Source organism: Dipteris shenzhenensis, chromosome 8 (genome assembly GCF_047967505.1).
Source record: "Dipteris shenzhenensis isolate YYH24624 ecotype China chromosome 8, Dip_SZ_1.0, whole genome shotgun sequence".
NCBI classification, from domain to species: domain Eukaryota; kingdom Viridiplantae; phylum Streptophyta; class Polypodiopsida; order Gleicheniales; family Dipteridaceae; genus Dipteris; species Dipteris shenzhenensis.
Genome location: NC_141603.1, coordinates 36269280 through 36557637, shown reverse-complemented (window position 1 = coordinate 36557637; position 288358 = coordinate 36269280). Strand labels below are relative to the sequence as shown.

At 43.4% G+C, this 288358-nt stretch overlaps 2 protein-coding genes across 6 annotated transcripts; one reads left to right on the top strand and one right to left on the bottom strand.

The window, feature by feature from the left end:
- Positions 1–86234: 86234 nt before the first annotated feature.
- Positions 86235–243197, top strand: LOC147899447 (carboxyl-terminal-processing peptidase 2, chloroplastic-like). 5 transcript variants are annotated; one of them, XM_087378393.1, is made up of 15 exons: positions 86235–86400; positions 95049–95150; positions 118971–119066; positions 119459–119837; positions 120034–120183; positions 131244–131326; positions 171192–171397; positions 203766–203840; positions 204131–204249; positions 206409–206484; positions 216425–216466; positions 216695–216800; positions 233009–233106; positions 233222–233315; positions 243004–243197. In XM_087378393.1, exons 2-15 carry the CDS (start codon positions 95145–95147, stop codon positions 243121–243123), a joined length of 1650 nt encoding a protein of 549 aa, XP_087234519.1. In that variant the 5' UTR covers positions 86235–86400; positions 95049–95144; the 3' UTR covers positions 243124–243197. The 5 variants fall into 5 exon arrangements, with proteins under 5 accessions (XP_087234519.1, XP_087234518.1, XP_087234522.1 ...); XM_087378392.1 differs by having other exon boundaries at positions 86235–86604; XM_087378396.1 differs by having other exon boundaries at positions 86235–86604; positions 233009–233099; positions 243004–243129.
- A 31779-nt stretch (positions 243198–274976) lies between these two features.
- LOC147899446 (uncharacterized) lies at positions 274977–277345 on the bottom strand. Its single transcript, XM_087377854.1, has 3 exons — positions 276345–277345; positions 275816–276240; positions 274977–275707 (listed from the first exon to the last, which is right to left on the bottom strand). The coding sequence occupies exons 1-3, from the start codon at positions 276507–276509 to the stop codon at positions 275260–275262; spliced, it is 1038 nt and encodes a 345-aa protein (XP_087233980.1). The 5' UTR covers positions 276510–277345; the 3' UTR covers positions 274977–275259.
- Positions 277346–288358: the final 11013 nt, after the last annotated feature.

Sequence of the window (288358 nt, the reverse complement as noted above, 5' to 3'; positions counted from 1 at the left end):
CAATTTGGGAAATATGATGATTTGATCATCATAGGTGATAGTGATGAAGATATCCTTCATGTGAAAATGCTATTGAGGCAGAAGTTTGAGATGAAGGATTTGGGAGAGCTGCGTTATTTCTTGGGCATTGAGGTGATTAGATCACCAAGTGGGATACAGCTCTTGCAGAGGCAGTATGGATTGGACATGCTGTCCAAATATGGGATGACAGGCTGTAAGCCTATTTCAGTTCCTTTGGAGCAGAATGTGAAGCTGAGCGCAGATGCAGGTGAGCTTCTGGAGGACCCTACTATGTACAGACGCATTGTAGGAAGTTTGATTTACATGACTATTACCAGGCCAGATTTGAGCTATGCTGTTGGGTTGGTAAGTCAGTTTATGCAGGCTCCAAGGAAACCGCATTTGGATGCGGCTAGACGCATACTCAGGTATGTGAAGTCCACATTGCAGTATGGACTATTTTATGAGGCTGGGGTTCAGATACAGTTGCATGGATACACTGATGCTGATTGGGCTGGTAGCATTTCAGATAGACGATCTACCAGTGGATATGTGTTCTCTTTTGGGAGTGCTGCAGTCACTTGGAGCAGCAAGAAACAACCTACAGTTGCCTTGTTAAGCACAGAGGCTGAGTACAGGAGTGCAGTAATGGCTGCATGTGAGGTAGCTTGGTTGCATAAGCTACTCTATGATATGCATCAGTCTACAGATGGGCCAGTTGTCATTTATTGTGACAACATGAGCAGCATACACTTGGCAAAGAACCCAGTCTTTCATGCTAGAACAAAGCACATTGAGGTGCATTATCACTATGTGCGGGAGAAGGTTTTACTAGGTCTTATTGATCTAGTTTATGTCAGCACAGAGGATCAGGTAGTTGACATATTCACGAAAGCATTGGGCGCAGAGAAGCTGCGCAAGTTCAGAGACCTGCTTGGTGTGCAGGATTTGGGATTGAGCATTTCGCCGCTCTAAGTAATTTCAGGTCCTTTTGGACCTGGGTCTACTATTTTTTCATAAGCATTGAACCTAGCTCTAATACCATGTCAAAGAAGATAGCGTAGCGGAAGCAGGAACACCCAGGTATGAGGAAGAACACTAAGAGGGCAAGCAGCCTCCAACACACAGTCTATTCCGTACTAGAAGGAAAAAGATAGTACATCCACCAAGTGAACACACTAAAAAGAACTAAAACAACAAGATAAGACCTAACTAGACTGATAAGAACTAACCATGGGTATGAACCATGGTTTGACTACTACTAGCTACTAACACACCAATCATAGTGCCGATAGGCATATCCAGCTATCCATAACATATCTGTGGGATAGCATACTCGAGCTTGTCTTTCAACATACATGTCCCCACCTTGAATGGCATGCACACCTCTGGCCTCTATATGGTTGCGCTCTATGGATTCCCTAGAGAAGTTGGCAAAGGGCTAAAGATTTTTTTAGAAGAGTAATCTCGTCTTGTTGGGGGTCTATATTTTGAGTCCTACATTTGTGAAATGTGCATGGTCTTTGGCCTCTCCATCGTCTCCTCCATCGGCTACCCAAAATATTTAAATGCAGCAAGCTGGGCTAGCAACAATTCTGAGTTGTACCAATATCCTCTTGTCATCGGCAATCAGCAAGTGATCTTTTGGCTCACTGGATGTAATTTTTTGATCTCTAAGGTTCTCAGCAATTGTTGAGTTTTAACAAATGTAATCTCTTTTGTTTAATTTTTGCTAAAGGATCCTCTTTGTATAAATTGTTGTTAATTTTAATCTTAAAAACTCAACAATGGCTAAGTGGTTATGCTCACTAGATGTAATCTTTTGGCCTTTAGGGCTCTTAGCAATTACTAAGGTTTTATAAATGTAAGATCTTTGTTCAATTTTTGCTCCATGAGGCTCTTAGTATAAATTGTTGTTAATTGTTATATAACATGTTATTGGATGTAGATGTAATCTCTTTTGCTCAAATTTTACTCGATGAATTGTAGTTGATTATCTTGATGGCACCATCGAGCCTCCAGTCACCGCAGTGGTTCAAAATACTTTGCCCTCATTTAGGATTTATTGCAACAAGGACTAAAATACCAATAGGACTACATTTTCCTTGGTTTAGGACCAAAATAGCACTAAAGTAGCTCCAATAATCCACCACGGTGGTTGTCATGGAGATGCATCTAGAAAAATACAATTAAACTTTTAGAAAATGCAATTGATGATAGGGGCCTCCTCTAGGGACAAGGGCCATATTGACATGCATTATACAAATATGGCATGTCGATATGGCCCTTATCCCTAAAAGGGACCCCTCAAGGGCCATATTGATAATTGCACTTTCCTTGGTTGCACAAGGAAATACACTTTCCTTAGTGCACTAATATTTAACTCCAAGAACTAGCACGGTGGTTGTCACATGTCTCCTACTATTTGCTAGCATATTGGTCATCATAGATCTCCTTCTGTAATAAGTACTCACAATAAGTGAAAGTAGATAACTCCATAACTCCAAGAACCAGCATGGTAGTCACTCTAAGAAGACCTTGAATTTTGATGATTTGCATGGGCGCGTTGTGGGGGTTAAAGGTCACTGTGCCTTAACCTCGGTTATGTACAATACTCAAACACATATATAAATGAATGAAAAAGAAGATTAGGGTGGTTCTACACCCACTAAAACTTGTGTAGCTCTTTGTCTCTCTCTCTCCTTCTTCCGTTCTTGCTTCCGTTGAGAGCACTCTCAACTGGTATCAGAGCCTGGGTGATCTAGCTGAGCGTGCGTGAATGCTTGGAAGCTTAGCAGCTCTGTGGGAGGAAGGAGAAGCTCTGTGGGAAGCTTTGTGGGTGACTTTACTTGCATCCGAATGTGCAGAGACCTTGGAGGAACATTTGGAAAAGTCACTTTGGCTTTGCGAAGTGGTTTTGAGAGCCTGTTAAGAGCTTTCAAAGAAAAAGTCGTTTTTTGAGCTTTTCCTGTTCCGTTCGATGACAGAGACTCCGTATTGACTTGTAGAGGCAACTATTGCTTGCTTTTGGTGTCCACATTACTTCAGGAGCTTAGAAACACCTTCATTCTTGAATCTGGAATCATTTCAGTGGATTTCTGACTCACTGTGTCAGTTCCTGCGTTTTTTGCCCGGGTGTTGGAACTCAAGTTTGGAGCAACCATTTGCAGATCTGTCAGTTTCGGTGGACTCAAGAGGTCTTAAAACTTCTATGTTGCTCATCATTCGCACTCCGGTGGAGTTTACAGATAGCTCTGTTTCCAAAAACGTTTTTCAGTCCGTGTGTTGGACCCAGTGATTGAGACCACAATTTCCAAAACCGTCTGTCCCATTGCGTTTCGGACGCCCAAAAACCCCTACCTATCAGTTCTTGCGCGATTTGGTGGAGGATTTTCAGAGTTATAAATCTCTGTGTATTCGATTTCGTCTCTCTCTTATGCATTTTTCATACTAAGGTTTTGAAACCTTAGATTTATGCCACATGGCAGTGGATAAGTGTTGACTCCCATTTCTCACTCATCGGTTGGGATTTTGGAGTTCTGGCAGAAGAGAGATATTTGCAGATTTTCTTGCTGATTCCGATTATGCAATGGTGCCCATGTTTTGAGGCATCTCAGGTTCTATTTTCAGTAGCGCTCATTACCATGGGACTATGATTTCTTGAGCATACCTTATGCAGATCACTCTGGTTGCAGTGTGCGCTCATTCGTGGTATGCATTGGGTTGCAATGGATGATTTATAGGCCATTTGGATGCATTGCGGTCCTTGTTGGATGCGCTGATAGGCCCAAATTGCCTTGTGGGATGCTATTTTTTATGGACGCTTTGCACATGAATGCTATTTTATGCTGAGGGACAACTTTGACACACTGTTGGTGATGCACTGATAGTGCTATGCTCTCTTGGATGAGATATAATTGATGCATATGCCAGTGGACGGTGTTTATGCTTGAGTCATTTGGCACTTATTGGCATTTTCTTTTGGGCCAGATTTGCTCATATGGATGATAGTATATGCACATGAGTCAGATGCATCTTTTGATGCTTTGAGCTTTGAGTCTTTTGTGATATTTCAGTCTATTGTGGCATAAACATTTGGGTGCACTTGGTATTTGGTGTGATTCTCTCTTGCAGGGACTAGCATTTGGGATTTTGTTTCATTTGCATCATGGCATCCTCTTCCATGCCTGAAAAGGAGTTTTTCAGCATTTAAAAATTTGATGGGACAAACTTTTCTTTGTGGAAAGAACAAATAAGGGATGTGCTTATTCAAAAGAAGCAGATTAAACCCTTGGCAGGGATTGAAGCTAAGCCTGCAAATATGTCTGAGGATGATTGGAATGAGTTGGATGCATTAGCAAAGTCTACTATTAGACTTCATCTTGCAGAGTCAGTTTATTTCACAGTAGTAAATGAGCAGACTACGGAAGATTTGTGGAAGAAACTGTGTGCCACTTATGAGAAGGAAACTGCCTCTAATAAAGTTTACCTCATGAAGAGGTTGTTTGAGCTGCAGATGAAGGAAGGGGTCTCCATTGCTTCTCACTTGAATGAATTCAATATTATTTTCAGCCAGCTTCAGGCTCAGAAAATGAATTTTGATGCGGAGACTAAGGCAATATTTCTCTTATGTTCATTGCCATCCTCATGGGATACCTTCCGTAGAGCTGTCAGTAACTCTGCACCCGGTGGAGTACTGAAATTTGATGATGTTGTGGGTAGCTTGTTGGCTGAGGATATTAGACGGAAGTCTATGGATGGCAATAAGCAGGATGCAGCCTTAAATGTGCAAAGGGGCAGATCACAGTTCAGGGGGAAGTCCCAAGAAAGAGGGAAGTCTCGTAGCAAATCCAGGGCACGGAACATTGAGTGTTACCATTGTGGCAAGAAGGGCCATATGAAAAAGGATTGCTACAAGCTGAAAAGAGAGCAAAAGGATAAGAAAAGGAATGCAAATTGGGGTGCAAATCAAAAGGACGAGAGTCCAAGGGAGGACAAAGGAAAAGTGAAGATCGAGGAGATCAATGCAGTCACACATGATAGTGACAATGATGTTCTCTTCATGTCTACTTTATCTGCAGAGTTGCTTACCACTTCAGATGATGCATATTCCCAGGATTGGATTTTGGATTCTGGTGCTTCATTCCATGTTACTCCCCATAGGGAATGGTTCTCCACTTATGATAGTGGAAAGACAGGTTGTGTGCATCTTGGAAATGACTATGCATGTGACATAGTGGGAGCAGGTGACATAAAGTTTTCTTTTGCAAATGGGTCTGCATTTGTTTTGAAACATGTGAGACATGTGCCTAAGCTGACCAAGAGTCTTATTTCAGTGGGTCAGCTAGATGATGCTGGTTTTCACACCACTTTTGGCTTTCAAAGTTGGAAAATTCAGAAGGGCTCTATGCTTTTGGCCAGGGGTGCCAAGTGTGGGACTTTATATCCCTTACATGTATCAGGGGTATTTGATCATGTTGTTGCAATAACCGAGCAGCCAAGCACTTCTTTGTGGCATTGCAGGTTGGGGCACATGAGCCAGAATGGAATGAAACTCTTATGCCGTTTGGGTTATGTACCGCATTTGAGTTTCTCTGATTTTGAATTTTGTGAGCACTGTCTCTATGGGAAGCAGACTAAATCAGCCCATAAAAGAAGGGGAAAGAAAGAGTTTGAAAAGCTTGATTTGGTGCATTCAGATGTATGCGGTCCCATGCCTACACGCGGTCATTAGGCAAGGCTGAATACTATGTGACATTCATTGATGATGCAACTAGGAAAGTGTGGGCTTATGCTATAGCTCGGAAGAGTGATGTGTTCCAGGTATTTCAGAAATGGCTGGCCTTGGTTGAGAATCAGTCAGGTAGAACGCTTAAATGCCTACGGACTGACAATGGTGGAGAGTATCTCTCTCATGACTTTCAGCATTTCTGTGATACACGTGGGATTAAGAGGGAGCTCACATCCCCTCATACTCCAGAGCAAAACCCAGTTGCAGAAAAGATGAATCGTACCATTCAAGAAAGGTTGCAATGCATGCTTTCCAATGCAAGTTTTTCTGGTGGTTTTTGGGCTGAGGCAATGAAGACTGCAGTGCATGTGATCAATAGATCACCTAGTAAGAGTTTGGATGGCGGTATTTCTGAAGAGGCATGGAGTGGCAAGAAGCCCTCTTACTCTCATTTGCGTATATTTGGGTGTGAGGCATATGCACATGTGCCAAAAGAGCTTCGAAAGAAGCTAGATCCTAAGTCTAGGAAATGCATCTTTCTGGGTTATGGTGAAAGTGGAGAGATGGGCTATCGTCTCTGGGATCCAGAAGCAAAGAAGATCATACGCAGCCATGATGTGGTCTTCAATGAGAAGAAGATGCATAAGGCACCCATGAGGGATGTGGAAATGAGGAGAATCACTTTCCAGGATGTGAATCCACCTGCATATGTTGATAGACAGCAAGCTGTCCATGCACCAAATGTGCAAGAAATGGTACAACCAAGTACTCCCACAGGTATACAATCAAGGGTAGATGATGGATCATCTATTGGTGGAAATGATGAGCCAAATGTGGCTGATATATGCAAGTGGGACAGCAAGTTGAAATGCCCTTGAGAAGATCATCTAGAGTGTCTAGACTGCCTGATAGGTTTGTTCCAAGGGTAGACTATGTGATGCTTACTGATTGCGGGGAGCCTTCTTGCTATAGAGAGGCTATGATGCGTGAGGATCAACGCAAGTGGGAGTATGCTATGCAATCAGAGATGAGTTCACTTATGAAGAATAAGACTTGGGACTTGGTTTCTTTGCCACATGGAAAGAAAGCATTGCCATGTAAATGGGTCTACAAAATGAAGGTCACAGGTGATGATGTGCCTAGGTACAAGGCCCGTTTGGTTGCTAAAGGGTTCAAGCAAGAGAAGGGTGTGGACTTTGATGAGATATTCTCTCCAGTTGTGAAGATGACCACACTTAGATGCATGCTTAGACTAGTGGCAGCAGAGGATATGGAGCTTATGCAGATGGATGTCAAGACAGCTTTCTTGCATGGGGATTTGCATGAGGAAATTTACATGGTGCAGCCGGAAGGCTTTGAAGAAAAGGGCAAAGAGCATTTAGTTTGCAAGCTGAAGAAGAGTCTCTATGGTCTTAAGCAAGCACCTAGAGAGTGGTATCAAAAGTTTGATGCTTTCATTCGGTCCCAAGGTTTTAGAAGAAGTGAAATTGATCACTACCTCTACACTAAAAGGGCTAAGGATAATAGCCTGATAATCCTGGCACTATTGGAGGTCATATTCTTGGTATGCGCATCACGCGTGATCGGAGTAGGAAACTCCTTTGGCTTTCACAAAAAGAGTATGTTACAAAAGTATTGCAACGTTTCAATATGGAGGGGGGGAAGGCAGTGAGTACTCCATTGCCTCCATATGTGAAACTGAGTCATACAGATAGTCCCAAATCAGATGAGGAGAGGGCCATGATGGCCAAGGTTCCTTATGCATCAGCAGTTGGGAGTCTTATGTATGCTATGATAGCTACTAGACCAGACATTGCATTTGCAGTGGGAGTTGTTAGCCGGTATATGGCTAATCCAAGAAAGAGGCATTGGGAGGTAGTTAAGTGCATCATGAGGTACATGAAGGGTACCAAGGAGATGTGCATTTGCTTTGGTAAAGGAGACATGCGTGTACTTGGGTACACAGATTCAGACTATGCAGGGCATGTGGATAGTAGGAGATCCACTCCTGGTTATGTGTTCACCTTACTTTTGTACTTAAAGTATTTGCGTTTCTTTACTAATTGTAGATGCCTGAAGTTTTACACAAGCACATTTAATTTAGGAGTATTGCTCACAAGCTGCACATGGATTTTGACAAGCTTAAGAAAGAAACTATAGTTCCAATTTAAAATTGGTATTTTTAATCATCCACATGCTAACATTTTTAAGAATAGTCTTACATGAAAGAGTAAGCAACTTCGTCCTTCTTCCTTCATGTTCCTTGACACATGATGATAATGTTGCTAATTTTTCTCCCTTAGAAGAATGAACTAGAAGAAATGTCATCTTCTATGATAACAGAGTCAAATATACTTAGTAGTTTAAACTTAATAAACTTCGTAATTCAGAACATAAATATAAATGGGTTATTAGTTTGATCTTTGGGATTTATTGGTATGGCCTTTATGCATGCCTTATGTCCAAAGTTTTGAGTGTTAGTATAGCCTTGTGGGTGAAAAAAATGAGGAAAAAAGATTGAAAGTTTGCTTAAATGTTTGACCACTTTGTTACGGTAACTAATATGAAAAGGAAGAGCAAGTTTTAAGCATTTTGTTAGCTTTAGCAACTTGTCAAGGAATCATTGTGTACAAATGTTTTTTTAATTTTGATTTTCAAATGTTTTGTTTTAAAATAATAATAACTAATTTAATTAATATGAAATTTCTCTTTCCTTAGTTATTATGGTCAAAATGGATTCCATTGTCCTTATCTCTCAACTCTATTATGATCCCACAATCACTTTTTTTTCTGTTCATGTCAGGCTATATGGCTTGATCGGCTAGTGGGAGATTTGGGGATTCATACAAGTGTACCGACGTTGCATAGTGATTCCATGAGTGCTATTCAGCTAGCACGGAATCCGTCTTTCATGCAAAGACCAAACACATTGAGGTCAGGTACCATTTCATCAGGGAGGTACTTGAGGACAAGCGCATAGAGCTTGTCAAGGTTCATACAGATGATTTTCCCATGTTTTCCATGGTTAATAATTTATAGATGATGCTCTATTTGACATATAGATAGTGTGAAGGTTATTATTGAATGCCTACAAATTTACTTGCTCACAAAGCAAACAATGCAACTCAAGACAACTTTCACTAGTTAGCATTTTATGGCACAAGAGATTTAAGTTATAACAACCTTGCTTCAATGAAATGGAACAATTGGAGTACCTCCTTTCAAGATCCACATCAAGTTTGTGAGTCATGTTGTAAGGGAAAATGGCATCAACTTCCTTTTCCTACTTCTAACAAGTCCTACAACAAAGAATTTTTAAAATTCTACACCTATAGATAAAATTCATAGAGTTAATGATGTAGACGGGCATACATAGGAGTCCTTACTCCAAACAGTTGCTAAAAGCCTAGAGGCATAGCTCTAATGGAAAATTTTGACCACTCATTCCCTCAAGGGATTCACTACATAAACCCTGTTCAAGGGACACCTTTGCATACTCTTATCTTACACAATCTCGTCAACTTTTATTTTTTTCCAAGTTCTACAACGAAGAATTTTAAAAATGCTACACCTCTAGATAAAATTTATGTAGCTAATGATGTGTACAGGCACCCTCTTGACTTTGTTTTGGAGCTTATCGAGAAGGAGTGGTGTATACATAGTTTCTTTCCCTTGTCAGCGAGGAGGAGTCATCCTATCACCATCATTGAAACATTCACTCTCTTGTATGGGGCTCAACATTTGCTTGGGTGTAGCCTATCACAAAACTATTTTCAGGGCCATTTTGGGGTCGGGACGTGATGTGCTCCTGGGTGAATATTTGAATTTTGCACGGACCTGCTCTCTCATCAAAAATTTTCTCGATGTCATGAAGGCCAGTGATGCTGAGGGATTCAGATGAAGTTGTTACACAAAGTGAGCAAAAAGTGGAGGAGATGAAGGAGAACATCCGTAGCCTTAGGATGAGGGAGGAAGGAATCAAGAAGCAACTTTGTCATGTATAGAGCAAGACTATGGTATTGACGACCGCAATAGTTGAATCGGATGCCTATCCTGCTATGCAGCAGGGTCTGAAATGCATGGTGTGCCATACCCCCATCATAGATGACTATTGTATCCGATGGCCTGCGTGCTACCACCCTATTCACGTTTTTTGCTTTGGAGTGTTTGTGCATACAAAATCTAGCTAAAGAGAATGTCATTTGCCATTGCCCAAGTCAAATGTGCCTACCTACTACAGCTATCTACAACGAGAAAGTAGATGCTGCAGCTCAATTTGCCATTTGGGCAAAAGATCTTAAAGACAAGGAGCTCAAATTGAAGAAGGCCAAGACTGTGAACCAAACTACAAGGAAAAGGAGCCTGAAGGAAGGAACCATCCCCCTTTAAGAAAGGAGCAAGAAGAGCCAAGCCTGCACCAGAAAGCTCAAATCAAGGAAAGAGGAAGCAGCATGAAGAGAAGGGCCGGGCCCCTACAGGAAGGAACCAGCCCCATTCTCGAAAGGAGTAAGGAGGGCCGAGCCTGCAATCAGGGAGCTCAACAAGGAGTCTTTGAGATGTAATCTGAAGTAAAGGTGTCTTTGAGATTGTCATCTATGTAATTTGTATGTAATCTATTGAATTGTTAATCTTCTCCAGAGTTTACTTGGGCAATGTTTTCTCAGCTATGTGACTAGATAGTGTCCTTTGATCCACGCCAATGCGGTGATAATAATGAGATGAAAGATTTCGATTTGACAAGTAATGTGGGATGAAAGATTTTGATTAGATCACTAATGTGAGACTTAAAATTTTTTATTAGTAAACTAACGTGAGATGAAAGATTTCGATTAGACAACAACTAATTGAGATGAAAGATTTCGAGTAGACAACTAATGTGAGGTGAAAGATTTAGATTAGACAACTAACATGAGACTGAAGAATGAGAAGGTCGGGCTCAATGAACTCTCTCCCTATTTAAGTGTAGTGCAGACATAACTAAGAGCCCATTATGAAATCTAGCCCCAAAACTCTGTACACCAATCCAAACTTTGTACACCGATCCACCATAATGCTTTTTTTCTATTTGAAAATGATGTTGGATGAAATCCTCATAGAAACAAACTCGGAGAAGGAGGAGAATAGCTGCAAGGAGGACATGCTTTGGTGGTGGGTGACTACTTGGAGTCGGCACAGATGGTGAATATTAATTTCCCTGGCTATTGTTTTTCATGCTCCTTTAAGGTACTTGTCAAACTCATGGTGTAGGTTTCTTTTGGGAGGACATGATAGAGGTGCAAAGATGTATAGACCACAAAGACCAGGATGAAGAGGACCCCCGACAAAAGGAGGAGTTACTATGGTCATATAAGTTGATAGAGTCAAGCACGGAGTGTGTAATCCGAGTGTGTGAAGAGGTCTACCATTGTGCAGTAGACTGGCCTCAAGAGCTGGGAGATGCTTGCTATTATAGAAAGGTTGATAAGATAGTTGGGAGTCTGGAATTTCCTTGAAAAAGCAAAATGTTATTGTGTTTTGAAATAATAAAAATCTTGTAGACATTCCTTGAACTTGTGGATATTCTCATGGTGCTCATAATACCTAACTTTGTATCGACCTATTTCCATGTTAGTACTTAAATCCTTTAAGTAGCCCGGTGGTTGAAATCTAACAGTTAACTATAACCAGTCTAAAGGGCACTAGCACTGTGCAACAAATTTTAGGATAGCACGGCAGTAGTGTAGGGATAACACGGTAGTAGTGCAGGATAAGTTATCGCCAGCATGGTGGTTACTTGCACTAGAATATGAATAGCTACCAACGCATTGGTTTGCTTCTATTAGTACAAGATGAATGCATTCATTATGGAAACCAGTGCGGTGGTTGTTGGGATATACTAAAAGCAAGCATGGGATGAAATTCGATGGTTAACGATAAATAGTCTAAACTTGGGCATTGTTTTAGTATAGCACTGTGCAACAAATTTTAGGATAGCACGATAGTAGTGTAGGGATAGCATGGTAGTAGTGTAGGATAAGTTATCGCCAGTGTGGTGGTTGGTTTGCAGTAGGATATGAACAACCACTAGCGTGGTGGTTTGCTTCTATTATTACAATATGAATGGATTTGTAGGATGTGTACATTCGTTATGGGAAACTAGCACAGTGGTTGTTGGGATATACTAAAAACATGACAAAACATGTGTGCCTCAGGATCTATGCACTCTAAGGTGGATGGAACCTATGTGGAAACATGATGAAGAGAGTGCTCATGACATGTACCTCAAGTCAACTAGGTTCCAAGATAGATTAGCTTGGACTCATAAAGAGAATCTTAAGATAGTGCAAAGTGCTTGATTGATATTACTTCAAATGAACCTCCCTTTTATAGGTGAGGGTACTTACATCCATATGCTTGCTCACATGTGGGATATATCCTCCATGCCATGTGGTAGCTTAGCCTTTACTCATACCTTTGCTCTACATGTGCTCATGGCACCACAACTCTCAACACCTCCTCTTACCAAGCAAACAAGGTTCACAAACATGCTTTTAAGGCATATGTATTTTGGGAAGATTAACAACCATATCATCCTTATGTAACTTCCCCAAAGCCCCAAAGTTGAAATGTCCTGCAAGGTGGTCAAATGTGAGTTACAAGATCAAATCCTCCCCTGGGTGCCTACATGGCTACTCTCAAGTGGTCAGGCTTGACTTACAAAATATAGGCAAGGTTGGCAAGGTTTTTGTTTCTCAATACATGTTGTTCCCGTCATTCTGCTCATGGCTTGATGACGATGGCGTTTTCTTCTTTGCTTGGTGTAGCTTCATGCATGATGCTTTGTTATTCCATGTGCCTTGATGCTTTATGTGTGGATGCCATGCTTCGTGCTATGGTCATCTCATGCACTTGTGCTTTTGGCATGCCTATGACAATGATGTGTGCATTCATGCATTGATTTTCCATTTGTTGCAAAGGTCTTACCATGAGCTTTATTTTGCTTCAATGGCAGTGTCTAATTGCTAACAATGATTCTTATCTGACAAGCGCGTAGAGCTCAAAAAGGCTAGCACTTTTCCTTTTTGGAGTGCATGCAAATTCTTCCTGGATTGGAAGTTACGGCTTGTCAAATTTTTGTGAAGAAGAGGGGGCCTTGATGACGTGGCATAGGGATTCACATGCTGAATTCCAACTGTGCTTGACAAGGGGCAATGTGGTTAGGTGGCATTGCTGACTGTGCATGCTGATGTGGCAGTTAGCCAACCCTAACTCTAACAATGGTGGGTTAAGTTAACCAAACCATGATTGAGTCTTATCTACCACATGTCACTTTGTAGACTAACCCAAGGTGAGTGGCTTATCTGCCAGGTGTCTCTACCTTAGGCTACCATGTGTCCTAAGGTTAGGAACTTAGAACATAAGGAAATGGAAGCTTTGAAGCTTCTTGTAGCCGGCGATGCGATGAGGAGGTCGTTGTGGATGAAGTTGGGTCATGGAGAGTCTTCGTTGTGTAGCAGCTACCCATTGATGTTGGAGATCTATCGTTTGAAGGAGCCGTCTGGCATTGGCACTGTTTGTCAAACATAAGGAGGCCGGCTCATCCTGCTTGACACGTCTCCTAGGTTGTCTAAGATGGATTGCTATGCAACGCTCGGAGGAGCCGTGAGCTTGCAGCTGTACTATCGACTGGAGACGAGCCTTCATTACTATTGTAGTGCCTAGGAGCTATTGATGCGGCCGTGGCTCGATAGAGCTCATGTGGCACTACGATCATTGTGAAGGCACTGGGTTTTTTTTTTGTAGGAGTAGCAGGAGGCAATCGACGTCCGTGTGCTGAAGCTAGAGAGAGGCAAGCTATGAGCTACTGTAGGAATCCCGATAGCCGGCCCGTGTGGTCATTGATGGTAGGCAATCATCAGCTGTGGATGGCTATGGCATTGTGGAGGCTCACTTGTAGATGGGCAGCTACCGGTTGGAGCTCTGTGGAGCTTTCAAGTCTGTAGCTTTGTTGGTTGTGAGCCTATAGAAGCTTGGCTTTGCTGGGGTGTCGTGAAGAGGCTGTGGCATCACTGCTACTGCCAATGGAGAGCTTATCTATGCCAACTAATCGTTGGTTGCGTAGGTCATCTATAGGAAGGTTGAGGATGTAGTTCATTGCCATTGCAGAGGAGCTTATCTGCAGAGCTTGGTTGAGGAGCTCGTTGCTTGCATTTCGGCCGAGGTTGCATGTAGGAAAAGCTTGGATGTGTGGGGTTTGCTAGAGCTCCGGGCTCTCTCTCCCTCTCGAAAGCTTTTCTCTCAAATCTATCTCAAACACAAGGATCTCTTAGCAAATCTCTAACATGAACAATCACTCAAGAGGCATGAACATTAATCTCTCTCTCTCTCTCTCTCTCTCTCACAAAAACAGAAATATCTCAAATTTTCATGGAGGGAATTCTTTCAATCTAAAAAACTAAAACTAACCTAGGAGAAAAACATGAGCTCCTAAGGCATGCCTACAACTAATCTAGAAATGGGAGAAATCCTAGTGAACTACTAATGAGCTAAACTAGGAGAGCTAAACCTATGCTCTGATACCATGACAAAACATGTGTGCCTCAAGATCTATGGAGCACTCTAAGGTGGATGGAACCTATGTGGAAACATGATTGAAAAGAGTTCTCATGACATGTACCTCAAGTCAATTAGGTTCCAAGATATATTAGCTTGGACTCATAAAGAGAATCTTGAGATAGTGCAAAGTGCTTGATTGATATTACTTCAAATGAGCCTCCCTTTTATAGGTGAGGGTACTTACATCCATATGCTTGCTCACATGTGGGATATATCCTCCATGCCATGTGGCAACTTACCGTTTACTCATACCTTTGCTCTACATGTGCTCATGGCACCACAAGTCTCAACAAAACAAGCATGGGTTTTACCATTTGGGATTTACAAAAACAATTTAATAAAACTAGAACGGTGGTTTCTTGGGATATACTAAAAACAAGCAGTCTCAATACAAATTTCATTTTGTAGGATAAGTGGACATATTGTTTCCCTACAATGAGACTATATACATTTTCTTAGTACTATCTCAGTCGTCCTTGTCCACTGCTCCGAGACACCCCAAGATGTGCTTATGTGTGTCTAAATCCAATTTGAAGACACTCTTGCCCTTCTTTTGTTGTGGCACAGGTTGCATCTGGAACTTAATAGCTCTTACTAGATGAGAGTACACACATGTTTGTGGACTCTTATGTAGCAGTTTATAATTGTAGCCTCTCTTGGATGTTTTTTTGTACCAAAAAGCTACAACTACTACATCCTACTTCTCATAGGTTGTTTCTCAATTACCCTTAAATGTTTCCTCAACCTTGTGCTTAGGTTTTGTGCACTACAACAGAAAGTATGGGTCATCTTCCTTGTTCTCCCCAAAATCAACAACAACTACAAAGTTATTCCCCTCTTTGAGACAGTCAATGAGGTCATCGAAACTCTCCCCAAACTGTGGCAAGTCGTTTGTCTCTCCATTGTTTATCACTCCATCTGAACGTAGAGTAAAAACATGAACTCGCTCCCATGCCATGCACACACTACAGAAACAAGAAAGTTTTCTTGTTTTAATCAGTTGGTGGTTTGAAAAGCCCCATATGCTATCCAAACCACGAACTCCTTTAATATTCTCACAATCGTGCCGACTTCTCCTTTGCACTTCATCCACTTTCACTTCATGGAACACTTTGCGTACTATAGTATTCTTAAGGCTTTCTTTACAGTATGTTGAATGCACGCCTATGGAGAGGTTGGCTATAAGCCATGTTACAGCATCATGGGCATCATTGAAATTTTCTTAAGAGCATGCTAATTGGTGTTTAAATAGAGCTTGCTTAGTAACAGCACCGCATCCATCATGTTCACTAGACCCAAAGAAATCCCACATCATGTCTAAACTGATCAGGGATTTGAATTTTGAGAAAAGTAGAATCCACGTGTTGATTTAAATTAAGAGGTAGCACCATCTGACCACGCCAAATGTTGTTTTATATTTTTGCATGGGAATTTTTCTTTTTTTGCCATTCCCAATGTGGTAGAAAAGCATGCTGCACAAATAGGGTGTCATGTTCCCTATCATCTAAAATGTAGAAATGGTAAATGCATTGCACTAACCTAGACTCCTATGAGTCAGCAAGCAGATTAGCATCAGGCATGGAAGAATAAAGCAAATGATTGTATGTGATATGCACAAGAATTGTTATCTGCTTGTTGTACCAGTGAGCACTTTGTATCTCATCTTGTTCTTGAAATGAATAATTTTTTGCAAAATCTATGACAAATACAATAGTGTAATGGGGAAATTTGGCAAGGCATGTCCTGAACTACTTATCCTGCCATAGCTGGCCGTGAAATTGTGAAGCACATATTTTGGGATAGATTGAACCATGACCTACAAGCTCCCTTGGCTAGGTGCTCTTATATGATAGTAGTAGCCATCTCTTCTTACCGGATACTTCAACATTGACATTTTCAAATCTCCTCCATTTTAGAGCAACATGGTTGTCTTCCCTCATTTCATTTGGACAGAAATTGAATGTCTTCTTCTTCAACTTCAAACTATAATGCTTGTGTGTGCTGCAAATGCATTCAATCTTGTGCCACTCACGGTCTCACTTTGGACAAACCATTGGCTCCCAAAGAGACCTCAGGCTACAAAACTTGCCCTCCCTTGCAACACATGATGAGGATCCAGGTGGCCTATAGACTGTGCAATCATTGGTGAGGCATGGCCCATGGAGCAATGCTCCAACATGACCAGATCTCAAGTAATTCATAGCTTGTCGGGCCAGCAGGTCAAAGTCTATGTGTGTTTTGCAACTACAAACTTTATTCATGTCTTTGAGTTTCTTGATGTCAAATCTCTTGTGCTCAATTAAAATGTCAAGATTCTTATCCACAAACTTGAGATACAACTCCATCTGCAGACCCAACATGTGAGAACAATAGAACAATGAGCCCCCTTTTTGCTACTTCTTAAAGAATACAAAACACAGTCTAATTAAAGTATATAATGAAGCAAAACAATTTTCAACCACTGCACTGCTTTAGGACAATCACAATTTCAATCACCAGGCTGGTTTAGGATACAACCACCAGGCTGGTCTAGGACACGTTTAGAACAGTCACTTTTTCAACCATCGGGATGGTGTAGGACACTGTCACAGTTTCAACCATCGGGATGGTTTAGCCTGATGGTCTCAACTTCATGTATTAGACAATAATAAGTATATTGCTTTTCATTTTTGAATTTCACCATTAGAAAATAACAATATATTGCTTTTCATTTCTGAATTCCACAATTTAACAGTGGTATATGACCCGAAGAGCAAGAAATTAAATTTAACGAATTTAAGTACTAATAAGAAACACAATAATTTCAACCACCGAGTTGGTCAATAACTAATGTATATTCAAACACACTAGTTTAGGACAATCACATAATTGGGGATTGAGCTGAAGTAGCCAACCATGGTTGCATGATGTTCCAACCACCAAGATGGTTTAATAACATAGCAATATATTGTGAAATGCTCAACCATGCCACCGAGCTGGACAACAACTAATGTATGTTCAACCATGCTAGTTTAGGACAATCACATAACTGGCAATTGAGTTGAACCAGCCTATGGTTGCATGATGTTCCAACCACCAGGCTAGTTTAGGACAATCACATTTAGTCCAAGCTTAATTTAAGAAATGAAACAAGTAAACTATCCCAAAGCTCAATCACAAATAACCACCGAGCTGCTTTAGGTATGACTGACCTACATTGTATCTAGCATGTGTATGATTGCCAAAGCCGTTTCTCCTTTGTTTCACGGGACACCAACATAGCTAATGTCACCCTCTTTGTAGATTGTTGATCTAAGCTGTGCACCCCTTTCACTTTCTGTAGGCCATTTCTTAGGTTAGAGAGCATCGCCTCTTGGGCGTGCGTCTCCTGAGGTGTTGGTAGGGTTGTTACTCTATGAACTTTAGGGTGTAGGCTAAAGCTTGTGAAGACACAAGATTGGTAATCACCTGAATGGCTTGATATTACTGCCTTGAATGCTGCCACCAATCATGACACCACAACTCATGTTCTTCACTCCGATGGCAATGATCGAATGAGTGCATCTACAAACACTTCTTACTACTGCTCTACAAGGAGTCTTCTTTCTTCTCATTATTTCTCCCTTCATATAGATGTTACAAAAGTGTCTTCCATTGCCAATTCGATACCGTGCCAGTGCTTTCCTCCACCCATACTCTATTCCTTGTGCCTTGATCTGGCATTTTGGCTTTCCTGTCTCTCGCAGTCTTTGTCTGCTTCTCTTGAAAGCCATGGCGAGTTGCATGTTGCCATTGATGCCATGGCCACAATCAGTCAGAATAGTCCCAGAGAAGCTAGCTGGTGAGGCAAGCAAAGAATAGAAGACAACTTACCCAAAAGAAGACAATGGCAAACCAAAGTCTATGCAAGGTCACGTTGAGGTGTGTGTAGGCTGCAGGGCATTTGGAGGGCAGGGGCAAGTTGCAAGTACTTAATCTTCCAAGATTTGATGGGCGGGAGGTGTGAAATTTTGAAATTCATGAGACTAGCAAAATTTCATCTGTCGGATTTTCCCCACCGGCAATACACGTCAACAGACTTGGATATCCCAAACAAGTGCAATGTGGCCTAAAAGGCTTCAAAACATAAATAGGCCAAAGGGCATGCTATCAAGTTTGATGCTATGTATTATTAAATGCAATGACCTTTGGCATGCTTATGAGCCATATATCAACCAAGTGCATGGAAAAAGAAACAATTCAGAATTGTAAATAGTGTTGGATTTATTAAAATATCTTTGCACATGCACAAATTGCACTTTTTCAACTTCTTCCACTTTAGGGTGAATCTAGATACCAATACCAATAACTATCAATGTTTTAAGACCACCATGCACTAGTCCCAATATTTTGGATTCCAAATTTTCAATCCTTTTTTGTTTTCAACAAATCAAAAGAAAGTTATGGAGTGTGCCCTCAAATGGGTATGCATCACTTTAGCACAACATTGGAGGCCCATTAACCCATGCATAATGATCTCATTTAGGTGTGTCCTTGGGTTGAGGAGAAGGTCACATAGTGTACTTTAGAATGATTACTTGGTTGCATGTCTGTATAGAATAAAATTTTGATGTTTTTGAATAAATTACTATATCCTATAGTCTTTAGAATGCATACTTCACATGCAACATAGCACTTGTAATGCTTTAATAGTCTCATTCCAAATCCTTATTCCATAATTTTTTGCTCTCATGTTTAAGTTTGGAATGTGTACTACAACTTGAAGACAAAGTTTGCCAAATTCCATTAAGCAATGCATAAGTTATGGGTCATGCAAAATACCCATATACAGAAAAGTCCCTGAACCTCACCAAAAATGGCTACACCCAAGAAAACAATGACCCATGGAGCCAGATCTGCTCGAAGAAGAAGCACTAGCATGGGACAAACATGTTTGTCACCAAGTCACTAAGTAGGAACTCCTCAACCTATCTCTAGCCGGACAATGCCGGACAATGCCTCCACTTCTATGATTAATGCAGGATGAACCTCTTGCTTCCCATCCATGAGGAGGTGCAACTCATGGTCACTAGTTCCTCGAATAGAGTTAGGAGCCACTCACCACTCAAACCCAATCACTCGGGCAAGCCACTACTGCTGCAATGTTGTCAGCCTTTAGATGCATGGGAATAGATCCTAGAAAGTTCAAATGTTTCAATTCAAAGGGTCAACACCTTCTTATGCATGCTCTTGATCTTGATAGGCATGTTTCATACCTCTAGGATCTGAATAACTCGTCTGGATAGGGATATGATTTTCTAGCACAACTAGGATGCATCCAAGGTTGTGAGCTCGAGGCTGAGCTCGAGGCCAGCCCGACCTGGAAAGCAAGCCACGACCAAAGTAGAAAATTTTAAATTTGGGCCGGGCTGGCCTAGACACCAACACTTTGGTCCAATTAGACTTAGCAATTCACACCAGGTTCCTGGTAACCCCTTGGTTAGGATTTTAGCCATAAGTCATAAAGATAAATTTCTTATGTAATAATTCCAATGGGGTCCAATAATTTTTTAATGTTTCCATTAATTTCATTACACATTATCAATGTTTTTTCAATTTTTTGGTTTGTGATAAGAACGCAAGATGCGCGTCATCTATGAAATCGGCCGGAGTATGATGAAAGGGAAAGATTTGCCAAAGTCTTTCTGGGCTGAAGCATGTAACACTGTAGTTTACATCCTCAATCGTAGCTACACGAAGGCTATGAACGGGATGACTCCACTGCAAGCTTTCTCTGGTAAGAAACCTTCAGCTGCACATTTCAGAGTTTTTGGATGTGACTGTTTTGTGCATGTCCCTGATGCTATCAGGACCAAATGGGAAGCAAAGAGCCGGAAGTGTATTTTCTTGGGCTACAGTGAAGAGGCAAAGGGTTACCGTCTCTATAACCCTATTACCAAGAAGGTAATTGTAAGTCGCGATGTGGTCTTCTCAGAACAACCGCATCAATTGGAGGAGGATGCTTCCTTCCAAGACAACCAGGACCAGGATATCCATCCAGTACTGCCACCAACAGCAGACTGAACTCCCCCAACGGTGCTTGGGAGGATTCAAGACAAAGAAGATGAAGAAGAGCTTGCAGAACCACAATGGCAACGGCCATTCCCGAAGTGGGTAAAGTAGCTTTTGGATGGCAAAGAACCTCCAGCCATTGAGGAGGAATAATCCGAACACCACCGGTCCAAGAGATTAGAGGAGCAAAGAAGGGTGCAGGAACACTTGGTCAACTATGCTTTGATGACAGAAGTGATCAGTGCTGATGAACCCAAGTGTCTTGAAGAGGCACAAGGTGATGATAGGTGGATGGAGGCTATGCAGTCGGAGTATGGCTCGATAATGAAGAACAACACTTAGGACCTTGTGGATCGACCACCAAAACACAAGGTAATTGGAACCAAGTGGGTGTACAAGACCAACCGACAGCACGTTGGATAAGTACAAGGCTCGGATTATGACAAAAGGATTTGCACAGGTACATGGTTTTGATTATCAAGATACTTTTGCTCCCATAACTCGACTAACCACAATTCGCAGTGTTTTGGCTTTAGCTGCCCAGGGAAGTTGGCCCATGTTTCAGATGGATGTGAAATCCGCCTTTCTGAATGGAGATCTCAAGGAGGAGGTATATGTGGAACAACCACCAGGTTTTGAGATCCCCGATTCAGAAGGTAAAGTCTGCAAACTGAAGAAGGCACTTTACGGGCTGAAACAGGCCCCACGAGCATGGTACCAGTGAATTGATGCCTACTTTCTACAAAACGGGTTCAGGAGGAGCCCATCTGATGCAAATTTATATATCTTTAAAGAAGGAGGCAGGTGTATGATCGTGGTCCTTTATGTGGACGACCTTGTCATAACAGGGAACCATGAAGAGAAGATCTCGCAGATGAAGCATTTGCTAGGAAGAGAGTTTGAAATGACAGACCTCGGAGTGATTCATTTTTGTTTGGGGATTGAAGTTTGGTAGGAGCCGAAACAGCAAATCTTCATTTCACAGCTGAAGTATGCTGGAGAGATACTGAAGGCATTTGGCATGGCTGAGCGCAAGACAGTAAATACCCCTATGGAGGTTGACGCGAAGCTCTTAAACGAGGATTCATCGCCACTGGTGGACAAAGCAAAGTACAGAAGGCTTGTGGGCAGCTTGATTTACCTATGCAACACATGGTTGGACATCAGCTTTGCGACTGGTGTACGTAGCAGGTTTTCCAATAAGCCCCAGGAGAACCATTGGAGGGCAGGGATGTGGGTGCTGAAATACATCAAAGGCACACTTGATTATTGCATCAGCTATACCAAGGGTGACATCTTGACCGGATTCTATGACTCGGATTGGGCAAGAGATGTGGACAGTAGGAGATCAGTGATAGGGTACTGTTTCTCACTTGGATCTGGAGTTGTGTCATGGGTTAGCAAGAAGCAACCCACAGTTGATCTTTCTTCTACCGAGGCCGAGTACAAATTTGCATGCTTTGCTTCTTGCAAAGTAGTGTGGTTGAGGAGGATTTTGGGGGACATGGGTGCAGTGCAGAACAAGTCTATGCAGTTATCATGTGACAATCAGAGTTGCATGGCGATTGCAAAGAACCCGGTGTTCCATACTCGCACAAAACACATTGAGATTCAATATCACTTTGTACACGAGCTGATCATGAATGGAGAGGTCGAGTTGGTGTATTGTCCGACTATAGAGAATGCTGCGGACATCTTCACAAAGGCTCTTGGAAGAGACTTGCTAGAGAGGCATCTTCATCGACTTGGCATTGGGCCGAAAAAGTAAGTTCACTTGCGGGTGGACATTGAGGGGGGGTATTAGATATCAATGCTCCACTCTCATGTAACTACACGGGAACCAGCTAACTCTACTTGTAAGCCCCCCATATGAGGAGAAGGCATTTGAGTAGCTCAATTATCCAGTAGGTCCTGGTTTGGACACTAGATGGGGGCCATGTGTGGCCTGATGGCTAGACGGCTTCAGATAGAGTTGGCACACTGCCAACTAGGCTACATGGAAGTGTGGGAAGGCATCCCTTGACTGACCGCACTGAGGGTAGACAGAGCATTTCCCAGGGCAGCCCACTCTGGGGTTGCAGGGCCCGTTTGGAGCCTCAGATGATCCCGGATGGCTTTGGGCCGAACGGTGACCATAGTTCAATTGCTCTGTTTTACACACCGGTTCTATCATATGGTCGGTGGCCTATTTTGGGACCGACCCCCAGTCGACCATTTTGGGCAGAGTGGGTCGGCCACCCAATTGAGCCTAACCCACTATGACTGGTGGCTATATAAGAGCAAGCCCGTGAAGCCCATTTCATCACTGGCTATAGCAACCTTGATTCCTTAGCATTCAGCCTCCGTTTTTTACTATTTCCAGCATGATATCGAAGCTTCTTTCACAGGAGTGCATGGCTGGGAGGCAGCGCCATCTATTGTATCAATTCTACACTAATCAAATTTTTGATTCTCCATACTATCTTGTTTTCTCTCTTGCGTACGAGATCCTGTTATCTGTTGAGCACAGACGTTGTATTATTTTCTTACAGATTCACATATGCTTATCTCATAAAAGAATAAATGTCATAACATAGTTGGTGCAAATAAGATCTGATCAAAATAAAGTATCTCACGATATTGACATGCTAGGTCCCATGTCTATAGTGCCTTGAGTGTTTGGTGGTACACCTTGACTATCCAAATTCATGTTATCTCTGATATTGAACACGTCAATTGCATCACCCAAGTCAACGTCTCCAAAGATCAATCTATAGCATGCAAGCTCATCTTGTAGCCTCAAGTTGCTATCTCATAGAGTTGCAATCTCTTCATCTTGCCTAGAAATCTCTTCATCTTTCTTGGCAATTCATGTCTACAACTCTTCCACCGTGACACCTTGCTGACGGAGAGGTGGGGTAGTTGTAGCTTGCTCAACCAAATCTAGGGGGGATTGTGGAGTTAGAATGTGAGACCTCTGAGACAACGACTACATGTTCTTCTCTTTAGCTCTCTTGCACTCAGCAAGCCACCCCATTCCAGTTCCTGACAAGTGGTGCTTATCCGATCAATCGACACGTCGGTGCAATACAACATGCACATACACTTGTTGAATAAAAAATATAGGAACCTAGTGGTTGTTCGACATGTATCCCTCTACCTCTATGAACCTCTACAATAGGATTTGTACTAATGTCTTATGTCTCAAGTCTTGGAGCTTTGGTTGTGAATACTTATTTGTGGAAGTTTTAGAACAAAGAAACAATGTATTTTACACAAACTCATATGAGCATAGCTTCATGACTTCTCAGAGCTTCAATGGCCCTCCAATAATTGTCTCATCATCGAAGGGGCCCGCAAAAAAAACTCCTAGGCTCTCCTTTCCTAATATCTCTCTCTGCTCTCACAAAATAGCTTGTGCCTCCTCGCATGATTCAATTGCTCAACTAGGTCTACCTCTTCAGGCACAAAACCTATCGAGACATCTGGGGGGACGGGAGGTGGCACATCGAGGTGGGGGTTCTCATCCATGAAAATAGGGTCTCCCTCGATGCTCATTGTGTAGCCTAAAAATATATGACTTAGGATATAAACCTAGGATGTAATACAAGTAGGCATTTGAGATGCAAATATATTTACAACATACTAAAATTTAAAATGCAACCAAATTGATTAACAAATGGAATCATAAACATTAAGATTACATCAAAGAGTTCACAAGTTCTTTCAATCATAAATAATTGCATTAAGTCATAAAGTTGCATCAAATTGTAAACACTATAGTATATCGTAGACTTGCATTAAACTATAAACACTTGCATCCCAAGTTCATGTTTGCTTTGAATCGTAAATCACATGATAGAGTTGCACGCTTGAAAGAACTATAAATGCTCATTACATAGTCATCTTGAAGAAAACTAAAGTTACAAATATATGTAAAAAGAGTCATGTTTGAATCTTGTACAGGACCACAATGTGATGGTATACAACAAATATTTCTTCATTGATAGGCCTAACTCCTACGTTTGGCATGAGAGCTAGTCCACATCTCCACACAACATCAAAGACACCATATAACTCTACTGTAGTAGTTGGATGATTGCTAGGATTATGATACCTTCCATGGTGAGCTAGTCACAAAAGTCGGTCCAATAGAGCATGTGATGGACTACTCAAAGCACTTAGTACGCAATGGTCCATCATTCTCAAAATGTGGTATGACATTGTGTAGACATCTTGCTCAATGGAAAAAGAAATGGGATCTGCTGCAATGCACTCTAGTGCCACGTATTGACACTTGTGGTAGGATGCTTGCTTGCTATCGGGACTATTTTTCTTTGCAGGCAGATAATGCTTTGCTATTCTCGCTAGTGTCATCATTCCCCAGTCACAAAGTGCCAGACTAAGCGTCTATAAAAATTAAGACAACAACACACAACTCTCGCAAGAGAGATGAGTTCCAGCCTTAGATAAACAACAAACATCAAAAGCAAAGTGAAAATTACAACACACAACTCTCATTAAAGAGTTGAGTGCTAATCTTGCAAACATGAATATTGAAACCAATACTACAGCACACAAATCTCACAAGAGAGATGAGTGCCAGCCTTAGGTTTTCAAAAAACATTAAAATCAAAGTGGAGACTACAACACACAAATCTCGTAAAACAAATGAGTGCTAGCCCCGAATGCAAACATGCAAACATGAATATTGAAACCAAGACTGCAACACACAACTCTCATAAGAGAGATGAGTGCCAGTCTCAAACATGGGAGATAAGCTTACCTATGCGAGAACAAAACTACTACACTAGTACTCAGGTGGGGGCACTACTAGGTAGGTAGACAAGAAGCAAATGATGAAGTATTCATCTAAATAAAGGCTACAAATGAAGGTCTAGTTTGTGTATAATGCTTGTATTCATACAAGTAAACTGTGTTATTTGTACCAATAAAATTATTATTAAAAATAAATTTATTTATATGAATAAAACTAGATAAATCAATTGCTCCATTTTAAATAGGCAAAAATAAATTTTTGAGCTGTTTTTTCGAATCAAAAAATAATTTGGATGAATTAATGCAACTTAGAGAAGTCCCTAGAGCAAGAAAGAGGAGAAATATGGCATGGAGATCTTATAGTCGCTCAAGCAACAACACCACGTGTTGCAAAGACAATAGTAGTTACTAAAAGTAGCAACTTCAGCCAATCTTGCCCTAGATTCTCAACACCTTCAACCAACCCACCTCTGGCTCATGCGGTGCCACCATACCTCACCATCGTCCCCACCAACACCAAAGACTTGTTTAAACTAGAAGAAGGCCTTAGAGTGGCAAAAGATCCTCCAACTCACTAATGAGAAGAAAAAGCTCAGTGCGTAGGTGGTTGATCTATGCATGCGCACCTAGCAAAGAGGCCACAATGTTTCTATACGTCATCACTAAGGGCGAGCTATTACTATCAGTGGAGCAATATTCATTGTCTAGATGAGGTAAGATTTTCACTTCAGTGAATGATCTACAAACACAGATTTCAAATCCCCAGTTTGACACACCCCTTCAGAAAGGTATAAAATGCACATTAGGCACTAACTTAAGAAAGTAATAACTTCTCGGTGTATGTGTTACTTGTAGCACACCTCCACTACAAGGCACCCCACAACTTGCCTCATAAGTAGGTAGCACCAAGATAATAGACTTTGATTTGGGGCAACTTGCATAAGGAACGATGCTTGAATAAGGTGAATAACCTTGAGGTCTTTTTATGCTTGGATAAGGTGCACAACCTTTTGATGTACTCAAGCAACCATTTTGGACACTGTTGGCTGCCTAATTTGAGATATAGCTCATCCCACACAACATCTAAGCCACCTAGATTACCTCTCTACCATCACTAGAATACCTCTCCACCACCACTAGCATAGGGAGGTCTCATCTAAATTCCTTCAACCTCTCCTTCCTCCTGAGTGCCTAGCTCTCAAACACTCGATTTCTTTTACTTTTGAGAATTTACTGCTCAATCCTTCCTTATTTATGTTCCCTCACCAAAGCTCCCCTCTAACATAGTCTTCAGGATTGCTTAGTGTGATTTTGCATGTGTCCTTTTGTTTTTGTAAATATTTATTAAGTGATTGCATTTTAGAAAGGTGTTTTGAGACAAAAATCTCTCTCTCTCTCTCTCTCTCTCCAAGACACGAGCCACTTTTTGACACTGATGCTGACGCTAAATACAAAGAATTTTTTATGTAACAGGTGAAAAGTGTCAAAATGTATGCTGGTATGGGAGTCAGTAAATCAATGTTATCAATGTTGGTATTATCATCGGTATATATTAACACTGTAGTGTTGATATAGGCATCGGTATATACCAATGCTTTGATAAAATTTTAAAAAACATTGTGGGGCAGTGGCACCATAAGTCACTACCTCCTACATGAGGATCAGTAGGTCCCAGTGTTCCACATAGCTCCCATGTTCCAAATAGCTCCTATGGCCACAAGGGTAAGAGACATGAACTCCATGATGTGAAGGCCCCCAATCCAATGTTATACTTACCAAGGTCTGCACAAGGCAAGTGAGTGCCTATATACAGTCTCAACGAACCCTCTGATGTCATGCTTTAAGTGCTAGGGGCCGCATTTTTTAAAGGACTGGCCCTATAGGGATCTTACCCTAGTAGTTCCACCCATGATAGTTCCTATGCCCTTGTGTGCTAATTGCAGAGTAGAGCATTTATTCAAGGATTGCCCCTTGAGAAGACCAACTACTCCAGCCACCCCGCCTAAGAGCACTAGCATTAATTTGCTGAGTGTACTGAATCGGGTCAATTAGTAGCAATAACCTTGAAGGTCATCACACGGATGTAGGCCAAAGCCATAAGCAAGGAAATGAAGAAGCATGCAAGGAAGGACAAAGCATCCCTATTGTAAAATGCCAAGGCATCCCAACACCCATAGACTAGGTCAAAGAAGGCCACCCAAGTAGGTGAAGGAGTGCTCATACAAGATGGTCTCGATGAGGATACAGCCACCCTCACCACCTCCACTGCCCCCAAATGAACCCTCTCCGAGGATGACCAATTTGCATGATAACTAGCACTAGAAGATTTTTTATGAGTGCCAACTAGGACTTTCTTTCATATCCTAAGTTTTGAATAGCACTAAAAGCTCCAATGTGAATGATGACTAGCACTGGAAGCTCAAGTGAGGATGCTAACAACCTATTCCATGTCTATTTTAACTATCAGATAAACTTAAATCACATGTAAGTGCTAAATAGCACTTTAAACTTTGTTTTGAGTTCCAACTAGCACGTTCATTCCTATTGTGAGTGCTAAGTATCCCTTCTAACTTCAAAGAATGTGAGAATTAGCACTAGCAACAGTGATAATTAGCACTAGCAACAGTGCCTCATGTATTATTGACTACCATTTGCTTCATGTAGAGTGCTAAGGAGCATAAACAAGACCATTCTTAGTGCTACCTAGCACAAGAAGCTTCGATGTGAGTGAAATAGAACTTGCAACTCCATTGTGGGTGTGAACTAGCACTTTCACTTTGACGTTGAGTTGTCAGAAGCATTTACACAACCGAGTGCTAAGTATCCCTTGTGACTTCAAAGAATATGATAATTAGCACTAGAACTAGTGATAATTAGCACTAGCCATAGTACCTAATGTACTGTTGACTACCATTTGCTTCATGTAGAGTGCTAAGTAGCATAAACAAGACCATTCTTAGTGCTAACTAGCATTAGAAGCTTCAATGTGAGTGAAATAGAACTTGCAACTCCATTGTGGGTGTGAACTAGCACTTTCACTTTGACATTGAGTTCTAAGAAGCATTTACAACATATTACAATAACACTACATAAGGATTAGTAACAATCATAGCTAAACCTATACTATGACTAGTAATTAGTATTTACACTTTTGTATAGTATCACTTACATCTAGCACTTATGACTCCTCTACTATGATTTCTAATTTTCGTTTATGCATTTGCATAGTAATACAGACTTACAACCATGAGCAAATAATATTTATGCTCATGTTTGTCTTTGATGCAGCTGTTGGATGGCTTTTCCTAGGTCTTTTTTTTTAATCAATTCAAAGCACAACATCCAAACTGCGAATTGAAGCCTTACTTTTGAGATCGAAGCCTTACTTTGCCTGCGAATTGAAGAACAAGTATACATGCTGCCGTATATACAATGTAGAGCAGGTATATACCATATAAATTGAAGAATAAGTATATATAGAACAGGTATACTTTGTATATACTGTGTAAATTGAAGAACATGTATAAGTAGAACAAGTATACTATGTATATACATGTAAATTGAAGAACAGGTATATATAGTGTAGATATACTTTTTGAAAGATTCCTCCAACGAGATGCACTCTCACAATTTTGGCCTCTATGTATCTTCATGTCAATGTGAATGCATTGTTTGTGGAGGTGGTTAGAGAAGAAATGGACTCGCATCAATTGACCAACATCTACAAAGGTGTCACTATGCTTTGGAATGGATATTGTTCCCAACTCCACCATTGTAAGTGTCTACTAGGTGAATGCAAATCATGTGAAGTGATGAAATCTCCATGCTTCCCAATTGAGAGAGCATCTCAAGGAAGAGTATTGCCATGAAGTTATTCCAAAACATGGAGTCACTTGACAAGAAAGGGAATAAAGACAAAGAAAAGATCTAGGTCCAAGGAGATGCAATGCAGGGGTTTTCTTGTTCTTCTAAAGAGCCAACTGAAATACTTTATCAAACACAAGTATCTATGTTGTTAGCAAGCTTTGTAGCTTAAGGAGTGCATTTTGATATTCCTTGATGAAGTGGTGATCTCTGTCCTAGACTTTGCTGAAAACTGCTTCAAGGAACAAAAGGAAATCCAATTCATGCATTGGCATTCTTTCCAAGTGACAATATTTGTAGTTTAAGGAGTGCATTTTGATATTCCTTGATGATGTGATCTTTGTCCTGGACTTTGCTGAAAACTACTCCTTTAAGGAGAAAAATTTAATCCAATCAATGCATTGGTATTCTTTCCAAGTGACAATATTTTTGCACATTATTTACCATTACAAGGTGGATTAATTCCTCAAAACAATTCACTTTTATATCTCATATGATAGAGTCCATGACACACTTTTTGTGTAGCGTTGTTTTATTTTGCATGATAAGTGGTTGAAGAAATAGGGTTACATGCTGAAGTAGCATTGGTTTTGGTCAAATGGAGCTCCCAATTTAAGGCTTTTAGATCCTTCTACTTTGTTGCAAGGTATGCTAGAATAGAAATGACTTAGAAGTTTTTTTATTTAGACATGGTGAGAGAGCCCTCTAATGATGATATTGAGGATGAAGATGCCTATGATGAGGTGATCTAAGAAGTTCATCATGATGTGTAAGTGATGCTTTGCATGTTGGAGACAATTTTGAAGTGAGTCCTAAGGCTAGTAATGCTAAAGGTGCTGATTTCTACATTAGAAAGTGCACTTTTGGATCATGTTGATGATGGGCAATGAAATTGCAAAGGGGTCTTACATAGTTAAGGGAATTTATTATACATAAAGTGAGAGCTATACTTACAAATTACTACAAAATGAGGGATTTTATTATCCACAAAGTGAGGGCTATACTTACAAACTCCTACAAAATAAGCCTTCAGTGGTGATCCTTTCACATCTTATGCAGTGTATCAAGATACCCATGTTGCTAGTTTAGGGAAACACCTAATGTTCACCATTAGTCCAGACACCTACAAAGCAATCTACAATAGCATACCTTTTGATTTATGAATTGTAAGCGTTCAAGAGAATACAAGAAGCAGTATCATCCCAACAATGGAGAATTAATAGGTTCCTAGCTATAGTACTAGTATGGCATTGACCTTCAATCAAATTATAAATCTTTCCCAATACACTTTTGCCACATCATATCACCTTGTTCCATAGGTTTCATTGGGAAAGATATAAAATTTCATCAAAGGCCATTGTAATGCAAGCTAGTTCCAACTGAGCCAGGTTGAAAGCTAAAGAGGTGGAAAAGTCTATTGACAAAAGACTTGAATGCTATAACACTGTAGATTCCATTTACCAAAGAATATATTTTTTGTAACCTTCACTCTGGGGGGATCTAAGAAGAAATTAGCAATTTTGCATCACAAACGATTACCTTGCAAATCTAAGAGTATGAATTGAAATATATCACAAATATTGGGAGATTATCTTTGTCATCATAAGAGATCAAATGGCACATCTGAGAGTCTTGAATTGTAATATTTCATTAATGTATATTCCAAATCTGCGAATAAAGTATCATCTTTATCATCACAAGAGGTTAACTAAATATCCTTTAATTGAATAATGCCATTATGCCAAAAATCATCCTACCTAATGACCCTTTAATTAGCACTATCATCTAGCATTGTTAGTTAGCACTACCAACTACCACTATCATGTCTCCTAAGAACTTGGTCATTAGCTTGGAAATGGCTATGGGATGGCTTCTCGAGGGATTCGCCATCCCTGCAGGGAACACTGGGGCAGGTGGAGGCAGTGTTGCCCCCCTTCCTAGGGCATTCACCAAAATACGCATTGCCTCATCAGTCAACACCGTTTGAGTGGCTAGCGGAGGTGGTGTTACTGTGGGCCTGATGGGTCACAGGGCTGGGGGCCTTAGGCCTGGCCTAAGTGGTGGTCCCCATCTAGTTACAAGTGCCGTCATTGGAACGGAGGTACCCAAGCCTACATTGATTGGTGCAACTGATATAGATGGGAAGGGATGGACTCCCAGAGGTGGTGGGTCCTGGGGCATGGTAACATTAGTTCCATGCAGCGGGTGGTAGGGTGGAAATTGTGGTGCCCCATAGTTGATGAAGGCTGGTGGCACTGGGGCTATTAGAGGGTCATAAGGCACTCCACCTTGGAAGTTCCTAGTATCCCCTTGACTTGGGTCTTGTCTATGGAATTTCCTCATCCATGGATCTTCATCATCCATGTTCTCCCACTGGGGAGGTTTGGCATAGCCGGAGGGACCTGGATCGGTGAAGGTGGTTTCTGTCCTGGTCTAGGGTTTAGGAGTTATCTGCTGCTAGTCTTCCCTTCCTACGGACATGTCAGCAAAGGGGTTCTCCATGTCTACTGACTTTGTTCATCCTAAGCAGCCGAACATGTTAAAGAATGTACCTCTAAGCCTGGATGCAACCGAAGGAGCAGGAGAGTTGGGAGAGGCTACACTTGTGAATGGAGCTTCTGAGCCCTTGGACCCGAGGGATCTTGCATTACTTCTTCCAGACTCTCTATTTTGTCAGAACTAGATAGAGTTTCTGGTTGAAGGCCTACGAATGAGTGGAGGCTTGGGATCAAGCTTCCAGATTCCCAGCTAGGATGGCGGGTGGGTTGGGTGCAGCTTGAAGTGCTTTCTTCTGGCAGGGGATCCTTTGGAAAAATCCTTCTAGAGCTCAAGTGCATGTGGGATGCCTCTGGCTAGGAACACTCAAGTTGAACTGAGGTTCTAGAATTTTCTTTCAATTCTTTGGCTACACCAGAGGTATCGCACCGATTGAAGGGATACGGTATAGCACTAGTAGGTGTAATATGGTTTTAGTGGTGGTCAGCAGCAGCGTAAGCGTATAGCGACAGTAGCAAAGAACCACGAGCGACGAGATAAATGTATCGTGATGATCGATGGGATAAATATTGCCACGTGGTTGGCACAAATGGTTGCAAGGACTATCCACGCAGGCAGAGGGATACAGAATAGCAATGGGTGGCAGGATAGGGAATCGATGGGATCTTACTAATGCACCAGTCAGTGGGATAGTATCGTGATGGGCATGGGGATCAAAATGGCAATGATCAGTGGGATAAGTGTATAGTGGAGTAAGTGTAAAACACTGGACGGAAGGATCAAAACAACAACAGTCAGCCAAATGAAAATAGCGATGGGCAATGTGATGGGAGTAATGCGACAAGCAAAGGGGAACGATTATGACCACGAGCATCGAGGTGGGTTCACCGCAGCAGTGGCAGAGTAGTAGGATAGCAATGGTCAGCCAAGTAACTCTGCATCACCAATCAACGGCTGTCAAATCGGTGCGGAAGTAATTCTGGCATTCATTAAATCGATGCGGTGGGGTAGACCATCGTCAAAGGTTAGGTCGGTGGGGTAGCTCTATGGCATCGGATCAACATAGGTTGATCTGCAGGGAACGGCTAACGCACCGGTTGGCAAGGTATTTGGTCGATGCAATAGGGCTATAGCACCAACTCGGCGAGATAGTCACACACACTGTTGCCGATTGAGTTTTGATGATTTCTGAAGATTTGGCAGTTTCTATTCATGATATTTTGTGATGGGGGGATGCTACACTACCTAATCTACCTATTAATGAAAAAAACTTGGAAACAACACTTTTTGAAAGCCAAAATGCAAAATTTCTGAAAGGGTGAGTTCTAAGACACAAAACTACTTCAAAACTTGGCAAGAATCCTTATTTTTGTTGTTTTTTGAGGTGTTTAGACCTCACATAGCTTAGCAATCAAGCCCACTAAGTTTCTATCAACTTGAAATACCAAAAAGCATCAAAGACAAGATTCTAATGCTCACAAATGGCTTTCCTACAAGAAAAAATAGTTTTCTGTCCTCTCTCTCTCTTTCCACCTCTCTTCTCTCCTACAACTCCACTAACAAGCTCCAAGGTAATCTTGAAGACTTGTGCAATGGGAATATATCGAAGGAAGACAAGTGAAAATGCAAAAGCATACCTTTTCTCCCCCACAGTGATGCCAAAAATATAGTGGGTCTCTGCGGTGAGTCACGTGTCATAAAGATGTTGAAGATATGCCGACAAAGTCTCCACTCCTAGCTACTCCTTGTGGGAGCAATGCATAGCACAAGTCATCTGCAAGTGTCATGCAAGTAGCCTTTGGATTGTTGCAATGTGATTTCACACGAGAGAGAGGGAAGAGGAAGAGGGAAGGGGAGAGAGAGAAGGAAGGGAGAAGGAGGGAGGAGGAGGGGAAGGGGGAGAAGGGAGTGAAGGGGGATAGAGTGACAACCACAAGGGCACTCTGAGGGAAACAAGAGCACCCAAAACACTCTCTTGGAAGAGAAGAGGGAGCTTGTATTCAACTTGCTACAAACAACAATGAAGACCAAAGTCAACCATTTGGTCTTTTATACAAGTCACCTTTTGAAGGGAGGGCCAACCCTTTTCCTTTTTAGCACTTTCTCTCTTTTTACAACCAAGGGGAGCTCTTGGGGCCATAGGGTGCCAAGGCATATTGCTATTTTTACCATCTCTCCCTACTAGCAGAAATAGTGCTTATGTTAACCATATTAAAGTGCTTGGGACAAGCCTGGCATTAGGAGGTGTTCCTAACAGGGGCTCCCAAATAGCACTTGTGTCAGCCTCATGCCTCCTAGGCTTAGGTGATTTGAGGCTCGAACTCCTTGAGCACCCTCACACCTTAACCTATTTGTAGTTCGAACCCCATGCATGAGGCTCAAAGTCTGGAGTGGCGAGGCTCAGCTTCCACGAGACACTCAACGATAACCCTGTCTCGAGATATTTGGGGATCAAACTCCCTCAGTTTGAGCTATACTCCTTCCATGGCTATTTTCGTTGGTGTGGCTATTTTCGTGGATGTGGAGCTGAACTTGTGCTCCTTGTACTTCAATGGATGTGGATTTGAAGTGTGCATCTCCTTGTTCCTGGTGGTGGTAGCTAGAACATATGACCTATGCCTGGAATCTTGGACTTTGGAGCAGACTTTGGGTATTTGGGGATCAAACTTCCTAAGTTTGAGCTATACTCCTTCCATGTACACATTGCTTGTATTCACTGACCTTGGTGTTTTTGGGGATCAAACTCCCTTGAGCTTGTCTGTTGAGGTAGATCATTTGGCCTAGTCACCGTTACTCTCACTGATTACCCTACATTTGGCAGCTATACTTTATGGATGTTAACACGGTGACATATGAGATGCCGAATGCTAATGTAGGGATTGATATGAAGTCATGGATCCACACTAATCAGCATCATGTAAGGACAATATACGATAGCCATAAGTACCTGATGAAACACTGAGTCTCCCAGGTTGCGCTATGGCTAAACCTAATGATGTCTATTGCACTGGGGCAGGACCACACTGATGCATAGGCATCCTCATGCTGAGGAATGATCTGTTGATCGAACGTGGTGGTAATAACTCGATCTAAGGGTGCAATGCGGCATGATTGAGCTGATGCTGGAATGTCCTGAAGACTAATGTGATGATCTAAATTGCTCTCCAAGATATGCTCTATGTCAAATGTGAAAGCAGCAGTGATGGATGCTAGAATGGAATCACTTGAAGAGCTGGATGCACTGTGGCATGTATCTGTGCATGCAACGAGAGATGTGAGTCTCATACTGAGGACTTACCTATTGAATAACTACATGATCACTACTAGTGAACTCTATGGCATATGTGGCAAAAGATGGAGTCGGATCCATGCATGAATGTGATGGCTATACGTACATAGAATCAGACTGTGCAGATGTACATAAGATTGCATGATACTAAGGATTTACTATCAAATATGCCTCGTGCTGAGGGCTTACTGCTGAATGTGCCTCATGCTAGCATGTGAGGCACAGTCTGCTAAGAAGGCACATGATGACATGGCACTGTGGGGGCCTATGAATGATGATGTGGCAAGTCTCAGAGGGTTGCTGATGTGGATCTATTTCCATGGATTTGCTGACATGGCCCTTAGGCCATGGTGCTGACATGATAGTGTAGTGGGAGCTGATGTGGCAACCAATCGAGAAGTGGCATGGCAGTAGGGCGCTTTTGATGATGTGGCTCTTGATCGAGGTTATGCAAACCAAAACAAATTTAAGGTTAACCAACCCTATCTTCCACGTGGCAATGCCATGTGGCCTAAGGTAGAACCTTAGAGAAGGTCGACATAGAAGGTCAATGTAGAAGATTGATGGTGAGAGCCAGAGTGTGGAGGTGCTCTCGTTGGAGTCACTGTAGTGCCGGCAATGAGGCTAATCCTGTAGAGGATGGAGAGTCATAGAGGCAGAAGTAGCTTTGAAGGTGTTGCAGGAGGCACTAATGAAGCAGACGATGTGAGCATGTAGGTCAGTGCTATGGATCTATGCATGGGCATTGAAGGAGCCTTGGGCTATGTTGATGAACTAGCATCTCTTTATGAAGGCGGTTTGTAGAGGATTGATGGTCGGATCCCCATGGAGTGCGTTGAGTGAGCTTGTCTACCGAATCGTCGAGTGAGCTTGTCTCCATGGAAGCTACTTGGTGGTTGGAGGCTTAAAAGGAGGTTGTTCGCTATTGATGATGCCATGGGTTAGAGTGTTGCTTGAGCCTGCATTTGTTGAAGAGGTCGATGGAGCAGGTCATGCTGTTGTGTTGTTGTGAGTCAACTTTATGGAGCTATGTGTTCTTCGTTCTAATGATTGAGTCATCTGCAGATGTGCCTTTGAATACATTGCCCGTGGCTTGTGTGTGTTTGGAGCTGTCACGACAATCGCATAAAGCCGCTTGACTAGCTATTGTCTCTCTTGATACTTGTCGTTATTTGCTTGTCGATCAGTGCTAGCTCAGAGAAAGGTCAACTGGCCGTGCTCATTGGAGTTTTCCTTGTAGTCTATTGTAGGAGCCAGCTTGCCGAGGAGTTGCTGTGACTACGAAGAGGAGAACTCTACTTGCTAGCGGTCTGGTCCAAGTGAGTGGACTAGAGCAAAGGAGGAAAACAGAGAATGCGCCCAAGCTTCTCTCTTATCTCAAAACACAATACACAGGACCTTACAAATCATTAAAAGATGACCCTTACAGACTCTGAACATCACTCTGAACATCTCATAGAAGAACTTCAAACACTAAAATGAGCATAAGTGAAGCTCCATAGGTCGAAATGATGAACTTTCTAAACCAAATCGGAGATGGAGGAGAGCTCTACACGAAGAGGTAGAGATGGAATGGAGATGCCCCAAAGGGAGGGCTTATACCTTGATGGAACAAGGGCTTGATGCCTTGACAAGGGCAAGAGCTTGACTCTCAGGGCTTGACTCTCTCTTGATGGAAATCCTCTCTTGAAGTAAGATGCCTCCCAGAAGGAGGGCTTGACACTCACGAAGGGAGTGGGAGCACCATCGGCTCTGATACCATGAGAGAGAGAGAGAGAGAGAGAGAGAGAGAGAGAGAGAGGAGTGCACACAATATAGCTACCTGTACACTAAGTGTATTGACAATGAACATGAAGACATACATGTGAGCCCTTTAGGGTTAGGGTTAGGGTTAGCCCCTATGCCCTATACTATAAATTTGCACTATTTAAATAGGTGTGATCTCCTTTATTAATTTGTTATAGATGTATCCCAAATGTATTTGAAATCTATTTGAGATGTGAGGCAAATCTATTTCTTTTTTAGACTCAATCCATAACTCCTACTATGACATCTCTTACCATCACAAACCCCATGTGACATTTATTTAAACCTAGTTAGCTTGTGTTATATTCCGTTAGCATATGCTCTATGCTAGTCAGCATACAAGATGTGCTACTTAGTGCACAGGCTATGCTACACGAAGCCATGATATGCAAGCAAATCAAAAACTATGTTTGTCAGCATTAAGATGGTCCCAACCAAGGTTATGGTACCAACTACCCTATGCTAGTTAGCATTCATTGAGAGAGTACTAATCTGCTTGTTTTATTAATAGAAGCATGCTAGTTACCAATTTATTGCCCATTTAGAGGTACTCCACGTATCTTGACTTTAATTGTTTTTTGATTGTTGTTTTTTGTAGATCTGCCAATGGGAGCTACATACTCATCTCTAGAGTTGTAGGATGTAATTACACAAAGGGTTTATGACATCATGAAATCTCTTGCAATTGCAAGGTATGGACAAAAAGAAATTGCAGACATGGATGTCTAAGATGACTGCTCCTCTAGTCCCCTATTAAAGAGGATGGTGAGGAATAAGAACCATGCACTCCTAGGCTCAAGTGTTAGTGCTACAATATGGTAGACTAGGGTGTTTAGAGTATAGCATAGAGTTGTATCAAATCCATTTGGTCGGTATACTAAGGTGTATAGAGTGTAACATAGAGATGTTGTATCCAAGCCATTAGGGCTACATACTAGTGTGTGTAGAGTGTAGTGCAGAGATGTATCCAAGCCATTTGGACTATTTACTAGGTTGTGTAGAGTTTAGCACAAAGTTGTTGTATCAAGCCATTGGGATACATAACATAAGGCAATTTTGAAGTAAAATGATTGCACACTTTCCTTCTGTCTCTCTTTAAGAAATTGCTTCACTTTGAGTTATGTATTTCCCTTGTGCCTTGCAGTGATTTTTGGACTGCATTATTTCATAAGCTAGGCGCTAAGTTAGATTTCTCATCAACTTTTCATCCAAAATCGAATGGACAAACTGAAATTACAAACAGTATTATGATAAGAGCTTATGTGGGAAGTCAACCAAAGACTTGGGACAAATATCTTCATCTCTTACAGTTTGCTTATAATAATACTCCTCATTTGGCAACTGGAAGAGCACCCTTTGAGATTATCTATGGGAAGATTTTACCTATTCGTATCACAGGATTGACCCATAGAGTGGAGGCAGCAGATGCATTTACCCATGACTATCAAAATATTCTCGAAGAGGTTTAAGGAGCCATTACAATAGCTCAAGAGAAGTACACAAAACAAGCAAATAAGATACGGAAACACGTGCTTTTTAAAGAAGGATTATGTACTTCTTCGGATTGAGAAAAGAAGATTGAAGAGTGTTGAGAAATGGCCAGTAATCAAGATGTCCCCACATTTTTATGGACCATTCAAGGTGATTCAGAAAATCAATGATCTAGCTTATATGCTTAAATTACCTTATAATTGGAAAATACATAATGCTTTCCATATCAACCTCTTAAAGCCTTTCAAAGGACCTTTACCTATTCATCCTATCTATGAGAGGCTCCATTGCTTTTTGAGATGAAGAAGAAATTCTAGGACCTGAATGCATTATTGATCATCAACAAACCTCGACCCAAAAAGGAAATGTCTATACTAAATACTTGCTCAAATTTAAGAACCATCCGAGCGGTGATGCTTAGTGGATGCCTGAGTAGTTCTTTCGAACTTTTCTAGACCTCATTAGTTCCTATAATCAAACACGCAACTAAGGTAAGTTGCAATCCAAGCAAGAAGGATGTTACAGAAATTATATTTCTAATATATCTTGCTTTGGACATTATTATTTTAGTCAAGTGTGACTATGGCAAAGTACTCCATAGGAGTGCACCGAACGTGACGGGGGTCCTAGTGGATACTTTGTGTGATTAGTTGGGGACGCCTGACTAGCTTGTGTTTTGCCATGCTAGATGGTCGGTATTGTGGGTGATTCCATGTTAATACTGATGTCGCGAGTGTTATTGGTGTTGTGCTTGATTATTGAGCTTTGAGAGTGGTTATGTTGGGATCGGCTGATTCGGTGATTCGTTCAATCAATTGTTAATAACTAATGTAATTGGCAGCTTGAGTACAGGTGATGGAACTCATAGCAAGGATTGGAGTTAGTGCGAGGGTATCGATCGAGGTATCGCACTGCGCATTTTATATGGCCATGGGCCAATTTTGTATTTGCTTTATTATTGCAAGTTTGAGAAATATATTTTGTAGTGGACATAATTCATTTTTGGGCCCTAAGATGGCTATGTAAAGCAAATCCCTCATTTTAGAAGAGAGGGATAATTTTGGCTCCTTGGTGCTTTTATGAAATATCATAAATAGTCTAGATGAGGAAGCATGAGCCACTCATCTAGGGGGGGAGATTGTACCCAGTCTGCTATCGCTTTCGTGGTGTGATTGTGCTCTTCTTCTCCAATTGATTAAGTGGTGAATTTGTGTGGAAGATAATTACCTTTTGGTTTCAGTGGACCTTGTCCTTTTGTTGGAGTCATCTGTCTCTTCATCAACTGATCTTATCGCACCCTTTCGTAAATAAGCAATTAGTCTAGCCATAAGGTTCTCAAGCGATCCGTCGCGAGCCATGCTACCACTATCTTTCACATTTTCTAAAATAGTGCTAGTAGCATTCTCAGCCCCAATGGTATCATCCATAGTTTCCTACTCATTAGCATTTTCCTTGTCCTTAATGGATTGTGTCTCATGAATACCAAACAGGTCTTGTGGCTATTTCTCTACTTCATGTATTACATCGTCTAGACCTGCATAAATAGGTCAATAACATGTTTGAAATTACACTTGATTTACATTATAATGAGCTAATCAGACATATAAAGTGCTATTTAGCAGTGAGAACATGTATTAGCAACAATAACAATGGTAGGAGTTTCTAGTTCTATTTAAGCACTTATAATAGAAATAAACTTGTGATAGCACTATTTACTAGAAATGCCATGTACCAATGTCAAATAGCATAATCATGTTTACTATGGCACTGTGAATTAGTACCAAGTAGCTACAATTGCTTTTTATCACTAGCATTGGAGTTTCTAATTCATATTAGAATCCACAATGGGAATGAACGATAGAGCTATCAACTGGCATGATTTACTAGCACTGTCAGTTAGCTAGCATTATCATGTAGCATTTCCAAGTAGGGATTTTTGCAAAGCCTTTGATACTATGCCACAAGCATGCCTCATCAAGCAGTTACAAGAGTTGGGTTATGGACAGGAGATTGTGTGAGCTATTATGGCATTATACAAGAGGGTATGCAGTAGAGATCATCCGCGAAGAGGGTGGAAAAATGAGATCATGAGCACCATTGGGGTCTAACAAGGCTTCTTGCGTTCTCTAACTTTGTTTTGCCTTTATATATACGAGCTTGAGTCCTTCATGGGGACCCTAGGGAGAGTTGGGTGCTCTCTTTTAGGCTCTTTGCTCTAGATTTTATGATATGCTGATGTTGTGGTGCTAGTTAACATTGCTAGACAACAAACTTATATTGCTACATGATAGAGCTAATTGACAGTGCTAGTTGGCACTGCTAGTTTCCACTGCTACAGGCCAAACCTAGTTAACATTAATGGTTAATAGATAGTTAACAGTGCTACATTCATAGTGCTAGTTGACATTGCTACATGGCAAGCAAGTTAATAGTGCTAGTAAACAATGCTATCACTTTCATTCCTATTATGCACTAGAAACTCTAATGCTAGTGACAAACAGCACATGTAGATCCTTTGTGCTAATTCATAGTGCTGCATCATAGTCCTAGTTCATATTGTTGGCTAATTGATAGTGCTAGTTTTGATAGTGCAATAAACAAAACAATTTTAGCATGTACTAGTTAATAGTGCTTGTAAACAGTGCTAGCACTTTCATTCCTATTGTGAGTGTGAAGTACCACTAGAAACTCCACCACTAGCATGTAGGGATAAATAGCACTTGTAGCTCCTTTGTGCTAGTCCATAGTGCTATAGGGTAGTTCTAGTTCAATGTGCTAGCCACCTGGGAGAGCTAGTTATTAGTGCATGTAAACAATGCTACCATGTATAAGTTGAGAGTGCTAGTAAACAGTGCTATCAATAGCATTCCTATTATGAGTGCTAAGTAGCACTAAAAATTCCAATCTAGTGATAAATAGCACTTGCAACTCCTTTGCGTTGTTTCACAGTATCACATGCAATGCTCGTTCACAATGCTAGCTGATTAACAGTGCTAGTTGAATGTGCTACTTGATATTGCTACATGGCAGTGCTCGTTCACAATGCTAGTTGATTGATAGTGCTAGTTGACTGTGCTACTTGACATTGTTACATGGTAGTGCAAGTTGACTGTGCTACTTGATATTGCCACATGGTAGTGCTAGTTCATGGTGTTAGCCGACTAGGAGTGCTAGCAAGCTGGAAGAGCTAGTTATTAGTGCTAGTAAACAATGCTACCATGTACAAGTTGAGAGTGCTATTAAACAGTGCTATCGATAGCATTCCTATTATGAGTGCTAAGTAGCAATAAAAATTCCAATCTAGTGATAAATAGTACTTGTAACTCCTTTGTGTTAGTTCACAGTGTCACATGGCAATGCTCATTCACAATGCTAGCTGTTTGATAATGCTATTTGAATGTGCTACTTGATATTGCTACATGGTCTAGTGCTAGTAAACAGTGCTACTTGATATTGCTACATGGCAGTGCTAGTTGACTGTGCTACTTGATATTGCTACATGGCAATACTAGTTAATAGTGCTAGTAAACAATTCTACTTGACTCTCGTAGTAGCAAGATCTCATAAACAATAGTAGTTAATAGTACTAGTTAATAAATAGTTAACAGTGCTACTTGGAAGTGCTACATGATAGTGCTAGTTGACTGAAGGTGCTAGTTGATAATGATTGTAAACAGTGCTAGATTTACATTGCTATTGGCTAAACCTAGTTAACAGTAGTTGTTAATAGTACTAGTTAATAGTGCATGGCAGTGCTACATGACATGCTAGTTGTAGGATTATGAGTTAAAAACACGTCTATTCAAAAATAAAAACTAGCTACGGTAAAGCTACACCAATAGTGTTTGTTGCAACAACATTATTCAATAGTAGGTTATTTCATCGATTGCTAATGTAAATCAAGTTATTATACTTCCTTTTTAGGTTTCTTGGTACTAACTACTATTTTTGCAAGGGCAGTCTTCTCAGACTCCTCATAATCAACCAATGTAAAGAAGACCTACAATTGTCTTGCAGTAGTATCTTCCATCTCTTTTTTCTTTTTATCAAATTTTATCAAACACTGCCTTTAATGCACTTTTTTCAACTCTCTGTGTGGTTTGTTCCTTTCCTTCAAAAATATTTATTAAAGTGTTTTACTACATGTGATCATGAGTTTTGAGTGTGGTAGTGTCATCAAGTGTATTGATTTGAGATTTTTTTTTGGTGCTACCTATTACAATACCTTGAAAAGAAATTATGTCCTTAGGATTATTTGTTAAGAGTTGTGGTGCCATGAGCACATGTAGAGCAAAGGTATGAGTAAAGGGCAAGCTGCCACATGGCATGGAGGAGATATCCCACATGTGAGCAAGAAAATGGATGTAAGTACCCTCACCTATAAAAGGGAGGTTCATTTGAAGTAATATCAATCAAGCACTTTGCACTATCTCAAGATTCTCTTTATGAGTCCAAGCTAATCTATCTTGGAACCTAATTGACTTGAGATACATGTCATGAGCACTCTCTTCATCATGTTTCCACACAAGTTCCATCCACCTTAGAGTGCTCCATAGATCCTGAGGCACACATGTTTTGTCATGGTATCAGAGCATAGGTTTAGCTCTCCTAGTTTAGCTCATTAGTAGTTCACTAGGATTGCTTCCATTCCTAGATTAGTTGTAGGCATGACTTAGGAGCTCATGTTTTTCTCCTAAGTTAGTTTTAGTTTTAGATTAAGAACAAATTTTCCGTCCATCCATTTCATGAGAGATTCATGAGAGTTCTCATCATTCCGTTCTTGTGAGAAAGAGATGTTAGAGTCCATTTTATCCTAGTTTGAGAGAGAAAGGTTACTCTTCGAGTCTTCACCAGGCCATGCCCGTTTCTTTGGCAACTCGGATCTTCCAACTCACATAGTGACTCAGTCAACAAAGCAAACTAGCAGCAATCACTGAAGTATGAGCTGCTCAATAGATAAGGAGACTACTTGAGCGACCCTGCAACCAGAAAAGCTTGAGCTTTGTTCCTGCAAAGGAAACCGCCATTTAGATGCTTGCCTTGTTTGTAGAAGGCTACAGATGCACAAGAATTCCTCGCTTCTGGAAGCAGGCCAATCCCTGCCAGCACTGTCTACACAACTCTAAAGCTCCTCAAGTCTATAACGACCTCCAACCTTGACTCTCTGCAACGTTACACAATGCGGAGGCAACAGTTGACTCCAAGCTCTTCCATCTACTTTTAGCGAGCTTCTACGGCTCAGAGGCCAACGACATCTACTCAGCTATGCCTCGATCGGCTTAGGCCTTCAGCTCTCACAACACATCTAGCAAGCTCCAACGGCACAACAAAGGTCTCTTGCATGCAATGAACAGCTGACCAGTCTCCAACGAACTGCATCGACTACCTTCTACTCTCCACGTATAGGCAAACATAGCTCCTGCAGCGCCAAGAGCAGCCAGGCAACCTCTCCAAAATGACCGATGGCTCTGCACATCCATGACTTCAAGAACACAAGCGACGTTGCTCATGGCTCTACAGACGGACGAACCAGGCTCTACAGGTAGGAGCTCTCCACATACTGCCAACGGACGGCCAGCCACAGGTCTTTAGCCAAACTTCAAGAATGCAGTGGACAGACTTGAGCTATCATCTTGTTGTAAGAGGCTCTATTGCATAGTGAGACGTGACAAAGCAAGCAAAACAGTGATGTGGTGCCCTAAAAAAGAAGTCTAGAAGGAAGACTTAGACTTGAAAAATGATTCTGACTCCAATAAAGAAGATTCCAATTCAAATTCTATGAAAGACTCAAAGTCAGAAACTGATTTGTCGAATAGTGATTCTAATGAAGAGAGTAAGAAGAGCAAAAAAAAGAAAAGTAACAAGAAAAACAAGTTGAAATCTAAGGAAAAGAAGAGCAAGAAAGATAAACATAAATCCAAGAAGGCAAATACTTTATCTAGTTGGAGAGTCTCAAGGGAAAAGAATGATGATGGTAGTATAGAAATTGCTGGCATGTTTGTTAGTAACAAGAATTTGAGGACATGTAGTAGTAATTGTGTGTCTATAGGCAAGGCAAGCGGTAGACCACCTACCACAGATTATTTCATCTGCATCAGAAACCATTCAAGGTATAATTTCATGAATGATGAGAAAGATATTTACACAACGATCTTCTACAGAGCAAGCTGAGTAGTTATAGAAGGAAGCACATAAATTAGAAGGCTAGCATGAATACTATTTCAGACATTGATGTCCTAGAGAGGAGTTGTCTGCAAAAGAGAAGCAATTTGAGCATCAGTAGGTCACCGCTACAAACCCCTTTTTCTTGTCTCAGAATTCTACAAACTTGCACTTCAAACTAGCTACATTGGAATTCATGATGGTAGCTTGAGGAGTAACTAGTGGTGTTGAGGGTGGTGAAGTTGCCTAGGGTGGTGGTTGTACCACTCATGGGGTTAGTGCTAGTTGTTGTATCAATGGGTTTTGTTATTGCTTTGTTCATCTTTCCCCTCAAATGTTGATTCCTATTCTTCTGGTCCGTCTACCGTTTGGTATGGTTGTCAATTTTAAACTCGTCTCCAATGGTAAAACTGAAGATGGTGATTGGTCTAACATTTTAGTAGTGCAACAATTCCCAACCTTCAAAGGGTCATTTTGGCTCTTCTTGAAGATAATTCCATTTTAGGCATTGTGTAGTAGCTACTCATTTAGTGGTGTCGACATGCTACTTATTTGTATTGAGGTTCTCCACTTGATAGGGTCCTTAGTGAGTCTTTAATACTATTGGCCTTGTAGGTCCTCATTCATCATACAATAAAGGTCTTATGTTGAGTTTATTCTTGTGTGTAGAGTGAAGTTTGACTAATTTGAAGTGTAAGAAGGTGAGGGAGAGGAAGGCCACATCAATAGCATAGTGTCACCTATATTCATTGACTTGATAAAAAGATCGCTATAATTTTACATCTATAAGACATCCTTTAAATGTTTACATAAATTTACACTCCAGTAACCACATAAATGCACATGTTATTCTAGTATGTGCACACCCAAGGTGAAGAAGACAAGCAAGGGGCTAAAACTTTAAAGAAGCTAGAAGTAATGTAACCAAGACCCTTAGCAACAAGACCAAACTCTTATTTGCCATAAGTTACATTACATTTGGATTACACTTTGGCAATCGATTACATCTGACATGTTTACTTTACCAAAGGAAAACTCGAGGGGCTACATCATATGTGTGTGTCATGTGTGTGTGTGTGTGTGTGTGTGTGTGTGTGTGTGTGAGAGAGAGAGAGAGAGAGAGATATGAATCATAACCACAAGAGAGAGAGAGAGAGAGAGTGTAGAGAGATGAATCATAACCACCAAGAGATTGGATATTCTCAGCAAAAGTTATGCCTTCCTCAATAACTTGTGACGAACGACGCGAGTTTCCGTCACTTCTTGTGCATCACACCTTGATAATTCTTTCTCTATGGCTTGGATCCACTAAGGCTAGGAGGTACAAGAACAATTGCAATCAGGTGTTGCATGCTGGGGAGCGTGGCTAAGGAGCGAGGAGGGTGTGAGCATAACGCCATCCAAGAAGAGGCCTCTCTAGGAGGTACAAGAACAATTGCGATCAGGTGTCGCATGCTGGGGAGCGCGGCCTAGGAGCGAGGAGGGTTTGAGCATAACGCCATCCAAGAAGAGGCCTCTCTTCCATAGTAATCTTTCAATCTCAAGCATGGCAAAGGTAATCTCCACTTGTCTTGCACTCTCTTTGTTGTTGTCACCTTGCACGTTGAACTCTCCTGCATCCAACTCCACCCACTTCACATCCCCGTCCTCCTCCTCCTCTTCAAACACCGGCTTCTCGCTCCTCTCAAAACACCCCTCCTCACAAAGTTCCAGGCTCCTGAAGTAATGTGGACACCAAAAGCAAGCAATAGTTGCCTCTACAAGTCAATACGGAGTCTCTGTCATCGAACGGAACAGGGAAAAGCTCAAAAAACGACTTTTTCTTTGAAAGCTCTTAATAGGCTCTCAAAACCACTTCGCAAAGCCAAAGTGACTTTTCCAAAGTTTCCTCCAAGGTCTCTGCACACTCGGATGCAAGTAAAGTCACCCACAAAGCTTCCCACAGAGCTTCTCCTTCCTCCCATAGAGTTGCTGAGCTTCAAGCATTCACGCACGCTCAGCTAGATCACTCGGGCTCTGATACCAGTTGAGAGTGCTCTCAACGGAAGCAAGAACGGAAGAAGGAGAGAGAGAGAGAGAGAGGGAGACAGAGAGCCACACAAGTTTTGGTGGGTGCAGAACCACCCTAATCTTCTTTTTCATTCATTTATATATGTGTTTGAGTATTGTACATAACCGGGGTTAAGGCACAGTGACCTTTAACCCACACACTTGCAAGCAAAGAACAAGGGCGAAGTTTTTGAGCACATGATATCTCTCCTTAACGATGCGAGGGATTGCAGCGTAACTATCTATCCATTTTTCTCCCTGTTGAACGTACCCAGTTTTACTCGCCAATGTGTGTTCTCTTGCGTTTTCTTTATTTATCGTGCAAGAGTTTGATCTGGAGGAGTTTGATGCTGGAGACCTTTAATGTCGTTCTTGGGCACGGTTGTGAAGGGGAACGTCTTCCACCTACTCACTACTACTTCCTTCCAGGCGTGCTAAGTCCTCGAATTCCTTTTTCTCAGGACTTTACCAAGCTTGAAAGATTTGCCAAGCTAGAGATTGCACTTACCCATCCAATTCCATGCCTCCAAGTCTATGAGCCTGGATCTACCCTCTCAAGTGGAAAATACTCCCCTTTAGCATGACCCCCTCAAAATTGGTAGAGAGAAGGAATTTTCGGTGGTGATGTACAAAGTGTGCTGGCGGGATACACTAGCAGTGATGGAGAAAGTGGGACAGAGTAGATATGGTGTCCATATCATTGGGAGGGCAAGAAGGGGGGAAGTTGTCTGAAAATGTGGTAGCAGTGGGAAGGTTCAGAGCGATGGTGACCGGGGGGGGGGGGGGGTAATTAACAGCAGCAGGGAACGGAGGTCTGGAGGTTGGAACGGTGGTGGATACGGTGCCATGGCTACTGACAGTGGGAGCAAGAACAATGGGGATAGGGAGCTTCCGAGGGTGGTGGAGCTAGGGGATGAGACAAACGTGGGAGGTTCGTCATTGTTGTGATGTGTAGGATTTGCAGCTACACATTTGATCACAAGTTGCAAGTCACTCCTTCCATCAAATCCATCCTAGAAAAAGTTCACCTGAAATTTCCAATCCAAGCTGTGAAGTCTCCCTCAGCCAAGGTAGACAAAGTAACTCACGCAAGCTCCACATGACAAAAGCAAATAAGGACCACCTGAACAACCCATGGCGAATCAAAGTCACGTAATGGATGCAACCGATCTTTGCCAACCTTGCAGTGGAAGAGAATCACATATTGGAAAGTGCTATCAAACTTCAACCTCTATCTACCGTTATCGAGAACATCTTGCAGTCCAGGAGATCTGATCAAAGGTGCCAGAATCAAGACCATGGATGGTGGATCCACGGACGTTTGTGTGCAGTAGCGTCATTTCCAAGTTTGCTCACAGGTTTTTTCGAAATGCAAAGAAATAACAGTTTTTTGATTTGCTGATGAAGTTGTAGCGGTTATCTCCTGAGGGTTTTTCTTCCTACCAAAGCAAAGTCAAGGAGTGATTCCAGCGCTCGATGGGTGCTGCATTCTCTAACGTTCACGAGGAGGGAGAAGATTGGGAAGAACACAAGTGAGCCTCAAAAAGCTTGCAAGAATGCTGCTAGAGACAATCGTGCTATCGGCAAGAGATCTGCCTCTCCCTTCATAGTCGCCTCACAGATCTCAGTAGCCTAGCCCAGCCGAGCTTGAGAATTATTCATCGCCACATACCCCTGCAAACTGAGGCTCGACCAACGAGAAGATCTCTCTGTAGACCCCTCGAACGACCGCAAAAATGCCGAATTCTCCACTGCTCACAAACAGGGAGGTGGCAGATTTGTGAGCAAGGCTATTGATGGATCTGAGGAGCTAGCGATGGAGAGACAGGAGGGCATGGTGGAGTCACTCAAGTCTACAATGAGGCATCCACTATAGCTACAAAAGATGGTGTGGTGCAAGAAACACTCAGGGCATTGGCCAAGGACCTTGATACCCATCACCCCATCTTCTTTGAAATCTCCCTTGATATTTCAACACCAATGACCGGGAAACTCCTTGGTCGATTTCTAGGAAAAGCTTGAGGTGGGGAGATCGCTGGTGCACAACTGCATGTAGCTCACTGGCTAGCACCCCATTCAGAAACTTCCCTACAACAAAGCCATCTCGAAGTTGAGACGGCTTTAGGCATGCTACGTTTGCAGCATCTACATGCATACCAGCTGTTCTACAATAGCAATAGAAGCTGCAAGAATCAGTCGATCCAATGACCCACTTACAGGGCACCAGTGATCGGAATACATCTCTTCTCATGGAGTGGGTTAGTCAAGCTGATAGAACTAGAGACCATGCTGCTACAGCAGGTAATGATCAGGTCTAGAGGCAAGTTGGAGCAAATGTATAGCCAGTACTTGAGTTTGTGTTAGGTCTTAATGATATAGTCAGCCAAGTGAAGTTGCTTCTCTTCTCTGGCAAGGAGAAGATGGTTGCAGTAGTTGGAGGCATGGGTGCAATCATATAGACAACGCTGCATCCTTGGTGTAGGAGGCAAGCAGATAACAATCATCATTGCCTATTACACCAACATTGAGGAGGCAAATGAACCATCCTTTGAGCTCTACAAATTAGCGATGGGATCAAGGGAGGTGCCTCCAAAGCCAGTGTTGGAAGATTTGCAGAGCAATGAGGATCACTAGCCGTGGGCTGATTCTTGGGTTGAAGAAGGTTTTTGAAAGAATTATTAGCTTCCTTAACAATCCTACTTGCTTACCAAATTTTGCATTACTGTGTCCCCTTAATTTTTTACAAAAATTGGAGTCAATGAGTCTGGTATCTTTCTTGACTTTGAAATTTAATTGTTGTTGGGTGCCGAGTTTGATAGCTATTGCTTCTATGAACATTGTCTCCAAATGTTTGTGGGAGGGCACCAAACTTGCAAAAAGTTGTACAATGTGTTGCCCACTATTCAGGAGCTGAAGTGGAAGGTTCTACCTTTGAATTAGGCAACTACATTTATGTCAATGTACACATCCAAGTGTTGATGCTTGAGCTAACATTATGCTAAAGTTGCATACATTGTGGTTGCTTGAAACGTTGGAGAAGATGCAAGAGGAAGAAAACGCCTCAACCTCTCTATATACCCAACTAATCATGTGCCAACCATTTCCATTTGCGAACATGCCCATATCCTACATAATCAGTACATAACGCATGCTTTTAATGTTGCCGAGAAGGGCACCACATGGTGGCAATGCCATGTCCCATTATACTGAGCTTCTAAATTGACAATACTAAAATCGAATCAACTTCTTTAGTATCATAGTAGAGTGCACTGGGTTGAGCTAAGTAGAGATACAAAAAACAACAAACTTCTTATCTTATCTTATCTTATATCTTACTATATATTAAGGAGGGAGGGAGGTTCTAATATGCCACGTGTCATGTGGAGGGAGGCAAAAGATTGCCACATGTCGTGTAGCTAGGATGCAAGCAGGGTGCATCTGCTGAGCACTGCTCTTCCCCAGGCGATTATACTCCAACGTGTAAAATTTGAATCCTCCTCTCCCCTGCCTGTCAACTCCTGCACTTCCCTGTGTTTGCCGGTCATCTCTTCGGCCTTTTTGCTCATTTGAATCCTCCAAGCACCCGTGCGCTTAGGCTCCTCAGATGTCCTCCTCTAGGCTCCAGAGTATGGACAGCCATCCCAAGCATTACAATATGGGTCGTCATTGCTACATCGGGCTTCTTTGTTTGTCTTTATTTCTGTGACCTTGCACAACTCCGTGTTCTTTTATGGAATCAATTGTAATTTCTATGTGTAATGTGAAAGAGTCTCCCTGAGGCTCCCTTGCCGTTCGGGATGTTTCTCTACAGGAAAGATGTTGCTTTGTGGGTGTATTTTGTAGTGATGGCCAATGATTAGAGAGCTTTTTTGAATCTAAATTTTTTGGGTATTTTTGCACACCGTGCCAAAAGCATGCCTGCGTAGGAAGCTTCAGAGATATTGAATGTGGGAGGTACATGCTTGTATAATCTGTGATTAGAGAAGTCTACGAATAGTCTTTCCGATCAACCAACGTATTGACGACTTGCCGATCATCAAAAACCTGCAGCCAACCTCCACGAATGATCATGTAATTCATAGATTTTTCTGTGTTTCGCACTTGAGCAAGCTACAAGTTTGCAACTGAAGGCGCGGATGAGCAAGTTTTCGACCGATGTGTCAAGTGTTGTTGAACCTTTGCTAAATTGTGAGTGATTCTTTGTGGAGGGAGAGATAATTCATCTACCATTTCAAAGTGAGTGAACCTTGGAATTGAGTGAAAGAGCAATGGAGAGAAAGGGCTTTGTAATTCATCTACCACCGAAAGAGTCCTTTTTGGGCAGGGATCCAATTTCTAGATCTGCAGAGGTAGGGAAGCATCGTGAGAGGCTACGCATGGATGGACTTCAAGATGGCCAGTTGCAAGGAGTTGTTGGACGGCAAACACCTAAGTTGTTGGGCATTTACCACTTCTTAAGCATTTGGCCTCGACCATGCTCTCAACAATTTACCACTGCTTCAGCATCTGGCCTCGGCCATGCTCTCAACAGCCTCCATATGAAGTTGGATCTCTATGTTTAGAACCCAAGTGGCCACCAAGGGTTTGAAGTACTCAGATCTGAGAGATGATTGGCATTACTTCACAGGCCACATAGGGCCCGAAACTTTGAGTGGGGCGGCAATGTTTTTTGAAGCCACCGGATTCAGTCTAGCACATTTGTTCACCTCTTGCCCAGTTGGAGTGCCCATAGGGATTGCACTATATTGATTTGAAATGCAATATAGAAATTCCTGTGGCCACACTTTGCATCTATTTTTGGCCCTTCATCATCTTGAGTCATTTCCTGCAGGAGTGTTTTACGGGACCTTGACAATTCTCATGTTAGAACACATCAAAAATCAGGCGCTGCCCATTCTTAGGGGCTTCTGAGTCACCAAGAGGTATCTGTCTGCCTTCGTCCTCCATATCAAAGCTTTTGAAGCATATGTCTTTGCCCACAAATGTACTTTTGGACAGATAGTGAATTGAAGAAGCTTGATGAAGTAAGAAGAAGATAAGTGCTCTTGCAAAGAGAGAGAGAGAGATTTGGCTAGAGATGAAGGCTCAAACAGGCCCAGGCAGATGGTGAACAAATGCAGCATGGCAGCGACTATTAGGTCAACAAGATTTGGGGCAGAAATGCTCAGCAATTCATTGGTGAATTATAGATAGAAGTGCAAGAAAGCAATTCTAAAACCAAGACCTTGGTGTCTTGGTGAGGATGTTTGACCTTGAGATGTGGTTGGATGAGGAGTCAAAAACTTTTGTGAAAGTGAAGGATCTTGATGAGTGCTTGGAGTCATCCAGGTGCTAGCTGGTATGGCTGACGTAGAGGAGGATTCTTTGCCAGAACCTATAGATTCCTTGACGTAGGAGGGGGCTACACATGGAAGCTAGAAGCTCAGTGCAAGCTCATGGTCTAGGTAATCTGGATTTATGCTTGGGATTTGATTTCTCGAGTATGTTGTTTAGTTGCGGACTTGATAGGCCCTGAGAGCATGGTGTTTGGAGAAACTCAAGCAGTTATCCTTTTAAGAAGGGGACATTTGGAGGATGCCGGTGCCTAGAGTGCTGAAGTTCAAAGGTGGGTACGTGATTGAAGGATGTGGTGCCATCGGGTCCTACCAAAGATGGACCTGTGTACCAAGTTGGTTTGCTTGCACGGGACCGGACTTGCTATAGTAGGAGCCACTAGTTAAAAGAGTAGGAAGTAATATAGACACCACATTGTTCCAAGGGGCTACAACATGGGCGCTACGTGAGCATCTTCATCGATGAGTTGGGATATGAATGAGATGTGTCAGTAAGTGAGGGTGTTGGGAAATTCCTCCCCATCTGTAAGCCTCCATATGAGGAGAGCATGGGGGAGGTGGACCTAGGGTTAGGGCTACCACATGGGCAGCTTATCAGCGGCTGTCATGTGGGTAGCAAACTCAGTGGGAATACAAAGAAGAGGGGGCTGCCACATCTGCAACATCTAGGTTGCCAGGTGGGCAGCATACAAGCAATCAAGAAAAGGAATATGGGGCTGTCCCATGGGTAGCACATAGGCTTCCATATGGGCAGCACAATCATAGAGTTACCCGGCCATGAGTGGAGCTCTTGGTGGAGAGATTCTGTATGGAGCAAACATGTGACAAGGTGGAACTGTTCACAATAGTTCTGGGTAAGATCTGGAGCTTGGAACATGTTGACTAGAGAATGGAGGCCTGTGCAAGACTGTGTGGACATCCTGGAGCAGTCAAGTTGAGATTGGATGGATTGGAAGAGCTGGTATAGCCCAGCAGTGCATGGATCTGTAGTTGCCTTCATGACAGGTGTCTGCAGCAGCATGTATGAGGCTGGTACAGTAGATCTAGGGCAAGATGTAGCACTGGTGCAAATGTGAAACAGTAGGTAGAAGGCTGGAGCTGATAGGCGATTGGTAGGAGTAGACCATGGGCTAGAGATCAGGGCTAAAACAGGCCTAGGAAGATGGTGAACAGATGCAACATGGGGGCGATTATCAGGTCGGCAGGATCTTTGGCAAAAATGCTTGCAACAGGGCATTGGTGAATTATAGATAGAAGTGCAAGAAAAAAATTGTGGCAAAGCAACAATTCAAGTCACTTATATCATATAGATTGTCTTGCAGATGAAGAATCGGTACTGTGTGGTCATAGGCAAATACAGCGTTTGTCTTCTATGTCCCTTTGCCATGAGTAGTCTTTCTCTGTATGCATTTAAGGGTTGAATAACATTGCATTGTTGTTTTGTTAATGGTGTGTTGCAGCTTCTACTCCTTGACATGGTCTGCTTTCCTCTTAAGGTCACATTGTACATATGGGCCTACTAGACCATGGATGTCACAGGTGGTTGTTTATAATAAAGGTGTAGGAGTATATTCACCCCACGAGTGTATGGATTTTGTATAGACCTAGGAGCAAGGGTATATACACTTTGTATAGACTGGGGAGTATATTCATTTTGTATAGATCCAGGAGCCAATATATTCATTTTGTGTAGACTTTGGAGTAAATTCATTTTGTATAGAGTTGAAGCCAGTATATTTGTTTTGTATGGAGTCAAGAGTGAGATGTATAGTATATTCATTTCAGGAGGGTTATTTTTTTTTGTATAGATTCATGGGGATATTTGTTTCATATTGATCCATAGTATGTTCGTTTTATTTGGGTCAGCAAGCTTTTGCTTGCATTTTAAGATTAGGGCATCATGTCTTGGAAATCTCGCCCTTCTCGGATGTTCTCTCTTGGAATGCATTGATCTCGCACGATACACATAACAGGGCCAAGGTGAGCAGGCAATGGATGCATGCAGCATGAGAGCTATGATATCATATTATGCTGCTCTTATGGACATGTATACATTACAGGATACGTATAACACAGATAGGGTGAGCAAGCATTGGACTGTTTTTGAACTTATGCAACATGAGGGCTACGATATAATACTGTGCTGGGCATTGCTCTTCTGGACATGTATGGCAAATGTCGTGCTCTCTCTCTCTCTCTCTCCCCCTCAGTGCGTAGGTCCCTTCTCGGAATTTTCGTTGTCTTGGAATGCATTGATCTCACAGGAACAGCACAATAGGACCAAACACATGGTCTTTTGGCAATGATCTTTTGGACATGTATGCCAAGCGTGTGCTTGAGGAGCTTCCAACTCAGAATGTTCTCTCTTGGAATGCATTGACAAGGTCAAGGTAAGCAAGCACTGGATTGTTTTGAAAGCATTTACCATGAAGGCATCCCTCCAAATGCAATGACCTATGCTTGCATCTCTAAACCTGTGGTAGTTGCGAGAGAGAGTTGTTTGCAAAATATTATGTGTGCTTGAGCTGCCTTCGCGAAATTTCTCTCTCTTGGAATGCATTGAAAGCCTCTCTCTCTCTCTCTCTCTCTCTCTCTCTCTCTCAGCCTATTTTGAATGCATGCAACACGAGGGTGGCCCTTTGGATGCAGTGATCTGTGGGTGTGCCTTAAAAGAGTGGGAGATGTGGAGAGAAAGAGAGAAGGAAAGAGTGATGGAAGCAGTGAGGAAAGGAGAGAGACAAAGAGTGATGGAAGCATCTGCAGAGCCTGTGGCCATGCTGGCTACAGCCAGCACACATTGCCATGCAAGCAACCACGTTAGCTGCCACATAGGTAGCCAAGTCGGCTGTCACATAGGTAGTCAACAACAACAGATAATCATACAGACAACACCACATTAGTGCACAATAGCCACATCAGCAACATGGCAGTCGGTGATTGGAGCAGATGTAGCCCGACCAGCTTGGTTGAAACAGATTTGGCCAGGGGGTTGCCTGCCTTGGTCGGTCATTTCTAAGGCCCAAGGGAGCCTATAAAAGGTAGCCGCCTTGGCCTCTTTCGTCATTCACTTCCAGGGTTGAAGAGTGCAGCCAACAGTAGTATTTTGCAGTTGAGGTCAGGCTAGGATTAGGAGCAACAAATCCGGTTCATCCTTGGTGTCTATAGGACATCTTCCAGGCCCCTTCATTTTGGACAGCAGCAGCAGCATTAGGGTCTGCATCAAAGCATCCCTCTTCTGCTTATCTACAGTGAGGGTTCATCCCTCCATACAGTACTTATTCTTTGTGTTGTATTCAGCCCTATTGGGAATACATTTATGTTGGCAATGGGCAGGTCACCTCCCCATCTGTAAGTTCCCAAATGAGGAGAGCGTGGGGGAGGTGGACCTAGGGCCAGGGCTACCACATGAGCATTTGATTGGATGCCTTTGTGGGCAGCATGCCCCGAGGGAAAAAGAAAGAGAGGCGGTTGCCACATGTGCAAGCACCTCACAGAAGAGCAAGGGGACTACCACATGGGTAGCACATGGGTAGCCATGTGTGCAACACAAGAAATGAGTACCTGGCACCAAGATGGACAACAACAGGCTGCGTAAAGCTGCGTAAAGAGACTGAGAAAGACCACGATGTTGTCAGCATGGGTACAGCTTGGTACAAATGCTTGGAGCAAACTATACAGAGGTCCACGTAGCCTAACAAAAGGCGGATCCAAGGCAAGAAGGAGGTGCAACTGTGGTGCAGATCTATAGGTGTCTGGCAAACCCTTAGGGCTTGCATTGGACCACGGTTTGGGGCAGGAAAGGCCCTGGACAGATGGCAAGGAAGATGGAGCAGATAGGCGAGGGTTATGGGCAAGTGGCAGGCCTGCAATAGGCCCTGGGATAGGGCAGATATGCTAGGCACCCAGGTGGCTAGGAGCAGCAGTAAAAGGGCTGGCCATGGGGCCTTAGATAGAGCCCTACTGGGTCGGCCCAGTAGGCAGGTCAGCCAATAGGGGGGGCTGCTAGGTTGGCCCATTTCCCCCTACTGGATCGGTTGGTTTTGGGCCTTATAAAAGGGCCCCTTCTGGGGCTCATAAGGCATCACTTGGAGCAGCAATCCAAGAGTAGGAAGGCCTGCAATAAGCCCTAGGATAGGGCAGGTGGCAGGCTTGCAATAGGCCTTGGGATAGGGCAGATATGCTAGGCACCCAGGGGGCCGGGAGCAGCAATAAAAGGGCTGGCCGCCGTGGGGCCTTAAATAGAGCCCTACTGGCTCAGCCCAGTAGGCAGGTCGGCCAATAGGGGGCTACTGGGTCAGCCCATTTCCCCCTACTGGGTCGGTTGGTTTTGGGCCTTATAAAAGGGCCCCTTCTAGGGCTCATAAGGCATCACTTGGAGCAGCAATCCAGGAGTAGGAAGGAGCGGCAATGCAATAGCAAGGAGCAGCAGCAATAGGTCCATCCTTGGGCCTACACATAGGAGCTAAAGGAGATGTACAAGGGCTGTAGTCTTAGCTCAAGGTGCTGCCCACCTAGGCTGGCTACGCGGATAGCAAGGTGGAAGGGAGCACTGACAGAGAGTCTACATAAGCTCAGTGGAGCATGCAATATTAGGGATCTGGAGGTGACAGCAAGATAGTCGTACAACATTTTGGTAAGGTCAGAGGACCATGTATTGGTGGGACTCTAAGCCTCTCTTTTGTAGTGTCCTACTGTGGTTGGACAGAAATACCTTTGGCAATAAGAGGTGGAGTGGAGGGAGAGCTAGGAGATTTGCCACGTGTTGTTATGGTGCCCTTTCCATCTTGACACGCCATAGCAGAGGCACTTGGGCATCACTGTGTAGGAGCAAGGCAAAAGAGAGAAGCCATCTACTAACACGAGTGAGGACTCAGAGGCGGCAAGTCATGACTGTAGACAGCAAGCAGATATGAGTTGGGAACTTTGGCAATGGGACTGACCAGGGATGTGAGAATAGATTGGTGTCACGGTGACTGGTCTTCACGGCTAACGAGTGATGGAGTGGAGTGGAGAGTGTGCATAGCAAAGAACAATCGCGCAGATTGGAACAGTCGAGCTGAAGGATTGGCTACACACTGGTAGAGTGGATGGCAACGCAGAAGAGCATGGTTGGCAATGCAATAGACAGAGCACATTGATTGACCGCTTTTGCTGTTTTATCAACAGTAGAAGGGGAAGCATAGTCTGGATGAGGGGTTGCGAGGCAGGCACATGTCGGTCCACATGGATGCACATTGTTTATCAGACAGCCACGAGGCGAGTTGCTGACGTGCGATGCCACGGCAGTGAGCGGTTTAAATGAAATATTTTTTTTTCAAAATTTTGTGCTTAGTTTATATTCACACACACACACACACACACATATAATTTTTAAAACCTTTTAATAATCCTTTGTCAAATGCTTTTCATTTAATTTTTATTTCTTTTTGAAGGCGAGAGAGAGAGAAAGAGAGAGAGACTTTATATTATGTATACAATATTTACATTTCATGTTTAATTTATATATATATACACATATATAAATTGCCTTTTAAATTAATCCTTTTTTAAATGCTTTTCATTTAATTTTTATCGCTTTTTGGAGGCATGAGAGAGAGAGAGAATATTATATATATGATATTTTTTTATATTTATACATTTCATGTTTAGAGAGAGAGAGAAAGAGAGAGAGAGAGAGAGAGAGAGAGAGAGAGAGTAAACATACGTGCACACAAACACACACACACACACACATACACACACACACATGTGGGTAACAAGGCAATAGGGTGGGTTTATGCTTTATTTTCAAATATGTGGCACATTGTGAGGGCTCTAGAAGATAGGCTCAAACGACTCCACATGTAACAAGAGAGGCTAAGACACAAGCTTGACAACCATGTGTGTGGAGTGGGCATGCAGTGAGTTATTGCCATGAAATGACACATGTGGCCTTTGTGCAACAAGCTACTATGGGGGTTAAAGGTCATTGTGCCTTAACCCCGATTATGTACAATACTCAAACACATATATAAATGAATGAAAAAGAAGATTAGGGTGATTCTGCACCCACCAAAACTTGTGTGGCTCTCTGTCTCTCTCTCTCCTTCTTCCGTTCTTGCTTCTGTTGAGAGCACTCTCAATTGGTATCAGAGCCCGAGTGATCTAGCTGAGCGTCCGTGAATGCTGGAAGCTCAGCAGCTCTGTGGGAGGAAGGAGAAGCTCTGTGGGAAGCTTTGTGGGTGATTTTACTTGCATCCGAGTGTGCAGAGACCTTGGAGGAACCTTTGGAAAAGTCACTTTGCTTTGCGAAGTGGTTTTGAGAGCCTGTTAAGAGGTTTCAAAGAAAAATTCGTTTTTTGAGCTTTTCCCTATTCCATTCGATGACAGAGACTCCATATTGACTTGTAGAGGCAACTATTGCTTGCTTTTGGTGTCCACTTCACTTCAGGAGCTTGGAAACACCTTCATTCTTGAATCTGGGATCATTTCATTGGATTTCTGACTCACTGTGTCAGTTCCTGCGTTTTTTGCCCGGGTGTTGGAACTCAAGTTTGGAGCAACCATTTGCAAATCTGTCAGTTCCGGTGGACTCAGGAGGTCCTAAAACTTCTATGTTGCTCATCATTCGCACTCCGGTGGAGTTTACAGATAGCTCTGTTTCCAAAAACTTTTTTCAGTCCATGTGTTGGACCCAGTGATTGAGACCACGGTTTCCAAAACCGTCTGTCCCATTGCGTTCCAGACGCCCAAAAACCCCTACCTATCAGTTCTTGCGTGATTCGGTGGAGGATTTCAAGAGTTATAGATCTCTGTGTATTCGATTTCGTCTCTCTGTTATGCATTTTTCATACTACGGTTTTGAAACCTTAGATTTATGCCACATGGCAGTGGATAAGTGTTGACTCCCATTTCTCACTCATCGGTTGTATGCAATGGCGCCCATGTTTTGAGGCATCTCAAGTTCTATTTTCAGTAGTGCTCATTACCGTGGGACTATGATTTCTTGAGCATACCTTATGCAGATCACTCTGGTTGCAGTTTGAGTAGTGTGCGCTCATTCGTGGTGTGCATTGGGTTGCAGTGGATGATTTATAGGCCATTTGGATGCATTGCGGTTCTTATTGGATGCGCTGATAGGCCCAAATTGCCTTGTAGGATGCTATTTTTTTAAGGACGCTTTGCACATGGATGCTATTTTATGCTGAGGGACAGCTTTGAAACATTGCAGGTGATGCACTGATAGTGCTATGCTCTCTTGGATGAGACATTATTGATGCATATGCCAGTGGACAGTGTTTATGCTTGAGTCATTTGGCACTTATTGGCATTTTCTTTTGGGCCAGATTTGCTCATATGGATGCATAGTATATGCACATGAGTCAAATGCATCTTTTGATGCTTTGAGCTTTGAATTTTGGTGATATTTCACTCTATTGTGGCATACACATTTGGGTGCACCTAGTATTTGGTGTGATTCTCTCTTGCAGGCACTAGCATTTGGGATTTTGTTTCATTTGCATCATGGCATCCTCTTCCACGTCTGAAAAGGAGTTTTTCAGCATTAAAAAGTTTGATGGGACAAACTTTTCTTTGTGGAAAGAACAAATAAGGGATGTGCTTATTCAAAAGAAGCAGATTAAACCCTTGGCAGGGATTGAAGCTAAGCCTGCAAATATGTCTGAGGATGATTGGAATGAGTTGGATGCATTAGCAAAGTCTACTATTAGACTTCATCTTGCAGAGTCAGTTTATTTCACAGTAGTAAATGAGCAGACTACGGAAGATTTGTGGAAGAAACTGTGTGCCACTTATGAGAAGGAAACTGCCTCTAATAAAGTTTACCTCATGAAGAGGTTGTTTGAGCTGCAGATGAAGGAAGGGGTCTCCATTGCTTCTCACTTGAATGAATTCAATATTATTTTCAACCAGCTTCAGGCTCAGAAAATGAATTTTGATGCGGAGACTAAGGCAATATTTCTCTTATGTTCATTGCCATCCTCATGGGATACCTTCCGTACAGCTGTCAGTAACTCTGCACCTGGTGGAGTACTGAAATTTGATGATGTTGTGGGTAGCTTGTTGGCTGAGGAGATTAGACAGAAGTCTATGGATGGCAACAAGCAGGATGCAGCCTTAAATGTGCAAAGGGGCAGATCACAGTTCAGGGGGAAGTCCCAAGAAAGAGGGAAGTCTCGTAGCAAATCCAGGGCATGTAACATTGAGTGTTACCACTGTGGCAAGAAGGGCCATATGAAAAAGGATTGCTACAAGCTGAAAAGAGAGCAAAAGGATAAGAAAAAGAATGCAAATTGGGGTGCAAATCAAAAGGAAGAGAGTCCAAGGGAGGACAAAGGAAAAGTGAAGATCGAGGAGATCAATGCAGTCACACATGATAGTGATAATGATGTTCTCTTCATGTCTACTTTATCTGCAGAGTTGCTTACCACTTCAGATGATGCATATTCCCAAGATTGGATTTTGGATTCTGGTGCTTCATTCCATGTTACTCCCCATAGGGAATGGTTCTCCACTTATGATAGTGGAAAGACAGGTTGTGTGCATCTTGGAAATGACTATGCATGTGACATAGTGGGAGCAGGTGACATAAAGTTTTCTTTTGCAAATGGGTCTGCATTTGTTTTGAAACATGTGAGACATGTGCCTAAGCTGACCAAGAGTCTTATTTCAGTGGGTCAACTAGATGATGCTGGTTTTCACACCACTTTTGGCTTTCAGAGTTGGAAAATTCAAAAGGGCTCTATGCTTTTGGCCAGGGGTGCCAAGTGTGGGACTTTGTATCCCTTACATGTATCAAGGGTATTTGATCATGTTGTTGCAATAACCGAGCAGCCAAGCACTTCTTTGTGGCATTGCAGGTTGGGGCACATGAGCCAGAATGGAATGAAACTCTTATGCCGTTTGGGTTATGTACCGCATATTTGAGTTTCTCTGATTTTGAATTTTGTGAGCATTGTCTCTATGGAAAGCAGACTAAATCAGCCCATAAAAGAAGGGGAAAGAAAGAGTTTGAAAAGCTTGATTTGGTGCATTCAGACGTATGTGGTCCCATGCCTACACGGTCATTAGGCGGGGCTGAATACTATGTGACATTCATTGATGATGCAACTAGGAAAGTGTGGGCTTATGCTATAGCTCGGAAGAGTGATGTGTTCCAGGTATTTCAGAAATGGCTGGCCTTGGTTGAGAATCAGTCAGGTAGAACGCTTAAATGCCTACGGACTGACAATGGTGGAGAGTATCTCTCTCATGACTTTCAGCATTTCTGTGATACTCGTGGGATTAAGAGGGAGCTTACATCCCCTCGTACTCCAGAGCAAAATCCACTTGCAGAAAAGATGAACCGTACCATTCAAGAAAGGTTGCAATGCATGCTTTCCAATGCAAGTCTTTCTGGTGGTTTTTGGGCTGAGGCAATGAAGACTGCAGTGCATGTGATCAATAGATCACCTAGTAAGAGTTTGGATGGTGGTATTCCTGAAGAGGCATGGAGTGGCAAGAAGCCCTCTTACTCTCATTTGCGTATATTTGGGTGTGAGGCATATGCACATGTGCCAAAAGAGCTTCGAAAGAAGCTAGATCCTAAGTCTAGGAAATGCATCTTTCTGGGTTATGGTGAAAGTGGAGAGATGGGCTATCGTCTCTGGGATCCAGAAGCAAAGAAGATCATACGCAGCCATGATGTGGTCTTCAATGAGAAGAAGATGCATAAGGCACCCATGAGGGATGTGGAAATGAGGAGAATCACTTTCCAGGATGTGAATCCACCTGCATATGTTGATAGACAGCAAGCTGTCCATGCACCAAATGTGCAAGAAATGGTACAACCAAGTACTCCCACAGGTATACAATCAAGGGTAGATGATGGATCATCTATTGGTGGAAATGATGAGCCAAATGTGGCTGATATGCAAGTGGGACAGCAAGCTGAAATGCCCTTGAGAAGATCATCTAGAGTGTCTAGACCGCCTGATAGGTTTGTTCCAGGGGTAGACTATGTGATGCTTACTGATTGCGGGGAGCCTTCTTGCTACAAAGAGGCTATGATGCGTGAGGATCAACGCAAGTGGGAGTATGCTATGCAATCAGAGATGAGTTCACTTATGAAGAATAAGACTTGGGACTTGGTTTCTTTGCCACATGGAAAGAAAGCATTGCCATGTAAATGGGTCTACAAAATGAAGGTCACAGGTGATGATGTGCCTAGGTACAAGGCCCGTTTGGTTGCTAAAGGGTTCAAGCAAGAGAAGGGTGTGGACTTTGATGAGATATTCTCTCCGGTTGTGAAGATGACCACACTTAGATGCATGCTTGGACTAGTGGCAGTAGAGGATATGGAGCTTATGCAAATGGATGTCAAGACAGCTTTCTTGCATGGGGATTTGCATGAGGAAATTTACATGGTGCAGCCGGAAGGCTTTGAAGAAAAGGGCAAAGAGCATTTAGTTTGCAAGCTAAAGAAGAGTCTCTATGGTCTTAAGCAAGCACCTAGAGAATGGTATCAGAAGTTTGATGCTTTCATTCGGTCCCAGGGTTTTAGAAGGAGTGAAATTGATCACTGCCTCTACACTAAAAGGGCTAAGGATAATAGCCTGATAATCTTGGCACTATATGTGGATGATATGCTATTGGCTAGCAAGAATACTTATGAGCTAGATGCATTAAAGGCCAAGTTGCATGAGGCCTTTGATATGAAGGATTTGGGATTTGCAGGTCATATTCTTGGTATGCGCATCACGCGTGATCGGAGTAGGAAACTCCTTTGGCTTTCACAAAAAGAGTATGTTACAAAAGTATTGCAACGTTTCAATATGGAGGGGGGGAAGGCAGTGAGTACTCCATTGCCTCCATATGTGAAACTGAGTCATACAGATAGTCCCAAATCAGATGAGGAGAGGGCCATGATGGCCAAGGTTCCTTATGCATCAGCGGTTGGGAGTCTTATGTATGCTATGATAGCTACTAGACCAGACATTGCATTTGCAGTGGGAGTTGTTAGCCGGTATATGGCTAATCCAGGAAAGAGGCATTGGGAGGCAGTTAAGTGCATCATGAGGTACATGAAGGGTACCAAGGAGATGTGCATTTGCTTTGGTAAAGGAGACATGCGTGTACTTGGGTACACAGATTCAGACTATGCAGGGCATGTGGATAGTAGGAGATCCACTTCTGGTTATGTGTTCACCTTTGCAGGTGGTGCAGTGTCGTGGATGTCTCGTGCACAGAAGTGCATTGCTTTGTCTACCACAGAGGCTGAGTATGTTGCAGCCACAGAGGGTTGCAAGGAGGCTATATGGCTTGATCGGCTAGTGGGAGATTTGGGGATTCATACAGGTGTACCGACATTGCATAGTGATTCCATGAGTGCTATTCAGCTAGCACGGAATCCGGTCTTTCATGCAAAGACCAAACACATTGAGGTCAGGTACCATTTCATAAGGGAGGTACTTGAGGACAAGCGCATAGAGCTTGTCAAGGTTCATACAGATGATAACCCTGCAGATATGCTGACGAAGAGTCTACCTAGTCAGCGGTTTGAGTATTGTCGTGTATTGATGGGCATTGGATAGTATGCTCACTGGTTGTTCTCCCTTAAAGGCACATTGTCCTTTAAGTGGGAGGTTGTGGGGGTTAAAGGTCATTGTGCCTTAACCCCGATTATGTACAATACTCAAACACATATATAAATGAATGAAAAAGAAGATTAGGGTGATTCTGCACCCACCAAAACTTGTGTGGCTCTCTGTCTCTCTCTCTCCTTCTTCCGTTCTTGCTTCCGTTGAGAGCACTCTCAGCTACCACCTTCAAGCCTCTAGCCATACCCGCGTGTGCAGACACACACGTATGTACATTTATACGTACATACAAATGTACATACATATGTATGTACGTATGTATGTACGTACGTGTGTATATATATATGTTTATACAGATAGAGACATGGTGCAAGATCGATGGAATTGACACACTTATGTGCATGGGTGCAGATATTCTAGCCATGTGCATTCAAAGGTGCACATACATCACATGAACATATACAGACACTTATAGGGACACAAGCACACATGTACATGAGTACACAATCATATTGGATTGCACATGGACATATAGATGCATACATCCACTTGCATTGGCCTACACATAGACACACATGCAATCATCCACAATGCACAAAAAAACCCACACACTCCTAAGCAAACATACAAACATTATCATCATACACACACCTCTTCTTTAAAAACAAGCTTCTCCAAAATTGCATTTCTTCAATTTTAGGACTTGACTTTAATTAACGTCATTTTAATGTTCAAATAAAAATTCTTCATGTGTGTGTGTGCGTCTGTGAAATAAATAATTTATACCTTCAAATGAAAAATCAATATATAATAATTAATGTGATGATTGATTATAGTTGGTCAATTTAATTCAATTAATTTAGATCATATTATTAATAAAGGCACTCCTAGGGATTCATTTGGATTTGATTAGAAAATTTAATAAAAAGTTTACAAATGTTGAGATTTGTATGTGTGTGTGAGTGTCTCTGTGTGTGTGTGAGAGAGAGAGAGAGAGAGAGAATGGAGATACAATTTGAAAATTTCTTAAAGTTATAAATAAAACCTTAAATTTAATTCCTCGAAATTAAAGGCAACTTATGGTCTCAACTTTGAGACCCAGCGAAGCGGGTCTGTAACCCATCGTAGACGGGTCATGCTACTCATTTATTTGAAACGTTGGTGAGGTTTACTCTTCCTTTTTCAAGGAGGATCAAGTATAGAATAGTTAGTAGTGCGTGGAATTTCTTGTTTCAGAGTTTGGTGCCTACGGCCCTTCCCTAGCCCAACACCTCTCTCTCTCTCTATCTTTCTCTCGCAGCCTCGCTCTGCCCGATCCTAGGGGTTGGCTCCTATAAACTGGAACGTGATGCAGGTAAGCTTGGCTGTGACAACACACCTTTGCCATGCCAGCGCAACCCTGCCAATTTTTCCCTGGATCCTTCTAGAAGCCTCTGTCCCGATGACGTGCCACTTCAGGAGGAATACCAATATCGTCACTAAGTCATTTTTCGCTGTCAATCTCCTTTGTAGAGAGGTAGCGAGACGAGCAAGGTTGTTCTTTTTTTAGTGTCTCGAAGCGTCGAAGAGGCCTGGTTGCTCGTTCTGCTCAGCCTGGTTGATCACTTGTTTCGGGACACAGTTCTACCCGTCATTTGTCCCCTCGCTTCCAGAGGCCCCTGGACCCCAGAGCTACCTGGGCCTAGCTGAGAGTGGAGCAGATTGATGCCAGGGGAAAATAGCATATTCGAGGCTTGTTGGATAGCCTCCAGGACCCTGCTGCGAATGCTGAAGCTTTTTCGCACGCGTACGTACTGGCCATTTGAAGCGGCGCCCATGTTCTGACGAAGCCACTCTCCGCTAATTTGTAAAGATAGGACAAAATCCTGCGATCTTCCCGCGCTTCCTCGGCAACCGCGGGATCATTTGCTGAGGTTGTACGATGAATCTCTTCCTCAGCAACTGCCCTCCAACGATCGTATGCTTTTTGGTGGTCTACAGACCCGGGTATGGTCTGTGACAGATAGTGAGAAGATTGCGTAGTACCAGCTACTCGACAGGAGAAATATCGATGGATAGCTCCCTAGCTGGTCGCTTTGGCAGAAGGATGGCTTGAGGATGGAGGCTGAAATCGTATGAGAGGTGCAGATCATCAGAGAAATTCGCCACTACAAGCTATTGTAGTTGCTGCAAGGCTGGTGCTACGAGAGAGGGGAAGGTTTTTGCTGGTTTACGAGTTCATGCTGAACAGCAGCCTGGAGAGCTATCTCTACGGGGAGAGAAGGGGAAGGTAGCCACTGACCAGGAGATAAAATTCCGTAAAGGATGGAGCTTTTCGCTCAGAAATTTTGGGCGCGAGAGGGAGCTTTTTGCATAGTGGGTAGGAGAGAAGCGCCAATGAGCAAAAGTCCAGCAAAGAACATGAAAGAATGAATGAAACAAAGAAACAAAGAAACAAAAGGTCGCACACCTCCTTGTCGTCTCAGTTCTTCTTTCACCTTGTATACATTAACTCGTAGTGCTTTTTATGGCAAGCAAAAAACATGCTTTTCATGCTTTTGATTACAAAACTTGCACAACGTTCAGATCAATCTTAATCAACGGTCAATATTTATGACACGTGGCTGAACAAGTGATCAGAAAACCAAAACATCCCTAACCGTAATGACATGTGGGAAAAGAGTTTTTCCACGTTGAATGTCATAATCAATAGTAAAAACATGGATTTTATGTCATTTTCAGCCCTTAAATGCTTCACAAACTTCTGAAGATTATCATGGCAACAATTGAGAATTGCATGTTGGTTGCTCCTTCATACATTAATACTGTATTGCAATTGTGGAAGCCTATCTATAGTTTCTCTCTCGAGGAACGTTTTCTCAATTTTTGGCCATGCATGGTGCATAATTGCCAAGAATTTCTTGTGTGGACATTGCATGCTTACTCATGGTGCAAAGATGGGCATTGCTTTCTTTCCCTCCCATTCCTATCCTCTTCCCCTTATGCTTTGATTCGCAGCCTCTTGCTCTCCTCTTGCTTGTAGTGATTATCATGGATCCCAGTGGTAATTTGGATTTGTTTAGAATCTTGAGAGATGTATAAATCAATACAGGGTTGCCTCAAGCTAATATTGAGACACCCTTGAATTCTTTATCTTCTTTTCCTAGCTAAAGTGAATGCCATTAGTTCACTAAGTTATTCTCAAACCAATGCTCCATTGAGACCTTGAGAGGTCCCTGTGACAATCAAGGAAGTAGATTAGTCTCTATCATTCATGGAGACACCTATCTACCGTAGCAAGAAGCCCATGGTGGAGTTATTTCCCAAGAGAAACTGAATATGGGATGTCATTGAGGTTCTACTCCTTGTGGCAGTGGTCCATCATCACAAGCAAACTCTACTAGGGCAAAATTGGAGAGTACATGACGTTGTCCTATGTAGGACGCATGAGATGCTGCACCTCTCCACTTTATCCCATAGCATACTCCAAACATCCTTCTTCATATCGTGCCTACATGATAAAGTAAAGTTTTCGTTGCCCAATTAGAGCAAGAGTTTGGAGTAGCCTAGAGCACACCGTGCTACTCACGGACATGGGAAGGTTCCTATAGCATAGGCATGCCAATGCCAAGCATATTTAGTCATACTTGAGTTCAATTTTTTGCATTCATGTTTTTGAAGGAAAATATGAGCGCAAGAGAGGTCTATCAACATCCATCAAAGACCAAAATAACCTAGAATATGTTGGTAAAGATAGGTCTAGCTTGTAGATAGGGTGGCCTTAATAATCTTATCCACATGGTGGCATGCAAACATTAAAATCCATTATGTCTCTTTCTTTCTTCTAGCCCACCCCCCCAAAGGGCAATTATCTTTTTGTCATTGGTCTATCATTGCATCTTGTAAGTGTTGGTTCAAATCTTGTACAACACTTGATATGGTCCCAACTATCAATGGAGCATAGATTTAACTAGAATTTTCTTTCAGATCGGATAATACGGACAAATGAGTTGCCCCTATTTGTATCATTGTTTTGTTCAATTGGTGTTCTTTGGTTGTCTCTTTTGAGTGATCTACAAAATTTCTAGGATTGTTGATGGATTATGGGTTACACTTTTTCTAAATTATTGAACTATTGAGTCAAGTCTTTTTATCTTATAGGTAAGTTGAGATGAGAAAATTTAGGAGGAAAAGATAGGTGCATCCATATGGATCTCAAAAAGGGCTTATCCACTTTGAGCTGTCATTCTATATGCATGTAAAACATATGGTAGGACGTCATCCCAATGTTGATGCAGGGGATTAACATACATTGAAAGTGATTTGGGCTTGAGAAAGTTAGTTTGCCCTTGTGAGGATCTGCGTGAATTTCAACTTGTAGCTAGCTCCCTGGTCTAAGAGGATAGTTTTGAGGTAGTATTCAGTGCATATTACCATGCATTTGTTTCCATTTATTGATTGAGGCAAGGGGACGACGGTCAGGTCTACTAGTTGAAAGGGGTTTATTAAAAATGATGCTTTTAAATTTCCCTGGAGATTTTCAAATGAGGCCTTTGCAATTTTTGACATTGAAGACACTGTTGGAGATGGGCTAATATAGTGTGTCACATTTTTTACTAGTAGAAATTTTGACATAAGGAAGCTAGGAACCTATGCAAACCTAGGTAACCAAAGAGTGGATGTGTGTGATAATAGTAATATAGTGATTTGCTAGGCTTTCGGTATACAAAGGCATGATTGAGATTTGGAATTGCAAAAATATAGTAGGTTGTCTTTTAGCATAAACCTAGAATGTCTTTTTGGACTACTGGTGGTTGTCTAATGGATAGGATAATGGAGTGTAGCTTTGGGTCTCAACCTTAAATGGAAGGGAGGAGTCTCAAGTTCACAAGTAGATGGTGAGCCTCTTGATTCCTCATCAACCACCTTTTCCAAGATGGGAGAGGCTTTAGGGATTGGCTTGGTAGTTTGGATGTATTGTGTCCACGCCCTTGTTGATCCTAAGACATTGCTCAAATTTCTCTTGACAATCACAGACCGTGCCTCAGTGAGGTGTTGCTTTATAATAGCGGGGACAGGGAATATATTATGACCCATTGGGGATGGATTCTATTTGTGAGCAAGGACCCCTCTTGCACTACTATTGCCCTTAGGCTAAGGTTTGGTTGGATTTGGTATGAATAGGGTGTGTCTTGAAGATGTGGATGTGGATATGATAGCCATGTCCTCATCAAGTCTGCTATGGATAATCACATTATCCGATCCCTTCTTGACTTTGATAGCATGCAGCTTGTATCCCTAAGTTGGGATGTGGGCACTTTATCCCTACTTATGGAGCTCCTTAATCATAGCTCTGACCTGGGCCCTAGTGATAACATTTATGGACACTAAAGAAACTTGGCCAAGGTGGTCCACCCTGCAGCATGAACACAAGCATGAACACAACGGAGCATTTGTGTTAGTGGCAGTTCTTGAGGGCAGGGGTTGATCATTCTTGTAGGGGAAATCCTTCAAGAAGTGAGGTCCTTGGCATTATATCAAGCCACTGGTTGGTTGGTTGGCATATTTTAGGGACACTCATTGGCTTGGTGTGGTCCTTGAGAGGTATAACACTGCATAGAAAATTTGTGCGTCAAGATATTCATATCTTGGGCTATTTGTGTGGCAAGATTTGTTTGGTATACATGGATGTATTGTTCATCTTGCATGATGTAATGGCTTATTGGATGGACTGGTATAGGGGGCTCTCGTATTATAATCAGTGATTTGCCGAACGGGCATAATTTAGATCCTCCCACTCATTGGGTGGCTCCTCAATGATCACCTGGTTCATTGGGGGGATCCGAGGTGGTGGAGGTTGAGGACCTAAAATAGGTGGCCAATTGCCCCTGGTTGAACTGATTTGGTGGTATGGGGGGCTACCTTTGTTGGTACATTGGAATTTGGATGGGGTATAACCTTAGGATATCGACAGTGAGATGTCTCATGATTTCCCCATCTAGAACAATGGGCACAGTAGAGTGCCAACCTAGCCCTAAGGTGGGGTCACTCATTGGTGGGATGGTTGCCCATGCAAAGACCACAACACACGTTATATCTTCTAGGAAATAGTTGGGGATCGCTTGGACCTTCCCTTATCAATCCCCCCTTGAGTTGTTGGGCCACTCAATTTAAGAGATCGATGGCTGCATCATCTATATTCATATCCTTGGTGAGTGGAGTTGACTCCTCGGCTTCACCTGCACTTACAATGGTTTTACCAGTGTAGGACACATCAGATGAAGCAACTTCTAACTTTTTTGTCTAGGCCTTGTCTTTCATATTGTCATCTAAGAGCACATCAGTCTTGTTGCACAACTCAAATGATGAAGAGGAGATGTTGGTGGGGCCGGTGCAATGCCATAGTTAGGTGGCACTAAGGGTCAATTATAAAGGGTCATGGCTCATGTAGGCATTGCAATAATGGGCATTGGCCCACTAGGTCCTTGAACTAGCACTGGTGGTGGGTTTGGCCATATTGCTGGCTACACTACTGAGGGCCTTAGCATAGGCACACTCACATTGGGTACTGGTTGTCGATAGGGTGTGATCGAAGGGTAGCCTAGTGCCTTCTAGGGCTCCCACCCAAGTTGGGTATAGAGGGGGCCATTGTTCATGGGAGCTTATTTCCCCCAAAGTCCAATTGTTTGTTTCCTTGCATCTCAGGACTCAACGGCTAGAATATGGGTATCCTAGGCCTAAAGGTTTTGATTAAGGATGACACTCCCTCATATAATTGAATATAAGGCCCCATAGGATCCACCGTTGAGGTGGGCATTGGGATACTTTCATATGTTGGTGGAGGAACCTACGGCTCATTAGGAACTCTAGTTTTCCTTGCAAAGGGTTTTACTAGATTGGGGTTAGACAAGACAATACCTCCCCATAAAGTTGGAGAGTGGCTTCCTAAGCCATGAGTCAGTGGTTCATGGTGTGGGAGATTGGGGTCTAATTGAGGTAGAGTTAGGAGCCATGGTGGCCCCAAGATTCGAGATTTCACCTATTTCTACATCAAAGCTCATTGCATCCTTTGAGCTCAAGGTGTCTGTGTGCACGAGACCTTTGCACTGAGGTTGAGATCCTAGAAGGGATTAACACTGAGGTGTTTGCTAGGCTGGTTAGAATATTATTAGAGGCACTCTCCTCCGGCTCTAGTTCAACTTCTAGCACTGTACCAAACCTCAAGTGCATGTGTTGGTCACCCTGGCAAGATGCTCAAATAAGTTTCAGTCTCACTGTGAAATTCTTGTCTTAAATCAATGAGATGTTGCATTATACTTAAAGAAGTGACTTGTAGGTCATTGCATTATCTGGTTGCTGCATTGTGTTATCCTTAAAACAATGACTTCTTAAAGCAATGACTTAAATATAATAGTGACTTTGTATGGCAATGACTTGTCAAAGTGACAAGTTCTTAGCACAGCAATTGGTTATAGCAGTGACTCAGAATTTGTAGCGTTATCCTTAAAGCAGCAAGTCCTTAATGCAATGGGTCCTTAATGTAGCAACCCTTAACATACCAGGTCCTTAATGCAGTTGGTTAGATATGGTAGCAACTTCTATAGCAGCGACTTGGTGGTCACTGTGCCCTAATCATGTGAGTTAACCTTGGATCTGACAGTAGCCAGTTCAGTTAATGCCACATGGTAGAGTGGGTGAGGCAGGTGATTGACACTCATTGCATGGCACAGAGACATGCTCTATCTCCAGCTAGATTTTGATGATTCTTTCATATTTTTGAGTTTCTATGTAAGGTTTGTTAGCTATGGGGGGGCCACTCTACCTATTCTACCTACTCAAAGCAAAAAATAACGACTTAAAAGTGCAAAATGAGATGTTCTCAAAAGGGTGACTATCAACACACTCAAACCACTTCTAAATCTGCTTGTAGCTTCATTTCTTAGTGTTTTTTATGATGTTTGACTACATGCAACCCTTAGACATCCTCTCTACTACTTGTCCTATGAATCAACACCAAAAGCCAACAAAAAACAATCTCTAATCAATCAAAATGCTTGAAAGATAGAAAAGGATAACTTCCTCTTTTCCACACTCAACTTCCTCACATTTTACCTAAATTCCATAATCAAAGCTTCTAATCAAGCTAGAAAAAATGACCAATGGGTGGGTAACAAGAGAAGGCTTATGCATTACAAAAGCATACCTTAAACTCCCTAGCAACCATGCCAACTTTTAGCAGTGACTCACATGTTCTGGGGATCTTGAAGGAATGTTGAGGGAACCTCTCCTCCTATTGCTCCTTGTGAGAGGGAGATATGCAAGCATGTACCATCCTCGATTGTCACACTAAAGACTCTCGGATTGTTGCAATGTGTTTCCACAAGAGCGAATAGGGGGAGGACCCAGGGGAGATGGAAGAAGAGAGAAGACGAGGGAAGAGAACAAAGGAATGAAGGGGATGGTATGGCAAACACAAGGCCATACAAGGGAATCAAGAGAAGACTCAAACACTTTGAAGACAAAGAGAGTGCTCTATTTCAAAACTTGTGCATACAATAACAAAGACCATAGTCAACCATTTGGACTTTTATACATTTTACCTTTTGAAGGGAGGGATAACCGTATTCTTTCTCACCACTCTCTCTCTCTCTGTCTTTCTCTCTCTCTATAAGCACTTGGGCCCATATGACTCCAAGGCAGATCTCCCATTGTCTACATCTCATTCTCTCATTCTTTTCTACTTTATCTTGCAAAGCACTCGGTTGCTTTTGGTTGCATAGATTGTTAAATTTGGCAGTTAATAGCTCTCAAATGGGCCACCAAAGTAATTGTTTATAATACTTCATCAAAATTTTGGGTACCCATCTATATTTTATGATCCCCAGTTGGTAGTTCATTAGATTGGATTCCAACATCTACCATGAGCACTTGAGGACTTTGTGGCTACTAGAGTTGTACATGTCTTCCCATCACATTTGTTTGACATATGAAGAGATATATTGGAATGTCCATGCGAGCATGAGTTCTTTGTATTATCTTTGAATAGTAGAGATATAAACCATCGTTAGTTTTTTTGGTGCAGGACCTTTTGCATACCACCTTTTCCAAAACTCATCATGAGGCAATTGACGTGTTCAATATCAAAGATAGCATGAATTTGGATAGTCAAGGTGTACCACCAAACACTCAAGGCACAGCAGACATGGGACCTAGCATGTCAATATTGTGAGATACTTTATTTGATCAAATCTTATTTGCAGCAACTCTGTTATGACATTTATTCTTTTATGAGATAAGCATATGTGAATCATATGTGATTTTTTAATAATGATCATGACTTTGTAATAATGATTTTGTAATAATAATAAGTTACAATTTAAGTATTTGAGAGAAAAATAATATACACTCTTTTATTAACATCCAATTGAAAGAATAAATATATTCATTCAATAGTAAGTGTAAGAATGTAAGCTTTTATCAAATGAAAGAAAGCAAATTGCAAAGCATTCATTCACATACAATTGAAAGAATAAAAAATATTCATTCAAAAGAAGTGTAAGAATGTAAGAGTGTAAATATTCATTCATGCTCTGATAGACACCAATAATATTATCATGCGACCATTTGTTTCATCATACAATTTTTATCGTTCTCTAATTTCTTGTACAATGATAGTTCAAATTTGTTTTCTAGAATCTCCTCTAGTGGCATTAATGGAAGATGTTTAGATCAAATATTAATAAGTTTTCATTTGTCGATCCCCTAAACTCTACCAAATTCAAGCTAAACTTATCTACCCATCCATATTGAGTAATACCTCACAAAACTAATACTCCTCAAAATGAATGCTTCTGTACTTTCTATGAAACTATACTATATGAAAAGAGACCTCGAGCAGTTCACCTCCTAGAAATTTAGTGTACCACATGCATTCAAAAGGAGGGGTATTTTAATTCCTCTTCTGGTAAAAATTTAATAGGATTACAATATCAGGAGGGGGTTTTTAATCCAACTCTAGAAAAAAAAATATTAGTTTATGAGTAAAGAGTGGTAAGGGGTTTTTTTAATTCCCCTTGAATGCATGTGATACCTAGGATTTCACCCCCCAAGAAAGAGACAGCTGAAGAAAAATATCCTTTTTATGAGCTCTTGTTGCAATTCGTCCTATTCTTCAGCCTCATGCAAGAGATGCTCTTATAATGACCCCAGCTTTACAGTAGCACCTTTTACATGAGGCTAGCCTTCGTGACCAATTGCAACAGGAGCTCATTGAAAGAACCATTTTTATCCACCTGTATCTTTTCATAGAGTATAATTTTACAGAAAAACACAAGACTTAACTTTGAATAGCTCCATTGCTTAGGAGATGTACTACATAATAGAGATGAAAGATGAGGTTTAGGGTAGATCTTGTAGAATCATGCAAATGGACAAATGAAAAGTTAATAATAATTGATCAAAATAATGTTTCTAAAGGGGATACTAAAGAACAATTTTGAATTTGCCACAAACCAAAAATTTGAAAAATATTGATAATGTGCGATGAAGTTAATGGAAACATTAAAAATTTATCGAACCCCATTGGAATTATTGCATACGAAATTTATATTTATGGCTTATGGCTAAATCCTAACCAAGGGGTAACCAGGAACCTATGTGAACTGCTAAGTCTAACTAGACCAAAATGTTGGTTTCTAGGCTTCTAGGCCAGCCCTACCAAATTCCAATTTTTCAACTTTGGTTGTGGCTTGCTTTCCAGGTTGGGCTGGCACCTCAAGCTCACCGCGAGCTCACAACCTTGGATGCATTCTACTTGTGCTAGAAAATCATATCCATGTCCAGACGGGTTATTCAGATCCTAGAGGTATGAAACACACCTATTAAGATCAAGAGCATGCATATGAAGGTGTTGACCCTCTGAATTGAAACATTTGAACTTTATAGGAACTATTCCCATGCACCCAAAGGCTAACAACATTGTGGGAGTATTGGCTTGCCCAAGTGATTGGGTTTGCGTGGTGAGTGGCTCCTAACTCTATTCAAGAACTAGTGAGCACGAGTTGCACCTCCTCATGGATGGGAAGCAAGAGGTTCATCCTACATTAACCATGGAAATGGAGGCGTTTTTTGACAAGAGGCAGGCCAAGGAATTCCTACTTAATGGCTTGGTAGCAAACATATTTGTCCCATGCTAGAGCTTCTTCTTCGAGCGGATCTGGCTCCATACAAGAGAGTGAATGTTTCAATGATGGTGATAGGATGAATGCTCCTCATTGACGAGGGAAAGAAGCTATTCATACACCACTCCTTCTCGATAAGCTCTGAACCAAAGTCAAGAGGGTGCCCATACACATCATTAGCTACATGAATTTTATCTAGAGGTGTCATATTTTTAAAATTCTTTGTTGTAGAACTCAGAAAAAAATAGAAGTTGATGATAGATTGTGTAAGATAAGAGTATGCAAAGCTACCCCTTGAACATACATGTTATATAGGGTTTACATAGTGAATCCCTTGAGGGAATGAGTAATCAAAAATTTTCATTAGAGCTATACCTCTAGGCTTTTAGCAGCTTTCTGGAGTTAGGACTCCTAGGTATGCCAGTCTACATCATTAACTCTATGAATTTTATCTATAGGTGTAGCATTTTAAAAATTCTTTGTTGTAGGACCTGTGGACCTTTTGGGACATTGGTTCACAATATGACCCACTTCCCCACATTAGTCCCACATTAGAAACACATTTTTCAGGGATGTAGCTTTCTGGGTCTTCATCATTGAGTGCCTTCATAAGAGAAGGGTACATTTAAGACTGGAATTGGGGATTTTTGTGGGGGTTAAGGATAGAAGAATTTTGATTTATTTTGAGAAGAATTGAAGGATTCTTCTCATCAATGAGTTGGAGGATCTACTGCCACTCCGAGGTCTTCTTTGATTCGCAAGTCTTTGGCATTGTGGTGGCACTCGACGGGGGTGGTTGATCGGCCAAGGTTGCAGCTGTCTTTGCAACACCTAGGAGTCCTTTCCTCTTGCTTGTCGAGGCCTTGTTTTCCACATGAAAGTGCAAGCCTTGGATGCATCCTAAGACTCTAATTGAAGGTTATGAACAAGAGCATTTTATAAGAAGCTGTTGTCCCTCTGAATTGAAACATTCAAAGATCTCTCCTTGGAATTTTGCCAAAACAATTTCTTCTTCTTCTTCCCTTCTTAAGTAGCATCACTTTGCGATCATTTCTAGCATGGATTCTTCGTCGAGCAGAGATGGCTCTCTTACGTCACCTCCTCATCTTTGCCCGCCTCCCACTCCTCAACACGAGATCACCCACTCAGAATGGGCTACTTCTCAAATCCTTTCCTTCATCGATTTCCCGACCGTTTTTAGACTCACATCCGTGAGCCAAACTTTCCTTGCAGCATTCGAATTTGATACTATTTGGGTGAAATTTCTGTCGGGCATTGCTCGCCTTCATTATCAGTAGTCCAAGGATGATTTTTTGTTGCAGAATTGCTCCAAAAGAGAGCTTTTATTTTGTCTGTTTTGCTCCATTTCCATTCGCGAAGGTATTTTTGTAAACCTTCTGGCCGCCTTTTTGTTCTGCTTTATTAGCACTGCTTCCATGCAGCGCTATCGTTACACTTTTCTTAAAAAGTTTCCCACACCATTTTTTGCCACGTGGCACCTTCTATTTTGGTTCTTTCTCTCTCGCTCACACACACTTTCTTTTCTTAAGAACTCTCTCTCTCTCTCTCTCTCTCTCTCTCTCTCTCTCTCTCTCTCTCTCTCTCTCAGTTTGCAAATCATTTGAACTTTCCTATACATGGGCTTCCATCACAAGTGTTGCAAATTAATTATTCATTAATCTTGACAATTGTTTTCTTTTGACAGAACCAATTGAAGGTAGTGCTCACGAGTACTTGTACTCACTTGTTACGCACCGACTGTTCTTCTACCCGCCCTTTCCCTGAGGGCCCACGTGCACGGGAAGGCCAGATCATCAAGCGCTAATGATTCGAAGGTTCCTTGGTGGCGATGCGACTAGACTGAATGAGCTGTACCATTGTGTGTAGCGATATTGGCTCAATTGTGTGCAACTGGAGCCGAGTATATGGTGGTGGGGTTGGATAACTCCCATGACAGCAATAATGAACTGGAAAATGAGGATAACAAGACCTTGGAGAGAAGCTCCGAGCATGCAACATGGACATTTGTGAACTCTTTAGGAAGAGTGGTCTATGTCCTGTGACATAAAATGAGCCCAAAACTTTAAAGAAGGGTTAAAATTCCTACCTTGGATTGTTGTGGTGATATGTAGTCTTACGTTGTGTCAAATCAGTGAAATTTTCGTCTTACATTGTATGTATAGTAAGGAAACATCCTTTATTAACTAGCCTAAGGTTGAGTAGTAAATTTTTTATTCCTTATAGATAGAGGAAGATGATAGAGTTTCTAAGCAAGAGTTAGGTAACATTATTTAGCATTATTTATTAGTGACATAAAGTTGTAGGGAAACATAAGGTTGTAAAAGAAGGTTTGAGCTCATACATAGGAAGAATGGCAGTTGTCTATTTCATACAATAGGATATTAATGAGTCAGAGCCTAGGGAAATTATAGAAGCAAAAGACAAAACAAGATGCAAGCCACTATGCCCCTAGAGTGTAATGGTCATATAAGAGAGGTGGAGAGACTAGATGAATTGCCATCTTGGGTGGGTGGCTTCTCATTGGTTGTGACCACTCACTTGGATGGTAGTGGATCTTCATTGGATCCTCTTTAGTCAGAGCCACACAACACTTTCACCTTACCTTTTTCTCACCTTTATACACATTAAGCGAGCACAAATCCTTAATGAATGATGGGTTTATAATACACCAGACCCACACCATGATAATATGGTTTGGACTTAGTTTGGATAACACATAGGCCTTAATGTCACAACTCTTGTTCCTTTTGATATTTATTTGGCAAGGTAGGCTCTAGCAGCCAATTTCTTTATCAATCGAAGTGTTGACCTTAGGGTTACTAAATCTTTTTTATCTATTCATGGTGACACTAGGATCAAACAATATTTATCAATGATTTCATGTCCATGTGATCATGTTCAAGTGATTGATGGCTCACCGTATGTTTCAATGGTCAAATCATGTGACATTGTCATATCTTTCTATGACAAATCCCAATGTGGCCCACTTCCATCCATGAAGGGATGTGTTCATCTTTAGCCACCACTGGCGTTAACACTATGAACAACTCTAATTTTACACATGCCTTCTAGCTTGTGAATTCACAATTGATGGCTCCCATTCTTGCTATTGCAACAACCAACAATTGTAAGCACACATTAGTTTGTTCAATTGAGAAAATATGAATAACGTCACCCATTATAGATCTAATCCTTGTCCTTTATAACTAGTATTATTCTATGAGAGTTCACATTTTGTCAAAATTTGTGATCTCAACTTCCCAACAAGAGAGAAGGATTACCCCTAGTTTATTCCTAAGGGCTCTAGCAATCAATTCAACAAACCTTCCTATAGAGTTGTGTTTTCTTTACTAAACTCTTATCCATTTTCACAACAGCATCTATAGTCTTATCCAAACCATTTTAAGGGCCCTCTAAAGCATTTAAAGGATGTGCCTCAAATGTCGCCCCTCCTTAATAGTCATTACCTTAGCATATTTACTTACTTGCATAAAAATCATGCTTGATGTGGAAGATGTCCAATTTTTATGAACAAGTGCCATATCAAAGCCAATGGGAAAGATTATCATCAAGAGATAAATTTATCCAAATTCTCTTGCTCTATACAATGAAGACTCTTCTTTCTCATTTTAGTAGGGTCAATGCCAAGTAATCCAAGATCTTGTACCTTAATAAGATTGAAGTTAGACTTAATAGGACTTAATCTTTAGCCATTCGATAAGATCATCTTCGTAGCTAAAATGTTCAATAATGAAGGAAGACTCATTAATGATAGAGAACCTCTAAAAATCTATTTTTGCTTCCAAAATTTAAGGATCATAGATGCCTTAATGTAGTTTGTTTCTATAACACTTTCCTTTTCATGAACAAAGGCAATTCTAGCTTCCTATTTTACTACAAAAATTAGAATAGCTCCTTTATCTTTTTCATTAAAAAGAAGCCAGCATTTAAAAAAATCCCACTAGGAAAATAGAAAATTTAAATTAATAAAAAATAAATATACAAATACATTTAGGTGGAGGAACATGCATTCTATATGCTAAGTAAAAGTCAAGGTCTTGTGCACATGATGCCATCAACTGGCACTTGTGGCATCGTCGATTGGTTCATGTGTTGGAATAGTGAGGGTGTATCTATGCACCCTCAAATGCCCATCGGAGCACTTTGGAATTTGTGGTGCCAAAAATGGCACCCATGCATGCTTCACTAAATGACTAGTAACAACGAGTTGCCATCGCAACCTGTCAATAGATGTCGATGTTGGCTCGGGGAGTTTGGCAAGTAGGGGGAGATTAAAGTGTACACAAGTCACCTCCCTTGCAATGCCACTAGACATTTTTGTGAACTCGCGGGAACATAAACCCACATTTTCTACTCCTTTGGCTCACTACCAAGTCGCCACCAAGCCACACATAGGCTACACTCTAGCCTATGCACGTGCACTAACTCTAAGTCCTCATAACCATTCCATGAATGGAAAATCTAGGGAATGAAGGAATAAAACATTAAAATAAGTGGTGCCATTTCAAAGCGCACCAAAAGCTGTTTAAGGGAGGGTCTGATGAGCAGTGGTGGTCGTTGTTGGCCACGTTCTCAATGTAATCATTAATGCAAGCTTAGCTCCTTCAAAGTTTAGGACCCAGTCAATGCCTTAACTTGGAGTTCCTCTTTGAAATGCCCTTGTTATTCTGCCCTTATCCATTTTTCTACTTCTATCCTTTTTTGTGATCCTCCATGCTCTTCATCATGCAAATCTTGATGAAAACCCTCACCAGCAAGACCATCACACTCGAGGTCAAGAGTTGCGACACTATTGACAACGTCAAGACCAAAATATAGGACAAGGAAGGCATCCCTCTCGATCAGCAATGCTTGATCTTTGTCACTGCTAAATCTCTACGTTGTTGCCAATCGCCCTTACTCTTCTCTTAGGCCCAAGCCCCCATTAGCCTCCTTGGTTGAGATGTTGCTATCCTCCAAGGTTCCAAAGTCTCTAGAATCATTACTGCTACTGGTTCGACATGATTTCCATCCTTTTGCAAGTCAATTCGATTTGCATCCCTACTCAATTTAGGGTTTAGGGTTAAACTCATTTACTTTAAGGCTCTTACAAAGTCTCATGCCCATTGGTACTATTCGCATGGTCAAGAAGCCCTATTTCCATGTGTTTGCCCATGCATCACACATGTGCGTACATTCTTAAATGCCACGATGGTGTTCTAATCATGCAAATAGGAACTAATGTCCATGATACTTTGCATAAACCTTAATATCACCTACTTTAAGGCTCATGTAGAGTATCATTCTCGTTGGGTACTATTTGCATTGTCAAGAAGCCATATTTCCATGTTTTTGCCCATGGATCACGAATGGGCATACACAAAAATGCCTCAGTGGCCCTCTAGGCATGCAAATGGAACCCGATGGCCATAAGGTCTTAAAATCACATACATTAAGGTGATTTCAAAGTATCATGTCCATTGGTACTATTCGCATGGTCAAGAAGACATTTTCTATGTTTTTACCCATGCATCACACATGGGCATACCAAAAACCTCAAAGGTCTTCTAGGGATGCAAATAGGACCCGATGGCCATGATACTTTGCATAAACCTTAAACTCACCTACTTTAATGCTCATGCAAAGTATCACTTCCCATTGGGTATCATTTTCATGGTTAAGAAGTCATATTTCCATGTTTTTGCCTATGCATCACGAAATTGTGACCGTGTCCTAAATCAACCCAATGGTTGAAATCGTGAGTAAACTAGCCCGATGGTTGAAATTGTGACTGTCCTAAATCAGCACAGTGGTTGAAATTATTTTGTTTTGCTAGTAGTTTGGTTAGTTTAATTATTAGACTCATTATATGTGACTGTATTAAACTAGCTTCGGGGTTGAAATTGTTTTGTTTTCCCGTAGGTTGATTAGTTTAATTAGACTGCATTTTTGCACGTAATGTGTTTTGTATTTTTTTCCTTGTAGTAGTACAAAAAGGGGGCTCACTATACTATTGTTCCCACATGTTGGGTCAGCAAATGGAGTTGTATCTCAAGTTTATGGATCGAAATTCTGACATTTCAATTGGACAGAGGAGATTTGAGCATTGTAAAGCCTGGTACATCAGGAAACTCAAAGACATGAATGTTTGATGTTGCAAAACACACATAGAATTCGACCTGGCCTGGCAAGCTATGAATGACTTGAGATCTAGTCATGTTGGAGCATTGCTCCATGGGGATTCGATGCCCATGTCTCCCCAATGAATGCGCAGTCTATAGGTCACATGGATCCTCATCATCTGTTGTAAGGGAGACCATGTTTTGTAGCCTAAGGTCTCTGTGGGAGCCAGTGGTTTGTCTTAAGGGAGACCCTGAGTGGTACCGCATTGAATGCATTTGTGGCGCATGCAAGCATTGTAGTTTGAAGCTGAAGAAGAGGCAATTTCATGTCTGTCCAAATGAAATGAGAGGAGACAACCCTGTTGCTCTAAAATGGAGGAGATTTGAAAATGTCAATGTTGAAGGATCTGATAAAAAGAGATGGTTACTATCGTATAAGAGCACTCAGCTAAGGGAGCTTATAGGTCACTTGGTTCAATCCATCCCAAAATATGTGCTTCACAATTTTACGGTCAGTTGGCAAGATAAGCAGTTCAGGACATGACGTGCCTTGCAAATTTTCCCCATGACACTATTGTCTTTGTCATAGATTTTGCAAAAAATTATTCATTTCAAGAACAAGATGAGATACAAAGTGCTCACTGGTACAATAAGCAGATATAAAAATATTTGCTTGATTCTTCTATGATTGATGCCAATCTGCTTGCTAACTCATAGGAGTCTAGGTCAGTGCAACACACATACCATTTCTACATTTCAGATGATTAGGAACATGATACCTTATTTGTGAAGCATGCTTTTCTACTACATTGGGAATGGATGAAAAAAGAAGATTCCCATGTAGAAAATATAAAACAACATTGGGTGTGGTCATATGGTGCTACCTCTCAATTTAAATCAGCCCGTGAATCCTACTTTCTCCCTACTTTGTCTCAAGGTTCAAATCCTTGACCGGTCTACATGATGTGGAATTTCTTTGGGTCTAGCCACGGAAATGGTGAGCATGATGGAAATATGTATTCCTTTTGCTCAAATACAGGAACTTAGCTTTGATGGCCAATATGGTCTTAGAGGCAAGTGTAGTGAACATATTCGCTGACGTTGATAGAGCTCACACGTGTTTTGCCTAGATTCCTCACATATGGTGCAACTGCGATTGTGGAAATCAAAAGGAAATTTGAATACACACACAATTACATGAGTGGCTTAGGAAGACCCACACCTCACAATGCATGCATTAAAAGAACTCTTACAAAGTACACTTTACAAAAACAATCAAGCTCAATTAAAGTCTACTTAGACAGAGCACATTCGACAATTGCAAGAAGGACCATTAGAGGAAGACTGAATGACATTTACTCCTATAGATGGAAATATACTACGTGCTTTGAGTAGTCCATCACATGCTCGATTGGACCGACTTTTGTGACTAGCTCACCATGGAAGGTATCATAATCCTAGCAGTCATCCAGCTACTAAGTAGAGTTATGCGGTGTCTTTGATGTTGTGTGGAGATGTGGACTAGCTCTCATGCCAAACGTAGGACTTAGGCCTATGAATGAAGAAATATTTGTTGTATACCATCACATTGAATTGGAAACAGACATGCTAGTCCATGGCATATACACAGCCCAACAAGTAATTGACTTTGAAGACAAAACTATTGTTGTTGCTCCTTCACAGGGTTTTTTACCATTGAGCATTTTCAAGGACAAATATTGTGAAGAACTAGCATTTCCAAATATATTTTTTGGCCACCTGCGCACAGTGTACCTCAAGGTACTTCATACCAAGACATTGCACACTATGAACTTACATGCAAGGATCGTCACTTTGCAATGTCCATAGAAAACATTTTCTTCAAAACAATGAAAATTCTAATGCATCTATCATCCACATGGGTGCGTATGCGAAAAGCACAATTGCATGGTTGCAAGTTGAAAGCCAAGGATGCACTAGAAAACACCAATGTGGAGCGTCTCCTACATTCAAACATTGGTTATCGTGACTTTTCTTGCTTGCGAACATCCTCTAATTACAAAATGAAGCTTTAAAAAAATCTATTTGCCATGGTTCATCAACTAGGCCCTTCTACCTTCTTTGTAACTTTGACTTCACCAAAAAAGGTTATGGGAACCTTTGGTTGACTATTTAGAGAAACTATAACATTAATCTATGTTCACTAGTTGCCAAGACAATGTTCCAAACAGAGTACGTAATTTGCTCCGGCAAGACCCTGTCACAATAGCTCAATACTACATGCACAAATTCCAAGCGCTAAAAAGGCTTCTCAAACAAGACGCTACAGTTCTAGGGAAAGTGTTGGACTTCTACTTTGTCACAGAATTCCAAAATCTTGGTAGCTAGCATGACCACAGATTGCTTTGGATCGATGGATCACTGTTGTGCAATGTATCTAGCTAATAGTGAGATAGAAGACTTTGTTGACAAATATATGTGATGTGACATATCAAAGCTTGAGTTGCCAAATCCAGATATATACAATCCCATAAACACAAGAAAACTTGCCAAAGAAGAGGAAAGGCATGTCGCTTTGGATTCCCTCACCTGCCAATGCCTTCGACAATGCTATTAATGCCCCCCCTGACCAAAGAAGAACACCATAGTACATGGCAATAACAAATGAAAAGTATATGCATACTTCTAGCACAGCCAACAACACTCCATCTAGAATTTGATGAATTCTTAGCCCAGCTCAGCTTACACAAGAAGAATACATTCTCGCATTGTGCTCAAGTATAAGCTAGCCAACAATGTTCTTAAGATGTCAGCCTAAAGATGTATTCACTAACCATTTCAACACAACTTTATCAAAGTTGTGGGCAGCCAACACAGACCTTCAATTCATTTTGAACCCACGTGGAGCAGCAACATATTGCACATCATACATGACAAAAGTAGACAAGGCCACAATCGAAGCTATTACAAGAGCTTTTACTGATGTCTAAAGTCGAATGCAAGTGCAAATGAACAGATACACAAAGTAGGCAACACAATACTGAATACACAGCATATAAGCGCTCAGCAAGCAGTGTATTTGTGCCTCTCCCTACCTCTCACAACCAGCACTAGGAAATTCTCATACATCAGCCCTATTGAAGAAATAAATTTTATATTAAAATAGCACCACCAACTAGAGAAGCATGACCCTAAGAGCAATGACATCTTCTTTGCAACGTTGTAAGCAAGTATGCTAAGCGTAAACCAATAATGATTGATGTTTGCTTAGCATCAATCATCAGCGAATACAAAAGTAATAACAAGAGCACAAGAAAACGTAAACGCAACAAGATTATCTGATTCAAATACTACAACCAAACCAAGGACCCTGAAAACCATTACAAAGAGTTGTGTTTACTCTACTTGCCTTTTCTTGGGAAAGAGCACTCACTAAGTACATAAATTCCAACTTGGCATGATCTTTATACGATACACAAGGAATTAATAGAAACAAATAGGGCCTTCTTCAACAAGCTGGTGTCGTTCAAACCTCCTAATGCTCGCTCCAATGTTTCAATCTCCTTGTCGACCTCATGTGTTAAAGATGACAGAAAAGATGAGTTAGACTTGCAAGTCAAGTTCCCCAAATCTCTCATGCAAAATCAATTCATTCAACATGGTCATCTTACATACAAAGTGCGACCCAATCATGAATACCATGCATCAATCTATGCCTTGAACAGTGACCAATGTGTAATAGTAGAGGACATTTTGCTGAAGAAACGCTCGAGACATGAAACCCCCTTGTACATTCTTTTATCCATCGGTAACGTGGGCCCATGCAAGACATTCACATTGCTAGTGTTGATTCAAGCGTTGCTAAGGCCCTACTATCACAAAGACACTACTAAAAGTTCTTTGCCTAGGATTCTTGTGTTGGCATACATAGGCAAAGCTGTGTTCAGTGTGGGTGGCAATACAATTCACTCAGCCCTCTACTTGCCACTCATCATGACTTGAACATACAAATCCCTTTCTGCACAAACCCTTCAAACACTCTACAAGAACTTGGACTTGGTAGTTTTTTATGAGGTTTCCCTTATTGGGCAAAACACTTTCATAGTAGCAGACATGTGTATGCGTGAAATAAAACACAACCACTTGCAACCGTTTGGAGGTGTGGACGTACTCCTTTGTGGTGATTTATGGCAAGCAAGCCCCACTAAGGATGCATGGATATTTTTGGGGAAAGATACATTAGTCTTCCACATCTAGGTCTAATGTTATCTATTTGGAAGACCATGCACATTACTACGAGTTAAAGAAGCCAATTCGTCAGACCAATCAAACCTCCGTTTAAATTTTAAACCACATTCGAACTAGCACACATACATGAGAAGATTTGAACTACTTGAATGTGCTTTACCATCGTGAACCTGAAAACAAGCAAGAAGTTCCACACATGTTCTACACCAATGCAGCTTAAAGACAAACACATCGAAGAAGTCTTCCACATGCTGGCCTTTGAACCACACTACCTCAAAGCCATGGACAACAAGCATAATCCAACTGCCATCAGACCCCAAGAACACAGGAGGGCTCCATGCTAAGCTACAGCTCAAACCTGGAATGATAGTTGAACTTTGTTCAGGGAATTTGAACATTGTTGATGGCCTTGTCAATGGAGGAGACGCCACTTTGTTGACTTGAGTCTTTCAATTTCTTGGAGAACACTAACGTTACCTTTAATCTGTCTCATCTCTAACTGTTGGGTTAGGTAGAGGTTGGATGGATCTTGCACACGTGACAATGCAATGTAAGCAAAGCCATGTGATTTAATGCTCGTAGGATCAAAAGCCAAGTAGTCCATGGAAAGGCCTTGGGAATGATAAATTGATTGTGCTGCTACTGCGAGTGTAGTGGAAATTGATGCCTGCAAATTGTGTTGAGAAGGTTTTTCCCTATTTGGAATTCATGGGTGACTTGGAAGATTGGCGTCCAAAATGGATGAGTTTTGCTTGTTTTAAAACATTGTGTTCATGCCAATTTGTTTGTTCGTGAAACAAATTCATACAATGAATGGTTTCTTCACCATGTTAGAGTCCATGACACCACTTTCTATAGTCCTTAAACACAAGGACATTCCAAAAGCACAAACAAGACATCCTCTTCTCCTCATCTCCTTGCATTACAAATCTTTTGTCTCCAAGAAGTACACCCTCAACCCTCAAATGACACAGACATCCCAAACTTCAAACAAATCATTGGAACAAAGGGTCATGGAAATTCAAGTAACTAGAAATAGACCTTGTTCACACACAATACTACTTCCACGAGGGCGTTGATTGCTTGATAATAGTTTTCCAATGTCCAACCCTCAACAAAATCGCTACATTGAACATTTATAAGTCCACAAACCAATACACTACTTGACTTATTAGATGGCATCCTCAACTACTTGAATTAGAACACTCCCACATACATCTTGGGAAACTTCAACATAGACCATAGAATCCAAACATCTAATATGCAAAAACTCCACATGCACATTGGATCACATATGGACAAATAGACTCATCGAGAATTCCCTGAAAGGAACAAGCGACACATACTAGTCCGACCATTCCCTAAGATACACTAGTCTTCCAAATAGATAAAATTAGACCCAGATGTGGAAGGTACTTTCAAGATGTGGAAGGTCTAATGAAAGTAATTCACCTTGTTTACTGATATGTGTAGAGAAATTGGCAAAAACCAAAAAACTTAATGGTAAGATTAGACCGAACTCCCTTAACCTTCTTCTATCTTCAAACTGAACCCAGACACAACGTCTCCAGCTCCATTGCATTTGCTCACGGGAATCAACACTGAGTAGCTTCCCTCGGTGCTGCATAGATGCCATTGCAGGCGCACCTGTGCCAGAAGAAGACCACCACCATCATAGTAGACATTCGAAGGTCCAGCCCCCCCCCTGAAGCTGTCGCCTCTATGTTGCATTCAGAACTTTAGAATTCCCGAACACGTCCTACGTTCTCTGTTTGTTGTTGTCTCAAGAACCGCCTGAGCAGTCTAGCTCGCATCTCTGGCCTGCCCGCTGGCCCTGCTCCATCAAAATCGCCCTGAAATCGTTTGACCACCGAGCGCAAGCAAAAGAGAACAAGGTGCTCCTTTTCAATCCTCTCAAATGCTTTTGCCAGGCCCTCAAAAAATTTGTGTCGCTTTGTGGGTAGGATATCGCACTACCATCTCCAGGGTGTCCCAGGGACTATGAGAAGCCTGGTGGTGTTCTGCATTGGAGGATTGTAGACAATCCTTATCCCTAGACCGCGTGAAATCGTAGGTAATCCTTCCAACCATCAAGAAACGATCGCAGCCATTAATGCTACCCATCCAACCGTTCCAACAGTTGTTTGCTAACTTTATCTCACCTCTCAGCTGTGCTTCCCTCCCACAAAAATGGAACATAAAATCTGGAAGCTAGCTCAGGTTTATATGTAAGGCAAGGGTGTTGCAAGATGCCATTATGCAACACTATCTCAGCAGTGAACTGATCGGAAATACACCACCCCAAGCAGACCCCGTTAGCTAAAGAAGGGCAAACGTCCATCCATGGATTGCGATTCGCTACGATGTCAGACAAAGGAGAGGCCAAAAAACGGGCTCTCAAAAAAACCAGCTAATAGACACTAGCATAGCCATGGGGGGGACGTGGATTCATGATCTTCTTCCGAGGTACTCTTTTTGTTTGTTTATGATTTTGTGGATGAGGTTCTATGCGTTGTAGCTTTGCCAGTTTCTTTTGAAGCCTCAGTGTGAGTTGTGTGCGGTCTTCATCATCGATTATTGATTTGTTTGAGTTCTTGTGTGTGTCTCTTTTTCTTTTGCTGCTTCTGTTGCTAGCGGTCCTTCTTGTCCTTCAGGTTTTGCTTTTGGTGGGTGGGTTTTTGTTGTCCCCAGTAGGGTCACCAAACTTTTATTCAGCAGGGAAGGCACATTACTAGTAGGGAGGTCGGGTTTTCATCTCATTCTTCAAGCAAAAGGCCTGGGCGTCACCATTTTGCCCTTTCAGAGCCCCATAGGCCTGCTAAGCTGTAGCCGTGTGGGTGTGGAATTATTCTCCATCCCAAGACAGGCTGGCTTTTCACTCAATGTGCTACCGTTTGTACTTCTCCTTTAGAATCTTTTCTCCTAGCTTCACTACGTTTCACTACCGCTGATAGACTGTAAGGCTCCCAATGAAATCATTTTATCTCTGTGTATTTTTTGCTCTCAGCTCCTTGAAAAGACTTAGTATGTTTTATCTGCTAGCACAGAGAGCATTGGTTCAAATAGTTTAACAGCTCACACTGAGCTGGATCTGTTCCGTGTCTTGGTATTCAGCTAGACTCAACATTTGTACCCTCGTAGCAGCAAAGCTCAAGGTTCGAATCTCGGATTGGTGGTTGTTCTCATTCTTTGGTTTGAAGCTATTTTGTTTCCTCTTTTGTCTAAGTTTTCCTTCTTTCCTTTGTAGCATGTCATAGTTGTGTGCTTCCCTCATTTTATTTGGTTTAGTCAGCCTTGGTTGTGTCGTTTCTTCTCCTTCACATATGTTTTAGTCGCAATGGTTGGTTTATTGTTATATCAACTTTGGGTTGATTCTCAAGGCTAGTTTGTAGCTCATTTGATTAATTGCCTTGTATTCCAGTTGCGCTTTGCTCTTGGTCTATGATTTGCTCTTGGTCTATGATTTTCTTGCTTGAGCTTTGTAGGAGTGATGTTCGAAGCTTGTGGTTGAGTTGCTAAGTTTTTTTGTGTGTTTTGAGTTATTCTTCTCGGTGGCTTTTTTCATTGGGTTTGTTGTATTTTGTGTTGATCAAGACTAAATTACTTTCTTGGCCTTCTAGAGTGGCATGTAGGCTCATCAATCCATCCATGTGAGATTGTTTGTTTCATTAATCCATATCAAATCGTCCTCCAAACCATTGGAACCTAATATGGAGGTTGTTAAAAGCTATCCTGTTGTGGTTAGTAGCAACAGAACCGATTAAAGGAGGCACGTGTGTTGAATGGGACTCAATCCAGGGACTATAAATAAAAAATTGTGATTTAGGAGGATGTATGGGCTTTTGAAACCCACAATGGACTAAGGATAGTGCTATTGCTAAAGCTTTCTCTAATGCTTTAGATGGAGAGGGAAATTATAAGTAGTAATGGTAATGGGTTATATGTATCCTAGGTGATGAGAGCATTGTCATGTAAAGAGCCTAGGAAAGATCAAAGTAACATTGATTTTTAAAAGGTATTGAATGTATCACCTTTGTGCACATACATACATACATACATACATACATCTATATATATATATTCATGGATGCTCAAGTATGTGGATGTTTATACTATGGTCTACACCCATTGTTGGGGGTGCTGATGATGTTAGTGGGATGCCATAGTAGCTAGTCCCTGGTATGCGTGATGGAGTTTATATTCTAGTCTTACAAAGGTATATGTCATGATTGGATATATTCTAGTCTTACAAATATGTCATAGTAGCTAGTCCTTGGTATAGTGATGGAGTTTACGGTTTTCAACCTTATGAGTGACTATCATGAGATTGAAACTGCACTATGCGTTGTATTTTAGAGGATGAGTTTGGGCATGTTCTAGTCTTACAAAGGTATATTCTAGTCTTACAAAGGTATAAGTCATAGTAGCTAGTCCCTGATGTAGTGATGGAGGTTATGGTTTTCAACCTTATGAGTGACTATCATGAGATTGAAACTGCACTATGCGTTGTATTTTAGAGGATGAGTTTGGGTATGTTCCTGGAGACACACACACACTCATCAGCCTATTATGGGATGATGATCTTGTAATATAAAGCAACACACACACACACACACACACACTTTTTTTATAGTAAAATCCAGTGCTGTGTATTTATAATGTCATAACTTTACAAGAGGGAAAGTCTCCAAGATGGAGAGTATTCCACAGATCAGAAGCATAAAAAGAAAAGCTCAATGCAAGATGCATGTATATCACCCTCATGGCAGGCATCATATAAAGATTGCCGCAATGAGGCTCTAAAGGATTCATATGACTTTAGAAACTGACGGCCCAAATATGCCAAATTATGTTCTTCCTAGATTGTCCAAAGAGCCCAATATCTCACCCATGAGAAAAAGAGTGAGTATTGAGATAAAGACGTCCTAAATCTGCCAAATAACCAAAAAAGTTTCCCAAATATGTGACTCGGGAAACGGAGGCGAACATGATCTGAAATTTTCCCCAGGAGGTTCCGAGTAGACTGACAATGCCAAAGTAGATGAAGGACAGTCTCTGAAGGAGCGTGACACCGTAGGCAAGTGGGTGAAGCAATGTGACGTTTAGCAAGTGTGATTCCCACTGACAGTGTGCCAGTCAAGCATCTCCAAAGAAAAAGTCTTTGTTTCAAAGGCATTTTACACCTCCATATTAGTCGGAGATTCTTCCGCCACCATGAAAGAGGCCGCCTGATATGCCACAGAGTATTAGCATATTGATGAACAGTGGGGTACAATTTCCAATCCATAAGCCTGTCTGTGTTAGCCACAGGGGGAATAGGTAGGAAAGGATGCAAGAGATCAGCAATTTTCTTCCATATCAACCTGTGGTGCATTCCCAATGCATAAGTGGCAGAGGCCTGAGGAAAAGATAAAATATGGCCATGATCATCTACCACGTCATTGATGTATCTGATTCCCAATTTCATGAGATTATATGCCCTAACCGGTTCCTGTAAAGCAAGTGGAGTGTCAAAGATGGCACTCCAATGAATACTTTCTTTCCGCATTGAGTTTGTCCCCGAATGATTATCAGGAGTCCATTTGACTTTAGAAAGCACTTGTTTCCAGTCCAGTATCAAAGCAGTAGAGAAAGGGCATCCAGGAATCTTCCCTACAAATCTCCCAATGACAACCTCCCAATGATCAGTAGTCCAATGGCCATAAGCATTTGTCCTCATGTTGACACACATGGATGCTATCATACAAGTCCATGGCTGTTTTTGACGGAAAAAGGTATTGAGCATAGTCGCCTTCCTTGCAAGTACATGATATCTGATATTTAGAACATTAAGTCCTCCATGCATCTTAGGGGAGCACACCATTTCCATCTTCAGCAGTCTCAATGCTTTCACAGCAGTTTTTGTCTTCCATAACAGCTCCATAGCTTGAGACATAAAAGCTGAGATATCTCAATGTAGTAAAGGCAAGAAGAACTGAACATAAGACATTACAATAGACTGGACTATTCTGAGCCTAACATGAAGTGGCCAAGTAGAAATTTTCCAATAGTCCAATTTATGTTGAAGTCTTTGGAAGATCCATTTTAGCTGCTGCTTCCTGGTGATATGCCATCCTATAGGATATCCCAAATGCCTGACAACCTCTTTGGAATGCACTATCTGACCAGGCCAGAGAATAGAATGCGAGTCACATTGTTTCAGTGGAAGCAATTTGGATTTGTCAAAATTGATATGCAATCCCGCTGCTAATCCATACAATGATAATGTGGCCATAAGCATGCGGACTTCCCGAGGAGAGTTCTGTGGCATAAAAAAGGAATCATCAGCATATGCCTGTGCCAAAAAGGATGCAGCCCCAGGGATTTTAAGACCAGTCATTTGTCCTGTGCTTGTAAGGTGATCAAGATACATCAGGAGGGGATGAGTCGCAATGGCATAGAAAAGAGCACTAAGGGGGCAGCCCTGTCTGACTGATCTACCCAATGTCCATGACCGAGATAGATGGCTTCTGAGAATGCACTGAGAAGTAGAGCCAGAATAAAGCCAATAAATTGCATTTGCAATCTTGGGACCAAATCCCAACTTTGTCATACACACACACACACACACACACACACACATGCACACACACACACACAGAGTCTTCACCAGCATTGTAGCTTGAATGAAGAGAACGTGGACTATCTTTTAATTAGCGTTTGCCACGAGCGAGTTTGCCCTTTACTCTCCAAAGTGCTAAAAGAAACGAGCTTTGTATAAATGGATGCTCAAGTATGTGTGGGTGTGTGGATATTTATGTGTGAGAGCATAGGTTTATATTGGTCATTGGGCATTGATGATGTTGGTGACTAAATTGAGATTGAAATTGCACTATGTGTTGTAGTTTAATAGGATGAGTTTGGGCATGTTCTTGGATTCATCTAGGTTTATCTTCCCGTCGTTTTAGTGGACATGCAAATCTCACCTTGTGAAGTTTTCTTTTCTGCTCTTTCTCTCCTCTCTAGTTTCCTCTCTTTTTCTCTCTCTTTCTCTCCTCTTCCTCTTCTCTTTCCCCCTTCTTTCTGCAACACCATTCTGTTGTGGTGCGTATGGCACATTGCATTGATGAATTGTACCACAAGATACTAAAAATCAGCAAACTCTTGGGACATACACTCACCCACCTTGTCAGTGCAGAGTATAACCAGCTTGTGTCCACTTTCATTCTCAGCCATAGTAAGAAATTGTTTAAAGCATGCAAAGACATGTGACTTGGATTTTAATGGATAAATGCAAGTATGACGGGGAAGTCATCCACGAAAGTGACAATGTATAAACATCACCGATAGATGCTGTCCACATTGGACCACACACATCAATGTGAATCAATGCAACTTGTGGGATGCACCAACAAGCCCATCTTTAGGGAAGGAAACGAATGGATTTTCCAAGTAAGCATACCTCACAAGCATGTTTGGATAATGCATGCATCTTGTGGAGATCAACAACCATAATTTGTGAATGTAACCTGGCCAGATTCCCATAGTTTAGATGCCCAAAACACTCATGCCACAATTGAGTGTGTGCAATAAGAGAATCCCCTCTTGCAAGTGCTTTTGTGACTCTCTCTGATGATGATTATGATGATAGTGACGATGGAGATGACTATTACTCTGATATGACTATGTAGCATCTATCTTTTGTTTTCTGCATGGGTGTTGATGCTCGATAGTAGCTCCACCCTTTCAGCTTGCTTGTATCAAGTTTCTCACAGTCTTCATGACTGTTACTCTGATATGACTATGTAGCATCTATCTTTTGTTTTCAGCATGGGTGTTGATACTCGATAGTAGCTCCACCCTTTCAGCTTGCTTGTATCAGGTTTCTCACAGTCTCATAGACCCATGGGTCTTCCGAAGACTTTTATAAACTTTCTTACTTACTTTCTTTCTCTCATAGGCATCAAGTCTGTAAAGACCTCTAGTCAATGTTCCAGTGATGACAATGGTGTTGCCATTTCTGAAATCATAAATGGCACAATCGTAAACCATTAAAAATAACTCTAAATATCCGGATGTAGCAATAGTTGAAATGGATATGAGATTCTTTTTATTGCCTGGAACATATAAAACATCTGAAGAGAGCTTGGATTACCAGATGCTGAAGTAAGCTCAACTTGTCCTGTACCTTTCATGGCATAAAAAGCATTATTGACACAAGTCACAGTGCCCACCTTAGGTGCATCATTCAAAGAAAGAAACAACTTTTACATGAAGTTATGTACTAAGAAGCACCACTATCAAAGTATCAAGTACTAAATCAGTGAAAGCCATGCATGAATCATGAACTGAAGGATTATACTAGCATGTGACAACAACAGCCCAATCAGAATGAGCAATATTTGCTGATTTATCCTTCTCACATTAAGATGAAGCATCAGTAACTGCAAGGATAGACTGCTTCTTCTCAGAAGTGTTACCAGAATTATTCTTGGGTTTCCAACAAGACTTTGCTTTCTTCCATTACGCTTATGATGGTAGCAAATGCTTGATCACCATTGATGGAGGCATTTCGATTTGCACGGCTTTGCTCTTCCTGCAACAACAAACTCATAAGCTGATCAAAAGGTATAATGGTTGGGATTTCCCATTGCCACCAACCTCAAAGTGGTTGCAAACCTCTGATATGAGTCAGGAAGTCCATTAAGTGTTGTGGTCACAATCTGACTATCTGGCACAACTTCATCAATGTTGAATTGAGTCAGGAAGTCCACTAAGTGTCGTGGTCACAGTCTGACTATCTGGCACGACTTCATCAATGTTGGCAGCCAATGGTTTCTTAAAGTCCTTTGGTTAAATATGTATCCATGCTTTCTCCCTCTTCCATTTTCAAGGCATCCAACTGGTTTCTCAATTATGAATAAAGAGGTCAATGTATCCCAAGGACCCTTTGCGATTTTGCTAGACCTGATGCACTCTTTTAACCGACAAAGCAATTAAAGCATGAGCATGTGCATCTCATCCATCCCATTTGAATTGTTCTTGAGCTGGAGCCAAAAGAGCAGAAGTGTTGGAAGATGAAGAATTAACAACATTACCACCATCCGTAGGGATAGATGTACGGGCAGGTACTTGTGACGAAGGGTCCACCTCAAAACCTTGCAATAATATTCCACAAGTTCATGGCTACCAATACATGATGCATCATGTAGAACCACATTGGGCAGTTGGTGCCATCTAACTTGTCTTTAGGGGCATGCGTTCCAAAGAGATCATTGTTCTATTACTTCCCCCCCTTGAATTCCACTGCATGTTAATCAAATCCTCTTGTGCAATTTGGTTTCTTCTTGGAATCCCAATGCGTGTTGGCCTTGTTTTAGTTGATCAAGTCATCATCAAGTTTAAACGTTCATGCTGTCCTTTGCTATGCACTGTCTACATGTTCGCAAAAAGGGAGGTTTATAGATGACTACATGTTCTCCTCCAATGTGACAACGGCAGTTTGGAACAACCGAGTGAAGGTGACTTACAATTGTAGCTCCACAATGAGCAGTAGTTTCACAATGAACAGTAGTTTGTCTATGGCGACAAACGGCAGAACAGTAGCTCGTGCAAGACAACAAGTCTGTCTATGATGACGAACAGCGGAACAATAGCTCCGTGCAAGATAAAATGTCTATCTACGGCAAGGCACGGCACACAAGGAGCAACTAGAGCATAGCAGCAACCGGGGGTGCACTGGCGGTGCACAATAAAGCTGAAGCTCAGCAAAATCTATGACAGGCACCACCAACAGCAGTAGCGCAGAGACATACTGACAGTGCACGGATACATGTTTAAAGGATGGTTTGAACAGCACCAACTAGTTTGAAGGGGCCATACTAGATCAAGAAACCCGCTCTGATATCATTGCTAGGAAGTTGAGGCTAAAGAACAGAGTAGCAGCAAAGCGTACATAGATTGCAGAATGGAAATCAAATGAAAGTATAAGCCATAATAATGACTAATCCTAGTGCAGGACTACGGTAGACTAATAGTACTAGAAGTCATATGACTAAGTGTCCCAAAATTACGAGAACTAGAAGTATTAGGCCTACAAGGCCATATCATATAGGTATATTATTTCTTTAGACATAGTTAAAGATAATCTTTTCTCCTATTCTTGCAGAGGGCTTTTTTTTGCATGAGTGGTTGAATATAAGACACTTGATCTAAGTAGTGCTTTTATAATTGATTTTTTACCGGATCATTTTTCTTTCTTGAAGTCTCTAGAAAACTTTATGTTTGTGTTTTGTGAAAAAGCTAGCACCGCTACTTTCCATGCTAGCTAATTGTTTACTTTTGTTGTGGATGGGTGTAGGCTAGCGGCAGTTCCTCAAGGTTTTTAGCTTCCTTGGAGAGGCTTTACTGGAGGATGCTCATGGCTCGTTTATGTTGTTGAGGCTATCCCGATAAAATGACGGTTGATAATACTAATCCTTGTCTATCTTAGTATTGTGTTTTGTGGCCTTTAATTTTAATTTGGTTTGCAATTATATTTTTCAAAGTTATTTTAATTTCTTTTTGGCAGCAATATTCTTAATTCAATACTCATGGACATGCTAGTCTTTGGTTTTCCTTGGAAATTCTCGGAGGAAATTCTCGGCTCAATTGGAGCTACTCTCAAAAGGACCTAAGGGAAGACCTTTTTTCTTCTTTCCTTCCCCAATGGAGTAAACTTGACATGCCATGATATGGTACTCTAGATGTAGTTTTATCACATGCCTTCATGTGGTATTCTAGCTATAGTTTATCACATCATCGTTATATGGAGCAATTGTTAGCATTACAAATAATTCACAAGCACGCAGGCATAATGCTTATTGTTAAGTCAAGATATGCAAGTAAGCATGCATGATCTCTATATACCGCAAATGCATTGTAAGACCAACCTTGTCTTGAAACATCCTTCTCTTCAAAGGTGAAGTGTGTGAGATACAAAACTGAGATTGGCTCCTTTATTAACATGCCAAGCTGGATTAGTCAATAAACGATGAGGTCATACTTCAGGCCTTGGGTGTGGGTCCACCCCTTACCTTTCATTGTATCTCATCTTGCTAGTCTCGTAGACCCTTTGGACTTTCAGAAACATTACTAAACTGTCTTTCTTTGTTTCTTCCTTTCTTCAAGCCAAGATTTATCTGAGAAGAAAGGGGCCATAATGGACTTTGTGCAGTAGAAAGTGCTGGACACTTTGTGGAGAGGATATAATGGCAAAATGGTTTTAAAAGAAAGAGATCAACCCCATGTTAACATAGAATGAGCAACGGTACCTCATTGAATACATCACCATGTACAAGAGATGGGCTATTTGCAGATTTACAATCATCTCCCTTGACCGAGAGGTAGAGACTGGTAGATGGACAGACAGCTCTTGCAAAAGAGGCTCTGTTAAATCTGTGAGGACAGTTTTATCGAGGACAAGCATCACTCTATATGGTAGTGTCAGGGATACTCCGTGATCAGATTTGCACAGGATAGGAAGAAAGTAATACCACATGACAATCTAACCTTTCTCTTCCTCCCAACATGATAGGTCCATCTTTTTTTAACAGAGAAAAGGAATTTCTATTAATGCTTAAAATCCAAGCATACAAATTGGCAAAATCAGAAAGGTGCCAATTGTGGCCAAAAACAAAACGGGCTGAAAGAAAACCCACGTGTTGCCAGAGATTCCCGCTCACTGCCAAGGGATTCTCTGTAACAGGGGCTAACAACCACGGTGGTGGACTATACAGCCAGCGAATCCCTTGCGGCGTGAGATCATAAAATACACCTGCAGGCCAAGCCTTGCAGAAACGTGCCCGCCTATCGTCAGTAGCTCGAGAACCTGGAACGCCGCACTCCCAAATGGATCGCAGCGTACAAATGATATCCTGCCAAATGGCAACCAGCGTAGCCATCGGAGGAACATGGTGCTGGCCCATGACCCAGCTGCAACGGGCCACCCAGATGTTCCAGGCCGTGATGCTGGCCACCGTCTTCCAGACACCATCCTCTCGACTGAGGGGGATGGTGAAAAGGGGGGGGGGAGTAGCCAAGTGAAGCTCAATGCTGTGAATGCTCCGACCCTGTATCCAATAAGCTGGCGAGACCGTGTCTATGGAGAAGGCGTGGCCCCCTTTGTAAGCCAAGCTGCCATACCCCACGTGAAATCTCTCTGCATGCTCTGAAGCTGTGCTACAATCCGAAGTGCTCCGAGCCAAATCCGCTGAGCTGCTGGGCAGCTCCATAAGCAGTGAGGAATAGTCTACATAGCTCCAAGTGTACATCTGTGGCAGCTGCCATCCACCCGCATCTGCTCAAGCCACGGGCCCATTGGGAGACCACCGTGTGCGACCATCTAGAAGAAATGGCATATCTTCCGTGGACGTAGGCTAGACCACAGGCTGGCCCAAAATCTGGATCTAACCTCCTTGGGCACCTGTTGCGCACTCTAGTGTCTCTCTCGTGAAGGGGTCCAGGCCATTGCATCCATCTGGATGCGACGTCCTATTCGTGTGGTGTACGAGAAGAAAGGCACCTCCTCCACTCTCTCTGAGAGACCTGCTCTGACCGGCCATAACCACTCTCCAGGGTCCCACTATATCTCGCTGAGAGGGCGTCCCTCCCATAACCATAGTCTCCAGCGGGGGGCATCTAGGTCTGTGATGCAAGAAGGGTCGATCGACCACTCCTTTCCCAAGCGTCCCACTACTCTGACCCTCTGCCAACCCACCTGGCCTAACACCCCGTCCATCTCCTAATCCCCTGCGATCCAGGGCTGCAGTAGTCCGCCCAGTCCCACATCATAGAACTGCGCGCTCGTGGGGGTTGGCGACTGCGGGCACAGCTGAATCCTTAGAGGTACACCCGCCCTAGAGAACTGTCCTAGCTAGTGCGCTGGAGTGAAAACCTGCAGTCCCTCCCTCCAAGAGTCCGGAATAGCTGCCTCTATCTTCACCTTCCTCTGGTGCGCCCCTCTCAGATGAGAAAGGACCTCCAATCGTGCCTTTGCCTCTGTTGGGAGTCTAGACCACGTCCGTAGGGAGCGAGCTGGGCCGTTGTCCCACTGTGCCCAGCCAATGTGTAGCCACTGCCCTAGCATCAAACCATCTTGGTCTCTGACCTCCGGGTGCTAGATAAGCGGATGGCATGCAAACTCCTTTGCGTACCAGGGGCTGACTCGGATGAGACCTCCTGATATCCGTTGCCAAACCCTCAAGAGACTCCTCATCAGGGGTGAGCCCTTCCTCGTGAGAGGGGCCTCCGAAAAGATCCACCTGTGGGACGGCTGTCACTGACCACTTATGTAGGGGTTGTTCCTTAAGAGACCACGCTGCAGGGGAAGTTTCTAGGGCTCCATGCCTGGAGTGAGACCCCTGACTATCAACTTGCCCAATAGGGCTCTGCTCTGCGTCTCTGGATCTATAATACCCAGGCCTCCCTGTGCCTGTGGTAGTACCATGGTCTGCCACGCAACTCTAGCTTTGGTGTTGTGAGTGCCATCTGATCCTGCTCAAAGGAAGTTACGCACCAAGCGTCTCAACTGTCCCATGCAACCCCTGTGAAAACACCAGCAAGAGGCTATGTACCAGGCTGTGGCCAACAGGACCTGGTTAGCCACCAAGGCCCCGCCTGCGAGAGAGAGTTTGGCTGAGCTCTAGTAAACAAGCGCCTCATGCTTTCAAGGACCGGGGCTATCTGTTGCTTTGCGGAGTTGTCAATGCCCACATGGCATCCCAAGTCTCGCCAACTGGCCACTCGGGATCCACCTAAAGCCTACCAATGCGCCCCATTGAAGAATCTCCTGGGACTCCTTAGTCACTGAAAGAAAACCGACTGATTTGCCCTAGTTGATCCTTGCCCCTGAGGCGGTGCAATAAACCTCTAGAGCCCCCCTGACCGCATCTAGATTCTTCTCCGGACCCTCCACATACAAGGCCGTATCATCTGCGAATTTCGAGTCCAAAAGCTCCTCCTCCTGTCTGATCGGTAACCTCATCCCTCTCAGGCCAACCGTCTGCAACCTCAGGAAATAGCCCAACGCCTCCGCAACAAAGAGAAAGAGGAAGGGAGCTAGTGGGCAGCCCTGTCCCATGGAGCGGGTGAGCGAGAAGGCCTCCCCGGTGATTCGTTAACCCACCAATCAACATCTGACTGTAACTCCCTGCATATGAGGCGGAGACCCCTGATCCACCTGTCTGAGAAGCCTAATCTTTGCATTGTGCCCTCCAAGAAGGACCACTCTTCCCGATCGTAGGGCTTCTCAAAATCTAGCAGCAGGATCGCAAGGGGCTGCGCCTCCTCCCTGGCCCAATCCAGCGTCTCCCAAAAGGTGAAGATGTTGTCAAGGATGCTACGCTCCTGGACAAAACCTGTCTGCATGTCGTGGATGATGTCGACTAGATGGGGTCATAGCCGCAAACTTAAGACCTTGGTTAAGATCTTGTATGCGGTGTGTAGCAGAGTGATCGGTCTCCGCTGTCGAATGTCCGAGTGGTCCCCTCCCTTCAGGATCAAACAAATCCAGCCTCTGCTCAAGGACGGTGGGAGTGCTCCTGAGTCAAAGATCTCCTAAAAGGCCAGCCGAAGGGGGGTGTGCAAAAAGGGCCAAAAGCTCGTGAAGAAGACCGGGGACAGCCCACCCTCCCCTGGGCACTTTTGAGTCGGAAGTGCCTTGACCTGAAGCTCGTCATCTGTGAAGGGAGAATCCAACTAACTGCTCACGCCCTGAGAGACCATAGCTGGGACATGCTCCCATACCGCCTCGTGGGCCTCCTGCTCGTGGGGGGGCTTCTCCTCAGCCTGAAAAAGGTGTCGATACAAATCCGAAGCCAACTCCATCATCTCATGAGGGTCTGAAACCACCCTGCCGCTAGCATCTCTCAGTCTCTGCAACTGGGCACTTGCCGACCTAGGCCCCGTGGCCTGAAAGAACTGGCGGCTCATCCTAGCCCCCTGTTGTACCCAACGAGCACGAGCGGAATGGTAAGAATACTCAACCCTCCTTAACTCCGTGTCCTATAGCTCCAGACATGCACACTCATATTTGTCAGCAAGCCACTGGGACTCCGTGTCCTGCTCCCTGAGACGCTCAATGGAGGCTAAGTCACGCCTCAAATCTCTCTCTCTCTCTCTCTCTTGAAGGGAAAAACGACGGCGGAGAGCTTGGGTGCGGAGCTCCTCACTGCTCCTCTGAATCGCCTCGGCTGTCCAGGATGCCCAGCCACCCTCTGGAGTGTCCTATGGCTGCTGCCAAATCTCCGATATGACCTGCTGCACCTCCTCCTCTTGCATCAACGCATCTGGGATTTAAACCCACTTGGGAGCAGTTTATCTTTTCAGTCTGCGGCATGGACCCCTGGAGGGAGGCTGAGTTCTCTAGGACCCCTGGTAGTCTTAGTTTCTCCTTTGGCCAGCGTTAGCATGATGGATTGCTTGAGAGGCTGGATAGGAGATTGGGCCATGCATAGAGGGGGTTCCACAAGCATTCTTGCAGGGACTACCCTCTCAGACCACTCGCCGATTGTGCTACATTTGGAGCAGCCCCGTCGAGGGCTCCCACAAAGGTCTCGAAGAAAGTAGCACCCCCTTGTTTGTCTTCTCCGAACTCAAGATTGTTGAAGTCCCCTCCAACAATTCACGAGTCTACATCCGGGAGACAATCGGTCAAGCGCCTCCAGAAGGCCGGACGTTGCTGTCTACAAGCTGGGGCATACACGTTCAGGATCCCAATCCTGGGATCTCCCATTTGTAATCCCATTCAGACTGCTTTACCTGTAATGAGCTCCCCCTGGTCATACACCTTTGATGCAACAGCCACCCTCTGGAGTGTCCTATGGCTGCTGCCAAATCTCCGATATGACCTGCTGCACCTCCTCCTCTTGCAGCAACGCATCTGGGATTTAAACCCACTTGGGAGCAGTTTATCTTTTCAGTCTGCGGCATGGACCCTTGGAGGGAGGCTGAGTTCTCTAGGACCCCTGGTAGTCTTAGTTTCTCCTTTGGCCAGCGTTAGCATGATGGATTGCTTGAGAGGCTGGATAGGAGATTGGGCCATGCATAGAGGGGGTTCCACAAGCATTCTTGCAGGGACTACCCTCTCAGACCACTCGCCGATTGTGCTACATTTGGAGCAGCCCCGTCGAGGGCTCCCACAAAGGTCTCGAAGAAAGTAGCACCCCCTTGTTTGTCTTCTCCGAACTCAAGATTGTTGAAGTCCCCTCCAACAATTCACGAGTCTACATCCGGGAGACAATCGGTCAAGCGCCTCCAGAAGGCCGGACGTTGCTGTCTACAAGCTGGGGCATACACGTTCAGGATCCCAATCCTGGGATCTCCCATCTGTAATCCCATTCAGACTGCTTTACCTGTAATGAGCTCCCCCTACTCATACACCTTTGATGCAACCGCCTGGGAGACTGAAATGCAAACCCCTCCACTCCTTCCCACTGCGGGAGACCAGATCTCCGGGCCTCTCCCAAGAAGGAGGTGGCGTCTACGTCTGATGTCTGAGGCAAAAACACACGCTCTTGTACCAAAAGGAAATCCACAGCCTTGCGAACCACTGCTCTTTGTAACTCCTGGCGAAGTAACAAGTGCTGGGGTTGCTGACGTGTCCGATTGTGGAGTTCGTGCATGTTCCAACTCACCATGGTCCAACTCATGGGGAGGCGGGGGGGTGGAAAACAAGGCTCTCCTGTGCGAAGGAGCCTGCACTACAACCTCTTACTTCTGTCCAGGATGCCCAGCCACCCTTTGGAGTGTCCTATGGCTGCTGCCAAATCTCCGATATGACCTGCTGCACCTCCTCCTCTTGCAGCAACGCATCTGGGATTTAAACCCACTTGGGAGCAGTTTATCTTTTCAGTCTGCGGCATGGACCCTTGGAGGGAGGCTGAGTTCTCTAGGACCCCTGGTAGTCTTAGTTTCTCCTTTGGCTAGCGTTAGCATGATGGATTGCTTGAGAGGCTGGATAGGAGATTGGGCCATGCATAGAGGGGGTTCCACAAGCATTCTTGCAGGGACTACCCTCTCAGACCACTCGCCGATTGTGCTACATTTGGAGCAGCCCCGTCGAGGGCTCCCACAAAGGTCTCGAAGAAAGTAGCACCCCCTTGTTTGTCTTCTCCGAACTCAAGATTGTTGAAGTCCCCTCCAACAATTCACGAGTCTACATCCGGGAGACAATCGGTCAAGCGCCTCCAGAAGGCCGGACGTTGCTGTCTACAAGCTGGGGCATACACGTTCAGGATCCCAATCCTGGGATCTCCCATCTGTAATCCCATTCAGACTGCTTTACCTGTAATGAGCTCCCCCTAGTCATACACCTTTGATGCAACCGCCTGGGAGACTGAAATGCAAACCCCTCCACTCCTTCCCACTGCGGGAGACCAGATCTCCAGGCCTCTCCCAGGAAGGAGGTGGCGTCTACGTCTGATGTCTGAGGCAAAAACACACGCTCTTGTACCAAAAGGAAATCCACAGCCTTGCGAACCACTGCTCTTTGTAACTCCTGGCGAAGTAACAAGTGCTGGGGTTGCTGACGTGTCCGATTGTGGAGTTCGTGCATGTTCCAACTCACCATGGTCCAACTCATGGGGAGGCGGGGGGGTGGAAAACAAGGCTCTCCTGTGCGAAGGAGCCTGCACTACAACCTCTGACTTCTGTCCAGGATGCCCAGCCACCCTTTGGAGTGTCCTATGGCTGCTGCCAAATCTCCGATATGACCTGCTGCACCTCCTCCTCTTGCAGCAACGCATCTGGGATTTAAACCCACTTGGGAGCAGTTTATCTTTTCAGTCTGCGGCATGGACCCTTGGAGGGAGGCTGAGTTCTCTAGGACCCCTGGTAGTCTTAGTTTCTCCTTTGGCCAGCGTTAGCATGATGGATTGCTTGAGAGGCTGGATAGGAGATTGGGCCATGCATAGAGGGGGTTCCACAAGCATTCTTGCAGGGACTACCCTCTCAGACCACTCGCCGATTGTGCTACATTTGGAGCAGCCCCGTCGAGGGCTCCCACAAAGGTCTCGAAGAAAGTAGCACCCCCTTGTTTGTCTTCTCCGAACTCAAGATTGTTGAAGTCCCCTCCAACAATTCACGAGTCTACATCCGGGAGACAATCGGTCAAGCGCCTCCAGAAGGCCGGACGTTGCTGTCTACAAGCTGGGGCATACACGTTCAGGATCCCAATCCTGGGATCTCCCATCTGTAATCCCATTCAGACTGCTTTACCTGTAATGAGCTCCCCCTACTCATACACCTTTGATGCAACCGCCTGGGAGACTGAAATGCAAACCCCTCCACTCCTTCCCACTGCGGGAGACCAGATCTCCGGGCCTCTCCCAGGAAGGAGGTGGCGTCTACGTCTGATGTCTGAGGCAAAAACACACGCTCTTGTACCAAAAGGAAATCCACAGCCTTGCGAACCACTGCTCTTTGTAACTCCTGGCGAAGTAACAAGTGCTGGGGTTGCTGACGTGTTCGATCGTGGAGTTCGTGCATGTTCCAACTCACCAGGGTCCAACTCATGGGGAGGCGGGGGGGTGGAAAACAAGGCTCTCCTGTGCGAAGGAGCCTGCACTACAACCTCTGACTTCTGTGACTTCGCCGGTGGTTTGGAGGGGGAGTAGTCCAAATCCACTCGACGCCGAACTAGTGGCGTAACTGGCTCGATGCCTACCTTGATGGCCCACTGCATCAAGAAGGCGGCCTCGACTCCAAGCCTATCCATGCACTGTTGTAGCGTCCAGTATGATGCTTGCTTAAGCTGAACCTCCTAGGCGAAGCACACAAATAGCTGCTCCCAAGTCCCGTCTATCTGCAGAAAAACCCAAGTGAAAAGTGGTAGTCTTCCCATGGGAGACCCACAGTTCCCTCCCTTGCGGGCCTAGCCACTCCTCCATCATGCTGAACATCTGCTGTCCCATCATCAGATCAAACAGCGTGGGGGTCCACTACTCCTCCCCACTAGCTGAGAAGTGAAATTCCCAGAAGGGACGAGTGCAAGAGCCGTACACTCCTATGGAACCCCCTTTTTGGGGCTGTAAAATCAAGACTGACACCTCTAGAGCAAGCGGGTATCTGTCAGGAATCTCTAGGTAGTTCCTGAAGGAGATGGAGAGAGTGAGAGCTTGAGAGAGTGAGAGAGTCGAAAGCTTAGAAGCTGTAGTTGCAAAATAGAGTGTAAAAGAGTACAACACAAAGTAGAGTTGATAAGGTTTTGTCATAGTGACAAAACCTTAGTAGTCACTAACCATAGTTAGTGAACTAACTGCAGTTAGGGGGAAAAACCTCTAAATGAGGGAAAAGTGCCCCTAACTAACTTATTATATTACATTGGTCACTGCTGAATTATATCTATAATTCCAACACCCCCCTGCAGTGCCAATGTCATGTACAAGGCTGATCAATCACCAAACGGATATAAGTTCAGGGCACTGCGAAATGCCTCGAACTTCTCACGTGGTAGTGCTTTGGTGAAAATATCTGCAACGTTGTCATGTGTGGACACAAAGATCATACTGATCTCTCCTGCATGCAACTTCTCTCTGACGTAGTGATAGTGAACCTCAATGTGCTTCGTGCGAGCATGAAACACTGGATTCTTTGCCACTGCAATGGCACTCTGACTATCAGTGAGAATTGGAGAAGGACCCTCCAAAGACAGATGAAGATCAGCAAATAAACGTCTCAGCCAGACACATTCAACTGTTGCTGTGAAAGCTGCCCTGTACTCAGCTTCACATGATGAGGTAGCCACTGTAGATTGTTTCTTGCTCAGCCATGAAATGCAAGATTTTCCCAAAAAGAAACAATTGCCACTAGTGGACTGCCTAGTGTCATAATCACCAGCCCAATCTGAATCACTGTAGGCATGCATCTGCAAGTCACCCCCCCTGGGAAATAGTAAGCCAAAAGACTTGGTGCCTTGCAAATAACGGAAGATGCGCTTAACTGCCTGCCAATGCATAGTTTTGGGGCTGTGCATGTACCTGCTCACCTGAGATACTGCAAACTGAATATCAGGCCTAGTATTGCAGAGATATATGAGGCATCCAACAGCTTGACTGTAAAGTGTGGCATCAACTGATTCTCCTGCATCATGCATTGTGAGTTTCAGCCCCGGTTCCATAGGAGTAGATATGGGCTTACACTCTTGCATGTTAAATCTGTCCAAGAGTTTCTGAACATACTTGGACTGAGACATAACAGTGCCACGTCTCTCATGAGAGAACTGGATCCCCAAATAAAAGTGAAGCAGCCCCAAATCTGACATATCAAAGTGGGTCTGCAAATCAGTTTTGAAATCTGCAATTTTGTCGTCATTGGACCCTGTGAGCAGTAAGTCATCAACATAAAGAAGGATGACTAATATTTCCCCCCCATCCATCTTGATGTAGAGGGTGCTCTCAGTAGGACTATTGTGCAGCCCCTTGCTGGTCAAAAAGGCATGTATCTTGGCATACCATGCACGAGGGGCCTGTTTCAGCCCATATAAAGCTTTATTAAGCTTGCAGACTTGAAGTGCATTTGCTGTAATTCCAAAACCCGGAGGTGGTTTGACATACACCTCTTCCAGCAAGTCCCCATTTAAGAAGGCTGTTTTGATGTCCAACTGATGAACATTCCACTCAAAATGTGCAGCCATTGCAATTACTGATCGGATGGTAGTCATCCGGGATGTAGGAGCAAAAGTCTCCTCATAATCTATGCCCTTTTTCTGAGCATAGCCTTTAGCAACCAGCCTGGCTTTATATCTGTCAATGGAGCCATCTGGCTTCCGTTTGACTTTAAATACCCATCGTGTGCCAATAGCATGTTTACCCTGTGGCAAGTCCACAACATCCCAAGTCTGATTTTTTGCAATGGACTGCAACTCATCGTGCATGGCATTCATCCAATGCACATTACCTTGTGCCTCTTCAAATGTGGCAGGCTCCTCTTCATCAAGGAGAGTACCTGCATATGCTGATTCACTGAATTAGCACCTTCCATGTGCCTTGCTGCACTGCGAGTCCTGCCAGGTAACGGAGCATCAAGTTTACTCTCTCGGAGAGTCTGTAACAGCCAGTTTGGGACTGTTTTTGCTGCATGTATGTCTGCAATTTCTTGCTGTACCACTTGTTCCACTTCCTGTGGAGGAGGCATGACATCCCTTGGCGGAGCTGAAGCATGTGAAGGTTGCTGTAAATTCTGATTTGGATCAGAAAAATCAGCAGGGGAACCCAAATTAATGGGGTAGCAACCCTTGAAAGACATCTTCTGAAGGTGAAGGCATTTGAAAATCAGCCTGAGTGTAAGCTGAATTTTCAGAAAATATCACATCTCTACTTACAATGATTTTGCGTGTAGCAGGATTGTAGAGACGATACCCCTTGCTTTCTGCACTGTATCCAACAAATATGCATTTGATAGCTTTATCTGACAATTTGTGCCTAAATTCAACTGGCACATGTGCATAGGCAAGGCATCCAAAGACTCGGAAGTGATCCACTGAAGGCTTCCTGTCATTCCAGACCTCAAAAGGAGTTTTTGTTTTTAAAGCCTTAGTGGGAGCCCTGTTCAAAATGTAATTGGCACACATCAAACCCTCTAACCAGAATTTATGAGGCATGTGTTTGCTTTTCAGCATACATCTGTCCATCTCCATGAGGGTTCTATTTTTCCTCTCAGCTTTGCCATTTTGCTGAGGGGTCAGCTTGACTGTGAGCTGATGCACAATACCCTTTTGTTTGAGAAAAGCATCAAATTCTGCAGATAGGTATTCCCCACCTCTATCCGTGCGTAATGTCTGTATCTTGAGCCCTGTTTCATTTTCAACCATGGCTGAAAAGTGTTTAAACACTGTGAACACTTCAGATTTCTTTTTCAGCCCATAAACCCAAGTAAAATTGGAGTAGTCATCAATAAATGTGACAAAGTAGAGATGACCACCCAATGAAGGAGTCCTCATGGGACCACAGACATCACTGTGTATAAGCTGCAATTTGCGAACAGCTTTAACTGAACCATCCTTCTTGAAGGGAAATCTATGCATTTTACCTAAAATGCACCCTTCATAGGCATGTGGAGGAGGTATCTCAAGAGGTGGCAATGCATCAACCATTGAAAATTTCTGAAGTGTCATTAAGCTGTTGTAATGCATGTGGCCATATCTGGCATGCCATAATTCTGCATTTTGCATGGCAACTGTAGGGGTAGAAATTGCCAAAGCATGAGCTGCTCTTTTCTGAAAAATATCAAGCTGAAAAAGCCCACGCAGCAGAGTACCAGATAACATTAAGGCATAGTTAGCTTCCCTGTCCCGGACAGCACATTTGTCATCCTCAAAGATGACCTGAAATCCATCTCTGTTAAGAGTGGACACTGAAAGGAGATTTTTGGTTATGCCAGGCACATATAAGACATCAGAAAGTCTGAAAATTGAGCCATCAATTGCAGTGAGCTCAACTTCTCCTGTGCCACGTACTGAATATGAGGAGTTGTTGGCACAAGTGACTTTCTTACCAACAGGGGGTGGATTCAAGGAAGTAAAAAGACACTTCCTTGAAGTGATGTGCTTGGATGCACCGCTGTCAAAATACCATGTGTTCAGTGTTTCATCAACACTGAAAGCAGATGCATCTGAAGGAGAGTCAAAACTGCAAGTCAAAAATGCATATGTATCATCACTGCAAGAAGCTGTACTATCCCGAGCATCTGGAACAGCCAACCTAGAATCAGAAATGCAAGATAAAAAGGCATAATCTTGACCAACAAAGTTGGCTGCAGCATCTCCACTGTCAGATGCACAAGGGGCTGAATCTGAAACAGCCATTCCTGAGCTGTTTTTCTTTTCCTTTGCAATCCTTTTCTTGCATTCTGCTATGTGATGACCTGGCTTTTTGCAGTAGTGACAAAAACCCTTCTTTTTGGGCTTGCTTGCATCACTTTTAGCCTTTTGTGAAGGCTGTCCTGACCCACTGGAAGGCTGATTTGCTGCTGTTTTTGCCTGTCCCTTTGTTTTTGATTTGAATTTTGAGAGCATGGCTTGTTCACCTGCACGTGAAGCCAAATTTTTCCTGGTCTGCTCTTCCTGAAGCAGAAGTCTTATCAGCTCATGAAAAGAAAGAGGATTTGCACCCCCCCTCAATGATAAATTCAGCGAAGTATGAAAGCTGAGATAAGACTCAGGAAGAGAATTCAGAGTGGTTGTAATCATCTCTGAATCAGGAATAATTTCATCTATGTTTAACAACTGCTCTCTGAGATCTTGTAGCTTAGTGAGGTGGGCTGACATGGAGTCACCCTCCTCCATATGTGTATTGCTCAACTCTCTTTTTAAAAAAGATACCCTGGCATCATTCCGTGCTGCATACATGCTTTCCAAAATATCCCACGCTGCCCTGGAGGTCTTACACGACCGGATATGCGGAATGATTGATCTTTTCACTGAAAGAGAGATGCAAGACAAGGCTAAGGCATCCCGTGAATCCCATCTCTTTTGCTCAGGAGTATTAACTGTAGCTGCACCAACAACTTGTCCTGCAGCTGCACCTTGTGCACGACCTCTTCCACCTCCTTGGTGAGGAGGGGTAGCAGGTGCAATATCTGCTGGTCGGATTTCATCCCCATTGACATAATCCCATAAATTGCGAGAAATCAGAATATTACGTACCATGAAACTCCAGAGGGAGTAGTTGGTACCATCCAATTTGTCTTCCTGAGAAAGACCACCGAACTGAAAATCATTCTGATTTTGATGGGCCATATCTGAAAAAGGAATTGAAGCAGATACAAAGCTGAATTCCCTTACTGGGAATAAAATGCACAACTCCCAAAAACCACACCCAAGCACGGGCTGTATATGCAACTTAGATTTCTGCACTTGAGCTGTCAGAAATCTGTCCAAGCATAAAACACTCTCCAAAATCTGCCAAAAGTGTTCCAAACACTCCAAGAAAGGCAGTATGTACTGAATACTCCAAAAAATGCTCTCCAAACACAAAAGCCCCAATTTGTGACTAGAAATTGCAGCCAGAAAGGGGTAAAAATGCTAAAAGCCCCAAATCTGCAATTTTAATACAAAAGCCCCAAATTTCAGACAAATCTGCAATTTTGCTCTTGTTATAGCTTCAAACTTGCCCAATGATTGCAATGTCTGCAATCTGCAAAATGTCCCAAATGTACTTGCAGAATACTTAGCCAAACAATGGCTGTCTGCAAACTTAGCCTGCCAAAGATCACCTGCCAAATCTCTTGTCCAAAACCAAGGAGATACCTGCTGCTGTACTGAAGCAGATTCAGTACAGATTTACTGTACTGAATACAGTACGGAGATGCCGTACAATTTGTACGGCACCGTACGGCTGGTACGTCGACGACAGGTACAGATGGCGATGTACGGCGCGCAGGTACGGTGAACAGGTAGGTACGACGGCGTACGGTGTACGGCGCTGTACGGTGTACGGCCACAGTGTACGGCGCTGTACGGTGTACGGCGAAGTACGGCGCAGATGACGAGGATGTACGGCGGCAGCAAATGGCGACACCTGCGTAAGGCTTCCGTACAGTCGTACGGACTGTACGGACGGATTGGAGCGGGCTGGAGCTTGAGGTAAGGCGCTGGTATGAAGAAGGAGCAGAGGGCACACAGGCCTAGAACCTGCTCTGATACCAAATGAAGGAGATGGAGAGAGTGAGAGCTTGAGAGAGTGAGAGAGTCGAAAGCTTAGAAGCTGTAGTTGCAAAATAGAGTGTAAAAGAGTACAACACAAAGTAGAGTTGATAAGGTTTTGTCATAGTGACAAAACCTTAGTAGTCACTAACCATAGTTAGTGAACTAACTGCAGTTAGGGGGAAAAACCTCTAAATGAGGGAAAAGTGCCCCTAACTAACTTATTATATTACATTGGTCACTGCTGAATTATATCTATAATTCCAACAGTTCCACGGTGCTAGCCTCCAAAACTCTCTGGGCAGAGGATGACCAGGGCGGGGTTTAGGACGTGGAAGCTGAGAAAAGGGCCCCAATGACCCTGACTGTGAGGAGGCAAAGCTAGGGCTGGGCCGCGTCAAAGAGTGCTCAGGCCATAGGTCAAGACGAGAAAGGGCGGGAGGCGGGTGGGGAGGGAGGAGGCTGCTGTAAGGGGGTGGGAGGGGGGGCGAGAAGGAGAGGCGGGGGGGGGTGGGAGGTGAGAGTAACATCAGCTGGGGGTGGGGGGGTAGGATCAGGGGGGGCAACGGGGAGGCGGAGGGACCTCTGAAGCTTACTCTATTGGGGCTCCAGACTCCTGCTGAACGGGAACCTGGGTACTCTACTCTACTATCACGTGCGGGTCCGAGGTGAGATCGAAAAAGCTCTCCTCCTCCATCTGTGTCCGGTCTGGAGACTCGGCTGGCACCTTCCCCTTCCCCTTCCTGTGTCCTGGGAAGAAGTAGTCTGTGCCTTCTTGCGCTCTTTAAGTTTGACTCTCCTTCTTTTGTTTTTTCGAGCTGATTTGGAGGGGGCTTCTTTTTCTCCACCTTGGTCCAAGTCCCTTGGGAGTGCTCAATTCAAGGTGTCTGAGTCTGTTGCTGCCTCGCCTGCTGCTGGGGCTTGGTCGACAGACGGCGCTGAGCCTCCCTATGCTCGTCTCTAGTGAGGGGCCCTGCCCATCAAATAGTCCCGTGCCAGGTGAACCATCTGTCTGCCTCGAAGACACTACCCAAGCAAGCCAGAGATCTCCACGTGCTGTCTGAACTCGCCTCCATCTAAGCTCTCTAGGAGGATCTCCTCTGGGAGGGACTCTGGATGCTCTGCGATAACTCGGAGGCGGGGTACCCCGTCGTCTGCCACTATTGAAATCGTTGCCTGTGGCGGAGATGCTAGAACTGTGCCAAAACAATTCCCTATGGAAGGAAGAATAGATCTGTACTCCTTCGGAAGCCCTAGGAAGCGGAGCATCCCTGGGAATCGTGGCACGTGATGAGTCGAATCCATGTCCTTGACTGTGAAGCCATGGTACCAAGGAAGGAGGTAGACTACATGAGGGCCTAGTAGGATAGGGCTCTGCTCGACAAGGGAGGCCGTGGTGTCGGGGGAGTTCAGCTGCATGAGGAAGACTCCTCTCCCATAGATCGTGACCTCCTGGATGTGGTCAGCCCCTAGGGCTAAGCTCGGCTGAAGCCAATCCTTGACCTCTTTCCTTGAAGGGGCGAGCCCAACAATGCGACCCACCAGGGCCCTGTCCTGCAAAACCTCTACTTCACACTTGACCTGCTGCTTGTCTTCCGGAGAGAGCATAATCTTAACCACAGTGGGGGTCGAAGGTGCTGCTATGTGAGCCCTTCTTGCCAGACCAAGGGTTGCTGTCAAGGTCAGTTCTCCCGAGAAACAAACACTGCCCTCCAAGTAGTGCTAGAGCTGTGAAGCAGAAGCTGCCTTGCCCTTTTGCTATGCAAAGGCGTGCAACTTTTTATACTCAGCAAAACTCAGATTTTATGCTGATTTTTTGAAAGTAAAAAGACTGACAGATGGGTGGAATCTGAAGGCAAAAACTGACTCTGCAACTGTCTCTTCTTTCCTTTTTTTTTTTGGGGGACAGTAACTGGATGAGTAACCGACTGGTTACACTAATCAGACTAACTAACTCTGGTCTGGTTAGTTAGGAATTGAGCTCTAACCAGAGAAGTTGGATTGATCCCAGTCTGGTTACACTAACCAAACTGGTCTGATTAGGTTGAGTTAATTGGACCAGGGTTAGGCTAACCGGGTACTGGTTCAACTAACTAATGTCAACTAACCAAGGTCAACCAACCCAAGGTCAACTAATTGCAGTTAAGTTAACTAGGATTACCCTAACCTCAGTCAGCCACTGCAGAGAGGCTGGAGAGGAGGATGGAGATGATCTCTACCTCCATGATGGACGGTGAGGCTGGAGAGGAAGCCTATGGCGACGTGACGGGAACAGAGGGTAGGGGCGAAGGTATGGATGGGGAAAGACCCAAGCAGTCGTTTCATCCAGGCTCCACAAGTCGCCGCGTAACAGCAACGGCTCCCAGGTCGCATTTCAATAGCAGTTTTTAAGCTTTCTACGAACGTTGCAACAAAGAAAGTGAGTATACACCCAGAAGCTTCTTGCCCGGGCTATTAGCTTGAGGGTTGGCGATGCTAGGTGGGGAGGGCTGGTGAGGCAGTGAGATAGGCTGGTGCAAGAAGGGTCCTGATGCGGTTGCTGTCGCAGCATCAAATCTCCTTCCCGTCGCTTTGCTCTTTTGTCGCTAACCCATCGCTTAGCTATCCCTTCAGCTTAGCCCTCCACTCAACCCATTCTCCGTCATTGATAGAATTTTGCTTGGCACTTCAACTACTCACCATGATAAGTCCATGCAACTCATAGAAATACACTCCTAGCGTCTAGGAGTGAGCACTTACCCCCGAGAAGAATCTTAGCGACCTCTATGGTCTTTCAGACTGGCTGCCTCATAGGGATATGCAGCCCTCTCCAGGACCATATATGTCCATAGTCTTTGCTACTTGTTTCCTCATTTTTAGTCCTTCATGTTTGTCATTTTGTTTCATTGTCTCTGTAACTTCAGATTGAGTTGGGTAGGTTTGTAGGCTAGGGCAAAGCAATGGAAGCTCAAAATGAATGAGAGAAGACAAAAAACGAGATGTTGTAATGAATTGCTGCAAAACTGAGTGGAAGCTCAAGAGAGAGCCAACATAACAAAACCTTAGGGCAAAGTGCTCTAACTGGACTAAGTGTCCTAACTATCCTAAGTGGTACATGTACTAAGTGTACCAACTGATCTGACTGACTGCAACTAGGCATACAAGACACATACCAAGGAATGAGTGGCACCTATGGATAGCCCATAGAATGGCCTACAAACCCCCCTCCATGGTATGAGTTGAAGTATCCTGGACACGTCTCAGAATACCTGAATATCTAGTGTCATGGTTGCAAATGTTCATACTGTAGGGATAAAGCAACCTATGACTGTACATAGTACAACAAATCAAGTCACAAAAGGTTCTAAGTTTAAAACTTGCCGGAAAGCTTGAAACTTAGGTCGAGGAAGAACCTTCGTAAAAAGATCTGCCAAGTTGTCTTCAAAGGGAACATAAGACAACTGAATATCACCTGCTGATAATCTCTCTCTAACATAGTGATAGTGAACCTTAGTATGCTTTGTGCGGGCATGGAAAACTAGATTCCGTGCAACAGCCAAAGCACTTTGATTATCAGTGAAGATGACGCTAGGAGCAGTCTGACATGCATGAAGATCTGCAAGTAACTTTTGGAGCCAAACACACTCCACTGTAGCTGTAAAAGCTGCTCTGTAATCAGCTTCACAGCTGCTGTGGCTGTAAAAGCTGCTCTGTAATCAGCTTCACAGCTAGAAGTAGCAACTGTAGTCTGCTTCTTGCTGAACCAAGAGATGCATGAGTACCAAGCACGAAACAGTTGCCACTATGTGACACACAAGTGTCCGAACAGTCAGCCCAATCACTATCAGTGAATCCATGCATAACAAGTGAAGAATCAGCCTCATAAAGGAGGCCCAAACGCTGAGTGCCTTTGAGATACCTGAAGACACGCTTCACAGCCTGCCAATGGTGCGTAGAGGGGATAAGCATATATCTGCTCAACTGTGAGACAGCATACTGAAGATCAGGTCTAGTATGGTATAAATAAATCAAACAACTAACTTCTTGCTGATAGAGGGTAACATCACATGCACCGCTGCCATCCTCAGAAGAGAAGCGAAAACCAGGCTCTAATGGTGTGGATATTGGCTTGCAATCCTCAAACTAAAAATGCTGCAAAAGCTGTCCAATATAATTGGATTGTGACATCAAAATGCACCCCTCATTGCTAGCAAATTGACTGCCCAGATCGTGATGCAAAAGACCAAGATCAGACATAGGAAATGTCTTTTGCAAGTCAAGCTTAAAAGCTGCAATTTGCTCAGCATGTGTCCCAGTCACAAGCATGTCATCCACATAGAGTACTAAAATCAGCAAATCTGTCCCACTCTTGCGGATGTAAAGAGTAGCCTCAGTAGGGCTGTTTTGAAAGCCAAGTGTAAGCAAATGAGCATGTATCCTAGAATACCAACCCGGGGTGACTGCTTCAATCCATAGTGGGCTTTCTTTAAGCGGTATACCTTACTTTCAAAACCTTCAACCTCAAAGCCAGGATGTTGGGAAACATAGACCTCTTCTTGCAAATGCCCATGAAGAAATGCCGTCTTAATATCAAGCTGATGTACCTCCCAATGAAAGGTGCCTGCTTCAATCCATAGTGGGCTTTCTTTAAGCGGTATACCTTACTTTCAAAACCTTCAACCTCAAAGCCACGAGGTTGGGAAACATAGACCTCTTCCTGCAAAAGCCCATGAAGAAAAGGCATCTTAATATCAAGCTGATGTACCTCCCAATGAAAGTGGTGGTTCAGCTTTCCGTTTAATCTTATAAACCCATGTAGTTCCAATGACATTCTTGCCTGGAGGCAAGTCACATGTGTTAATTGATAGATAGAATCCAATTCAGCTTGCATAGCCTTCAACCAACATTCATTCTGAAAGGCATCCTAATGGCATAATGGCTCTTCATTGCATGCGTTAGCAACAATCAATGCACAAGCGGCCAAATTAGCATGCTCTTTGCGGAAAGCTGCTCTAGTACGGGCTGACAGAGGAGTATCTTGTTTGCTGTCTTTTAATGTGTCAAGGAGCCAATGGGGGACCTTTTTGGGCTCCTGTATTACAGCTCTCTCTTGTCAAGAGCCATGTGCACAATGTCACGATCAAGCTAAGGCATATCAGGCTGTAAATGGGGCTGAATATCATGATGCACATGTGGCTGCAAATGACCAATAGATGTAGGAGGAGCAACCTCATATGTGACATCATCATGAGCATCTGACGGAAACAAAGGCATCAAGCTGTCAAATAGATATGGGGCATCAACAATGGGCTGTTTTGGACAGTCCAGCAAAGGCATAGAGGAGGATTCAATAAATACATCTCTACTGACAAAACACTTGCCTGTGCAGGGCTACTAGAGCTTATAGCCCTTGCTCTCTGAGGTATATCCAATAAAAATGCATTTGACAGCTTTATCATCCAACTTTGTGCGTGTTTGAGATGGCACATGTGCATATGCCAAGCATCCAAAAGTCCTCAGGTGAGAAATCCTGGGCTTATGACCTATCCAAGCCTCATAAGGTGTGATGGTCTTCAATTCCTTGGTGGGACATCTGTTCAAAATGTAATTTGCACACATAACGGCATCCAACCACAACTTGTTAGGCAAGTGCTTGCCTTTCAACATACACCTAGCCATCTCCATGATTGATCTATTCTTTCTCTCAGCCACGGGATTCTGCTGAGGAGTGTGTAAGTCACAGTGCATTGATGATGTATGTGAGGCAAAAAAATCAGCAAATTCCTTTGACATATATTCACCCCCCTATCTGTATTAATGTGAGCAATTTTCAGCCCACTCATTCTCAACCAAGGCAATAAATGCTTGATGCATGCAAAAACTTCAGATTTGGATTTCAAAGCAAAAATCCAAGTATACTTGGTGAAGTCATCAATAAAGGTGACAAAGTAATAAAATTCCCCAAGAGCTGCAACCCGCATGGGTCCACAACCATCACTATGAACCAAATACAAGTTGCGTGAAGCACCAACTCTCCCATCCTTGGGAAATGCAAAACGGTACATCTTACCAAGCAAGCAAGGTTCACAAACATGTTTTGAAGGCATTTGCATTTTTGGAAGATCACCAACCAGACCACTCTTATGTAGCTTCACCAAAGCCCCAAAGTTGAGCTGTCCAAACCTCTCATGCCACAAATGGGTATCTACCATGGTAGAAGAATCAAAAGCATATGCATTTGCATCTGCAACTCCAGCATCATCCAAGCATTTGTCATAGGCATCAAGTCTGCCCTCTAGTCAATATCCCAGTCAACACCATGGTAAAGGCATGTGTAGCATCACAGCGAACACCATCAAAGAGAACCTGATAGCCACAAGTAGCTATGGCTGAAATAGAGATGAGGTTCTTGCGAATGCTTGGAGCATAAAGCACATTCTCTAGAGTGACTAGACCATCAGAAACAAAAGTAAGAGCACCTTGCCCAATGCCTTTCATTGTATATGATGCATTATTGGCACATGTGATTGTTTCCTCCGGAGATGCATGCTCAAGGGAGCTGAATAATTTCCTACAGGAAGTGATGTGCTTGCTAGCTATCAGGATTATACTGACATGTAACAAGAAAAGCCCAATGTTGGTCTTGAGCAAAGTTGGCTGACTCATGTCGATCATCTGGACTAGGAGAACCAGATACTACAAGACCAGACTCTTTCTTCTTCTTCTCAGATGCAATTCTCAGATTGTTTCCTCCAGAGATGCATGCTCAAGGGAGCTGAATAATTTCCTACAGGAAGTGATGTGCTTGCTAGCTATCAGGATTATACTGACATGTAACAAGAAAAGCCCAATGTTGGTCTTGAGCAAAGTTGGCTGACTCATGTCGATCATCTGGACTAGGAGAACCAGATACCACAAGACCAGACTCTTTCTTCTTCTTCTCAGATGCAATTCTCTTGATGCATTCAGAAACGTCATGCCCAGGTTTCCTGCAATAGTTGCATCTTTTCTTCTTCTTCTTATCCCCCGAAGAAGCAGCATCATGGGAGTGACGAGCATGTGAATAAGGGGGTTTACCAGCTGAAACCTTGCCTTTGCCTTTGCTTTTATGCTTGGCAGCAAAGGCTTGATCACTAGCCATAGAAGAATTGCGGTTTGCACGGCTTTGTTCTTCCTTCAGTAAGAGGGCAACTAGCTGGTCAAAGGAATAATGGTTGGCATTGCCACCAGCAACCAACCTCCATGTAGTAGCAAAGCCATGATAAGAGTTAGGAAACCGATCAAGGGTATTAGAAACAAGTTGAGAATGACACACAACATCAATGTTAGCCATCACACTGGAAAGATAGGCATCCATATTACCACCCTCTTCAAGCTTCAAGTCCTTCAACTGCTTGCGGAGATAGGCAACCCTCGCCTCATTTTCGCACCTAATATAAGGATGCAAGTTGATCCCACGCTTGCTTTGTTGTCTTGCAAGATAGGATATGAGGGATAATAATCTTTCTAATTGAAATAGCAATCAAGGCATGTGCTTTGGTATCACGACCATCCCACTGAATCTACTCTTGTGTAGGAGGCACAATACTTGTAGTAGAAGATGCAGTTGCTCCAGAAGTAGCATTAGACCCATCACGAGATGAGCTTGAAGCCGTACCTATAGTACCAGAGGTAGTGGTTGTAGCACTAGAAGCAGCATTACGTGTAGGTTTGACCTCAAGCCTGAAACAATGTTCCACAAATTATTGGCAACCAAAACATGCCCCATCATGTATGCCCACATGGGGTAATTTGTGCCATCAAGCTTGTCCTCAGCCCCAAGCATCCCAAACAAATCATCCTTGCTGCTAGTCATGGTGCTGAAATTTAAGGCAACTACACCAACTGGCAAGACAAATGAGAGAAGGGAAACCTCTCAAAATCAAAAGGCAAAACGCTGCCCAAGCTTCAAAGCTTTTCACTGCAAAAGACTCTACTGTCTCAAGGTGTACTTGTTGCAAAATTTCCCCTAAAGGCAACACGAGGCCTTTCCAAAATGCAAATGAAGCAAAGAAAGGGCTGTTTTGCAGAAATTGGAAAGAACCAATGCAACAAAGGCTTACCTAATGATGTAGCCTGAAAATACAGTAGGGAAAGGCTCCAAATGTGAGCAGAGCTTGCCAATGGTTGGGGAAATGGATCGCTGACCTGCTTTGATAGCACTGTAGGCTAGGGCAAGAAACGGAAGCTCAAAATGAAGGAGAGAAGACAAAAAACAAGGTGCTGTAATGAATTGCTACAAACTGAGTGGAGGCTCAAGAGAGAGTCAACATAGCAAAACCTTAGGGCAAAGTGCCCTACCTGGAGTAAGTGTCCTAGCTGTCCTAAGTGGTACATGTACTAATTGTACCAACTGACCTAACTGGCTGTAACTAGGCCTACAAGGCACATATCAAGGAATGAGGGGGACCTATGGATAGCCCATAGAATGGCCTAAGGATAGATTTCGGGGTGTTTGGTCTGTCGTTAGCGTAGGTAGCAGGCCCTAGCGTCGCCGGAGCTCTTTCCCGACGTCGGAATGTCTATAAGCATGCTTATAGACATAAGTATATAATCTGTACACTTATGTGCACAAGCATGTGCGTGGCGTAGTGGCAAAAGTTCACAGCCTCCACAAGAGAGGTCATGGGTTCGATCACCAGCTGGGGGGTTCACGCCTCAAATGTCTATAAGCTTTTGCACTTAGTGGACAGCTTTTCCGGCGACTGGCGGGGTGGGTCCCGGCCTATTGAAAGCCCCGCATAAGACAAACCAAACACCCCAAAATATATCCCCAGGCCATAGAATGGCCTACAACGTTTACTTACCCTAGTACAAAAGTATGTTATTTTTCTCGTACAACGGAGTTATGTCTACAACTCTCTGGACCTTGTATTTTGTACTTGGTTCTTTTCCAGTCCCATAGATCCCAACAGGTCCCATGCAAACTTTTTTCATTTCATATCTCTCTCTCTCTCTCTCTCTCTCATGTAGACCCCCACGAGGCGAGACCTCGACATGACCGTGACCCGGAGCCTGTGACCCTGACTCACAGATCACACTTGGGGACATCCCCTTCTTGTTTAGGGTCGGAGCCCGACCGATGGGGGTCACAGTGGCCTTGGTTAGACGCAGAGCTACGACTAGGAGACGTACCAAGACTGCACCCTTGAGGGGGCGACAACGTTCTATTACTGACCTCATGCCTATTTATTAATTTATGCAAAAGACTAAAGAGGCCTACGAGTCCAAAATCTGAAATCCATTGTGCTCATACACCCCATATTGGGGAACTAGAGGCGTGTGTCATACCCCTACAATGTGTAGCCTAGCTGAAAGACTCACATGCAGAGTGGTGATTAGGTTAACCAATAGGAAGGTCAGGTCTTCCAAGGAGGGAGTTAGTGAGGTCGATCTTCTAATGATGGTTAGGAATCTCATGGGAAATCTTTAGGCTCACAGATTTCTTGCTAGTCACATCAGTTTAAGTTGCATAAGCTTATTTAGTTGTCATACTTACAATCAACTAGCATTTTTTCATGGCTGCATACAGCCATGTTTTCATGCACACATCGTCTATGCCTGAAACTGGTTTGATTGTTGCAGGTGGTGCTAGAGTTGTCGAAGGGCACAGATTTAACGAAACAACCTGTGGATCTGTTGTTGCATTTGCGCCCACATTTTCAATGGAAAATGCTCAAGGTAAAGCCTTTTATTTAAGAAATCGGTTGATTTTTCTTAATGAAAATAGATGATTGAAATATCTATTGTCATGTGATGGTGAGCTGGACAGTGCTATAGCCTTTTCTTGAACTCTGATGATTCAATTGATATATTTTAAACGGATGTCTGAATTTTATGTCAGTGATGTGACAGTAAACTCGTCATTAATCTTACTGATGTGTCCATGAAGATCAATGATGAGTCCATGGCAAGATCACGCACGTGGTTTGCTTGACAATGGATTTCTGGGCTGAGATAACAGATGTATAGACTATGCACGCGAAAAGACTGTTTTGTTTCTTCAATGATTTGCCTCACTCTGTTGACTTCCTTCATATTTATAACTGCGAAGCTTTTTTGGTTGTACGTAGGTGAATTTCGTCAGGCAGAATGGTGTGATGCAAGCAACAGGACCCGTGTCTGCATCGTATTTTTGGAGAAATAATCTGAAAAGGGCCACAAATTTAACAGAACCCAAAAATGATTCGCCTGTCTTAAAGGATGTACAGAATGGGCTTCAACGATTCATGGGTTGTGCTTTGCATGTTTATCTGTGCTGTAAGAATTTGCAGTGGCAACTGCTTCAATTAAAGATTACAAATTATCCCTCTTCTGGTGAATCGATGACAATTTTTCCAACACTGCGTCACAATCTAAAACAAAAAGGTCTTCTGGTTCTGATTGGATCTGTCATGGCTGCCATGTTAATTATGGTTGCAACACCCTCAAGTTATTCTGCTTCTCCAACCTGTGAGTTGTCTTAGGCATTGCTCCTGGTGAATGATCTAATTGTAGTGAATGTTTTGTAGCCTGCACACAATAATTAGGATCTGTTGCACTTTGCAGGTAGGAGATTGAATCTTGAAAACAAATAATAGTTGAGGGTATATTCTGCTCCCTGTCTATTAGGGGACCTGTGTCATGTTGTTCTTGTATCATCATGCAGGGGCTCTCACTGAAGAAAATCTGCTATTCTTGGAAGCTTGGCGCACAATCGATCGAGCATACATTGATAAAGCCTTTAATGGGCAGAGCTGGTTTCGGTACAGAGAAGACGCATTAAGGCACGAGCCCATGAATAACAGGGAGGAAACATGTAAGATGCAGCCCTTCTCATATTGGGGGGGGGGGAGAGAGAGAGAGAGAGAGAGATGTATTAAGTTCAGCTACCAGGGAACGGGAATTTTTCAAAATTTCAAGTGCCGGAACGGGAACGTTCCGGGAAGGGGGAACGGGGAACGGGGACTGGAACGCCACGTCATATGACATGTCATCAATTCATATAAAAATATGCCAATTGTGAAAAGAATGAGTAGATGGAGGGAGTAGATGGATGGAGGGAGGGAGTAGATGGAAGGATGGAGGGAGGGAGTAGAACGATGGAGGGAGGGAGTAGCTGGATGGAAGGAGGGACGGAGGGAGTAGTTGGAGAGCTGCTGGATGGAGGAGTCGGGCTGCTGAAGGAGGGAGAGAGCAGGTGGAGGGCTGCAGGTCGAAATGGTGGAAAAAAGGCGGCCGCCGCTCGCGGAACAGGGTTGAGGAGGAAACCCTAAACCTGGAACGCCGGGTTTAGGTCCGGAACGGGTTCCGGGTACCCCGGAACGGGGTTCCCTGGTAACACCCTGGCTGGAACGTTCCAAACAGGTTCATGAACCTGTAATCAGCAGCACTTGGCTCTACGTTATCTTTTCTGCACACTAGAACTCCATCGTCTTCGTCTTCCTCTTCTTGTTCTTCGTCATCACTTGGGCCGCGACGTTAACCAGCCGCGGGGAAAAATGTGCTACTCGGCTTCCTGTTGCTGATATTCGCAGCCAACGTATCCTCCTTATGCGCACAAATGATTTAGCAGCCATGCACACAGCCATCACCCGGCTCAACACCGCCATCCTGCTGGACAGAACTGACATCGGACCCTCCCAAATTAATCCTTCTTGACAAAATCGACATCGGACCTTAGGCTGATTTTGGGGGTTCCGATGTCAGTTCTGTCGAGCATGGCTATATCTCGGCTCCTTTTCGTTTCCCTTTGCAATATGATGCGTCGCTGGCTTTTTCAGGCGAGTGCATGGCATGCGGGGGATTGCAGGGTTCCATCTTCTCTGGAACAGGGTTCCACGCGTTCTGCATGGGGGAACGGGGTTCCCTGGTAACTATGGTATTAACGTCTCTAGGAGGCCTTGCGGGCCTATGAGACAAAGTGGAAAACCAAAAGGTAACTTGTACAAGCCACTAAGGTGTGAATCAAAGGGCTCACTAAGTTGCTGAAAGCTAAAGTACTAAGCTTGTGAACAAAATAGTAGCGTAGCAAAATATTAGAAGACCTTAATTCTTCTCAAGCTCTTTTCCTCTCAGGCGCCTCAGTTCTGCCACATTCCACCTCCTTTCCGCTGCCCCTACCTGTTTAGGTCTTCTGCCATAGCCGCCTCTTTCTCGACAGTCTGCTGCACTCATTTCCACCTCTCCTTGCAGCCTTTTTGCGCTTATTTCTACAGCCAGCCACCTCCATTCCTTACTGCTCGGCACTTCCTTAAAGAAGCGCTTGCACGTGTGGACCTTCAAAGCTGTTTTGGAGCTTTTCAACGCCGATTCTAGGGTTTCCAGGCCGCTGCAGCAGAGTCGACCACCTTTGGGCATTGGTTGCAGAATTTCGAGGCTTTTTCGACCTACTTTGAGGCTCCTATTTCATTTTCGAGTCGTTTTGAGGTTGCTGCTCCAGAATTGCCTTTACCAGAAGTTTTTTCAGACTGCTCCTAGCCTCAAGCTCATCTACAACACCCATTTTACTTTGTGGAGGCCTGCTACATCACTTTGGGCTATTCAAGGGAGCCGCCTTCCATGTGGACAGCCTGCTCTTGCATGTCGGAGCACCCTGCTGAGACGTTTTGAGGATTTCGGACCTGCTACAGCACCTTGAGCTCATTCTTGCATTTTAGGGCATCTACATGTTGTTTTTTGACTTGGGTTCACTCAGTTCTGCATTTTGGGGCATTTAGAGCACCACTAGACACCTATATATGCCCTTTTGCACACAAGGAGTTGGCTGTTGTGTTTTGGAGCTCGAGACCAGCCCATTCCTTTGCTGGTCCTTCATCTCAGCTTGCTGTCCGCCTTCATCAAGGTCTTTGCCATCATGACTTCATTGTCTTCTAGTGCTTTGCTCATGGAGAAGTTCAAGGGGGAAGGTTTTCCCACATGGCAAACCAAGATGCAGCTGCTCCTTATGTGTGGTTGAGGACGACAAAGTTGAATTACTTGATCAGCAGCAATGCAAGCTTTAGGAGCAGTAGAATGCAAAAGCGATTGCCCTCATTGAGTTTTTGCTTTGCCGACTCTCTCATCCATCATGTGGACTTAGTCAATAGCTAAGGAGATTTGGGATCACCTTGAGACATTGTTTGGTAATAGAATCACCAACTCCAAAGTCTTTTTGAAGCTCAAGTTTTATGAAGAGAGTGATGAGTTGAGTGATAGTCTAGGGAGGTTTCAAACTCTTGCTCAACAACTTTCAAGTTTGAAAAGCCCGCCTGATGATCAAGATAAGATGGCTGTCCTTATGAAGAGTATGCATGGGATGAGCAAACTCTTGAAGTACTTCACCTTGCCACTACCACGTTTGATGATTTGGTGGCACTACTCATTGAGAAGGACCGTTGTAATAAGGGAGCCACTCTTGCCTCTCCTAGATACAAGTAGCCACAGCTTAGGTTCATGGCCTCTCATTTTGGGCTATAAGATCACAACCTTTATTGATTGTCTTGGGGGCAAGGGGTTGTTGTTGGCTGATTTGATGATACAGATACTATTATATGCAGATGACATAGTCCTCCTATCCTCGTCAGCAGTAGGCTTAGAGTGGCACCTAGAGGTCCTAGAGGTGTTTTGCTTCAGAGAGAGAGATGGCAGTCAATCTTGGGAGGACCAAGGTTATGATCTTCAATACCTCGCGTGCGATTCTTCACCGACACAACTTCACTTACCGAGGGGAGCCAATGGAGATTGTACAATTGTACATCTACCTAGGGGCAGTCTTTGCAGGACGAGTCTTCATGATAACCCATGAAGCCAAAGCACCACTCGAGTGCAGGAAGCTCTAGCTTAACTAGAGAGATTATGCTTCCAGGCACATTTCTAGGACCCCCGATGAAGGGCACCAACAGCCATGTATGCTTCTAGGGAGGTGATCTATCAGTAAGTGGTGGCGTTTCGAGAGGTTGAAGGTGATCAGGGGCTCCAGGAGGATTTGGAGAAAACCCTATGTTCCCCACGAGATCATACAGACAAAGTTCGGTATAACACCTCTCCAAGTTCATGCCATCTTTGAGACGGTCACCTATCTGCACAGGGTTGGGGCCTTACTGGCTCCCATTATGAGCTGAGAATTTGAAGCCAGAGTCCACTAGAGTAGAGATTGGCTTGCAATCCTCAAACTGACCGAGATTTTGGCACTAGAGAAGTCTATACGCCTAGCTAAGTGGGGAATTAGCACGGCTTGGTACACACGCATATCCAAATGATTTCATAGTCAGGACATCTAGATGGACCGCCTCCTCATTTCAGTACAGCTTAGATGCCCCTGACCACCTGATTCCACAAGATGAGATCAGCCGTATCATACAGTTGGACCTACTTCAGCTCCATACGTCGCCGGCTTGGGGGGGACAGGAGTTCCCCACCAAGATCCAATTCTACTGAGATCATTTCCTTTGAGTCTCGGTGCATGGGGTGATTCTCAGACCCCAGTATTTGGAGGATAGACGAGTCTTGCATGCCTTGAGGATTGCCATCGGACAGATGCGGGTCTTGTCCCATCAGTTGAGAGTTGAGACAGGGAGAGCCACATGTACACCCAGAGAGCAACAAATCTGTAGACTATGCACCTTGGAGGAGGTAGAGACAGAGGAGCACTTGATGTGTACTTCCGTATACTATGAGATCTGAGGACGATATCATTGCGTATTTCAGGATGGACACGGGTTCGGACCTCTCCCGCGACTGATTCATTGCGTATTTCAGGATGGACATGGGTTCGGACCTCTCTCCCCGCTGATTCATTTCCAAGACAAGGTTTGTGTTGGTCTCTATTTGATGGAGATGCCACGACATATAGGGACCTTGCTATGCCGCATCAAAGAGTAGGAGGAGGCATTGGCACGTGTGACAAAAACTAGATCGAGCCCAACGACATGTTATATATTTTTACACTTTTGAGTTTACCCCTAGACATAGCAGAGTTGAGGAGGAGGACATAGCTGACATGAGGATTGAGTGGGCCAACAGGATGAGACGGCGATGTGGGAGAGAGCCAAAGGTGCGGAGACTGACTAGGACAGACATGATGGAGGTCTAGCCTATCACTTCCATATTCTGAGGGGATCGCTCCCAACCAAAGGAGCTACTATCGACATGACCCGCTGGATACAGAGATCACGCCCCCTACCACCGAGAGAGATGACTCGACAGACACAGATACAATATATTTTTTCCGTCGTGCCCTCCTGGTGGCTACTCTACGCCCGGCGAGCGCTACAGTAACCCTTGTTAGTGACACTCCAAGGTCTGAAGATAGATGAGATGTCAGCTAGTGTGAAATGTGCATTTGTCCTATGCCGAGTGTGCCACGTCTTGGTCACGGGGTCTCTGCCTCTTCTGCTATCTGTGATCAGGAGGGCAGTATGCTCTGGCAAGAACTCTGTGATCATACTCTGGGATGGACCAGACAAGGTGTCTTGCCCCTGTCTTTGTGATCTGATGAGATGCTCTCTATGTCGGATAGCCTCGTGAATGAAAGCGGCAAGGCACCTCTGATATGGGTATGAGAGGAGTCTAGAGAGGTCCTCGAATCTGTCTCTGAAAAGGCAATGGTATTGCCCACGGATATCGTAGTAGACCGGGCAACAGAAGGCAAAGTGGTCCTCTGACTCAACTTCATAATGTGCAAATACAGCTCTCTTTGGGGAGACCCTGCGCTTGTCCGCTCTCAATATGGAGTCGGTGAGATGACACACGGAACTGTTTAATGGCAATCCTAAGTGAGTGGTAGGTGGATCTAAGTGCACCTGGGCAGGATTATGAAACCCTCCTTGGAGATGCGTAGGTAGTGGTCCTGATAGAAATTGAGCTTCACAAGAAGCTCTGTGTGTGCCAACTAGAACTACTTCCCCAGACAGCAGACAGAGATCTATTACGGGCTTCTTGCCTACACTGTCTAGTCCGACATAGGGTGTACCTTGACGTTTCACGTGTGCGTTGCACTGTATTGTATTGTATTGGATCAGATTTCATCTACTGTGAGGGAGGATGATGCCAGAGATGAGTATGAATATGTGACATGCATGATGATAGCATGGACTATGTCTACATGGTTTTTTTTCTCTAGCATGGGTTAGGATGCTCGCTTGGTAGCTCCACCTTTTGCTCATTGTATCACGTTTTCTATTAGTCTAATAGACCCATCGGTCTTTCGTAGACTTTAATAAACTTTTCTCTCTCTCTCTCTCTCCTCCCGCATAGCTCTTCCGCTCAGCTCCTCCGCAACTCCTCCGCTCAGCTCTCAACTCCTACGCGCTCAGGTCCTCTTTCTTTCCCTCTTTCCGCCAGCTCCTCCCTCCTAGCCCTTCTACTCAGCTCCTCCGCCGCTCAGCACCTTTGCTCAGCTCTTCCCGCCTTGCTCCTCCGTTCCTCCCGTTGTTGTAGCCTGTTGCAGCCCCTCTCGTCTAGCTTCTCCATCTCAACTTCTCCCGCCTAGCTTCTCCACTCATAGATCCTCTCGTTCGCCTATATCTTCAGGGTTGTAGGCAGGCATTGATTTAGGAACCCCTAGCTGAGCTAAACCCCCATCTCAACTAGGGGTTTAGCTTAGCCAGGGGGTATAGTAGATATGGCCAGCAAAGAATGGCCTAGCTTAGCCTCTTCGTCAAAAACCCCCTCCACTCCAACGACCTCCGACAGCAGAGCTCGATACGCCTCAGTTGTAGCTAGGACTCCTTCCTCATATGTGCACATATATGAACAAGGTGGACGTTTTGACCGACCCATTATTGGGTATAACGAACAGATTTGCTTCCTACAGGATCAAGTGTGAGAATTGCGGATGCAATTGGCAGATACAGTAGCTCAAATCCAAGTTTGAAAAGGACTAGAGGTTGTAAAGTCTTGCAATGCTTCTCTGCAGTTAAGAATCTAGTCCAAACTGAAGTGCAGACAGCCAAGCAAGAAGTGATTGTGGAGTTTGATGCAAAGGCAAACAAAGCTGATACTAAAGAAGAGATTAAAGAACATGCAGCTAGAAAGGATAATGCTCTGAAAATCAGAATTGGGGGGCTCCCAAATGGATGGTATAAAGAAGAGGATTCATTCAATGATACCTTTACATGTGTCAAAGCAGCCATGCCTACTATTGATTGGACAGCTAACGGAGATGACAATCTTTATGATCCTAATGATGTTGGTGGAACTACAGCAGTCCGGATTAGTGATCATAATGGTCATGCCATCATTACATTCAACTCATGAGGTTTACGTATAAAGGTTCTACGACAATCTCATAAGCTGAAAGGGACTTAGCTGAAGAACTCACAAGAGCTCAACTTAAGGATAAGGCAACGGAATTAGCCAAGGTTAAGGCTGACAAGAAGGACGGTAAATGGGCAGTTTATCGTGATGGAATAGCAATTATTAAAGAGTTTAAATCTAAACCAAAAAGACTCTTCCACCTCCATCCCCGCCTCCTCTCTGCCTCCATCCCGCGTCAACCTTTGCCTCCCTCCCTGCCTCCACCTCCGCCTCCGCCTCCTTTCCCCGTCTCCATCACCGCCTCCCCCTCCCCCTCCGCCTCCATCTCTGCTAGCTCCTCCCTCCACCTCCACCAGCCCAACAAGCCTCTCCCTCCATCGCCGCCAGCCCCTCCCTCCCTGCCTACTCTTCTAGCCCCCGTGGGCTGTCCGCCTGCCCCCGCGTGGCAGACGACCAACATGCTGTCGCGACCCCCCTCTAGCCTCCATGCGGGCTGTTAGCAGGCCACCCTGCTGCTCCTACGAACCTGCTGCTGCAACCAGCCATCGGGCCTCCAGCGCCGATACCTGCACCACCTGCACCAATACCTGCCACCTACCATACCACTCCCCGCCACCTACTATGCCACCTTCAGCTACAAGGGCCCCAAGGCCCCCCGTAACCTGCAAACAGGGCCCCAAATGTCCCCCGTGATCTGCAAATAAAGCCTCAAAGGCCCCCGGGGCTGCTGGCGATTGATTCCAGGGCTCTTAGCTCCCGTGAGCTCATTGTGAGCTGCTGTACTTGCGCCAGGGCGTTCAGCCTCCCCTCTCATGAGTTGCTGCGGTGTTCTTGGCAGCTCAAGGGTTGCTATGGGCAGCCCTTAGGTGGTGGGCAGTCCAACCAAGAAGGGCCTGCAAAAAAGAGCAGAAAAACCAGTAAAATCAGAGAAAAAAAGAGGCCATGGAAAGCTCACCCGATCAGAAAACCAGAGGGGACAAAGACAGGAAATACAGCATAATTTGGACTAAAGGGCAGAAAGTAGAGGATGGGAATGCCAAAACATGTCTATCCACTATCAAAGAGGTATGTAAGCTACAGGATGCTGAAATTGAATGCTACAAAAGAAATTGGAAGAATACAAGAAGGATGAGTTTTCAAACATACGTGCTCAACCACTTTCTGAGCATTGTTTAGACCCCGTTTATAACTCTATGCAGAGAGGTTGATTATATGCACTGTTTGGGCTCAGACGCACTGTTTGAACAGGGAATGCTCTGCCATGGTACTGTATAGGTCTGATCAGTAATTATCACTGGCCAAGATAGAAGAAATGACTGCCACATGGCAGATGGTCAGAAGTTTGCCCTAATTTCGAGATTTTGAGGGTTCCATTGCCACTGATTGCTGCAACTTAGGCATAGACAGGATAGAATAGAGCAATATAACACAGAGATCTGAAAAGCGCCAATTTTCAGGGTCTTTTGGCAGAGGAAACCCTAAATTGCACCTGCTGGAACAGATTCCAAGGCAAATGAAATCCAATCACTCCCTAACTTGGTACAAATGTTTCCCCAACTGAGGCGACCCAGTACATGCCATCAAAACAGAAATTGGAGCAGTTTTTAAGCAGATCGCAGCAGATAAGGACCACTAGGAGCCCACTGTTTTCCTGTCAATTTCTGGCTTGTAATTGGGAAATTATCTGAGATGGTTGAGGGCTAATTGCTAGAAACATGGTGTGAGTGAGAGAGAGAGAGAGGCTAGGGAGTGAAGAAATGTAGAAACCATGAAGGCTTTCATTCATTCATCAAGTATGACATGACAAGTGAAGTACAAGCCTTATATAGGCTACACACTCACACACTTGCACCAAGTGCGTATGGGATAAGTCGCATAGTGACACGTGGCACTCACACATGACTCACACATCAACTAGTACTAGATCTCCTAGTACTACACACCAACACATCACATCAACACACTCTTTGGCTATGATATCTCCAATACCCCCCTTCAGAGCAAAGAGTGTGAGACCCAACACACAAGGAGTAGACCAATCCCCCCCTCCACCGCAATACTGCAAAGAGCAAGTCCAACTATCCAACAGCTTCCGTGTGATAGTGACTTCTCAGTCAGCTTGCAACCGGCCATGGCAATCGTTACCCCCCCCTTACTCTGAACTGCGTGGCAATACCATCAAACCAAAGTAAAAGACAGTACATTCATTTTTGGGGGACAACCTAGGGTAGAGTACCTCTTATTGACTCCAAATACATTTAGTTTAGAGGGACAACTCAAGGCCATGAATCTTAATTGACTCAACATAAACACACATAGCATAGAGGGCCTAGAAAGCCCCAGAGAGGGTATTCTTGCTTCACGCCTATTGTGCTCTCTATCCCCTCTGACTCATATAAGCTCATCAATCTGCATATCATGTCTCATGGGATATGCATTTCTTGAAGCTGTCCGATCATGCAAAACCATGGGACTATATCAAAGGCTTTCCCAAAGTCTACAAAACATGCATAGATTTGCTGAGATCTTGACTTCGCCTCCTTGATGATTGCCCGCAAGGTGAAGATGTGACGAAGGGTGTAATGATGCCTCCGAAACCCAGCCTATCCCAATGCTCTTTGCCCATGTATTGGTACAATAGTGGTGGTACTCCAAGTAGGGAGCCCTGTTGCACATCATTATTGAACATTTGTGCTAGGATCGGGGTCAGGATCTCCTATCCATGTGCGAAATGCTTAGTGCGTAACCCTTCGTGGTCATGGGCTCTTCGATGAAGCAGCTCGCACATTCTGTGCTATGAATAACCTGCATGTGGTGGGTTTGGGGAGGGAAGACATGTCCGGTGGTGTTTGAGACGGGACATCATAGAGGGATGTCGCATAGGTGTGCTAAACATCATGATCTGTGATGGGGATAGTTGGCTTCCCCTTCAACAAGAGTCCCCAAGCAAAGGTGGAGTCACCTCCTCGAAAAGATCGGATCACATCATCCATCCTATGTGATAAGAAACCCCACCTCTTACGCCATGTTAGGCGTCGGTAGATCCATTGTGCCTCTGGTTTCGTGAGGTTCTCAAAGGCTGCTCTCGTGTGAGGTGAAATCCCATCTCTCGGCACTCATCATCAAACCATGGATTCTGCGGCATCTTCCCATATGAGCGGTGAGCTGCAAAGCGAGTCGTGGGAAAAGACCTGGTGGCGGCATCCTAGGCCATTGAAACCAAAGTGTCTGAGCATGGGAAAGATCTGTGTCATCTCCCAAGTGGGTCAGTAGCTCCCGTGATAAGTGGGCCATATATTATCAGGTCGTGCCGACCATATCCTGTGACATGTGCATCCTTTGAGTGTCTCACTAACCGAGCTCTGTCGGGTCCATCTCAGGCACTCTAATGGGGTCATCTCCGAAGTCAAGCAAAGTTAACTTGTTTGCTCCCCGTTCTTTCATTGAAGTCACCTTAAAGGAGGATCTCCCCATGCCTAGAGAACTCCGTAATGTCATCATATATTGTCTCATACAGGCTGTGCCCCTCTGTGGTGACCTCGCGGGTATATGATGATGTATTTGGAGGTAAGTAGCATACTGCACTGGTCAGATCCGGGATGCTTTTCAAAGACATACACTGATAGAGACATCACTTTCTATACGAAGACACATGAGAGCCCAAAGAGAGGGCTGCCTGTAGTAACAGGGTACACATGGGAATCAGCGTGTAGGAAGACATTGAGGAGAGACATTGGAGTCCGAGGCTCCGGGGATGTAGCTGTCCTTTTCAAATCACATTTACGACCACTCATATTTGTGATGTGTTGAGAGGTTGTGATCCTTAGCTCTCTCATTCTATAGTTTTTTGATGGCTTATCTAAGGTGAGATGTGGTGCAGAGATTGGAGTTGGTGGGGTGATGAATGTCATCAATATTGAATATTTTCAAGAGTTCCATTTTGGTTTCTCTAGAGCACCGTCGTACATGATGCATAACCAAGCTTGCTTGTGCCACACAAGAAATTGTCATTTCTCAAGTGGCACTATGCAACAATACTTTTTTCTCGCTTGTGCGTTTTTTGGCGGCCCATGCTTGGTCTTGAGTCGATGAACTTGAGATTAGAGATATGTGAGGTGAGAACAAGAGGCCTCGTGATGTAGCTCCCATTGTACTATGGCCACCTCCATGTGGGCAGCACTTGTATCGCTCTAACCTGGCCATTGTGCAAGGGGCCTCGTGCTGTAGTCCCCATTGTACTATGGCCACCTCCATGTGTGCAACATGTGTATTGCTCTGACTAGGGCCATTCTGCAAACAATTATACAAATCACCTCATAATTTGTGTACACATGTGAACATGTATTTCCAAAAATTTCTAGACTTAGATGTTACTATTTAAACTAAACCTCATCAACAATGGATTTTGATTAGAACATTATAGTGCACCATTTATGATGTGAGAGAATGGGTTGGATCTCTTGTGTCGACGCCAAGATGCATGAATTGTGCGTGCTTTGATATTTTTCTTGGATATGTGATGAACAATTAAGCGCCATTGTAGGCCAACATGCATGTAAAGAGTCTTTGTTGATAAGGTTTAAGGATGCTGATTTACTCAGTAGGGCCAATTACAGGAATTGATGAAAATTTTCTATTCAGATGTGGCCATACGGAAGATGCTTGCAACTTTGGAAGACCCATTTACTCGATTCTTGGAGCCTGAGAAGTTTAAAAGCTTGCGAGTAAGCCAATTCAATCTTTAGTATACTTTATTGTAAAATGGATAATTTTCAGGTAATGCTCCATTGCATGCCCTTGGTAGCAATCAAAGATTAAGAAACTCTTCAGTTCGGTTCATTACCATTTGGTATATGATGCTCTTTCTAAAAAAGCTGACAAATTCAGATTTATTGGTTTGAAAGTATATGATACATCATGTTATTTATTTTGTGAAATAGATGGTTTTGTATGTTATATGATGTTATTTATTTTGTGAAATAGATGGTTTTGTATGTTATAGACCTTTTGAGTGTCAATGTGAGATCATGTCTTCTTAGCCCGCTAAATTCTAATGTTTTAGCGTTTTTCTATCAAACAAACACTTGCCTCTTCCTAGCCACAAAATTATCACAAACTCCCAGTTTTGCATGTATTTCTCCATTGGCGTTGAAGTTGGAAGTAAAAAGGGCTTCTCTTGGGTGTCCATTCTTTCCCAAAGTTATCTCGAACTCCCAATTTTGCATGTATTTCTCCGTTGATGTTGAAGTAACTATCCATTAGAAAAAAAAATGCTGATGCAATAAAGGCTTCTCCTTGGTGTTCCTTTTCTCCCAAATAGAGCTTTGCCTCTTTTGCTAGATGTAGGTGTGTCCCATAAGGCCACCTTGCTAAAACTTTGTCCAATCATTTACCTTTTCTATGTTGGGGTAAAGGCACATTGCCACCCCTTTATTAAAGATATGACACCTATGACCGTCTTAAGACAGTCATAGGGGGAAAAACCTAATCCTAATAAAACTTAAGAGTTTGTGGTGTGGCTCATCACTTCACACCCGCATCTTGAGTGTCACTCTCACTCTCACCCTCTCCCTGTTGTTCTTCTCCCTCTTCCCTTCCCCTTCAACTGGTATCAGAGCTAGCCTCTCTTCCCCCCCTACCCCTGCCTACCATACCCTCTACCTCCCTCGGGACTTGTGCCCTTGGCGCAACGCGGGCAGCAGCTGGGCTTCGAGCCTATTCGCGCCGTCGTACAGTCGTGTACGGACGGACGGTCGTCCGTACAGCCGTACGGACACCGTACTGTCGACCGTACTGTACGGACCGCCGTACGGACTGCGACAGTGAGGTGTTTTTTTTTTTCGATTGGGAGCAGCATCAGGGATCTGCGTCAAGGAAGGCTTTTTTTTTTCTTTTCGAAATTTTTTTTTGTACCTTGCACAAGTACACAGGTACAGCAGGTACTACAGTGCTGCCAGTACAAAGGTACAAAAGTACAGCAGGTACATCAGTTTTTTTTTGGGAGAAAAAGAGAAGGAGAGAGAGCACTCTGCTCTTCATTCAGGATCATTTTTCAGTTCTCAAAACTGTGTTTTGAAAGTACAGCAAGTACCTTCGTCTCCCTCGTGCTTGAGGTGACCAGTACCACAGTGTGTGGTTGATTGCACAGTTATCTTGTTTTGGGAAGGTAATGCCTTGATTTTTTAGAGGACTTTTATGCCTTTGCTGAGTGCAAATCTCAGCTTTTGGGTGACATTTTCAAAGGGCTTTTGCCTGAAGTCTATGCAGTGTATGCCTTGAGGCAGTGTGGAGCCAGGGTGCCCACATTGGTCTTGTTTCCGCAGTGTATTCAGTGACATTTCTTGCAGGTCACATTTTGTGTACGACACTTTGGAAAATCTCAGTTGAGCCACGCTTGGCCAGGGCGCATCGAGTTTACTCGGTCCCTAACTGTCCATCGTTGACAGTGCTCAAAAGATTTTCTCTTCAGTGTTTGTACGTTGGGATCTGTGTTGTTATTGTGTACACAGGGCTATTTGTGCATTGCATTGTGAGGTGAAAGTGCCAGGAGAGCGCTGCATTTTGTATGCTACCTCAGTGTTGAGGTGTTTTTCACTTGGTACAGGTGTCAAATCAAGGGGCTTTTGCCCAGATTTTGCTTGAGAGCACTTGGGTTACTGTTTGAGACCTTCAGATGCCTTTTATCCCCTTGGCAGAAGGGTGATTGCTTGGGATTTGTCCCATTTTCTGTTGCAGGTTTGTGACAGGCTGAAGAGTCTGGAGCTTCTTTTTCAGTGAACAAAACAGTGTATGACAAGTGGTTTATGCATATAAAATCAGTGCAATACCTCATCTGAGGTGGGAGAAGTGATCAGGACAGCAGTGTTTTGTGCTTTGTAAGCTGATGCACTGTTAAAGCACTTGTGGAACAACTGCAGCATTCTGAAATTACTGTTTTATGCCTATTTGAGCACGGTACAGCGTGTCAGAAGGTACAGTAACTGGAGGGAAATTTTTTCTGTTTTGCTGCAGATTTTTTGACAGTAAAAACAGCACTATTGTGAGTGCTCCTGGCTCTTGATAGAGCAGGTTTTTCTGAGAAATCATAATTTTATTCAGTCTTTTTTGACTTACAGGGAGTCAGGTACTTTCCTTATCTGATATGGCATCAGGGGGAAGTGAATCATCAATTCTGAACATAAAGAAGTTGGAAGGGGCACACAATTATGCATTATGGGCAGAACAGTGTTTGAATGTACTTCTGCTTAAGAAGATTTTTAAGCCCATAAGGGTGAAGGGTGTCAAGCCATCTGGGATGTCAGATGATGAGTGGGAGGAGCTAGATCTGTCCGCGAGGGCTGCTATCATGCTTACTCTCAGTGATTCTCTTGTGTACAATGTTCAGGCTGAAAAGACCTCTTATGGTGTATGGCAGAGGCTAGCAGAGTTGTATGCCCAAAAGAGTTCAGCCAGTAAGGTGTATTGGTTGAAGAAGCTGGTTGATCTTCGCATGAAGGAAGGTACAGCTATGACCTCACACTTGAGTGAGTTCAATGCCATCTTTACACAGCTGATTGCACAGGGGTTGAACCTTGATGAGGAGTTCAAGGCTACTTTCTTGTTGTGTACCCTTCCTGAGAGTTGGGACACTTTCAAGACCACCTTGTCTAATTCGAATGTCACTCTTATATATGCTGATGTAGAGAGCTCTCTCCTCATGGAGGAGATGAGCAGGAAAAATAATGCGGGCAGCAAGTCTTCAAATGCTTTGCAGGTATAGGAAAGAGGCAGGACTCAGCAGAAGGGGAGATCTGCTAGTAAGTCCAAATCCCGCAGTCAGTCCCGTGGTAAAAAGGATATTGAATGCTTTTATTGTGGCAAGAAGGGACATGTGAAGTCTAAGTGCTTCAAGTTTATACGGGATCAGAAAGCCAAGAAGGCTGAAGCAAAGGATGCAGGCAGTGGAAGCAAAGGCAAAGGCAAGGCCAAGGTAGATGACTTGGATGCAGTGAATGTTGCAGCAGAGGACAGTGACAGTGATAGACATGAGGTATTATGTTCTTCTGCTGTAATTGCACACACATTGGTTATTGATGGCCATGACATGCACACCTGGCTCTTGGATTCAGGTGCTTCTTTTCATGTTACTCCTCATAAGGAGTGGTTTACTTCCTACACAGGTACTCATGGAGTTGTTCACCTTGGGAACAACTATGCATGTCAGATTGCAGGGATTGGCAGTATACAGATAGTATTCCCTAATGGACGGTCATTTATGCTTAATGGTGTTCGCCATGTGCCGCAAATCAAGAAAAATCTGATTAGCACTGGCTTGTTGGATGACAGTGGTTACCACACCACATTTGGAGATTCCAAATGGGTGATTACTGATGGCCAGGTTGTAGTGGCTAAGGGTTATAAGAGTGATACCTTGTACCCTCTTTATGTTTCCAGTGTAGGTAATCATGTTGTTGTCATAACCGAGCTGCCAAAGATTTCATTGTGGCATAGCCGGTTGGGACACATGTCCGTTAAAGGAATGCAAGAACTATCACGTTTGGGTTATCTGCCGTCTCTTTCTTTTTCAGAGTTGCCTACTTGTGATCATTGCATATTTGGCAAGCATTTTGTGACTCCTCATAAGAGGAGAACTCCCCAGAATAGAGCACCGCTTGATCTAGTGCACACTGATTTGTGTGAAATGCCACAGTTATCACTAGGGGGTGCAAAGTATTTCATTACTTTTATTGATGATGCCACACGCAGAGTGTGGGTCTATTTCTTGAAGCATAAAAGCGATGCCTTAGATGCTTTCAAGAAGTTTGTCGCTCAGGTTGAGAATCGGACAGGTCGCAGGCTGAAATGCCTCAGATCCGATAATGGGGGTGAGTATGTGTCACATGCTTTTGTACAGTTTTGCGAAGCTAAGGGCATTAAACAGGAACTCACAGCCCCTCATAATGCATCTCAAAATGGTGTAAGTGAGCGGATGAATCGAACTATTCAGGAGAAAGTTCGATGTATGTTGTCTTATGCTGCATTGCCCCATGGCTTTTGGGCAGAAGCCGTGCAAACAGCAGTTCACATTATTAACAGGTCGCCAAACAAGGCTTTGGAGTTGAAAGTGCCAGAGGAGGTGTGGTCTGGCAAGCCACCCTCATATAAGCACTTACGTGTGTTTGGCTGCGAGTGCTTTGCTCATGTACGCAAAGAACTGCGCACCAAACTGGAGCCAAAGTCTTTCAGATGCATCTTCATGGGTTATGGTGACGAAGGTGAAATGGGGTACAGGTTATGGGATCCCGTTAAACGGAAGATTATACGCAGCAATGATGTCATCTTTAAAGAGGATAGTGTACACAAGGAACCCGTGCAACCTGTGGAATACAGGAGGGTTATTTATGATGATGTTGGACAGCAAAGAATGCCCATTTATATGCAGCAGCAGGCTGCTGCAGATAACCCTGTTCAAGAGGGTATACAGGCTGGAAATCAGCCAGATAATTTTGCCAATGATGCACCACTGGATATGCCAGCAGATGGGGCTGTAGAACAGCCAGATATGGTGGTACAGCCACCCGTCATGCATGACGAACAGGCTGGACAGCAGCCTAATCCGGAACATTTTGTTAGGAGGAGCACCCGTGTACAATGGCCTCCTGCCAGGTTTGTTCCAGGAGCCAATAATGTGGCTGATTTTATCATGCTGACAGATTGTGGTGAGCCTTCCAGCTTCAAGGAAGCTATGGGAAGAACAGAGAAAAGGAAGTGGGAGAAAGCCATGCAGTCAGAAATGGACTCCTTACTTCAAAATGATACATGGGACTTGGTGCAGCTACCTGCAGGCAGAAAGGTTTTGCCATGCAAGTGGGTTTACAAAGTCAAAGTGGATTCAAATGCTTTACCGAGGTATAAGGCCAGATTGGTTGCCAAGGGATTTAAGCAGGAGAAGGGCATTGACTTTGATGAGATCTTTTCCCCTGTCGTCAAGATGACTACTTTGAGAGCAGTGTTAGCTCTTGTTGCTCATGAGGACATGGATTTATGTCAGATGGATGTGAAGACTGCTTTTCTTCACGGAGATCTCCATGATGAGATCTACATGAGTCAGCCAGAGGGATATGCTGTTAAAGGGAAAGAGCAGCTTGTGTGTAAGCTCAAAAGGAGCTTGTATGGACTCAAGCAGGCACCAAGAGAATGGTACAAGAAGTTTGATGCCTTCATGCAGTCCCAAGGGTAACATAGGTGTGAGACCGATCATTGCTTGTACACCAAACGGGCAAAGGATGGCAGTTTGATGCTACTCATTCTATATGTGGATGACATGCTGATTGCCAGTAAATCTCAGCATGAGATTAGTGCTTTGAAGAAACAACTGCATAAGTCTTTTGACATGAAAGACTTGGGTGATGCAAACCATATTCTTGGCATGCGGATTACTCGTGACAGGTCCAAGGGACTTTTGTTTCTGTCACAAAAGGAGTACATTGACAAAGTACTGCAGCAGAGGTTTAAAATGGAGGGGGGGAAGTCTATTAGTACCCCGTTGCCTCCACATTTAAAACTCAGCAGTAAGGACAGCCCCAGATCAGATGATGATAAGGCTGAAATGGCCAAGGTTCCGTATGCATCTGCAGTTGGTTCTTTGATGTATGCCATGGTTGCCACTCGTCCGGATATTGCGGTGGGAGTCATCAGCAGGTATATGGCAAATCCAGGCAAGCGGCACTGGGAAGCAGTGAAAGGTGTCTTGAGGTATCTCAAGGGTACCAAAGACTTGTGCATATGCTATGGTAGGCAGGATGCATTGGTGCATGGTTTTACAGATTCAGACTATGCAGGGAATGCAGATAACCGGAAATCTACTACCGGTTATATTTTCACATTTGCAGGAGGTGCTATATCATGGGTGTCTCGGTTGCAGAAATGCGTTGCAGTGTCAACTACTGAAGCTGAATATGTTGCAGCCACTGAGGCTTGCAAGGAAGCAATATGGCTTACTCGGCTGGTGGGAGATTTGGGCATTACAGGAGATATGCCAATTTTGCATTGTGATAGTCAGAGTGCTATCATGTTGGCAAAGAATCCGGTCTTTCATCAAAAGACCAAGCACATAGATGTGAAATATCATTTCATCAGGGAGGTACTGGAAGACAAGCGACTTGAGCTTGTGAAAGTGCATATTGATGACAATCCTGCAGATTTGCTCACTAAGAGCTTGCCTACAGAGCGGTTTGCACATTGCCGCCACATCATGGGATTAGGATGAGACCACTCTTAGTTTATGGTCTTGTATACAGTAGCTGTATATTGCTGTAATTTTTATTCTTTTCTCCCCTTTAGGCATATTGGCCTTTAGGTGGGAGGTTGTTGGGGTAAAGGCACATTGCCACCCCTTTATTAAAGATATGACATAGGGGGAAAAACCTAATCCTAATAAAACTTAAGAGTTTGTGGTGTGGCTCATCACTTCACACCCGCATCTTGAGTGTCACTCTCACTCTCACCCTCTCCCTGTTGTTCTTCTCCCTCTTCCCTTCCCCTTCATTCTATTGGCAAAAAAGAGTCTAGCCAAACTAAATCATGTCATTATGCCCTTAATTGGACCTGAGCTATAGCTAAAGTCAAATGAGTCACTTAATATTGATAAGCCATCAGCCTTTTATAAACATGTGTCATGACCATGTAAATTATATTTCAGGTTTTTGATTGTGCAGAGAAAAACCATTCGTGATTGGGCATGTCTGAGAATCTCTCGAGCACGTGTGCATGGCACATTGTATGTAGTCTTTTGACATCATTTCCATTACTATGGAAAGTGTAGTGTGCACTTTCTTTCAGATTACACACACTTTAGCTTCACAAGATGATGTTGCCACAGTGGATTGTTTCTTGCTTAACCAAGAAATGCTGGAATTGCCAGAAAGAGACAAAATTCACTGGCGGTATGTCCAGTATCATAATCCCCAGTCCAATTTGAATCATGCTTTTCCAATTTGAATCACTAAAAGCATGCAAGTCAGAGTCACACCCCTTGGCATAGAACAGACAGACCAAGAGACTGAGTTCTGTGCAAGTATTTGAAAACATGCTTTACAACACATCAATACTGTGTCTTTGGGTTGTGATACACTGAACTGAATATCTGGATGAGTATTGCAGAGATAAATAAGACATTCAACAGCTTGACTGTATACAATAACATCAAAAGGTTTATGGATGGACAGCCTCAAGTCTAGCTCCAAGGGAGTTGAAATAGGCTTGCAGTCTTGAAAATTTAAGGCTTTGTAATAGTTCCCGAATGCATTTTGATTGTTTGAGCACAACGCCTTCATTTGTTTACATAATTGAATGCCCAAATAATAGTGTAAAAGCCCCTAGATTAGACATGTCAAATCAAGCTTCAAGATATTCTTAAATTTTGCAATTTTCTCTTCATTTGTCTATGAGCAACATATCATCCACGTGTAGATGATGAACAATAAATATCCTTTTTGTCATTCTTGACATAAACAATATTCTCAATTGAACTATTTTCTGCCAAGCTCATTGACTATAGGCAAAGGGGGTTTTGGGTTTTGATGGGTTTCTGTGTAGAAAGCTATCTCTTGTCCTATGTACGATTCCGATAAATTCCCTAGATGTGACCATGAGGTACAATTACAACTCCAAACAGTTCAAGTTAGGGTCTTAGTGCTTTAGGTCTCATAGACCCCGTCCCCTTATGTAGGGGAACCAGAAGATATCAATTTGGGGCTTATCAAATGCCGTGGTAGGTGTGAAGCTTGAGTATTGGAAACTGGCAACTTGGCCTTTGCACGTTAGTGCAGTCCATCCTTGTGGCATATATTGAATTTTGGCCGGGCGATATTATCCAACCTACTCAGTTAATCTGTCATCTTGGTCACTCTTGGTTGGATGATCACGCGTTGTCACCAAGTTCATTGGGTTCTTGAAAAATTAAAAAAGAAGCTGGAATACTAGAAGCTTGCTACGTGGCCCTTGCATGCCAGGCTTTGTATTGTGCAACATGATGGTGCAATTTCTGCAACGGTCTTATTTTTTGAGTCTAAAGGGGATCCATTTGGTTTCAGATATTGCTCATGATGATGGGACCCCTCTTTCTTTCCCTCAGGTTGCTGCAAAATATAGTCTTGGATTGCATTATCATCCGGTCTGGCATAAGATTATCTCATTGATTCAGAATTTTACTCCCATACCTGCTTTGGAAGTGGAGGATAGACTGCATGACTGGACTCTTCATTTGCTAGGATCGACATGTCGTCCTTTGCGGCTGTCCAATATTACAGTTTCGGCGCTGTATAAAGTTCTTTTGCCTTTGCCTTGGGCTGCACAGAGGGCAAATAAAATTTGGCATATGACTAGAACGGCAAAGTGGTGGTGAAAAATATTGCAAGGGGTTTGGAAAGCAAAAATTCCTTTTTGGCAACAGGTGTTTCTGTGGCGTGTTTTATTGGCAGTCTTTCCAGCTGGGCAGTTTTTGGCACAACGTCGTGTTGCTCCACCACTTTGTCGCCGATGTTTGGCTTCCAAGGAAACAGTGTCTCATCTCTTTTGGCACTGTTCTCATACATGTGAATTCTTGGCATTATTGGGTCAAACTTTATGCACCAGATTTCCAGACTTTACTTTTGGCAAGTACTTCTGGCTGTTTGGGATACATCCCCCTGGACATCAGTTTTTTTTCCTCTTTATTTGGGTTCGATATTGGGCACTTTGGACTCTATGGAAGGATAGAAATCATAGAGTTTTTGGTGACCCGACTTTCTCAGCTTACTCTTTCTTCAGGCACTCTTTGCAACAATCTTTTTATGATTGTTTGCAAATAGGGTCTCTAGATCAGGATGTATATTTGTCATATATTGACATCTTTGTTTGATGTATTTTGAGCATATCCTGCTTTGGGATGCTCATCTTGTAATATAAAAAGCAACAATAGTTTCACCAAAAAAAAAAAAAGTGTGTCTGTGTGCTGTTTGCTCTGATGCTTGTCATCATGATGACTTGGATGCATCATTTTTAGAGGTGTTTTCCCACTGCTTTTGATTTTTCAGAAGTGTCTTTTCTTTAGACTATTCTCGTTGTAAAAGCTTTTCTTAATATAAATACAGTGGTTTCAAAAAAAAAAAAAAGTGTGTGTGTGTGTGTGTGTTCGTCAGATAGATTTCTCTATTTACCTATTCTACATTGACATCTTTTGATGCTGTAATTGCATGTTCCGTTTTGGGGACTGCTTCTCGTGTAATATAAATATACATAGATTTCACCCAAAAAAAAAAGTGTGTTTTTACAGATTTTTTTGGGTAAAATTCTTAATATTCTCTATCATGAAAAGAAGTCCCTATTGTGGGGAGCTCAATATTATATCATCAGAAGATTTCATTATATGACAAGACGACATCACGATTTATATGACGAGTTTGCAGACAATCAAAGAAAGATTGCCGCAGAGAGACTTTAAAAAAACTAGATTTAGGGAAGCTGGGATCACCAAAGTCTCTGTGATTTCTATCTTTCCACAGAGTCCAAATTGCCCAGTAACGAACCCAAGATACTTTTGGCAACACATACTTTTCTTTTTAGTGAAAAAGGATCACCAAAGACTCTATGATTTCTATCTATCCATAGAGTCCACAATGCCCAGTAGCGCACCCAAACAAAAAATAAATCAAAATCCTGTCTAGTTGGATGAAAACCAAATAACTAGAAGAACCTGCCAAAAGTAACAGTAGGAAATCTCGCTCGAAGCCCCTGTCGGATGAGAGCGAGGAAATCACAAGTGTGTGGATAGTGCTAGAAGATGTGAAGCACAGATTCGGCAGAATGTAGACATTTGTGGCAAACAGCCGGAGCAATATGTCTATGTGCGAGTAACTGCCCAGATGGAAAAATGCCAAGTAGGACTCGCCAAAGAAAAAGCTGTTGCCGAAGAGGACAGAATTTGCTTTGTCAGAAATCCAAGGCGGAAGTAATAACACTTTATATAGAGAAGGCACTGTGATATGTGGAGCTTCAAAGGACGGGCTGAAGAGGAAGAAGAATGTAGAGTCCAATCCTCAAGCCGATTCTGAAGTTCCAACCGAGGTACTGGCAAGAATGGTTGAAGCATTTCTGAAATTTGATGCCATAAAGGACGATAATGAGCTCCCAAACCATATTTGCTAGCAGCCATAGAAAAAGATAAAAGAGTGTCATCATCCTGAAGTACATCCGCCACAGAGGAAATGCCTTTGAAAGATAGAAAGTAAGAACGCCTGGGTTCTTGTATAGCTAAAGGAGGGTGAAATACTTTGGACCAATAAATATTCTCAGCCCTCAAGGAATTTACCGACAAAGAATCCCTGCCATTCCATTCGAGGCGGGATAAAATATGCTTCCAATCAAGAAGCAAACGAGAGACAAGAGGACAGCCTCTGATCTTGCCTTGATTAGAGCCAAATAGGAAATCCCACAGTGTAGGTTGCGAATGTCCAAAAGTAGAAGTATCAATATGCAACAAAAGAGAGTGGATCATGAAAGCCCAAGGCTAATCCCCTTGCATGAACTACAACATCATTTTCCCCCTGTGAGCAAGTATATGCATTTGAATATTGAGTATGTTCAGACCCCCGTGCATCTTTGGAGAGCAGAGACGATGCATAGAGAGTAATCTGAGACTTTTCTTGCCATTTTTTGAACACTAGAAAATCTCCATGATAGCAGACATAAAGGGAACCAGATCTGCCTTAGTGAACATGATGAGAGGCATATAGAATTGTATGTATGCTATCAAAATGGATTTCGTTATTCGCAAACGAACATGTAATGGCCAAGTTTCAAGCTTCTAATATTCAAGTTTTGCCCTTAACTTTGTAAGCACCCAATCAATTTGTTGAGAACGAGTAAGCCCCCAACCTAGAGGATAGCCAAGATGTCGAATCAGTTGAGAAGTTGGAACAATTTCCCCAGGCCACAGAAGACTATGCCAGTGTTTAGCATGCAACGACAATAATTTTGATTTCTGGAAATTGACACTAAGACCGGCAACCAAACCATATGTAGAAAGAGCCTGCATAATCATGGAGAGATTGCTTCGAGTATTTTTCGGGGTAAAGAAAGAATCATCAGCATATGCTTGGGTGATCATGCTACGGCTGCCAGGAATTTCCAAGCCATGCAACATGCCGGTGTCCAAAAGGTGGTCCATATATTGAAGCATTGGATGAGTGGCTATGGCAAAAAGTAAAGCACTGAGGGGACATCTTTGCCGAACAGAACAACCAAGAGTCCAGGTGGTAGAAATATCCCCTTAAAGTATGCAGGCAGCTTTACTATCTTGATATAACCGATTGATAACTTGCTGCATTTTTCGGCCAAATCCTAGGGCCTGCATAGTTGATGAAATAAAATCCCACCTAACAGTATCAAATGATTTGGCAATATCAACTTGCAATAGCAAAACATTCTGCTGCATATATTTGGCATGTTCGATTCCAACATAAGCATTATAAATGTTATTTGTGATATGCCTATGAGGAACAAAACCATATTGCGCAGGATGCAACCCATCATGTAAATAGCCAATCATGTTGGTAGTAAATTTGTAAATGACCGACATAAGCGTGATAGGTCTCCAATCAGCCAAAGATTCACAAATTTGCTTTTTTGAAAGGAGTTTGACAAGACCTCGCTTCCATGTGTCTGGCATTTTTTGATTTTGCCAAGCTGAGTTCACCATATGCAGCAATGTATGCTTCAATAGAGGCCAATATTCTAGAAAAAACTCAACTGTAAGACCATCCCATCTTGGAGATTTTCATCTACCACAGGATTTGATTGCACCTGACAATTCCCTCTCAGTAAAAGGTTCATTCAATTCCAAAGCTTGAGTAGTGGAAATAATAGGAGAAACATGCTGTAAAAGTAAATTTCTAGCAGACAAAACCTGTTGCGAGGGAGGATCTGCAGAACCAAATTGCTGAGAGAAATGATGTACACAAACAAAAGCAAGTTGTGACCGTGATGTAGTCCATGAACCATCAAGCAGAAGCACCCTGTAAATGTTTGTTTTTAATCTCTTCTGATGCAAGCTTTTAAAAAATTGTTTGGAAGAGCATCCTTTATTTTAGTAAAGGCTCTTTGTCTTGCTCTAGTCTCCCATTTAGCCAGTTTCTTGTGATCATTGATTTGAAGACAATGTTAGCTTGGCGTAGTGTTGTTTGCTCATGCAATGACAATGGACGAAGATGACTAAGTTCAGTGAGATCTTGACAAGTTAATTTGGCCTGAGCAACAGTTTCCCTCAGAGTCTTCATGTAAGACTTGCCATAACCTCTAATTACAGCTTGCATTTTAGAAACAAAAGAATCCCATGCATTATCAATATCAAAGTGGCTCTGAGAAGACAGAGAGTGAGATGCTTCAGTAACCATGGACTTAAAAGCAACATGTTGCAAATAGCTATTGTTCACAATTAGATGTCGCCTTTGAGGCAGTCTATCATCTGGCATATCATAAAAAGATAACCTCAACCATAAAGGTGCATGATCTGAATGCACAAAGGCATAGTCAATCCACATTTTGCATGTAAAATCATCATTTTGTTGCGGAGCTACACTATACCAACGATCCAGACGTGCCTGATAAGAGGAAAGGGCATTATGTTGGAAAGTGTATCCTGGTGACAGGCTGCAATTCCTTCCAAAGATCTACCAAATCAAGGTGCATCAGTAATTGAGACCATGCATGCCTTTCAGGGGTTAACATATGAGTATGTCCTGATGTATAGTCACCTTGTTGCGGAGCATTATTGAAATCCCTACAGATAAAGGCATGATATCTCCATGGATATTGATGCATGGCATCCCAAATTGCAGATCTATTCCGAGAAGATTGAGGTGCATAGACATAAGCAAATTCAAACACCTCGCCTTGAATGATGCATTGAAGAATAATCCATTTGCCTTGATTGTCATTTAAAGCAATAGCTGGCTGAAGCTCATGCTTGATCAGAAAGACTACTCTTGAGAAGGAGTGCTCCCCAGCATAGAAGATATCATAGCCACAATAATGACCTGTCTTTCCTGGATAGACATAGTAATTGTGTTCTTGGAGTGCCACTATATCAGGCTGACATCTATTGATATACAGCCACACAGATTTCCATTTCCTACTGTCACACATCCCCTGAACATTAAGTGTAAAGCATTTGATATGAGCAGTCATATTTACAGATATTTATAGGAGAATAACAGCTATGTATAGCAGCAACTTTCAGGATATCAACCCTGCATTTCTACCTCAGGGTTAGGGCCTCTTCCCTGAGAAGAAACATTTGCCTGAGGAGTAGATAGCAAAGGAGCAACCTCTTCTTGAGGGAAGAGGGTTCTGCTAGCTGTTACTGCAGCCCAAGTGATCCCAATTTCTGAATTGACCTCTGGAGAGTTTCCACTAGAAGATGCATCATTCCAAGTGCGAGGGGGTGGAGGTCGTCGAATAGAAATAACTTTTCTTGGATTTTGCCATCCATCAATTGGAGGTTTCAGTCCTTTTGCTAAGGATTAAATAGCGGAAGCGAAGGGGAAGAAGCAGTCCCATTTGAAACCACTGGAGCTTTGCCTTTATCCTAATTGACAAGAAGCTGTCTATTACCTTTATTTTTATTCCCAATAGAGGCAGGAGCATCCTTAGTGGACATCTGAACAGGTAAAGTGGCGCCCAAATTTTTTACAGTCAAAGCAAGCCCCTACAAATAAGCCCCATTTCAATTTATAAAAAGCACTTCCCATGTCAACATTGTTCACTGTGACTGAATAAGACTCTGGTGTGGGATTATCAGTATCCCAGAGAGTGGGCAAACCACTTTGCCTAAAGTTGCTGCAATTTTAGGCAAGAGTGAAGCCATGCATTGCGGGAAATCTACAACTTCAACCCAGACCGGACATCGGTGTCGGATCAAAGCCTGAAAATCCCTTGTGGGAGACCATGGCAAAACGTGCACCATTTGCTGCCCAAAAAAGAGGGGCGAATGTTCCAAAAGCATTTGCTTATGAATCTCATCTACTATAAATGACCTCAAAAAAGCCCCTGGCTACATAGTGTACCACACACACACTTTTTTTTGGTAAAATCCAGTGTATTTATATCCTCATAAATTTACAATATGGGAAGTCTCCCACACACTAGCAATGAACTCCAAAAGAGAGCCCAATGGAAAAACTCAAAAACAAGTAGAGAACACTTCAAGGCTAGTAGCATCCAGGTCCCTTGCAGCAAGACTGTCATGTAAGGATTGCTTGAGGGACATTCTGAAGAAAATATATGCCTGAGGAAACTGTTGACCCATCCTAGAATGCAGTCTCTGTGTCCAAATGGTCCATAATACCCAAAAGCGAGTCCAGTGAAAGAAAAGGAGTAATGGAGACATCTGAGATGAGAGGCATCCAAACATCCAGAAAAGTTTCCCAAATCTGATAGAAGGGAACCGAAGCCACAGTAAATGAGAGACATGAGTGATCAATGTGCGAGAGTGCGGGCAAAACCATAATAGGTGAGGAACTGTCTCGCAGGGATGAAAGCAACGGGGGCAGAAAGGGGAAGCAATGCGGCGTGCTGCCAATTTCACTCCAATGGAAAAGGCTCCCACTATACATCTCCAAAAGAAAAGCCTCTGTTTCAATGGCAATTTGGCTTTCCAGATTTTCATGAGTCGGGATTGCCACCAAGATAAAGGCCTATCCAAATTCCAAAGAGTGTTGGCATGCTTGTCAATCCATGGCTGTGGAAGAAGAAATTTGTAAACCTTCGAGGAGGTCAGATTGTGTATTGAGAGCGGATGGGTAGCAGGAGGTATGGAAGTCAAATTCCAGTCCATTAATCTGTCCTGTGCAAACAGTGGAGGAACCGGAACAAATGGCTGCAACATAGTTGAAAGTGTTCTCCAAATGGATCTATGATGCAGACCCAAGGAGAATGTCCTGCAAGCTTGTGGAAATGAAAGCATATAACCTTGTTGATCCACAACATCACCAACAAATCTTATGCCCAATTTCATGAGATTGTATGCTTTAATAGGTGCCTGTAAAGCGAGAGGCGATGCAAACACCTTGCTCCAATGGATGCTTTCCAATCGAAAAGAATTACCATGATGAGAGGAAGCACCTGTCCATTTTGCATATGAAAGAATTCTCTTCCAATCATGAATAAAAGCAGTAGAAACAGGGCAACCAGGAATTTCCCCCTGAAAGGAAGACAAAACTGCTTCCCAGTGATCTGTAATCCAGTGCCCATATGCATGGGAGGCCATGTTTCCACACATAGCTGCTAACATAATAGCCCATGGTTGTTTTTGCACGCACGCACACACACACACACACACACACACACACACACACACATTTTTTTTTAAAGTGAAAGCTTTGATTGATTATATTACAAGAATAGTCACCTCAAAAAAGAGGCGCTAGAAAATACATCAACTGAAGATCTGAGTATAAGCCAAATATACAACCTGATCTATCTGGGGAGTCTGCAAGCAATCAAAGAAAGATTGCTGCAGAGAACACTTAAAGAAAGCAAACAAAGAAAAATTGGGATCACTAAAGACTCTACAATTGTGCTCTATCCATAAAGTCCAAAGTGCCCAATAGCGAGCCCAAAAAATTTTCCCAAAGATAACAGTTGGGAATCTCTGTCCTGAAGAAATCTCACACACACACATACACATTTTTTGGTAATACTTTATATTACTGAGTGAGAAACCTCAAAATGGGGTAAAAACCCACCATGAAGTACAAAAAAGAAAAGTACAAAAGAAACACTTTTCTAGAAGAGATAAGAGATGGAGATAACAAGAAACCAAAAGGGAAAGGAGGAAAATATGAATTACATGCCTCCATGTGGCGACATAAAGAAAATATTCTCCATTGTGATCCCTTGTTGTACTAGAAAACTATTGAGTGAAGTAGTAGTGCCATCAATAAAATGCAATTTCTTTTGACCCTTGTGATTCTTCTTGAAATAAGTAGGAAGATGGACTTGTCAAATCACTGCGTCAACAACTTGCCACAGCATAGGATGCATATCCTCAAGCAAAAAATGCTTTTAGATTGATGAAAGACTTCAGGAGTATCTTGCTCTTTGAAATCCATAGTTTTTTCCCATCATCGACTATATCTGAAAGAGAGATATCTACCTGCATCTCAAAAGACTGTGACTCAATAACCAGAGAGGCTAGCTAAGGCTGTAGATGGGTGATTGTAGGCATGCAAAATAGCACGCTGCAATTTTGATATTCCCTCTTTTGCCATGATATCCAACCACATATGTTGTTTGTGTGGATCTTCCTTTACCACTTTTGCTGTATTTTCCCATGTCATTCTTGTTAGCACTTAGCCTTGGTATGAGCCTTGTAGGTCAGGTCAACTCTATGAGTTGACTTCTTTGGTCAACCATATGGTTGACTTGGGGGTCATATAGCCCACCTTTCCTCTTATCCATTTGAGCAGTACTATGTTTTGCTCCAGCTTGTTGTTTGCTTTTTTCACTCCACTCCCGTTCCATTGCTTCCGGCACCCAATAGTGGTATCAGAGCGGGTTCTCTTGCTCCTACATGCCTTCCCTCGTGCTCTCCCATTGCTCCTACCTACCATTTTTCTCCAGCTCAGTACGGTGCCTCATTTCATCTCTAGAAATTTGTTTTTTGAGGAGAAAAATAGTCAAGCGACTATTTTTTGTCTTTTAGAGGTCCGATTTCAACGTTTTTTGAAATTTCTGAGCTACCTACATACAAGTGACCTTGTCCCACACCATCTTGGCCCAATTTTTTTTGTCCGCATAAACCTATGCGCGATAGTGGTAGAAATTCGTATGACTTGTCAGAAGTTGATTTCGAGCATTTTTAAATAGTTTTCGGAGGTTTTTTGCTCAGATCTAGACTCTTTTTCAGTCATTTGGGCCTTCCTTCAGGTGCTCAAACCTGCTCTAGCACCATTTGGCTGGGATTCTCTCCCTCTTGACTCAGATCTTCGTGGTATAGTCGGATTTGAAGTTTTTCACCCTCTTTTATGTTACGTTTGCACACATTGCACTGACATTGAGGTGATTTTTCTCTATAGATTGGGGATTTTGCATCATATTTGCAGATTTTGCAGTGACATTTGCTCCTTTTGGTCACATTTTGGGGCTTTTGCAATATTTGCCCTATTTTGACTTCATTTCCACTCCGACACTAGGGATTTTGGATCTATTGCTGATAGATTGCGGGATATTTTTAGATTTACAGGTTATTTTGTCATATTTGCTTTATTTCAAAAAAAATTGGGGCTTTTGGTCGTTTGCCGGTTTTGCCCTTCCAGAAATTGGGGGTTTTGCCAATTTTGTTGAAATTTGCAGTGGCATTGGCTTGGTACAGCCAAATTTGGGCATTTGGTAGACATTGACATGCAATAACATTGACAGTGTCTTTGGAATTCCAACACAATGAATCACGTTTGCAACTTACAGCACAATTTGGGGCTTTTTTCAATTTCCCCTCTTTTTGGCATATTTGCCTTCTCAGATTTTGGGGCTTTTGCCAGATTTTGTCCATTGCAGTGACATTTTCTTTATTCACCTCAATCTGGGTATATTATGCATTTGCCCCTTGATTTGGGCTTGTTGTCTTGTCAGATTTGAGGCACGCAGCCTCCATCTGAGACATTTACAGATCAATTGATCGTTGGATACATTTGCAGACATTTGCCCCTTGTTTTGGGCTGATATTTTTGCAAGACAGCTATCTTTGGCAAGGGGGTCCTTTGACCGAACATATATTGTTTTGCAGGTCATATTTTTGGGGACAGCACGTGCATTTAGCTGATTGTTTGAGCTGTCAATTTTTGGTTTGTTACTGCCTGACATTTGCTGTCATTTTTGGACAGCCAGCTCATTTTGCAGTGAAAGCCTTGAGGTTACTCTTGAGCGCACATTTTTCCTTCAGGGATTTATTTTTGCCAGGGGAAGCAACGATTTGGATGGGTATGTTCTCAGCTGAGGACAAGCTCGATGTACCCAATTATCGCATGTGGTCATACATGGTGAAACATTTGCTGGTTGCCAAAAATTTTGGGGGTATTGTCTCAAGATCAGATCTTCGACCTTCCTCCGTGGCATCCACTTCTGCTATTGCTACAGTTGGTGCAGCTGCTACAGCTACTTCTAGATCTACTGCCACCGCTGGTGCAGCTGTTACCACCACCTCTGGATCTACTACTACTCTAGCCACACCTCTTACACCGGAACATGCCAGATGGGATGGTAGAGATGCCCAAGCACATTCTATCATTGCTTTTTCAGTCAAGAGACATATCATTCCTCACATTCGGTCTTGCAAAACATCAAAGGCTACGTGGGACATCTTGGCTCACCTTTACCAGGTTTGCAATGAGGCACGTGCTGCTTTCTTATGCAGGCAATTGGAGAATGTCAAAATGGAAGAGGGGGACAGTACATCACAAAAATCAAGGATTTTCAAGAGCAACTGATTAATGTGGATGAAATTATTTCAAATGCTCAGGTAGTGTCCACGACACTCAATGGACTTCTTGATCCTAACAGGGCTTTGCTACTACATTGAGGTTGGTTGCCATGGGCAATTCCAACATTTATACTTTCGACTAGGTCATTTTCCTTCTCCTGCAGGAAGAGCAAAGTCACACAAATCGTGCTACTTCTCAAATTGCAAATCAAGATTTTGTCGCTAATCACAAAAATAAGGGAAAGAACGGGCAAAATTACAGCAAACCCAAGCCTTCTGGAGGCTCATCTACTGTTGGACACTCATCTAATTCTGCCTTGTCTGATGCAAAGAAGAAAAACAGCAAACGTTGTAATTATTACTGCCGGAAGTTAGGACATGACATTTTTGAATGTCGCAAGCGCATTGCTTCTGAAAAGAAAAGGAGCAAAAGGGACTCGTTGTCACTACTACTGCTGCTGCCCTTGATCATGGTCATGAGGCAGAAAACATTGCTCACTATGAGTGGGCTTTCACGGACATTCCAGTACCATCGAGAGAAGCATGCTACATCCTTGTCTGTCTTCGATTCTAAGTCAGATTGGTGCTTCGGCAGTGGTGCTTCTAAGCACATCACTTCTTGCAGATCACTCTTTCAGACATTGGGGGCTGCTCCACATGGTGGCACAGTGACATGTGCCAACAATGCATCATATCCCGTGAAAGGGATTGCCCAGGTCGAGGTCACTTCAGTTTCAGGTGATACGATCACGCTTATGGAGTCCCAGGTATCAAAAAGAACCTCATCTCCATAGCAGCCACATCCTTGAATGGCTTTCAGGTTCTCTTTGATGGTTATTGATGTGCTGTGTATGACAACCGGTAAGATGACATCATAGTACTTATTGGGTCACTTTCTTCTGGGCTATATCATCTTGATGTTTATGACAAACAGCTTGCTATAGAGGCAAATTTGGTGTCTGAATCTGTAATTTCAGATTCCCACTTATGGCATGCAAGGTTGGGTCACCTCCACTATAGAAGCTTGGTTAAAATGCATTTACAAAACATGGTGGTTGCTCTCCCACCCATGCATGCACTAGTTAAACATGTTTGTGAGGGATGCTTGTTGGGCAAAATGCACCGTTTCTCATTTCCAAAGGATGGGACAGTTGGTGCATCCCGGAAGCTTCACCTTGTGCATAGTGATGTGTGCTGGCTGATGCGGAGAGCATCTCTTGGGGGCTACCTTTACTTTTCTACCTTTGTGGGTGACTACACCAAATTTGCTTGGATATATGGCATGAAGGACAAATCTGATGTGTTCCCATGCCATGGCTGAAAATGAATCAGGAAACAAGCTCCTTACTCTATTCATTGACAGGGGGGGAGAGTACGTGTCCCGTGAATTCTTTGATTTTGTAATAGCTCGGGGTATTATTCATCAATGTACAGTGCCTTATACTCCGCAGTAGAATGGGCTGGCAGAGAGGAAAACCGGGCAGAGATGGAAGTGGGTAGGTGCATGCTCAAAGGAAAGTCTTTGCCAAATAAGTTTTGGTTGGATGCTGTCATGTGCTCCAACTATGTGCTCAATCGGGCACCCACAAAGGCCTTGAAGACTCACAAACCTTATGTGGCATGTCACGGTCTCAAACCTGAAATTTCTCATATGCGGGTTTTCGGGTCATTGGCTTATGCTCATGTGCCATCTCAGCTGAGGCACAAGCTTGAAGACAAAGCTTTAAAATGCATATTCATTGGTTATAGTGCAGAGAGCAAGGGATATAGGTTGTATCAGTCCAGCACTGGCAAGGTCATTGTCAGTAGGGATGTTGTATTCGCTGAAAATGTGCCTTTACCTTGGTTGGAATGCAAAAAACAGCCTTCTGCTGATTCCTCAGATGTCTTTGATACATTGTTGCCTCTCTTTCACCCACAGATCCAGAGCAGCTAGTGGCAGAATGTTGTGCCATACACTTCTACCAGTGCACATCCTCCTCCAATAGTTCATGCTCAGCCTGATATGCCTTCAGTTGATGATCATGCCATTGAGCAGGCAGTTGCACAGGAGAGTGCTGTCATTAAACAGCAAAATCAGTCTTGAGATGGCTTTTGGACACACTCAGGGACAGCAAACAAGCTGAGCCTTTGCCAGCCCGCACTAGAGGTGCGCATAAACAGATGCATGACAACTATTTGGCTATAGCTTTGGTTGCTACTGCTTGCAATGAGGAACCTTTATGTCACAAGGATGCCTTTGACAGCAAGGAATGGATGGATGCCATGAAGGCTGAGCTTGAATCCATTCATGCCAACAACACTTGGGAGTTGTGTTACTTGCCAGTAGGCAAGCATGCCATTGGCACAAAGTGTGTCTACAAGGTGAAAAGGAAAGCTGATGGCAGTGTTGACCACCTCAAAGCCTGCTTGGTTGCAAAGGGATATGCACAGCAGCACAACATTGACTTTGAGGAGACCTTTGCTCCCACCTCACGCATTACTAGTATCAAGTGTGTTATTGCTATGGCATCTCATCGGCATTGGGAGGTTCATCAGCTAGACATCAAGACTGCCTTCCTTCATGGTGATCTTCAAGAAGAGGTCTATGTCACTCAGCCACCTGGTTTTGAACAATTAGGTTCCGAAAATATGGTTTGCCGGCTCAAAAAAACCCTCTATGGCTTGAAGCAGGCACCTTGGGCATGGTATGCGAAGATACATGCATTTTTGACAGCCCGTGGCTTTCAGAATAGCCCAACCGAGGCCACTCTTTATGTCTAAAAGAGTGCATCAGAATTTTTAATTCTGATTTTATATGTGGATGACATGCTTATCACTGGGCCAGATATGGAACAAATTGCAGATTTCAAGGCTGATTTACAGCAGTCTTTTGCCATGACAGATATGGGCTGGTTGCACTATTATTTGGACATACAGTTTGCAAATGTTGAGGGGGTATAATGATGAGTCAGTCCAAGTATATTGGACAGCTCCTTGATCACTTTTAGTTCGAGGATTGCAAGCCAGTTTCTACTCCATTGGAGCCTGGCTTTCGTTTCTCATATGAGGATGGAAGTCCACCATTTGATGCATCCCTTTATCAGCAGGCTGTTGGTTGCCTCATACCTTTGTCATACCCGGCCTGATCTTCAGTATGCCATTTCCCAGCTCAGCAGGTACATGCACAAGCCTAGTACGCAGCATTGGCAAGAAGTGAAACGGGTCTTTTGATACTCGAAGGCCATGTGGCATTTGGGTTTACTCTATGGTGTAGAGGCCCCACTTGTTTTGCATGCATTCATGGACAACGATTGGGCAGGATGTTATGACACTAGGGTGCCACACAACGGCAACTGTTTTATGCTTGGAGCTTCATGCAACTCTTGGTTTAGCAAGAAGTGGCCTACAGTTGCCACATCCAGTTGTGAGGCTGAGTACAGAGCAGCTTTCACAGCTACAGTAGAGTGGGTTTGTCTTCGTAAGTTACTTGTAGATCTTAATATCATTCAGCTCGACTCTACTCCGATCTACACGGACAGCCAGAGTGCTTTGGTGGGTGCTAGAAACCTAGTGTTTCATGCGCGCACAAGGCATATTGAAGTCCACTATCACTATGTTCGAGAGCGACTGTTTGGTGGAGACATCCAATTGTCCTATGTTCCCACTGAGGACAACTTGGCAGATCTTTTCTCGAAAGCTTTACCGTGTCCGTAAGTTTGAGGCATTTCGACATGCTTTACACTTCGCTGCTTTTGTTACGTGAGGGATCACTCTGTACATATCGTAGGTCTATATCCCTCTGGGACGAATATGTGCAACCGTGATGTAGTTTCTAGGTATTCCTGAGATATTTCTAGGATACTTCAGCCATACCATGGAGGGGGGTTTGTTAGCACTTAGCCCTGGTATGAGCCTTGTAGGTCAGGTCAACTTTATGAGTTGACTTCTCTAGTCAACCATATGGTTGACTTGGGGGCCATGTAGGCCACCCTCGGTATTTTCCTCTTATCCATTTGAGCAGATTTACGCTTTGCTCCAGCTTGTTGTTTGCTTCCTGCACTCCACTCCCGTTCCATTGCTTCCTGCACCCAACAATTTTGAGGTAGCATGCTATCCCACTTAATGCTCGTCCTCCTATAGTGTTTTTCCATTCCATATCGATGGTTTTATGAATCCTTGAATTTATGGGGATGTGTTCTCCCATGCTCCGATGTCTCCAAAATTAAAGGTATGTTTGTCTCAGCTATTTCCTCTTCTAGTGCAATGACATTGTCCACGGTCCACCCTTACATATTGATCCTAAGGGTCTTGAGTCCCTATGCTTGTTTCCCTCCCTCTTTAATTTTTTATGTAATGACAATTTTCCATCTTTCATACATGCATATTTACCTTCCTTTTCAATTCCTTTAGCTTTGGGGCGTATCGCCGTATTGACTCTGCCTAAGGTCCTCATGAGTCCTATAGGTGGTTTTTTGGGGACTGCATTGGGCCTATATAAAGAGTCACTTCCCCCCTCCCTTCTCTCTCTCTCTCTCACACACACACACACACACACACTTTTTTTTTTTTTTTTTGGGTGAGAAGAAATATTTTATTGCTGTAAAATAATTACATTCATAGTTACTTCAAAGTGGAGTAACTACTACTCAACTGAAAATCTCAGTATAAGCTGTATATACGTCCTGATCAATCAAATGAGTCTGGCAACAATCATAGAATGATTGCTGTAGAGATCGTTTGAAAAAAACAAAAGATGAAAAAAGAGGATCATCAAAGACTCTATGATTTCTGTCCATCCATAGAGTCCACAGTGCCCAATAGCGCACCCAAACAAAAAATAAATCAAAACCCTGTCTAGCTGGATGAACTCCAAACAACGAGAAGAACCTGCCAAAAGTAATAGTAGGAAACCTCGCTCAAAGCCTTTGTTGGATGAGAGTGAGGAAATCACAAGTGTGTGGACAGTGCCAGAAGATGTGAAACACAGATTCAGCAGAATGTAGACATCTGTGGCAAACAGCCGGAGCAATATGTCTATGTGCGAGTAACTGCCCAGATGGAAAAATGCCAAGTATGACTCGCCAAAGGAAAAGCTGTTGCCTAAGAGGGACTTTATAATGCCAAAGGAGACGCAGCCGCTTTCTCCACCACTGTAGTGGGCGATCCATATGCCAAACAGAATTTGCTCTGTCAGAAATCCAAGGCGGAAATAATAACACTTTATATAGAGAGGGCACCGTGATATGTGAGAGCTTCAAAGGCCGGGCTGAAGAGGAAGAAGAATGTAGAGTCCAATCCTCAAGCCTATTCTGAAGTTCCAAACGAGGTACCGGCAAGAACGGTTGGAGCATTTGTGAAATTTGATGCCAGAAAGGACGATAATGAGCTCCCAAACCATATTTGCTAGCAGCCATAGAAAAAGATAAAAGAGTGCCATCATCCTGAAGTACATCCACCACAGAAGAGATGCCTTTGAAAGAGAGAAAATAAGAACGCCTGTGTTCTTGTATGGCCAAAGGAGGGTGGGATACTTTGGACCAATAAAGATTCTCAGCCCTCAAAGAATTTCCCGACAAAGAATCCCTGCCATGCCATTTCAAGTGAGATAAAATATGCTTCCAATCAAGAAGCAAACGAGAGACAAAAGGACAGCCTCTGATCTTGCTTTGAATAGAGCCAAATAGGAAATCCCACTGTGTAGGCTGCCAATGCCCAAAAGCAGAAGTATCAATATGCAATAAAAGAGAGTGGATCATGAAAGCCCAAGGCTGATCCCCTTGCATAAACTACAACATCATTTTCCCCCTGTGAGCAAGTATATGCATTTGAATATTGAGTATGTTCAGTCCCCCATGCATCTTTGGAGAGTAGAGACGATGCATAGAGAGTAATCTGAGACTTTTCTTGCCATTTTTTGAACACCAGGAAATTTCCATGATAGCAGACATAAAGGAAACCAGATCTGCCTTAGTGAACATGATGAGAGGCAGATAGAATTGTATGTATGCTATGAGAATGGATTGCATTATTCGCAAATGAACATGTAATGGCCAAGTTGCAAGCTTCCAATATTCAAGTTTTGTCCTCAACTTTGTGAGCACCCAATCAGTTTGTTGAGAACGAGTGAGCCCCCAACCTATAGGATAGCCAAGATGTCGAATCAATTGAGAAGTTGGAACAATTTCCCCAGGCCACAAAAGACTATGCCAGTCTTTAGCATCCAACGGCAATAATTTTGATTTCTGAAAATTGACACGAAGACCAACAGCCAAACCATATGTAGAAAGAGCCTGCATAATCATGGAGAGATCGCTCTGAGTATTTTTAGGAGTAAAGAAAGAATCAGCAGCATATGCTTGAGCGATCATGCTACGGCTGCCAGGAATTTCCAATCCATGCAACATGCCAGTGTTCACAAGCTGCCTCGCAATACAAATTAGATAAGCTACAATTGATACAATTGTATGCGGCGTCGTTTCGAAGAGCCAGCCAGTGTGTGGGTCAACCAGTTGCCTACCTCTACAGCAGGTGGCATCCGACCTGGGAAAAATAAAATAACTGCATTTTTGGCATATTCTCTAACTAGATTCACAATTTCATCCACTTCAACCATGAGACCAACCGATGGAACAGAGTCTTCCCACTCTTTCCTTGTGTCTGCAAATCCTTCATGTATGACATCGTAAACTAGTTGTGCCTCAACAGAATCATGCATTGGGTCATGCTGACCCTCAACTTGCTTTTGTTTTTTGCATTGAACTGATCGGTCCTTTTGAAAAGTTTTTTCATTTTTTTGCTGAAAAAACAGTGCTAATTATATTACTTCGAGAACAAGATACAAAAGGTCAGCTTGTAGCTGACGGGCTGCGTTCACAAATCGGACACAGCCCTAAAAGGTAACACAATAAATCACTCTCTCACGTCGGGATAAGGCGAGTGTGAATGAACAGCCATCGGGGTGGTGAGTAGCGCCACCGAAGGCCCTGCGAAGTCTGCTCCAAGAAGAGGCCCTGAGTGTTCCAAGCCCGGAGGAAGCGTCTCCGCTTCTCTTGACCGGGGACCGGGAATCTCCCTGAATCTGGTCCCACTGGCCTCTGAGGGTATGAATAATCTCGCACCAAATATCAGTCATGATCTGGGCAGTCGATAAGGAGGTGCCACCGAGGATCTGCGCGCAACGCGAGGTCCAAATGTGCCACCCTGCTATGCTGCTAATAATCTCCCAGATTGGCTGCCTCTCCTGAACTCCTGTATCCGCCTCTGCTAGGTGCTGCGGGATACCCTCGAGCAGCCCCCATGTACCCTGCGTGATAAGGAAAGTGGGGTCCTGCTGGCATGCCTCGAATAAGTGATGTAGACCAGGTGCGGTGCTGCACCAACAGACGCACCCCACGTGATCAAGCCTAGCTCTGGTGCTGCGCGAGTGAGAATCCCGAAAGTCCACCTCCACACTTCCTGGGCGCGAGTGCAGCTCCACAGGCAGTGTTTTGGTGACTCCTCAACCTCATGGCAGATCTGACAGCGTCCGTTCTGGCCTATCTGTCTCAACCAGCTCCCCACCGGAAGACCTTTGTGGGCGAGAAGCCACAGGAAGTAGGAGATCTTCCGCGGCCGCCAGCTCTCCCACAAGGCCTTCCAGAAGGCCTGCAAAAAGAATCTGGAAATACCCTGTGCATACCAACTGGGCCGCTGGGTGGGGGGGCGGCTCTGCATCCTCCCAAGAACTCGCCTGCCCAAAGTCGTGCTGAAGGCAAAGAAAGAGGTCGGCCCCTGTCCTGTCACAACCTCTGGCCAGCTCCACTCTCCTGGGTCCCAATCAAGCTCTGACAAGGCCCGCCCCTCCCAGAGCCAGAGTCGCCAAAGCTGCAGCTGATTCTGCTCAATGCTAGGATCGGTACGCCAGACCTTCCCCAAAAGGCCTACGATCCGAACCCTCTGCCATGGGAGTAGGGGGTCGATGAGTGCATCCTCTCTCCTGAGTCGTCCATCCCCCATAACCGCGAAGAAAGAAATAGAGTAGTCGTCCATACGTCCTGCGACCACCAGTGGGATGCCACGGGGGGTGAACTGTCCCAGCCACAACGGTCGTCACCAGGCATGAGGATCTGAGGCTTAGGTGGAACCAACCAATCAGCTGGGATCGCGCCGTCGATCTCCGTGCGTCTCGCTTGGGCTCCACGTGCACCTCCAGCTGCGTCTGCGAGAGCAGCCGTCTCCAAATGTCTGTACGTGTCCCTCCAAACTCGAAGGGACCGGGCTGGCCCCCTCATCCAGCCATCCCACCTGATATGTGATCTCTCCCCCAACTGAAGGCCCTCGGCATTTCTGACCTGATCATTCCAGATAAGCGGCTGGCGATCGATCTCCTCCTGACAGCGGGGAGGGGACTGAATGAGACTGAGGCGGTGCCGCCTCCAAACCATGAGGAGGCTACGAACGAGTGGGGAACGGGGCTGAGTAAGCGGGGCGGAAGTGAAGATCCACCTGAGGGACGGGAACCACTCTCCACCTCGGCGCGGGACACAAGAACCGACCCCCTGCTGAAGTAGCATCTTCCACGTCTGCCCCCCGGGGTCAAACCGCGGATGACTAACTTGCCTAACAAGGCCTGACTCTGCAGCTCTGGATCGATGACTCCCAGGCCTCCCTCAGCCTGCGGAAGAATAACTGTTTGCCAAGCAACCCTGGCTCTGGTATCTCTGAGGCCATCCTCCCCGGACCAAAGGAAGTTCCGAACCAGCCTCCTAAGCTGTGCCACACTGGGTCTCGAGAAACACCAACAGGAAGCCACATACCAAGCCGTGGCAAGGACTTGGTTGACTACCAAGGCACGACCTGCAAGGGAAAGCTTAGCAGTGCTCCAGAAAGCCAGCTTCCGTCGGATGGAATCTAGCACCGGGAGAAAGTGCTGAGCTGGCGTGATGTCCAGGCCGACCTGAAAACCCAGGTATCTAGCTGTCTGTCCCCGCAGGATCCACCTGAAACCCAAAAACCTCCCCCATTGAGAACGCGCCCCGGGGTCTGTGAGGAAACCAACTGATTTGTTCCAGTTGATTTTCGCACCAGCAGCCGAGCAGAAGACCTCCAGGGCCATCCTCACCCTCTCCAGCATCAACTCATCATCCTGGACATACAGGGCTGTGTCATCCGCGTACTCCGAGTCCAAGAGCTCCGTGTCCTCCCGGAGGGGAAGGCGAACACCCCTGATCCCTGTAGACCTCGCCCGGAGGTAGTAAGTCATAGCCTCGGCGAAGAAGAGAAACAGGTAAGGAGCAAGGGGGCAGCCCTGACGCACTGATCTCTCCAAGCTAAAACGCTCACCCATCCTGCCTCCAATGATGACTCTGCTAGAGGCTATCCTGTACAAAGCTGAAATACCCTGAATCCAACCTGCTGGGAAACCTAGCCGCTCCAGAGTCCCCTCCAGAAAGGACCAGTCCACCCGATCGTAGGCCTTCTCAAAGTCGAGAAGTAGGATGGCAAGGTGTGATCCGCTGTGCTGAGCCCACTCCGCCGCCTCTGAGAAGGTGAAGACATTATCCAGGATATTGCGATCCTGGACAAAGCCTGTCTGAGTGTCATGAATGAGGTCTGGAAGTAGAGGCCGAACTCTGGCGCTGATCATCTTGGCTAGGATTTTGTAGGCAGTGGTAAGGAGAGTGATCGGGCGCCACTGACGGATCTCCTGTCTATCTCCTCCCTTCGGATGAGGTAAATCAGTCCCGAGGAGAGACTCTCTGGCATATAACTGCTGCTGAAAATCCTCTGAAGAGCTGCTAGGAGGGGCTGATGGATCTGGTCCCAGAAGGAGGTGAAGAATGCCCGGGATAGCCGATCCTCACCTGGGCACTTCTGTCCATCGATGGCCATCAAGGCCTCCAGCATCTCATCCGTGGTAAACGGTGCCAACAGCGTCGCCTGCATGCTAGGCTGGACCAAGGAAGGAGTGTGTCTCCACACCTCCTCACGGGCACGACGAGTACGAGGAGCAAGCGGCTCCTGCTGGAAAAGGGTCCTGTAGAAGTCGGTGGCCAATCCCAAGACCTCTCCCCTCCCGGATCCGTGACGATGTGTCCCTCCGCTGTCCTGAGACTCCGAAGCTGATCACCTGCAGCTGTCTGGCCATGTGTCCTGAAGAACTCCCTGCACATCCGGTCACCCTTCCGAGCCCAGAAGGAGAGAGAGGCGTGATAGGAAAACTCTGAGCGACGCTGGAGTGTCTCCTCAAGAAGGGCTCTGGCTCGAAGGGCCTGGATCCGAAGCTCCTCCGAGCCCGGGGATGCCTGCTGGAGCCGCTGAATGGAGGCGAGGTCCCTCCGAAGAGCTCTCTCTCTACCCCACCACTCCTGTCGAACCTGTAGGGCTGCGAGCTGGCAGATCTGGCTGGACTCCTGCAAAGCCTGCGCCACCGAATCAACCAAATCCGCGCACTCACTCCAGTCTCTATCCCAAAGACTGCAAATACTGCTGCGCATGTCCTCCCTCGAGAAAATGGAGTCGGGAATCCGGCATGAGCGGGGGGGAAGGGCCTGAGCTGCCGAATCTAATGATAAGAGCACCGGCGCATGGTCGGAGAGTGTCGTCCCTGGAACTATACCGGCCTGACCGCCTCTGCTGATGGCCCAATCACTAACATAAAATCTAGCTAGCCTCTCCAGGAGTGTGCCTCCTTCCCTGCGGAAACCCCACGAGAAGTCCAAGCTTACGTGCCAACGCCGGAAGGACGGGTCTCGCCAATAGTCCCTTCCTCCTGTCGCAAAGATAAAAGAGTCCCAAGCGGACTGCTCTGCCTGAGACATACCTGTAAACTCCGGTCCTCTGCCCCGCTGGTCCTCCAAGGTCTCCAAATTGTTGAAGTCACCTCCAACAATCCAGGAATCCATGTCTGGGAGAATCCCTGTAAGTGTCCTCCAGAAGGTGGCTCTACAACGGAGATCTGTGGGAGCATAAATGTTGAGAATTCCAACTCTGGAGCCCTCCAATTCCAGGCCTACCCAAAGGGCACGACCTGGAATCAACGTGCCATGACCGAAAACTCCCTGGGCTAGCTGCTCTCCCACGGAAGTACAGACACTACCACTCCCCAGTGCGCCGATCGAGGGCTCCCAATAAGTGTGAGAGCGACCAAGGAGGATCTTCCCGCATCTACGGGAGTGAGCCGCCGAAAGCTTGTGTTCCTGGAGCAGAAGTACATCCAAACGTCCTATCACTGCTGGCTGAAGTTCCTGTCTCAAAAGGAGCTTCCTAGGACCACGGGTGCCAGAAGAGTGAAACCCGTTCACATTCCAGGATACAAGGTGTAGGCTCATGGTGAGGACTGGGAGGCAGCGAACAATTGTCTGCTCGCGGTCGAGGTCGAAGAAGAAGCTGACATTTCGGAGTAGAGGCGCTGGCGCTTATGGGAAGGTTTGGAGGGGGAGGCGGGGTCGTCCTGCCCGTCCTTTAACACCTTCAGCAAAGGCGAGAGGCCTTTGGTACCATGAACGAAGGCTTTCTCGAGCCAGCTCGAGATCTCTGAGGTGGACATCCCGTAGAAGGCACGGAGTTTCTGAGGCGTCCAGGCTCTGACATCTTGGGGGAGGGGCCAAGACAGGGGGGCCTGAGGATCACAATCAGTCTGAATCGTTTGGCGGCGCAGCGCCACCGCAGGCGCACGTCACCCTCGGACCATTGAGTCTCGAGAAGCTGCCCACCGGACGGGCCTATCCAGGAGCAAATCTGAGCATGCGTCTGCTCCCTGAGAGCCTCCCAGACCGAGTCGTCTGTCCAGGTCTCGGTGCCGTCGCTGAGGAACGTGAAAGCAAAGCTAGGGCCATCCCTAGGGGCCAAGGCGGCTATCTTCCCATCCGCCCCTTTGCGGAGCAGGAAGATACTGATGTCGAGGCAAGCAGGGAAGGTCCCGAGGTCGGCCACATCCAAGTAGTCCCAGGGGCCAGATCTGTAAAAGTCGCGGGGGAGCTCTCTCTCCTGAAGCTGAGGCCCGTCAGAGTCTGCCACTGAGGGGCTAGCGGACGGAGAAGCCTGCTCCGGTGGTGGTGTAGACTCAGGGTGTCCTGCCAGCGGAGGGGGAGGGGGAGGGGGAGGAGGCTGGGGAATAGGCAGCTCAGACTCCTCAGGGGCGGCTAGCGGAGGAGAAGGAGGAGGGGGAGCGGGGGCTGCCCTCGGCTGAGGAACCGTCGGAGCAGCTAGCTCTGTGGGAGAGCTGAAAGAGGCGGGGGGGGGAGGGATGGGGCTGCAACTGGAACTGGGGCTGAGAAGGAGGGGGAGAAGACTGAGGAGGACGAGGGGGCTGAAGCTGCAGGTCGGGAGACAAGGGGTGCAGTTGGGGGATGGGCTGGGGCTGGATGGGAAGAGGCTGGGGAGAGGAAGAGAGGGGGACCTGAGGCTGTGGAGGGCGGGCTACCGTCGAAGAAGATGCTCTCCCATGTCCCTGGGGCGGCTGCCTGTCGGGTCTCTAAGGTGCAGCTACAGGCGGGGTAACCTCTGCCTCCTTGCCTTTATCAGAAATCTTCTTGTTCTTTCCTCTTTTCCTTCTAACCTCAGTCCAGCCGCCAGCTATCTCTGGTCCGGGCTTTGGCTGCCTCTGCTCCTCCTGGCATGGCTGGTCGGAGGGGGGGGGGAGGGGGCGGAGAGGGGGGAGGCGGGGGAGGCCGAGAAGAGCTGGCGAAACGTGGGCAAACAGCCGCGAGGTGCCCAAAGCCGTGACACCTCAGACACTGTCCTGGCTGTCCGGTGACTACCATGCTCTGGGTGATGCTGCCGGCACCTGTCACGATCTCGATCACTGCCGGGAGAGTCGCAGGATCCGCCACAGCCACACGGAGTCGGGGGGCTCCTGCCGTAGTCACCGCATCGGCGAAAGTATCGTGCATAACCCAGCCGAAGTGGGAGCCCAGTTCCCTAACAATCGGCCGTAGCTCAGCAGCAAGACCAGGAAAAACTAGCGTCACTGGATGGCGAGGTATACGGAACCGGGCATCAAAATCTGCTGCGCTGAATCCACGGTACCACGGGACTATCATGATAATCTTTCCATCCACTGACGTGGGGGAGCCAGCAATCAGGTTGCTCGCAGCTTTCGCACTGGAGAGTTTAAGCCAGAAGATGCCCCTTCCCATAAGGGCCACCTCCTCAATATGGCCGTCCTCTAGCATGAGAGTGGACTGGAGCCAGTCCCTGACGGCTGATCTGGAGGGGGAATGTCCAATGACTCTGCCATAGACAGAGGTAAGAGCAAAGTCATTGGCAACCTCCTGAACCCGAGATGATTGCTGCTCTGTTAGGATGACGCGGTAGGCATCTGGAGAGGGAGGGACCGTCTGGGCCTCCGGTTCCGGGCAGGGAGCCGCCATACCGCCAAGACAAACTGCGAGGCTTCCGATGAGGAAGAGGCTGCCACCCAAAAAAGGGGGGGGGTAGAGAAGCGGGAGGGTGGAGCCTGGGTGTGGCGGGAACGGAGGTGGCGCGAGGTGGAGGCGGGGGACGGGTGAGGTGGGGCGGCGGGAGCGGAAGCGGGGGTGGGGGAGAGGCGGAGCGGGGACGAGGGGGCGGACGGGGGGCGGGGGGAATGGAGGGGCGGAGGGGGCGGGGTGGGGCGAATGGACGGGGGGGGCGTGGGTGAAGGCGGGAGGGGAAGGCGGGGGTGGAACGGGAGGGCGGAGAGGCGGGAGGGGGCGGGGCGGGAGGCGAGGGGTGAGGGGGCGGAATGGGCGGCGGGGGTGAGCGGAGCGGAGCGAGGGGGTAGCGGGTTGGAGCGGAGGGGGGTAGCGGGGCGGGGGTGAGCGGAGGGGGTAGCGGGGCGGGGGTGAGCGGAGGGGGTAGCGGGGCGGGAGGCGTGGAGCGAGGGGTAGCGGGGCGGAGCGGAGGGGGTAGCGGGGCGGGGGTGAGCGGAGGGGGGTAGCGGGCGGGGGTGGAGCATGGCGAGGGGGACGGAGCGAGGCGGGGGTGAGGGGGGGGGTGAGGGCGGAGGGGTAGGGGCGGGAGAGGGCGAGGCAAGGAGGGGCTAGGGGGAGGTAGAGGTACGGCGGGGGAGGGGAAGCTCACAGGCAGCTCCAATCGGATGATGCAAATTGTAGAAATAGATTTCAAGTTTGAAAAGTTTTTTCATAGGAATATTCAGCCATGTCTTTGGAAGAAGATGGAACCCAAAAAAGGAGGTACCTGAGAAATGATAGTAGAGAAAAAAACAGTCCAAAAAAAAAGCCCACAGAGAAGAGGAAAATAGTATATTTGTAAGGAGAAGAAGGAGAAAGAGAGATGTAGGGATCGAAGGAAAAGAAAAGACAAGATCTGTAGAAGAAAAAGAGAAAAAACCCAGTAAAAATTCCCAGATGAACTAAATTTCAGAAAAAGAGTGAAGATTTTGGCGATGGAAAGAGTACACAGGACCCAGAAACCCAAGAGGAGAGAAAGGGGAGTAGAGAGCCATCAAAACCACGTAGAGAGCAGTCCGTGAGCCAAACCCTGCATAAAATTGACCCAAAGAGCAGGGAGTCAATTGAAAACAGCAACCTGAAGAAGGCGAGACAGGCCGTACACGTGTACGAAAACCGTACGGAACTGTGGCGGGCTGTACAGCAGGTCTTTAAAGCCCCAAATCGCCTTTTTTTTGAGCTCTGAAGTAGTGCAACAGGTAGCCGAAGCAAAACCTACACACACTTTTTTTTTGGGTGAAATCTTTGATTGATTATATTATATGAGTAGTAACCTCAAAAAAAGGTGCTACAATTACATCAACTGAAAATTTCAGTATATGCCAAAAAGACCTCATGATCTATGCAGCGAGTCTGCAAGCAATCAAAGAAAGATTGCTGCAGAGAATGCCTAAAAAAGCCAAATAGAGAGAAAGTAGGATCACCAAAGACTTTACAATTCCTATATGTCCATAAAGTCCATAGTGCCCAATAGCGAACCCAAACGAAGAAAAGATGAAACTCCGGTCTGGATGGATGAAACCCAAATAGCCAGAAGAACTTCCCAAACGGAATAGATGGGAATCTCGCTTGCAGGTGCTGTCAAAGCAGATCAAAAAACTCACGAGAGCACAGACAATGCCAAAACAAGTGAGGCACAGTCTCCGAAGAAGCAGAACATCTATGGCAAAGTGTAGGAGCAATGTGTCGATGAGCTAATAGCTGTCCAGATGGAAACACTCCCAAAAGAACTCGCCAAAAGAAAACCTGTTGCCGAAGCGGTACTTTATAGGCCCAAAGTTGCTGTAATCTTTTCCTCCACCACTTGGCTGGGCGATGCATTTGCCAAACAGAATCGCCTCTCTCTGAAACCCAAGGTTGAGGCAAAAGGATTTTATACAATGCAGGTACAGTAATCTGAGATAGCCTCAAAGGACGAGAAGAGGACCCTGGAGAAGTCAAAGTCCAATCTTCCAGTCGAACTTGGAGTTCCAAAGGAGGAATCGGAACAAAGGGCGAAAGCATAGAACTAATTTGTTGCCACAAAGGACGATAATGAGAGCCCAATCCATATGTAGTGGTTGCTAGAGAAAAGGGGAGCACAGTACCAGCATCGTCTATAACATCAGCAACCGAGGTGATGCCTTTAAAGGAGACAAAGTAGGAACGTCGAGGTTCGTGTAAAGCCAAGGGAGGCTGAAAGACTTTCGACCAGTGAATGCTTTCAGCTCTCAAAGAATTCCCAAGCAAAGATTGCCGTCCATTCCATTCCAAATGAGAAAGAACATGCTTCCAGTGAAGAAGCAAGCGGGAGACAAAAGGGCATCCAGGCAAAGTGCCATCAGTGCAGCCAAAAAAGAAATCCCAGTGATCGAGTTGCCAATGACCAAATGCAGAAATATTGATATGAGTGACCAGAGTCCAAATCATAAGAGCCCAAGGCTGATCACCTTGCAGAAATTGCAGCAACATTTTCCCCCTGTGGGCAAGAATATGCACATGAATATCCGTGATGTTCAATCCACCATGCATCTTGGGAGAACAAATGTGATGCAGTGAAAGTAACCTGAGACTTTTTCTGCCATGTTTGGATCGCCAGAAGAGTTCCATAAAGACAGACATGAAAGATGTAAGATCTGCCTTTGCGAACATGATCAATGGCAAGTAAAATTGAATATATGCCACAAGGATGGATTGCACTATTCGAAGACGAACTTGCAAAGGCCAGGTTGCAAGTTTCCAATACTCAAGCTTTTTCCGAAGCTTAGCCAAAACCCAATCAGTTTGTTGTCGGCGAGTGAGTTCCCACCCCAAAGGGTAACCAAGATGACGAACAAACTGAGTGGGTGGAATGATATCTGCGGGCCATAATAGATTATGCCAGTCTGTGGAATGCAAAGGGAGCAGCTTAGACTTCTGAAAATTAACATGAAGACCAGCTGCCAAACCATAAATAGAGAGGGCTTGCATCAAGGCACCAAGATCATGGGGCATATTCTTCGGGGTAAAGAAAGAATCATCAGCATAAGCTTGAGCAACCATGCTGCGATTAGCATCCACTTCCAAGCCATGAAGTGATCCTGTAGCCACAAGATGATCAATATATTGCAGCATAGGATGAGTAGCAATGGCATACAGTAAAGCACTGAGAGGGCATCCCTGGCGGACCGAACAACGAAGAGTCCACTCATCAGAGATATCCCTAGAGATAATGCAAGCTGCATTGCTATCTCTATAAAGCCAGTAAATAACCTGCTGCATTTTTTGTCCTAACCCCAAAGCTCGCTTAGTTTGCGAGATGAAATCTCATTGAACTGTGTCAAAGGCTTTTGCAATATCTACCTGCAAGAGTAGAACATCCTACTGCGTGTATTTGGCATATTCAATCCCAATATAAGCCTTGGCAATGTTATCTGTGATATGGCGACATGGAACAAAGCCATATTGGGAGGGATGCAACCCATCATGCAAATAACCTTTAATCCGATCAACCACCATTTTGGCAATGATCTTATAAATGACTCGCATGAGCGTGATTGGCCTCCAATCACCCAGTGAATCACATAGCTGCTTTTTTGGAATCAGCTTGAGAAGACCCTTTTTCCATGACAAAGGCATCTGCTGATTTTGCCATGCTGTATTTACCATTTGCAGCAAGGTGAATTTAAGAAGATCCCAGAATGCAAGAAAAAATTCAACAGTGAGACCATCCCATCTTGGAGATTTCCATCTGCCACAGGATCTCAGTGCATCAGTCCCTTTCAGTGAAGGGATGTTCAAGTTCCAAAGCCTGAGCATCAGACAGAATTGGATGAATATGCTGCAAAAGAAGCTGACGTGCAGACACGACCCGAGGAGAAAGAGTATCCAGATGCCCAAAATGAGTGGAGAAGTGCTGCACACATAAATCAGCAAGCTCTGAACGAGATGTTGACCAAGAACCATCAGGCATCCGGATCCGACAGATATTGGCAGCTTGTCTTTTGTAGTGTAAACTCTTAAAAAATTGCTTGGAAGAGCAGCCTTTATCCAAAAATGCCCGTTGTCTGGATCGAGTTTCCCATTTAGCAAGCTTTGTGCAATCGTTAGATTGAATAGAGAATTGAGTCTGACATTAGAGCATGCTTTCCTCTGAAGACAAAGGGCGAAGATGAGCAAGCTCAGTCAAACTGTGACATGTAAATTTGGCATGTGCTACAGTCTCCCTTGTGGCTTGCATATAGGATTTGCCATAATCTCGAATAACTGCTTGCATCCAAGCTACAAAAGCTTGCCAGGGATAATCCAAACCAATGCGTATCTGATGAGAGAGAGGCTGAATAGCATCAGAGACCAAGGCTTTAAAGTCAGCATGCTCCAGATAACTATTATTAATCAGCAAAAGCCTTCGGCAAGGCAATCTGTCAGTGGGAAATTCATGTAAGGAAAGCCTCAACCAAAGAGGAGCATGATCCGAATGTGTGAAAGCATGATCAACCCAAATTTGACAAGTAAAGGCATCACAATGCTGTGGATAAATCTGATACCATTTGTCCAAGCATGCCCGATAAGAAGATTGAGCATTATGCTGAAAGGTATAACCGGGAAGCATGGGCTGTAATTCTTTCCAGAGATCAATCGGGGGCAACTGAAGCAAAAAATCAGACCATGCCTGTGTTTCAGAAGCCAACATATGAGTGTGGCCTGAGGTGTTGTCACCCGATTGAGGGGCATTATTAAAGTCACCACAAATGAAGGCATGTTGTCGCCATGGATAAGTATGCATGGCAGCGCAGATCAAAGCTCTATCACGAGAAGACTCGGGGGCATAAACCGATGCAAATTCAAAAATTTCCCTTTGAACAAGGCATTGAACAATAATCCATCTACCATGGCGATCATTGAGAGCCACAACAGGTTGAAGGTCGTGCTTTACCAAAAAAGCCACACCAGAAAAGGAGTGCTCTTCAGCATAGAAGATATCATAACCAGCAAAATGGCCTATTTGACCAGCATACATATGCTGATTATGCTCTTGCAAAGCAATTACATCAGGCTGCAATTGCCTGATATACATCCAGACCAGTTTCCATTTGCGACCATCACACATTCCCTGTACATTGAGAGTAACACACTTCAGATGATCAAGCATATTTACAGTTATGGGACAGGTATGTACAGCAACTAACGGGCTGTCTACGTCTGCATTTCCACCTCAATGTCCGGGCCTTTGCCCTGGGATGAAGCATCAGCCTGAGGAGAGGACAAAAGTGCAGCAACTTCTTCTTCAGGAAACAAGGTCCGATTTGCAGTCACAGCAGCCCAGGTCAAGCCAACACCAGAGTTTTCAGCAGGTGTTTTCCCATGAGAGGATGCACCACTCCAAGTCCGAGAAGGCAAAGGTGGCCTGGGGGAGATCACTTTGCGAGGAGTTTGCCATCCATCAGTCAAACATTTTTCCCCCTTCCCCTGAGGTGGAGAGGACAAAGGCACAGGAAAAGAAGCATTACCATGTGAGATAGCCGGGGCTTTGCCTTTGTCTTGAACAGAGAAAAACTGTTTGACCCCTTTGTTTTTGACGACAGAAGAGGCATTTGAATTCTTATTCAAAGGCTGAACCATTTCAGCTTGCACTGGCATCCGTGGAGCTTGGGAAGGGCATCTCTCCTTTCTTGGAAGATGAAAGACCCCTGCACCTTGCTGGGAGCTTGGACAGGGGGTAGGGGTGAGGACAGAGGTCCCCCACTGCCACAGACATTGGGTATTTGGTTTATGTCTTCCATTTGATTGCCTTTCTTTGGTTTGAAGCTATTTGCAGTACTTTTCTTGTGTTTGGAGTCCTTTCTGGTTCCCACAAGCTCAAGCAAGCACTCAGAGGTAAGGGTGTGCCTGGGAAAGGCCGGAGGACAGCGTTGATGCATGTGAAAGCCTTGAGGCTTTCTTGCTTCCTTGAGCACAGTTTGCATGTTGGTTTGGATGCTTTGATGGTTTCAATTGGGTCAAGTCAGAAGCGAATGCCTAAGATTGCCTTGCTAGTTGGATCCTAGTGGTGCACTATGGAATAGATGGCCGGAAGATAGTTAGAGGAATTGCTAGAGGAACAGTGTAGGGGTGAGCTCCCTGGTGTAAAGCAGTTTCCATTCAAAAGATTAAATAAATACCAAAAGGGGCGCCAAGGCATTTGGGGCCAGTGGGTGTCTTGTGTATCGTTTTCATTGAGCAGGGGCATTCTAGCCTCCACACAGCTGCTATACAATTTATTTTCTAAGTGAATTTAAGTGAAAGAAGTGTTTGGCATGATGCATTGTGGCTGTATTTGAGGCATTTGGCAGTTTAGCTGTGGTTCACTTCCCTTTGGACCTCCCAATGCGTGTGAGATGCAAGAGCAATAAAACAATGAACGGTTGTAATGCGTGAAGTGGGAGTGAATGGCTCCTCAAAGTCAACGTCATGTTGTTAGGCCCTTTTGCAACAAGGTGGAATGTGCAGCGGCCAACATTGCCATCAGATTTCCTCTTCAATTTGTAGACCCACTCAGTGCCTATGGCACGCTTGCCTGCTGGATCAAGCCTTGGCTTCCACTGATGGCTGTTTTTTCGTCAAGCCAAGGTAAAGGGGCATGCTCAGCAAAAGCCATGTCTGTAATGACAATTACCTTGCCTGTGCTAGGCTGAAACAAGCTGTATCCTTTGCTCTGTGAGCCGTAGCCAATGAAAATGCATTTGATGTCAGCATCATCCAGCTTATGCCTCAGCCAGCTGAGATTTTACATGTGTATTTGCAAGAGATCTAGACACCTGCATGTGGGAAATTACCGGCTTGTGGGCTGTCGGTGCTTTAATTAACCTATGTTTCTCTATAGCTTAATTTATTTATGCTTTAATTAACCTATGTTTCTCTATGGCTTAATTTATTTATGCATTAATTAACCTACCTTTCTCCATGGGTTAATTTATTGGGCATTGGTCTTCAATGCTCAAGTGGGCGCTCAGTTGAGCTCATAGTTGGCTCACCTAACAGCATCCAACCAAAATTTATTGGGCAAAAACTTCACCTTAAGCATGCAACTAACTGCCCACTTTTACATTTTTGGTCTATTTTTTCCGCTTTGCAAGTCCATTTTGTTGCAGAGTGTATGGCACTGTGCATTGATGCATGATACCCCTAGCTACTAAAAAATCCAAAAATTATCGGGATAAGTACTTAGCCCCCCTATTAGTGTGGAGGGTCAAGAGCATTTCCCCACTCTCATTTTCTGGTAAGGCAAGAAAATGCTTTGAAGCTAGAGAAGACATCTAAGTTCAATTTCATGATAAATTCAATTGAACTTGATGAAGGCATCCACGAAAGTAACAACGTAGTAGTAGCCTCCAATTGATGCTGTTTGCATCGGCCCACATACATCATTATGTACTAGGTGCAACTTCTTGGATGCACCAAGGGTCCCGTCTTGGAAATGGGAACATATGCATTTTCACAATAAGCAGCCCTACATACATGTTTTGTAAATGCCTAGGAGGCATTTACAGCAGGCGCGGGCAGGATTGGAGGCAGGGCTGTCCTGTGCGACGGGGGATTGGAGGCGAGAGAGAGAGAGAGAGAGAGAGAGAGAGAGAGAGAGAGTCACACAGGGGATTGGAGGAGAGAGAGAGAGAGAGAGAGAGAGAGAGAGAGAAGAGGGTTTTGGGTGAATGCTAAAAGTATTGCAATTTGCATTTGTAGACTGGAACTAGGGGTGCTGTTATAGGTGTTGGATTGGAGGTTGGATTTGATATGAGTGATGGCATAGACACAAATCTTGTAGTCATTGCACCTGTAAGTGGTGGACCTGCAGATCGTGCTGGCATTCTCCCTGGTGACGTGATCAGTGAAATCGATGGGACTCCAACTAAAGGAATGGGTTTGTACGATGCAGCACAACGTTTACAGTGAGTTCAATTTTTTACGGCAGATTCCTTTGCTTCTCAATAGAGATTGTGGGTGAGGATTTGGAGTCTATGAAAGTTTCTTTTATACTTAATAGATTTGAGGTTATACAATATAAGAGAAAAGCCTTCCTTATCTTACTTCTTTTTCAGCCGGGTGATTTAAAATGCTGCATTTGTATACTTATGGACACGAAAGGCAGTTGGAATTTGAAAGCTTTGGCATACACTCAAAGTAACCCGTAAACAAAGCAATGCGAAAATATCTCACATGTGATATGAAACACAACACGATTTGCAGCTAACTTGAAATCATTTGACGGAGAATAGTTGCAACTTAGATGAAGACCCAAAGTGACATTATATTAACTGAAACCAGACATAGGACTTAGCGGACGAACACCCTACTCAATGCCTACTGGCCTTGTCAGGTTTTACAAAGGGCACAACTAAAATCTCCAGAGCTCTGGATGCAAGACAACTAAGGACCCTACTCCTTGCTTGCATAGAGAAAAACCGCTTCTCACAAGACAACTCCATGAGTCTAATGCTCAGACACCCATAATATAACTCTTGGGCTTGCGCAAGCCAAAGGACTAAACGAATGGCAGATCGCTGATTAAGTTGATGCTCGCAAGCTACGCTGACTTGCTGGAACCTCCATCCATGCATTTGACGGTCCCATGCAACCGCCGCATGTTGTTTGGTTGCGATTTAAAGCTTAGTAAACACTAGGTTTACCCAAAACATTCCGAAATCTTTTGAAACCCAGATGGCAACTTATACTTGGGTACTGATGAGAACACAAGTGTAGCTTTGCTTATTGAGTTCTTTTATTTTTCTTAGTTACTTTTTATTTTAAATTTTCCTTTGTTCTTTTGCTTGTTCTTTAAAATTTTAATTTGTAAGATTGGATATATTCTAACCTTATGACGGTATATTATATATGTATATGTATATGTATGTATGTATCTATGTGTGCATTAGCCTGGTGGAAAGGAAGATTGCAAATGATATGGAAGTTGAAAATGCCATTGAAGCAAAGACTATTCCTATGGAGATGTATTGTTGGTATTCTCCCAGTGGGAGTGAAATTGGCTAAACGACGAATAGCTTCACCTCTCTGTCCAAGATGTCACCTTGCATCGGAGAGTATTCCGCATTTATTGTGGTTTTGTTCATATTCCAGAGACCTTCTAGATAGAATCTCCTATTTTTTATCTCTCAGATTTCCAGCACACAGGTTCTACAGGTTTTTCTGGATGTATGGCAAACTATCAGCTTCTTTGTCACAGTATTCTCTCTTCTTCCACTGGATCAGATACTGGGCCTTATGGACCCTCTGGCTGCAGCGCATCCAAGCATATCTGAATTCTCCTCTTCAGCATCCTTATGAGTTTTTCAGAGCCTCATTAAGGCAGTCTTTATATGATGCCTTACATGAGGAAGATTTGGATGTTTCTTGTATTCAACTTTTCTTTTACTGTTTCTGATGGATAGGGCTGTAGCTCTATTTTGAGCACGGCCTGGATGTAAATGAATGTTTTATAATATAAGTATCTTGGTTTTACCAAAAAAAAAAGGTGTGTGTGTGTCTTTGGTGATTCTATGTTTTCTCCTTTTGTTTTCTTTCGTCGTTCTTGGGCACAAAGGCATGCATATTCTTTTTCTGCAAATCTCTGATTTTACTGTGTTTCTGCTATTTTTCTGACAGTAAATACTTTCTCAGATAGGTGAAAACTGGTAGCAGAAACAGTCTGTGCAACTCTTCTTTTTTTTTTTTGGGGGGGGGGACAGTAACTGGATGGGTAACCGGCTGGTTACTCTAACCAGACTGACTGGTTCTGGTTTGGTTAGTCTGCAACTAGACTAACTGGACTGGTCACAGTCTGGTTACAGTGACCAGACTGGTCTGGTTGGGTCAAGTTAGCTAGACCTCTGACCAGGGTTAACTAACCAGAGTTAATTTTAACCACTGGTTTGCCACATTACCCTGCCACATGTCTTGCCACATCATCTGTGAGCTGGCTGCCATGTCAACATCTGAGCTGGCTGCCACGTGTACTGCCACCCTGTCTGCCACGTCAGCATTCTTGCATGTGCTGCCACGTCATCACTGCACGTGTGGACGCCATGTCACCTGCTAACCTGCCACGCGATCTGCTGCTTGGCTAGGCACCACGTCACCGTAGTACAGGTGTCTGCCACGTCATCCTTAGGTTAATCCTTGGGCTGAAAATGGGTGATAGATTCTCACGGTCACGGCGTCGCGCGTCATGCCTTCTAGAATTATCAGCTTCGGGCGTCGCAGGAGCTTTCAGCATATGATGAATCTTCTCCACGTAGGTGAGACACTGCTTTGCAGAAGCTTCGCGTCACCCATCCAAGCGTCTGTGTGGTACCTATGCACGATATGCCGAAGCTTCCGTCTATCTTTGATACCACACCAAGCCTGGAATGCATGATGGCTCTTTAGCTCCCCGTGATCTTCCAACGCTAGAGCCAGTTCTCAGAAAGGATGCTTGCGTCACCTGCAAACACCTCGTGACCACGCTTTGTTACCTTCACGGACTTCTTTGTTCGGATACAATTTCGCCAGCACATCATGCTCACCACGATGCTTTGCGTGGTCACGGTGGGTCTATGCTTTCTTTCTCTCCTTGTCTCTTGGATCGTCACACTTTAAGGAAACTGTGAAGCCATGCTCTGATACCAATGTAAACGTCCCGCTGGTTTTCAACCTTCTTTGCTTGTGCAATCTTACTACAGCTCAGAAATTACAGCAAAAACACTCTCAAATGCTCTCCCTCTCTCCCTCTCTCTACAGATACACTAGGGCCCAGGACCATCATCGGGCTGGACCGCTCCGAAGGTTTTTATTACTTGAGAGAAGATGGAGTACATGAGTTCAGCGTAGAAGCTGTACATACAAATTCCAACGTGAATGTATCATTACATGAGCTCTTAGGCTCCCCTTCTTGGCAACAAGCCACTTGTCAATTTCTACTTTACTTTCCTAATTACATGCCTCTAAGGGAAACTCTGGAGTTTTCTAAGCACTTGGTCACACGAACAGCCTCCTAGACTCTTGTTAGGCTCCATTGCGCTTAAGAAAATAACTCTTCTTAGTACCTGCTATAATTAATTAAAGCGCACCACCATGGCACCCATTAATTGTTAGCGCTTTGCATGCAAATAACACATTGTGGACTAATGCTAGTCACGGTGGGCGTCCCCATTGAACACGTGCACACATAACAAATATAAAAAAATATATTTATTCTCTGGTTGACCGAAGTCAACGCTCTTGATCATAATTAAGGGCTTTGACCAAAGGTCGAGGCGCCTTAATTAAAGTCAAGTCCCTCCAACCGAAGTTGGCACATCTTGGTTAACCGTAGTTAACCCTCTTGGTGCATGCCAAGTCTCGTTGACTGAAGTCAAGACTCTTTGACCGTAGTCAGCTCTGTGCTTCTCTGGTTAACCGTAGTTAACCCTCTTGATAATGAACCAAGTCTCCCTGATCGAAGTGGGGCTTACTTGACCAGAGTCAAGTATCTTTGACCGTAGTCAATTCTTTGACCATTAAAAGAACTCTTTGATCATACTTAACACATATGAAAACTCTTTAATTATGATCAAATAAATGGTCAATTGTACTTTGACTTAGGATATTTACATTGTGGTGACACTGAGATTGATATATATAGTCGGGATATGACTATGTTGTACTTAGGACTTAGTACTGCCATTTTGCATTTTTTGCATTCTGCATTGGTGTGGATGCTCGTTTAGTAGCTCCACTACCACAGCTCATTGTATCAGGTTTTTTACAGTTCATAGACCCATCGGTCTTCCGAAGACTTTAATAAACTTTCTTTTTTTCTCTCATCAGCGCAGCCAATGACCACATTTATAAACATGACCTATCAACCAATAGGATTCAACTTCAACCTCTCTCATACCTTTGGACCACAAAGCCCCCCCACGAGGGTGTATCAAGGCTCATAATCACAACAATCCCCCCTATAACCGAATAGGGTAAAGAAAAATATAAACAGAATCACAACCTGAAAGAGAAAGACAAGCCAAACATAACTCTTTACATTTGAAACGTGATCTCTGTAAGACCACCTAATACAATTGTTTTGATGCAGACGTGTTAAAAGTTCTTAAAATGCCGAATCTTCATCAAAGGATTGTGCATCTGTAAATCGACCTCAGCATTCGAAGTTGATTCGTCAATCATACAAGCATCCACCTTTACAGTCTTTGTTTCTTCCTCCGTTTGTTTCTTGAAGAAAAATCTTTCTACATGGCCTAGCTTTTCACAATAGTAGCATGTATGTGTGTTTGCTCTTACATCCTTCATAGCTTTCATCTTATCCTTCACATATAGGCTAATTCACCAGCAATTTGCAATGATTCCTCTCGGTTGTCTTCACTCGAGTAAAGCTACGCAATCAAGAAAATCCGAATCATTGCCAAGTCTTAAAATCTCTCATTGTCCTTCTTGCCTTTAGTAGAATGGCCTTCTTGCCTTTCTCTTCAACTTTTAAATCCAAGCTCATGGAGTTGTGTCAATAGAGCTTGCATTTGGTTGAGGAAGATCCCTAAGCCTTCAGTCTCACCCATCTGCAAATTGAAGATTTTTTATTTCTATATAACTTTTGAATGTTTCATCTTTACTCCGAATAGTGTTTCGAGTATCACTCAGCTCTCTGCAACAGTCTTCAGAATGTCGAGATGATGAAAATATTCTGCCCCAAGTGCTCGACCCTTCATGCCCATGGCTTGTTCATTTTTCTGCTCCCATGCCGGCAACTTAATTGCATCGTGGCCACTGTTCTTTGGCTTATTCTCAATCCCGGACACCACACTCCATAAGCTCTTTTTGCATGAGCCAGAGTCGAGTGGATAGCTGCTAGGAGGGAAAATTTCGCCCCTTTGATTTGATGAAAGATTCTTTAGCCTTGTCCACTCAAGGAACTTTTGTTAGAAGTCTTTGGAGTTGTTACTAAACAAAGTATTTATCATCTCCTCCTTGTCATGGCAAACATAAGCCTTGCTTTTTTTTGGTGTACCAAAGGACAATATTCGCATATCGTCTCTGCCTCACTTAGAAGTTGATGCTTAGCCTCGAATCTAAGCTGCCGGCATAAAGCCTTACACTTGTCATCATACCAGTTGTTACATGGTACTAAGCCGAGAGGCAGTGGGCACATGGAACGGGCGGTGTGGGGAAAAAATGTGTAGGGCAGCCTCAACATATCATTAGGATGGCTCGATCGTCTAGGAGCGGTATGTGGTCGATGTAAGAAGTTTCAGGTTGTGATCAAAATATATGTCATGATAGGTAGTATGTGTGAGTGATGTTGTGGTGTGCGTTGTAAATCTTTGGGTTTGATAGACTAAGAAATAGATAGGTGTGATCAGCTCCTAGAGATGGTGGTGAGATGGAAAAACCCGTGATATTTGAAGTGGAGGTAGGAGATCCCATGAGATTGTCAAGTATGTCGGAGCCGCCCCATGTGGAAACAAGCAAAATCACCTGAGGAGGGCCAACGATTGCGACCATTATAGATGATAAGATTATGTGTTCTGTCCATGTCCAATAGTGCATGCCCATAAGATGTGACTTGGGCTCGTTTATCCCGCGGAGACTTGGGATATCCCAGCCTAGTCTAGATCAACATCTGGTAATAAAATAGAATCATTGCAAAAATGTAGAAGTGATATCTGGTGTATACATGTCTTCGCGTTGAAGTCCCCAACCAAGAGAACTTCCCCACGGCTTGAGAAATCCATGATGTTCCAATAGAGGGCTGCGTATGGTGAAGTCTCAACCTCCTCTTGCAGGTCTGGAGCAAAGTGTGAGGTCTCGGATGGAAACTAACAAACTGCAATGAAGAGGTCCTTTCGGGAAGGGCATTGGATCCAAACCTAGAAAAACTTGGGATGTGTACCTTACCTCTCGATGGAGATTTCCTTATTAAGGAAGAATTCGTATAGTACCGTTACAGTTTCAAACAATCTCCCTATCCTACCCCTTCCGTACGGACCGATCCGTACGGCCGTACGACGTCCGTACAACCGTACGGACGGATCGCGAAGGGCGCAGGCAACGCTGCAACGGCGGCTTCAAGCGCGGGTTGTACGGACGAATCGCGAGGAGGCAGGCAACGAGCGTGAACGGCGACTGCAACGGCGGCTGCAAGCGCGCAGGGCGCGGCTGCCAGGGCGCAGGGCGTGGCTGCACGTCGCTGGCAAGGGCTGCAAGGCGCAGGCCACGGCTGCAAGGCGCGGCTGCATCGGCGTGGCCAGGGCTGTAGGGCGCAGGTCGGCCAAACCGGCCGACACAGGTTAGCCGAACCGGCCGACACAGGTCGGCCAGACCAGACAAAACTGGCCCAGCTCCTCCTCTACGTGGAATCCAGCATCGAAATCCAACCTCTACTTGCCCTGAAAAATGTGCTGAAGATATCTTGCAACAGCTGCGTGCACTCCAATCAAAGCAGGAACAAGTTCTCTGTCAACATTTCGAAGGTACTGTTTTGCACGAAAATCGAGTGCATAGTACAGCAGCAAGTACACCGTACAAGTACAGCCAGCAGGCAGGGTACCGTGCAAAGGTACGCAAGGTGTTCTATTTGGGGCAGGGCTTACACTCGCACTGAGGCATTATGCCGCAAACAGTGTTGAGACAGGTCTTATCACTTGGCCAGTGATTGTACACAGTGGTGGCACTGAGAGTATGCATTGGACAGATCTGTACTTGATACTTGCAGTGTATGCTTTGTTGGATGCAACTCAATGGATTTGCAGTCAAACGCCTTGTGTGAGTAGTAGCAGTTGATGCCATTTACTGTGTCAATGCACGGAATGTGCTGCCAATTCAAGGGGCTTTTGATGCTATTATGCTTGTGACAAATGCTTTAGCTTGTTGCTGAAAGTACAATCACATTTGGTACAGATTTGGTCGATTTTGACCAAGTTTGACTTTAGTCAAATTTGGGGCTTTTGTAGCCTGACCGGCAATTTGTCAAGTGGGAACACTCTACATGCATCAGGCTATCTTGTGGAGCACTATTATGCTTTGAAAGTGCAAATTTGACTTACAGTGTTTGGTCAAAGGTCAATCTCTCATATTGGAGGTCACATCCCTGATTTTCTTCATGCATTCAAAGGGCTTTTGAGCCACCTTACTTCCAAACTGCAAATTCAGTTGGGGGGGAAGTTTATGAATCATATGAAGGTCTAAAATCAGGGATTTTCATCAAAAAATCAGAGATTTACAGTTACTGTTTTTTGACAGTCCGGGACTGTCAACCAGCAGGTTTGACCATATTTGACTATCAGAAAAGTCAAAAAGTACTGCTTTTTTTTAATATCAGTTCTGGGATTTTTCTGAAGCGATTTGACGCAGCTGTACCGCACTTTCGCCAGCGAAAAAGACAGGAACAGCTTGCTGTACTGTTTCTGCAGCAAGTGGGAGAAAAATATTCAGTTGGTTTTGTGCCACTGAAACAGTACCAAGTTCACTTTTGATCGTACTTCCGCTGCGGGAGAATTTTTTCTTGGAGTGACTAGTGCTTAATTGCACACCTACAGGGAGTCTACTTTCTTTACTATGAGTTCCGGTAGCGACGTGTCGTCCTTGTTTCAGATAAAGAAGCTCGAAGGAGCTAAAAATTACGACATATGGAGGACACAATGCTACAATGTGCTGATGCAGAAGGACCAGTACAAGCCTATAAAGGAAAAGGGTGTTAAGCCCCCCAACGTTACTGATGAGCAGTGGGAGAAGATGGACGGCTTGGCCAGGTCGACCATTATGCTTACAGTTGTTGATTCACTGGTTGTAGGCATCAGGAATGAACCTACTGCGTGGGAGATGTGGCAACGTCTTGAGGATACTTATGCCAAGAAAAGTGCCACGGGAAAAGCTTACTGGCTAAAAAAGCTTGTTGGTCTTCAAATGAAGGAGGGGACAGCTATGTCCACTCATATTATTGAGTTTAACAGCATATTCAGCCAGGTGATCAACCAGGGGTTGAAGCTCGATGATGAGCTGAAAGCTACACTCATCCTATGTTCTCTACCTGAGTCATGGGACACATTCAGGACTTCTACCAGCAACTCAAAAGCCATTCTGTTATTTGCAGATGTGGAGAGTGCTCTTCTACAGGAAGAGATGAACAGAAAGAACAATGCTATTGGGAAGTCAAATGCTTTGAATGCACGCAGCAGGTCCAAAACACGTGGAAAAGACAAAGAAAGAGAGAGGAGCAAGTCCCGTTCTAAGAGTGATCTTGTATGCAACTATTGTGGCAAGAAGGGACATATTGAGAAAAAGTGTTTTCAAAAGAAGAATGACCAGAGAGCCAAAGAAGGCAAGGCTCAAGGCAAGTCTAAGGGTAAAGAAAAAGAGGAGCTGAATGTTACTTATGTTAGTGACAGTGACAGTGGACATGAGATATGTTTCACCTCTTCACTGGAGGCTCATACACTTCATCCTGGTGATGGATCAGATATGTTTTCCTGGATTATAGATTCAGGTGCTTCCTTTCATGTGACATCCTACAGAAATCTGTTTGTCAGATATGCAGGAGGGCAAAAGGGAGTGGTCTTTCTTGGTGATAACCATGCATGTTCTATCATTGGCATAGGTGATGTCAGGCTTGTGCTTGAAAATGGCCAGCAGTTAATGCTCAAAGGGGTCAGGCATGTTCCTGAGGTGAAGAAAAACTTGATTTCCACAGGGTTGTTGGGTGACGATGGTTATCATACCACCTTTGGCAGTCAGAAATGGAAAATCAGCAAAGGGGCAATGGCTATTGCCAGGGGTCCTAAGGTTGATACTTTGTACTCACTTCATGCTGGACATTGTCCGCATTCTGATGTAAATGCCACCGAGCTGCCAAAGATTTCATTGTGGCATAGCCGGCTTGGCCATATGAGTATTAAGGGAATGGAGCAATTGGCTCATTTTGGTTACTTGCCGAGTCTAAAATATTCAGATTTAAAGAAATGTGAATTTTGTCTCTACGGTCGTCAAGTACAAATACCTCATAAGAGAAGGTCAGATCAGAAATTACAGCTCTTGGAGCTAGTACATACAGATGTGTGTGAGATGCCTACACTCTCTTTAGGAGGTTCAAAGTACATACTGTCATTCATAGATGACGCCACCCGCAAAGTGTGGGTTTACACTCTCAGAAAGAAGAGTGATACGTTCAAGGCTTTCACTAAGTTTGTTGCACTGGTCGAAAATGAGACAGGCAAAAAACTGAAAGCCTTACGATCTGACAATGGCGGAGAGTATTTGTCCAAAGAATTTCAAGAATTCTGTGAGGCAAAGGGTATTCAAAGGGTGTTGTCTGCACCATATGATCCTCCACAGAATGGTACAGCTGAAAAAATGTTCAGGACCATTCAAGAGAAAGTCAGATCCATGTTGTCACATGCTGCATTGCCCCACACATTTTGGGCTGAAGCTGTAAAGACAGCTGTGCACCTTATTAACAGGTCACCAAACAAGAGACTATGTGGTGGTGTGCCTGAACAGGCATGGACGGGCAAGCCTCCGTCTTACAAACACCTACGGGTCTTTGGTTGTGTCGCGTATGTGCATGTACGCAGGGAGGACAGAACTAAACTGGGTCCAAAGTCTCTTAAATGCATATTCCTAGGTTACGGTGACAAAGGTGAGATGGGCTACAGGATTTGGGATCCCAAGAACAGAAAACTTATACGCAGCAATGATGTCGTGTTTGATGAAACCATCATGTTCAAGGAACCTGTTGTACAGCAGGGACCTTTAAAAGTAACTATTGATGATAACAGGCATCATGGGCAACACGAACAGGCTGTAAATCAGCCACAACAGCAGCATAACCAGCCATTAAATGATGCTGCAGCAGGTCCTAATGGACAGCCAGGTATGGCAGAAGACATCCCAATGGATGAAGCACAGTTAGGTGATCCTCCTAACATGCAAATGCAGCCAGGAGACATGGGACAGCCACCTTATCAGGGTGATGAACAGGCTGGACAGCCAGCTCAAGACGATGGTCATTGGGTTAGAAGGTCAACTAGACCGACGCGGCAGCCAGAAAGATTTGTTCCAGGCATTGATTATTTGATGCTCACTGATTGTGGAGAGCCTTCATGCTACAGAGAGGCTAGGCAGAGGGCAGACAAGGTTCAATGGGATCTTGCTATGAAGGCTGAAATGGACAGCCTTCACAAGAATGGCACTTGGGAATTGGTATCCTTGCCTACTGGTAAGAAGGTACTGCCATGCAAATGGGTTTATCGACTTAAGGTCACACCTGGTGAAAAGCCAAGGCATAAAGCCAGACTGGTTGCCAAGGGGTTCAAGCAGGAATATGGTGTTGACTTTGACGAGATATTCTCTCCTGTTGTTAAGATGACAACACTCAGAACTGTATTAGCATTGGTTGCACATGCAGATATGGACTTGGTCCAAATGGATGTCAAGACAGCATTTCTTCATGGTGATTTACATGAGGAAATTTTTATGCAGCAGCCAGAGGGTTTTACAGTGAAGGGCAAAGAGAAGCTAGTATGCAAACTAAAGAAAAGTCTTTATGGTCTAAAGCAGGCACCCAGGGAATGGTATCATAAGTTTGATACATTCATGCGAACCCAGGGTTACAGGAGAAGTGACATTGATCACTGCTTGTATACCAAAAAAGCTTCAGATGGCAGTTTACTTATCCTCATTTTGTATGTGGATGACATGTTAATTGCTGGAAAATCTCATAATGAGATGAATGCCTTGAAAAAGAGATTGCACCAGACCTTTGATATGAAAGATCTTGGTGATGCCAACCATATATTGGGTATGCGGATACTTCGGGATCGGGAAAAGCGATTGCTATACTTGTCTCAGAAGGAATATATTGGCAAGGTCTTGCAGAGATTTCACATGGAGGGGGGGAAGAGTATTGGTACTCCATTGCCTCCTTATGTGAAAATCAGTGCTTTGGACAGCCCTCAGACAGATGCTGAAAAAGCTGAGATGTCAAAGATTCTGTATGCATCAGCATGTGGCAGTCTCATGTATGCTATGGTTGCAACCAGGCCCGATATTGCGTTTGCAGTGGGAGTGGTTAGCAGATACATGGCTAAACCTGGCAAAAAGCATTGGAATGCAGTAAAAGGTGTCATGAGATACCTGAAAGGTACACAGGACTTGTGTATATGTTTCGGCAGTCAAGATGCAAAAGTGCAAGGTTATACAGACTCTGATTATGCCGGTCACCCTGATACCCGGAAGTCTACTACCGGATACGTTTTCACTTTCACTGGAGGTGCAATGTCGTGGGTATCTAGAATGCAGCAATGCGTTGCATTGTCTACTACAGAAGCTGAATATATTGCAGCCATTGAGGCATGCAAGGAGGCTATATGGCTATCTCGGTTAGTGGCAGATTTGGGTTATCCATTGGAGATTCCATTGTTGCATTGTGACAGTCAGAGTGCCATACAGTTGGCACGTAATCCTGTCTTTCATGCAAAGACGAAGCACATAGATGTGAAATATCACTTCATCAGGGAGGTGCTTGAAAACAAGCAAATTAAGCTTGTTAAGGTGCATACAGATGACAATCCGGCAGATCTGTTAACCAAAGGGTTAGCTGCAGAGAGGTTTGCACACTGCAGATCTCTTATGGGTATTGGTTGAGACCAATATTCTTTCTCTCCTTGAGGGCACACTGCCTTTAAGTGGGAGGTTGTTGGGGTAAAGGCACTGACCACCCTATGTAAATAGTACTTTATGTTGTACTTTAGTGTAGGATACTTAAGTACACTAAGTACACATTTGTACTTAGTTGTACTTAAGGGTTACTACCTTATCCATAATATATATGTGTGTACTTGGGGAGGTACCACTCACTCATTGTGATTATCCCCACTATTGTGTGTGAGCAATGAGTCTCTCTACTCCCTACTCTATCTCCCTCACACTCTATCATAGGGCTGCGATCTCCTTACGGGGCTGTGATATCTCTTGGCCTAGGCTATGGATGAGGTGGTCCTGCCTCGTCTCTTGTGGATTGTGTAACCATGAAGCGATGGGTATGGTATGGCCTGAGCAAGGGCTGAGTGATAGAGGGTAGGAACATGGGGGTAGGGGAGTGAGAGTGGTGAGGGGACATCTGAAATGCGAATGTGGTGAGTCCGCCTAAGAAGGGGAATGGAGGCTGGTTGAGGGGTAAGGGTGAGGCGTATTGTATGAGGCATTCAGTGGTATGGTGGCAGTTGGGCTAAGCTCTCAGTGCCATCATTGATGTTGACATCGGTGTCGAGGCCAACCTTGATGATATTGTTGTCACCATAGATGGTGGGGGGAGGATGATGATGACGGGGCTGGAGCTGAGACTGAAACAGGAGCTGGAGCTGAGACTGAAATGGAGCTGAAGCTGAGGCTGACGCCAAGTCTATGCGTGGGGCTGAATCTGAGGCTGATAGGGACCCTTTTGAATAGGCAGTGCTATCTGTCTGAAATCCTTTTTTAGTTTGGTTTGTCTTTGTTGCTTGTCTTCCTTCTTGAGTTCATCATCCTTCTTGTCACCTTTGTCCCCTTTTGCCATTTTTGTTTGCTGGGTATCTCTTTCACTTTTTTAAATCTCCTTTGCAAGTTTGCCTTTCTGGAGGGGAGAAGAGCATGTTTCCCCTCACACCTTCCATTTTTGAAAGGGGGCATGTGTCACATAGCGGCAACTGTTTCATGCTTGGTACTTCATGCATCTCTTGCTTAAGCAAGAAGTAGACTGCAGTTGTTACTTCTAGTCAGAGCAGCTTTTACAGCTCCAGTGGAGTGTGTTTGGCTCCGGAAGTTACTAGCAGATCTTCATGCATGTGTCTGACTGCTCCTACCGTCATCTTCACTGATAATCAGAGTGCTTTGGCCTTCCATGCTTGCACAAAGCATATTAAGGTTCCCTATTACACTATCAAAGAGAGATTATCAGCAGGTGATACTCAATTGTCTTATGTTCTCATTGAAGACAACTCGGGAGATCTTTACGAAGGCTCTTCCTCGATCTAAGTTTGAAGCTTTAAACTCTCTTCCAAGACTCTTTAGCAGCGGCCATTCCACGTACCTTGCCAGCTCGTCGATCCAAAAGCACCACGATACTCTTCCCGCAACCACCTTGCATGCACATGACAATCTTTCCAGAAATTCCAGCCACATCACCACTTCCATTTTACCACTCTCCAATTCCTTTCCCCCAAATCGTACACCAAGGCAATTACATGCCGAAAATCCCAACCTTTAGCACACTTCTTGCACAAAGACTCAAGCTAGGCATTTAATGCATGCATGCCACAGATAACCACACATAATTCAGCCCCATGGAGTACATGAGTGCTCCCATGACTTCACCACACTACCAAACACCACTCATGACACTATAAACACTTGGCAAAGGACTACTAAGACGGACATATGTCATCCACAATCAACACCGTGACACATTGCATACTATGCTCTGGAGTGCGTGTGCACCTCCATTGCATTTCATCACTTCCCAGGAGTCCCTACAAAAACATTTTTTTAGTATCTTTAAATATAAAGCCAACCTTATTACATGTGATGCCAGTCACATTGGCAAAACCAAACACCCCCACACCTATACAAATATGTGCATAGTGCCTACCTACATATAACTCTGAAGTGTGAAAAATATTTACAATTTTCCTCCCATCAACGGGTCATTGGATCCAGGTCTTGGCCACGTCGTAGGTCTGCGTGGTGAAAAGCTATGCTGTTTGGCTGGAAAAACTAAGTGATCATGCTTTGAGAAGAGTTTGCCAGCGCATCTTGTCCCTATCTCTGTGATCTGAGTAGGTGCTCTTGATGTCTAACTGTCTCATGGATGAAGGCGGCCAAACATCTTTGGCCTGGAAAGGCAAGAAAGTGAGAAAAGAGCCCAAAGCTGTCTCTATTGAGGCAATAAAAGTGACCTCGGATCTTGTACTATACTGGACACATGCTCCTTTGACTCAATCTCCTGTAGCTCGCATAGAGTGCGCCGCTCCCTAGGTACCCACTCAGCTCGCCAATTCTCAATGCAAAGTCGATGTGAAGAAACCCGAAATTGCCAAATAGAGATCCTCAATGAATGGGGGTGGTGGACCCGGGTATATCTAGGACGATCAATAAAACCCTTGTCACAAATACGTAGACAGTGATCTCTGTAGAAGCTAAGCTTCACCGGGATTTCTTGCAGCTCCAACCAGGTTTGGAATGTGTGTAGCTGCACGACATCCTCGCGCATGACCTGGTTAACCATGTGATACCTAACTGGGAGAAACGTCGCATCGATGCTAGCTTGGAAGAGGGGGCGGCTATCCATATAGTGTCCCAATCTCTCGAACCACCTACATGTGTGCGCATACCAACATATCTAGTCGCCCTTAACTGCTAAAGCCATATGTAGGCTAAAGCAAGCAATGGAAGCTCAAAAATGAAGGAGAAAAGACAAAAAAACGAGCTACTGAAATGAATTGCTGCAAAACTGAGTGGAGACTCAAGAGAGAGCCAATACATAACAAAACCCTAGGACTATGTGTCCTAACTGGACTAAGTGCCCTAACTGTCCTAGTGATACATGTACTAACTGTACCAACTGACCTAACTAATTGTAACTAGGCCTACAAGACACATACCAAGGAATGAGTGGCACCTATGGATAGCCCATAGAATGGCCTACAAACCCCCCTCCATGGTATGGGCTGAAGTATCCTAGACACATATCTGAATATCTAGTGTCATGTTTGCACAAAAAGGTCAGTTGTACAAAAGAGAGGAGGGGGATGGCAGATGAAGAGAGCTTTTTGGCTGGTTGAGGGGAGGTGAAAGTACTGGCTGATCCACGTATGGGCTAATATCTGCTTCACGGACCATGAGTGGAGAGCTTAGTTGCTGAGTATGGGTATGTGAGGAGTGTGGGCTGTATGTACACAGTAGTTCCAGCGCTGAAGAGGACGGGGTGAAATGAATGGCAGGGTGGGTGAGCATCGACTGAAGTAGGGAAGCTTTCCGTACGGGATGTTTCTGCAGAGATCGTGAGTGGTGTTGTGGGCTATCGGGAGCTGGTAGCTGTTGGGGTAAAGGCTCTATGGCCACCCAAGTACAGTTAAGTACACTTAGTACTTTATTTGTTAAGTACACTAAGTACACCGTACTTAGTGTTGTAACCTTATCCTTTCATATAAAAGCTTCACTGTGTGCTAGGGGAGGTACACACATACCTTTTATCCCCACACTTCTTGTTGCTTATCCTGCTGGTGTGTGTGTGTGTGTGCTCTCACACTCTCCCTTCCACAATTGGTATCAGAGCCTATTCGTGGGTGTGCCCAAACGTGGGTCTTACCAGCAGCCAAGGAGCACCAACAGCCATCGCTAGGCAGCGGCCAGCCATCGCTAGACAGCAGCGATAGCCTGTAGGAAACTCGCCCGTACCAGCTTCGTCGATAGCTGCTCCTGCTCTCCTCGCCTACCAGCCTCGTCGGTCAGCCATCGCTAGGCACAGCCATCGCTAGGCACAGTGCCACGCCGTCAGACAGCGCCATCGACGCCTTCAGCTGCTAGCGCTACGCTAGCAGCCCTTTGAGGCCGTGCGTCGCTAGGGCCAAGGCCACGTGGCGCCAGCCAGGGCCAAGGGCCACCAGTCACCGACGCCAACGGCCAGCAGGCCACCAGCAGCCAGCGGCGCCAACCAGCGACGCCATCGGCGTTACCAGCAGCTACCAGCGCCATAGTATTGTAGGTCCTCGCTGTTGCCACAGGTGCAGGTCCTCGCCACAGGTACAGGTTCTCGCCATCGCCATCGCCGGAAAGCTCGGAGATAGCAGCTCGCTTCACCCGTTTTTTGGGTTCCTTCTGTTGTCAGTGAGGTAGATCTGCAGATCTACGCCTCCAATGTGAGAGAAATTCTCATTTTTGAACTGTGGAATCAAGGGGCTTTTGCAGCCACAGCCAAGCATTGGCTTCTACACTCATTTATTTGCGTATATCCTCCTGATTGGAGTTGATTTGTGCAAGGATTTGATGCATTTTATGACTTACGGGACAGTGGCAGATGCATATGAATTGGGGCTTTTGACATTGTTATGCATATCAGTGTTGGGGGAAACACCTGGATGCTTTATGTGATCAGTGGAGCTTTGGGAAAGCTGTGTATGCACTAAAATCTTCAAAATTGGCTTCTAGTCAAGGGGCTTTTGACTCATTCAAGTTCTAAACTGTGTAACACAGTTATAGAGGCAAGAGAGAGTCTAATTCTGACAGTTTTGGACAGTTATACAGTCAATTTCTGTTGCTGTACTAGAAAGTACAGTCGGGTACTGTCCGGAGTCCTTTTTTTTTTTTTTTGGGACTGTAAACAGTCACTTTACTGAAGTTTAAAGTGCATAAAACAGTGCTGTTTTCACTGTTACAGCAGGGACATACATTGTGCCAAATCAAGGTACTGCTGTACTGTACCACAGAGCCTCAATTAATGCATTAAGTATTACTTTTCTGGATCTGCAGCCGGCAGGAAACAAACAGAATTTACTGTTAAGTGGGAGAAAATTGCAGGAATTAACTTTTGAGCACAACTACAAGTGCATCTGTGCACTTAGTTTGCAGGGAGTCAGGCACCCAAGTGTGGGTTATATTTCTTGCTGATTGTAATGGCTTCATCCTCGGAATCTTCTCTTCTCAATATTAAAAAGTTGCAGGGTGCTGCTAACTACCCAATGTGGAAAAAGATGGTCCTGAATGTGCTAATTCTCAGGCAGTTTCATGCTCCTATTATACACAAAGGTGTGAAGCCCACTGGCACATCTGATGATGCTTGGGCACTAGCTGATCTGTCAGCAAAGTCCATAATTGAATTGTCACTCCATGAGAGTGTTGTTTGGAATGTGGATGGTGAAAAAACAGCCTGGGGTGTGTGGAAAAAGCTACAGGATGAACCTTTGGAGGTCCAGATTCGGAGCCGACCCTACTTGCCCTCGTTGCCTTTCTGCTTCGGAGTCTATTCAGCATTGCTTATGGGATTGCAGACAGGCGAGATTGATTTGGATGGGGATAGCCAGGATCTTCAGTCACTTTGCCCATTCCCCACTCTTTATGACTTGGGGCTCGGTGGCTTGGCTTTCTCTTACAGGACCTCAGGTTTTCTATGAGGGACTTGACTCCTCCCGGGCCATTTCAGTTCGACATCATCGGGTTGAGCTCTGCTCGTTGGATGTGGTTACACACCGTCCTTTTACAGCTGTACATGCCTCTGTGGATACTTCTTGGGAGATTATAGCGAGCATAGCAGCCTGGCATATCTGGAGATCCAGATGCACAGAGGCTATGGAGGGTACTCAGGTTCATCCCTCGCACACATTGACTAGTATCTGGACAGACATCGTACACACTCTGATGGCCGTATGGACGGGTATGCAGGGGGACTCCCGTGCAGCCTCAGCTAGGAGGGCTTCTTTCTTCAGGGAATGGAAGGATTCTCCTTTCTTCTCTGAATCTACTACAGGGTTGAGATGGCACTTTCAGCCTCAGCCTTGGTTTCTTTCCACCTCACTCTGAGGGGGTTTTTTATTATCCTCATGATTTCATGATGTATTCCGCTTTGAGCTTGCTCTCGCGGGTTTTTGTTCTTACTTAATAGAAGTCTTTTTCATGGAAAAAAAAAAAAAAAAAGCTACAGGACACATATGAGCAGCAGAGTGTAGCTACAAAGATATATTGGCTGCGCAAGTTCTTCAATCTGAAGATGAAGGAAGGGACCTCCATGGATGCACATCTCAATGAGTTTATTTCAATTGTCACTCAACTTGCAAATCAAAAATATGTGGTGGATGAGGAAACCAAGGGTATGGCACTCTTGATTTCTCTTCCTGAAAGTTGGGATACATTCACCACAGCTGTAACAAATGCAAACACTTTCATAAGTTTTTCAGATATCACAGGGCTGATTTTGCAAGAAGAGCAGAAGCTGAAAGCTCAAGATGCAGTAAAGCCTAACAATGCCTTAAATGCAAGGGGGAGAAGTCAGCAAAGAGGCAAATCTCAGGAAAGGGGAAAAGGGAGGAGCAAGTCCCGCTCCAACAAAGATGTTGAGTGCTACTACTGTGGCAAAAAGGGACATACTAAAAAGCAGTGCTTTAAACCGAAAAATGATAAGAGAGACAAAGCCAAAAATACTGATGCGTCAGATGCAAAAGCAATTGTACCAGTAAGCAATGGCAAGAGCAGTGTGAAGATTGAAGAGCTTCATTCTACACACGGTTATGACAGTGAGGGAGAGGTTCTATTTCTCTCTACTTTGGATGCTCATTCTCTCCATGCAGGAGATCTTGCAGACATGCACTCTTGGATCATTGACTCAGGTGCCTCATTCCATGTTACACCTTACAAAGAATTGTTTGTAAGATATGCAGCAGGCAGTAATGGAGTCGTTTTTCTAGGGGATAATCATGCATGCAGTATTGTTGGTATTGGAGATGCAGTATTGTTGGTATTGCTGATGGTACTCAGCTTATGCTTCACAATGTTAGGCATGTACCCGAAGTCAAGAAAAATCTGATTTCTACTGGCATGTTGGATGATGAAGGTTTTGTGACCAGCTTTGGTCATGGTTTCTGGAAGGTCACCAAAGGTGCCCTGGTTGTTGCCAGAGGCTCTAAGGTTGACACAATGTATACTCTTCATGCTAAAGTATGTAATCATGCTGATATTCATGCCACCGAGCTGCCGAATATTTCTATGTGGCATAGCCGGATGGGACATATGAGCATAAGTGGAATGGAGCAATTGGCTCGCCTTGGCTACTTACCGTCTCTTAAATTTTCTGATTTAAAGTTTTGTGAGCACTGCATATATGGTAGACAGTTACAGTGTCCTCATAAAAGGAGATTAGGACATAAAGATGCTCAACTTGAGCTTGTGCATACAGATGTGTGTGAGATGCCTAATCCTTCACTTGGAGGTGCACGGTACTTTGTCACATTTATAGATGATTCCACAAGGAAGGTGTGGTTGTATCCTCTTCGATTGATGAGTGATGTCTTTCCAGTGTTCCAGAAATGGCTTGCTATGGTTGAGAACCAAACAGGCAGAACACTGAAGGCTTTGCGGTCAGATAACGGTGGGGAGTATATGTCTAATGCATTCAATGGATTTTGTGATGCTAGAGGTATTAAAAGAGAACTCACTGCTCCCTACAGTCCAGCACAAAATGGCACTGCAGAGCGTATGAATAGAACCATACAGGAAAAGTCTCGCTCTATGATGTCACATGCTGCTTTACCTCATGGATTTTGGGCTGAAGCTGTAAAAACAGCAGTACACCTCATCAATAGGTCACCAAATAAAAGACTAGATGGCAGAGTGCCAGAGGAGCTTTGGACAGGAAAACCTCCTTCCTATAAGCACTTGAGGGTCTTTGGCTGCACTGCGTACGTGCATATACGCAGAGAAAATCGCAGCAAGCTTGATCCTAAGTCTCTTAAATGCATTTTTCTTGGATATGGTGACAGTGGTGAGATGGGTTACCGCCTATGGGATCGTGTGAATAAGAAGCTAATACGCAGTAATGATGTCTTATTTGATGAGTCATGTATGTTTAAGGCAGCAGATAAGCCTTCTGATGCTTCAGAGGTTGACATTGATGACTCGGGACATCCTGTACAGTTCAGGCAGGCTGCAAATCAGCCACAACAGCAGCGTAATCAGCCAATGCATGATGCTGCAGCAGGTCCAAATGGACAGCCCGCAGTGGCAGAAGATGTACTACGGGACATGCCACCTTTGGAAGACCTCCCAGGCATAATTCTGCAGCCTGATCTACTAGAACAGCAACCTGTTTTAGGTGAGCAGCAAGTTGGACAGCAAGACCAATGGGTCCGAAGGTCCACTAGACAAATGAAACCGCCAGGCAGATTTGTTCCAGGAGCAGATTTTATTATGCTTACAGATTGTGGAGAACCTTCCTGTTACAAGGAAGCCGTGCAAATGCATGATAAAAGGCTATGGGAACTAGCCATGAAGTCTGAAATGGACAGTCTCCATAAAAATGGTACTTGGGAATTGGTGCAGTTGCCTAAGAGCATGAAAGTACTGTCATGCAAGTGGGTGTATAGATTGAAAGTCACACTTGGAGCTAAGCCAAGGTATAAAGCCAGGTTGGTTGCCAAGGGCTTTAAGCAGGAGTATGGTGTTGATTTTGATGAGATCTTTTCTCCAGTGGTTAAGATGACCACACTCAGGATTGTACTTGCTTTGGTTGCATGTGAGAATTTGGAATTATGCCAAATGGATGTGAAGACAGCCTTTCTTCACGGTGATCTTCATGAGGAGATCTACATGCAGCAGCCAGAAGGATTTGCAGTCAAGGGCCAGGAGTCACTTGTATGCAAGCTTAAAAAGAGCCTTTACGGGCTGAAACAGGCACCAAGGGGATGGTATAAGAAATTTGATACCTTCATGAAGTCCCAAGGTTTCAGGAGAAGTGATGACGATCACTGCTTATATACCAAAAGGGCTGCCAATGGCAGCTTAATCATTCTCATTTTATATGTGGATGACATGCTTTTTGCTGGTACAGCTCGTAAGGAGCTTGATGACCTTAAGAAAAGACTGCATGAGGCCTTTGATATGAAGGACCTTGGTGATGCAAATCACATACTGGGAATGCGGATACGGAGAGACAGGGGACAGCGTTTGTTGTATCTGTCTCAGACCGAATATATTGGCAAAGTATTGCACAGGTTTCATATGGAAGGGGGGAAAACCCTTAGTTCTCCATTGCCTCCGTATGTGAAACTCAGTGCAATGGACAGCCCACACTCAGATGCTGATAGGGCTGAAATGGCCAAGATTCCGTATGCTTCAGCTTGTGGCAGTCTCATGTATGCCATGGTTGCTACCAGACCTGATATTGCGTTTGCAGTGGGAGTGGTTAGCAGGTATATGGCAAATCCAGGCAAGAAGCATTGGAATGCAGTGAAAGGTATCATGAGATACCTGAAGGGCACACAGGAGTTGTGCATATGCTTTGGCAAGCGAGATGCAAAGGTGCATGGTTATGTGGATTCAGATTTTGTTGGTCATCCCGATAACCGGAAGTCTACTACCGGTTATGTTTATACATTCACTGGAGGTGCAGTGTCATGGATGTCAAGGATGCAGCAGTGCATAGCCTTGTCTACTACGGAAGCTGAATATATTGCAGCCACAGAGGCATGCAAAGAGGCCTTATGGTTATCTCGGCTAGTGGGAGATTTGGGCATTACAGGTGATATTCCATTGTTGCATTGTGACAGTCAGAGTGCTATTCAGTTGGCACACAATCCTGTCTTTCATGCAAAGACAAAGCACATTGATGTAAAGTATCACTTCATCAGGGAGGTGATAGATGATAAGCTGATTCAGCTTGTCAAGATTCACACAGATGATAATCCAGCAGATCTGTTGACAAAAGGCTTGCCTGCAGAGCGGTTTGCACATTGCCGACAGTTGATGGGTATAGGTAAGGCTCTATGGCCACCCAAGTACAGTTAAGTACACTTAGTACTTTATTTGTTAAGTACACTAAGTACACCGTACTTAGTGTTGTAACCTTATCCTTTCATATAAAAGCTTCACTGTGTGCTAGGGGAGGTACACACATACCTTTTATCCCCACACTTCTTGTTGCTTATCCTGCTGGTGTGTGTGTGTGTGTGCTCTCACACTCTCCCTTCCACAGTAGCTGCTTTGTGATCCTCTGGCTGGTCGATATGATAGCTGACTTGGCTCATGGGTTGTTTGTACGAAGTTCTCTATGCTAGGTGATGAAAACACCAAGTCATCCGTTGGCTGCAGTTTATGCATACGGGACACTCACGCGGGAAGATATCGTGAAGGAAAAAGGAACTGATCGTGTTGGTTTGCTGATCGAGCTGGTTGATGCTGGTTGTTGATAATGAAAAGCTGATTGTCTGTGGGAAGAAGAAGATCATGGTTCTTTTCGTTGCTGGTTCCTGGCTTGGCACAAAAGAAAACTCTTCCATCTGATGTGAATTAGTTACAGATCTGAAATTGTCATTGTCTTTGAGCATGGTGAATCGTCAGTTTTCTATGTATCTATGTGGTTGCTTTTAGTTAGTTTGAGGGAGTTTATATTGAGTCTTACGACATGGATATGTGCTCTAGATACCTGATGCTTTGTTTTTACTCCTTGAGCTCTACACTGCTATCTGATCCTGTTGGAGACCCGGCTTTAGTTTGCCTCTTAGATGCAGTTAAAAATGAATGATAATTTTATCTCTTGAGCTTGGGCCAGAGGTACTTGGTGTCTTCTTTGATGGTTTTCACATAGAGGTTGTGCTATCCCTAGTTCATGGTGATTATTGGTCCCTTCTTTTGCGTGTGGTAGATGAAGAGTGGATACCAGTGACGCTTCCTGATGAAGAAGATCATCCTGAGTGTATCTATCATATGGAGTTTTGTGATGAAGATGATCTCAACTGATGGGTGTTTGTATTTCCCGAGTGCAGGGGAGTGAATCTAGAAGGCTCAGAAGTTTGAGAATGGCATAGGATTTTGCAAGATTCTATGGCCTGCCCAATGAGGACCTCTCTCTCTCACCATGTGTTCTAACACGGCATCAGAGCAGGTTTTGATCACCTCCATGTTCAGCTCACTTACATAGCCACACATATCTTTCTCATTGCCCAGATTTATGAGCTGATTGCACCATTATTCTTTACAACCATGCCATGAGCTTGGAGAAATCGTTGCTCCCTTTTGTTGCTGATTTTCTGCCCCAGCTCATTCTCTAGGCATGCGACGCTTGAAGACCTATGTTCAGGCCCTTTTCCTACGTCCACCTGTGTGGAGTTCTGATGCCCGGGTAATGTTTTCCTTGTGCAGGCCGACCTGTCTACGCATTATTCAAAGCTAGGAACTGGCCGATTTGTGTGCAAACTATGTTCCGGATCATTATGCCGTTGATAAACAGATACTTGGATAGAGGTGAGGGATTCATCTTGCCTAAATCCGGTTGAGTTGGAAATGACGGTGTTGTGTCGCCCAACCATTTGGGAATACGAAGGTGCCCATGTTGTTTCAGAAGCAGCTATAGCAAGCAATGTTCCCCTCTTGTGACTAGCAGATGGAGCAATGGCAAAACACCTTGTCTACTCTTCTTGGTCTGGAAATATCCATTTCACCCTGTGTGAGTAATCATCATTCCTTTTCTGCAAAGTGAAGGACAGTCTCTTAAGGACAATTCTCTTAACATATCAAATTCATCCCATGCCCTGGCTCCATCACTATATTGGCTGCCACCGCAAGGGACATATCTTAACTTAGCAACAATACGGCCATATGTGACTTCCCAGCACTCAAGCTCACAATTTTATCCGACATCACCGGCATCAGGCTCAGTATGAACTTGGTTGTGTGTGAGAGATGGAACACTCTCATTGATACGCGTAGTTCTTTTTTTTGCATGGGCTATTATAACTGCTCCATTTTCACACTCGTTTGGGAGCAATACACTTGATGACTGAAATTCTTTGAAACTTGGCGGAATCTCTCTCTTGAACAGATTACACGATGCTCTGCTCTTCCTCAATTCAAAGTTGCTACTTGATGCCGCCATGCTGCAGCCTACATCTTTGCTGTAGATTTGCCATTCTTGGAGCCTCTCTCTCTCTAAAAAGTCATCGCTCTTGCTGTACACAGTTCAAGGATTCATATGCACAGCCACCTCAATGTCACCAACCTCTGCTATTCTCTCTTCACAGATCACGGGAGTAGCACCTTTCTTTTCCACCCAGCCAATTCTGCCAAGACTTCAAAGAGAGAGATAGAGCTGTACACGAAATCACGTAAAATCACAATCCTTATCTTCTCTCACTAGCCTTGACAGACCCCAAATCCCTAGATAGATCTAGATGCCACATGTCATCCATATAGGGCCTTCCTAATGCAACATTTCACCCCTCTCTTGGGATGCATTTAATTCCTTGCCCCTAGGCACAATCTTTGCACTAGGCCCTTGGTCTCAGATCTATCTAGTCTGGTGCTATCAGCCCTCACCTAGGACCTTGACATTAATCCCTCCCGATCATTTACATAAAGCGCAAACACATATATTACAAAGATAGATCCTATAAGGGAAATGTCGATTGATTCTTCCGAGGTCATGCTACCTCGGCTAGAGCGTAACATTCCTTCCCTCTTCAGACATCAGCGTCCTCGATGATAAAATCTGGGAACACTCTCCGCAACTGATATACGAATTCCCAGGTAGCTTCGGATAGAGGCTGACCATGCCATGCAACCAACACCGTGGGTATCTTCCGATTTCGTATTTGCATTGTTCCTCGGTCCAGGATTCTTGTTGGTTTGGGCCTTGCAATATCCTCTATCTCCTGAAACAAAACCACACCTTCGATTAGTGAGTCACCAGTATGTAAAAATTTCTTTAAACGTGAAACATGAAAAACCGGGTGCACCTTACACCCCTGTGGCAATTCTAATTTATAGGCTACACTGCCTATTCTCTTTAGAATTAACCACGGCCCACAGTTTCGAGGTGATAACTTAGCACACTCTCCTGAAGTCAACGACTTCGAGTGCGAAGGAATTCTGAGAAAAACTTTTTCTCCTTCTTCAAATACTCTTATAGACCGATTTTCATCCGCATACACCTTGGCTCTATCCATAGCCTGGCGGATGTTAGCTCTCGCAAGTGCTAGCATCTCCCGCATCTGAACTACAAAGTTCGTGGCACTAGGCACTTTCTGAGGTACTCCAACTATAGTTGGATTGGCTGGCCTATAACCATAATTCAGCTTAAACGGACTGAACCCAGTAGATGAATGTTTCCTATCATTGTAGGCAAACTCCAACAATGGCAACCACTTGTCCCATGTATGTTGCCTCAATGACACATATGCTTCTAGCATATCCTCTAAAGTCTGGTTGACTCTCTCCGTCTGACCATCCGTCTCAGGATGATCCCCACTACTCATTCCCAACTCAGTCCTTAGTGTCTCAAATACCGCTGTCCAAAAGTGACCGGTAAATCTGACATCTCTGTCTGACACTATGGATCTAGGCAATCCATGCAGACGAAATATATGTCTAATAAACAACTCCGCTACTTGCGGGGCACTAATAGACTCTCTAGTCGGAATGAAGTGAGCCATCTTGGTTAGACGATCAACCACCACAAGGATAGAGTTATACCCTCCTTGCGTTGCAGGTAGTCCTACAATAAAATCCATGGAAATGCTCTCCCACTTACTTAGTGGTATTTCCAAGGGCTGTAAAAGTCCGGGTGGCTTCACCCGCTCGGCCTTACTTATCTGACACGAGAAACACCGTGTCACATATTCTTGAATATGCTTTTTCATCTTTGGCCAAAAGAAATCTCGCTTCACGAGATCATATGTCTTCTCGACTCCTGGATGTCCTGCACACGGGCTATCATGGCATTGTCGGATGACTCTCTGCCTGAGATCATTCTGACCAGGTACTACAACCTTGCCATTTCTAACTAGCATACCATCCCTTATGGTATATCTTGCATAAGTTTGGCCTTTTCTGGATGCCAGGTCATCCTTTTCATTTTCCCCGGGTTTTAACACATGAGCCTTAGGCCATAAGCTCTGGAAAAACTCGTCCACCTTTTGAGTTTCTCTGATCTCAGTCATTAGAGCACTCTCTAATACCGTGAAACTCAGGTTGTGCATAATGCGAGACAACGCATCAGCTACCTTATTGTCTTTTCCTCTTCGGTACCGAATCGTTAGATTAAACTCCTGCATGAGCTCTGCCCACGTAGCTTGGCGGCCCCTCAAGTCAGGCTGTTTACAGAAATGTTTCAGAGTATCATGATCCACATCCACATAAAACTCTGAACCATACAGATAATGCCTCCATGTTTTCAAAGCATGGATAACAGCATACAACTCCAATTCATGAGTTGGCCAATTCCTTTGAGAGGGAGAAAGCTTCTTGCTTTCGAAGGCTACTGGCCTTCCCTCTTGAAGGAGGACTGCTCCTACCGCAATGCCACTTGCATCGGTTTCTAGGAACAACGGTTTCTGGGGATCAATTATCTTTAACACCGGTCCTGAGACCACAGCTTGTTTTATGGTGTTAAAACTTTCTTGTTGATTCTGTCCCCAAATAAAAGGTACTTTATCTGAGGTCAGATCAGTCAATGGCGATACTATTTTGGAATATCCTTTGATATGCCTTCTATAAAACTGGACAAATCCCAAGAATGATCGCAACGCGGTCAGACTCTGAGGGATTGGCCAAGTTAGTATCGCAGCCACTTTCTTCGGATCCATTTCTACCCCCTGTGGAGTAATTATGAACCCTAAGTACTCAAGCCTAACCATACACAGTATAGTTTTCTTTTTATTCACGTAAAGACTGGCTTTCCTTAAAGTACTGAACACTATCCTTAAGTGTTCACAATGCTCAGTAACACTTTTACTGAATATCAAGATATCGTCAATGAAATGTACTACGAACTTTCCGATATACGGACGTAGTAAATCATTCATAAGCATGACGAAGGTCGCTGGAGCATTGGTAAGTCCGAAGGGCATTACCAAAAACTCATAATGACCAAACCTGCTTCTAAAAGCGGTTTGATGCACATCCTCGGCTCTAATCCGGATCTGATGATAGCCGCACTTAAGATCTATCTTGCTGAAAATCACGGCTCCATGTAATGCATCTAGCAAATCATCAATCCGAGCCATCGGATACCTGTGCTTAACAGTGATATTATTCAATGCTCTGTAATCTATACAGAGGCGAAACGTATCATCCTTTTTCCTCTTTAATATCACTGGTGAAGCAAAAGGTGAGAAACTTGGTTGAATCTGCCCCAACTTGAGGTATTCTTCCAGTTGCCTACGCACCTCCGCTTCTTCAGTAAAACTCATTCTATAGGGAGGTCTATTTACAGGTTTTGCCCCCGGGATCAGTTCAATCTTATGCTGAACTTTCCGCTCTGGAGGTAACCCATAAGGTAGTTCATCCCTAAAACATTTAGAGAACTCCTCTGTTATAAGATTAGCCAGCTTGGCCATCTCATCACTTTGCGTAACATCAGTGCTAGCCGAAGACTCATCCACCGACTCTACCGATGCTGTGCAAAGGTATAAAGACTCTACTTGAGCCTTTCTGATTTCCATCACGAAAACCAACGGTCCCTGAGGTATATCTCTTTCACCTCGCAAGACATAAAGCACATCATTCATCTTGAATTGATATACGTGCTTTTTTCAATCAATGGCTGGATTCTTCCTAGAATGCCACGCCATTCCCAGGGCTATATCCGCATGAGCATGCTTGGTTATTTCAAAATCAAGCTTCTCAGTATAGTCCTGAATCCGAAGCTCCAACTGGGTAACCCTTTGGTCCCATACTTCAGTTGAACTTCCATCAGCCATCCTGACTGTATACGCATAGTCAGATGGACTTGTCTTTAATTTCAGCCTCTTCACCGAGCTTGGAGTTAATCACATTGTGAGTTGACGCTGAGTCAAACAACACAATGACATCATGACTGGCCACTTGCCCTTTCATTTTGATTAACTCCGTATCATTGAAGGCTGTATATCCCGTTGCTGCGGGCTTAGATAGGATGTTATCAGGTGCACTCGTCACTAACTTAGTAACAGACACACAGAACAAACAAGGTACTAACCTCTGAGAAGATCCCGCTAGCTGAATCTGCATCTCTTCCGCTCTGGGACTTCCCTGCATCTCCACGTCGCACTCTGAGATCACCATCTCAGCCATCCGACGATCTTTATTACGTGGACAATCTCTCCACTGATGAGGTTGAAGGCAACCAAAGCATAAGCCTTCTCTCCTCGCTTTTTCCCTTTGTTCCGGGTTCAAGGGAGACTTAGACCAAGCCTGGGCTGCCATTGGAGTTACTTTTCTCTTCACTCCAATGGTGGTACTTGGTTTAGGAGTTTTAGCCTGTCTCGCCTGCTTGGCTTGACCACTCGGCTGCGAACCACTCCCTCTACTAGTCCACTTCTTCTTAAACCCAGATTTCTTCGGATACCCATACTGGGTTCCGACCTGTGCAAACCCACTTGGCTTGCTGCCCTTGGCATCCTCGTAGTTCAGGGCTATAGCTATTGCATCATCTAGCGTGTTCGCGTACTTAGCCCGAACTTCCATTTTTATTCGATCATTCAATCCAAATATGAAATCTTTCACTTGGATTGATTGAGGCAGGGGTTCGTCAACCTTCATTACACTCTCTCGAAACTTATCAGTGTATTCTGCCACTGATAAATTTCTCTGATGCAGGTTCCTATATTGATCCCAAGCTCGGGATGCCTCGTCAGGAGGTAAGAAGTGTTTCCTGAACTCTCTTTTAAACCCCTCCCAGGTAGTGGATGCTATGCCATCTTTTTGTTGTTTAATCCACCACCGATCCGTAGCCTCACTAAACATATGGGTGGCCTCGCGGATCTTTTTGATGTCATTTCTGATCTCACAAATGGCGAACGCCTCGTCCCATTTGTGTAGCCAGGTCTCAATGACATCGGAGCTACGGTCGTTCATCCGCCGACCAGAATACTTTTCCGGTCTGTAATTAGCAATATTTGGCACTTTAGCCTTCCTAGGCTCGACCGTATGGACACTAGACTCCAGTTCCATTGGAGCCTTTCCCTTCTCCTCTCGAGAAGGTCTGGCAGACATACTCTGTAGCACTCTCCTAAGTTCAGATTGCCCTGCGTTGGCTTGTAATTGCTGCGCTAACAACTGTTGCAAGGCATCTTCCAGCAATGCAATCCTGCCAGATAAAGTGTGAGCTACTGGGCGCGATCCCTGCTGGGTCGGCCGGACTCCTGATTAACCAGGGTCCCTCCTGGAAGCTCCTTCTTCTGCTTCCATTTAGTTCAGTAGGTGTTTCGTTTTGGGGCTTTTTAAAAAAAAAAAAAATAAAAACACCCCTAGAACACTGTAATCACAAGCTGACACAATTCAGGGTACTGACACTCTGAACACAATTCCCTATACTAGGGAATTCCTGCAATCCCACATTCACACTGATCAAGCATTTAATACAGGCATATCTCACAGATGGCGCTTTTCCCTATACTAGGGAAATTCCTGCAATCTGACTCCGACTGAAACACACAGGCATAATCTGTTCAAGCATAATTTGTTCTTGCTATACCAATCGCTAACCATAAAAGTCTAACTGCTTCTGACAAAACAGGAATAACGAAAACCAAAAGGGAAAATAGATAAAAGGCTCCCTGGAATTCGAATCCTGCTGCTTGCAGCCTGCACGTACGGCCTGCTATCAGCTCTCACAAATCATCCGTACTCTGACTGTATACGCGCCAGAGAAGCAGTCGACTGCTGTTACCAACAGCTCTCCACGGGTTTCCCTATGCACCGAATAGCCTCCCGCAAGGTCACCTCAACAACTAACGATGCCTTCTACCAACGACCACCGAACACAACCAGCAGTCGAAGACCTTCGTCAACGAACCTCTGTCAGGTCCGATCAAACTATGCCAAGTGCGGGAGGGCTACGCTCAGACACATCGTCGTCACGTTGTCGTAGTCCATCGCATGGAGGTCAAAAATAATGGAACCCTCCTGCGCTCTTCATCCATCGTTTCGTCGAGTCACCTGCGTATCCCGTTCCACGCACGTCACATTTCCGTGCCAGGCCTTCCGTTGATCCGCATTCAATCACAGACTGCCCACGTCGAAGGACCTTCCTATCATTCAATACTTGCTTGCGTAGGCTCGTTCGTAGCTCAGCACCCTGCACAGCGTCGTTACAATCAACACATCGCCTCACCACTTGCCTAGCCTGTCCAAGGTCTTACGCTCCACGCCTTTCCCCTACACAACCTTGGGCTCTGATACCAATTGTCACCAACCTCTGCTATTCTCTCTTCACAGATGACGGGAGTAGCACCTTTCTTTTCCACCCAGCCAATTCTGCCAAGACTTCAAAGAGAGAGATAGAGCTGTACACGAAATCACGTAAAATCACAATCCTTATCTTCTCTCACTAGCCTTGACAGACCCCAAATCCCTAGATAGATCTAGATGCCACATGTCATCCATATAGGGCCTTCCTAATGCAACATTTCACCCCTCTCTTGGGATGCATTTAATTCCTTGCCCCTAGGCACAATCTTTGCACTAGGCCCTTGGTCTCAGATCTATCTAGTCTGGTGCTATCAGCCCTCACCTAGGACCTTGACATTAATCCCTCCCGATCATTTACATAAAGCGCAAACACATATATTACAAAGATAGATCCTATAAGGGAAATGTCGACTGATTCTTCCGAGGTCATGCTACCTCGGCTAGAGCGTAACACTCAATACATCTCCTTTCCTTGTCACCGTGTTTTTAATGATTTAGCCTCTCCAAAATTGGGGCTTTTCTGATTTCTACTCTTCTTGGTCAAAATCAAGGTCTAATTCTTGTGTAAGCTATATTTATGCATGTTGCCCACTTCATTCCTGATCTATGAGTGAAGTATCATCCAACAATGGCCCATTAGATGTTGAGGAAGACACTTTAAGTTTCCGGACTTATTATCAGGCTCCAACTTCCTTGTCTTGCTTCTCAGATCAAGAAATGCTCTGGTACTTAATACATTGGCAGACAAAGGTACGCCTCATCCTTATGCAGTACGGTGTGTGGAAAGTCGTCACTGGAACAGAGCCCACGCCTGAAGGAAATGCAGCTGCGGTGATTGCATGGAATGGAAACAATGATCAAGATCTTGCCATTATTGATCTTAGTCTTGCAGAAAATTATATTTGTCATCTTAATCTTGATAGTACAGCTAAAGATGTATGGGACAATCTGAATGGTCTCTTTGGAGAATGTCTTAATAATTCCAAACTCTTTCTCAAGCAAGAAGGCCGTACTTCTTAATAGTCTCAAGACAATCCCAGCTCTGCAAATATTCTTGGTGTCCTTTGAGATGCTCGTGAGATGAAATAAAAACAAATGGTTGTTGTATTGATGGACAATGATCATCACCACAACACACCTTATCACCTTAGAATGAGGAGCAATATAGGTATTGCCACCCCTCCTAACCCCGGTTCTCGGTGTGTCTCCCTCGTCTCATCCCTATATGCAAGAGAATTAAACATTCGACAAGGAAGAGAGGCATATGAGACCAAGTTAGATTACATCATTTGTTTAGAAATCCCTGATTGGGGATCTAGAAGTGCGTACGGCTGTACCCAGTAGTGCGCCTTATGAGGCCAGATAGAAGTCAGTTGATCTTATGCACGAAGATTGCTGCACATTGCTGATCAGGGTAATCGATGACCTGTTATGTCATGCTGAATGTTCTTAGTAGTGCAAGAAGGGTATTCATGAGGAAGTACATTGGATTTACATACTATGGAGGTGGGAAGCTTCTAAAATAGTTGCATGTTAATGCACATTAGGAGTTGTAGAGGCTCGTAACATCATTCAAACCAAATGTCACATGCATATGTAGTTTTTTAACATACTTGATCATGCTTTTGTTTATTCTCCCAAAAAAACAAAGTTCCTGGAATATCCTGCAAAAAGTCTTTTGGATACAAATTGAGCTGGATTTTAGTTTAGCAAATATAGATGAAGGTATTCGAGGATTACATCTGGATGAAGAGACATCCTGGAAGTTTATTGTTCATTGACCAGTTATTATATATAGTTATTATGTATTTGCCTTTCCAATGTAAAATACACTGCAATTCACAATCTGTAGCTGTAAATATTGGCAACTGTATCTGTAAACATCAGCATCATAATGTTCTGTTCCTCTACATTGTGTTTATGCAATTTGCTAAATATTACAAATAGGGAAATGAGAGTGCACGTGATAGGACAAAGAGGGACATGACAGCAAGCCGTCTCAGTAGGTAGATTGACATAATGAGTAAGGATACAGTAGTCCTGGCAGAGGACCAATCTACTTGGAGGTAGGTAATGCCATCCTGAGGGAACTTTCATTGTGAGAGGTCATGGTGGCTGAAACTGCTGCGAAATATGGTAGGAAATCAAGAATGAATGAACAATGGGAGGGGTTAGAAGGCTTGCCAAGCTTGTTCAGTGATGGAAAAGAGAAAGAGGTCAGAAGGAGAAATCGGCTGTTACATGTTCTTATTTGTGTAAGAATTAATACCATTTGTTGATGATTGACTAATTGTTACTCTTGGGTTTCAAAGTATACACTGATATTTAAGTTGTTAAGTCCCCTTTGGACTCTTAAAGCTTGAATATTTTATTGATTCGCCTTTTATTTTGCAATAGAGGTCCAGAAGGCTCTCAAGTGAAGTTGACATTTCAGAGCAAGAAATCTGAGTCTCCAATGACAGTCTTACTCATGTAAGTATTTGCTGTTTCTGGTGATGCTTCCCTTGTCTTGGCTATGGCTCTGTAAACAGGTTCCTATTTGCTGCCTTAATCAGCATGGTTTGGTGAATTATGAGGAATTCAAATTTTGTTTGAACCACATTATTTCTTATTTCTTTTAAGATCTGTCACTTTTCCAGCTACGTTGTTATACTGTTGTAGAGGTTAACCGTTAAGTGACGAAAGTGTGGAGCAATGTTTCTGACATACAAAACTCGCTTTCATTTTGTCCTCATGTTGTGTATGATCTCTTTGTGATACAGGAGGGAACCGATAAAAATAAACCCGGTCACATCATGCCTTTGTGAGGTTGGTGAGGATGGGCAAGGTTCAATGAAAATTGGATATATCCGTCTTGCAACATTCAATGAAAATGCCTCACGTATGTAAATATGTGATTTTGAAAGAGGCTCACATATTTCCTGTTAATTTCCAGGATGTTGTAAAATGTGAAAAATAACTTCTGTTGCCGCCATATTTTTCATGGAATTGTAGAATATATCTATCAGAATATCGTTTGCAGACATGGGTACACAAAAGAGAGGTGATAGAGAATCCATAACCTTAGAAGGCTGTAGCCTTGAAGTAGCTTCCATCTCATTGGGCCCACCCATGGAAGCACAAGCACCTAATGAAAATTGGATATATCCTTGCAAGATTCAATGAAAATGCTTCGCATATGCAAACATGTAAATTTTGAAACCATTTCACATATTTTCTGTCAATTTCAAGGATGTAAAATATGAAGTACTTTGTAGGCATGCACGTATGATGCTCACACATTGACACACAGGCATGAGCACAAGCACGAGCACAGACAAACATGAACACGGGCAGATGGATGCAAGTGTGCATGCTTGCGTGAATAGTGTAAGTACATACTTGTGTGTGTGCATGCATGTTCCCTCTTCGGCAACAGCTTTTCCTCTGGTGAGTCCTACTTGGCATTTTTCCATCTGGGCAGTTACTGGCGCATAGACATATTGCCCCGGCTATTTGCCACAGATGTCTACATTCTGTTGAATCTGTGCCTCACATTTTTTGGCACTGTCCACATACTTGTGATTTCCTCACTCTCATTCGTTAGGGGCTGCGAGCGAGATTTCCTACTGTTACTTTTGGCAGGTTCTTATGGTTATTTGGTTTTCATCCCGCTAGACAGGGTTTTGATTTATTTTTTGTCTGGGTGCGCTACTGGGCACTTTGGACTCTATGGATGGACAAAAATCATAGTCTTTGGTGATCCTACTTTTCCATCTTTCGTTTTTTTCAAACGATCTCTGCGGAAATCGTTTTATGATTGCTTTCAGACTTATTTGATTGATCATGATTTATATATGGCTTATACTGAAATTTTCAGTTGAGTAGTTGTTACTCCGCTTTTGGAGTAACTATGAATATAATATTTCACAGCAATAAAATATTTCTTCTCACAAAAAAAAAGAAGCATGTATGTGTGTTTTTATCTTGTGCTCCCATGCTTCAGCTTGCTTCTATTTTGCTGTCCTTGACTCAGATGTATGCTATTATAGCATTGCTTGGGATTCGTCTTTGCATCTGTTTCTTATTTTCTGTCTGCCCTAACTTATCCTTGCATTGTGCAAAGCCTGCCTATATTTACCCTTTCTCCTCGCTCCTTATTCTTTTGGCTTTCCATGTCTTTGAACAATCGACCGACCAAAAATGCAGGGTTTCCTTGAGCTGGTGCCATTTGGCGCTTATATTTTGAATTGCAAGTGACTCCAACTCCCAACAGTATGCACATAAGGTGCCTATGCTCCTATGCGTTTTTGCCTTACTCACAAACACAGCTACCTTAAATCGTAGCACGGAACAAATCCTCAACGAAGGAAAGGCTCATGACGTGATACTTGTAGCACCTCTGCTTGTGTGTAGTTCATACAAATTTATATTGTGGACTAAGGCATGCACCTTTGGGAAGCCTCGAGCTATCAGAATGGTGGAGATGGAAGGAGCCTCCTCTTTCTTACTTAGAACTGTATGTGGCAGCACTGGCAATCCTTTTTTGGAGGTGATCTCTTTGAAAACTGGCTTGAAGTGTAAGCAGCAGGTCTCCTTGTTAAGCTGGCAGCTTTGAACTTCCTCCTCAACAATTGAGCATGTTTTGCATCCACGTATCTTTGAAGGGTGCTTGAGCTTCTATGGGTGGCTCCGATGAGATGGAAGCTACATCACGTCTATAGCCTTCCAATCTGTGGAAGGTTATGGATTCCCTATTACCTCTCTTTTGTGTTCCCATGTCTGTAGAATATGTTTTACCGGTTGTGTGATATTCTGCAGAAGATATTCTACTATGGCAACATTTACCATAATGGATTCCGTGATTGTCATATCTCTATGTCTTTTACGGTAGCACAGTCTAGCCATTGAAATTTCCATAATTTGGTTTCACTTGTCCTTTCTATGTTCATATGGTATGTTATGGGTTTCCTTGCTACCATAGGTTGATTCAAGACACATCAGAGATGCATGCGATCAAAATTTTTGATAAAAATTACGACACTTTATGTATAAAATCAGGGTCAACTAGGGAAGCTATCCATGACTTGAAGGAAAGTGGAGCGACTGCATATATTTTGGACGTGAGGAACAATGGGTATGCTTTCTTTCCATTGATTAGGATCTACTTTTCTGGATTCATATGAAGTAAATGAATCTACATTTTTTCTTTGAGGAAAGATGATCCCTGCTGTTTTGGTCAGTTACCAGTGGATTTACGCAAGGTTTTTCTTTTTGCAAACAAGGATGCATGATTTTAAGTTCATCTCACTTGGAATCGACATTGCACACAGCCTGTATCTAGCTAAGAGTGTCTCTCCCCCCACCACCCCCCTCTTTCAACCACACACCCACACCCCCACCCACCCACACACACACACACACACACACACACACATTTTGGTGAAATCCTTTTGTTTTTATATTAAAAAAGCAGTCCCCAAAGAGGGGATATGCTACAACAACATGAAAAGATCTCAGTGTAAGACAAATAAATAGCCCGATCATTCAGCTAGTCGCAAAACTACTGCCACAAAGATGCCTCGAAGAAGGGGTACTCGGCAAGGGACGGGTCACCAAAGACCCTATGGTTTCGGACCTTCCAAAGAGTCCATAGTGGCCAATAGTGTACCCAAGTAAAGAAAACATCATAGCCCTGCCCCTAACAGGGTGGATCCCAAACAACCAAAAAAGCTTGCCAAAACAAGTACCAGGGAAGCGTGCCTGAAGACGTTGCTGAAGAGAAATATGTTTGCATGCCAATATCTGCCCAAAAGGAAGAACCCCAAGCAGAACTTGCCAGAGAAAATCATTGAAGAAGAGGGAGTTTGCAAGCCCAAGTTTTCTGCAACCTTTCCTCCACCACTTGGAAGTGTGGCTTGTAGAGCAGATGGGGTTTGCATGCATAGAAGCCCAAGGCGAAGGCTGCAAAAATTTATAGAAACTTGCAACTGTGATATCAGCCAAGTGCAACAAAGACAAGCAAGATTAGGTGATTGAAGGACCCATTCCTTGAGACGGTTTGTAAATTTCAAGACGTGGTACTATCTGAAATTCATGAAGCATTAGTGACAATAAATGCTAGATCTATAATGCTGCTCAACTGTTTGACTGCAGGAAGGAAAGATAAGGCCATACAACCATCATTGCCAAGTGTTGGGTACGGGAAGCAATGGAAACGGAGTGGAGTGCAAGGGAGCAAACAACAAGCTGAAGCAAACGTGAGTACTTGCAAATGGATAATGAGAAAGTGCAAAGGGGTGGCCTATATGGCTCCGAAGTGAACCATATGGTTGATCAATGAAGTCAACGTAAGGGTTGTCAACTCCAAGGGTTGATTGAGTCCTAAGACTACTAGCCTACAAGGCCATACCGGGGCTAAGTGCTAACAAACCCCCCTCCATGGTATGGTTGAAGTATCTTGGATACATCTTAGGTGTACCTGGAACCTATAGCATGGTTGCACATATTTGTCCAAGAGGCATATAGCAACCTATGATAGTACATGGAGATCAAAATCATGTAATAAATGGTGCCAAGTGTAAGGCATGTTGAAAAGCCTCAAACTTGGTCCGTAGTAGAGCCTTCGTGAAGAGATCTCCTAAGTTGTCCTCTGTGGGAGCATAGGACAACTGTATGTCTCTAGCTGACAGTTGCTCTCGAACATAATGATAATGAACCTCAGTGTGCTTTGTGCGTGCACGAAACACTAGGTTTTGGCAATAGCCAAAGCACTCTGGCTGTCATTGTAGATGGCAGTAGAAGCTGGTTGGCTGATGTCAAGATCTGTGAGTAGCTTACAGAGCCAGACACACTCTACTGTAGCTGTGAAGGCCGTAACTGGAAGTAGCAACTGTAGGTTGCTTCTTGCTGAACCATGAAATGCATGAAGATCCAAGCATGAAACAGTTGCCAATGTGGGACACTCTCGTGTCTTAACAACCTGCCGAGTCACTGTCCATGAAAGCAAGCAAGACCAATGGAGACTCATCACCAAAGAGCAGTCCCAAATTTTGTGGGGCCTTCAATTGACGGAAGACCCGCTTCACTGGTTGCCAATGTTGTGTACGAGGCATGTGCATGTACCTGCTCAACTAGGAGACGGCATATTGAAGATCAGGCCGGGTATGACATAAATAAATAAGGCAGCCCACAGCCTGCTGATAAAGGGTGGCATCTTGTGGGTTGTTAATAAAGGGTGGCATCAAATGGTGTACTCCCATCCTCAGAGGAGAAACGAAAGCCAGGCTCCAATGGTGTAGAAACTGGCTTGCAATCTTCAAAAAGGAAGCGGTCTAAGAGCTGTCCAATGTACTTGGACTGACTCATCATTATACCCCCTTCAACATATGCAAAGTGGATGCCTAAGTAATAGTGCAACCTGCCCATATCTGTCATGGCAAAAGATTTTTGCAAAGCACCCTTGAACTCTGCAATTTTCTGCAAGTCTGGCCCAATGATAAGCATGTCATCCACATATAGAACCAAAATCGGAAATTCTGATTCACTCCTCAGTGCCCAATGATAAGCATGTAGCCTTTGTAGCAAAAAAGAATGTATCTTGGCATACCGTGCCCGTGGTGCCTGCTTCAAACCATAAAGAGCCTTTTTAAGCCGGCATACCTTAGTTTCAGACCCTGGAAGTTCAAAGTTTGGAGGTCGAGTGACATAGACCTCTTCCACTAAATCCCCGTGAAGGAAGGTGGTCTTGATGTGCAACTAATGGACCTCCCAATGTCTGTGAGGTGCAAGAGCAATGACACAGCGAATGGTGTGATGCGTGAAGTGGGAGCAAATGTCTTTTCAAAGTCAATACCATGCTGTTGGGCATAACCTTTCGCAACAAGGCGAGCTTTGTAGCGATCAACACTGCCATCAACTTTGAGCTTCAATTTGTAAACCCACTTTGTGCCGATGGCACGCTTGCCTATAGGCAAATCACACAAGTCCCATGTGCCATTTGCTTGAATGGAATCAAGTTCAGCTCTGATGGCGTGCATCCATTCATGACTTTCAAATGCATCTTTGTGACAGAGAGGCTCTACATTACAGGTAGTGGCAATCAAAGCTACATGCAAAAACTTGTCTTGCATTTGTTTGTGCGCACCTCTAGTGCGGGAAGGCAAAGGCTCAGCCTGCTTGCTATCCCCGAGGGTATCCAATAGCCAGTGAGGGACTGATTTTTGCTGTCTGATGACAGCCCTCTCCTCTTGAATTGCTTGCTCGATAGCATGGCCATTTGGCAGTGTAAAATCAGGCTGAGTAGGAGCAACACGAGGAGGATTCGAGCTACTAGAAGCGTGGCATGGCACTTTGCACTGTGTCATCTGTATCTGTGAAAGTTGGAATAGAATCAAACACATCAGAGGCTTCCACTGAAGGCTGTGTTTTACATTCCAGCCAAGGTAAAGGGGCATGCTCAGCAAAAACCATGTCCCTACTGACAATCACCTTGCTTGTGCTAGGCTGAAACAATTTGTAACCTTTGCTTTGTGAGCTGTAGCCAATGAAGATGCATTTGACAGCCTTATCATCAAGCTTATGCCTCAACTCAGAGGGTACATGCACATACGCAAGAGACCCAAACACCTGCATGTGACAAATGACAGGCTTATGACCTGTCCATGCTTCATAGGGAGTCATGGTCTTTAATGCCCGAGTGGGTGCTCGGTTGAGCACATAGTTGGCACATACAATCACATCCGACCAAAGTTGATTGGGCAAAGAATTTCCCTTTCCCATTTTCGTTTTTGTTCTATTCTTGCGCTCTGCAAGTCCATTTTGTTGCGGAGTGTAGGCCACTGTGCACTGATGAATGAGACCCGAGGATGCTAAAAAATCAGAAAATTTCCGGGACAAGTAGTCACCCCCCCTTGTCAATGCGGAAGGTCAAGAGTTTCTCCCCACTCTCATTCTGTGCTAATGCAATCCAACGCTTGAAGCAATAGAAGACATCTGACTTCAACTTCATGGGATATATCCAAGTGAACCCAGTGAAGCCATCTATAAAAGTAACAAAGTAATAGTACCCCCCAAGTGATGCCATCCGCATTGGTCCGCACACATCACTATGTACAAGATGCAATCTCTTGGGTGCACCAAGGGTCCCGTCCTTTGGAAATGGAATCCTATGCATTTTGCCCAACAAGCAGCCCTCACATAGACGTTTTTAAAGTGCTTGCATTGGTGGAAGATTTACGACCATGTCATGTGAATGCATCTTCACCAATCTGTCGAAGTTGAGATGTCCCAATCTCTCATGCCATAGATGTGTATCAGAAATTACAGATTCAGCCACAGCATTAGCTTCTATAGCAGCTTGTCGTGCATATATGTCAAGATGATATAGTCCTCTATCAAGTGTTCCAGTAAGTACAATATATTTGTCATACCGATTATCATGAACGGCACAGCGATAACCATCAAAAAGAATTCTGAAGCCATGTGTGGAGATGGCTAAGATTGAAATCAGATTCTTTTTTATACCTGGAACATATAAAACGTCCACAAGTGGAATGGTATCACCTGACATTGTAGTGACAAGCACTTGACCAATCCCTTTCACGGGATATGCTGCATTATTTGCACAAGTGACAATGCCCCCTTTTGGAACACCACTCAATGTGTGAAAGAGTTTTTTGCAGGAAGTGATGTGCTTAGAAGCACCACTATCAAAATATCAGTGTGAGGCAGAATCTGAGGCAGCAAAAGCTTAATCATGCAGAGTAGGATTATAATGACACTCCACAATAAATGCCCACTCATCATGAGCAAGATTGGCTGCCTATGTATTTGTGACATTAGCAGCTGGAGTATTTGTGACAAGTTCTTGCTGTCCTTGCTGCTTCTTCTCGGAAGCAATATGTTTCCGGCACTCAAAGATGTCATGACTTGGTTTCCTACAATAATTGCATCTTTTCTTCTTCTTCCCATCGGCAAGAGAGGAAGAGGATGAGGTACCAGATGTAGGATTGGGCTTGCTGTAATTTTCTGCCCCTTGTCCTTTGCTGCTGTGATCAGTAGCAAAGGATCTACATGAGGGGAAGCAGCCCTCTTTGGTGACTCTGCTGCCCATCAAGCTACTTGTGCAAACAAGCGACTCTGGTCTTATTGCATATTTGATATAAACTGGCCAAAGTGTCCCATGCAGCCTAGTCTGTTTTGCAAGACTGAATGTGAGGTATAACAACTCTTGCAATTCATGGCAATTACTGCATGTGCTTGTGCATGTCGTTGATCTCAATGAATTTGTTCTTGTGTTGGAGGGTCGACAGCAGGCACCGAGGGAGTAGTGGTAGATGAACCAGAAGTGGCTGAAGTGGTAGTAGGTGCCTGTGATGAAGAGACATGTCACCAACAGGTGGCACATTAAATACGACCGCATACGACCGCATTGGATAATTGGTGCCATCAAGCTTGTCCTCAGCAACAAGCATCCCAAAAGATTCATGGTTTGCTATTGCAAATGAAAATCTCCAAAAAATAAAGTGGTCTGCAAGTATCACAGCCTCAAGGCTACAATGCAAAGAGCTAGACAAAAAATGACAGCAAATGTCTGCAAGTGTCAATGCCAAGATGGCTGCTCAAACAGTGAGACATTTGCCCTTTGATTTGGGCTGGTCATTTGCAGGACAATGATTTGCCGGGGGTGTCCTTTCAACTTTGATTGGACATATATTTCTTGCAAGTCATTTGTTGGGGACAGCTTGCTTCTTGTGTTTGCTAACTTTATGCTTGTTTCTTCCACTTCAACATTGCACTTTGACAATTGCTATTGTAGGCAGCCTAATGCCCCTTTTTCTCGGCCTCATATTGCATTCATTTTCACAATCTAGATGCATGTCGATGAAATTTGCACCATGAAGTTTTCTTTTTCCTTTAATATGGCCTTCTTTTGGAGGTGAATTATCTAGCTTCGAATGTATGAAATATCCAAAGCATTAGAGACAAATGAGCTGGCTTTCTCAAAGAGAAGTAGCCATATTGACTTCTCTTACGGTGGTTTTTTTGCATTTGAAGGTATATCTTCCCTTTCCTCAACATTGGCTAAAGTGGTTTCATGTAGGGGTTTGATTCCCCCCCCCCTTTTGGCCGTTTTGAGCTACTTCTACCCATGATGAGGTTTCCTCCACCTAGGTTTCCCATTGTTGTTTCAGCTCTTCTACTTTCCGTGGGGATAATGCTTCTAATGATTTGGATAATATTCTAATGATGAGTCAACTTCAGGTTATGATTTTGTGTAACAAGTGTTTAGGGTCCTCATGTATTAGTAGACGTCACCTCTAGAATCCGATTCCAGATTTGCCAAGGATTCTATAGGTTTGTTAATAATATTTTTTTGCCCTTTATATTTGGCACTATGCCATTTGCCTCTTGGGGACTTAATGTTAGTTTGTTCTTTCCCACAAAACCCAATTTATCTCTATATAAGCAAATGTGTGCAAATCATTTTAACATTTTCAAGGTCTCTACAGTGTTTTGTTTTCTCTACTCCCACAAACTTCACAAATGGTATAAGAGCCTTCCTAATAGGGCATTTGTACATGCATATGTACCTATCAATTATTGGAGGCCACATGGTGTTCAGAAGAGGCAAGGAGTCAGCAAGCAATTGCATTCCAAGGCTTCACAAAGCCGGATGTAGCTTCACAAAACTCACAATTGGCCATTCAGCGCAGGATTGGAAGAAAAGAGTGGTTTCAATCATGCGAATAGTCCTATGAGTCATACAATGCTGTGATACTCTTCCTATGCCTGCAGCACATGAAACTACTAATGTACATAATGCATATCCGATATGTACAAAGGCTACAGAAAATCTGTTTGTGTCTTTTTTGTGTGATGGACTTGATGTGCTATTCACAAAACAAGTGCACACAGAAGGATTCAAGCATGCAGTTTGTTGGCAATGGCACTATGCATAACAATCTTTATGAATTTGATTGCAAAGCATGCCCTACTGCAATAAAACTTTCTACAGATCTAGGGCACTACAAGATGACTTGTATCAATGCAAAGGCCTTTCACACTGAAACGATTGACATGGCGGATGCTTTAGATCCAGTACGCCATGGCTGTCATTTTGTAAGGTTGTGTTTATGGTAAAGGCACAAGCTACCTTTATTCACTGGACAATGCTATGAAGCAAGAGATGGGCTACATGTCCTAGAATGACACTTGGGTGCTTGTTGATCTTTGATCTGGGAAGAATGTGCATTGGATGCAAGAGGCTGTTTTAAGAAAGTCAAGGCAGTTGGAACAAGGCTACGATAGTCAGCTCTGTATTCCCTTTTGCAGCACTTTTTACTTGGCCTTATGGCAAATGGATTTAATTCATCCTTTCTCAGTGAAGGCTTTGACGAGGAGGCTTAAATATCCAGAAGCCGATCAAACTATGTATATGTTCTTAAACAGGGACCTAGGTTTTGGTAGACAGATATAGATGCCTTCATTCACTCAGTTGATGTGCAGGTGGTCACATCAGACCCCAATCTATACGTCATGCAGGAAAATGAACTTGCCATGTATTGATGAGCTCATCTTGACTCAGGTTCTCATAGAATAGCTCAAAGCTGCATTGTGAAGCAGTTTGAGATGACCGATTTGGGGCAACTGCCTGATATATGGATATTGAAGTATGAGAGCAAATTCATGATTTTTTGGGGAGCCAAAGTTAGTAATTAAAAGGTCTTGTAAGAAGTTTCCCATGCAGGACAGACAGGATAGAAATAGGAAGGAGATGTTGATCAGCAAGATGTGGATGTTACTCTCTAAAGCCAGCTAGTGCGCATCGATATGTATCTCATGTGCAGTACATTGTGTAAATCATATATGGCACACCTAAAGGACACCCATTGGAAGGGGACCTAAATTAAATAAACAATGCAATTTGGATTTTCTATTAGCAAATATGGAATCTTACAGCTGAAAGGTTTTGTGACAGTGATTGGATGCCAATCAGGTCTACTGCAGTTAGACCTTCACTTTGCAATGGGAGCATTTCATGGGCAGTAAGTAGTAGAACACCATTGTTCTTCCATCTATGAGGCTGAGTAAATGGGAGCCACTAGTAAGTTACTCAGCCTCACAGATGAAAGAACAATGATGTTCATAGTACTTATGGCAACCACTACTTGGTGACAAGTGATTTTGGCACAGCAGGATGAACTAAGTGGAGGTTTTAGATGCAATTCATGACTGCAGGCCTGCGTAAACATGTATATTCGACACTCATGTTGTAGGTCCTCTCTAGACACTGCCTATATGCCCCTTGTTACGGTTTCCTTGTTATGTGAGATTGAGAATCAGAGACCGCTCACAAGTTTTTATGCTAGGGCTATTGCTAATCGAGAAATTGGTGCAACTGTTAGGTTTTATCAGCTGGGTAACTAGCTCGCCGAGCTAGTTGGCCTTGCGTTTGTAATTGGTACTAGCTAGCTATAGACAAGTATTCCTCCAGGCAACCAACTTTGTTTGTTAGTTTTCTAGCTTATGCACAATGTTGCCCATGAAGGGTCTTCTCTACCTTGTTATGAATAGTTCTCTTCCGGGATTGTTTCACCTACCTTGTTATGGATATTTCTCTTCCAGGATCTCTTTCTCCTCTCTCTTGAGAGTGTTTACATTATTCTTACCTTGATAGGTTACCTTATGGGCCTCATAAAAGCCTCTCCCTCGGCACAATGCAGATTGTCTATGAAGACACATCTAGCACACATGGGTTGCAAAGTGTGGACCACCTCTATGCCATGGCTCTTCTATGGAAGATCTGGTGTAATACCTTGATTGGTTACCTTATGGGCCTCATCATAAAGGCCTTTCCCTTGGCACAACATAGATTGTCTATGAAGACACATCTACCACGCTTATCTTCTATGGAAGATCTGGTGTAATACCTTGATAGGTTACCTAATGGGCCTCATCATAAAGGCCTTTCCCTTGGCACAACATAGATTGTCTATGAAGACACATCTATGAAAAGGGCTTATGTACAATTGGGGAGCTACTTTGTTGATGGAATATCAGCTTGGCAATATTAGAATTCAATCTATGATGTGTGTATATTGGCACAACATCGGTTGTCCTATGCATACTCTATGAAGCTGCATGTAGCAGGCATGGCTTGCAAAATGTGGACCAGCTCTATGCTAGGAGTCTTCTATGGAGGATCTGTTGTGTCTATGATGCGTGTATATTGGCACAACATAGGTTGTCCTATGCATGGTCTATGAACATGCATCTAGCACGCATGGCTTGCAAAATGTGGACCAGCTCTATGCCATGAGTCTTCTTTGGAGGATTTGTTGCCAAAGAGACACCGCGGATCTTTAGGAACCAAGTTTAGCTGCTTTTGCTTGGCCACTGATGATGACATATTTTGTTTTGTTTTGAGTGCCCTTCTTCTCTGTGAGGCACTAACATCCACCAGACAACTCATGGAGAACTCCTGCCCTCCACCTTATGTATTTGGCACCACTTCAAGTGTGTTGACTCCGTGCTTCGTAACTAATGAGAGAGCAGAGAAGATACCAGGACCTTGACGGACCAAGGCATGCGGGGCTTGCCTTAGGCCCCCAGCCCTCAGCGCACCATGCTAAACTTCCATAACCGGTATGACATAAGCATTGCTATGCTTGCTTGGTATTTCTACCTTTAAAAAAAAAAAAATTTGTTAGCTCATTTTTCTTTTCTTTCCTTTTCTCTTTTATTTTCATTGTAGAATTTGGAATTTAGAACAACAAAAATCTCAATTTGTACAATTGGATATATTCTAAGTCTTACAAAGGTATATAGATCTGTTGTAAAAGGGTTTATATACATTGAGGAGGCTACTTTGTTGATTGAAATTTTATCTTGGTAATGTGACAATCCAGCATATATTGTGTCTATGAGGCATGTATGTTGGTTGATTTGAAATTCATGTGATATAGTAGTTAGAGAAACTTTCGTTTGGAATGGCATTGCTAGGCATCAATATGTAGGTGCATGACATGAGCTCAGTAATTTTGAATACTAAATTTCTCTTTTTCATCGTGTAGTGGAGGCCTTTTTCCGGCTGGTATTGAAATTGCAAGGATGTGGTATGGCTTTCCCTATGCACCATGTTCTGTGTAATGTGCTGACTTCAGCTAGGGTGTTGTTGGTTGTAACCATGGCTTTTTCCTTTTCAGTTGTCTTTCTTTGAAGGGGACCATTTATTCTGGATTGGAGTCCATACAAGTGACCCTTGATCTCATGACCTTTTAGCAATTTATCAAATTGAAGATCCTAAATCTTATTTTAAAGAGAGAATATGTAATGGTGAACAGGTTGGATAAAGGGGTAATTGTATACATTGCGGATACCATGGGCATTCGAGATATTTATGAGGCAGATGGAAGGGCAATAGTTACAAATGAGCCACTTGCTGTGCTGGTATGTATCATGGGATGAAGTCACAGTGCGTGCATGCGCGTGTGTGTGTGTGTGTATGTTTTTTTATCTGCTTCGACAGCACCTGCGAGCGAGATTCCCATCTGTTCCGTTTGGGAAGTTCTTCTGGCTATTTAGGTTTCATCCATCTAGACGAGTTTCATCTTTTCTTCGTTTGGATTCGCTACTGGGCACTATGGACTTTATGGACATATAGGAATCGTAAAGTCTTTGGTGATCCTACTTTCTCTCTGTTTGGCTTTTTTAGGCGTTCTCTGCATCGATCTTTCTTTGATTGCTTGCAGACTTGCTGCATAGATCATGAGGTCTTTTTGGCATATACTGAAATTTTCAATTGATGTAATTGTAGCCCCTTTTTTTTGAGGTTGCTACTCATATAATATAATCAATCAAAGATTTCACCAAAAAAAAAAAGTGTGTGTGTTACACTCCTTGCCTGCAAATAGGGTCTATAGATCAAGATGTATATTTGTCCTATATTGAGATCTTCTCTTGATGTATTTGAGCACATCTTGCTTTGAGATGCTGACTCTGTAATATACAGGGGGAAAATTTCTCACAAAAAAGAAAGAAAGTGTGTTGCACTCCTTGTAGTAATCTTTATATTTTTGTCTGCAAACTCTATACATAGACTTTGATGTATACTTGTAATATACGGAGATCTTTTCTTGATGTATTATGGCACATCCCATTTTGGGATAGTGACATATAAAGCAACGAAAATTCCCACCAAAGAAAGAAAGAAAGTGTGGTCATTAAGCTGTCCAACATTACAGTACCTTCCTTGTATAAGGTTTTATCGCCCTCACCTTGGGCTTCCAATAAGGCAAATCAGCTCTCGCAAATGAGACGCCCGGCAAAGTGGTGGCGGTGATAGGATAAAATCTATATATATTTTTCTCCACATAGATTGTGCATGAGGGTAGACACTGAACACATGATAGTGTTTATTTGCGGGTTGTGTGTGAATAAGCCAATGTAACTGGCTGCACATGTAAAAGACCTTTTTATTTTGAACTTGAAAGACTAAAAGTTTTTTGCAGGGACTTATCAGGGAAATGATGAAATGCAATGTGGTTGTACCAGACCTCCAGAGCAAGGGTGTCCAGTGTGTGGTTAAATGAAATGTTTTTGGGGTCATGTAAAGTCAAGTCATGAAGGGTTTTATTATATTTTCCTGAGTCACTGTGGTCTTATATGTTATGGGAATTTGATGTGTTCTGGTGCCCATGTCAAGGGGCTTTTCATGTGTGTATATGGGGAAGCATGCAAGCTTAAATGTGCATGCTAATGTGTGTGGGAATTGTGTGACTAAAGGTCCAAAATGTGCATTTAACGTGATTTGGGGGAAATGTCTTGAGAGTGGTAAAATGTCATTGATGAGGTGGCAAATTAGGCTGAGGTGGCTGGACTGATTAGGAAGGCATCCTGCTCATGCAAAGGTGGCTACGTGATGGATGAAGGGATGCTTCTAGTCGACGAGCTGGACGTAGATGAAGGTGACAGCTTGCAGGAGGATTCGGGAAGGGGTTCGTGGGCACACGGAGGATGATCACGTAAAGAAGGGGAGGAGAACGGGGAAGTTGAGGGGGAGTGGCTGAGGTGAGCAGGATCGTGCAAGAAAGAATGCTTGCTAGAAGGTTGGAGGATGCGCTGAGGGTAATGAAGGACGAGTACGCGAGCTCGTGGGTTGAAGGAGATGAAGGGCGCCGGATGTCCACAGGAGCTGTTGAGCAGGGAAGGATCGCACAGTAGAAGCCAGACGATGGCTGGGATGAAGATGAACTTGTGGAGGAGAGCATGCTTGATGGGAGGATCGCGACTGCAGGAAGCTGATCGTTAGAGGTGCTCACATTTGTGTTTGTCACACTGTGGCCAAGAAGTTGATCAATCCGAAGCTAAAGTCATACGTGCCGGATTTCAAGAGGACCTTCGACCATTTCTGCATCCACGCAAGTGGCAGAGCTGTGATAGATGGGCTGGAGAAGAGTCTATGGCTACGCCCAGAGCACGTAGAAGCGTCGAGGATGACATTGCACTGGTTGACGGTGTGCCTTGGCGCAGAAGTGTGGTTGAAGGAGAAGTGAGGTGACGGATTCTAGGAGTCTGAGCGACTCAGTTCGTTGTGTGCGATGAAGAGAGTTTATGAGTAAAGGAAGCTACGGTGATGATTATGTGTACGTGACAGGTATGGGGAGCTTCTGAGAGCAGTTGATGATGACTAGGAGGCCATCGCGACTGTAGACCTTGGGCGTCAGGGCGAGAGAGGCTATGATAGGATTTCAATCATCCACCGTGTTACCAGTTTTGCTATTGATGAAGACTTAGGGAATTTGCTCGGGAATGCTTGCTAGGGGGATGTGGGCTTGCATGAGATTAAGAGGCCGAAGTTTTTGCTTGAGGTGTCTTCCGTGTGGGCTTGTACGTGGTTGATTATGAGCTATTGCTTAGTAAAGCTTGAGGAATAGCTATGGTATGATTTTTTTCTGGAGGACTGTGGGCGACATGAAGCTATGAGTGTGGAGTACTCTATGAGCAAGAGAAAGATACAGACGCTGGATGTAGTTGTGTAAGAGCAGAGATGATTGATGCGACCTGCTAGCCAGTCCCTTTCACTCTTTGGTTGTTGATTGCAGCTTTGGGGAGAGTTAAGGAATGCTGGAGCTCGGTGTTTGAGAAGGAGATGCTGAGGAGCAGTTATGATCACGTCAAGAGTTACAAGCTGTTGCTCTTGATGGAGGCTTATGAGTCATGGCTGTGGAATTTTAATTGTGGGTTGATGTCTTGAAAAGTCTCAAAGATAACCTTCATGTGGGCTGTGGGTTCTTAGTATTCTGAGGCTGACTGTTTTCTGAGTTTTTTGGGGGGAAGTTCAGTTCTAAGTTCACTCTGTTTCGGGCTGTGTAGTCTTTCCCCTCTTTCAAAGAGTCTGTGTGTGTTCTAGTCAGATTGTGTGGAAGGTTGACTTGTTACTTGTGGGCTTTGGATACCTGCTCTGAAAGTCGGTGCATAAGCTCTACCTTGAGAGCTACCACATTACAGTACTGATCCTGGAGAAGTCCCGAAGATACGATTTTGTCTCTAGAGTTGGATTCTGAAGAAGTGGATATGATTGTATAGGGTCAATAGTAAAGTACTGAGACATTTTGTGTTTGTCTGAGGACAGTCCTGTGTTTCTTTTTTTTTCACATCAGCGGAAGAGATTGTGGCAGCTTGGAATTCCAAAGTTCCTCTTCGACAATAGGTTTTTCAGTGGCGAGTGATGCTAGGGGTTCTTCCGTCTGGGCAGCTCTTGGCACGTAGACATATTGCTCCGGCTGGTCTTTGGTGATCCTACTTTTTCGACTTTCCTTTTTTCAGCCTCTCTTTGCAGCAATCTTTCTTTGAAATGTTTGCAAACTCATTACATAGACTACAATGCATACTTGTCGTATAGTGAGATCTTCTGCTGATGTACTTGTGAGCTCCCCATTCAAGGGAAGCTACTTTATAATATAAAGTATCAACATTTTGACCCAAAAAGAAGTGTGTGTGTTTGGGGGAGGGGGGGCTGGGGGGCGTGGGGTGGGGCATGGATGCCTTTACCCTTCTAATGCAAGCCGTTAACTTGTGAGTATGGGAAGAATTACATGTGTGACTTGAGGGGAGGCTCTTGCTAAATCCAAAAACTGAGAGGAATTTATCTCCATCTGAGAGTGCATGTCTATGCCAGGCTAGGCATTTCTTACAATTTAATGATCCCAGGAAAATTGAAAAGTGGGAAACTAAGGCTGAGCAAAGGGGTTTTTTTAAATAAGGGCTCTTCGTCTAAGGACATGTTTAAAAAAGTTTGCAGTACAAGAGACAAGTTGAACATATTTGTAGGGTTAAAGCACCTGATGGTTGTTGAACCTCCTCACAAGCTCAATGTTGGGAAAAGTTGTAGACAAGGTGTGTGGGAATTAGGCCTAGAGTCCTAGTGTGAGTGTGAATGTGTCGTTAGGCACCTACTTGTGGCACATGTGTTGTTTGGGTGTGTAAAGGGTCACTTGAACCTTGTTAGATTTGATTTGATTTGATTCCTGTGTGACCTCATCTGTCTTATGGTTGAGTATTGAAGATAAGGCTTGCTTAGCCTATAAAATGGACGCATGTATCCTCCTTCTATATCACATATTCTATTGACTTGTAAGTTGTGCATAGCTGTCTCCATCACATGTCTCCTCTCTCGCCTCCTCCTCCACCGTGAGCTTAAAAATTAGTATCAACTAAGCTTTCAGGCTGATCTTGGAGTTGTGTGGTTGAGGATCGGGACGAATCATCAAGACCGTCATAGGCCTCTGTTAAGCTCCTTGGTTAGTTGTGATGCACGATGGAGATGTCAGCTAGCTCCAACGAACTCCACACTTCTTACGTTCTGCACTACCACTCTCCCTATTCATTCTGGTCATGGGTTTATCAGATAATTTGTTTTTTTCTTCTTGCTTTCCTTAGTGCCTTATCACCAAGAAAGTCTATTGTTCGTTGTTGTTTGGCAGAAGATTTGATTTGAAGTAATAATAGTTTATGCTTCTGGCTACTTAGTCATCGTTTGTCAATTGCCTTCTAACTCAGTACGTCAAGCTATCCGTAGCTACTATTACGGGTTGCCAGAATGTTGAACGCTTCTATTGTTCAGGTGAAGCTTTGCTACTCTATTACTGGGTTTCCAGGAGCTTTATTTGTATCATTATCTGCTGTGAGCTGTTGCCAGGTTTACCAAAAGGAAAAAAAACAGCGATGTTTTTTACTTTTCTTTTGCAACGATTCCTGTTGATGTTTGCTGTCAGATTGAATTTCTCCAAGCAGTAACTCTACAGTGTTCATACACAGTGGCATTCCTTGTTCAAACAGTGCCTTTGAGTCTAAATAGTGTATCCAAACAGTTTCTCTGCACTGTGTTCTAAACAGGGTCTGAATTCAAATAATGATCCCTGTTCAAAACAGTGTCTAGACAGAGAGCTAAGACTGTACTGCCCAAACACTATTCAGACAATTGCAGACTGTGTTTTTGATTGCCAATTGATTTGGATCATAGGACTGCCTCCAAGGAGACCTGGAAATTAGAAAATTGGTATACAATAAGTATTCTGTTCCTAATTTTAATGGCTCCAAGGAGATCTGGCACATTAAGGATAAGTCTACAAGGGATTGCAGACCTGAAGGGGAGTATGAGGAAGCCCAACTGATGGGCCAGGCTGAAGCATTGGCCCTTAGGGATGATGACCTGGCCAATGAGCATGAGCCTATGGGGAAATCTCAGAGTCCTTCCCCAAGATCCCATGACCACTCACCATCCAAGTCCCCTCATCGCAAGGCCAAGCTTGATTTTGAGAGTTCCATGGCAGTCATGTTGGAGCAGCAAGAGCAAAATGATGAACAAACAGAGCAAACTGATGTAGCAGGTTGTGGACCAACAGCAACAATTATTTGGCCAATTAGGGCAGCTCAACTGAGTGCTGGAACAGAGGGTTCAAGGTGTGGAAAGAGACTCCAACGCTAAGTTTGACAATGCTTTCACTCAGTTAAGGACCATGAGGTGCGATGTGAACTTAGTTAGGAGCAGGGTTAAGTCAAAAGGGAAGGAGATTGCCAGGGAAGAACCACTCAAGAGGCCTTTGGATCAAGGTCAGGCTGGAATAGATCATAGCAGGAGTGAATTTATGGCTGAAGCTAGAAGAACACATCACAACACTCTCCCAAGTCTATACCCTCATGGAACACAGCCCACTCTGGTGGTTCAGAATACGAGCAGGCCCTGAGGATGTACCCAGCTCTTCCAAGGTATATCCAGGCTACCTTTAGGAGATGTGAACGCCTATCTCAACAATTGTTGGCCTATAATCACCTAGACCTTGATTTGATTGAAGCCATGACCTTCACAGAGTTTGTGAGGCTACACAGGGTGATTTCCAGAAAGGGTTAGGTCAAAGGGGACAAGTATGGGCAAGGACTATAAGCCTTAAGGACAAGATTGTTTTATAGAAGTTCAAGGGGGAGTCTACCTCGTTATAGAAGTTCAAGGGGGAGTCTACCTCGCTGCAAGAATGGCTAAGCAAGCTGGAGGACTACTTCAAATTAAGTTCTAGGGAAGATGTTTTCAAGATTCAGTTTGCAGTCCTACCTCTTGAAGAGTATGCTCACACATGGTGGAGACAATACCTTCAAGAAGTTGACACTGGGACCAGCTATGGCTACTTGGGAAGATTTCAAACATGAAATGGTTGTAACCTTCCTTGATCCTCTGATTGTGGATCAGTATGTGTGTCAGTGGTATGACTTAGTGCAAAACGATCAGTTAGACACAATATCAAACAGTTTTGGAAGCTCTCCTTGTTTGTGAAATGAGTAGATGAGAAGCAGAGAATGAAACCGGCCTCTAATCACTCAGAGGGCAGTGGAACTAAACCTTTAATCACTTCAGCACTTATTTACAGCTCACAAAGCATATATCACAACCATTAACCATTGCATGATCACCATTTGGCATTTACCCATTTGTTCACAAACAAAACCACTGAAAAAGGGATGGAGGCTAGAATGCCCCTGCTCAACAGACATAGACAAGTGCACCCGATTGGCCCCAAACACCGTGGCGCCCCTTTCGGTATTTCTTTATATTTCACAGTGAAATGATTACAAGTTGCATCTGGGAGACCTTCCCTGCAACTGAGCACGCAGCCCCAATTCACTAAGCCTTCGCAAGGCTTTCAAGCATATAACACCATCACATAAGTGCACTTAACCCGTAGGCTCAACCCAAAGGCATTCTCTTTTCCGAGTGCAATTCCATTGGCTGTCCAGATGCAATCACACTGCACCCCAGCTGCACTCTCCTTGAGTGGTTTCCAGATGGCATTCACAAAGCTTTTCAAAGCTCCGAAATAAAATCAGCAAAGTACCCAACCAAAGAATGACTCATGTAGCACTGCCTGGGCACCTGTGAGCCAAGAAAGAGGCGGCACACGAGGCCAACCAATAGCTTATGGCAAAAAGAAATTGCAGTAGCAAAATCACAACTCACCAAGCCCTGAAGACTCGAACCAAGTCCTCAATCGCCAAGAGGACATAGTAGCCAATGCCCAATTGCATTCTCAGCCAAAGAGGAGTGCAAAGGCATGAAGAAAGAGCATTTACAAGAGCCGACCAGCAAGAATTCCACTGAAAAATGCGAAAAGAAACACTTCTGTCGCGAAGAAGTGGGAGTTCTTGGGCTCAAAAGAAGCGTGCTTCAGAGAGGAATGCATTGAGAAGGTTTTGGAGAAGTTTCATCGCCGGAAAGTCCTCCAAAACTGAGAAAAACCAGTCAACCAGCACGTCGGACCACTCGAAATTCAACAGAAAGCTGTAGCTTTGCAAGAGGAGAGGCCCAGGAGGCGGTAGAAGCAAAAAGGTCCAGAAAAAACCACTTTTGCAAATTCGTCCAGCAAAAGAAGTGCTCAGCTCTGCCCGTTCTACCAAACGCACGGAGGGAAAAGCATATCACTACGAAGGGGAGGCAGAGGGGAAGCCATCGGGCCAAACGGAAGTCGAGGAATCCAAACGGGTGAGGAGTTATGAAGAAAAACGGAATTCAGCTGAAGGAGGCTGAAAAACCAGTCCAAAATCTCAACAAAGGGAGAAGATGAGAGAGAAAACCACACATGTGAAGTTTAGAAGGCCCAGGAAGGTCCAGGAATGGCAAAGGAGCATGTAGAAGGCACTAGAGCCACCTGGAACTCTAGGGGGGCCACTGAAGGTACATGGCCCTCTAGGGGGCCCATTAAAAATGCCACGTCATCATTTCCCAACAACCACTCTTTTAATTCCTTGGAATGCCTTTGGGCCTAGGGATTAATTACGCTTATGTGCTAGGCACCATGCCGCGTTTAATTACACGTTTAATTACACATTATTAAGCCCACGCTTGGACTTTTAAAACCAAAGTTGTCACGGTCTTGTAGTACATTAAAGTACCTAGAATTTCACGCCCCCGTGACAGAGAATGATCAGATTTATACATGGGCTACAATCACCAACTGCCTCGAATGTAATTGCATCTAAACGCAAGTCATTGGATGAGAAAATGCAGCTAGCAAAACTATATGAGCCCAAATACTACTCCAGGGAGAGGTCTATTGGGATTGGGACCTTTCAGGTGTCATGTACTGTGGATCATAATTGGAGAAATCCCATTGGTGATCAGAAATTTCATGTGGGCTCCAAGCCATCTCAACCAGCTTATGGTGTATTAGGTTAAAGCCATTGTCAAGGTTTCAAAGACTAATACTTTTGGCAAGGACTATATACACTTAGATAATGATAAGGCAAAGAAGGAGGTTCACAAACAGTCATCTCAGTCCCTAATGGATGAGAGGAGGAAGAAAGGAATTTGTTTTAGTTGTGGTGAGAAGTGGATAGTGGATCACAACAGGGCATGCAAAGTTAAATCAGTCCTAGGTGAGTATGATTATAGAGGTTTCAGAATCTGCATTTGTGTAACCAGGTCTCTATGATATTGGAACTACGGTCAGACATCCGACCAGAATACTTTTCTGGCCTATAATTGGCAATATTAGGCACCTTAGCCCTCCTAGGCTCGACCGTATGAACACTGGTTCCAGGCTCCATTAGAGATTTACCTTTCTCTTCTCGAGATGGTCTAGCAGACATACTATGAACCATTTTCTTGAGCTCAGATTGCCCTACATTTGCTTGTAACTGTTGCGCTAAAATTTGCTGCAAGGCATCTTCTAACATTGCAATTCTGCCAGAAAGTGTATGGCCTGCTGGGCGCGACACCTGCGGGGTCGGCCGTACTCCTGACTCTACGGGATCCACCCTAGAAGCTTCTTCTTCTACTTACATTTTGGTCAATGGGTGTGGTTTTTTTTAAAAATAATAATAAATAAAACACTGCTTAAAACTGTATTTACAAATCGAAAGTCCAACTTCCAAATTTACAGCTAACCATGCATATATCACACTGTAACCAAATCCACTTTTCCCTATGCTAGGGAAACTCCTACAATCTGAATTAACTTAAACACGGAGGCAAATAAACTTAGAAGGCATAGAAAACTCCCTGGTCATTCATGTAGCATAGAGAGATCAAGTTGTTCCTGTATTTGAACCAAATGAATATTCCTGCTGTGGCTCAGCTACACCCTCGTTGGAGACCCAAAATACCCCAGCTCTCACTTCAACAGTTATCGTCTGTTATCTGCATAGTACTCGATGATAACCGAAATCTCCAACAACAAAATGTCACAAGCAAGTCTGGTGACCTCACAGTAGCTCTCTGTAGGTAGTCGTAACTCCAGTAACCTCGCCTTCAAATGATGAGAGCCCTAAGCATGAAGGCAGCATCCAACCCAATTAAAAAATACGCAGCTTTTCCACATCTAGTGCATATCAGCAGTCACGATTGAATTTACGCATGGTAGAATGCGTCATCTTTCTCATTCCAAAGTGATCAATTCGATGACGAAGAACACTGATCTACGTGACTATTTTACTCACGGACTTTGCACCGCAATCGACCCACGATACGAACGCCCGCCAATCATATAATGTTCTGTCCCAGTCTTCAGCACTAACCAAATTCCTCACGTGATGCCAAAGAGCCATGAAGGTACCAAGTTGTACACTTGCGACAACGTCTGCTAATAAACGACCTTGCGAGCAATACAACGGGCAACTCCAACTATCGGCTTGAGCAGATACTCCAACAACTGCTCTTCAGCGACGAGCCCAAAGACCACGACCAGCAGCTCTCCAACGACTAAGCAACATTCCAACCACGGGCTTTGCAAATGACGACCCTAAGCAACGTGCACAACCTCCAGTCAAGCACCTAAGGCTTCCCACCAAAGTCTTGCCAGCGAGCTCAGCCAATCACCTCTACACGCCGCTCTTCAGCGACTTCTGCAATGATGCACCATAGCACACCTATACACGGCCATAGCTCTTCCAGCTAGTCACGCTCCAACTCTCATGATCCACGTGCACGCTTTGATACCAAATGATACGTGAAATTCTATCCACGCCTAAACGTTTACTCAATCACGGGCATAGGCACAAGGATTATCCTCCCAACCAACCTCGGTGGTAGTAAGCTCTCTATATCTTTCGCTACGTGAAGGCTCCTGCTTACAAATTCCACCAAGCCCCAAAATTCCCTAGATGGATCTAGTATGCCACATGTCTTCATTCTAGGGTCCCTCCTAAATGCATCATTTACCCCTCTCTTGGGATATCATTGAAACCATTTGCCCCTTGGCACATTTCATGCATTTAGGCCCCTTAGCCTTAGATCCACCTAGTCTAGTGCCATGTTACCCTCACCAAGGACCTTGACCTTGATTCCTTTTTGATCATTTACATGAAGCCCAAACAAATATAATACAAACATTGATCCTTTAAAGGAAAATGTCGACTGACCCTTCCGAGGTCATGTTACCTCAACTTGAGCGTAACATTTACTGATGGTGAGCTGAGAGCCATGGATGGCTCAAGGACATGGAATCTTGAGAATACCATGGATTGTTATGAGCCATGCAAAGAAGCTGAGGGCAATGGGGCTGTTAGTGATGAAGAGATTTCTTGGGCAATGCTCGAGGGTATAAGCAGTCCCACCACCTTCAGAATTAAGGAGCAGGATACCTCATTCGTATCTTCCGCTTGCTTAGTGGTTCATTGCCCATTGAATTACAATTGATGGCATTGTTTGGAGCTTTGGTCGTAGCTAGCCGTTTTGTGTGGAGCGTTGTGCTTGGTCCAACGGTTAGTCGGATGGCGCTATTAACATGATGGTCCCTACAATACTAACACATCTCTAACCCTCCTAACACAGTTACATCGACACCCGCACTTGAGGTAGAGACACCCGTTGCACGTGCATGCAGCTACGCTCTGGCCAACACCTCCGATACCAATGCTCACCAAATCCGCATAAGATGCTTATGTGTTGGTGGATAGTGGAAGCACTTATAGTTTTGTAAATGCTAAGTCTATCCACTCATTGAAGCTGCCAATGGATGATCTACCTCGTACCTAACGGTTGATAGCTGATGGCACCTTTACCACTAGTCAGGGGATCTGTCCTGATGTTGCAATTAATCTATCCTCAGAGTATTCATGTACTATTGATCTCTTTTCTTTGAATCTGGGACCTATTGACATAATACTTGGCTGTGACTGGCTCAAGGCTCTAGGTAAATTAAATATGAATTTGCAGGACATGACCATGACTTTCCTAGACATGGGCAAGGAGGTTTGTTTATCCGGAATTCAATCTCAGAAATTATAAATGGTGGCAGTTAAGCAAGTAAGGAGGCTTCTCAAGGTGGGGGTTAGCCTATTTGCTATGAAGTTGGAAGCGGGAAGTACTCAGAAAACTTCTTAAGGACTTCAAAGTCAATGATGTGGACATGCTGCAATTGTTAAGCGATATAAAGATATATTCAGAGAAACCCTCCTGGTCTACCCCCCTTAAAGAGAAGTGGATCATGCCATCTATCTAGAGGAGGGAACCAGACCTATCAAGAAGGCACCTTACAGGCTGTCAAAAGCTGAAAAAGAAGAAATGGCCACTCAGATTCAAGAGCTGATGGACAAGGGTTTCATCACCCCTGGTCAGTCCCCATTTGCATCCCGTGTCTTATTGGTGAAGAAGAAAGATGGTGCCTTCAGCATGAGTATTGATTACAAAGAGCTCAATAAAGTGACTATCAAAAACAGGTTGATAGTCACTTTATTGGATGAGCTTAAGGGTTCTAAGTACTACTCCAAGATTGACTAAGGTCAGGCTACCATCAGATAAGGGTGATGAATACAAAACAGTCTTGAAGACAGAAAGAGGACACTATGTATTCAAGGTGATGCCTTTTGGCCTCACAAAGGCCCCAGCTACCTTCTCAGGACTCATTTCTAAGGGGAAGTGGACACATAATTGTATGGATTTCATTACTAGTCTGCCCACTACAGCAAAAGGATGAAATAGTATCTTAGTGGTGTTGGATAGGATGACCAAGACAGCCCACTTTATGCCTACCAAAACCACGTATACGTCCTCACAAGTGGCCAACCAATTTGTAGAGAATATATTCAGGTTGCATGGTCTCCCACAAGAGATAGTAAGTGATAGGGATGTCAAGTTCATGAGCTGTTTTTGGAAGGAGCTCTTCTCACAGATAGGGACAAATTTGACACCTAGCACAGCATATCATCCCCAATCAGATGGTCAATCAGAAAGGGTTAATAAGTGGGTAGGAGAGTATTTGAGGCACTTTGGTTTTGAGACACAGAAGTCTTGGGATAGATGGTTGTGCCTGGCAGAACTTTTGACAAAGCATACCTCTATTGGCATGCCTCCATTTGAGGCTTTGTATGGATGCCAAGTCCAATTCCCTTCTATCATTAGAGATCAAATCCTTCTTAATCAGCATGTGCAGGATGAAGTGGACAGAATGCAAGCCATCCTACAGCTGGCCAAGGATAATCTCTTCAGGGCACAATCTAGAATGGAGTACGCAGATCAGAAAAGAAGGCATGTGGGATTCCAGGAGGGAGAGTGAGCATATCTCAGGCTGCATATACATAGATATGCCTCACTAAATGGGAACACCAACACCAAGTTGGCCCACAGGTTCTATGGTCCCTACAGAAATATTAGAAGGGTTGGTGACCTAGTCTACAAGTGGGGCTGCCCCTTACTACCAAGATTCATTATGTATTCCATGTATCCACTTAAGAAGCATGTAGGGACAGAAATTCCAATTGCGACAGAGTTGCCTCCTATGGATGAATCTAGCCACATAGAGTATATTCCAAAAAGGATATTGGGTTATAGAGAGAAAATCCTCAGGAACAAGGTCTTGCTGGAATACTACATGAAGTGGAAAGGCTTATAGAGGAGGATTCCACATGGCATTTTGCAGCAGTTTCTAGATATATTGAGCTGACTTGAAGGTTTCCCTACTTATGGCAGGCCAGAGTACGTATGCTCTCTTCTTTTCAGTCTGTTGTATCATTGGTATTCATTTTGAGGACAAAATTTCTGTAACTAGGAGGGGATTGTAACAGTAGGAACTCTAGGGTTAGCAGTCAGCTAATTAAATGGGCCCATTTTGCCTTAATAAAGGGGTCTCATTCATTGTAACTACTTTGGTACTCTCTTGTACTTTTAATAGAGGTTCTAGGTTTGATTGTGGGCTTGCCACATCGCAGCTTGTTGTACTAATCCCATAAGCATGGGTGTGCTGGCCCGCTTTCCTAAAATTATATAAAGGGGATCCAGCTGTATTTCTTCATTCATTCTATACTAATACAAGTACACTCATTCCTTTCATTGCTCCTAAGTATTAGCGTACAGGCTGCCAATGCCAAGAAGGACAGCATCAAGCTTTCAGCTTGCCACATGAGAGCTGTTGGATCTCATGTCCTCTTCCCCTAAGAGAGGTCTAATCCTACTCTTTGCTACCATTTGTGACCTTGTGATAATTCTTGATATTCTTTCTGTGGCTGCCATATTAACTATGATCCCTTAGATTTCTTACCTACCATCTAGTGCTCCCGTCTTTCTCAAATAGCTGTAGATAGGGTGAAGTGACTATGCACTACTGTTTTATTATCTCCCACCCCCCCCACCCTTGTTAGAAACATGGTGGAGAGAGAGGGAGAGAGAAGGTTAGGGTGTGAGGAAATGATACATAAATAAATACATATCGAAAGGTTATCTTATTCATAATCATGAGAAGTACAAGCCTTATAGGCTACACACTCACACACTTGCACCAAGTGCATATGGGACAAGTCCCATAGTGATACGTGGCACTCACAAGTGACTCACACACATGAACTAGTATAAGAACTCCTAGAACTACACACCAACGCATCACATCACCACACTCCTTGGCTATGATATCTCCAACATCCCTTTCAAACATTAGCCATCTCCTTACGATGCCTTCACCTTTGGAGTTTTGATAGAAGCAGGACCTTTGAATAATCTGATTCTTATGTATGTGTAGGCGTGTGAATATGTGTATGTGTGAGAGCATACATTTATACATTATTTTTCCCCAATGAAAGGCTTCTATTAAGTATGGGAAAAGCCCCAGGAGCAATGCTCATGGCAAAAATACTTCATTCATAGCACAAAAATAGAATACATTGAGTGGGTCAACAATCTGCTCATAAAAAAGAGCCAGTAAAGAACCAAGGTTGAGGCTGAAAATGCCACCTCAAACTTGGGGTGGACTTTGACAAAACAAGGGAGCCACTCCACTCCCTAAGGAAGCTGATTCTCTTGGCAAAGCTTGCTTGGGAATGCCCCTGCATGCTCAACAAATGGCCGCTAGAGTGTCCACAGTATCTGTCCAAATAGAGGCCAAATGTGAGAAGGGTGGATCTGGGAACCATCAAGTGCCTTTGTGCATCTAGATCTTCATATGTACCTTGTTGAAATTCTCACTAGGCTCTCCTAGGAAGTATCCACCAACGCATGTGTAGGTTTGTAAGGAGGAGGAACATCATCTTAATGTCGTTGAATTGAAAGAGGCCAAGAGGAGCTATGCATCTCATAAAAGATCTGAGGCCCTGAAAGAGAGAGCCAAGCCACCAGACCCCAAGTCATGAAGATGGGGGAGGGAACAAAAGTACTCAAGAGTCTAACAATCCCTTTTGAATATAATCTTTGCCTACTTGATCCCATAATGTTGAATGTACTCTTCAACAAAAAGTTAGCGAGGGCAAGTAGGGGGTTATCCAAACATGGGCCTCCACAAGTCCATTGTAATCCCTCCATGAATAGAAAGCCAAAAGAAAATATTGACTGTTGAATGGACTCCTCAACAAAAAGATAGTGAGGGCAAGTACGGGGTTATCCAAACATGAGCCTCCACAAGTCCATTGCAATCCCTCCATGAATAGAAATCCAAAAGAAAATATTGACTGTTGAATGGACTTCTCAACAAAAAGGTAGTGAGGGCAAGTAGGGGCTGATCCAAACATGGGCCTCCACAAGTTCACTGCAATCTCTCCATGGAAAGCTAAATGAAAATATTGATTTGTTTATTCCTTACAGACTTCCAAAGTCTTCTCTAAAAAGATTTCTGCAAGACTATAAAAATCTGAAAGCTCTCCCAAGGAGGAGCTCTGACGGGCCTGTAAGACTGAGCTGAAACCTCGTGGCATTGCTAACCGTGTAGTGCAAGATAGGGACGCTCTTCTCATGGTTCCTTGCACCAATCAACTCCCACTCCCCAAGGGTCCCCTTGCAAATACTTTATGGCGACACTTTCGTATAAAGACAAATTCTCCATGATCCAAAACTCTATTGTAGATACCAATCTGAAGTCAAGAAACATTGCTCCACATGACCCAAAACTCTGACTAGATCAAAAACCACGTCCACGAGAACATCTTCATCCTTGGACTTGGATAAGCTGCCCCTCGAGGGAACATTGAAAATCAAGGCATCCTTTGGGATACCGAGATTTGTATCTATTCAGAAAAACAAAAAGACAATAGGGCTTTCATGATTACATTGCTTTCAATTCTTTCTTAGCAATTCTATGTCTCTCTCAAAACCATTGGTATTGCACTTCGTGACTTTGCTTGGTAGCATCATGATCTCTCTCTCTTCTCTCGCTCTTTTTACTATCCCCCAGCCCTTCTCTTGAAAATAAGTCTATATTTTCTGCCATTCCTTGCTCCTCAGTCTCGACATGGGCTGTTTCTTTCATTCTTTGATTTTGTCGTTTTTCTTCCTTTGCCATTGGGATGTTATCCAACATTTATCGATAGCATGAGTATTTGAGATGGCTACTTCTATCACGGGTGGTTGAAGAATCCTAGCAATAACATTTTCAAGTCCATTGACTTTGCAATGGTATTTATCACTAGCCCTATAAGCAATGTGTTGGGCTCCCTTCAATTTCTACATCTATCTCATAATTTTCCCGGAAAATTATTTGTTAACCCAATTTTAGAATGCATATCTAAGATAGCTTTGAGACTTTTGTGGTGTGATGTAAGCTGTTTTATGATCACAGCCTGATATTCATTTGTTTCTCTCCATAATTTGAGATATTTTGGTTTGTGTCTATTTGCATTACCTTTCTAGATTAATAATTTGATCTTACCATGTTGTGTTAGGGTTGTGTACTCATGTGTTGTGGGGCTAACAGGTGAACAAAGGAACTGCTAGCGCCAGCGAAATCTTAGCAGGTGCTTTGAAAGATAACAAAAGAGCTGTCATCTTGGGAGAGCCAACTTTTGGTAAAGGGTAAATTTGTTAACTCCTGAGCATTCTTGGCCTTGGGTCTCCTTTCTTGTGATTTGAGGACAGTACACTTAGCAAGTAGAAGATGTTGAGCTAACGGTTCTCTACTTGTTTTCAGAAAAATACAATCAGTTTTTGAGCTTTCAGATGGTTCAGGGATGGCTGTAACTATTGCACGGTATGAAACACCAGCACGTGTCGATATAGATAAGGTGAATACTGTGGTTCTGAATCCTATTTACTGCTACTAGTGATGTCATTCTGGTGGCAATATTCAATACACAAATGTGTCCAAGGATATGGATATGATCATGTTTGCAGCAGCTCAGAAATCGGCAGGCTCTCCTTATCAGATGGAATTTAAACAACAATGGTGCTTCATGAATAACAGGACGACTATCAATTTTAAAAAAAAAGACAAAATCAAAATAAATATTGGTAAATGTCACATAAATAGAGGATGTCTGAAGCTCAAATGAAATTGAGATCTATTGCAAAATCATAATGGGGGAGCCTGAACTTAGAAGCAAGCTAAGATAGTTAAGGGATGTCTCCATATGATGGAGGAGCATGATGACCCTCCGCAGTATCTATTTAGCTTACAACTTGTTGAGGTGTTTTCTAATGATTAGAGAGAAAGTTTGCAGACTGTAATTCCATGTAGCCAGCAACTACCAAATGTAGGTAGCAGACTGTAATTCCATGTAGCTATAGCAGCTACCAACTGGATTGCAACGGGCAGCTACCAAATGGATTGAGACAGCGCTCACGGCTGATCATAGGTCTGCCAAAAAACTCACGCCCATCCCTCGGCACAGTCTGGGAAATGAGTTGCTTTGTTGAAGAGAGTATTGTTTGCGTTTCCTTGAACAAGTAGCCTTGTTCAGGAATGAACCCTTATCAGAACTTTCATTGATCTAGAGCACTAATTATAGTGATCAGTGTGCTCTGTGATACTATGAAATAGGTCCAGTATGGCTATAATTAACTGAGTTTATCCCTACTAGAATTCTACTAAATAACTACCATATAGAATCTTAAGACAACTTTTGGTGCAAGCTACAACCCTCATTTTCTTCTTTTGTGTAATTCTCTAGACATTAACTTTGAGACTTGGCACACTATCTAGATCATTCCTCATTGCATAAACTTCTTGCATGTTTTCATTATACAACCCATTTTGGGGTATACATTTTCGAGTAGTATTTGGAGAACAACTTAGTGTAGGCCATTCTATGGGCTATCCATAGGTGCCACTTATTCCTTGGTATGTGCCTTGTAGGCCTAGTTATAGTCAGTTAGCACTATTGGTACAATCAATACATGTACCACCTAGGTCAGTTAGGACACTTAGTTCAGTTAGGGCAGTTAGCCCTAGGGTTTTGTTATGTTGGCTCTCCCTTGAGCCTTCACTCTCAATTTTGCAGCAATCTATTACAGCATCTTGTTTTTCTCCTTCTTGCTTTCATTTTTGAGCTTCCATTGCTTGTCAAAGCCAACAGTGGTATCAGAGCAGGTTGGGAATTCATTCCCACAGCCATTGACAGCTTTCGCAAGCTGTTTGGCAACCTCTTGAGCCCTCATTCCTGTTGGTCTTGCAGGTTTCTACACACTTGTGAGTGTTTGAGGTCTCGGCAGCGGTACATGTGATGTCACTCTCCATCAGCAAGAAATTGGTTGTTTGATTTATCTATGCCATATGAGACTTGCTCTACAGTATGCTGTCTCACAGTTGAGCAGATATATGCACAACCCATCTATGCACCATTGGCATGCCGTGAAGCGTGTTTTCAGATATCTCAAAGGCACTCAGCATTTAGGCCTTCTTTATGGGGTTGATACTTCACTTGTCATGCATGGATTCATGGATAGTGATTGGGCTGGTTGTCCGGACACTCGCGTGTCACATACTAGCAACTGTTTTATCCTTGGTACTTCATGTGTTTCTTGGTTCAATAAGAAGCAGAGTACAATTGCTACTTATAGCGGTGAAGCTGAGTACAGAGCAGCTTTTACAGCTATAGTGGAGTGTGTTTGGCTTCGAAAGCTACTTGCAAATCTTTGTGCATGTCAAACTGCTCCTACCGTCATCTTCACTGATAGTTAGAGTGCTTTGGCTGTTGTAGGGAATCCTGTTTTGCTTGCTCGCACAAAGCATATTGAGGTTCACTATCACTATGTTAGAGAGCGATTATCCGCAGGTGATATTAAGCTGTCTTATGTTCCCATTAAAGACAACTTGGCAGATCTTTTTACGAAGGCTCTACCTCGACCTAAGTTTGAGGATTTTCGGCAAGCTTTAAACTTAGTACCTTTTGTAACTTGATCTGTTGTACTCTGTACAGTCATAGGTTGCTATATCCCTACAGGACGAACATGTGCAACCATGACATTAGATATTTAGGTATCCTGATCCATGTGCAGGATACTTCAGCCCATACCATGGAGGGGGGTTTGTAGGCCATTCTATGGGCTATCCATAGGTGCCACTTATGCCTTGGTATGTGCCTTGTAGGCCTAGTTATATTCAGTTAGGACTATTGGTACAATTAGTACATGTACCATCTAGGTCAGTTCGGATACTTAGTCTAGTTAGGACAGTTAACCCTAGGGTTTTGTTATGTTGGCTCTCCCTTGAGCCTTCACTCTCAGTTTTGCAGGAATCTATTACAGCATCTCGTTTTTCTCCTTCTTGCTTCCATTTTTGAGCTTCCATTGCTTGTCATAGCCAACACTTAGCAATTCGATTTGATATTTTGTAAAATCTCTTTTAGAATTGTCATAACAAGATATGAAACACGTAATCTTTGGAGCAAACTAGCATAGGGGCTCACCTGTATGCCACTATCATATGTTGATCCATGTAACCCTCTCTCACTCTTCAACTAAGAGTCATGTAAAATAGGAAACTATATACATTTTTGGTAAATGTGCTTTCAAAGGTTTGATTATTGTAAATTTTCGTTTTCATTGGTTCAAAAAGCATAGAACACCATGTTGCATAATTTTGTAAACTAATTTAGAATGAAACTCCTAGAACAATTAGTAACAAAATGCCAAATCCTTGAACATTACTCATAAAGTAGCTTGTGCATAAGTTGAAACGGTAGGCCAGACATGAAAAGCATTCCTTTTCTCTTGATGACATTTCATTTCTTTTAGGATGGTTTTGGGACTTGATTGGACACATAGTGTGTTCTTCAGTCTCTAAGTCCAGGATTATCCTCTCAGCCTTTGCATCTATTGACTTCCATACAGGCTTATCGATTGATTTTACCTCCTCCATGGATTGCTCATCATGCAAATGCTCTTTGGCATCTGAATAAGTCTTTAACTTGGTGGAAAGGAAAATTGAAATTAACATGGAAGTTGAAAATGCCATTAAAACAGAGACTCTTTTTCTGGAGATGTATTGTTGGTATTTTTCCAGTGGGAGTGAAATTGGCTCAAAGACGGATTGCCTCTCCTCTTTGCCCAAGATGTCATCAGACTCCTGAGAGTATTCAGCACTTATTGTGATTTTGTTCAAATTCCAGAGAACTTTTGGACAAGATCTCCTATTTTTTCTCTCTCAGATTTCCAGCACAAGTTCTCGAAGTTTTTCTGAATGTTTGGCAGATTATCAGCTTCTTTGTCACAGTATTCTCTTTTCTTTCATTGGATCAAATACTGGGCTTTATGGACCCTCTGGCTTGAACGAAATCATGCATTTCTGAATTCATCTCTTCAGTACCCTTATGAGTTCTTCCAAGCCTCATTGTGGCAGTCCTTATTCGATGCCTTGCATGAGGAAGATTTGGATGTTTCTTGCATTCAGCTTTTCTTTTACTGTTTCTGATAGATAGGGCATTGGCTCTTTTCTCAAGCACTGCCCTGTTGTAAAATGGATGTTTCATAATATAATGTTTTTAGTTTCGCAAAAAAAAAAGAAGTGCGCGCGCGCGTGTGTGTGTGTGTGTGAGAGAGAGAGAGAGAGAGGGAGAGAAGACTATTTTTTATGGTGGCTTTAAAGCGGGAGAATATTTTAGATCGATCACTTCAAAATAAGTGTGTGAGCATGTGTGTGTGTGTATGTGTGTGTGTGTGTGTGAGGTGTGTGTGTGTGTGGGTGGGGGGGGTGACAGAGAGAGGGAGTGAGATTCCGTGCTAGCCCTCGTGCTCCCACGCTACAGTTGCTTGTTTCTCCCTCAGTTTGACACCCTCGAGGTTCCTTTTGACGTCCGTTTTCTGTCTGTACGCTCTGTCAGAAAATCCAAATTTTTTTTTTCGTATTGTCAAAAACCCGTACGATTTTGTCCGTACAGTTGGGGAAGTCCGTACAGTGTGCATGTCAGAATTTTCTTTTTTTACTGTCAAAAACCGTACGAGTTTGTCCATACACTCAGAAAATTCCGTACAGTTTTGTCCGTACAGTCGGGGAAGTCAGTACAGTTTACACGTCAGAATTTTTTTTCGTACTGTCAAAAATCCGTACGATTTTGTCCGTACAGCCAAGAAAAAACCGTACAATTTTATACATGATGTGCTTTCCTCCTTGTAGAGCGTTGCTGCTTCCAAGTTTTTTCCTTAACTCGAATGGCAGATTATTCCTATGAGAAAACCTTTCACAAAGACAAGTCGGTTTCCAACAAGAAACAAAAACAGGTAATGGATTCAGATGATTCCCTTCATGACTGTGCTGAGGCTCAGCTTGTTTATGAGGTTATGCATGAAGGGTTTGAAGACACCCGTAAAGGTTGGAAAGATCCACTTCCACCACTAAAGGTTGGAAAGATCCACTTCCCACCACTAGCATTATGGTGGAAGTGGATGATATATTTGATCCAGTTAAGGAGTATGCAAAGCATGCCATTATAATTTTCTTCCCAAGACGGATGCCTGCTGCTGCAGATGTTGGGAATTGGTTGACTCGAACCCTGGGTGGTTCTTATGTCAAAAAAGTTCATTATGCAGCGAGGGGCTTTTTTGAGATCATCATGGCTGATGAGGAGTACCGTCAGGTTTTGCTGGAGCACTCTCCTCTTTTCTATGGCCAGCAGATGGTCCATGTTCTGCCCTGGTCTTCCACCCGGGATTATCAGGCATTGATTCAGCATCGTTGCCTTGTTTGGGTAGAAGTTGTGGATTTTCCTCAATGCTTGTCTTCTCTTCTACCTAAAATTGCAGCTTCCCTCGGTAAGGTGGTATGTCCACCGCGACCCAATGGAAATTCGAATCGCTTCTGCATTTTGTGGGATACATATCATATCACTCCAACTTCATACTCGGTTACTGTGAATAATGTTTCCATGGGGAGTGCCTTTTATAAGCTCAAGTGGGGGCTGTTTGCAGGTGCTTGCTTTGAATGCAAGCCATTTGGGCACATGGCTTCACAATGCCCTTCCCGAGCTCCACGGATGCCAGTGCAAGCTGAAATGGTTCAGCCTTTGAATAAGAATGCAAATGCCTCTTCTGTGGTAAAAAACAAAGGGGTCAAACAGTTTTTCTCTGTTCAAGACAAAGGCAAAGCCCCCGCTGTCTCACATGGTAATGCTTCTTTTCCTGTGCCTTTGTCCTCTCCACCTCAGGGGAAGGGGGAAAAATTTTTGACTGATGGATGGCAAACTCCTCGCAAAGTGATCTCCCCCAGGCGACCTTTGCCTTCTCAAACTTGGAGTGGTGCATCCTCTCATGGGAAAACACCTGCTGAAAACTCTGATGTTGGCTTGACCTGGGCTGTTGTGACTGCAAATCGGACCTTGTTTCCTGAAGAAGAAGTTGCTGCACTTTTGTCCTCTCCTCAGGCTGATGTTTCATCCCAGGGCAGAGACCCGGACATTGAGGTGGAAATGCAGACGTAGACAGCCCGTTAGTTGCTGTACATACCTGTCCCATAACCGTAAATATGCTTGATCATCTAAAGTGTGTTACTCTCAATGTACAAGGAATGTGTGATGGTCGCAAATGGAAACTGGTCTGGATGTATATCAGGCAATTGCAGCCTGATATAATTGCTTTGCAAGAGCATAATCAGCATATGTATGCTGGTCAAATAGGCCATTTTGCTGGTTATGATATCTTCTATGCTGGAGAGCACTCCTTTTCTGGTGTGGCTTTTTTGGTAAAGCACGACCTTCAACCTGTTGTGGCTCTCAATGATCGCCATGGTAGATGGATTATTGTTCAATGCCTTGTTCAAGGGAAAATTTTTGAATTTGCATCAGTTTATGCCCCCCAGTCTTCTCGTGATAAAGCTTTGATCTTGGCTGCCATGCATACTTATCCATGGCGACAACATGCCTTCATTTGTGGTGACTTTAATAATGCCCCTCAATCGGGTGACAACACCTCAGGCCACACTCATATGTTGGCTTCTGAAACACAGGCATGGTCTGATTTTTTGCTTCAGTTGCGCCTGGTTGATCTCTGGAAGGAATTACAGCCCATGCTTTCAGGTTATACCTTTCAGCATAATGCTCAATCTTCTTATCGGGCACGCTTGGCCAGATGGTATCAGATTGATCCACAGCATTGTGATGCCTTTACTTGTCAAATTTGGGTTGATCATGCTTTCACACATTTGGATCATGCACCTCTTTGGTTGAGGCTTTCCTTACATGAATTTTCCACTGACAGATTGCCTTGCCGAAGGCTTTTGCTGATTAATAATAGTTATCTGGAGCATGCTGACTTTAAAGCCTTGGTCTCTGATGCTATTCAGCCTCTCTCTCGTCAGATACGCATTGGTTTGGATTATGCCTGGCAGGCTTTTGTTGCTCGGATGCAAGCAGTTATTCGAGATTATGGCAAATCCTATATGCAAGCCACAAGGGAGACTGTAGCACATGCCAAATTTACATGTCAGAGTTTGACTGAGCTTGCTCATCTTCGCCCTTTGTCTTTAGAGGAAAGCATGCTCTTATGTCAGGCTCAATTCTCTCTTTAATCTAATGATCGCAGAAAGCTTGCTAAATGGGAATTTCGATCTAGACAACGGGCATTTTTGGATAAAGGCTGCTCTTCCAAGCAATTTTTTAAGAGTTTAGACTACAAAAGACAGGCTGCCAATATCTGTTGGATCCGGATGCCTGATGGTTCTTGGTCAACATCTCGTTCAGAGCTTGCTGATTTATGTGTGCAGCACTTCTCCACTTATTTTGGGCATCTGGATACTCTTTCTCCTCGGGTCGTGTCTGCACGTCAGCTTCTTTTGCAGCATATTCATTCAATTCTGTCTGATGCTCAGGCTTTGGAACTTGAACATCCCTTCACTGAAAGGGAATTGTCTGATGCACTGAGATCCTATGGCAGATGGAAATCTCTAGGATGGGATGGTCTCTCTGTTGAATTTTTTCTTGCATTCTGGGATCTTCTTAAATTCACCTTGCTGCAAATGGTAAATACAGCATGGCAAAATCAGCAGATGCCTTTGTCATGGAAAAAGGGTCTTCTCAAGCTGATTCCAAAAAAGCAGCTATGTGATTCATTGGGTGATTGGAGGCCAATCACGCTCATGCGAGTCATTTACAAGATCATTGCCAAAATGGTGGTTGATCAGATTAAAGGTTATTTGCATGATGGGTTGCATCCCTCCCAATATGGCTTTGTTCCACGTCGCCATATCACAGATAACATTGCCAATGCTTGTATTGGGATTGAATATGCCAAATACACGCAGTAGGATGTTCTACTCTTGCAGGTAGATATTGCAAAAGCCTTTGACACAGTTCAATGGGATTTCATCTTGCAAACTATGCGAGCTTTGGGGTTTGGACAAAAAATGCAGCAGGTTATTTACTGGCTTTACAGAGATAGCAATGCGGCTTGCATTATCTCTGGGGATATGTCTAATGAGTGGACTCTTCGTTGTTCGGTCCGCCAGGGATGCCCTCTCAGTGCTTTACTGTATGCCATTGCTACTCATCCTATGCTACAATATATTGATCATCTTGTGGCTACAGGATCACTTCATGGCTTGGAATTGGATGCTAATCGCAGCATGGTTGCTCAAGCTTATGCTGATGATTCTTTCTTTACCCCGAAGAATACGCCCCATGATCTTGGTTCCTTGATGCAGGCCCTCTCTATTTATGGTTTGGCAGCTGGTCTTTATGTTAATTTTTAGCAGTCTAAGCTGCTCCCTTTGCATTCCAAAGACTGGTATAGTCTATTATGGCCCGGGGATATCATTCCACCCACTCAGTTTGTTCGTCATCTTGGTTACCCTTTGGGGTGGGAACTCACTCGTCGACAACAAACTGATTGGGTTTTGGCTAAGCTCCGGAAAAAGCTTGAGTATTGGAAACTGGCAACCTAGCCTTTGCACGTTCGTCTTCGAATAGTGTAGTCCATCCTTGTGGCATATATTCAATTTTACTTGCTATTGATCATGTTCACTAATGCAGATCTTACATCTTTCATGTCTGTCTTTATGGAACTCTTCTGGTGATCTAAACATGGCAGAAAAAGTCTCAGGCTGCTTTTGATGCATCACATTTGTTCTCCCAAGATGCATGGTGGATTGAACATCACAGATATTCATGTGCATATTCTTGCCCACAGGGGAAAAACATTGCTGCAATTTCTGCAAGGTGATCAGCCTTGGGCTCTTATGATTAGGACTTCGGTCACTCATATCAGTATTTCTGCGTTTGGTCATTGGCAACTCAATCACAGGGATTTCTTTTTTGGTTGCAGTGATGGCACTTTGCCTGGATGCCCTTTTGTCTCCCGCTTGCTTCTTGACTGGAAGCATGTTCTTTCTCATTTGGAATGGAATGGACGGCAATCTTTGCTTGGGAATTCTTTGAGAGCTGAAAGCATTCATTGGTCGAAAGTCTTTCAGCCTCCCTTGGCTTTACAGGAACCTCGACGTTCCTACTTTGTCTCGTTTAAAGGCATCACCTCGGATGCTGGTACTGTGCTCCCCTTTTCTCTAGCAGCCACTACATATGGATTGGGCTCTCATTATCGTCCTTTGTGGCGATAAATTACTTCTATGCTTTCGTCCTTTGTTCCGATTCCTCCTTTGGAACTCCAGGACCGCCGACTGGAAGATTGGACTTTGACTTCTCCACGGTCCTCTTCTCGTCCTTTGAGGCTATCTCAGATTACTGTACCTGCATTGTATAAAATCCTTTTGCCTCAACCTTGGGTTTCAGAGAGAGGTGATTCTGTTTGGCGAATGCATCGCCCAGCCAAGTGGTGGAGGAAAAGATTACAGCAACTTTGGGTCTATAAAGTACCGCTTCGGCAACAGGTTTTCTTTTGGCGAGTTCTTTTGGGAGTGTTTCCATCTGGACAGCTATTAGCTCATCGACACATTGCTCCAGCACTTTGCCATAGATGTTCTGCTTCTTTGGAGACTGTGCCTCACTTGTTTTGGCATTGTCCGTGCTCTTGTGAGTTTTTTTATCTGCTTCGACAGCACCTGGGAGCGAGATTCCCATCTGTTCTGTTTGGGAAGTTCTTTTGGCTATTTGGGTTTCATCCATCCAGATCGGAGTTTCATCTTTTCTTCGTTTGGGTTCGCTACTGGGCACTATGGACTTTATGGACATATAGGAATTGTAAAGTCTTTGGTGATCCTACTTTCTCTCTGTTTGGCTTTTTTAGGCATTCTCTGCAGCAATCTTTCTTTGATTGCTTGCAGACCCGCTGCATAGATCATGAGGTCTTTTTGGCATATACTGAAATTTTCAGTTGATGTAATTGTAGCATCTTTTTTTTGAGGTTGCTACTCATATAATCAATCAAAGATTTCTCCACAAAAAAAAAGTGTGTGCGCGTGTGCGTGTGCACTCGCGTTCACATGTAGGTGTGCGCATGCACATGCATGTGTGTGTGTGTGTGTGTGTGTGTGTGTGTGTGTGAGAGAGAGAGAGAGAGAGAGAGAGAGACTAATTCTAAATTGCTTTTCAGGTTGGGATAATACCTGATCATCCATTGCCCCCATTCATTCCTTTGGATAGAGAAAAGTTTTGCAAATGCTTAGTTGATTCTTCTTCATCTTGTCACATATCCCCAGCAACATTTTTCTAAATAGGTATATCTCTTATGAGCGTTCCCTATTCACGTCCTAATCCGATTCCATTCGGTAGGCATTTATATCAACATCTTTTCTAACATTTTGTAAAATGGTTTCATTTATCATTAATTATTGATTTATTTATTATGTTTCTTTTTTGTGACAAGTGATGAATGTTCAAATTTTTCAATAAATGTGGATTGATAGAGTTTAGATAGCTAGGTGATAGGCGTTGTACGAGACTAGAAGAGAAGAAAAAATGACCCTCAATGGCAACTTTTCAAATCGTAATGAGCATTAGTTGTTGTTATTTAATGCCTAGCGCTCTTTTTTTCTCCCCCTTTAGAAAAGTACCTTCTATTAAATGTTTACAAACAATACAAAGAGTAAACTATTCATAAGGCACCGGGAAAAAGGTACTTGTCCTGAGCATTTGAGAGGGATCTCGCTGTAGGACTTGTCTAAATCCAAAGTACTTCAACAAAGAACCTCACAACAAGGTCTCAATTAAAACTCAATCACTTGCAGAATGGCTATGTGGTTCTGGTGGTCTCAAACTTCCAAAGTGCTTAATTTGGGTGGCTGTTCCTTGAGGACCATGCAGCCACCTTGCTTCCCTTGCCCCAGGGTTTGCAGGATTCTGCCGCAGTAGTTTCTTCTCATAGGGAAGGAAGATATTTTCTTGGGTTCAAGCGCAACAAGGTGAATCCTAGGAGCTTTCTTCTTTCTTGCTACTGTGGAGCTGACACTTGCCTTGTGGCCATAGCCCGCTGCTCCTGCTCACTGTGCTTCTAGCTCTCGCTGTACTTTGTTACTCCTACTCATTGTGCTCTTTCGAGTTCCACCCGAGTGTTGTGGGTTCTGCTGTTGGCCAGCGATTAAAGTGACGAATGACAGCATCTTCAACCCATGGCTGGTTGTAGAAGTCCGAATGGTGCTTCCTCTCTGCATTGCGACTAGCCTCACCTACCACAACTTTCAAGTGATAAAATTAGAGTATTGATGAAGTCTACAAAAGATAAAGCTAAAACCCAAGAAGAAGGCTTTCCTGTGCCGATGCTCGTGGATTTTTTAAATTTGCATTGTAGATACCTTCATCATACAATTCTATGTCCTTACGCTTCTCCAAATTTGCAAGGTGTTCATTTCTTTCTACAAAGGTATGGGTGTGTCGACAGCCACATCATAGAAAAAGTTACCAACGGGACTGTTTCTCAACACTTGGACCCGATGTTCCAAGTGAATGGGCTGAGGGCTTCCTTTCCCAAGTTCCTTGATAAACTCCTCTCATCAAAACAATACAGACAGTGCACTCTTTCAAGCTTTAACTCTCATTCAGGGATCTACAAGGCCTTCCATTGGCTTTGATACCAAAGTAAACATGTAAAAGGGGGGAGAGAAGATAACGTCTCTTCTATTACGGGAGCCAGGGTGAATCACATCACACACACCTTGTTTCTCCTCATGAACAAGAAGATCTATAGGACTCTTCACATCCATGCCTTAAAGATCCCCTGTCATAAACCCTCTCACTCTATATCCATTCATACATATAACATGTATACATCAACAAGGCTGAGGATTTTCATGCAGACACTCCACTTGTGGCAATTGTTTCTTTATTGGAGTTTATGCATTTCTTGGATGAGCAAGAAACAGTGTTGCAACATTACCCTGTGAAGACGAGTGCAATGCAGCCTTCTCTACTAGAATAGAATGTGTGTGGCTCAGGCGATTGAGGCTGACCTTCGTGGTGGCTTGCAGCCATGTCCTCCCAGTCTCACTTACAGGTGTCAGACTGCTATTGCAGGGTCATGGAATCCTATGTTTCATGCACACAAGAAACATATTAAGATACATTATCAAGATGTCAAAGAGAAGTTGCATGCAGGAGAGATCAGTTTGATGTAGTGTGCTACACATCATTTGTAGATCTTTTCACCAAGGCTCTATCTAAAGAAGACTTTGAAGCCTTTTGCGTTGGGCTTCCTTCTTTTTGATGCATGAGATCATACCTTGTACATCAAGACATTGTCATTGCAAGGGGGTGTCGGAAATATTGGAATATTAAGGTAGTGCCAATGTAATATAGTTGTTAGAAGGGTTAGGGGCACTTTTTGCCCTCATCTAAGGTTTTTCCCACTAACCACAATCAGTGGTTGAGTTTAGGTGTGTGGGGGGGTTCTAACCCTAGTTTAGGTTGTCCTAGGGTTTTGTCATGCTGACAACCCTTGTACTCTTTCATTATTCATTCTAGCAACTACAATTCGTGTATCTTCACATTTTGCTCTCTCACGCTCCTTTACTATTTGCTTCAGCCACTGTGAAGTCAATGGCCAAGCATCTATGGATTCATGGTTGAATAACATAGCATTTCTTTGTAATCAGATGTTCCAAATCACAATACTTCTGAAAACATTCCAATGTTCTGCGTGCTGCATGGGAACATCTCCCAAAAGCAATGTTGAGTAGTAAGAGAGGGGTCCTATCTTCTTCCTAATCTCATCCCACACCCTCTTCCATTACCTGCAGTTCATAAAAAGGTGAGCTATGTCCTTTGGTGCCCTGCTACACGTGCCACAATAAGCTGATCCCTTGCCTATAACAAAGGCCTTGCAGCCAGTCCTGACAGCCTTATGTACAATCAACCAAAGAAGGCAGACTGTTTTAATGGTATCCCCCTATCCCATACTCAGGAAAACCTAGCAGCCCATATATTAATTGAGTCTTTCTCAGCCATTTCCTGTTGAGAGCATCCATCACGTCCCTGAGAAAATAGGGATAGGGAACAACTTGCTTTGAAACAACCACCCAACTCTTTCAGTAAGAGTTCTGCTTCCCCCCCATCCATGATAGTGAGTCCGTGTCACATAATCCTGTATCAAAAGTATATCAAATCTATTTGACCTGTACAATGTTCTAAGCTCCCCTCCTGGCTCCCTTTCTGCTCCTGATGATCCTATTGGTCGCACCAAGTCCTCAACCCCTCCTTGTTCAGCCTAGCGCATGCTTCCAAGAAGTATCACCTACAGCCTTGTCCTCCCAAATGATAGAGAACCCGATGGAGTCATGGGCAGTAAAAGTGCAGAAAATCCTTTCCACCTGATGTGAGCTTTGAAAGATTCCCAAGCCTTCCACATAGGCCTCCATAGTTCAAACCTTTGGTAGCACATGGTCCCTTGCCAAATAAATGCACCACCTCTGGGTAATGTCTCCAGCTATTGCATTTGAGGGACCAGCTGGTGTCGTTCAGATTTGTCCTGAGGATGTAGGACCAGCTGGTGTCACAGCTCTTTATTGCATTGATTACCGCTGACCTTTCAATGTTGATATTGCCCAGCCCCCTCTCTTGCTTTGGAAGCATATAAAAATACCAATTGACTTTGGCTATCTTTTTGTGATCCATATCTCCTCCCCATAAAAAGGGTTTGAGCATGGCATTGAGTTTATTGATGCCCTGCTTTGAGGGGAACCAAACTGTTTTTTCCTGGGAGACCCCCTTTAGAAATGATAGCCTAGGTGGGCTATCCCCACATCCCTACCCTTGAGAAATGATATCCTAAAATGGGAGACCTTGCCCTAAATTTCATGGAAAATTTTAGCCATAGCTTCATAAAAGAGTAATTTCATAAATATAACTTTACTAAATGGTGCAACAAACAATGTCTATATAAATCATGCTTTATCATGTGATTTGATATATAGAATGGCCCCATTTGGAGTTGGCAATCAAAAGAAATGGGCTGTCAAGTTTGGCTGTTTTTTGGCGATCAACACATGCCCCAAACCCAAATGAGTGGCATATTTTCTAGAATCTGTACTGCTGTAATCCAGCATAAGGGCTGACACAGACACCATAGCTGGTGCACAAGGTCCAGGGAAGCAGGCTGCAAATCTGCACCTAGCCCATGAACTGGGGACTGACACAAGATGAAGAGAGATGGGGCAAAGGAGAGCCTCTCAAACAGAGGCAAAAAGGGAGATGGCAAGGCAAGGTGAAGAGGGAGGAGGTTGAGGGTGGAGCAGGCAGGGGCATGAAGCTGCTCACTCTGTATCATTGCTACATAGCTGTATGATTAGTATGGTATGTATGGTAGTTTCCTTACAACACCAGTAATATATATATTGACCACGTGCTGGGATGTACTTTACTGCTCACTTGTTTCTGTTATTGAGTACTAAGAGCTTTTAGCATGTTCAATCTGACTACTACTAGGCATTAGCCATTCTATGCGCTGCTGGTTATGACTAAAAGTTCTGATTCTTATACTATAGTGAGAATTGGATTTGATGACCAAGGCTCATGATATGGTGTTTGGCCTGTGTTTATGAGAGGACAAAGGTTACAATATTTGATGTGGCTAGGAGCCAGCTAAGAAGATAGAAGCATAGATAGAAGATCTCAATGTGAGAACAAAGAAAGCAAGAGTGAGCAAGAGTGAGAGCTGAACGTAGGTCTACTGAATATGAAGTGTAGTACAAAAGAGAAGTGAGGGGTTTCGTCTAAGTGACAAAACCCTATCTTATCCACTAATCGTAGTTAGGGGGTAGACTGTGGTTAGGGGAAAAAACCCTCTACGAGGGAAAAGTGTCCCTAACCCAATTATTACATTACATTGGCCACTGCCTAGAATATGATAATAATTCTAACACCCCCCTGTAGTGCCAATGTGGTGCACAAGGCAGTGATCAATCACGAAAAGGAGATAAGTTTAGGGCACTGCGAAATGCCTCAAACTTCTCACGTGGAAGTGCTTTGGTGAAGATGTCTGCAACATTGTCATGTGTTGACACACAGATCATACTGATCTCCCCTGCATGCAACTTCTCTCTAACATAATGATGATGAACCTCATTGTGCTTCGTGCAAGCATGAAACACAGGATTCTTTGCCACTGCTATAGCACTGTGACTATCAATGAGAATTGGAGAAGGACCCTTTAATAAGAGACGAAGATCACCGAACAAATGTCGCAGCCAAACGCATTCAACTGTCGTGAAAGCTGCCCTGTACTAAGCTTGACATGAGAAAGTAGCCGTTGTAGATTGCTTCTTGCTCAGCCAAGAAATGCAAGCTTTGATGTAATCCTCCTCGTAAAAAGACAACAAAAACACTCTCATTTCTCTCCCTCTCTCAACAGATACACTAGGGCCCAGGACAATCGTCGAGCTGGACTTCCCCCAAGGTTTTTATTCATCAGAGAGAAATCAAGTACATGAGTTTAGTGTGGAAGCTGTTCATACCAAAAAATCCAAACGTAAAAATGAATCATTACATGAGCTCTTAGGCTCCCTTTCTTGGCAACAAGCCACTTGTCAAATCTTACATTACTTTCCTAATTACATGCCACTAAGAGCAACTATGGAGTCTTTGAAGCACTTGGTCAGGCGAACCATCTCCTAGACTCTTGTTAGTCTCCATTGCGCTTAGGGAAATAACTCTTCCTAGTACTTGCAACAATTAATTAAAGCGCACCACCATGGCACCCATTAATTGTTAGCGCTTTGCATGCAAATAACACATTGTGGACTAATTCTAGTCACGGTGGGCATCCCCATTGAACACATGTGCACACAACAAATATAAAAATATATATTTATTCTCTGGTTGACCGAAGCCAACGTCCTTGATCATAATTAAGGGGCTTTGACCAAGGGTCGAGCCACCTTAATTATAGTAAAGTCTCTCCAATCGAAGTTGGCACGTCTTGATTAACCGTAGTTAACCCTCTTGGCGCATGCCAAGTCTCGTTGATCAAAGTCAACACTCTCTGACCGTAGTCAGCTCTGTAGTTCTCTGGTCAACCATAGTTAACTCTCTTGGTAATAAACCAAGTCTCTCTGATCGAAGTCAGGTTTACTTGACCAGAGTCAAGTATCTTTGATCGTAGTCAATTCTTTGACCATTAAAAGAACTCTTTGATCATAATTAACACATATGAAAACTCTTTAATTATGATAAGATAAATGGTCAACTGTACTTTGACTTAGGATATTTACATTGTGGTGACATTTGCCCAAAAAGAAATAATTACTACTAGTGGATTGCCTGGTATCATAGTCTTCAGTCTAATCTGAATCATTGTAAGCATGCCTCTGCAAGTCATCCCTCCTAGGAAACATGAAGCCATAAGCCTTTGTGCCTTACAAATAATGGAAGACGCGTTTTACAGCCTGCCAATGTATTGTCTTTGGGCTATGCATATGTCTGCTCACCTGAGATACTGCATACTGAATATCGGGCCATGTATCTCACAAATAGATAAGGCATCCAACAGCCTAGCTGTAAAGTGTGACATCCACTGATTCACCTACATCATACATAGTAAGCTTTAGCCTCGGCTCCATGTAAGTGGCAATAGGCTTACAATCATGCATGTTGAATCTATTCAAGAGCTTCTGCACATACTTGGATTAAGACATAACGATGCCACACTTGTCTTGTATAAACGGATCCCCAAATAAAAATTTAACATGCCCAAATCTGTCATGTCGAATTCAGCTTTGAAAATCTGCAATTATTTCCTCATTTGACCATTATTTCATCATTTGACCCTGTGAGCATCATGTCATCTACATAAAGAATGATGACCAAAATATCTCCCCCATCCTTCTTGATGAAGAGGGTGCCTTATGTGGGACTATTGTGTAACCCGTTACTTGTTAGGAATGCATCAATCTTGGCATACCATGCACGTGGGGCTTGTGTCAACCCATATAAAGCTTTGTTAAGCTTGCAAACGTGAAGTGCATTGCCAGAAAGTTTAAATCTAGGAGGTTGTTTGATATAAACCTCTTCCTGCAAGTCCCCATTATGAAAAGTTGTTTTTATGTCCAACAAATGGACGTTCCAAACAAAATTTGCAGCCATGGTAATAATTGACCTTATGGTGGTCATCCAGGATGTAGAAGCAAAAGTCTTCTCATAATCTATGCCCTTCTTCTGTGCATAGCCTTTGGCAACCAACCTTGCCAATGGACCCATTTGGCTTCCTTTTCATCTTGAAAACCCACTTCGTACCAATGGCATGCTTACCTGGTGGCAAATCCATATAAGTCTGATTTTTCTCAATGGACTGCAATTCATTGTGCATGGCATGCATCCAATGCACATTATCCTTTGCTTCGTCAAAAGAGTTAGGTTCTTCTTCATTAAGAAGTGTACCTGCATAAGCTATCTCAACTGAAAGAGCCCCCTCTTGCGTGTCTTGCTGCACACTGAGTCTTGCTAGGCAATGGGGCCTCAAGTCTGCGCTCCCTAAGAGTCTGTAGCAACCAATTTGAGACTGTTTGGCTGCGTGTATCTCCTAAATCTCTTGTCAGACAACTTCATCCACACCCTACGGAGGTACAAAATTAGCCTGTGATTGAATCAGGGCATGTGCATGAGGAGGAGGTTGCTTTAAATTTTGATTTTCAACATGAGCCTCAGGTAGGGAAGCAAATGCTATAGGAAGCATCCCCTCAAAAAAATCATCTGAAGAAGCTGGAATTGTAAACTCATCATGTGTGTATTGAATTTGCAAAAAAATATAACATCTCTACTCACAAAAATCTTATGGGAAGCAGGATTGTAGAGACAATAGCCTTTGCTTTGTGCACTATACCCAACAAAAATGCATTTAAGTGCCTTATCTGACAAGTTATGTCGAAACTCCATAGGCACGTGAGCATATGCAACACAATTAAAAACTCTGAAGTGATCCACTGAAGGCTTTTTCCCATGCCATGCCTCATAGGGAGTGATTATCTTCAAAGCCTTTGCGGTAGCCCGATTCAAAACATAGTTTGCACACATGAGGCCTTCGAGCCAAAACCTGTGAGGAAACTTTTTATTAGGAAGCATGCATCTATTCATCTCCATAAGAGTGCGATTCTTGCGCTCAACTTTGCCATTTTGCTGAGGTGTAAGCCTCACTGTAAGCTGATGCATGATGTCTTTCTCCTTAAAAAATGCCTCAAACTCATGAGACATATACTCCCCTCCTCTATCTGTGTGAAGTGTCTGCACCTTGAGTCCTATCTTATTCTCAACCATGGCCACAAAGTGTTTGAAATGCATAAACACTTTTGGTTTTGCCTTAAGACCATAGACCCAAGTGTAGTTGGTGAAGTCATCTATGAATGTAACATAATAGAGATAACCACCAAAAGCAGGTGTCCTCATGGGACCACAGACATCAGAGTGAATGAGCTGTAATTTGCGTGTAGCTCTCAGTGCATCATTTTTCTTGAAAGGAAATCTATGCATCTTGCGAAGGATGCAACCCTCATATCCATGAGGAGGTGACTCTAAAGGAGGCAATGCATCAGCCATAGCATGCTTCCGAAGTGTCATTAAGTTGCCATAGCTCATGTGCCCATACCTAGCATGCCATAACTCCGCATTCTGCATCGCAACAGTGGGAGTGCTTACTGAAAATGCAAGATTGGATCTTTTCTCATATATATCAAGCTGAAAAAGACCCCAATACAAAGTGCTAGACAACATCAAAGCATAGTTATTCTCTTTGTCTATGACTGCACACTTAGCATCATCGAATACAACCTGAAATCCTCATCTATTTAGAGAGGATATTGAAAGCAAATTCTTCTTTATACCTGGCACTTAGAGAACATCTAAAATTTTGAAATATGTGCCATCAGTGGATGTGAGGTTAATCTCCTCCACCACACACACTGAATAAGAAGAATTATTTGAACAAGTCACCTTCTTTTTAGTAGGTGGAGGATGCAGAGATGCAGAAAGGCTCATCTTCGAAGTGATGTGCTTAGAAGCACCAATATCAAAATACCAAGTATTCAGTGTCTCATTAATACTGAGAGAGCATGTATTCTTTGAAGGATCATAACTGCAAGTTAAACAAGCATAAGGATCATCCTCAATCGTGGCTGTAGCATCTGAACGACCAAGTGAAAAATATGAAATGCAAGACATAGTGCTCTTTCACAAAGTTGGCTATAACATCTTCCCCATCATGTACATGAGGAGATGATGCATCTGACACAATCATACCTGAATCCCTTTTCTTTTCTTTAGCTATGCGCTTCTTGCACTCACCAATATAATGATCGGGCTTCTTCCAGTAGTGACAAATGCCCTTCTTTTTAGGCTTATTTGCATCACCCTTAGCCTTATTAGAGGGATGTCCTGAATCATCTTTATGATGATGTACGGGCTGATTGGCATGTTGCTTTTGTTGCCCTTTTCCCTTGGGCTTAAACTTAGAAAGCATGGCATGCACGCCAGCCCGTGTTGCCATATTTCTTCGAGTCTGCTCTTCCTGTAACAGAAGTCCTACCAACTCGTGAAAAGAGAGAGGATTGTTGCCCCCCCTCAATGACAAATTCAGCAAGGTGTGTAAACTAAGATAGGACTCAGGAAGAGAATTCAGAGTGGTGGTAATCATCTCCAAATCCGGAATAACTTCAGCAATTGCTCCCTCAAATCCTGAAGCTTTGTGAGGTGAGTATTCATGGAATCTCCCTCATACATATGTGTATGAGAAAGCTTCGATAGAGCTTGTGCATCTCTAGAATCCCATCTTTTCTGCTTTGCTGTGGGAGCGACTAGAGTAGCAGCTCCAATTACTTATGCTGCATTTTGATCTCTACCTTTGCCTCCAGTTGTAGGAGTGATAGGTGTAGCCAAAGAATCTGGCCTTGCTTCATCTCCATTAACATAATCCCAAAGATGTTTGCCAACCAAGATGTTGTGAACCATAAAACTCCACAAGGAGTAGTTGGTGCCATCCAACTTATCCTCCTGTGTGAGGACTCCAAACACCTCATTAGGGTTGTTCTAAGTCGTTTTTGCAAGATAAACTAAAAAACACAGCAACCTGATCAAGTAAAATCCCTTCCTAGGATGCAAAATGCACAATTAAAGTCTGCTAAAGAAAATCTTTCCACAGTGACAAGTACTGTCACATCCTATCAAAGGCTCAAAATGCACCACAATGCTTTGCAAATGCTAAAAAATCTACAAACAAAATCTGTAAAAATTTTCAAATGTCTGCAATATTACTCAAACTGAGTCTAGAAATGTCTGCAAAACTCTCAAATTGCTTTTTCATTGCAAAATTGCAACCCAAATGCAAAAGCCCCAATTTCTTATGGGAAATTGCATACAAAAGAGGACAAATAGACTATAAGTCCTAAATGTTGCAAAATTTGCACTCTGTCTGCAAAAGCCCTAATTTCTCTGCAAAAATTGCAATTAAAATCACAAAGCCTCAAATTTTGGAGTGGATCTTGCAAACTGATTGTAATGTCTGCTAAAGCTCCAAATGTGCTCCCAAAAACTAAGCCAAACAATGGCTATATGCACAAAAGCCTGACAAAATACTCTTTCCAATGTCCATCTGCAAAGAAAACCCTTCAAATAAGCACCCTGTTGGAGTACCCTGCTCTGAAAACTTGCAATAGTCCGTAAAGTACGGATTGTACGACTGAATGAATGCTAACTGCAAACATGTACCTCAGAGTACGGACGACCTGTACGGAAGGTACGGCGTGAACTGCGCGACCTGTATAGAATTGTGGTGCTGATGTAGTTGTACGGTACACAGTACGATGATGTGTACGGGTGGCACATGCAGTATTGAATGTAGGTACGAGATCTGTACGTTGTATGGATGGCGGCACAGATGTATGGCAGGTTGCTGTTGTATAGGCAGATAGTCTGTATGTTGTACGGGTGAGAGGAGGAGAATGGCGTGTAGGTTTTGGACTACTCATAGGAGCAATGTATGGCGTTGCTTCAAATCCGTACGTGTGTACGACAAATGCAGCAAGAGAGCAAAGAGAGCAAGAGTGAGCAAGAGAGAGATGAACGTAGGTCTACTCAATAGTGGACTAAAATGAAGTGTAGTACAAAAGAGAAGTGAGGGGTTATCTTATCCACTAACAGTAGTTAGGGATTAGACTGTGGTTAGGGAGAAAAACCTCTATGAGGGAAAAGTGCCCCTAACCCACTTATTACATTACATTGGCCAGTGCTTAGAATATGATAATAATTCTAACACTCAATGATTATAAAATTCATCATGATCTTTTATCTTTGCTTCTATCTCTTCATGTGACTCTCTAACCCCATCAAATTTGCAATATTGTTGAAAGCTAATTGGTTGTTATATCATTGCTTTAATTTCAGTTATATTAATTAGAAACATTTGTGAGGTGAGGCCCAAGGGAAGGATGCACTTAGTAATGTACAAGAAGTATGCAAGAAGAATTCTTTGCTGAATGATCTCAAGTGAATAAAATCACCCCCATAATCCATTCATGGCTTTCACTCACAGAGATTGTTCAACAGGGGAGTACAAAGGAAGTTTGAACTACAGGAGTATTAACTAATGAGATATAACTCACAATTGAAATGAGGAAGGGCTGCACAAAAAGTTGTGGTGTTGAAGGGAAAGCAAAGTATGGGAAATTGATGTGAGCAAATTATTTCCCTTGAAAAAATAAAAGTTGAGTGGCTAGTTGGAAATGTAGGTATGTGTTAGGTGTAGTTTTCAAGTTTTCTTTTTAAATGGAGAAATTTAATGTAAAACTATTTTTTATCGTAAATTTGAAAAGAGGTGGCATCATAATGGGATAGACTAGCCTTGGGGAACTATGAAAAGAACAAGTGCAAGAAGAGAAAATGGTTGATTCTTAAAAAGTTAAAAGAGCTATGAGGCAAGGTGCTCAGCAAGATCATTTTGAAGCCATTGACATCAGCATATTGAGACCAAAGCAGATCTTACTATGATGTGGCATAACTTTGCAACTAAATCAATTCTGGAGCTCCTGATGTAGCAAAGGTAGGATATGGAGTTGTAGTGCCATGTAATAGTAGCATTAAGATGAAGTGAAGGGCTCTCAAAGAGATGAATCTTTGTGGGGAGTGCCTTTCTTGTTTTTCTCGCTTACTCAACATCGTAACATTGGATTGGGTACGTACTTATAGAGGATCAACAGTTCTTCATTGTGCCAATGTTGACATTCTCATATTAAAGATTGTCTCTAGGCTTGCAATTAGTCTAGGCAAAGTTGCTTAGAAATTAGCTGGTTTGTTTCAAGTTGCCTCTCAATGACTGTCACTTTAGGTTGAGTCTTACATGTCAACATGTGTTACCTCATGGAGGCAGTCATATGGCAATTAATTCCCGTTGCCTCTCCATGACTGTCATTTGCACTTGCAGTGCTGCTTTATGAGGTCCACATGGAGGCAGTCATTAACTGTCTCCCATCTAAAATGACGTTCTGCAAACTTCCAGTCAAGATACAACCATATGTTAGGTACCATACGTATGGCACAAGTACAAGGACGTGTGTTGTATGGAAAAAAAATTGAAGGTAGGTCAGGTATGGCCCCTTTCTTTTTTTTTCCCTTGTCCCCAAAGGATGAGTGAGGGGGAGAGGCAGAGAGAGGCATAGAGAGGGTGACTATAGTCCATAGATTGAATGATCAATTATCATCAAAAATCTAGTAGACTCTACCATGTTGGCTATTGATATACATACATCTAAGCAATATACAGGAAGATTCAACTTGAAACTTGAAGATGAAAGTTAGAACGAATTACTAGGCTGAGATTGAAGAATAAGCGTTGAGATGGGCTGAGGAGGGAGGGCAATGGCACATGTATGCTAGTGGGAGAGAGGCTTAAGCAGAATTGGATATAATTGTGTGCACAAATGAGCTTGAAAGCAATCCCATTTGAAGCGGAGACGGGGTTTTTAAGTACATTTTTTAATTTCATTATTTTTACAAAGGAGGGGGGACACATTTGAAGAACCCATCAACCCCAACTACTCCAAAATAAAAACCTTTTTGTAGGGACATGTATTTTTTGGTGAAGTATGTGGTATACCATACAGAAAATCTTGTACAGTACAAGCACTAGAACTAGTGTTTGCTTCTGGCCCAGCTATAGAAAGAAGAGATATCCTTGAGCAATTGGAGAACCATTTCTTCACATGTAAAGCCCTTATGGCCCCGTTAGTTGTTGGCCAGTTGTGTATACTTTTGTCTACTAGTGCATGTAGCTGTAGCAAGCAAGATGTATCCTAGCCTCTTTTAAGAAAACCTACTTCAAGTTTGCATAATCTTTTTATGAAGCTAGAAAAATATATAGGATGTGTTAAGACTGAGGTGCAAGCGATTGCATAAGGAAAGAGTCACCTGCTCATGCAACAAGCAAATGACAGTGTTGCATTGTCACAAAGGAGCGCATGTGCTAGATGGTTACAAAACATCAGGTATTGTTGGAGGAACTCATGATGTATGTGGTTTTTATTCGCTATTCAAAGATGGTTTCCAAAATTAACAGACTATGTTAGGAGCCATCTGTTATCACCCCTCCAAAAAGTGACTAAGAAACCTTGCTCGTTGGTGGATCAAGTTTGTTTTCCATCAGCTTCCTTTTAGTGGATGGATTTGAACAATTCAAAAGATGTACAAGAAATCTAGCCAACTAACAAACCACATTTTTTTAGGGTGAATAGCACAGCAAATTATCTTTCTCCTCCTTACCCAACCTTGAATTGCTTTCACCTTTCATTTCCTTTTTGTACAAGGTTTGGGTTTTTGAAGTATTGGATTCTTTTTTGATACATCGTTGATGAATCAGATTTCTTGGACCCTTATTTTGGAGGGTAGAAAACAATCTTTTACTCTTCCACATTTTTAAATTTAAAAAAGAGTTTCTTGGACCTATCTACTATGGAGGGTAGAAAGCAATCTCCTATTCTTCATTACTTTTATTTTAAAAGTTGTAATCAACTAACCTACATTTTTATTTGTTTTTTTGAGCTTTAGCATCCTACCAAAAAAAGAGGAAAGGTCAACCTCTAGATTTCTTATATGCTTTTTGGAGGTCACCTTGATCCCATTGTCTAGCTAGATTCTAAGTTTTTTTTAGTTGTAGAAAACCATCCTCCAAAAAAAAAAAACAGAAAGGCTGGTCTCGTATTTTGGAGGTTCCAAACCCATTCTCTTTGCTTCATGTAAATTAGAAACCTTATACAAAAAGAAAAGCAAAGGGAGCGATTGAAAGGATTAGCTACATTGAAACTCTCTCTCTCTCTCTCTCTCTCTCTCTCTCTCTCTCTCTCTCTCTCTCTCTCCCCATCCAGCCCCCAATTGTTGGGGTAAAGGGCAGTGTGCCCACCCGCTTGTACAGCGCCCATGTATACTCATATATATATATGATAGAGGAATAAGTTGGAGTAGCTTTTTGCTCCACCACTTTTGGTGTCTCCTTATCCCTTTGTGTGTGCTCTCCTCTCCCACAACTGGTATCAGAGCCAAGGAGAGCTTGGTGAGAGCATGGTGAGAGCTTGGTGAGTGTGGCCAGCAAGGTCAGAGAGGAGTAGCCTGGTGGGAGCTTCAGGAAGAACCGAGAGAACCAAGCAAAGCTATGATTTCTCTGCATTAGTGCCTTCTGTGGAGGAGGAACATGAAGTGGGTAGACATGGCAGCTGTAAGAGCAGCTTGTTTGCTCAAGGATTGATGGCAAATCTGTCACTCACACATTGTCATTGGAGGCCTTGAGCAGTGGTGCTTTGGCTACAACTAGTGGGAACTGGGCGACACTGTGTGTTCCTCTACAAGGCGTCTGTTTGTAGAAACCATTACCGTCATATGCAGCACAGGGAGCTTGCAGGCTTGAGACCCCCTTGCCCTGTCAGGTCCTTCGTAACTTGGGCCTTTCCTTGCTTTCCCACCTTCAACAAGGACTCCACACCCTCCAAAAAGAAGCATCTCCATCCTCCAACCTGCATGTTCAATCCTCCCAACAGCCCATTAGTAGCGACGTCTCCAATTCTACGTCTAGCCACAGCTCTTGGCTTTCGCCCTTGCAACAGCTCTTCCCTCAATGGCAGGGTCATGGGAAGGATAAACCCATCCTCACACCGAAGGAACAAGGCGAGGCAGAGCAACGAGCGCTTGCGTTGGCCCTGGCGAGCAGAAAGCCTGCGACCGTTCTGGAATTTTATTCTCCTAGGTGCACTCTGTGCCATTCACTACTCAAAATGGTGATGGAGGTAGTGGCCCGAAATGGCGAGTGGTTGAATATTGTGATGGCAGACGTGGAGAAGACGGGGCAACCATAGCTATGCTGATCTGAGCTCAAGAGCTCGAGGAAAAGAGCTTGAGGAGAGAGTTCAGTGGAGCTTCAAGGATTTTGGGCATGGAGTACCTGGATTTGGAGCTGATGTAGAAGGTGCAGGATTGGAATTCATGATGTGGCATTTTTTGGATGCAATTTGATGTTGTTTTGGGTCGGTTTGAATGCTGTATGCATTGATCATGCAGTGTAGTGGATTGCAAGGCTAATGCATTTGTTTTTAGATGCTTTTGGCACTGGTTATACTACGGAATTGAGTGGTTTTGGCCAGCAAGTGGTCTTCATCGACACTCTTCTTTTCGAGCACCTTGCATTCATACCATACAATCATCTCCCAAGCCTCTTTCACTCCCTTGTCATAGAGCTCGGTTCTCTCTTTCTAGTCCGTGGGTTGCATATCTTTCTTGCAGGTACATCACTTTGACAGTGGCAGTGACACATGCTTTGACAGTGGTACATGCCTGGTTGAAATGCATTGATAGTTCGTTGGATGCTGGTTATTTGCCTATGTTGGATACATACAGTGGTACAGTGATGTATTGAGATCCTATCAGATTAGCATTGTTTGGAGCTGTTTCAGGGTTGGTTTGTCAGCATTTTGGGGCTGATTTGTTACCGTATTCGGGGTTAATTTTATGGCATTGTGTTTGCCATTGGTCATGACATTACAATTGCTGCTGTTGCTGTTTTTAATGACAAAACAGTCATTTTCAGGACTGAATATCTCTTTCTTGGTGCAGAATCGCACTTTGTGCCAAACTGGAAAGTTGTAGTTCATAGAGCATACTACAACTTTGCTTTTGGAAGCAAGTTGATCCGGTATAAGCTGCAGGAGTTACAGCCTCTGCAAAACCACAAAAAGTTACAGTCTACTGTCTATTTGTGACCAATGTGCAGGAAGCTATTTTTCATGTGAGAATATCTGAGAATCCACAAGGATTTGGCTCTTGAGGTCAACTGATAAGTTGTAGATCTTTCTACCAGCTACAACTTTGCTGTTTACAACTTTGGCATCCGGTCTTTCAGTGAAAAGATATCACTGTTCAAAAACAAGGACAGTGTGTTATCTTGCCCAAAGTGGATGTGATTTCTCTTGCACAACAGTAAATTACAAAAAGTAATTGGGATCTCACTTCAGTCCAAGGGCATTATTGGCATTTTGGCAAGTCACTTTGGCACATTTGGCAAGTGGTGAATGCTTGATTTTGTTGCCAAAGGATTGCACACTTGAGGTGATGCATTGGTGATGCAGTAAATGCCATTTCGATGCATTATGGATTTGCATTGGTGGATGTTGCACTGATGTTTATGGATAGTTGAGCTGGGCTCCTATTGCCATTGGTTGAGCATGCATTGCTCTTTTAGTTTAGTGCATTTCTTACTTGGATTGCCAGGCATTGGTAGGTCACTGGGCTGCATATATTCTTGTTTATGCCTCTTTATGGTTGAGTGCTTTTAAGCATTGAATCAGCCAGTTTATTTGGAGACCTGATTGGTATGGGCAACACTATATTTTTTGGTCATTTGGGTTGCCTATTGCACTATACTTCTCTTTGGTTGTGATCTATTGTGCCACAGATATGGCATCTACAGCTGGTAGTGCCCTCTTTGATATTGAGAGGTTGGATGGATCAAACTTTCAGTACTGGAAAGAGCAAATTTATGATGTGTTAGTGCAGAAAATGCAGCATAAGCCCATTCAATGCAAAGGTGTCAAGCCTAATAGCATTAAACAGAGTGATTGGGATGACATGGATGAGCAAGCATGCTCTATCATTCAGTCATGACTCTCGAAGTCAGTCTACTTGCAGGTACAGGATGGTGTACAGAGTGTAGATTGCCATGCATATGAGTTCTATACTTGTATATGCCAGATGTATGACCATTTTAGTGTTATGTTACAGCATGATGGGTTGAAATGCCCTGATGTGCTGAGATACAGCCTTGATATGCACTCCAGAGGTAGATCAATTGGTAGAAATAGGTCATGTTCAAGGGGGAATTCCAAGAGCAAGTCTAGCTCTCGGACTCGTGTTAGATGTTTCTATTGTGGAAAGTATGGCCACATGAAAAAGTATTGCTGGAAATGGCTAAGAAAATGCAAGAAGAAGAGCAAGGTTAAGAATGATAGGAAGAAGGAGAAGAAGCATGTTGAGCTTCAAGGTGTGGATGCCAGGGTTTCCACTGACAGTAGCAGTGATGAAGGCATTCTTTTGTCTATGTCTGACACCTCCTTCTTGGCCACTGATGTACCCATTCTTGGTGATTGGATGTTAGATCCATGTGCTTCATGTCATAGGACCCCTCATAGGTCATGGTTCAGTGCATATCAGGAAAGTATTGTGGAGAGTGGTTTGATGGGCATTGATCATTCTATGGATGTCTATGGTTATGGGGATATCCACCTTGTTATGCCTAGTGGCTCTATTCTTGTTCTACAAAGGGTTAGACATATACCAGGACTTGCTACGAGCAAGATCAATACTGGACAGTTGGTTGAGGCAGGTTATCATGTCTCTTTGGGTGATCATGCATGGAAGATTGCTAGAGGCAATCTGGTTATGGCTAGGGGATCACGGGTTGGATTCTCTTATGCATTGCATGTATCCGGTGTCCAGGATAAGATGCTTATGATTAGTAAGCAGCCATCAGTTAGTTTATGGTATGCCAGACTTGGACATATGTCTACTGCAGGTATGGAAGCCCTTACAACATTGATATATATTCCTGTTATGGATGTCTTCAAATTTTATGTCATGATTGTAATGATGATCAGTAGTCAGGATCCTCTTTTGTGAGGAAGACAGTCAATGAGAGGTATGTTGAGCCATTGCAGGTTGGTTCATAGTGCAGTTTGTGGGCCTATGCCTACCGTTTCACTGGGTGATGCCTCTTACTTTGTGACATTTATTGATGCTGCTACAAAGTACATATGGGTATATCCAATTCGTCAAAAGCATGATGTATATGATACATTTCAGCACTTCTTGGGTAATGCTGAAAATCAGTCTGGAAAGAAGCTATTGAGCTTGATGACTGATGGTGTTGCAGAGTTTACCTCTCCTAGATTTCAGCATCTATGTGATACATTTGGTATCAGGAGGTGTTGACCACTCCTCATCTTTCTGCTCACGATGCCTTGGCAGAAGGCATAAATCAGATTCTATTGAATAGGATTGGTAGCATGCTACGATATGCAGGTCTTACTGAATGCTATTGGGCTGAGGCATGTAAGATAGCTGCATACTTGCTTAATAGGTCACCCAGGAGATCTCTGAATGGTAGAGTGCCATTTGACTTCTTGACAGGCAGGGCACCATGTTATGAGCGTTTATGTGTGTTTGGCTGCGAGGCTTATGCTCATGATTCCCGATCGAGGAGGTGTATCTTCCTTGGATACAATGAGTCCAGTAGGGACTACAGGTTATGGGATTCTTCAACTAGAGAGTTGATACGCAGCCATAATGTCTATTTCAGAGAGGATGCTATGTTTAGACAACCCAGGACTTTAGATAGCAGGAGAGTGGTGTTCCAGGAGGGTGTAAGTGCACTGATACCTCCGAACTCTTTGCAGGGGCAGCCCATATCCCTTGGAGTGGGAGGTTTTCCCACGGTGAGCAGGTTATAAAGTTGGCACAGCCATGATTACTTCCTGATTTTGGTCAGAGACGGTCAGATGTCTCGAGTATTCCACAGGTTTATACTCCTATGGAGATTGTTGATGCATCTTCTATGGACAGTTACAGTTTACTTCCAGGAGGATGCGGAGTGCCTCTTGCAGATGGGGATGAGGCTATGCATGGTGAGGAGGATACCTTAGCTAATGATGACCGGTATGATCCATTGGCTGGTTATGCCAAGACAGATGTGGTTTCTGCAGTTATTGACTCAGGTCATATTGCGCATGGGCAGGAATCATTGATATGTTTGCTTCGTAAGTGCCTCCATGGCTAGAAGCAATCCGCTCGAGCTTGGCTTCATAGGTTTGATACCGTTATGAGAGCTCAGGATGTGATGCGCAGTGAGACAGGTTATGGTCTCAGTATTCATGAGGTTGCTATCCTTCTGAGGTTACTTGCCATATGGTTCCTTATGGACAGGGATGCTTTGCAGTGGGAGCTGCATGGTCTTGATGATGTTTATCAGATACTTGGTTGTTTCAATATGGAGAGGGGGAAGTTACTGAGTACTCCATTGCCTGTATTGGCTCCATACTTGAAACACAGCAGGTTTGACGATCATAGATCAGTTGAGCAGCAAGTTATGGTTGATATGGCAGCCATAGTACTTATGCATCCATGAGTGTGTTGAGACTTGGTTCTCACATGTTTGCCATTGGGGCTACACTTCTAGTTCTTGCTTCCGTTGTAGTGGGAGTTGGTAGCATGATTATGGCAGATTTTGGCAGTAGGGAAGCGGTTGTGGACATCAGGTCCTTATGCTTCCAGAAGCAGCATGCAGGTGATGCAGGTTGGGTAGAGCAGGAGAGTCTATTGTAGGTCATGTGCTTATGGTCACAGGTGGTACAGAGACATTTTCTTTGCACAGTGACTGTTCGGGTGCTATGGACTTAGCATTGGAGCACTTGGTGGTGAGAGTTCACTCTCCTAGTGAGATCTGGCATGAGATCTTGGTTGACAGGCATCTACAGCTTGTCATTTTCTATCCTACAAACCTGATGTCTGGTAGCAGCTTATCCTCTATGCACTTTGCACATTGTAAAGTACTGATGGGCATAGGATGACGGTCTGGTCATCTTGTTTTTCAGCCTATGGCTGATTGTATTATATGTGTACTATACTCCCTTAAAGGCACACTACCTTTAAGTGGGAGGTTGTTGGGGTAAAGGGCAGTGTGCCCACCCACTTGTACAGTGCCTATGCATACTCATATAGAGGAATAGGTTGGAGTAGCTTTTTGCTCCACCACTTTTGGTGTCTCCTTATCCCTTTGTGTGTGCTCTCCTCTCCTACACCAATATCAATTTAACTCCAAATCGAAGAGGAGCAAATGTGATGGGTTTCGTCCCTCCATAATCATACCATAGGCATGATTTATAAGTGAAGTAGAGATTCAAAAGCACAAAGCAATTAGGGGATGTACACAAGATGAGTAAAGGTCTTTGGTTAGGTTTGGGAGGCCCAAGAAGCATCCAAAGGAAGGGGATTCTCCCTTTCCTTTGAACAAAAGAAGTTGTAATAAAATAAAATAACTAGAGGTTAGATAAGAAAATATATAAGGAAACATATTGCACCTCTCTCTCTCTCTCTCTCTCTCTCTCTCTCTCTCTCTCTCTCTCTCGTCCCCAAAATCTCCAATATCGAAGCGTTCATGTTCTGTGTAGCTATGTGCCTCCAAATTTATACAACCATGTTGTAGGTGACCCTTTGCATTGCACAATTCAATACTCTTTAAGGTTAATGTAGTAACCTCCAAGCCTTTACAACCACGTTGTATGTGGTGTTTTGGTTTGGCTTCAATGAGCCTCTTCTGCGCACTTCATTTCAATAAGTATTAAAGTCGATGCAATGAACTCAAATAAACATGGAGTAATATCAAGAGTTTTCGAGAAGTGTAAAGTGTCTTGTAATGTCATTGCATACCCTTCTAAAGATCCTTGATTCTAATATGTGAATTGTGCTCATGTGAAGTATTGTAACAAACATTGATGAGGCTCTCTCAAATTGTCTACATCATAAACTTTAAAAGAATTAAGCAATATGTGCCCCAAGAGAGAACTTTATGAATTAATTAGTTGTGGAGGAGAAGAGGGGTGAAAAGGAAGAGAGCAAGGGCATGATTAAACTAAGGGATAAAGGAGGGAGGGAAGGAGTTGGGGAGGAGTTTCAATTAAAGGATAATGGAGGGTAGGAAGCCTTAAACAAGGAGGCATGTGAGATTGGGGAGGGCGGGAAGGACCACTTATGAAGGGGGTGGGGAACCACTTATGAAGGGGTATTAAAGAAGAAGGGACGTCCTAAAGGGGGAAGGGAAAGAGGGACCATTTCTAATATTATGGTTAGCAATGGCTTACTATACCACACTATAGCTTAGTGGTAGGGCTCACTTGTGAGAAAGATAAGATTGTGGGTTCGAATCCTTTCTTGAACCTGTGGTTATTTAACAAATGATTAATATATGCCCATAATATAATGTGCATCCTCTTAGGCTTGGGCTTAAAAGATTAAGCTATGTTTAAATTAAACTATGCTTAAATTAACCTATGAACATAGATTAATTAGCCTACCTAGGCCAAAACAAATAGGAATAAAACAAGTTGGAGCCAAATATGATTGAATTTTAACTCATGGATTCTTAATTTGAAGGTGTAACAATCAACTACTATGTAGGGGATGTGAGGTACACATATTACCACATGAAACTTCTTTAGATATAGCATTTCTAGAATGTGAAGAAAATGATGTTTGAAACATTCTATTAAAAACAAGAATGCATGATACTAAAGAAGATATTATATGGAAGAGTGCAAATTAGATTTGACATCATCTTAGTACACTACATAAGTGGATGTTTTCAGCTACTTAAAGTGAGTTTTCAAGCTATTTCTATTAGGGTTGAACACCATCATCCAAGTGAATATATGTTGGCATAGATGTTAATTGAATGAAACCTCGTAAATTTTGAATTGCCAGCATGCATAGAATAGTCTTAAATACCATTCTATAAAGAGAAGAACGCATGATTATATTCAAGACAAAGGATTGGAAGAGTACAATTTTGATTTGCAAGATATATGTGGGCATATAACACATAAATGGATGCATTTAGCTCTTTTCATGAGTTTCAAATCTATTTCAAACCATCACACCAATTATTGGAAATTGAAAGAAGACAAAGGATCTTAAACTTTAAATTTCTGGTAGAATGTGTCAACTTGACAATGGTTAATAATTTCTCAACATCAAAACTAGGGTCATCTTTTTAAATTGTTCCTTCGAATTGCTTTTGAATGCTTCTTTTGATTTTAGGTTTCAATCTTCAACATTTTTAGGGCATGGTAATCTTACTTTTTTTCTATGAAACAAGTTCATGCTGTTAGATATCAATGCTCCACTCTCGTGTAACTTTGCGGGAACCAGCTAACTCTACTTGTAAGCCCCCCATATGAGGAGAAGGCATTTGAGTAGCTCGGTTATCCGGTAGGTCTTGGTTTGGACACCAGATGGGAACCATGTGTGGCCTGATGGCTGGACGGCTTTAGATAGAGTTAGCACACTGCCAACTAGGCTACATGCAAGTGCGGAAAGGCATCCCATGACTAACCACGCTGAGGGTAAACGGAGCATTTCTCAGGGCAGTCCACTCTCGGGCTACGGGGCCCGTTTGGAGTCTCGGATGATCTCGGATGGCTATGGGCCGAACGGAGAACGTAGGTTAGTTACTCTATTCTGCACCACGGTTCTATCGTGTGGTCGGTGGTTGACCTCCAGTCGGTCGGTTTGGGTCGGTCTCCCAATTGAGTCTAACCGACTACGATTGGTGGCTATATAAGAGCAATCCCGTGAAGCCCATATTCATCACTGGCTACAACAACCTTGATTCCTTAGCATCCAGCCTCCGTCCTCTACTGTTTCGAGCACACCATCGAAGCTCCTTACACAGGAGAGCATGGCTGGGAGGCAGCGCCATCTATTGTATCAGTTTTATAGTAATTAAATTTTTGATTCTCCATACTATCTGCTTTTCTCTCTTGCATACGAGATCTTGTTATCTGTTGACCACAAACGTTGTATTGTTTTCTTACAAATGCATGATGTTTATAGTTGCACCATTTCTTTATCATTTTCATTTAAAAAACAAACATACAATATGAATTTGTTGTAATATGAATTTTGAATAATATTTGGTTACTTATTGAATCCTAAATTTCTCAAGGTTTCTTATGGACACAATTTTGCAAAAATAGTTTTTACTTATGAATGATAGAGGGGATCATGTTTCCTTCTATCCTTTACATGTGACATCAAGGATAAATTACAATAATAACGTTGGAACATATGAGCCTTTTTCTAACTAAAGTTGGGCCTTGAACTAATTAGCTAATTAGCTATATTATGCATCATTGTTGCCCTTCATTTTTTAGTGGCTAGTTTTGCAATGTTTAAACGTAAGTAGGTATGGTTTTGTTTAGAAATAGTGGAATTTCCTTTAAATGTCTATTTCAAATATCTATTATTGCTCTTGATAGCTATCACATCAACAGCATTTTAAGAATCTTCAACCTATTTGCTAATTTCTAAATTTTATCTTTTATTGAGTTTCCCTTACATATCTAAGTGTTGAAATCCAAAGAAGACCTTATATTGTTTGAATTGCTTTCTGACACCATCCCTATAGCTACAAAGTTTTTGATTAGTTAATGCATTTGCCAACGTCTCTAGATGTTGTGCTCTCTTCCCAAATTTAAGTTTGAGGATGGGGTTTGTCTAATATGTCATGTGAATCTTACCTTCCAAACCTATTCAATATCTTATTTTGTGTCGTATCCTATTCAATATCTTTATTCTATTGGATGCTTCTTATAGTCTTATTGTAGTGTGTCAATTCTAAGGTAAGTGCCATCATATTTTCCTAGGCTAAGAATAAGGATCAACATTCACGTGGTCTACATCATAAGGGGTCAATCCATCCAAGGAGCAAAATGTCTATAATACTGAACCTTACTTTTGCTCATATCGTAAGTTCCACAAATTTGAATTGTTAATGCTGTGACATTTGACCATTTACCATTCAAATTTAGAAGATTGGATAGGAACATGTACTTTATCTAGGTTAGCCAACAATCAAACTATTGCCAAAAAACTTATAGCTATTTGTTCTAACAGAAGGTGATCCATGCAACACACATGCATCACCTTATAGCTATCGGTTCTAACATAATGTGATGTATGCAACACCCATCCATATTGTGGGATTTGGATGTTTATCATACATTAACTTTTGGATCTTGTGCTTGGCATGTCCATGCTCTTATCAATGGATTAGGTGCTGGTTGGAATTCGTACATAGATGCAAGAAGGTTGATCATCAAGGTATTGATTGTTGGTAGCCATATAATATTTTCTCCTAATTAGATTTGACAAGGCGATCAATGTAGTCACAATGTTTTGAATGCATTGGCTATGGATAACACATTGTATAAAGTCGTGTCCTACCACTTGGTTTATGGAATCATCTTGAAACAGGTTTCAAAAAGGAGAATTTACCCACATTAATTTATAACCATATAGGTGCTTTGGTTTGAAAAATGAATGTAGTAAACTAATTCGTGCCCTAATCAAGTTGGTATCCAACCTAACAAGGTGGAAAAACCATTATGGCTCTACTTTTAATGAACGTTTTAATGAAAGGAAGAGTAGATGGATAGTATGAAGAGCCTCCTTAACAAAGTCAACTTGACCATATACATGCGAAAACATGGGTTGCCCCTTGAACCAAAAAACCAACCATCTCCCCATAGTCTCCTCTTAACAGGGACTAAAAATCATGGTTATACCTCGTTTTCATATGATGATGATTGGAAATTGGAGCCCCTTAAATGTGATCTTTTGAATGGTAAAAAGCTCTAAATGATGTTTCCCTCTCCGAGCATTGTAGGTAATTGAATGTACAAACTCTTAAATTCTTCCTTTGAACATGGGTTTGAAGCATAACCCTTTTCCAATAATGGAATTATTATCCAAATAAGCATCTAAATACCTAAGGACCCCTTGACTCATTGCATTCCAACCTCAAAAGTCAATTTGTACACAAAACTTGTGTGTTTAGGAAAACGTCTATAAATTTTACCTTATTGAGAATCTAAAGATTGAGTTTTGCTAAGATCCTAGATAAACTTACTTTTTATGAAAAGATGGGCATGGCCCATTGTACATGATAGATAGACTTTCCATGGGGCTTTTATAGAGCATAGCCTAGGCCATGATTTAGATCAAAGTTGTGTTATCGTTTATCCTCTTAATGTAAATTATCTAATCATAGGAATGGTAATGCATAATTTTTTAACGGGACACCAATCAATTGAACATGGTATGGTTATTGCTCTCCTTTAAGAGGTACGGTTGTGCATATCCATTTCCTACAACTTTTCTTACACCTAGTAAACAATATTCACCAAGGGTTGCTAGGCCATGGTTTCGATCAAAGTTGGTGTTATCGTTTATCCTCATAATATAAATATCTAATCATAGATTTGGTAATGCATATTTTTTGAACATGATAAATAAACACAACCTTCTAAAACCTTTTTCCTTGTAATGATCTTACTATAAATGTACTATAGATTTTGATTACTTTAATTCTAATCCTTATCGATAGAAATATTTAAGCTTTCAGGGTGTCAAGTCGCTTTGTTTATGTAATAGCATTATATATATCCTGAGATAGTAGACTATATATGTATTCAATTGTTAAACTAAGAAATTTGAATGCTTAAGAACATCACTCTACCCTTGCAAGCAGATCACAAAACTCTAGGGAGTTAATAGCCTCATGCAAACAAAACTGCATAATCTAGTTTTTAGTCTCCCATGACTAGCATAAGTAAGACTACTTACAAAAGAGAGCTGATGTCTAAGTTCAATCTACTAGATATATACACTTCTTCATACTGAAAGTTTTAACATTAACAGTTGAACCCTTTTCTTGTAACTTTGGATATAAATCTCATTTTCTCTTGCATTTCTTCCTTGGCTGAGGGGGTTTTCTTGGAAAGAAATCTTTTTATGTTGGGACTATGATTATCAATACTATGAGTATAAATCAAGTAGTTTATTGGGATAAAAGAGATGAATGTTCTTCATAGAGTTAGAAATGTGAGAGGATCTGAACCCACTCCTAGAGAAGCTAGAAGATCAGACTAAGTAATAAAAACCACATATTAGAATTAGGGAGACTATTATAATTTATCGCAATGAGGAATCTCAAAATGTCATGGATATCAGATCTTTCTATTGTAGGAGGTAGTAGGCTTATTGCAGATACATATACACACCCTAGAGGTGTTTTATAGCGAGAAAGACTTGACAATCAGCTTTAGTAAGACCAAGGTTATGATCTTCAACACCTCACGGCCCGTATTGCATCGACATAGTTTCACTTACCAAGGGTAGCCAATGGATTCCTATAGTTACCTAAGGAAGCCTTCACAAGACCAATATTGATGATCATTCGTGTAGTCAAGATATGGCTTACGAGTGGTTAGGGAGCTCTTGCTTGATTAGAGTGACAATGCTTTCAATTGCATTTTCAAGATCCCTTGACGAAGGGGTGATTGTTTGATATTCTAGTGTGGCCAATAGCCATGTATCGGCACCCTTTTGGCGTAGTGATCTCTCATCAACTAAGTGGAGGATATTTGAGAGACTACAAGTGATTATTGGGTCTCACATGATTCAAAGTAAGCACTCAGCTCATCGTCAAAATATGTAGGCAAAGTTATCCATGACACCACTCCAAATCAATGCCATTTTTCGAATAGTGACATATCTTTATCAGACTTGGGCCTTGCACAGGTGGAGACTAGATCCCATCTTTTCAATATAGTTTGGATGACCCTCTTAAAGCCCACAAGATGAGATCAATCATATTGTATGATTGCATACGCTCCATCTCTCTGTGTCACGAACGTTGGAGGTGAACTACCAAGCTCTAGTTCTATCATGATCACTTCTTGAGAGTATTCGAGGGTGGAGTATTATCAGACCGCATGCATTGACGATTGCCATTGGGCAGTTGTTGCTGTGGAGATCACATCCCACCAATTGAGGATCAAGATAGGGAGAGCCATAGCCATACCTAGAGAGTATCAGATGTGCAGGCTATCCACATTGGAGGAGGTGGAGACCAAGGAGCACTTCCTATGTACATGCCCAATCTAGAATGAGATTCGTGGATGATATCACCACCTTTTCAAGGAGGGATATGGATTCAGACCCTTTTTATCGACTGATCCATTTTCACGATAAAGTCTACATCGGTCTATACTTGATCGAGATACAATGACATAGAGAGACTCTACTAAGACATATGAAGCAGCAGGAGGTGATGGTGACACAAAAAGCATAGCTAGACCGAACACAATGGCATGCCACAAACTTCTATACATTTGAGTCGACCCCAAGTCACTATGGAGGCATTAGCCACTCCCATAAATAAGCCGCCTTGCACGAGGGAAAAGTGGATCAGCAAAAAGAGGAGACAAGGATCTACGGAGTTAGAGCTATAGATACCACGCCCAAACAAACTAGACTCTAGAGACGCACAATGGACATCCAATCTATCCCAGTTCTACTTAGAGGGGACCATCAAATCAAGGTCTCTTCAGATGGCCCACCGCATATAGAGATCATAGAGGCCACACCCCCCACCATAGAGAGAGACAACCCAAAAGAAGCAAATACACGATATCCTCATATCCTATTAGAGGATGATCAAGGCACCATGATCATAGTTGACCACATCTCCTAGTTTCTCTCAAGATTTTGAGTTTCTTAGCATAGCACTTAGTAAGGGCCCTGGCGAGCCACGTCGGTAAAGTCAATCTGTTGGGTAAATGGCCAGGCGCTATGCACGAGGAGAAAGCGCCATATTTTGGATGACCCACCCTCTTAAATCCCACAGGATGAGATCAACTGCATTAGTCTATAGTGGCTTGTATGAGATACTATTTTTAAGTGTACCTTGTCTCATAGGATCTCGAGGCCTCTAGAAGATGTTAATGTCTCTCTCTGAGAGAGGGGGAGAGAGAGAGAGAGAGAGAGAGAGAGAGAGATTAATGTCTGCAGAAGACATCAGAGGTCCAAGAGACAAAGTACAACACCAAAAAGTGACTTGCTACTCTAGATAGCTACAGAATCGGGGGAGCCCACGAAGCTCATCTCCTTCAGAGTTATTATAAGGCATAACCACATTCTAATACTATCATAAGGTGGCATGTATAACATGAGTTAAAGATTGAGAGAGAAATATAGACACATACATACATACACATATTTGTGTGCTTGTACATACATACATGCGTATGTAGATACGTACACAGACACACATATGTATATAATAGCCATTGTGGAAAACACCAGACTCGCTCATGGTGAAGGCATATGCATATTGCAATGGAGAGGAAGGTAGCTAGTAGAGGGGATGAGAACCATGGAAGAACACTATGGGAGAGGGGAGGTAATGAGGAGAATGGGAGTGCAAAGGAACGGAAGAGAGTCATGGGTGAGGAAGTGTATATTATCAAAGTGAGAGTACACATGGAGGGGATGGAGAGGATACATATGTGTAGATGGATAGGGCTAGTGTGCCTATGGCATCATCCTTGGGTCCCTTTTATTTATTTTTATTCCACTCACATGTAGCGCATGGTTGGAGCACCTTCCTCCTTGGAGTCCTAGTGTAGCACTCTCTTATTCAAAGGAAGGAACTTCATATCCATGTCAAGATCAAGCTGGCCATCAAAGCATAGAACCAAGTCTCATTTGTTAAGACTTATGGGAACCCATGTCGAATCTTACTATCAAGCCGTGCCTTTGTTCCAACTGTGTTATAACTTATGGGTATCCATATCAAATCTTACCATAATGCCATGTTTTTTGCCTCTACCCTTTCATGCCATTTCTAAGTTTACGAGTTAAAATAGGCAAGCCCCCAATGCCCGACTGCCAATCATATGGTGTTTAGATGTCAACCTGATGGATAGTGTTGTGTATCGACAAATGAGTTTAGGAGCTTTAGGTCCCATTGCCTATAACGTCTAGCCACCACAATTCACTCTACTATGGGATTTTTATGGGCCCTTGTATTTAGCCACCACAATTCACTCTACTATGGGATTTTTATGGGCCCTTGTATTGATCTAAAGATAAATTCCAATAACAACAATCTTAGCAATCCATGTATTTCCAAGCAAGTAGTGCTTGAAGCTTTGCACTTTATACACGTGGTGTTGTAATCACATTCTAGACATGTAAGCATTCTGTTGGCAAGATAAAATCAGATGATCTACCTTTCCTTTGAGTTGTGCATGAATTGCATTAACAGCAAACCCAAACAACGAGCAAGTGGCCTATGGTTTCTTAACATGCTAAAGATTAGTGGAAACTTGAAATGAAATTAAGTTAGCATCAAATAGTTGCATAAAATCATTAAAAAACAAGCCAAAAATGCAAATTTTCATTTTAAAAAAAAGTACATGAAATAACCTCTACCTTTGAGCACCAATCGTGCAAAAAAGCTTTTTAGTTCAATTGTAAAGAATGAACTTTGTTCATTCAAAGCATAAAGAAAGAAATCTTCTATTTTAATGAGGATTTCAAACTATACTATGGAGTTTGAATTTCAAACTATAACCATGCAAAATGAATTCTTACCTAACAACCATGCAAATCCAATTCCTATCATACTACTACCATACAATAAAACTAAAAGACGAACCGGATACATCACCTATTCTAACATGACCAAGCTAGATGCTACCATTGACATGACTAACCAAGTGCTCATCTTTGTCCCTTGTCTTAAAGTCCATTAACTCCCCAAATAAGGACAAGCTTCAAATGTAATGACAAAAAGCATGTGTTGCTATTGTCAATTCAAGCGTCTTAAAATCATGTAATATCTTAATAAGTTGAATTGCCCCCCCTCAAAGCACCTCTCTCTCTCTCTCTCTCTCTCCATATGAGGACTACAAACATATCCTCTCTTAGACCACTAGAGTCATGATAGCACTTTATCGGACAACGGGCGACCTCACAAAGACTGGGCATCTATAATGTTCCATCATTGATTTTCATCCTCAATGCCAACCCTCACCGGATCCAAAGCCACTGTCAAACAAGCTGCTCTTATCTCTATTCAATCACTAGGTGGATTTTGTCACACAGACAACATACATAAGTCCAAAAACTTGGTGACCCAATCGTAGATGACAAAGGTCCCTCCCTATTTTTTTATTTTCACAATCATCAACCTTAATATGGGTGCCCATCCACTAGCCCCATTCATTGTAATTGGTTTTTTTCCAATCTCATAGACCCTTCAGCCTTTCATAAACGTTAATAAACTCTCTCTCTCTCTCTCTCTCTCTCTCTCTCTCATTCCAATCTGCATTATTTCAAAGACTTCTTATAGATAATGTAGTTCAATTAGGTTCAACACGTATGTGCAAGATAGCAATTCTAGGTGCCATGCATGTGTCTCCAAATTCTCAAGTCTGTGAAACCAATGGAGCTTATGCCTAATTTAAAGAGGAATTTTTTTTCCCAGTGTATGGGGTATCATTCTAGAAATATCAAAGACCTCCGTTGTGAGCATTCGATTGCTGCTTTGGAAAGCAAGCTATAATCATTAGCTTCGACTAAAGACAGCAAAGATAGTTCACCGGATGCACATAGCAAAATTAGCTCAAAACCTAAAGATTTCATATACACATAACACAACAAGAAGAGCCCAATGCAGATTTCATGTCGACTTTCCCAATATAGTGAATGCATTACGGTACAAGCATGAGATAAGGAAATACATGCCATTTCTTGACAGATGACTTGTTTGTCTACTACTGAGATCAACTTCGCCGGACCTGCATTACGCTGGAGTTTAAACCCTAAATCTTGAGCTCAATTCTACCCATATAATAGATAATTCTCTTCCTAGCCTATAGTTGACCATTACTAGTATCAATGGCCTTACATCCAGCACACCTATTAGTAGTTCAAGGTCCTCAAGAAAATCTTCTGGAGTCTTACTATAATGTTTTGAAGCTTTAATCTTTCCTACCTTGCCGTCAAACTGCGCAATCCTTAAATCTTTCAACCTAAGCACCAATTTTCCAAGCCAATTTGACTTGCCATATAGATCACTCAAGCCCATAGTTAGGGAAAACGAAATCGGGGAAACGGGAAACGAAAACGAAAATGAAAACGTTTCGGGATTTCTACGAGAGCTGAAACGAAAAAACGCCACGTCAACGAGGGAGGGGAGTAGATGATGATGGAGGGCTGAAGCAGGCTGCAGGAGAGAAAGGAGAGGAAAGGAGTGAATGGGACTGAAGGAGAGCTGGAAAACCTTGAGGATGGAGAGAGTATGAGGCTGAAGGAGTGGAAGGAGCCTGGAGGCCAAAATCGAAAGCAAAAAGACAAAAAACGGGACTGGCGGCGGATTTCGTGTGATTTTGGAGATCTAGCAGCCTGTGTTGTCTGAAACAGCACATTTCAGAGCTCTAAAACGCATTTCAAACTCGCTGAAACGTTCCAGCCAGCCGTTTCAGGGTCCTGAAACGTTTCAGACCCTGAAACGCGTTTTAGGAAACGGGGCTTCTCTGAAACGACGTTTCAGGCCTGGCTGGGCTCTGAAACGCGTTTCGGCGTAACTGTGCTCAAGCCTCACATGATCTCCACACTCAAAAATACTTCACGGACCACCAAACAAAAAAAAGTACTGTTTAGAATGTTGAATCTTGATTGACAACCCATTAGTGGCTTGCATCCATGGCCGAATTCCCATGAATAAGAACTTTCCAATGCTCATGCAGCTCTCAATACACTTTCTAAGCAGATTCAGAAAAAAAACCAACCACCATGTGCCCATTGAACATCTTCCATATCTAAAGGAGGCATGCTACATTTAGCTCTGCTGCACAAGCGAAATTGCTATTTAGCAATATAGACAAAAACTTCACCTTGACCTTCATGGCAAGAGTTAATATGAAATATACAAATCAGATGAAAATTTGATGAAAGATCAACTTTACAATTAGATATGGCACAGCTTAGCGTTCCTCTAAGCCTTAAGACAGACCTTTGTTTTCAAAGAAAGTAATAAGTGAGCTTACAACCTTTGTCAGATAAATATTAAGTAGCAGGTGGCCTCGAATCTCTGCACTCGTGTAACTATTATTGGACGGTTATCAGCACCAGAAGCCTGATATAAACAGCCAGTACGTAGTGACTGCCTCTTTTATCGTATCATTCTGGTCCAGTTAGGATGTTTTACATGTTACCAAAGAACTCAGGCAGATCCACCAGCTAGAACTTTCTTGATGCTAGACTTCTGTTCAGTGGATAGTCGGGTCGGGAACATGATGTCGAATTTTATTCTAAGATTACCCTTTTGCCCTTGTTCCTTAGCAATTGGCATGCCTTCGTTTGGAACAACCTTTTCGTAGCCAGGATAAATTACTTCAGTGCAGGGGATAGTGAGAGCCTTTCCACTGAGCAAAGGGATGGAAAAGGTGAAGCCGCTGAGAGCTTCTGCAAGTGATATCTTCTGGACCACCACCAAATCGCTTCCCTCTCTCTTGAAAACTTCATGCGGTTTTTCATCAATGACAAAAATTACATCGGCTGTATGAAAACCTGGCTGTTCATGTCCTTTCTCGGGGAAGGTGACTTTGGTACCCTTCTTCCAACCAGGCTTTATGGTGATTTTCAGAACCTCTTCGATCGTCACAGTCTTCCTGCACAGCGTTCGTCACACAACCACAACAATGGGAAGGTCCTGTTAATATAAACTGGAAAATTTTTAGGAACAAGCAAACCAAAACTGTGTACGAACGTGTACTCACCCGCCGGCACCTAATATATTACGGGAGATCTTCATTTTCCTAACAGAACCATTGTAAAGCTCCTCCAAAGTACAAGGAAGTTTATTTTCCACGGGAGGTGCTTTTCTGAGCCCACTCGGGCCTCCTTCGTTCCGGTTGCCGAATACAGTATCAGCTCCAAACATCCCATCAGCGTAAGTGGGGCGCCCACTCTTGCTCCTGCTACCGTAAGCAGTGCCATTCGCACCAGAAAATGAAGGCATCCTTCCAAAAACTTCTGAGAAGATATCTTCTGCATTTCTTGGATTGAACCTAAACGAACTTTGGCCACCGCCATTGGGATATCCACCTCCACCTGCACCTCCAGCCCCAGGGGCCGGTACTTCTTTCAGACCATCTTCTCCATATTGGTCGTAGATCACCCGCTTATGGGCATCACTTAGGACCTACATGCGGAACAAAGCCTCCGGAGGTAAGGGAAAGCCCTGTTTGGGCAAGACCAGACTAAGAGAATAGCTCTAAACATTGGAGAGAAGAAATGTGCGTGTACCTCATATGCCTCGGAAATCTGCTTGAATTTGGCCTCGGCTTCCTTCTTGTTGCTTGGATTTTTGTCAGGGTGCCATCTCATAGCAAGCCTTTTGTAAGCTTTCTTTATGTCATCATCCGAAGCGTTTCGGCCAACCTTCAAAACGTTGTAGTAATCAACACCCATGTCCTGTTTAAGACTTGGCCCAAAAGATCATCACGACTTGGCTACTTGAAGAGTGTGTTGTAGACGGACACCTAGCAGAGAGTAACTGTTGCAGACCCCCCCCCAAAAAAAAGCTCGATCAGACTGCAGGGTTTTTCCTGAATCCGTACTTAGGTGCTCAAGCGTTTGCTGCTAGCAAGACGATATATGCAAAGTGCAATGGAAGGAATGGGCTGCTGAAACCATGTGAAACTGCAGGATCTTGGAGCTCAAATGGAGTGGAGCAATGAAATGGAAGCAGGTGATACAAGAAAATGGCTGAGAAACAAGCGCTAGGAGCTCAAAGGGAGGGGAGGCAGGGCAAGATCGGTGAGATGGGCATACAGGAAACTGAGAAACAAGGAGCAAGAGCCTCAGGATGGAGAGAGAGAGAGAGAGAGAGAGAGAAAGAGACGGTTGGAAGGGGACAAGAAGGCAAAGGTTAGAAGGGTGGAATCTGTGTGAATATGTAGATTTATATATGCATATTTATATGCAGGAACAGAGGGGATAAGGAAGTCTTGAAGGGAGGGAAAGCAAAGAAATGCAAAAGGGGAAAGGGGTGGACTGTGGAGGGGGAGGGGGAGGGGGAAAGGGAAGAGGAAGGGGGGCAAGGAATCGGTTTGGGCGGTTGGAAAGGCAGCCAAAGACAAAAGAATATGGGGTGTGGTGTGGTGTGGTGGATGGGATGAGATGAAGATCCACAGGCCTGCACAGACAAAGTGCAGAGAAGTTGGAAGGGCAGCCAGCCACACAGCAAAACAGGAACAAGAAGAAGAAGAAGAGTATAGGCCGGCTTGCACACACTACAGTGAGTGAGAAAGGTGCTCCCCCCTCCCAAACTAAGAGAGTATATATAGCTTTACCTTACTCTTCTTTTGAAAACTTTACACCCCCACACAAAGACGCTCTCTCTCTCTTTGTGTACGATAAGGCAAAATATGTGTGCACAATTGGTAAACACACAATGTGTGCATGCACGTGTAGACATGTGTGTGTGTGTGTGAGTGAGTGAGAGAGAGAGAGAGAGAGAGAGAGAAGAAGAGAATACACACACACACTTCTTCTTTTTTGTAAATATACCCCCAAAAAAACTTCTTTTTTGTAAATATACCCCCCCCAAAAAAAAATAGCACACATACATCACGTGCAGAAATACCTATGCCTCTCTTACCACATGGAGAAATACCCGTATATTACTTAGCAGCAAGCTTTTGTACAACGATGAAGCTGATTTATAGTAAGTGTATACAAGTTTGGTGGGAAGGTAAGTAGACCGCTAGAGAAGTTCTCCATCTATATACAGCCCACCTAGAGACAAAGGAAGGCCAAATGATATGCAGTTGGTGACAGCAACAATGAATTTAATCTCTAGAAACGCCAAAATTTGTGACTTTGAAGGGTGTAGGATCACTTCATGATGAAGTTATTACTGATTTGATCAAAACTCTGAAGTTCCTAGGCAGGAAGCAACAGCTATTTAGCTACGAGTTTTTTTTTTGGGAATAATAAAATGCTGGATATATTGCACGGGTGGTCAACCTGGATCAAAAAAAGACGACAATTACAAAAATTGGTCCAAAAAGGGCTTCCTACCTGGGACTAGCGTTGCACGTAGCCAAGCACTATCACGGTGCCACGAACCTTCCCAAATCTTCTGACACTGAACTAACAACTGGATCCTTCCCCGCCATGATGATGCTGAAATCTTTGAGGTATGCACCTACCTCTTTTGCAATGGCCCTTACCATGAAACCTTTCTGCGTTTGGTGTTTGAAGACCAATCTGTTCCTGATTTCCCACACAGCTAGAAGCACCACCACCCTTATTAGGGGCCAAGTTGCTGCCAGTGTCAATGGGAGCTTGTAATTGTCCCCAAGGAGTGCGGCTCTCCACCTTGGCCCAATACTAAATCGCGCCATTAGAGTGAGTTATTGGTTCCTACACCTTCCTTTGGCATGCTCAAGTGAATGTTTGTACTTGCCTACCTCGGAGGCTGAATACTTAACTCTTCGTACTTCTTTTTTTGTCAAACACTTTCTATATATTAATATAGGAGAAAAAAAGAAATAACAGTCTCAAACGAGGTAGTTACAAGTATAGTTTGCAGCCATCCACTTTACAACTTACAATCTGAGTATTTTCTTATTTCAAGGCTTTAAAAGCCAATCTCAAAGGAACTTCCAACTCTTGGACTCTGCCCAGAATCACGCTCGCAGCCTACTAGCTACTTGCCTGATCCCAAGCATTTCTCTTGAGAAAGTGCTCTTGTAGCCCATTCCCTTACATATCTCTCCCCACAACAATCATGTTCATAGGCTTATACTTTAACAACAGCTTGATTTCTTAGCATTTCTTTGTTGGAGGACTTCTTTAGCTATGGTCATAGGCTAATACTTTAGCAATAGCTTGATTTCTTGGCATTTCTTTGTTGAAGGGGGACTTCTTTAGCTATGGTCGGAAGACAATTAGTGCCCAACCACACGAGATGCAAAATGGGCCTCCAATTGCAAACTTTAGAGGCCACACAACTAGTTATAGGAGCATTATTACTTCTATGTTTGCCTTTGGCTGCCAAATGCAACCACCATTGCAAGTTGGAAGGGCTGTGGTTGCAGACTCGTCAAAACTATTCATCTCTGGCAATAGAAGGCATCCACTCCATCGATAAGATTAGACGATAGTCTTGGGTGCTTCATTTCTTTTGGCAAACTGCTTTGATATCTAAACCAGGTCACACAACATAGTTGAAAACAAGTAGTCTTTAAGGTTGAGCACCAACTGAAGCAAGTAACCCAACTGCAAGAAAAACCTCAATCCCATCACAAAGCTAACCTCTAGAGCACTAATAAACTACTATGCAAAGAGACATTTGTACTCTCTTATTTTTTAGAGTAAATAAACATGGTGTGTTGTCCAATAATTTGGTCTTCCATATGGTAAGCCAAACGTGTACACATGAAGAAATCTATTGAGATGGCCAAAGGAAATGTATGAGAGAGAAAGAGAGAGGGATACTTAACATAAATCAATGTCAACTTTACACAAAAGCTTGGATGGATATTTATCTAGGCAATCACGGAATGGCCACACATGGCATTCTCAAATCTGAGAGATGATGATTATTCAAAGGACGGTCATACAACAATCACCTCGCCCTTTGAAGCTGCACAGTATGCAATCCGCGCCTCGGCCGACCCGGCGTGACTTCCCCTCCCGCTCCTCAAAAATCCCTCCGCGGGCCTCGTCTTCTCCAGCCCAATGTCCCTTGGTTATTACACCGATGTGGGCACTGCTCAGCTTTTCAGCACTTCATGGGAAAGCAACGAATTACCGGATCTGGGCAGGTAATTGACGCCTTTGTTGTTGACGCCGAAGGCGTCGTGAAAATTTTGACCCATTCTGCATCCGAGAAAGCTCTCAAGACTCAGTCTGCAAGAGATCCAATAGCTTGAAAACAACGCCTTCAGCTCAAAGCATTAACGTGCCGGTCGTTTGTGAAAAATCTTAAACAACGGCAAGAGGTGTATTTAAAACATTATTAATCTCATCGGTTATGGGTTGCTCCATTTGGAAGTATCCTTCATATCTTCCAAAACTTAGATTAGATATTGTCTCCCCTTCAATTATGGCATGTACACATGATACTCCTTATCAAACTTCCAAAAAAGTTATGCTAGCATATGTTGTTGTCACATACTCAGTCATATGTCTCAAAAGTGCCCAAGCCGGCCCAGGTGAGCTCACTGTGTGCAAGGGCAAAGCTAGGTATGTGAGTGGCATATATAAGTAAGAAATACAAGCATACACCTCTAGCTCATCCCACCCTTCAAAGGATTCCTCACCAAGTAAGTGCCCCACCATACCATCACATCAATTTTATGAAAGAATGGTTGCCACATTTGAGGCACCCCTTGGAGGCATCCTTCATTTTCAGCTTCTTAGTTATTGTGACCCCATCGACTCTCCCATCATTGTCTACAGCCTTATATCGCATGTACACATGATATTCTTTATCAATGTTATGTTAGCATGTGTTGTTGTCAAAATAAGTCTCAAACAAGGGAGGGATATTTGGTAGTGCCCATGAGGGTCCAAGGTGAACTGATGATAGAGTGGAATATAAGAAAAAAACTCAAGCATGTCCATTCAACTCATTCCACCCTCCAAAGTATCTTTCACCCAATAAGTGCCACACCGTACCATCGCATTAATCCATACAAGAGATTGGTTTCTCACAACTCCCATTAATGTCTAAGCCCTTACCGGTATTCGGAGGTCTCTTGATGCTTTGTGACACTTTTTAGGGACCTTCTATGAATTATGGCATCTCCACACAACACCCTTCATGGAACATCAAAGAAAGGCAAAGTATGCCAGCATATGCCATTGTGTATATGAATAAGAATTCAAGCATACGTATTAGACAAGGGAGGGATATTTAGTAGTCTCCGAAGTCCAATTCAAGCATGTATTAGACAAGAGAGGGATAGTTAGTAGTCTCATGCCACTCTATGTGCCTACTAATAATTTTATATGCAATCTAGCAATAGAAGTCCAAGCTTTGCAATGTCTTATTCAATTTCATCTTCAAACTTGCATGTTTCACGCCATCATTTTTAACCATGGGAAATTAAAATGGCTTAACTTCTTCAGTTGAAATATCTCCAATTTCATACAACTCCTATGTACTTCATATATGAAGTACTTGAGAGGGTGCCATGCAAAAAAGTAAGGAATCAAGATTCTAAAATATAACGTTGCAAGCTCCAATACCAAAACTTTACTATAAAGAGATGCCAAGATAATCGTACAATCGCACTCATTCTCTACACATTAAGTCAATGTGTATTTACACATGTATGTGTATCTTTGACACATATAAGGACACTCTAAGAAATATAGTGTCCTTGTATGCATATATTTACACATTTAAGGATACTCTATAAGAAATAGCTCCCCCTAATTGAAAAGAATAAAAAATTGTCTTAACTAGTGGAAAAGGGAGGAGGGAAGGGGTGGAAAGGCAAGGGGAGGAGTAAGGAGGAAAGTGATTAATGAGAATGTTCCTCTATTAATGAGAGTATGGGGGCCCTCCCATCTTATTTATAAAGGTACCAACCTAAATCCCTTTTACTCCATTTCTTTTACATCTCCATGTAGCCTAGTGGTAGGACCTTGTGAGTGGGTAATGGATGCCTTGAGTTCAAGTCCCCCCCTTGCATGAAATTCGAAAGCTATCCCTTTGGCCTTAGCTAAAATTGCAATAGTCCACCTTTACAACTAAGGAATAGTCCACCTTTACACCTAAGGAATCAATTGAATTTCTCAATTGAAAATTTTTCTCCTTGGTTTAAGTTATATGTATGGAATAATTTGTTGAGATTAGGGCCTTTACAATTGGTAGATTGGAAGTATAGATGATCAAACTAATGGTGGAGGAATTAGGTGAGATCCAATGCAATTGTGCCTTTGCTTTTACTAAAGTGCTTTTGCCAAAGTCCTCTCTACCCTATTTCAAAGGTATGCAATAATCTGTACTTTCTTACAATACATCACACTATAGTCTCATGATATGATTTGTACAAAAAGCTATTTTGGTTAGACGTAGCCACTCCTTGTGATGTAACCACTGTAGTCTCATGATATGATTTGTACAAAAATCTATTTTGGATAGACGTAACCACTACTTGTGAAATGGAAAAGGAGAGCAGTATATAGATTTGAGGAGAGAAGGAGTGAAACTTGCATAGGTAATTCAAGAAGGCCATCTTACATGTTACCAAGGAACCTCAACTTCCTAGACAAGGAGGTTCTTAATTTCAATTAGCCTTGATAGGATGATGGTGGACTTCAACATGCAAAATCAGTACTTTCTTATGTCACAAGTAAGAATGGGGGCAATTTCAATAAGCCTTTATACAATGATGATGGTGGACTTTAACATGCAAAATCAAGACTTTCCTATCTCACAACTAATGCAATATTAAGGAGTAGACTTCTTAGCCAAGGTTATAATAGAGATCGACAAGCCTAGAGGTAAAACCCTCAAGTGAAACTAGAAGGGACTCTTTTCACCTTCTCTCCAAAGGAAACTTCTCCATCAATCCATCTTTGATAAGATCTTCTATCCTCCTCCAAAACCTAAAGCTATCAGGCAATCCCACCAAAACTTGTGTCTCTCAAGCTTCCTCTCACCCTCTCAGCTTCCATTGTGTCGTCACAAGTGGTATCAGAGCTTGGCAGTAGAGCCTGGCGGTAGCATGAGCAGCTCGATGCAGCCTCTAGCCCAGAGAGAGAGTGGTGCATCCCAAATATCCTTGTTCAACAGGAGGAGCTACAGATTTTGGAGCTGCTATAGCAGTTGGAGAGAAGGGGCAAAATCCTCTTGGGCATTTATTTTACTGGGTTGCAAAGTTGAAGGCGTAGGATATAAGCAAATCTACTCAGACACACATATGTAGTGGCGCAAATATCTGGAGTTAGAGATAGAACTTCAACTTGAAGTTTTCAAGGAAGTTGTAGATCAGATTGAGAGCTACATTTTCACTTTTAACATCTCTGTCATCCGAGTTTTCGGTGAAAAGTTACAGCTCTTGCAAAAAGTGACGAAATTCATTTTCTGCAAGGATTTTGTGTGTTGGATCTCCATATCTAGGCCACCATTTGTAGTTCTGACACTTCCATTGAATCCAGAGTGGGGTCCAAAACGTCTACTTGAGAAGCTGCTTATGGTTTCGTGAACTTTTGAAGTTGTGGTGAATCTCTGTCTACTCTGACGTCTTCATTTCACCATTTCTTGTGTGAGTGGGATCTCAACATCCGGGCCTCCATTTGTAGAGCTGTTTGTCCCGTAGACTGCCTAAAACATATGTCTACAAAGTTGCTTGCCATTCCGTGAAGAATCGAGGGAGTTGTGATTCTCTGTGTTTTTTCGTCGTCTCTTTGAATAAAATTTCTCAAAGTTTTCAAGACCTTCTCATTGATTGCCATGTGGCATTTTGACTAGGGTTTTCCTAAGGTTCATTTTTGCAAGTAAATGCAAGGGTTGATTGGCTCTTACCTTGGATGAGATTTTGGAGAAGGAAGGGGTCTCCATTGCTTCTCACTTGAATGAATTCAATATTATTTTCGGCCAACTTCAAGCTCAGAAGATGAATTTTGATGCGGAGACCAAGGCAATATTTCTCTTATGTTCATTGCCATCCTCATGGAATACCTTCCGTGCAGCTGTCAGTAACTCTGCACCTGGTGGAGTACTGAAGTTTGATGATGTTGTGGGTAGCTTGTTGGCCGAGGAGATTAGATGGAAGTCTATGGATGGCTACAAGTAGGATGCAGCCTTAAATGTGCAAAGGGGTAGATCACAGTTCAGGGGGAAGTCCCAAGAAAGAGGGAAGTCTCGTAGCAAATCCAGGGCACGAAACATTGAGTGTTACCACTGTGGCAAGAAGGGCCATATGAAAAAGGATTGCTACAAGCTGAAAAGAGAGCAAAAGGATAAGAAAAATAATGCAAATTGGGGTGCAAATAAGAAGGAAGAGAGTCCAAGGGAGGACAAAGAAAAAATGAAGATCGAGGAGATTAATGCAGTCACTAATGATAGTGACAATGACATTCTCTTCATGTCTAGACTACCTGCAGACTTTCTCACCACTTCAGATGATGCATATTCCCAGGATTGGATTTTGGATTCTGGGCTTCATTCCATGTTACTTCCCATAGGGAATGGTTCTCCACTTATGACAATGGAAAGACAGGTTGTGTGCATCTTGGAAATAACTATGCATGTGACATAGTGGGAGCAGGTGACATAAAGTTTTCTTTTGCAAATGGGTCCGCATTTGTTTTGAAAAATGTGAGACATGTGCCTAAGTTAACCAAGAGTCTTATTTCAGCGGGTCAGCTAGATGATGCCGATTTTCAGACCACTTTTGGCTTTCAAAGTTGGAAAATTCAGAAGGGCTCTATGGTTTTGGCCAGGGGTGCCAAGTGTGGAACTTTGTATCCCTTACATGTATCAAGGGTGTCTGATCATGTTGTTGCAATAACCAAGCAGCCAAGTAGTTCTTTGTGGCATTGCAGGTTGGGGCACATGAGCCCGAATGGAATGAAACTCTTATGTCGTTTGGGTTATGTACCGCATTTGAGTTTTTCTTATTTTGAATTTTGTCAGCACTGTCTCTATGGGAAGCAGACTAAATCAGCCTAAAAAGAAAGGGAAAGAAAGAGCTTGAAAGGCTTGATTTGGTGCATTCAAATGTATGTGGTCCCATGCCTACACGATCATTAGGTGGGGCTGAATACTATGTGACATTCATTGATGATGCAACTAGGAAAGTGTAGGCTTATGCTATAGCTCGAAAGAGCGATGTGTTCCAGGTATTTCAAAAATGGTTGGCTTTGGCTGAAAATTAGTTAGGTAGAACGCTTAAATGCCTTTGGATTAATACTGGTGGAGGGTATATCTCTTATGACTTTTAGCATTTCTGTGATACACGTGGGATTAAGAGGGAGCTCACGTCCCCTTGTACTCCAGAGTAGAATCCAATTGCAGAACAGATGAACCACACCATTCAAGAAAGGTTGCAATGTATGCTTTCCAATGCAAGTCTTTCTGGTGGTTTTTGGGCTGAGGCAATGAAGACTGCAGTGCATGTGATCAATAGATCACCAAGCAGGAGTTTGAATGGTGGTATTCCTGAAGAGGCATGGAGTGGCAAGAAGCCCTCTTACTCTCATTTGCATATATTTGGGTGTGAGGCATATGCACATGTGCCAAAAGAGCCTCGGAAGAAGCTAGATCCTAAATCTAGGAAATGCATCTTTTTGGGTTATGGTGAAAGTGGAGAGATGGACTATCATCTCTGAGATCCAAAAGCAAAGAAAATCATGCGAAGCCATGATGTGGTCTTCAATGAGAAGTAGATGCATAAGACACCCATTGGGGATGTGGAAGTGAGGAGAATCACTTTCCAGGATGTGAATCCACCCGCATATGTTGATAGATAGCAAGCTGCCGCGAATGTGCAGGACATGGTGCCACCAGTTACTCCCATAGGTACACAATCAAGGGCAGATGATGGATCATCTATTGGTGGCAATGATGAGCCAAATGTGACTATGTAGGCGGGATAGCAAGGTGAAATGCCCTTGACAAGAACATCTAGAGTGTCTAGATTGCCTGAGAGATTTGTTCCAAAGGTAGACTATGTGATGCTTACTGATTGCGGGGAGCCTTCTTGCTACAAAGAGGCTATGATGTGTGAGGATCAGCACAAGTGGGAGTATGCTATGCAATCAAAGATGAGTTCACTCATAAAGAATAAGACTTGGGACTTGGTTTCTTTGCCACATGGAAAGAAAGCATTGCCATGTAAATGGGTCTACAAGATGGTCACAAGTGATGATGTGCCTAAGTACAAGGCCTGTTTGGTTGCTAAAGGGTTCAAGCAAGAGAAGGGTGTGGAATTTGATTAGATATTCTCTCCGGTTGTGAAGATGACCACACTTAGATGTGTACTTGGACTTGTGGTAATAGAGGATATGGAGCTTATGCAGATGGATGTCAAGACAGCTTTCTTGCATGGGGATTTGCATGAGGAAATTTACATGATATAGCCGGAAGGCTTTGAAGAAAAGGGCAAAGAGCATTTGGTTTGCAAGCTAAAAAAGAGTCTCTATGGCCTTAAGCAAGCACCTAGAGAATGGTATCACAAGTTTGATGCTTTCATTCGGTCCCAAGGTTTTAGAAGAAGTGAGATTAATCACTGCCTCTACACTAAAAGGGCTCAGGATAATAGCTTGATACTCCTGGCACTTTATGTGCATGATATGTTATTGGCCAGTAAGAACACTTATGAGCTTGATGCATTGAAGGCCAAGTTGCATGAGGTCTTTGACATGAAGGATTTGGGACATGCAGGTCATATTCTTGGTATGCGCATCATGCGTGACCGGAGTAGGAAACTCTTTTGGCTTTCACAGAAGGAGTATGTTACAAAAGTGTTACAGTGTTTCAATATGGAGGGGGGGAAGGTAGTAAGTACTCCATTGCCTCCATATGTGAAACTGAGTCAGGCAAATAGTCCCAAATCAGATGAGGAGAGGTGATGGCCAAGGTTCCTTATGCATCAGCAATTGGGAGTCTTATGTATGCTATGATAGCTACTGGACCGGACACTCATTAGGAAAAAAGGGAGCTCATTTTGGGGCCTTTTACGATTTGGAAAAATAAGCTCTCAACCAATCAATAGAGGGCCAACGTAACGTTGAAAATTCACGAAAATAAGAGAAAATAGAAAAAAGAAACAATACTTTATGTAGGTACAAGTGTGCTACATTAATGTGAAGATTGGTTTTTTATTCTCACAAGATCTTTGGACAAGAAGATAGAATCTAAACTGACATTTTATCTGACAAGGGCCTTCCCGCTTCCACCTTCCTTTGAACTTTGAAATGTTGTGTTGCCTTTCATGCGAAAGGTCTACCATTCTACACCATTGCCTCATTGTGCAGCAGCCTTTCTTTTCCAAAACTGCTCCCTTGATCCTGTTTGGCGTAGAGTAAGATATTTTTCGTCAACTGTCTGTCTGCCCACTTTCTCTTTCTTGAAACTTCAAATTGTTATCTTAGTTACATTACTTTGTTACAGATTCAGAAAATCTCCATGGTGAACCAAAACCACGGCCGTTCTTGTGGAAGATGCTCTGTGGATGATAATGCTACGAAGGCAGAATTATACCAAACATCTGTACCCCGTCGACTTGCTTCTTCTATTTCGTCGGTAGAGAATTCAAGTACAGTCAAAACAGAAGGAACTTGGGGAAGGTTTAGTGTTTCGAAAGGAGCATGGGTGCTCATGCAACCTAGCAAAAGAAAAAGACCCCAGACAAAAAACATTTTCTTGGCATCGTGGAAGGGAAGAGTACGAGATTTTAAAATCACCAAAGGGAAGATATCCGTTAAAGAAGTTTTGATTCAGCACGTGTACATGCATAAAGAACTTGTCTTGCGAGACTATCCAAAAAATCTTCCGCAACACAGGCCTAATTGTATATTTTTCTATTGTGGGTTTTTTCTTTACGAGGTGTATGGATTTTTAAGATGAAGCTTTCTCTCTTAGTTTATTGACATTCTTGTGTTGTTTTATTTCAGATTTATATCCTTCATCGTATGAGACATGGCAAAACATCGATTGTATTCTAGGATTTATAGATGTTCTGCATGGATCGATAGGAGAACAACAATACCAAGGTCGATGTGCAACAGAGCTAGCTCAATCGGGTATATTTTTTACTGATCATTTTTATCAGTTGCTGGACAAAGCTAACACACATGGTGTATTAATAAAACAAGACCTTCCGGCATGGAATTCAGTGGATTGGCCTCACCCACATTCTAGTGTTACAGAGGCATATAGGGCGAAGCTTTTTACAGAAGTACAGAAAGCTCTGAGGCCCAATATTGCCACTAGGATAGTAAAAATTTCTTTATGCATGCCTCTCACAGTTTTTGTGGACTTGTTTAATACCTTTCCAGTGAAGGTTTCAAAAACAATGTTCACAGTTAAAGCAACAAATTTGGCATGCATGCCACAATTTTTGGATAAAGGTTGGGATAAGAAGACATGTAGTTCAGTGTTTTGTGAGGTTGTCCAACCTTCTATGCAACTGAAGTACATGGTTGCATCACAAAATTTTATTTTCTCTTTTTATTACAAGCGTAGTCGAATGCTAGGCACAAAACTAGTCCCAATGGATCAAGATGAAGATTCTTTTGGTGCAGAAAATAAACTTATTGATATTGATGTTGTTGAGAATGGTGATGTG

What these genes read in the sequence shown, in the direction of transcription:
- LOC147899447 (XM_087378393.1), top strand. An exon ending in GATGCAGCACAACGTTTACA is followed by an intron (nt 171,398 to 203,765) that starts GTGAGTTCAATT and finishes ATTTTGCAATAG; the next exon opens with AGGTCCAGAAGGCTCTCAAG. An exon ending in CCAATGACAGTCTTACTCAT is followed by an intron (nt 203,841 to 204,130) that starts GTAAGTATTTGC and finishes TTTGTGATACAG; the next exon opens with GAGGGAACCGATAAAAATAA.
- LOC147899446 (XM_087377854.1), bottom strand. Translation starts at nt 276,509, where the DNA reads ATGGGTGTTGATTACTACAACGTTTTGAAGGTTGGCCGAAACGCTTCG. An exon ending in AGATTTCCGAGGCATATGAG is followed by an intron (nt 276,241 to 276,344) that starts GTACACGCACAT and finishes TTCCGCATGTAG; the next exon opens with GTCCTAAGTGATGCCCATAA. An exon ending in AATATATTAGGTGCCGGCGG is followed by an intron (nt 275,708 to 275,815) that starts GTGAGTACACGT and finishes AACGCTGTGCAG; the next exon opens with GAAGACTGTGACGATCGAAG.